We start from the raw sequence: 242145 nt of genomic DNA, 5'->3' as shown, positions 1-242145 counted from the left end.
ACAGAAGAGGTTGGCCATCCAACCTCTTTAACAATAAGGATGTTGCTTTATCGGAGACGATTCTTCTGCATCCACATCTTGCATGGCTAAAGTTGTACATCCTGGTTTGTCCCTACAGATTCCTTTAAATTCAATAAGTAGCCTTACTGAGTATTCTCATTGTCCTTCCTCTAAGTATGAAAATATGATGCCTAACTGTCCTAATATTTCAGTGTTAGCTAAATAGGTAGTAGGAGGTTCACTTTGGGAACTATCTAAGGTTGGGATTTTCCATGCCCACTGGTGTCAGGCATGTTTGGTGGCATAAGTGAACAATATGTCACGATCAGTTTCACAATGGCATGAAACCAGTTTGCGATCATCTGCTCAGCCTGATAGAAGATGAGTGATCTCATCTTCGCAGCCATGATATGGCAACCATCTCATCACTCTAAACTCACACACTCAAGCCCAGCACACATTCACTGACATCTCATTCACTACCAGCTCAAGGGACATCACCGCTCACTCTCTCACACACATTCCCTCACATCTCCACCTGGCCTCATCTCCTCTGGAGACTGCCTCCTCAGCCCTCACCATCTTGTGGCCATTTACACAGATCAACATGTGCCCCCAAACACCTCCTGGGGTACCCCCTCCCTCCCTCCACCACACCCCCCCCTCCACCCCCCCGCAACTTCCCCTGTACAGCTCTCATTCTGCAGCCTCTTCCCTAGCCTGAGGCCTCTTCTTCCCCTTCCCCAAGCAAGCCCTAACCCTGCAGCCACTGAAAAGCCACCCACATATGGCTGATCTGGTAGGTGGCGACCTACCCATGAGCCCCCTTAGAAGTGATGTGGTGCTGTCTGTGAAGCCTGATTCTGATGTCTGTGAGAGCTGACCAAAGCAAGGCAGGCAAACAAACCTCGAAGTCCTAAGCGAAGTGCAGCCCACCAGGCGCATGTCACTTGTGTGCTGTTGTGGAATGTGTCGGTGTGTTTTCAGGCCGATGTGGCCAGACGATCCAGCAGGGCGGGGGGGGGGGCGTGGTGGTGGTAGGATGAGTCCAGTGGGCTGGCCTTATAATGATATGCTGATGTCTTACAATGAGGCTCCTGATGTCTGATGGCAGGAAATACAACCTGCCATCAGCAGGCTGAGCAGATGATCGCAAACTGGTTTCATGCCATTGTGAAACTGATCGTGACATATTGTTCACTTATGCCACCAAACATGCCTGACACCAGTGGGCATGGAAAATCCCAACCTTAGATAGTTCCCAAAGTGAACCTCCTACTACCTATTTAGCTAACACTGAAATATTAGGACAGTTAGGCATCATATTTTCATACTTAGAGGAAGGACAATGAGAATACTCAGTAAGGCTACTTATTGAATTTAAAGGAATCTGTAGGGACAAACCAGGATGTACAACTTTAGCCATGCAAGATGTGGATGCAGAAGAATCGTCTCCGATAAAGCAACATCCTTATTGTTAAAGTCCTGAGAAAGAAGCTCAAGCGATAGCTGAAATTCAACACAAGTTAGAAAATCACCTAACTGAACCTAATCAAAGCAGTTGGTGTTCTTCAGTAGGGTTAGTGTTTAAACCTGATGGACCGCAGGTTCTATATAGACTATAGAAAGGTTAATGCAGTAACAAGAATGGATTCCCACCCAATCCCTCGTCTGGAAGATTGACAGGGTTGGCAGTGCCATGTTTCTTCCTAAGTTAGATTTGTTGAAAGAATACTGGTAAGCACCTTTAACATCATAAGCTAAGGAGACCTTGGCTTTTGTCACACCGAATGGGCTATATCAATGCCGAGAAATGCCATTCGGACTAAAAAATGCTCCAGCCACTTTCCAAAGGCTAATGAATCAGGTGGTAACTAATGTTCCTAACTGTGTAGTTTACTCGGATGATATATTGGTTTATAGCAACACACGGAATGATCATGTGAAACAGTTGGAAGCCCTATTTAAATAATTACGGGTGGCAGACCTAGTAATAAACTTTGTCAAGAATGAATATGCGAAAGTGCAAGTAACTTATCTAGGGCATATCATAGGACAGGGGCAAATGTTACCAAGGACAGCGAATGTACAGGCTTTGATGGAATTCCCTGTCCCTAAAACTAAACAGAAAATTATGAGATTTTTAGGGATGTATGGCTTCTATTGTAAGTTTGTGCCAAACTTCAGCACAATAGCTGCTTCACTAATGGATTTATTGCAAAAGAAAACAAAGGTGGTATGATCAAAAGAGTTCCAGGCAGCTTTTGAGAAGCTGAAGGTGAACCTAACTAATGAACCATGTTAGCTGCCCCTAATTTCGCTAAACCCTTCAAGGTGGTAATCGATGCTAGTAATTTGGGGTGGTTGTGATTTTATTGCAAGTAGATGAATTGGGCATAGAGAAGCTGGTGGGATAATTCTCTAATAAATTAAACTGGTATCAAAGGAAATATTCTACAGTAGGGTCTCAACATTTTGAGGTAAACATTCATCATGGCTGTAAAGAAACACTAGTGTATAGTGACCATAACTACTTGGCCTTTGTGGAAAAATTTAAGACTCGGAAAAACAGACTGTTCTGATGGAGCTTGCTAATACAGCCTTATAATTTAAAGATTCTTCATATTTCTGGAAAGGACAGTATAATTGCTGAGGCATAATCAAGAATGTAAATTTTTGTGGAGTTATCTGGAAATTAAGAAAGTCAGAGAAAACTGTATAGGCTCTTTATAACGAATGAATGGCTGAGTGAGTGCATGTTTGAGTTTTGTCTAAATATGGGGTAAATATTTCCTGTACACTTTGTACTGAAACAAATTTGGAAATAAAGTTTTTTTTTCTTAAGGGTGGAGGTATTGGGAAAACCATACTTCATGAACTGGATCTTTCTTTTAAAATATGGAAAGACATTGCATTATCTGGACATTTGGATGCTGACCTGGAGTTTTTTTTAAAGAGGTTGTAAGTTCATCTTGGAACTGTCAACAAGCATGCTTTTTCCAACCTACCCACTCACCCAACTACTCACCTACCACACATGCATCTACCCACTCACCCAACTACTCACCTACCCCCACACCCACCCATTCATTTACCTACCCACTTACCTACCTTTTATCAAGAAATCACCTGACCAGCATTGTGTTTAAGGAAGAGTTGTTTACTTGTTTTGAACTGCAATCACTTTAATGAATGTGGAGGAAAACTGGTAAAGTCACAGGCTAATGATTTATTGGAAATAACATGCCAGAGGCAAGCTGTAAGTGTTGAATCTGTTGTTTTGTGAATTCAGTCTTGTTGGGGAATAAGCTAAGCAGGAAGGCTACCCTAACTGGCTCACCGTCTCTGCCTTGGCTGAAATTCTGTGTGTGGTTATACAGTTGTAGTCAGAGACTCCTCATCTGAGTGTGACTAGTCTGCATTTTAGACCTGCAAAGCTGAGACAGGAAGAATTGGTCCAGCTCTATATTCTCCTCCACACTGAAGCTCCATTGGTGAGAGCCTCCACATATCTACCAGGACCAGAAGGGAGTCCCAGATCAATCAGTGTTGCGATCCTTCATTGTTTTATAATGCCTATCCTCTAAACCTGATTGCTGTAGAGAGACCCTATATTTTTGTCCTTTGACAGTATGTGTGTGTGTGTGTGTGTGTGTGTTTGCGTACTGGGGTATTTTTAAAAGGGATAGAGAGTTATACTCCCAGACTACAATTGTGTGTTAACCAGTTCTTGCAACTTTAAAAATAGAAGTTTTGTTTCTTAATAAATCAATCATTCTGAGTTTATTGAAAGAAGCCTGGTTAAAGATTCCTTTATTCTGGGTCTAACATTCACCAAGATAAACAATTAGCCATTTTGCTCAGTGAATTAAACCTTTAAATTAATTTTGCGACCTGTGGAGAAGTGAGGCTAGAAAAACTGCACGGTCCTCCCATCCTGGTTTTGGTACTACATGGCCTGCAACCCCCCAACCCCCACTTGATCTGACAAACAGGGCTGCCGAGTAGAAATGGAATAAGTTGCACAGTGGACTGTACACTGGATCAAACAACAGTTGTCAGCAAGTTGCACATGTACCTATTCTGACCCTCAGAAAGCCAGCCAGCAAGAGGTAGGTGGGTGCAAACCCCTTTGACTTAAGTGCAGTTCTCGTGCAGAAAGTCAAGGCAGGTCACCTGTCAATCGTCATCATGCCAAGAAGATCACCAATGCCCATAGGAGACCGCTATTTAAAACAGAGAGCGGAGCACTCTTAATCACACAGGGTATCTTGCACTTTCATTTCTACTTGTGTGGAAACAAATTTGAAGTAATAACAATTCACAACCACGAGTAAACTTGTTCAACAATGCACATAGCAAGCTGTCTACTCGAACAGAGTGGTGGATACTCAAATTACAAGAGTATGAGTTGTGCTGACAGTGAGGTCGGAGCTGCTCTACCAAGTGAGGATCCAGCAGTACAACATCCATCAGACAACCATGCCATGAGTGATGTGTCCTCTTTCACAGGCCACTGCCATGCACTAATTATCTCTCCTTGCTTTCGCAGGCACATCTGCCAAACAGCCAACAGAGCCCATGACCCAGGGCCTCCAATCAAGCCCTGAAGAAACCTCTAGAGAAGAATCTGGAGGCACCCTCCCTGAAGTCCCATCACAGCGCTCACCCACACACTCCACCACCGCAGAGGCATACACCTCGGTGGGACCTAGCTTTAGAATAGCCTCAGGATCACAATCTGGTGAGCACAATGCACTATCTGATCTACATCAGGCGGAGGCAGGGACGTCCCAGGTGTCCAGCATTCAGAGGACTGCTGCAGGCCAGAATGTTGCTGATTCCAAGTCAGGTAATGAGCCTTTGGACTCCGTCATGTCACAGTAGCTAGAGCTGCAAATGCAAGCTCGGAAACATCAGGGAGGAATATCAGCTGCACTCCTCAGATTGCAAGGCATGATGGAGGAATCCATCCACCTTCAAGCTGAGGTGAGAGAGTTGGCATTGCAATGCACAGAGTTCAACACTGGCAGGATGGCGGCCACCATGGAAACTTTGATCCAGGACTTCGCTCCTGCACTGCTGTGCGGTCTTACTCTGTCACTGATGCCACAGTTTGCCTCCAACAGTGTGTACACGAGAGGGGTGCTGGACAGCTCGATCTCATCCCAGCTACTCCTTGCCCACGTGGAGTCAGCCAGAGGCCCTCAGGCACCTATAGGGAGGAGGATCAGTAGGTGTACACTCTGGGGCCATCCACCCAGGTGATCTGGGAGTGACTGGCCCATCTGAGTCCCCTCTTCCTGTACCATCAGCAACTCCAGCTGCACAGGCCAAGGAGGGTGCCACTGCCACACAGCAGGAGCCCGAAAGCAGGCCGGGGCCCTCCAAGTCTCGGCCCTCCAGGGGATGCCTACCAAAGTTATCACAGACAGGGCGTCACAGTCAGCAGGCTGCCTCCACCTCTGGTGTTGATGTCCAGGGAGCACCAAGACGTAGCAGCAGGGTTAGGGCAGTTAGGTAAAGGTAACCTTTTTGAGTCAAAACAATTGTACTAAATTAACAAAATCAGGGACAAAATAAAAGCCAGCCCCTTAAAGGGAAACTGCAAAACCAAAATACAAAATGCAAAGGAAACTTACCAACATGAAATAAAAGGGTTAATAAAGCATCCCAGTCCCCATGGTGCCCACCCGGCATGGAAGGCCTCGACGGTGCTGGCGGACACCTTGTGCTCCCTCTCCAGGGACATAGCTGCAGAAAAGTAGTCATGAATAAGAAATTTTTTAAGCTCCTCCATGGCGTGGCACATTCGTGAATAGCCCTCGGTTGAGGGTATCAAGACTACAACAAGAGCATGCAGATCACTGTTCAAGTGTGCGTATTTAGTTTCTCTTCCTTCACGGAGCTCATCTTCCTTGGACTTATCTCTCATTGAGCCTTTCCCAAGGATGGACATTTTTGTGCTAGTTTCTTCCTAAAACCTCTTTAATGAACTTCCTATAGGTAAAAGCAGTTTCCTTACAAAGTCGGGTCGGTTGACCCTCTCAATTGCCTGCTGCCTGGTCACCTCGGCAGCCACAGCCCTCCTCTCCGCCAGCCACTGAAAAGAACAGAGGGGTGGATTCCTGAGCAGCGGCTCTCTGACGATAGCTGCTACTCCTGACAGGGGAGAGCTGCATCGCAAGGCAACCATGTTCCAGACTTTGATCAGGTCCTGGTAAAAGACAGGCAACGTCTACAAGGAGGCTCGAAGGCCCCTCAGATCTAGAAACAAGAGCTGCAGTTCATTATTCAGGCCGTGCACCTGACAGAAGAAATACGTCACCAGGGTACATCATCTTGGAGGAGGCTCGACGTAAAGGTATCGCTGCAGGGTCTGAAAGCGGAAAGTTGCTACCTGGGTGCATAGGCACACTAGCGCCTGACCGCCCTCCCTAAGCGGGAGACTCAGAACCTCAGCAGCGACCCAGTGCAACCTTTTGTCCCAGAAGAAGTCGACGAGCAGTCTCTGGATTTTCATGACAAAGTCCGGGGGACGGGTCAAAGTGACCAGCTTGGTATCACAACATGGCAACAATCAGCTGGTTTATAACCAGAACTCGACCCCAGTAAGACAGCACTCGGAGCAGTCCTGCCCAGCGCCGCAGGTGTGGGGTGACTTTGGTCTCCAGCTCCTGCCAGCTCACCGGCCAGGATTCCGCAGCAGGGCAGAGATGGACCCCCAGGTAGAGGAGGCTGACACTGCTTCAGGTGAAAGGCCTGAGCTCCTCGGGTGGGGGATCCATTTGCCACGGGCCGACCAACAGTCCAAAACATTTGCTCCAGTTGATCCTGACAGAGGACCCAGCAGAGTAGACCTCCTGGCACTTGCCTGGTACTCCAGGTCAGCCGGGATGGTGAACATGAGGAGCATGTCATCGGCGTAAGCCGATAGGACCACACTGATGCCCGGCCTGCGCAGAACCAATCCCGACAACCTCCTATGGAAGAGGCACAGGAAAGGCTCCACGCAAATAGAATACAACGGGCCAGATAGTGGGCAGCCCTGATGTAACCCTCTCCCAAAGTGAAGGGCCGCCGTCACGGACCCATTAACCTTAACTAGACACTCCGTGGCAGTGTACAGAAGTCGGATCCGGGTGACGAAATGCGTCCCGAGCCTGAATGCTCACAGAGTCCCGAATAAATAATCATGATTGACCTTCTCAAATGCCTTCTCCTGGTCAAGAGACAGGAAAGCACTCGACAGAGCAGTCCTCTGGGAAAATTGGATAATGTCCCGGACCAGATGGATGTTATCGAAGATGGTATAGCCTGGGATTTTGTTGGAATGGTCAGGGTGGATCATGTGGTCCAGCATGGTGCCAAGGCAAGAAGACATGGCCCTGGTAAAGACCTTGTAATCCATGCTGAGGAGGGAGACTGGGTGCCGGTTTTTAAGAAGGCGCAGATCCCCCTTCTTAGGCAGCAGGGGTTGCAATACTCTCCCCTACGACCCCCGTGTGGTCACTCCCCAGGACGTCCCAGAATGCCCTGAAGAACTCCACGGTCAGCCCGTCCAGCCCTGGGGACTTGCCCCAAGAGAGGCTCTTGAGGGCATCGGTCAGCCACCCCAGACTTATAGGGGAGTCAAGCTTTCCAACACCCTCTGGGCTGACCTGTGGCAGGTCCTCCCACAAAACTCTGCGAGCGTCCTTGCTGGACAGATCTGGAGAGAACAGGGCTTTTTTCCAGTGAGTAGGAGAAGGGGGAGCCGCAGTTGAGGTCCTGGAGCAACTGGATCTGCGACCTCATGTATGGGCCATGGGATCCAACAAGTTATAGGTCCTGCAGCATGCCCTTCTTTTCCTCGTACGCCAGCCTAAGGGCCGGGTCTGCATCGGGCTGTTGGAGATGTGCCTCCAGGTCAAGCACTTCCTTCTCCAACTCCTCGACCCTGGGTTTCCGCCTCTTTGTCGACCCCCTCGTGTACTCCTGGCAGAAGACCCAGACATGAGCCTTGCCACATCCCACCATAGCCTCAAGGAGGGGAAGCCTCCCCGCTTCCTTCTCCAGCTGGCCCAGAAAGGATAGGATGAGTCCAGGAAGCGCTCGTCCTCCAGCAACAGGCTGTTAGAGTGCCAATACGCGGACCCCGTCCGAGTGCAGAATGGAGTGAGCTCTGCCCACACCAGACGGTGGTCTGTGCACGACACCCAGCACACAGAAGCCGACAGAATGCAGGACATGTATGCCCTCGAAATGTAAAGGCAGTTGAGTCTGGACGCTTCGACTCCAGTTGGCACTAAGTGAAAATGCTGAAGTCAGGATGGAGATTTCGCCAGACGCCCACCAAGTCAATGGACCTGACCAGGTCCTGCAACTTCCTCACACCTAGCGTGTGGTGCTGGGCACCATGACAGTCCCTGGCTTCGAGGGTACAGTTGAAATCCCCCCCTCAAAGGCGGTGCATTTGCCTGCCTCAATGGAGCCCAGATGAGTGGACACTTCCTTAAAGAAGCTCGCTTGCTGCTGTGCACCCAGGGGAGCATACACATTCACAAAGTGAAGCGCCGTACCCCCCAAGCGCACAGTAAGGTGCAGCAACCAGCCTGGCACCGGTTCCTTGACCCCCAAGAACCCAAGCTAGAAATGTGGGGCCAACAAGATCGCCATCCTGCCAGAATTGGAGGCTGGGTGGATCATGTAGACCCCCCCCTCACCACTCCAGGAGCCACGTAGCTTTGTCTCCCAGAACGGTATGGGTTTCCTGCAGGAAGCACAGCGCATACTTCCCATCCCAGAGAACCGAGAAGTTCTGGGACCTGCGTTGTGCATCCCTGCTGCCGTGGACCTTGAGACTAGCTTTGGTGACTCTTGGGGCTTCCATTGCACCTGCTAAAGGAGCATTCTAACAGAGAATATAGGCTCTGCCATAAGCCAGACTGGAGTCAGAGGTTTTACAACTGCGATGTGAGGATCTACGGGGACACCTCACTGTATGACGTTATCGTCCTCCACAAATCTGGCAGCTACGAGGGCCTCCAGAGCATGCCTGCCTCATCTAGACAGTGTGAGAGCCTCAACCACATCATATTCACCACTGAGGACCACCTCACCCTCATCCCTGTCAGCGATCTTCTCATCAGAGGAGACATGCATCTCTTCCACCTCCTCCTCAGCCAGCTCCTCACCCCATTGCAGCGCCAGGTTGTAAATGGTGCAGCAGACGACGATGATGCATGACACCCTCTGCAGACTGTATTGCAGGGCTCCACCAGACTGGTCCAAGCAATGGAACCGCATCTACAGCATCCTGATGGTCTGCCCAACCAAGTTGTGAGCTGCTGCATGAGCCTCATTATAGCATTGCTCTGCTGCAGTCTGAGGCCGCCACACAGGTGTCATCAGCCACAGCCTTTGCGGGTAACCCTTGTCCCCGGGAAGGCAACCCTGCAGCCTCTGTGGACCCTGGAAGACTTCAGGGATCTGCGAGCGACTCAGGATGTAGGCATCATGCACAATCCCTGGAAATTGTGCACAGACCTGCAGGATGTGTTTCTGGTGGCTGCACACCAGCTGCACATTCAGTGAGTGGAAGTCCTTACAGTTGATATACTTCACCGTGTGTAGCGATGGAGAGCTGAGCACTGCATGAGTGCAGTCAATTGCATCCTGCACCTGTGGGAATCCCAAGGTCAGGGCGAATCCAATGGCCTTTGCATCCTGGCTGTCCTGGTCCCAGGCAAAATGCACAAAGTTGTGTATCATGGAGATGATGGCATCTGTGACCTCATGGATGCATTTGTGGGTGGAGGATTGTGAAATCCCACAGAGGTCGCCTGTGGAGCCCTGAAAGGAGTCACTAGCATAGAAATTGAGCACCATGGTCACGTTCACAGCCACTGACAGTGGATGCCCTCCATGTCCCCTTGGTGCCAAATCCTGCAATAACTGGCAGATGTGAACCACCAGATCTCTAGACATGTGCAGTCATCAGCGACACTGGTTCTCGGTCATCTGCAGGAATGGCAGGTGGTGTCTATCGACCTTGGGTGTCACCCAGCGCCAACCAGCCACGGCTCGCTGTCGCTCCTGGGCAGCATGTGCGGGAGCCCCAGCTGCCGCTTCTTCATGAGGATGCTGCTCCAGCCTTTGCACAGCCAGGAACCTCAGTCACTCTCTCCTCAGTCTTCTACGATCTCTGTAGGCCATCAGGCATACAACTAGGTCACCAAGATCCATTATCTTGATGTAGTCCTCCTGCAGCATGAAAGAGAGAGAGACCTGGTTATCATGGCTGTACTTAGCACCTTTCCTGACCCTGTGTGATTTCCCCTTAATGCTTCCTGGAGAGTGCTGGTCACCCCTTGGATGGCCGGAGATGAGTGCAGTGCATGGCTGCCCTGTCATCCTGCGAAATGGGGGACACTGGTCCAAACCAGAATGCTGAGATTTCAAAGGGCTGTGAGCACTTCCAGCAGTGACTGCTACATGACCAGCATTCGCGAGGAAATTGTATCTGTGCAGTCCAACTGCTCCACGGTCTAATAAAGTGGTGGTGGACTCAAAGTCTGTGTCGATGGGGGGGATGGTAAGGTATGGAGCGCTTGGTCGCCCTTTGGTGCCTCCGCATTGCTTGTGCGGGCGGGCAGGCTAGGACCCTGACCCCAATCATATCACTGTGGCTGTGCCTGATCTGTCTCAGTTGTAGAGGCATAGTCAGTTAATGTAGGTGCGCCTAATGCAAGGCCACTTCCCTCTCTTACCCTGGCTTCCACATCGCTTTCTTGTGCAAGGGATCCAACGCCAGGTCAGCAGTTGCCCCTGGACATCCCCACCCCGACAAAAGTCGCCTCTGAGGCTGGGCAGCAGTTGCCTCCGGACAACCCGCACCACAAGAACAGTCGCCTCCCGAGGCAGGGTTGCAGTTGTCCCCGGACATTCCTCCCACCCTCCGACAACAGTCACCTCCGTGGCAGGTATTTGTTTGCTGCCTCCTGGGAAATTGAACATTGTTGTGTCTTCTCTGCCAACTCATTCTTCAGTTTGTTCAGAGAGATGCTGAATTCTTTCTGTTTCTCTTCGTACTTTTCCAGAGGTATAAACTCTGACCTGAGGGAATCTTGTGATGTGTGAAGGTGTTTCAACAGGTTTTCTTTATCCCTTTGAAGGTTGCTCACCTTGTCTTGAACTCCGTCATCAAGCAGGGTCTCTTCAAGTATCTTCTGCTGTTCTTCCAGGTTTTGGCTTAAGTCAGCCTGCATTGCTTTAGATTGAGTCCTTACACACTCCTTTTTCAAAACAGAAATGCTTCTAGCAATGGCAGTTTTTTTAATGTCTAGCCAAATTATAGCAAAATGTTTTGAACAGTTCAGTTTAGATTTCAGCCAAACATCTTCAAGGCTGAAGCTTACCTTTTACAAAGCAAATTATTCGGTGCCTTCCCACATTAGCAAAGCAAGATTTTACATAAAAATAACATCCCCACCAGCATCTTTAATGTAAAATGTAATTCAGTTTTACATCTCAGTTCTAGCTGCACAATCTTCAATTGAAATTAACACACAAGAATCACATTTGGTTTCTTTGCTTTCACCTATTGTACTGCTGTCTCATGCCAATTGCACTGCACCTGGCCTGACCCCTGTGCAGTTCCATCTCGTACACCAGGCCATTGCCACTGATTCTGATGTGTCTCCATCTCTCCTCAAGAGCCAATTTCCCTCTAATATATTTGGTAATTAACTCATTCATAGATTTGTGTAATTATTGTGACCTGGGTTCCTTCATTGTCACCAGCAAATCTGTAAGGCTTTCCTCTGTCCTTAACAGGTTTTACAGTTCTTGACTGAGAATTACAGGAATAATGGGCCATAGCTTCTGACTAGCGTTGGAAAGTGCTGGCCTGCAGGAATTTGAAGAAATAAATGAACACTCACCTGGTCTTGAAAATTATTCTGACACTATAATAATAGGGTAGTAATAGTGGGGGATTTCAACTTCCCCAACATTAACTGGGTTAGTCATAGTGTGATAGGTTTAGAAGGAGCAGAATTCTTAAAATGCATCCAGGAGAGCTTTTTAAGCCAGTACGTAGAAGGTCCTACAAGATAGGGGGCGGTCCTGTACTTAATTTTAGGCAATGAAGCCGGGCAAGTGGTAGAGGCATCAGTGGGGGAGCATTTTGCAGATAGTGATCATTACTCCGTTAGATTCAAGGTTGTTATGGAAAATGACAGAGAAATCAGAGTTCTAAATTGGGGGAAGGCCAATTTTAATAAGATCAGATAGGATTTGGCCAGAGTGGACTGAGAGCAGCTACTTTTAGGTAAATCTGCATCACAGCAGTGGGACTCATTCAAGAAGGAAATAGGAAGAGTACATGCCAACATATTCCTGTAAAGACAAAGGGTGGGACCAACAAATCCAGGGAACCCTGGAGGTCGAGGTATACATAGGATTAGGTAAAGAGAAAAAGGGAGGCTTATGGCAGATACCGAGGGCTCAAAACAGCAGAAGTCCTGGTGGAATATAGAATGTGTAGGGGCAAAATTACAAAGGAAATTAGGAGAGCAAAAAGAGGGCATGGACAAACATTGGCAGATAAGATAAAGGAAAATCGAAAGTTATCTTACAAGTACATTAAGAATAAGAGATAACTAGGGAAAGAGTAGGGCCCATTTAGGACCATAGTGGTAATTTGTGTGTGGGGCTGGAAGACATAGGTAGGGTTCTAAATGAATACATTGTGCCAGTATTCACAAGTGAGAGGGATGACATGGTTATGGAAATCAGGCAGAAGGACTGTGATATAATTAAAGAAATTAGCATAGAAAGGGAGGAGGTTCTAAGTGGTCTGGCAGGCTTAAAAGTAGATAAATCCCTAGGCCTGGATGAAATGTATCTCAGGCTGTTGCGTGAAGCAAGGGATGAGATAGCAGGGGTGTTGGCAATAATTTTCAATATCTCCCTGGCCACAGGAGAGGTGCCAGAGGACTGGAGGACAGCCAATGTGGTATCATTATTCAAGAAGGGAGGAAGGGATAAACCAGGGAACTACAGGCCAGCCAGTCTAACCTTATGGTGGGGAAACTATTAGAAGCAATTCTGAGGAAAATAATTAATCTACACTTGGAGAGGCAGGGCTTAATCAAAGACAGTCAGCATGGTTTTGTTAAGGGGAGGCCATGTCTGACCAATTTGATTGAATTTTTCGAAGAGGTGACCAGGTGTGTAGATGAGGGCAATGCATTTGATGTAATCTACTTGGACTTCAGCAAGGCTTTTGATAAGGTCCTGAATGGGAGACTGATAATGAAAAGCCGTGGGATCCAGAATTGGCCGAGAGGCAGGAAGCAGGGGGTGATGGTGGAGGGGTGATTTTGTGACTGGACGCCTGTGTCCAGTGGGGTTCCCAAGGGATCAGTGTTGGGTCCCTTGCTGTTTGTGGTATATATAAACGATTTAAACCTGAAGGTAGGAAGATTGATCAGTAAGTTTGCGGATGACATGCAAATTGGTGGGGTGGTAATTAGTGTGGAGGATAGCCTTAGAGTACAAGAGGATATAGATGGGCTGGTCAGATGGGCTGCTCACTGGCTACTGGAATTTAATCCGGATAAGTGTGAGGTGATGCACTTGGGCAGGACAAATAAGGCGCGGGAATACATGACGAATGGTAGGACCTTGGGAAGTACCGAGGATCAGAAGGGACCTTGGTGTGCATGCCCACCGGTCCCTTTAGGTAGCGGAACAGGCAGATAAGGTGGTTAAGAAGGCATTTAGGATATTTGCCTTTATTAGCCGAGGCATAGAATATAAGAGCAGAGATGTTATGCTGGAACTGTATAAAACGCTGGTTAGGCCACAGCTAGAGTATTGCATGCAGTTCTGGAATCCACATTATAGGAAGGATGTGATTGCACTAGAGAGAGTGCAGAGGAGATTTACCAGGATGTTGCCTGGGCAGGAGAGTTTTAGCTGTGAGGAGAGATTGGATAGACTGGGGTTACTTTCCCTGGTGCAGAGGAGATTGAGGGGGGACATGATTGAGGTGTACAAAATTATGACAGGCATAGATAAGGAAGACAGGGAGGAACTTATCCCCTTGGTAGAGGGATCAATAACCAGGGGCCATAGATTTAAGGAAGAAGCAGGAGGTTTAGAGGGGATGTGAGGAAGAATCTTTTCACCCAGAGGGTGGTGGGGATCTGGAACTCACTGCCTGAAAGTGTGGTAGAGGCAGAAACCCTCATTACATTTAAGAAGTATTTGGATGTGCACTTGCGATGCCATAGCATACAAGACAATGGGCCTAGTGCTGGAAAATGGGATTAGAATAGTTAGGTACTTGTCTGACTGGCTCATACTTGATGGGCCAAAGGGCATTTTTCTTTGCTGTAGACCTCTGTGACTCTATGACCTCCATGACTTCTGTTTGGTGGAGCTGCTTGGGGCATGCATTGAAATACTCCTTTCAGGCCCCAGCGAAGTCTAGCTCCAGCGGATTCAAGAAGGCCACACTCCCTTCGAAACGGCACTTGTAAAGCAGGTAAGCCGAAAGGGCCAGGAAAATTGACAGGCCAGTGGGAAGGTGTCTAAGATAGATGGTTGGGATTTAGGGTGTGGGGGTGTCGGCATACGGTATGGGGGTTGGGTCAGAGGTCCAGGGGATGGGCAGGTTAGTTGGAAGTCTGGGAGAGTCGGTTGGAATTCCAGGGGGTGGGAGTCAGAAATTCGTGAAGGGAGGAGCTCGAGGCACGGTGGGCGGTGGGGGGGGTGGGTGGTGGGGGGGCAGTTGGTCTGAGGTCTGGGGAGCAGTTGTGGTTGACGGGAGTTGGGGGGGGGAGTCAGAAGTCTGTGACGACGGCGGGGTCAGAGGTCAAGGGGGTTGGGGGGATATCAGAGGTCAGGAGGACAGCAGTTGTCAGAGGAGTGGGGCATCGGTGTTCAGAGGAGTGGGCGATCAGAGGTCGGTGGGTTGGGAGATCAGAGGCCGGTGGCGGTGTTGGAGGTCTGGGGGTGAGGGTGTCAGAGGGCAGGGGGTTACGGGGGGGTGGGTGGGGGGAGTCCAGTGGGCTGGGGGAGGTGGTCGGAGGTGTGGGGGTAGTTCCATGAGGTTGGCCTGAGTCTTTACAATAGTTACTCGGAAGTTAGAAGAGGCTTTAACTTTCCTGGCTTCTTTTGAGTAACTATTGGCATAACCCTGGCGGAACCATCTGAAGGTTATGATTTAAACCCCATTTTCGGGTGGTTCCCAGTGCAGGGCAATTGTCCAGAGGAATTGTGCACTGCTGGGCAATTGCTATGCAAACCCTCACCTGGGAACATCCCATCTATCAAATCCATGCTGGGGAGCTCGGAAATTACAGGCCAATGAGATTACTCTCATTTGCTTCAGTTAACCATCAAAAGTCTTTATTACACTTTTGCAATGCCAAACATACAACGCGCTGTTAGTTAAGTGATAGAACACACAGAAATATGAGGCTGGATTTTACGGGCCTCCATCGAGCATGTTTTCGGCAGAGATGCAGGTAAAATTTGTTGGGTGGCTGACCCAACACCTTCCTGCACCTCATTTGGTGGGTCCCTTGTGTGCAATTGGGGCATTTCCCCCAAGATGTCACCACCCTTCTTCCTTCCTTGCTGCCTGCTCTCCAAAACCTGGCCCCTACCCCCCCACCCACCAGCCCCCCACCTCCCTGTGCACTTGGATCCCTCCCTGCCTTAAAAGCTGGGAAACTATTTGGTCTTGGCAGCTGTTGCTCTCCTTCATTCTGCTTCTTGCAGCCCTGGCAGCACCGACTACAGAGCTCTCAAAGGCCTCCACTGCAGAGCCCTCCCGCTGAGGGGCGGAAGTCCTACTCTTACTTTGTTTAGCCCACCCCAGGGTGTCAACACTGTAGGGCGGGCCTTTTCCCGGTGTGCTTGACTTTTCTTCCGGGTGGGACGAACATTCTGCCCCCTGTAAAATGCAGCCCATGGAGCTTGCACCTACAAGCCACCTGGTCAGGTTCGTGTTGATAGTGGGCTTCAGTGACTGAGTGGGTCAATTGTCTTTCTTAACTGCAGTACCGAAATTTAAGAGTCACTGACTTTTATACACTTAACCTTCCATTAGCATGTGCTGAGTTGGGGGTGGATCTCACTTTCTGGTGCTGTTCAGCAGAACTCAGTTCAGATCGACTGAGTGGACAATTGTCCAGATATAAAGCCTATGCATTTAATTGTTAGCTATTTGCACTTATCAAGTCTCAGGAACACCGACAGACATACAACTGCCTTTCTAGACTGCCAAAGCCTGTTTTAAAGCCTTTTTGATAATCCTGCTTTGGTTCCTTGCTTAAGAAAGAATATAATAGCATTAGATGCCATTCAGAGAAGGATCATTTGACTAATTCCTGGGATGAAGGGTTATCTCATGAGGAAAGGTTGAGCAGGTTGGGCCTATACTCCTTGGAGTTTAGAGGAATGAGAGGTGATCTTATTGAAACATATAAGATCCTGAAAGGATTTGTTAGGGTCCGTGCTGACAGGATGTCTCCCCTTGTGGAGGAGCCTAGAAGCAGGGATTGCAGTTTAAAGATTTAAGACTGAGTAAGGAGAATTTTTTTCCCAGAGTGTCGTTAGTCTGTGGAATTCTCCTCCCCAGAAAGCAGCGGAGGCTGGGTCATTAAATATATTCAAGGTTGAATTAGACAGATTTTTGATAGACAAGGGAGTCAAGAGTTAGGGGGGCAGACAGGAGACGAGAGATGAGGCCACAATCAGATCCACCATGATCTTATCAAATAGTGGAGCAGATCGAAGGGACAAATTACCTACTCCTGCCCCTAATTCTTGTATTCTTGTGGTCAAACACCAGAAACCTGAGTTCATCCAAATCCCTGTTGTCTGGATTCTAACTCACACCAAGTCCCATTTACCCTGAGGGAACAATAAACTGTATTTACTCAGAATTTTTCAGTTGCCAGACTAACTTAATGTGCTAAAGATTTTTAATCAGTCCTCAAAAGCAATTGGAATCTCATAATAGACTTTCCATAAAGTATAAAACATGAAGCAAATGTATTGCTTAAACACTGAATATTTAAATAATAGTGGTGAAAAATTGAGATATGTTGAAGAACAAATGGAAGAAGAAATTGCATTTATGTAGCACCTGTCACAAACTCAGGATATTCTCAAGCACTTTAGACTTAATGAGTGCTTTTGAGGTGTTGTACCTATTGTAAACCAAAAATATCAACTGAAAATGTGTGCACAGCAAGATCCAATAAACACAAATGGGAAAATAACTAAATCAGAAGCAACAAACTGCAGATACTGGAAATCTGAAATAAAACCAGAAAATGCCTGAAAAACTCAGCAGGTCAGGCAGCATTGTAGAGTGTGGATTTTTTTCCAAAACTCCTGAGATGTGAGAAGTATTTTTTTCTCATAATGGAATCAAAGAGTCTTACTAAGAAAAGGCTACAACATATTCAATGGCCCAGCCTCCCCTGCTCTCTGGAAGAAAATTCCACAGGCTAACACCCATCTGAGAGAAAAAAATCTCCTTATCTCAGTCTTAAATGCGAGACCCCTAATTTTTAAACTGTGACCCCTGGTTCTGGATCCCTCCACAAGGGGAGACATCCTTTCAGCATTCATTCTGTCAAGTCACCTGAGGATCTTATGGGCAAAATTTTACGGCAGCGGGATTTTATGTTCCTGCCGAAGCCAATGAAGTTTGGAATGTCTCATCGCATTTTACGGCCCTGTCCCCACCGAAACGGGGCCATAAAATTCTGTCCTACATGTTTTGATCAGATCACATTCATTCTTCTAATTTCCAATGGGTATAGGCTCAATCTGCTCAACGTTTCTTCATGAGAAAACCCCTTCATCCCAGGAATCAGTTGAGTAAACTTTCTCTGAGCTGCTTCTAATGCAGTTATACCCGTTCTTAAGTAGAGAAACCCAAGCTGTACAGAGTACCCCAGATGTAGCCTTACCATTGCCCTGTCCGACCATCATATAACTATTTTAATATTCCATTACCCTTACAATAAACACCCAACATTCCATTTGCTTTCCTAACAACTTGCTACACCTATGTACCAACATTTTGTGATTCATGCACCAGGGCACTCAGATCCATTTGCACCGTAGAGTTCTGCAGTTTCCCTTATTGAGTAATGGCTTAATGAATATGTTAATGAGACCACAACAATATTAATGATATAAGAGTGACATCAGTGGTCAGGTGACTGAGGGGCTCCAAGTGAGCTAGTAGCAGTGTCACCTTGGTCCTGAATACCACGTGCTTACCCTGAAACCTTTGCATATGGTTCTTAATAAATTGTTGAAGTTAAACCATAGTGATCATCTCCAGTCTGTCAAAGGGGAGCAAAGCTTCATCAAGGTTTGATAAGACTAGAAAGAATTGTCATAGTACAACCTAACGAAAGCCCAGTTATGACATTGAAACATGGTGGTAGCACTGGAGGCTACAGTCTAGCAAGCTGCAGCTGCAGATTGGCAACCCACAAGTGATGACTGGTGAAAGAAGAAAATCAACTTCGCAGCAAGGAGATCAGACCTGAAAAGCACCACAGTGAGGGGACAGTGAGAGACACATGATGTTACTAACCATTGAGCAATCATTAGCCCTTGCACAGCCTTTCCAACACATCGAAGAGCCACAGAAAGGACAGCTATGGGAGCTCTGGAATAGAGAGTTCGCAAGATACCAAATGGCTTTGAGGTTACAGGGGAAACCTCAGAAACACCAGGTCCATATGCTTTTATATGTCCTGGGAGCCATAGCTGATGATGCCTTTGCGTGGCAAGGAAATGAGGAAGCCCCAGGGTCATACAACAAGGTGACGAAGGCCTTTGTGAAATACTTCAGCCCCAAAAAGAATTTGGCTATAGAAAAAGCAAAATTCAATCAGAAAATCCAAAGTCCAGGGGAATCCATTGATTATTTCATTAATAATTATATTGGTTAGTTAGTACCTGCAGTTATGGAGCTTTAAAACACAAATTTAATGGACACCGCATTGTATTCAGTATCCTCAATGACACGCTGTCCAACTTGCTACAATCAAAAGAGGACCTGACCCTATAGAAAGCTGAACAGATCACCAGGCAGGCCAAGTTGAGATGCAAAATCAGAATGCAGTTTGAGACAATGTCAAGGCTCGGGAGGCATTGGTCCAGTATGTAGGCCCAAGATTGTGGGCCCCACCCACTGAATAGCCCAGCAAAACCAGAGAGGGGGTGGGGAGAACTATTCCATCTACAGTCATGTGCTGCAGATGTGGTACTATCAGACAACACTGCCATGAAGCCTGCCAAGAAGGGGCTGTTGAATTCTTTCTCTGTGCCAGGACTGGTCATTTTACACAGTTCTGTAAATTAAGAACAAGACATCACAAACATTTGAACATGTTTCCAACCAGTTTGATGTCCAAGAAATAGGAGATATACCTTTCTAACCTGATGACTTCCTAGGAGAGGCCAAAAATCTGATAAACAGGTTTGATCTGTGGAGCAGAAAGTTCAAGGCTTCAGAGCAGAACTTAAGCAGGAGTCTTTGCATTATCAGACTGATTGGGCTGGCTTCCAAATTGACTTGAAGAAGTCCAAATTCAACCAGCTGATTTAAAGCTACAAGGAACTGGAGGCACAAACCTCAAAGTGAAGGGTCAGTTCACCATCACCCTTTGCCATGAAGAAAAATAAATTAACAAAACCCTCTATGTTTTACAGAATCGGCCAATTTCTCTGCTCAACCAGGTCAGCGTGTTTAAGACATGGTCTTGTACCAAAGATCAATCGGGTCTCAGTATGGAAGAGTGAAGCACCATTCAGGGAGGAATTCCCAAAGTTGGTTGAGGAAGTGACAGGCTTCAATTCAGCAGTGGTAAGTGAAGTTTATTCATTACGCAGTGAGTCATTCTTTATTACAGGAGCTCCATACCTTACCGCCCAGTGCCCCCCACACCCCCACATATAGTTTGAGTCCGCCACCACTGTATTCGACCACGGAGCAGTTGGACTGCACACATTGTACAATCACCTCGCCAATGCTGACCATGTAGCAGTCATGGCTGGAGGCGCTCACAGCCCCTTATAATCTCAGTACCCTGGTTTGAAAATTGTCCCCATGTCACAGGTTGGCATGGCAGCCATGCAGCTCACTTATCTCTGGCCCTCCGAGGGGTGGCCAGCACTCTTCGGGAAGCATTATGGGGCTGTCACACAGGGCCAGGAAAGGTGCTAAGTACAACCATGATAAGCACATATCTCTCTCTTTCATGTTGAAGGAGGACCATGTCAGGATCATAGATTCTGGTGACCTAGCTGTCTGCCTGATGCCTACAGAGATCGTAGAAGACTGAGGAGAGAGTGACTGAGGCTCCTGGCTGCACAAATGCAGGAGCAGCAACCTCATGATGAAGGGGCAGCAGGGGCTCCTGCACACACTACCCAGGAGTGGCAGTGAGTCATGGCTGGTTGGCACCTAGCGACACCCAGGGCTAGAGACACCGCCTGAGTAATCCAGAGGCTCAGGGTAATGCCATGGCAAAGTCTAATGATAACCATGAAACCACTGTCCATTGTTGTAAAAACCCATCTGGTTCACTCACGTCCTTTAGGGAAGGAAATCTGCCAACTTTACCTGGCCTGGCCTACATGTGCCTCCAGATCCACAGCAATGTGGTTGACTCTTAAATGCCCTCTGAAATGGCCTAGCAAGCCACTCAGTTGTATCAAACTGATGGAAAGTCACAAAAAAGGTGTGAAACCCCAGATGGACCACCTAGCATCAGCCTAGGCACTGGGAGCAACAATGGCAAATTCAGCCCTGTCAACCCTGCAAAGTCCTCCTTATTAACATCTGGGGGAATAATGCCAAAATTGGGAGAGCTTTCTCACAGACTAGTCAAATAACAGCCTGACATAGTCATACTCACAGAATCATACCCTACAGATAATGACCTAGACACCACCATCACCATCCCTGGGTATGTCCTGTCCCGCCAGCAGGTCAGACCAAGCATAGGTGGAGGCACAGTGGAATACAGTCAGGAGGGAGTTGCCCTGGGAGTCCTCAGCATCGATTCCAGACCCAATGAAGCCACATGGCCTCAGGTCAAACATGGACAAGGAAACTTCCTGCTGATCACCACGTACCACCCTCCCTCAGCTGATGAATCATTGTTCCTCCATGTTGGACACCACTTGGAGGAAGCACTGATGGTGGCAATGGCACAGAATGTAATCTGGGTGGAGGACTTCAATGTCCATCACCAAGAGCGGCTCAGTAGCACCACTACTGACCAAGCTGGCCGAGTCCTAAAAGACATAGCTGCTAGACTGGGTCTGCAGCAGATGGTGAGGGAACCAAAAGGGCTGGGCATCCATGAGGTGCTGTCGTGTCCACCAATAGGTCAGACCCAGCAGAGATGGTAGTACAGTGGAATGCAGTCAGGAAGGAATTGTACTGTGGTGCAGCAGCAAAATTGTACTCCAACACAACCTGTAACTTCATGGACCGACATATCACCAACTCCACCATTACCATAAGCCAGGAGATCAACCCTGGTTCAAAGAAGACTGCAGAAGGGCATGCCAGGAGCAACACTAGGCATACCAAAAAGTGAGGTGTAAACCTGGTGAAGCTGTAAAGCAGGACTACCTGCATGCCAAGCAGCATAAGCAGCAAGTGATAAACAAGGCTAAGCAATCCCACAACCAACAGATCAGATCTAAGCTCAGCAGTTCTGCCAATTCCAGTTGTGAATGGTGGTGCACCATAAAACAAATCACTGGAGGAAAAGACTCCACAAATTTCCCCATCCTCAATGATTGGGCAGCCCAGCACATTAATGCAAAAGATAAGGCTGGAGCAGCCAGAAGTGCCGAGTGGATGATCCATCTCAGCCTCCTCCAGAGGTCTCCAACATCACAGATGCCAGTCGTCAGCCAATTCGATTCACTCCACATGATATCAAGAAACGGTTGAAGGCACTGGATACTGCAAAGGCTATGGGCCCTGACAATATTCCGGCAATTGTACTGAAGAGTTGTGCTCCAGAACTTGCCGCACCCCTAGCCAAGCTGTTCCAGTACAATTACAACACTGGTAGTTACCCGGCTATGTGTAAAATTGCCCAGGTGTGTTCTGCACACAAAAAGCAGGACAAATCCAACCCAGCCAATTACTGCACCACGAGCCTACTTTCCATCATCAGGAAAGTAATGGAAGAGGTCATCAACAGTGCTATCAAGCGGCACTTGCTCAGTGATAACCTGTTCAATGATGCCCAGTTTGGGTTCCGCCAGAGCTACTCAGCTCCTGACCTCATTACAGCCTTGGTTCAAACATGGGCAAAAGAGCTGAACTCCCGAGGTGAGGTGATAGTGACTGCACTTGACGTCAAGTCTGCATTTAACCGAGTGTGGCATCAAGGAGCCTTAGCAAAACTAGAGTCAATGGGAATCCAGGCGAATACTCTCCATTGGTTAGAGTCATACTTATAACACAAATAAAGATGGTTGTTGGAGGTCAGTCATCTTAGCTCCTGAACATCATTGCAGGATTACCTCAGTGTAGTGTCCTAGGCCCATCCATCTTCAGTTGCTTCATCAATGACCTTCCTTCCATCATAGGATCAAAAGTGGGGATGTTTGCTGATGATTGCACAATGTTCAGCACCATTCGCCTCAGATATTGAAGCAGTCCATGTCCAAATGCAGCAAGACCTGGACAATACCCAGGCTTGGACTGACAAGTCACACCACACAAATGCCAGGTAATGACCCTCCCCAACAAGAGAGAATCTAACCATTGCCCCTTGATGTTTAATTGCATTTCCATCATTGAATACCCCACTATCAACATCCTGAAGTTTACCATTGACTAGAAACTGAACATAAATACTGTGGCTACAAGAGGAGGTCAGAGGCTAGGAATCGTGCGACAATTAACTCACCTCCTGACTCCCCAAAGCCTGTCCACCATGTACAAGGCACAATTCAGGAGTGTGATGGAATACTCCCCTCTTGCCTGGATGAATGCACGTCCCACAGTAGTCAAGAAGCTTTGTCCAGGACAAAGCAGCCCATTTGATTGGCACCACATCCACAAACATACACCCCCTCTATCACCGGCTCACAGTAGCAGCACTGTGTACCATCTACAAGATGCAGTGCTGGAATTCATCAGAGCTCCTTTGACAGCACCTTCCAGAAACATGACCACTACCATCTAGAAGGACAAGGGTAGCAGACAATTGGGAACACCACCACCTGGAAGTTCCCCTCCAAGTCACTCACCATCCTGACTTGGAAATATATCTCCGTTTCTTCACTGTTGCTGGGTCAAAATCCTGGAACTCCCTCCTGAACAGCACTGTGGGTGTACCTACACCACATGGACTGCAGTGGTTCAAGAAGGCAGCTCACTACCACCTTCTCAAGGGCAGCTAGTGATGGGCAATAAATGCTGGCCCAGCCACATCCCATGAATGAATTTTTAAAAAACCTGTAAATGCTGATTAACTGCAATTTGTGACTGAGTGTTCTGAAACGAATTTCAATAAATGCTCAATGCTGCATATCCCCAGAACAGTGTGATCCAGGTGTCGGGTGAACATGTCACTGGAGCTGTAGAAACCTCCTCGGTCCCAGGTTCGGAGTCACAGTTGCAGACAGGACACAAAGATTCTTGTCACCCGATTATGTAGTAAAAGAAAGAAAATTATACCCTTGAAATTTAGACCTTATCAAAACCAGAAATCCAGAATGGCTATTGGTAGAAGGAAAGATACAGGTGTGGATGTGAGACTCTGTGTTATCCCCATCCTCCTACAGAAAAGAACCGAGCAGAAGATGAATAAAATGAAGAAAATATTCTGATTAATGATAAGCATTCTATTCCATCTAGAAGATTTAACATCAGCCCACAACCCCGCCTATAACGTATCAATTAGAGTTGTCTTGGAGACACTAGCCCAAGATTTGGGGAGATGATAGCATAGTGGCAATGTCACTAGATAGGTAATTCTGAGGCTCAGACTAATTCTCTAGGCACATGGGTTCAAATCCCACCACAGCAGCTGGTTTAAATTCAGCTAATGTAATCTGGAATTAAAAACTAATCTCAGTAATAGTGACCATGAAACTGCTGTTGGTTATTGTAAAAACTCATGTGGTTCACAAATGTTCTTTAGGGAAGAAAATCTACCATCCTTACCTGGTCTGGTCTCCATGTGACTCCAGATCCCCAGCAATGTGGTTGACTTTTAAATGCCCTCTGATGAGTGGTTGAACAAGCCACTCAGTTTAAGGGCAATTAGGGATGGGCAACAAATGCTGGCCTTAGTCCGAACATGGACAAAAGAGCTGATCTCAAGAGGTGAGGTGAAAGTGACTGAGTGTGACATGAAGGACCCCTGTCAGTAGGAATTGGGGAGAATCTCTCTGCTGGTTGGAATCATACCTAACAGAAAGGAAGATGGTTGTGTTTGCCTCAGGGTGGTGCCTCAGTCCAACCATCAACAGTTGTTTTTTTTTTTCCCTTCTGTTCATGGGATGGGTGTCATTGACTGCCAGCAGTTATTGCCCATCCATAATCACCCTTGAGAACTGAGTGGCTTGCTCAGCCATTTCAGAGTCAACCACATTGCTGTGGGCCTGGAGTCACATGGAGACTAGACCAGGGAGGAACAGCAGATTTCCTTCCCTAAAGAACCAGATGGGTTTTGACCACAATTGACAGCAGTTTCATGGTTGTCATTAGATTCAAGATTTTTTTATTAAACTGAATTTTCATCATCTGCTGTGCTGGGATTCAAACCCGGGTCCCTAGAAGATTACCCTGGGTTTCTGGAATACGAGCCTAGTGACAATGCTACTATGTCACCACCTCCTGCTTCATCACAAGGTCAGAAATGGGATGTTCACTGGTAATTGCACAGTATTCAGTGCCATTTGTAAGTCCTCAGATACTGAAGCGGCCCATGCCCGTACGTAACAAGACCTGAACAACATTCAGGCTTGGGCTAAGTGGCAAATGAAATTTTCACCATACAAGTGCCAGGCAAAGGAATCTTCAACAAGAGAGAATCTAACCATCTTTCCTTGACATTCAATGACATTATCGTCACTGAATCCTTTACCATCAACATCCTGCAGGTTACCATTGACCGGAAACTTAACTAGACCCCACAGTTAAATATTGTGGCTAGAAGAGCAGGTCTGAGGCTAGGAATCCTGCAGCGAGTAACTCACCTCCTGACTCCCTAAAGCCTGTTCACCATCTACAAGGCACAAGTCGGCAGTGTAGTGGAATACTCTCCACTTGCCTGGATGAGTGCAGCTCCCACAAAACTCAAGAAGCTCATCGCCAGAGCAAAGTTTGCTTGATTGGTACCTCATTCATTACCGCACAGTGCCAGCAGAATGGACCATACTCAAGAAGCACTGCAGCAACTCGTTAAGAGTCTATCGAGATCATCTTCCAAACTTACATGGACAAGGGAACACTACCACCTAAAAATTCCCCTCCAAGTCATTCACCTCCCTGATGTGGAATTATATCACAGTTCCCTCACTCTTTCTTGGTCAAAAACCTGGCACTCCCTCCCTTCTGTGGCAAGTGGAATATATGTGTCAGTCTGCCACTCAGCAGCAACCTTTACACGGGTTGGGAGTGCCAGGCTCTCGCCTCCTGACAGAGCTGGAGCCTTCTTTCCATTTGATAGGTTCTCCCTCCCCAGCAGCTGTATCACCCCATCTACCCACTGAGTGTGGCTTTAAAGAAGACTGATGATTGCCATTCACCCCGGCAGAGCAGAGAAGGTCTTTCACCTGCTTACAGCACTGGATCCAGGTTCTCCAGATAACCTGAGAGGAAGATGAGAGTCTCAGTGTAACTGAAACAGATATTCTCAGTTTAACTGGGAACAGACAGTTCCAGTATAACTGGAACAGATAGTCTCAGTCTAGCTGGAGCAGTTAATCTCAGTGTTACTGGAACAGATGGTCCTAGTTTAACTGGAACAGATAGTCTCAGTGTAACTGGAACAGACTCTCAGTCTAACGGAAGCAGGTATCCTCAGTTTAACTGGGAACAGACAATCTCAGTATAACTAGAACAGGTAATCCTGATGTAACTGGAACAGATAGTCTCAGTGTAAAACAAAAACAGAATTACCTGGAAAAACTCAGCAGGTCTGGCAGCATCGGCAGAGAAGAAAAGAGTTGACGTTTCGAAGGGTCATGAGGACTCGAAATGTCAACTCTTTTCTTCTCCGCTGATGCTGCCAGACCTGCTGAGTTTTTCCAGGTAATTCTGCTTTTGTTTTGGATTTCCAGCATCCGCAGTTTTTTGTTTTTGTTTTTATCTCTGTGTTTAATTGACTGTCACTGCTGTTCAAGAAATGCCTACCTCCTTGAAGAAGTTCTGTTCGTCTCTGCGACAAGATTTCCGTATCTCTCTTCTGTTCTGTCGAAGGGTCATGAGGACTCGAAACGTCAACTCTTTTCTTCTCCGCCGATGCTGCCAGACCTGCTGAGTTTTTCCAGGTAATTCTGCTTTTGTTTTGGATTTCCAGCATCCGCAGTTTTTTGTTTTTGTTTTTAGTCTCAGTGTAATTGGAACAGGGAGACTCAGTGTAACTGCAGCATATTGTCCCAGTGAAACTAGAGCAGATAGGCTCAATATAACTGGAACAGATACTCTGAGTGTAACTGAAGCAGATAGTTCAGTGCAACTGGAGCAGATGGTCTCAGTGTAACAGGAGCAGATAGTCTCAGTGTAACTGGATCACATAGCCTCAGTATAACTGGAGAAGATAGTCTCAGTATAACTGGAGCGGATAGTCTCAATGAAAATTGAGCAGATAGTCTCTGTGTAACTGCAGCAGATAATCTCAGTGCAACTGGAGCAGATAATCCCAGTGTAAATGGGACAGATAGTCTCTGTGTAACTGGAGCAGATAGTGTAAGTGTAACTGGAGCAGGTAGTCATAGTGTAGAAACAGGAACAGGTGGTCCGAGTGTAACTGGAACAGAAATTCTCAGTGTTATTGGAACAGATAGCCTCAATGTAACTGGCACAGATATTCTGGTTGTAACTGGAATAGATAGTCTCAGTGTAAATGGAACAGAAAGTCTCAGTGTAATTGCAGCAGATAGTAGAAATAGGAACCGATAGTCGTCTTGTAGCTGGAGCAGATTGTCCCAGTGTAATTGGAACAGATAGTTCCAGTGTAACTGGAGCAGATATTCTCAGTGTAACTGGAGCAGATTGTCCCAGTGTAACTGGAGAAGATAGTCCCAGTGTAACTGGAACAGATAGTCCCAGTGAAACTGGAGCAGATAGTCTCAGTGTAACTGGAGCAGGTAGTCCCAGTGTAACTGGAGGAGATAGTCTCAGTGTAAATTGAAAAGATTGTCTCAGTGTCACTAGAACTGATATTCTCAGTGTAACTGAAGCAGATATTCTCAGTTAAAATGGGAACAGACAGTCTCAGTATAACTGGAACAGGTAGTCCTGGTGTAACTAAAACAGATAGTCTCAGTGTAACTGGAGCAGATAGTCTCAGTGTAACTGAAACAGGTGGTCCCAGTGTAAATGGAGCAGAAAGTCTCAGTGTAAGTAGAATAGATTGCCTCAGTGCGCCTGGAACAGATAACCAGAGCAGATAGTCTCAGTGAAACAGAAACAGAGGGTCTCAGTGTTAATGGAGCAGATGGTCTCAGTGTACCTGGGACGGATAGTCGCAGTGTTGCTCAAACAGATAGTCTCAGTGTAACAGGAACAGAGAATCTCAGTGTAACTGGAAAAGACAGTCTCAGTGTAACTAGAGCAGATAGTCTCAGTGTAACTGGAGCAAATAGTCTCAGTGTAACTATAACATACAGTCTCAATGTAACTGGAGCAGATATTATTAATGTAATTGTAACAGATAGTTTCAATGTAACTGAAACAGATAGTCTTAGTGTAACTAGAATGGATATTCTCTGTGTGACTGAAACAGATAATCACATTGTAACTGGAGCACCAAGTATCAGTGTAACTGGAAGGGATAGATTCAGTGTAACTGAGACAGATAGTATAATTTTTACTGGGGCAGATAGTCTCAGTGTATCTGGAACAGATAGTATCCATGTAACTGGGAACAGATAGAATCAGTGCAATTACAACATACAGTCTCAGTGTAACTGGAGCAGATATTCTCAGTGTCACTGTAACAGATAGTCCCAATGTAACTGGAACATATAGTCTCAGTGTAATTAGAACAGATAGTGGTTGAAACAGATAATCACAGTGAAACTGGAGTAGAAAGTATCAATGTAACTGGAACAGATCTTATCATTTTAACTGGGGCAGATATCTCATTGTATCTGGAACAAATACTCTCAGTGCAAATGGAGCAGATAACATCAGTGTAACCGGAAAGGATAGATTCAGTATAACTGGAACAGGTAGTCTCAGTGTAAAAGGAACAGTTAGTCTCAATGTAACTGGAGCAGATAGTTTAAGTGTAACTGGAACATTGAGTCTCAGTGGAACTCGGATAGTCTCAGAGTGACTGAAACAGATAATCTCATTGTAACTGGAACAGAATTTCTTAGTATAACTGGAAAGGACACTCTTAGTGTAACTGGAGCAAATAGTCTCTTTGAAATGGGAGCAGATACTCTCAGTGCAATTGGAACAGATAGTCTCAGTGTAACTGGAGCAGATATCATCAGTGCAACTGGAGCAGATAGTCTCAGTGTACCTGGAACAGGGAGTCTCAGTGTAACTGGAAGAGATATTCCCAGTGTAACTGGAACAGGTAGTCTCAGTGTATCTGGAGCAGATAGTCTCATTTTAAATGGAGCGGATAGTCTCACTGAAATGGAACAGATACTCTTAGTGCAACTGGAGAAGATAATATCAGTATAACTGGAGCAGATAGTCTCATTGTACCTGCAGCAGACAGCCTCAGGTTAACTGGAGCAGATAGCCTCAGTGTAATTAGAGCAGGTAGCATCAGTGTCACTGTAACAGATAGTCTCAATGTAACTGGAATATATCATCTCAGTGTGACTGGAACAAATAGTCCCAATGTAACTGGAGCAGATTGCCCCATTTTCACTGGGGCCCAGCCGATTGTCTCAGTGTATCTGGAACAGATAGTCTCAGTGTAAATGAAGCAGATCATCTCAATGTAGCTGGAACAGATTGTTCCATTGTAAATTGAACAGATATTATCAGTGTACAAAACAAAAATAAAAATACCTGGAAAAACTCAGTAGGTCTGGCAGTATCTGCGCAGAGGAGCACAGTTAACGTTTCGAGTCTGAATGACCCTTCAACAGAGCTAAGTAAAAATAGAATTGAGGTGAAATATAAGCTGTTTTAAGGTGGAGGAGGGGGAGGGTGGGTGGGGACAAGTAGAGCTGGATAGAGGGCCAGTGATAGGTGGAGATAACCAAAAGATGTCACAGACAAAAGGACAAAGAGGTGTTGAAGGTGGTGATATTATCTAAGGAATGTGCTAATTAAGGGTAGAAAGCAGGACAAACAAGGTACAGATAGCCCTAGTGGGGGTGGGGTGGGGTGAAGGAATCAAAAAAGGCTACATTGGATGAAAATACAATTAAAAATAATGGAAGTAAGTGGGAAAAGAAAAATCTATATGAATTATTGGGAAAAAAAGGGGGAGATTGGAAAGGGGGTGGGGATGGAGGAGAGAGTTCATGATCTAAAATTGTTGAACTCAATATTCAATCCGGAAGGCTGTAAAGTGCCTAGGCGGAAGATGAGGTGCTTTTCCTCCAGTTTACATTGAGCTTCACTGGAACAATGCAGCAGGCCAAGGATGGACATGTGGGCATGAGAGCAGGGTGGAGTGTTGAAATGGCAAGCGACAGGGAGGTCTGGGTACTGCTTGCAGACACCTTCGGCAGATAACACCTTCGGTCTGTCCGCAAGTACTACCCAGACCTCCCTGTTGCTTGCCATTTCAACACTCCACCCTGCTCTCATGCCCACATGTCCATCCTTGGCCTGCTGCATTGTTCTAGTGAAGCTCAATGCAAACTGGAGGAACAGCACCTCATCTTCCGACTAGGCACTTTACAGCCTTCCGGATTGAATATTGAGTTCAACAATTTTAGGTCATGAACTCTCTCCTCTATCTCCACCCCCTTTCCAATTCCACCCCCTTTTTTTTTCCAATAATTTATATAGATTTTTCTTTTCCCACCTACTGTATTTTCATCCATTGTTTTATCTCTACCTTTTAGCCTTTTTTGATTCCTTCACTCACCCCACCCCCACTAGGACTATCTGTATCTTGCTTGTCCTGCTTTCTACCCTTAATTAGCACGTTCCTTATATAATATCACCATCCTCAATAACTCTTTGTCCTTTTGTCTGTGACATCTTTTGGTTATCTCCACCTATCACTGGCCCTCTATCCAGCTCTACTTGTCCCACCACCACCCCCACCCCCTTTAAAACAGCTTATATTTCACCTCTCTTCTATTTTTACTTAGTTCTGTTGAAGGGTCATTCAGACTCGAAACGTTAACTTTGCTCCTCTGCGCAGATGCTGCCAGACCTGCCGAGTTTTTCCAGGTATTTTTGTTTTTGTTTTGGATTTCCAACATCCGGAGTTTTTTGCTTTTAGATAGTATCAGTGTAACTGGAGCAGATGATCTCAGTGTAAAAAAAAACAGATAGATTCAGCGTAGGTGGAACTGATAATCTCAGTGTAACTGGAAGAGACAGTGCCAGTGTAACTGGAAGAGATAGTGCCAGTGTAACTGGAAGAGATAGTCTCAGTGTCTCTGTAACAGATAGTCTCAATGTAACTAGAACATATAGTCTCAGTGTGACTGAAACAGATAATCGCAGTGAAACTGGAGCAGAAAGTATCAATGTAACTGGAACAGATTGTATCATTTTAACTGGGGCAGATATCTCACTGTATCGGGAACAAATATTCTCAGTGCAAATGGAGCAGATAACATCAGTATAAATGGAAAGGACAGATTCAGTATAACTGGAACAGGTAGTCCCAGTGTAAAAGGAACAGATAGTCTCAATGTAACTGGAGCAGATAGTCTCAGTGTAATGGAGCAGATAGTTTAAGTGTACCTGGAACATTGAGTCTCAGTGGAGCTCGAACAATGAGTCTCAGAGTGACTGAAACAGATAATCTCATTGTAACTGGAACAGATACTCTTAGTGTAACTGGAGCATATAGTCTTGGAGTAACTGGAGCAATTAGTCTCTTTGAAATGGGAACAGATACTCTCAGTGCAATTGGAACAGATAGTCTCAGTGTAACTGGAACAGATAATCTTAGTGTAACTGGAGCATATAGTCTTGGAGTAACTGGAGCAATTAGTCTCTTTGAAATGGGAACAGATACTCTCAGTGCAATTGGAACAGATAGTCTCAATGTAACTGGAACAGATAGTCTCAGTGCAACTGGAGCAGATAGCATCATGTAACTGAAGCAGATAGCATCTTTGCAACTGGAAGAGATATTCCCAGTATAACGGGAACAGATAGTCTCAGAGCAACTGGAGCAGATAGTCTCATTTTAAATGGAGCGGATAGTCTCATTGAAATGGAACAGATACTCTCAGTGCAATTGGAGGAGATAATATCAGTGTAACTGGAGCAGATTGTCTCAGTGTACCTGCAGCAGACAGCCTCCGCTTAGTTGGAGCAGATAGCTTCAGTGTAACTGGAGCAGATATTCTTAGTGTCACTGTAACAGATAGTCTCAATGTAAATGGAGCATATAGTCTCAGTATAACTGGAACAAATAGTCTCAGTGTAAATGGAGCAGATAGACTCAATGCAACTGGAACAGATTGCCTCATTTTCACTGGGGCTGATAGTCTCAGTGTATCTGGAACAGATAGTTTCAGGATAAATGAAGCAGATAATCTCAATGTAACAAGAACAGATAGTTCCATTGTAAATGGAACAGATAGTCTCAGTGTACCTGCAGCAGACAGCCTCAGGTTAACTGGAGCAGATTGCATCAGTGTAAAAGAAACAGGTAGCTTCAGTGTAGGTGGAACAGATAGTCTCAGTGCAACTGGAAGAGATAGTTCTAGTGTAACTAGAAGAAATAGTCACAGTGTAACTGGAAGAGATAGTTCCAGTGTAACTGGAAGAGGTAGCCTCAATGTAACTGGAACAGATAGTCTCAGTGGAACTCGAACGGCTAGCCTCAGAGTGACTGGAACAGATAAACTCAGTGTAACTGGAGCAGGTAGTCTCAGTGTAACTGGAACAGGTTCTCTCAGTGTAGCTGGAGCAGATAGTGTCAATTCAACTGGAACAGGTTGCCTCATTTTCACTGGGGCTGATAGTCTCAGTGTAAGTGGGGCAAATGGTCTCAGTGTATCTGGAATAGATTGCCTCCATATAACTGGGAACAGATAGTCTCAATATAACATGACATACAGTCTCAGTGTAATAAGAGCAGATATTCTCAGTGTAACTGTAACAGGTGGTCCCAATGCAAATGGAACATATAGTCTGAATTTAACGAGAACAGATAGTCTCAGTGTGACTGAAACAGATAATCACAGTGTAACTGGAGCACAAAGTATCAGTATAACTGGAAGAGCTAGGCTCAGTGTAACTGGAATAGATAGTATCATTTTTACTCGGGCAGATAGTCTCAGTGTAAAAGAAGCAGAGAGCATCAGTGTGACTGGAATGGACAGATTCAATGTAACTGGAACAGATAGACTCTGTCACTGGAACATATATTCTCAATATAACTGGAACAGATAGTCTCAGTGTAACTGGAGCAGATAGTCTCAGTGTAAAAGAAACAGGTAGTCTCAGTGTAAATTGAATGGGTAGTCTCAGTGTAACTGGGGCAGATATTCGCAATGTAACTAAAACATATAGTCTCAGTGTAAAAGGAACAGATAGTCTCCATGTAAAAGAAACAGATTGTCTTAATGTAACTGGAACAGATGGTGTCAGTGTAAATGGAACAGGTAGTCTCGGTATAATTGGAGAAGTTAATCTTAGATGAATAGAGCAAATAGCCTCATTTAAATAGGGAGATAATCTCATAGTAACTGAAGCAGATGGTCTCAGTGTAAAATGAACGTACAGTCTCAGTGTAACTGGAACAGGTAGTCTCAGTGTAACTGGAATAGATAGTCTCAATGTGGCTGGAACAGATGGTCTCAGTGTAACTGGAACAGATAGTCTCAGTGTCACTGGAACAGATAGTCTCAATGTAACTGGAGCAGATAGTCTCAGTGTAACTGGAGCAGATAGTCTCAGTGTAAAAGAAACAGGTAGTCTCAGTGTAAATTGAATGGATAGTCTCAATGTGGCTGCAACAGATGGTCTCAGTGTAACTGGAACATAGAGTCTCAGTAGAACTTGAACAGAGTCTCACAGTGACTGAAACAGATAATCTCAGTGTAACTGGAACACTCGCTCTTATTGTAACTGGAGCAGATAGTCTCAGTGTAACTGAAGCAGATGTTCTCAGTGTTACTGGAACACTTGGTCACAATGTAACTAGAACAGATAGTCTCAGTGTAACTGGAGCAGATAGTCTCAGTGTAAAAAAACAGGTAGTCTCAGTGTAAATGTTATGGATAGTCTCAGTGTAACTGGAAAAGATATTCCAGTGTAACTGGAACAGATAGTCTCAGAGCATCTAGGGCAGATAGTCTCATTCTAAATGGAATGAATTGCCTCAGTGTAACTGTTACGGATAGTCTCCATGTAACTGGACCAGATAGTCTCAATGTAACTATCACATGTAGTCACAGTGTAACTGGAACAGATAGGTTCAGTTTAACTGAAACAGATAGTCTCAGTGGAACTGGAACAAATAGTCTCAGAGTGACTGAAACAGATAACCTCAGTGTAACTGGAGCAGATAGTACCAGTGTAAATGGAACAGATAGACTCAGTTTTACTGGGACCAATACTGTCAGTGTAACTGGAAAAGATAGTCTCAGTGTAAATGGAGCAGGTAGCCTCAATGTAACTGGAACAAATAATGTAATTGTAACTGGAAAAGAGAGTCTCAGTGTAACTGGATCAGATGCTCTCAGTGTACCTGTAGCAGATAGTTTCAGGCTAACTGGAGCAGATAGTCTCAGTGTAAAATGAACGGACAGTTTCAGCGTAACTGGAACAGATAGACTCAGTGTAAGTGGAACAGATAGATTTAGTTTAACTAGAGCAGATAGTATCAGTGTAACTGGAACAGATAAACTCATTGTAACTAGAGCAGACAGACTCAGTGTAACTGGGGACAGATAGTCTCAATGTAACTATAACATACAGTGTCAGTGTAACTTGAGCAGATAGGCTCAGTGTAACTGGAGCAGGTAGTCTCAGTGAAACTGGGTTAGATAATCTCAGTGTAAATGATGCAGATCGTCTCAATGTAACTGAAACAGATAGTCTCAGTGTAACTGGGATAGCTAGTCAGAGTGTAAATGACGCAGATCGTCTCAATGTAACTAGAACAGATACTCTCAGTGTAACAGGGGCAGATAACCTTAGTGTATCTGGAACAGATGGCCTCAGTGCAACTGGAGCAGATATTCTCAGTGTAACCTTAACAGATAATCTCATTGTAACTGGAACATGTAGTCACAATGTGACTGTGACAGATAATCTCAGTGTAACTGGAGCAGATAGTATTAGTGTAACTGGAACAGATAGTCTCAATATAACTGGAACAGATGGTTTCTGTACAACTGGAGCAGATTGACTCCCTGCCCTGGACTTAAAGTTGGCAAAATACATCTTGCCTGCCAGTTAGAGAATTGTTGGGCACCCCTGTTTGCCTCTGTTCAGAAACCTGGCCTAAATAAGTACCTGTTAGATATTTAATTTTCTTGTGTCTTCCATGTGATTTAGGACTAGGAGAGGTGGCTGCTGCGGATAGCGTTCCAGGTATTTTACCAGAGATCATTGCTGCAGTTCTTGATTATGGAACCTGGCAAGGGATATGAGGACACAAAAACTAGCCTCTGCCATTGCCTTTGATCATCTTGACCCCACACACTGCATGTGCCCCTTCTCTGTGACAATAATCCTGCCCTCCCCCACCTAAATTCAGCAATCGAGAGTCTGTCAATATGTAAATTCCATACAGTGCCACAAGCAGAAGTCACGGGAAACCCATGCAACTTCCATTTAATCCCTGAGCTGTGATTAAATCCTATTGCCATGTGGCTAATTGGTGTCAAGTGCCTGACCAGTGAGCCTAATTGACTCCCTCCCCTTCGTTCGGCGCAAATTTCACTTTGGATACTTCCCACATCAATTTAATCGGGGACAGTTTTCCTGATGCCAGGAATGCGATACAAATAATCCTGCCTAATTGTTCCAGTCGCCCAACCCCCCCCTCACCATCATGCCCACTGAGATTTTCCCATCAGAGGTGGGAAGTGAAAGTTGGGATTAATCCTAATTTTGAAATTCTGCCTTCATCCTTGCAATGCCAATTCATGTCTTTGAGGACAGAATGTCCTTGAGTCAATACTGCTACTCTCCAACAGCAAACATGAGGCGGAGTCGGAGAAGGGCCGATGTCAAAGTGGCCAGGTTAAAAGCTCCAATTTCATTTCAACAAACATTAAGCTCAAGTATCTGTCAAAATAAATAGCACCACTTGAATAGGCACTTTAAAAACAATAACCCTCTTTAGAAGCTCATAAATCTATTAAGATAAACAAACACCACTCAAATAGGTGCTAGGAAAACCATTAGCCTCTTCAGCAGCAATAAACTGACATCACTTGTTTCGACTCTTGAAAAACTATTCGACTCTTCAGGATCTCATAAATCTGTCAAATCCATCAAACCAACTTTCCCACTTCAGAACCCATTAGTGTGTTTTAAGGCAGCCAACCAATTTATCACACATGCCCCAGGACAACTGAGTAAGCGAACCCTGCATTTCAGAATCTATTAGTTTTTGTGAAGGCAGCCAAAAGCTCATGTGTCTATCAATACTTTTGAACAGCCAAACAGATGGCTGGGCTGATAGGCAAAGAATGAATGAAAGCTAGGAGAGAGTTTGAATAATTAGTTGTGAATCCCGCACTGGCCTAGCCTTACAATATTGCACAATGGCACTTTGTGTAATGGATATCTATTCCAATACATCTGAAGAATTTTTCTGCTGTTACAATTCTGTTCTTCCATTTATCAGTTTGCCAGTTGTCAGATGTAATGGCCTAGCAACCATATTATTTAGTGGTTACAGCAAAGTCCCGCCGTTCGTGGGGATTGCGTTCCTGTAATATCTCGCAAATGGCAAAATCACAAATGGGGAACGTGCTTTTGCATGGGACTGAATTAGTTGGGTTACAGCCACAAGAAGGCAGCATTTGTTTGGGCAGTGACTCACCAGCAAAATTGTGGTACAGTACCTGTATGTGACAGATGGAGGAGCCTCTCCACAATACATCAGTGAAGATTTCAAATTGAATAAAGCGTTATTGCAACTCTGGACCCAGCAATTTGGACACTTCTGGGCTATTCCTTTCATTCGAGCTCCACTTCATCTGAAACCATTCCAATCTCCTTCCCGGAGAAAGAAGACAAGGGAGGAGAAACAGCGGATAAGTGAGCGTTGCTCACATTTTGGGCATTGCTGTGTACAAAGTACAAAGCATAGGCAAGTGAAAACACGAACAAGGACGTTACAAATGGCCGGACTTTACTGTATTTATATTTTCCAATCACAGCCCTGTCATCAGTCACTCTAGAAAACATGGATATAACTCAGGCTATAACATACCCTGATGAACTTTAAAGGAGGCAGCAGCATTTTCACTCACCTTTTATACCGTTCCAATCCATGGCTCACGCCTTCACTCTGCAGATGTGGTTTAGGTTCAGATTGTGGCCACCTCCATGAGAATTCCAGAAGTTTTTAAAAGCCTGCTTCTATAATGGTGCCTGCAACTTCTAACCAGGAGGGTTTTGGGTTCATGACTCGCCCTTTCCCATGTCAGTAAAAATGGCTGGAGATGGAAATGGAGTGGGGGCTTCTAAATCTGCAGCTCAGTGGTCATATTTCCCCAAACTCAATTCCTTTTTGTCCCTTCTGGGGACCACAAAATCCTAGCCATGGTCTCTATCTAACTACATTATAAAATCTTGTGAAGGTAGGCCAGCATGGGATTCAGAAGGACAAGGGCAGAAGACACATGGGAACACCACCACTTGGAAGTTCTCCTCAAAGCCACTACCACCCTGACTCGGAAATATATCGCCTTTCCTTCACTGTCGCTGGGTCAAAATCCTGGAACTCCCTCCCTAACAGCACTGTGGGCATACATACATCACATGGACTGCAGCAGTTCAAGAAGGCAGCTCACCATCATCTTCTCAAGGGCAACTAGGGATGGGCAATAAATAATGGCCTAGCCAGAGACACCCACATTCTGTAAATGAGTTTTAAAAATTTCAGCAAAACTAAATACTCAAATTTCAAATTGTAAAATGAACGGGGGAACCAGTGGATTGCCTTTCATGTTTCTGGCATTCTGGCATGACAGGCTGCTTCATTTTAAGTAAATACGTTCAGATTTCTTCTTTGTCTAAACTACTTATTGGTTCAGGTTCACTTGGTGCTGCCCCATTGCAAACTACCATTGTGCCCAAACCTGTAGATGCAGAATAAGTGCACTTTGATCCTGAATATTCTGAAAATTATGCAATAGGAATGTGGGAATTGAATAATTAACAGCAGAAATACTGAAGAACCTTAAGTAATACCAGACCTTGAGTAAACAGAGTTACACCCCTTTAAAACAGGATAAAGGGATACCTTCCGACTGTGGAAGAGTCATTCCCTGGTGAGAAGCTGAATTATCCTTAACCAGAGTCCTGGAGCCACAGGAAAATCAAGGACTTTTGGACAAAAGTGTCTTCCTTAAGGTTTACATACAGCCCCTGAGCATCTGAAAACACCCTTCATTGTCCAAAAATGAACCAGAGAGAATTGGCTTTATCTGAGTTTTCACAGAATGACCATCAAACACACCTTCCAGGGGACACAGTGAGTATTTTATCAAAACCTGAAAGTAAACTCATGTAAAACTCTGAGTGGTGCTGAAGATTTGCAGGTTTTGATTGTTTTGAATTGCAGAGTCTCTCTGTACAGTCCAGGGTATTGTCAAATTACCAACCAATTGCTGCTAAATAGAGAACAACAGTGTTTCTATAATGGTTGAAAACTATACATTTTGTTTGAGTTCTAGTCTGAGAAAGTCTAATTTCTGAGTTGGCCATTTCCTCTCTTTACCCCAGGCTGTCACCAATGAACATGTGGGTGAAAGTGACGAGAATGTGGAGCGAGGCAACTGGTCCTTGAATACTGACTACTTGCTCTCAATGATCGGTTATACAGTGGGTTTTGGCAATGTCTGGAGATTCCCTTACCTGGCTTACAGAAATGGAGGAGGTACAGTAGACAATTCTGAATTTGAATAATTAATTCAATCGCACAACTTTAAACTATTTATACAATTTTTTCTTGGGAAATGGGTGATGTGTCAATATGACCGGTTTAGAATCATAAGTAAGAGTGACATACATCAAATAGATGGTAATTTAAAGCAAAAAATAATGGTTGATTTATTAATTTTGAATATATTCTAAAGTGTTATTGTTTAAAATTCATGAACTGTCTATATCAGGTATGTTTACTGCACAATATCTGAAATCCTCAGTTTTTGGTCAGGCGCTGGGATCAGCTTTGTATATTGGGCTGAAATCTGCTCTTCACAACCCCACAAAACTGGATCGATGGAAACCAAGAACAAACATGTAAAAATGTCACAACATGACTGCATAAAGAGACAGAAAATATTTTGTTTCACCTAGAGAGTGAATTTTACAAAATGGGAATTTCTCTGCTATTTCATTAACTTACTGAACATCAAAAACTGCATCTAACATCTCCAAAATATTAAAGTACAATCAAATCATAAAATCTTATAGGAATCATGACATGGCCAATGCAATAGGAAAGAATGAAGACAAATTAACTCTCTATATAGGGATAATTGGAAGGAAAGATATTGCTGCACACATACTAGGTCTTTAGAAAGGAAGGAAGGGAGGGAGGGAGAGAGGAAGGAAGGAAGGAAGGAAATGCTTTCATAGAGGCTTCAGGGGTATTTTAACCCAAACCCTTTGATAGAAACAAGGAAGTTCAGCTTGAACTAATGATTTTACCCTCCGTTGAACTCCTGTACTATGTTTTCCAGGTTCATTTCTTATTCCCTACACAGTCATGCTGGCACTCGTTGGAATTCCAATGTTTTTCTTGGAATGTTCCTTTGGACAGTTTGCCAGCCTTGGACCTGTTGCAGTGTGGAAAGCTGTGCCAGTGTTACAAGGTTAGTGTTTATTTAGCAACACAGTCTAGCTACAACTTAAATGAGTAAAAGTGTATTAAAATATTGCTGAAATTTTCCTTACCACATAGTGGACTTTCTGATCTGTTGTATAATTTATAAAACCAGATACAGAAAGTGAAGAGACTGGGTGAGATTATTTGGCCCCTCCTGCCAGCGGGATCCCGCCAATGTCACTGGAGATTTGAGTGGCTCACAGCGGCTTCCCTGCTGCAGCAGGGCCGGAAAATCCCGGCCACTGAGTGAAATGTTTCCTTTCCTCATTCTAAATTGAATTAGATATCAGACCCAATAACTGGAACAAGTCTTTTTTTCTTACTCAGCCATTAACACTAATGTTGGTTAGAATTTACAATTTTCCGCTCTCCCATTTCATGCTGGTAGCTGAGACCCACCAGGCTTTTTAAACTGCAGAGTACATTACACATCCCATTTGGGGAAATAAAAGTTCTACCATAGTAAAATTTTCTTTATAACACTTTCAAAGTATAACAAGTTCTTGACTTCATAAATATGTTAACATATAGCTTATTGCTAACAATACAGATTATATTTTTATCATATTCCACAATTATACATATTTTGTGTTAAAAAATTACAAGGTTTGAACCAATAACAAAGACAAACAAATGTGACAACTAGAATTCAGAGACCAATTGCTTTCATTCTCCGAGTTCCAATTCTACTGCTGGTTGATTCACTTTCTTTTTAGTTTCCTTACAAGATCCTCCTTTTCAATTGCAGACTCTTAATGGTTCTTTCTTGTTCTTTGAGATGATGTACTTCAGTTTTGTGCTCAGGCTGCGTCTATATTTTCTCCAGCTTTTTCCTGAACTCCTGGCCTTCCTGTTAACATTTTTGTGCTTGTTGCCTGCATTATTCCTCATATTGGTGGTCTTCATGTCTTACGTTTTCCTTTCCAGAAATCAGGTTGTATTTGATGTGTAAAGTTACTCAGCTTAAGCTGAAAATGGTCCCATTCTTGTTTGAGCTGATGTTCAGACAGTTCAAATTTCCTAAACCCCTTCTGTTTCAGTTTTGTGTTCCCTCGTGTTGCTTTTCAGATTATTTTAATGCATTCTCACACATCTTCAGCTGGATATCATCATTTAGCATTACTCATCCAATTTGTGGCTACTCTCAAAAATGTCTACATGGTGCGATCTGGACACACGCACAGCATTTGTGTGGGGTACACATGTCTTGCAATTTACTTGGCCTAGTTAACCTTGTCAACATTGGCAGTTCATATGGGCTCTGGGTTCTGGCTGCAATGAACTGGAACGATGGAGAAATTCCCACTCTGGATTCAGCAATCTCCATTGGTCTTCTTTAAAGCTGGACACCAGGCCATCATAAGGACTTTTTTTGGTGCTGGCCTCAGTGCGGTAACTTTCAAGAACAGACTCTGGACTTATGTTTTGCTCAAGCTCTAGCTCCCAATTCCTATTTCCTTCTACAGCTGCATGATTTTTTTAAATGTCCAAATCTTTATCCAGACTTGCACCTGGAACTGACCAATCTTACTCAAATTCAGAAGCAATGTTAACTGTAATTCCTTCTTCGTGAGCTGACCATTCATTTTGCTTCTCCTGCAGACGCAGTTTTAATTCTGCTTCCTTATCAAGAACACAGAACACGGGAGATATGAGGGGGAGTAGACCATATGGTCAGTCGAACTTGCTCTGCTATTCAATATGATAATGACTGACTTTGGACTTCAACTCCACTTTCTCTACTGCTCCTAACAGACCAAAAGAATATCAATCCCAACCTTAAATATATTGATAGAGCATCTGTAACCCTCTGGGGCAGAGAATTTCAAAGATTCACAAGCCTTTGAATAAAGAAATTTCTCTTCATCTCAGTCCTAAATGATCATCCCCTTTTCCTGAGATTCCACTGCACCCCCTCCCCCCACCCCACAAATTCTAGATTCTCCACCCAGGGAAAACAACCTCTCAGTTTGTAGCCATATTAAACCCCATATGTTTCATAGAGATCACCTCTCATTTTCTAAACTCTAGAGAATATTGTCCCAATTTACTCATCCCCTCATCACAGGACAATCCTTCATCCCAAGGACCAATCTAGTGAACCTTTGCAATACTGCTTCCATTGCAAATATTTCCATCCTAAAATAGAGACCAAAACTGCACATGGTATTGCAGCTGTGGTATCACCAAAGCCCTGTATAAATATAGCAAAGCTTCTTTATTCCAGTATTCCAATCCACTTGCAATAAAGGCCAACATGCCATTTGCCTTCCTAATTGCTTGGTGTACTTGTATGGTCCTGTGTTCCTTATATGAGTGCACCCAAGTTCCTCCAAGCATCAACATTTACAAGTTTCACACCTTTAAAAAAAATTCTGCTTTTCCATTGTTATGACCAAATTGAATGACTTCACACTTCCCCACATTATACTTCCTCTGCCATTTTGTTGCCCACTCGCTTAACCTGTTTATATCTCTTACCAACCTTTTTATATCCTTCCCACAGCCTACATTTCCACCTTTAAGCTATGGTTTGTATCATCAGAAAATTTAAATATATTACTCTCTGACTCTTATTATAAGTTAGTCACACAGATTGCAAATAGCATAGGATGCTTGCGGCAATCCATCAGTCAAGTGTGCCATCTTGAAAGTGCCCCATTTATCCCTACTCTCTGCTGTCAGTTAGTCTTCCTGTCAGTTAGCCAATCCTTAATCCATGCTAACTTATCACACCCAACTCCATGAGACCTTATCTTGTTTATTGACCTTTAATGCGGATCTGTATCAAATGCCTTTTGGAAATCCAAGTATACCATATCTACTAGTTCCCCTTTAGCCACCCTACTAATTATCTCCTCAAAATTTTGAGTAGGTTTGTGTAACAGGATACACCTCCGCTTTTAATTTAATACTATTCTTAACCTTGTTAGTAAGCCACAGATGGATTTTTCTTGCTGAGTTTTTGTTTTTTGAACATTTTGAATTATTTCCTTAAATGTTTCCCCTGTTTATTTAGCACCACACCTTTCAGTCTCTTCACTCAATAAACCTTAGCTAGCTTTCTCTTGTGATTAAGTATGGCATTTTCAAACTTAATATTTGAATTATGATCACTATTTCCCATTGGATCTTTTACAATGATATTATGAACTAACCCTGCCTCATGGCCCAACACTAGACCAAATAGCATTATCCCTCGAGGATTCCACATCACATTGCTCCAGGAAACTGTCACAAAAGCATTCTATAAACTCATCTTCCAGATCACCTTTGCCAATTTGATTGTCCCAGTCTATATGAAGATCAAAAACCCCCACAATTATTACATTGCCTTTGTTACAAGCTCCAACAATTTCTTGTTTAATACTCTGTCCAATAGTTCACCTACTGTTATGGAGGCTATAAATTATTTGCACCACTGTTGTCTGCCCCTTTGCTATTTCTAATTTCCAATCATACTACTGATACTTCGTGATTTTCAAGGCAAAATTCTTTCTCACTAATGTCCTTCTGTTATCTTTTATTCCCCACCTCCTTTTCCATTCTGCCTCTCTTTGAAATGTTGTGTACCCTCCCGGGTCACCTTGTAACCATGGGCAGAGGTTTCTGGATGGTGGGGGGGGGGGGGGTTGGAGCAGGAACAGGAGTGGGCGCGGGCCAGGTGGGCACAGACCCGATTACTACTCACAATCGAGTCTGCGCCAAAATTTTTCATGGGTGGGCCAATTAAGGCCCGCCCAGCGTGCTTCACAACTCCAGTGCATAATGAGAGTGGCGGGTGACAGGCTCAGCTCGCCAGGTGTAATGGCGACCCGGCGGCCTGTATAATGGAAGGCCTGGCAGCCAAGGCTGCTCGCAATGGCTGGGCAAAGGGCTCTGCAGAGGGGAAATGGAGGTTGTTCCAGTCCAGAGGCTAGACCATCGGGGCAGGCCAGGCTGGAAGGTAGGCCGTTGGGGCAGGCCAGGCCAGAGGGTAAGGCGAAGGTCCAGTGTGCCCCTCGCTTTTCTGATGACTGCCTTGCTGCCCTGCTCGAGGAGGTGGCATCACGGTGGGAGGTACTAGTTCCCCAGAACAGGAGAAGGAGGCCTCCCCACATGAAGAAACATGCCTGGGAGGAGGTGGCGGAGATGGTGAGCTCCTATGACGTGGTGCAGTGCATTTGGATCCAGTGTCATAAGCGCTTCAACAACTTGTTGCACTCTGGAAGGGTGAGGACAACATTGACATTGGTCATTTAACCCAGCAGGTTGGATTTCCCCCCTGCTGCTCCACTGCCCGCAAGTCTGAGTGTAGTGACTGCATTGAATCATTGACAGCATGTGTTCTTTGCTGGGTGGGCCAACAGATATTGCCCATGCCAAGGTCAGCCCAAGAGAGTGGTGAAGAGATGGGTTCTGAGCCTATAGCATGTAGCACACTGAGACCCACATGACTGTTTTGGGACCAACCTGGAGGAGCTGCACCTAGGTGCTGTACTTGAACTGCAAGACATGTCCAAGTCAAGGTGATGACGTGCTGGGAGGGGAGCTTCAAGGTGGTGTGGCAATGAACCATCTGCTGCCCTCTGCGTATCCTTGCTATGGAAGAATATACCGTGTGGCGCCTAATGTGATGTAGTCAGCATGTGGCCAAGGGCAGGGGGATGTGGGGGTGTGGAGCAGGCCTAGCATTTTTGTGTGAGTGTTCAGCAGCAACGGGGTGAGGAGGCTCTGGACCCTGATATGCCCCACTCTGGGATGGGCCGTGTGCGAAGAGAGTCCATGTACAATTTGCACAAATCAATGCTCTTCTCTCCTTTTCAGGAGAAGAATGCTCACAATGCTGCAGAGCATTGCAAGGACTGGCGGCGGCCAGGCACAGATCACCATTCTCAGCCGGTTTGAGCAGGCGGCCCTGGATTTGGAGAGGCGCCATGCACCCAGGTCCACTGGTGTCGGTGAGGCTGGGATGCCACAGCCAGATATGTTTGCCCTGCAGTGAGGTCAGCATTGTTCTCTCAACAGCCATGGCAGTGCTGAATGTTAATTGATTTAATTTTGCAACATGGCTTGACCATTGGTGATGGAAGGATGAGCACATAATGATCCAGGAAACAGGGATGATCTTTGTCATTGTCTCCACGTTAAATGATCCAATGTCCTTGTTCTTCCTTTCAGCATCGTCGGAGTAGGGCCAGGAGGAGGAGCAGAAGGGGCCTCCTCTCACACCTGAGGGCCCTGAAGTCTCACCAGCGTCACACCATCTCTGCCAGGCAGGCACCAGAGCCGATACAAGCACATTGTTGGTGGGAGTTAGAACATCGGCTAGTGTCCCGGGACACAACGGTGAGGGCACTTCACAGTTGCTGGAGGAGCTGGCAGAGACAGAGAATGCCCATAGTGCCAGCAGTTGGAGGACTGCAGGGGACCAGGCACATGCTCAGTCAGTGCCCGATGATGTGACCCTGGAATCATCCACAATACAGCATGGGCAGGAAATGAGACCGGGTGTGCAGGAGATCTGGGGGAGGTACATGATGCTATGCTTTGCTTGATCTCCATGGTGGAGGAGTCTATGTGGGCGATCGCCAAAGCAATGAGCCACATGTCTGCGCGCCATGAGTCCTCCATGGAGAGTGTAGCAACTATCGTGGAGAGCCTCCTCCAGAAGACCCATCAGGGCTTCCTGGGGATGCGCTCTGACCAGCAAGCCCTCACATCAGCATTGCCCTCAGCTGCTCAGTGCCAGTGTGGGAGATGATGTGGGCACCAAGTTTACCAGCCCCGTACCCATCCATCTATGGTGAGCAGGGAGGTCCGAATGACCTCATGTTGGAGCAGCAGCTGCCTGTCGTCTCTGCGGACTCCTCTCAGGGTGCTCCAGATGAGGGTGGCAGCTCCTCTGCCCCTCTCCCAGTGACCATAGCATCCGGTGAGGCTGTGATGACTGGAGAGATGCCAGCTGTGGAATTGGCAAATCTCTCCAAGGCAGGGCCAGCACAGGCTCCACATGCCAGAGGACGACCGCCAAGTTCATCGAGGCCAACATGACAGCAGAGTCAGCAGGCTGTCTCAGATGCCACTCCCAGCGATGGGGCAGCACCAAGATGTAACACCCGGAAACATAAACATAAGGTACCTTAGGCACACCACGGGTTTATCACTGGTGCTTTTGTGTTGGTCCGAGATGAGGCCTTTATGATTTGCTTTGAATTGAACCACTCTTGTCATTTTGTTTCATTAAGTTTCTTTGCCTGTGATATTAAATTCAGACATGTGACCATGGCCGAGGGTGCCTCTTTTCTTCTGCATGTGCATGGTTTCAAAAATTGTCATGAATGCTTTGTGGAACATTTAGCTTTGTTAAGAAGGCCCTTAGTTACTGTTCCTAACCTAGAAGACTTGGCACTTAGGTATCCAGTATGTAGCTTACAGCCCAGGCTGGTCCTGGAAATCCATCTGTGGCGTGCTAGCTGAAGGTTTGCTGGATTAAAGCCTCCCGGGTGTCCCTGTCTCCCTGGAGCATGCCCAGGTCAGCATCTTCACCCACAGCATGTCCCTGTTCATCCTCAGGCTCACTGCTGGACTCAACGTGTGCAGTCGCAGCCACTGCGTCAACATCTTCATCATCCACTGTGTCCCCCCTTTCCAGCGCAAGATTGTGGAGAGTGCAGCATGCAACCACTATCACCGACACAATCTGGGGAGTACTGGAGTGCACTTCCTGACCGGACCAGGCAACGGAAGCACATCTTGAGAAGACCGATGGCTCTCTCCACCACAGCCGTTGTGGTGCCCTGGCTCCTATTGTACCACTGGTCAGCTTCTGTTCTTGGATAGCGTAGTGGTGTCATGAGCCACCTTAGCAGGGGATAGCTCTTGTCACCCAGCCGAGCCGGAGCAATGAAGAGCCCCGGCACCTGGGGGTGTCTGAAAATGTAGGCATCCATGGGATCTGCCTGGGTACCTTGCACAAATTTGTAGAATCTGCATCCTGTGATCACACACTATCTACACGTTCATGAAATGGAAGCCCTTCCTGTTGATAAAAGCACCGGGCTCACCTGCTGATGCCTTGATGGCCACATGTGTGCAGTCTATTGCACCCTGGATGCGGGGGAACCCAGCAATGGCCGCAAAGCCTCTGGCTATCTGTGTCTGGCTTGCCTGGTCCCAAGGGAATTGGATAAAGGTCAATGCATGCCTAAACATAGCTTCTGTAACCTGCCTGACACAAATGTGGACAGCTGATTGGGAGACACCGCAAAGTTCACCAACTGACCCCTGGAAGGAGCCAGAAGCATAGAAGTTGAGGGCAGCTGTGACTATTAGAGACACTGGCATGGGATGTCCACGCACACAATTAGCAGAGATCTCAGGCTCAATCATCTGACAGATATAGTTGACTGTCTCCCTTGAGAGACGGATCCTTCTTCAGCACTGCACCTCAGACAACTTGAGGTAGATGCTTCCCCTGCGTGTATACCCTGGCAGCAGTATAGTGGTGTCTTCTGCAGCCCCTTCCGCCTTGGACTACCTCTTGGCCCTGCGCCCCTTGTGCCTGAATCTCTCCTCTCAAAGGTGGCTCCTCTGGAGGCTGAATGTGCACTCCTGGCCTCCTCCCCCTTCTAACCCTCTCTTCCTCCTCAGAGGAGGTGCCTCCAGTGGAGAGTTCAGCTCCCATTCCCAGGCTTTGGGAAGGCTTCCTGGAGTGCTGACCTGAGGGTTGAGTCCAGACAAAGCAGCTGGTATGAGTTTTGAAGTATTAGAGATCACACAGGCAAGTTTCAAAAACTGAAAAATGAATACTTGACAGAGCACACTCACGACCCCAGTGATTCCTCTTATCCTGCCTGTGGATGATGTTTATACAAATGTGCCCTACCTGCCTGCCCATTTCACCCGTGTGCAGACCCAAAGATTGCACGGGTGCTGAAAATACGGCATCGATTGGTGAGTCAAGAACCTTAAGTGGCCTGTTCATTAATGGCAGGCGTGCAGCAAATATCATCACGTGCCCACCCAACGAAAAATCGCGATGGCATGCTGTGATGTCAGGACGCTCGCCCGGCGTCACCCTGCGTACTTTTACGCGGGGCAGTGCAGGGCCTGCCCCAACACGCCAATAGGAAAATGCTGCCCCATGTTTCTGTAATGGCAACTGGATCTAAACCATTTAACTCTATTTGTGCTACTAGCACACTCTATCTTATTGTGAATGCTTCACACTTGCAAATAAATTAAATTCAATTTTTTAACTTAATGTTTCCTTCATGGACCTTACTCTCTGATGCACTATTACCATTAAACTTTCTGTGATTTCCTGTCCCACTTAGCTTGTCTTTACCCTCAACAATACACTTTTTCATTGCCTCAACTTCTATCTTTGGATTTTTAAGTCTCCCTTCACCTGAACCCTCTTCCCCCTCTGTTAATTTAAAGCTTTCTTTCTCCTACTCTGATCATATTTACTGGTGCATTCTTTTGTTTGTATAGTCTGTCCCTTCCTATCATACCATAAGACGTAGGATGGGGAAAAGGCCATTCAGCCCATCAAGTCTGTTCTGTCATTCAACAAGATCATGGGCTGATCTGATAATCCTCAACTTCACTTTCCTGCCTTTTCCCCATAACCCTTGATTCCCTTACTGATTAAAAATCTGTCTGTCTCATCCTTGAATTACTTAATGACCCAACCTCTACAGCCCTCTGTGGTAAAGAATTCCACAGATTCACTACCCTCTGAGAGAAGAAATTCCTCCCCATCTCTGTTTTAAATGGGTACCATCTTACTCTAAGATTATGCCCTCTGGTCCTAGACTCTCCCACAAGGGGAAACAACCTCTCAGCATCTACCCTGTCAAGCCCCCCAAGAATCTTATATGTTTCAATAAGGTCACCTCTCATTCTTCTAAACTCAATGAGTACAGGTCCAAGCTATTCAACCTCTCCTCATAAGAAATTCCTTCCATACCTGGGATCAACCTAGTGAACCTTTCATGGACTGCCCCCAAGGCCTGTACAGCTTTCTTTAGATAAGGGGACCAAAACTGTTCACAGTATTCTAGGTGAGATCTAACTTGAGCCTTGCATAGTTTTGGAAGACTTCCCTATTATTATATTCCATTCCCGTTGAAATAAAGGCCAATATTCCTTTTGACTTCTTTATTACCTGCTGAACTTGGATGCGAGCATTTTGAGATTCATGCACAAGGACTCTGAAATTCCTCTGTGCTGCAGGTTTCTGCAGTCTTTCTCCATTTAATTAATATTCAGCTCCTCTGTTCTTCCTGCCAAAGTGCATAACCTCACATTTTCCCACATTATATTCCATCTGCCAAGTTTTTGCTCATTCACTTAAGCTGTCTATATCCCTCTGTAGACTCTTTGTGCCATCTTCACCACTTGCCTTCTCATCTATTTTTGTGTCATCTGCAAATTTGGCAATAGTACATTCATTTCCCTCATCCAAGTCATTGATATATATTGCAAATAATTGAGGCCCCAGCACTAATCCCTATGGCAGTCCACTAGATATAGGTTGCCATTCTGAAAATGCCCCCCTTATCCCAGCTCTTTGTATTCTGTTAGTTAGCCAATCCTCTATCCATGCTAATATAGTACCCCCAACACCATGGGCTCTTATCTTATTAAGTAGACTTATGCGTGGTACCTTATTGAATACCTTTTGGAAATCCAAATATATTACATCTACTGGTTCCCCTTTATCTATCTTGCTTGCTACCTCCTCAAAGAATTCTAATGAATTTGTCAGGCATGATTTCCCCTTCATGAAGCCATGCTGATTCTGCTTGATTATATTATGCATTTATAAATGCTCTGCTATTACATCCTTTATAATAGACCCTAATGTTTTCCCAATGATGGATACTAAGCTAACTGGCCTATAGTAATCTGTTTTTTGTCTCCCGCCCTTTTCGGATAAAGATGTTACATTGGCAGTTTTCCAATCCTCTGGAACTTTTCCAGGATCTAAGGATTCTTGGAAGATTACAACCAGTGCATCCACAATCTCCGCAGCTACTTCCTTTAATATCATAGGATGCAACCCATCAGGTCCAGGAGACTTAGCGGCCTTTAGCCCCATTAGTTTCCCAAGTACTTTTTATCTAGTGATATTTATTGTATTTATTTCCTCACCCCCTTTTGCCCCTTGATTATTTAGTGTTTTTGGAATGCTATTAGTGTCTTCTCCCGTGAAGACTAAGGCAAAGTATTTATTCAACTCCTCTTCCATTTCCTGGTTCCCCAATATTATATCCCCAGCCTCATTCTCTAAGGGGCCTATATTGACTTTGGCCTTTCTCTGCCTTTTTATATATTTAAAGAAGTTCTTACTACCCATTTTTATATGACTTGCTAGTTTACCCTCAAAGTTTATTTTCTACCTCATTTTTTTTGGTCATCTTATGTTGGTTTTAAAAAAATTCCCAATCCTCTGCCTTACTACTAATCTTTGCCACATTGTATGTTTTTTCTTTCAATTTGATACTAACCTTAGCTTCCTTGGTTAACCATGGTTGGTTTATCCCCTTCCTAGAATCCTTCTTCCTCACTGGGATTTACCTTTGTTGTGAGTCATGAATTATTTTCTTAAACATCTGCCATTGTTCATCAACTGTCTTTTCTGCTAAACCCCTTTCCCAATCCACTCCAGCCAATTCTGCCCTCATTCCTTTGTAATTACCCTTATTTAAGTTTAGTACTATTGCTCTGACCCAAGTTTCTCAGTTTCACATTGAACGCTAAATTCTACCATGTTATGGTCACTGTTTCCTAAGGGATTTTTTTTTACTCTGAGATCATTTATTAAACCTGCCTCATTGCACATTACCAGACCCAAAATAGCCTGATCCCTGGTTTGACCCGCAACATATTGTTTTAGGAAACTGTCCGGAATACAAGAATTCTACCTCTGCTACCTTTGCCAATTTCATTTTCCCAATCTACATGAAGATTAAAGTTATCCATGATTAATATACTGTCTTTTTTTACATGCCCTCATTATCTCCTGATTTATTCTCTGTCTCACAGCATAGCTACTATTAGGGGGCCTATAGACTACTTCCATCAGTGTCTTCTTCCCCTTGTTATTTCTTACCTCCATCCATATAGATTCTCCATTTCTAATCCAAGATCATTTCTTGCTATTCCATCTCGTACTAACAAGGCTACCCCATCACCCTTTCCTTCCTGCCTGTCCTTTTGAAAAGTCACATACCCCTGAATATTTAGTTCCCAGCTTTGAACTCCTTGTAACCTCCATAATGGCTATAAGATCATGTCCATTAACCTCTATTTGTGCTGTTAATTCATTTATTTTGTTCTGAATGTGATGTGCATTTAAGTAAAGAGCCATTAATTTTGCCTTTTTACCATTTTTTTCCCCATTTCACTTTTTGCTGCTTTTTTAAATGTTTGTAAACTCCTTCCCTTCCTGAAATACTCTGGGTATCATTACCTAAATACCTGCCCTGCAATGCTGCCATATCCACTTGCTTTGTAACCTACATATCCTCTTTCCAGAACCCTCAGCCACCCCTCTCACTCCCCTACCTATTTAGTTTAAAGGCCTCTCTACAGCCCTAGTTATTCGATTCACCAGGACACTGGTCCCAGCACAGTTCATGTGAAACTTGTCCCACCGGAACAACTCCCTTCTGGCCCAGTACTGGTGCCAGTGCCCAATGAACTGAAACCCATTCCTCCCATACCTACCTCTGAGCCACACGTTTAACCCCTTGACTTTATTTTTACCTTATTCCAGTTTGTCCATGGCTTAGATAGTAATCCTGAGATTATTACCTTGGAGTTTCTGCTTTTTAATTTAGCTCCTAGTGTTCAAATTTAGAACCTCCTTTCTGGTCCAATCACTGTCGTTGGTCCCACCATGGATAACAACAACTGGATCCCTCCCCTCCCACTCCAAGTTTCTCTCCAGCCCTGAGAAGATGTCCTTAACCCTGGCAACAGGCAGGCAATATAGCCTTCAGGACTCACGGGACTCAACGTTTACGGCTGCAGAGAACAGTATCTATCCCCCTAATTGCACTGTCCTCTACCACTACTACATTCCTATTTCCACTCCCCACTTGAATGGCTCCCTGTACCATGGTGCCATGGTCAGTTCACTCATCCTCCCTGCAGTCCCCGCTTTCATCCACACTGCTTGCAAGAACCTCATAACTGTTGGACAATTGCAGGGGCCGAGGCTCCTCAAATGCTACCCTCTGGCTCTCCATACCTGCCTCACCTGCAGTCACACTCTCCTGTCCCTGATCACAGACCAAATTTGAATTATCTAATCTGTGGGATGTGTCCGCCTGGAGCAAAGTGTCCAGGTAACTCAACCCTTCCTGGTGTGGCGCAATGTCTGCAGCTCAGAGTTCAGCTCCTTACCATGGATCTGCAGTTCCTTGAACTGCAAACATTTGGTATAGATGTCCTCGCTCTGGTTCGCCTTGGTGTCCAGCATCCCACATGCTGCAGGAGCAACACATCACCCGTCCTGCCATCACTATCATTTTTTAATTTAATTTATTAATTAATTACTCTAAATGTTCTTTACACTTGAGGAGTCCCTGCTCAATACACTTTATTATAATTACTTTTTTACACCAGTCTCTAGACCTTAATTTTACTATAAAGACTAGAAAAACTCACATATCCAACTCACCAATCAGCTGCTTTCCCCATTCATTTTTAAATGAAGTCTCCACAGTCTCCCCGCCCATTTTTAAATGAAGTCTCCACGCTCTCCCCAGTCAATTTTAAATGAAGTATCCACACTCCCAACTTGTTTCTAAATGAAGTCTCCACACTCTCCCCATCATTTTTAAATGAAGTCTCCACACTCTCCCCATCATTTTTAAATGAAGTCTCCACACTCTCCCCATCATTTTTAAATTAAGTCTCCATGCTCTCCCCAGTCATTTTTAAATGAAGTCTCCACACTCTCCTTGGTCAATGTTAAATGAAGTATCCACACTCTCTCCGCTCATTTTTAAATGAAGTCTCCACACTCTCCCCCTCGTTTATAAATGGCCTCTACACACTTCTCCTAGTTTTTAAATGAAGTCTCCATACTCTCCCTGCTATTTCTGGTTACCATTACCCATTTTTCATATTGCCTTGTCCTTGTCTCTTACCTTCTTTACCCTTTGCCAATTTGCTTGTTGCTCAGGTAGTAATCCAGTGATTATTATTTTTGTGGTTCTGCTTTTTAATTTAGCCCCATAGGCGCTCAGATTTCCTCAGCAGAATCTCTTCCTTAGTCCACCCATTGGTATTCATGTGCATCCTTCACTTCCCACTCCAGGTTCGTCCAGCCCTGAGGAGATGTCCTTAACACTGGCACTGGGCAGGCAAATCAGTCTTCAGGACCCACACTTTCAGCTGTAGAGAACTGTATTTATCCCTGTAACTGTACTGTCCCCTCCTACAACTACATTACTTAGTACTCCCCGCTACTTGAATAGCTCCCTTCACCATGGTGCTGTGGTCAGTTTGTTCTTCCACTCTGCAGTCCGTGCTCTCATGCACAGATGCTGTAAGAACCTCAGACCTGTTGGACAATTGCAGTGGCTGAGGCTGCTCCATTGCTACCTTCTGGGTCCCCATACCTGCCTCACTCACACAGTCACACCAAACTGTCTCTGACCATGGACCAAATCGCAAGTATCTTTTCCAAGGGTTGTCACTGTCTCTTGGAACAAAGCGTACTTGTAACTTTGACACTCTGATGCATCGTAGTCCAAAGCTTGGACTACAGCTCATCAAGCCTGAGCCAAAGTTCCTAGAGCTGTAGACACTTCCTGCAGGTGTAGCTGATGTGGATCAACTGATGTCCACCAGCTCCCACATACAACAGTTACAACACATTGCCAGCACTGCCATTTTATTGTGCTTTATTTAACTAATTAGGTTCCAAGTTCAGAAATATCCTTCAGCTGTTATCTGTAGTTATATTAAATAGTTTAACCAGTTAAGTTATAAATTTAATACAATATTTATATCTTCACAGTGCTGGTTTAAACTACTGCTCCCAATTAGAGGGAAGAAATCTTAAAACTCCATCCAACAGCCAATCATCTACCTGCTCACCTAATTAATGCCTGTTAACACTCAACAGCTATTAGAGGCTGAACAAAATGGTATAAAAAGCAGCAAACTCCCAACCCGTCTGTACCAAATTCCCAAGTTAGTACTCATTCCTTGTCACACTCAGGCTTCATTTTCTCTACCCTGTGCTCACACTCTTTGTGGTCGCAAAACCTCTTCTTTCCAGGGCTGGGGTGATCCACCCTAAAGTTGCAACTGGTTAAAGTTCTAGGTGAGAGTCAGACTGTTAATCTAAATTATAGCTTGAGGAAAACTTACCAGAGATATTGGTGAAGAAGTTGGGGAGAAGTGATAATGTCACTGGGCTAGTGATCCAACGTCCCATCCCAAAGCTTTGAGGTTAAGAGTTCAAATTTTACCACAATAGCTTGGGGGGATTTAAATTCAATTAATCAATATGGAATTAAAAGCTAGTCTTAGTCATTGTGATCATGAAATCATTGTCGATCATCATCAAAATCCGTGTGGTTCATTAATATCCTTTAGGAAAAGCGATCTGCTGTCCTTACCTGGTCTGGCCCACATGTGACTCCAGACCCACAGCAATATGGTTGATTCTTAACTGCTCTCTGAAATGGCCTAGCAAGCCACTCAATTGTATCAAAACTAAAAGGAACTAAACTGGATGGATCACCCAGCATTGACCTAGGCACTGGAAAGGACAATGGCAAACACAGCTTGCAAAGTCCTCCTTACTAACATCTGGAGGGTTTGTGCTAAAATTGGGAGAGCCATCTCACGGTCTAGTCAAGCAACATTCTGACATAGACATACTCACTTGGTGGAATTTTCCATTCCCAGTGGCATTGGGCATCATGGCCGGCAAGAGTGAACAATATGGTGGGAAGGCCAAAATCGGTTTCACAACATCGTGAAACCAGTTTGCAATTGTCCACTCTGCCTGTCAATGGTGAGCCACACTTCCAGCCACCGCATATCGGGAACTTCATTGTAACACATCTGTACATCATTATAAGCCCAGCTTGCTAGAATCATACCGCCCACAATGGATCATCCAGACACATCAGCATGATTGCACGCAAACATGTTTCACAACTGTGCATAAGCAACGCGCTTCTGGCGAGCTGCACTTCGCTTGGGACTTCAAGGTTTGTTTGCCTTCCTTGCCTCAGGCAGCACTCACAGTCATCAGCGCCAGGCTTCGCAGGCAGCACCGCATCACTTCTAAGGAGGCTCAGGGGCAGGTCTATACCGACCAGATCAGCTATAAGGTGGGAGTAGTTTTTCAATGGCTGCAGGGCTAGGGCTTGTTTGGGGAAGGGGAACAAGTGGCCTCAGGCAGGGGAAGAGGCTGCAGGGTGAGTGCTGTACTGGGGAAGAGGGGGTATCCCAGGGTGTGTGTGGGGACACCTGTTGACTTGTGCAAGTGGCCTCAACAGGGTGAGGGCTGAGGAGGCAGTCTCCAGAGGACATGAGGCCACATGGAGATGTTGGGGTGTGTGTGAGAGAATAAGTGGTGATGCCCCTTGATCTGGCAGTGAATGAGATGCCAGTGAATATGTGATGGCCTTGTGAGGGTGTGAGTTTAGAGTGATGAGATGGTTGCCTAACCCTTGCAGCACTGATGAGATCATTCAAACTCTATCTGCACTGGATGGCGAACCTCTTCCATGCAGCGTTGGCACTGATCACCTCTGCCACCACCTCCCATACAGGAGTGGTGATGCTGATGGGCCTCCTGTGGCCAGAGCAAGGATAAAGGACGTCACCGCAGGCTCCAAAAGTGTCCTGATGTCGTCCCAGGGACGCATCACTGAATCGGGAGGCTGCACTCTTCTTGCCTTTTGGGGCCATGTCTTCTGTTCAGCTGTCCTGGGCTGGAGCACTGAGAGGTGTGCACTTCGATGCACTTTAAATGCCCAATGCAAGGAAGAGGCGAGGTGATGGCCTGGCAGGTGAATTGGAGGCCTCCGCCAATGAAACAGGCGTGTTTCCCGGCAATGCATGATTAATAAGGTGGGAATGTGATGATGTTGCACAAATGTTGCCAGAGTTGGAAAAGTGTAGCTACAAGGAGAGATTGGATATGTTGGGGTTATTTTCCTTTGAACAAAGAAGGCTGAGAGGTGACCTGATTGGAGCATACAAAATTATGAGGAGAATAGATAGAGTGGGCAGGATAAACTTGTTTCCCTTAGTGGAGAATTCTAGAACCAGGGGACATAGATTCAAGATAAGTGGCAGAAGGTGTAGGGGGGACATGAGAAAGAACTTTTTTACACAGAGGGTAGTGGGTGTCTGGAATTCACTGCCCAAGTTGGTGGTAGAGGCAGAAACTCTAAACTCTTTTAAAAAGTACCTGGATCTGCACCTTAAGTGCTGTAAGCTGCAGGGCTATGGGCCCGGTGCAGGAAGGTGGGATTAGAAAGGGCACCTGGGTGTCCTCGGGCTGGCTTGGACAAGATCGGCCGAATGGCTTTCTTATGTGCTGTAACTTTTCTATGGTTCTATGGTTCTATGGAATAGCTGCCATTACAACCAATGGGTAAAATGCCCTTTATCCCACCCACTACCGCACTTCATGAAAATAGGGACGATTCCACCCATTGTATGATATCACTTTACAATATCTCAGTTACCAATATCTCCGTCTTTGGGTACATCCATGCAGGACAGACCCAGCAGAGGTGGCAGCACAATTGTATAAAATCGGGATGGAGTTTGGGAGCTCTCAACATTTTCTCTGTCCCCATAAAGCCTCATGGCATTAAGTCAAACTTGGGCATAGAAACCTCCTGCTGATTACTACCTCCGGCATCCCTCCTCCCACCCAGTCCTCCTCCATGTTGAACACCAATTGGAAGAAGCACTGAGGGCAGCAAGGGTGCAGAATGTACTCTGGGTGAGGGACTTGAATGTTCATCATAAGTAGCACCACTGCTTGCCGCACTGGCTGAGTAATAAAGGATATAGCTGCTGGACTGGGCCTGCGACAGGTGGTGAGGGAACCAATAAGAGGGAAAAACCTACTTAACCTTGTCCCCAACAATCTAGCTGTCGTAGAAGCATCTGTCCAAGGCAGTATTGGTAGGAGGGACAACCAGAGTCCTTGTGGAGACAAAATCCCACCTTTGTGTTGTGTGACAATACAACTATGCTAAATTGGATAGATTTCAAACAGATCTAGCAACTCAAAGCTGGGCATCCATGAGGTTCTGTGGGCCACCAGCAGCAGCAGAATTGTACTCAACTACAATCTGTAACCTCATGGTCCAGCATATGCCTTACTCTACCATTACCACCAAGCTGGTGGATCAATCCTGGTTCAATGAACAGTGCAGGACGGCATTTTAGGAGCAGTACCAGGCATACATAAAAATAAGGTGTCAACTTGGTGAAGCTGCAACATGGGACTGCTTTAATGCCAAATAGAGAAAGCAGTGTGTGAGAGACAGAGCTAAGCGATCCCACAACCAATGGATCAGATCTAAGCTCTGCAGTCCTGTCAGTAATGAATAATGTAGGAAAATTAAACAACTAACAAGAGGTGGAGGACCCACAAATATCCCATCCTCAATGATGGAGGAGCCCAATACATCAATGCAAAAGACAAGGCTGAAGTATTTGCAATCATTTTCAGCCAGAAATGCCGAGAAGATGATCCATCTCGGCCTCCCCTGCGGTCCCAAGCATCACAGATGCCAGTTTTCAGTCAATTCAATTCACTGCACATGATATGAAGAAATGGCTGAAGTCATTCGTTATGGGCTATGGGCCCTGACAATATTTCAACAATTGTACTGAAGACTTGTGCTCCAGAAATAGCCACGCCCCTATCCAAGCTGTTCAAATACAGCTACAAACTGGCATCAACTCAGCTATGTGGAAAATTGTCCAGGTATATTCTGTCCACAAAAAGCAGGACAAATTCAACCCAGCTAATAACCTTCCCATCAATCCATCCTTGATCATCAGCAACACGATGGAAGGTGTCATTGACACTCTATCAAGCAGCACTTATTCTGTAATAACCTGCTCGCTGATGCTCAGTTTGGGTTCCGCCAAGCTCACTTAGCTCCTGACCTCATTACAACTTTAGTACAAACAAAAGAGCTGAACTGGAGAGGAGAGGTGGGAGTGACTGCATTTGACCGAGTGTGCCATCAAGCAGCCTTAGCAAAACTGGAGTCAATGGGAATCAGGAGGAAAATTCTCCATTAGTTGGAATCAGACTTGGCACAAAACGAGATAGTTGTGGTTGCTGGAGGTAAATCATCTCAGTTCCAGAATATCACTGCAGGAGTTCCTCAGGGTAGCGTCCGAGGCTCAACCATCTTCAGCTGCTTCATCAATGACCATCCTTCCATCATAATGTCAGAGGTAGGTTCTGATGATTGCACAATGGTCAGCACTATTCACAGCTCCTCAAATACTGAAACAGTCCCTGTCCATAGTCCATATGCAGCAAGTCCTCAGCTACATTCAGGCTTGGGCTGACAAATGGTAAGTAACATTTGTGCCACACAAGTGCCAAGCAATGACCATCACCAACAGGAGAGAATCTAACCATCCCTCCTTGACATTCAATGGCATTACTATTGCTAAATCTCCACTATCAACACCCTGGGAGTTACCATTGACCAGGAACTGAACTGCGCTAGCCATATAAATACTGTAGCTACAAGAGCAGGTCAGAGGCTGAGAATTCTGCACTGAATGCCTCATGTCCTGACTCCCCAAAGCCTGTCCACCATCTACAAGACACAAGTCAGGAATGTGATGAAATATTCCCCACTTGGCTGGATGAGTGCAGCTCCAAAACACTCAAATAACTTGACACCATCCAGGACAAAGCAACCCGCTTGATTGGCACCCCATCCACTGCCTCAACATTCACTCCCTCCACCACCGATGCACAATAGCAGCAGTATTTACCACGTACAAGTTGCACTGCAGCAACTCACCAAAGCTCTTTCAACTGCAGCTTCCAAACTTACAACCATTACCATCTAGCAGTAGATGTATGGGAGCACCACCACCTGGAAACTCCCCTCCAAGCCATTCACCACCCTGACTTGGAAATATATCACTGTTGCTTCACTGTTGCTGAGTCAGAATCCTGGAACCCTTTCCCTAACAGCACTGGTGTGTGTCTACACCACATGGACTGCAGTGATCCAAGAAGGCAGCTCACCACCACCTTCTCAAGAGCAATTAGGGATGGACAATAAATGCTAACTAGCAAGTGATGCCCACATCCTGTGATCAAATATAAAAAAAACACCTGCACCAAATTCCTAAGTTAGTACATGTTCCTCATTGAACTTAGGCCTGTTAATCTCCACTCTGTGCTCCTACTCTCTTTTGAAAGCAGCTTACTTTCTGTGAAATAAAGTCCTCCTTTGCTGCTTTAGGAATTTAGTTGAGTTTATTCTGATGCTCAGCTAAGAAGGCTTGATAATCCTTTTTATTTAGTTCATTAACCCTACTGATCTTTTGTTTTTCTTTAACCCACTCGACTTGAACTTTTGTAATTCAGCTTTAAGAGCTTTTTTCTGAAATTCCATTCAAGGACCAATATTTTTCCCTGTAGCTCTGCAGTTTTAATATTGGACCCAACTTTCTCAACTTCTTTTTATTCCATTGTTCCTCATTAACTGTAAGTTTCCTTGCTATCTGCTTTGCCACATCTTGTTCATGCTTTCTCTCCCATTTCTTCTCCTCAATCTGTAAATTGGCTCTGTATTCAGGCAAGCTAGTCAATTGTTCCAATCGATGACCATATGCTTCCTTTAATGCCATTTCAACGAATTTGGCCCCACTATCTTAATGTTTTTTTCTGCAATTCTAGCTCATTCTTTTAAGGCTCTCTAGCTACCATTATCTTTTCCTCCATATGCTCCGATATCATTTTTAAACAATCAAGCCCGATTATCAAGAATTCTTAGTTGAGCATCGAAATAAACTCAATTAAATTCCTCGAACAGCAGAAGAGAGTGGGAGCACAGAGTGGAGATGAAAAGGCTTAAGTTCAATAAGAAACAAGTGCTTGCTTAGGAATTTGGTGGCAGGTTTTTTTTTATATTCATTCATGGGATGTGGGCGTCATTTCCAATTCTTTGAGCGCCTCTTTTGGAAGAATATCAATCTTCATAGCTTCATAAAGCAGTCAGTCAGCTTTTCCTTCTGCAGCCTCAGTTAGCTTTCCATTGGAGGTGCTAATTCCTTACCTCTTCCAAGTCATTCCCTAGCAAAAAGTTCACAACTTCAATAGGAAAACCTGGAATGGCACCTACAGTGACAGGACTGCTGACTGAATCACATTTGAAATTACTCCTATACAAGGGAAAATACAAATAATTTTCATCAATACCCCAAACGAATATTTCTACATTCAGCAAACTACCTGGAGGGAAATTCACATCACCCGCCAATATCAGTGACGGTATCATTCCTGCATCGAGGGATAACAATTGACTTGTCTGCCTCCCCTGGGGGCATTTACCCTCAAACAAAAAAATTCTATGATAAAAACAAAAAAACTGTGGATGCTGGAAATCCAAAACAAAAACAGAATTACCTGGAAAAACTCAGCAGGTCTGGCAGCATCGGCGGAGAAGAAAAGAGTTGACGTTTCGAGTCCTCATGACCCTTCGACAGAACTTGAGTTCGAGTCCAGGAAAGAGCTGAAATATAAGCTGGTTTAAGGTGTGTGTGTGGGGGGCGGAGAGATAGAGAAATGGAAAGCAATGAAGGTGAACAAGGCAACAGAGAAATCCGGAAATCTTGTCGCAGAGAGGAACAGAACTTCTTCAAGGAGGTAGGCATTTCTTGAAGAGCAGTGGCAGTCAATTAAACACAGAGATAAAAACAAAAAAACTGCGGATGCTGGAAATCCAAAACAAAAACAGAATTACCTGGAAAAACTCAGCAGGTCTGGCAGCATCGGCGGAGAAGAAAAGAGTTGACGTTTCGAGTCCTCATGACCCTTCGACAGAACTTGAGTTCGAGTCCAGGAAAGAGCTGAAATATAAGCTGGTTTAAGGTGTGTGTGTGGGGGGCGGAGAGATAGAGAAATGGAAAGCAATGAAGGTGAACAAGGCAACAGAGAAATCCGGAAATCTTGTCGCAGAGAGGAACAGAACTTCTTCAAGGAGGTAGGCATTTCTTGAAGAGCAGTGGCAGTCAATTAAACACAGAGATAAAAACAAAAAAACTGCGGATGCTGGAAATCCAAAACAAAAACAGAATTACCTGGAAAAACTCCGATGCTGCCAGACCTGCTGAGTTTTTCCAGGTAATTCTGTTTTTGTTTTGGATTTCCAGCATCCGCAGTTTTTTTGTTTTTATCTCTGTGTTTAATTGACTGCCACTGCTCTTCAAGAAATGCCTACCTCCTTGAAGAAGTTCTGTTCCTCTCTGCGACAAGATTTCCGGATTTCTCTGTTGCCTTGTTCACCTTCATTGCTTTCCATTTCTCTATCTCTCCGCCCCCCACACACACACCTTAAACCAGCTTATATTTCAGCTCTTTCCTGGACTCGAACTCAAGTTCTGTCGAAGGGTCATGAGGACTCGAAACGTCAACTCTTTTCTTCTCCGCCGATGCTGCCAGACCTGCTGAGTTTTTCCAGGTAATTCTGTTTTTGTTTTGGATTTCCAGCATCCGCAGTTTTTTTGTTTTTATCTCTGTGTTTAATTGACTGCCACTGCTCTTCAAGAAATGCCTACCTCCTTGAAGAAGTTCTGTTCCTCTCTGCGACAAGATTTCCGGATTTCTCTGTTGCCTTGTTCACCTTCATTGCTTTCCATTTCTCTATCTCTCCGCCCCCCACACACACACCTTAAACCAGCTTATATTTCAGCTCTTTCCTGGACTCGAACTCAAGTTCTGTCGAAGGGTCATGAGGACTCGAAACGTCAACTCTTTTCTTCTCCGCCGATGCTGCCAGACCTGCTGAGTTTTTCCAGGTAATTCTGTTTTTGTTTTGAAAAAAATTCTATAGTTTGCTGAACCTTGATTCACTGAATCGGTAAACATGGGAGAAGCAACCTTCTTGTTGCGAGCTCTATCCATGACAATATTTTCTGGGAGACAATGTGACTGCACAAATGCTACAGGTGTGTTTTCCATTTCCAACACTAAACCTTTCACAGGTCTTATTTTTATGACAAAAATAGCATGTCGGTCCCCGCGAACCAAACTTGTCTCCCAGGCTGTCTTTTTTGCTAACTTGAAGAGTATCTGTGGTTTTACCCTTTCCATCTTTGTCAATAGAGGCAGATATCTTTTCATTCTTTTCATCAAACCCCCAACTCTCCAATATCTCTGGAAGTCTCCAAATTGTGGCTTGTTATGAATATGCTGGTGAGTCAGCTTATAATCATCCGCCAGACAATTTCTTTCTCTCTTGCAGATTCCACATAGGTCTGACCCTTTTTCCTTTCCTAAATTCCTGAATCTCCCTTTGTCAGCCTCTGGTACCAACTCATAGGGATTGAGAACAATTGCCATTATGCTGTCATAGTCACATGAATGTTCTTCTGAAAAAGATGAGTACACCGCCAACTTTTTCCTTAAGAGAACACTCGGTCAAAGCATAGTCTAAAGTTGTTAGGCCAGTTCAGACATGTAGCAATTTTCTCAAATGACACAGAGTACATGTCTACTCTCTCCTCACTAAATTTAGGTACCAAAACAAATATTCTTGGCTGAATGAAATCTATGAGAAGCTTGCTGTTTATAATCCTCACCTTTCCTCACCAATGCACGTACTTTTAACTTTTCTCTTTCCAATTCTAATTTTTCTCTTTCTCACCTTTCGCTTTCTCTTTCTAACTGTTCTCTTTCTTTTTCTAACTTTTCTCTTTCCCATTTGAATTCATGTTTTTCTTTTGTTTTTCTTTTAAATTCTAACTTTTCTTTTGCTTTTTTCTCTTTTAAGATCAGACTTTTCTTTTTCAATTTGGAGTCTGGCTAGTTCAACTCGAGTGCTAGCAGAAATATGCTTCTTTTCCTTGAATGTCAAATGCTGAGCCAATTCATCCAAGATCTCTTCCTCCTTGGTTCCGGGTTTTAAGCTGACGTCCATTTCTCTCTGCTGCAACCTTCAAATTATCTTTTCTCAACTGTTCCAAGGCACTAAGAGAAAAAATTCCTTTTTCTCCACAAAGGACTGAGTGTTAAAAATACTCATGTTGATTCCTCAATGAATGCAGCACAATTAATTGGGAATTCTTGTTTGTTTAAATTCTGGAAAGTTCCAATAGACCTGTTTCACAGCCTAATTCAGATTGATCCTGCATAAGCCCCCAATTTAATCATGATCCACATGGAAACCAACAAACCGAGCAAAAAACACATTTACTGAACCTCAATGAGAAAACCAATGAACACTATTTCATTTCTTTTTCACCTCTACTTTCCCACCACCCCATCGAATCAAAATCATCATAAATTAAACACAATTTACAAGCAAATTGCAAATACAACAACAATAGATTTTATGGATTTACGGGGAAGTCCACCTAACATATATGGCGCTAATTTCAGCCACGAAGTCCTTTTAACCTCTAAACTTTATCAGGTAGAATTCCAGCTCCTTTCCTTTGAGATTTAGTCACCAATCCTCATTCGACAGCAGCTTCCAACCTCTCCAGTTTCCACAGGCAATGTCTTCGCCAAAATGGTGCATTTGTGCAGAGCCTCATCAGCTTGGCACACAAAAATCTTGATGTCTGGATCCACCAGAGACACCTTCCTACGAACCCTCAGTAACAAGCCTGTGCACTCTATGGCTGATCCTGGTCAACCAGTTCCTTTAAAATGATTGAAGCAGTGACATGAATCTTATTTCCCCTTATCTTTGCCTCCAGTTCCAGCCTTTGTGTTCACCTTTTTTCAACTGAATCACAACCTTTTCTTTCTCCAGTGAACCTGATCACGTGGGTTGGTTTTCAGATCATTTGGGGTCATGTGGGCCTGTTTTGTATCCTACTCTCCTTCACCAGGCATTTGCATTGTCTGATTTTTCCTTTCCTCTGCTCCTAAGTCTGGCAGTGCCACTATGCCAAACTCTTGGTGCTGCAGCTACCACTCTCTCAGTTGACGTCAATCACCGAGCCTCTGCAAAGTGCAGAGTTCATCATAACCTCTCTTTCAAAAAAAAACAACACCTCCAGTTGCGGAACATTCCCTCGGCACTGCACTGAAGCGTCACCCTGGATTATGTCTCTAGAATGGGGCTTGAACAAACCATGTTGTGACTCAGAGAACTCAAAATTCTTACAGGGTTCGACAGGGTCAATACAGCAAGGATGTTTCCCCTGGCTGGGGTGTCTAGAACCAGGGGGCACAGTCTCAGAATAAGGGAAGGCCACTTAAGACTGAGTTGAGGAGGAATTTCTTCACTCAGAGGGTGGTGAATCTTTGGAATTCTCTGCTCCTAAGGGCTATGGAGGCTTAGTCATTGAATAAGTTCAACTCTGAGACTGACAGATTTCTACATATTAAAAGCATCAAGAGGTGTGGGGATAGTGCAGGAAAATTAAGTAGAAGATCAGCCATGATCTCATTGAATGGTAGAGCAGACTTGAAGTGCTCAATGGCTTTTTCTGCTTCTATTCCTTATGTTCTTGTGTTCTCAGGGACAAGAGATCTGTCATTGACTATTATTGCTGTTGTTTACATGCAGTAATTGGGGTGCAGTTAGGTTGGTGAATGGGATTTGGATAAATATTGTCCATTGATAAGTGGAGGAGGGAATTCAATCTATTGTACTGTGCCTCTGGAAAATGAAGTATGATGAAAAATAAACACAGATTAAGAGAGATTTGTGAGAAAGAATGGGAGCTGGCATGTTGTTTAGAATTAAATAAAAATTAAAGCAGCTGGACAGTTTAAACCTGCAGGTCATCTCAGGCAAAAGTGAGATCTCTAGAGCTGAACCCATGTCCCTTAGACTGAGGAGAAATACATCAGCCTGTCATTGATTGCCAACTCCTGTTAAAAAGTACACATGTAGCTGATGGACTTTGGGTGAGTGCAAGACTGGACCCAGCTGGGATGCCGCTCCTGTTAATGATTAATGATGCTCACTGTTTCACTGCTTGGGTTTTCGAGTGAAGAAGCCCAGGAAACCAGAATATATACAACAGCAGTTGGACCAAATCCCAAAATGCGTTAGATATTGAGAACAACCAGGGAGAAGCTAATAGCCATCACATATAACTGAGCTACTTCAATTCATAATTTAATTCCAGAATTGAAAATGATAACATTAATTTTACATTTTAAATACTTAATTATTCTCACTAGCCTATCCGCCATGGAATTGCTCACAGTGAGTCAGATGATCAGCAATTTATAAGGACAGTGATATTAGACCATTCAACTCACAATGTATTATTCTGCTGCTGAGGTAGCACTGTGTTAACTTGACCTTTAATAAAATAATGTCCATTTCCTGAGTCATTTGGAGAATAACTTTTTCTGTGTGAATTGGTAGATAGATGTAAATGCCTGGTTTCTCTGAGGTCAGGTTCTTCCTGGTTTTATATGTTATCTCTATTGAGGCTTTGCATACGCAACAGAAGTATGACACCTGGAGTCGTGTGCACTCAAGACTCTTACATTATATATTTAAAACTATTTGCAGTAAATTGCTTGTCATTAAATTTCAGCTTGTTTTAATGTAGGAAATAATTCAATTCAATTCAAATGTTATTGTCCATTCAGAAATTCATGGTGGGTGCACTGCCCATTCATTAAAAATCATACACAAGCAAATAGCTAACAATGAAAAAGAAAAAATACATCACAAATTATGAGAAATATAAAATCCCATGTCACCACAGTGTGGTGCTATCTTCTGTCTAGGCACACAGACAACACACAGACAAATTCCTCTTCTTGGTGAGAGGACTGGGAGATGGGGGTAGGAAGGTGAATGTTTCCAGGGAGACCGCCCCAGAGATGTGAGGGGACAACGGATGCACAGAACCGCTCAGTCTGTTGAAACACAGCAGCAAAGGCACCACCTGCTTGAGTTTCTTCCCTCCTTCCACAATCTTCACCTTGTTCAGTGGAGCTGCCTTTTCCACCGTCAGAGAGGATACAGGCGAGCTGTCGCTCATGCGGGCAAAGAAGGAATGCTGTATAGGGATTCTCCAGTTGCTTTCAGCTCTGGCTTTCCCATGATGATCATGGGCCTCTCCTGGCCCAGCCTGTTGATGATGTTGCTTCTGCCCCTGAGGTGGACGCTGCTGATGTTCCAAGAGACTGAGCCCAGGGACTCTGACGATGAGGACCGTTGGACCTTGGAAAAGAATTTCTGCCCAGCACTTTCTGCCCTGCTAGTGTCCCTCAAAGGTGATAGCAGGAGGAGGTCCAGAACGAAAAATCAGTAAAAACTGAGAAATAAGAATACCGGTCCAAACTGGTCCAAAATGGAACATCAGTAAAAACCGGGTAATAAGAGTGCTGGTCCGAAATGTTTTTTTCCTTGTGCGGGGCTGGGGAGGGGAGGTTCAGTCATCCCCCCAAGTGAGGAGGTAATCAGGGAGACATGTGGGAGACCTGGGCGTAGTCCTGTCCCTGGCCCAGCTCAATGGCTTCCACCATGGCTCCATGACTTGAGGGAACAGTGCACTGCTGGAGGGCCAACACTAGAGAACATGGACAGAGAAATCAGATAGAAACATCGGAAGAAAGGCATTTAATTTCCTGATAGTCCAGTTGGTGTGTGATATCCATTGTACATTATGGATCAGCAGTTTTCATGGCAACTGCTATGATGGCTTAAACCTGCAGTAATCCTCAAGCCAGCCTTTCTTTCCTTGAACATAGGAACAACAATAGATGGCTGATCTATACCTGAGCCCTGACTCTGTTCAATATTCATTGTTATCTAGTAACTAATCAAAATATCAATCCAAGTCTCCAAAATGTAATTTACTTGGTGTTTGCATCCTTTTTGGGGCGAGAATTCAAGATTATCAGTGCACTTTGTGAGAACAATTACTCCCTAATTTCACTCAGGATTGGCCAAGCTCTAATTTTAATGTTATGCTTTTTGTTATGAATTCCCACGAAGCAGAAGAAATAGGTTATAAAACAGAACATTCTGCAAATATGCAGCAGGCCAGGCAGTGTCAGTGGCGAGAGAAACAGTGTGAACCTTTCTGGTTCAGAACTGGGAAAAGTTAGAAATGTAACAGGTCTTGAGAAGGTGAACTCAAGAGAGTAAGAAGAACAAATGGAAGGTCTTTGATAAGGGGGAAGAAAGGAGAAACTAAACGACAGATGAGTTGGTGGCGCAAGGTCAGAGTGAGTGGTAATGAGACAAGTAAAGAAACAACTCATGTGTCTAGAGGAGGAGCAAACAGCAGAATTCCGAACAGCTGCACACAAAAACAAAAGCAAGAGTAAAACAAAACTTTTTTGTGGGATATGTGGAACATTCCATGTCCTAGTCCTAGCCACACCTCTTTTTTTGGTATATTGATGACAGTTTGCTCTCTGCTCTCACCCTGAATTAGAAAATCAACAATGCTTCTATTTTGCACTCTTCTCTTGCCTTCATGTGGTCATCTCTAATTCTTCCCATTTCTTCGTTGACTCCTCTGTCTCCATTTCTGGGGATAGGCTATCAACAAAATTTCACAATAAGTCTGCTGACTCCCACGGCTGGTTTAATTACATTTCCTCACACATTCACCGGGATTTTCCGGCCCCATCACCGCCAGAGATTCGGCGACCCAGCCAAAGATCCATTGACTTTCAGCAGGACCAGACAATCCTGGTGGTGGGCAGGACCAGAAAATCCCACCCTTTGTTTATTGCAGGTGCTCTGCTGCATTCTCCTAGTTTCTCTGTCTCTGCCACATCTGCATTCAAGATGCAAACTTTCACAAAAGAACTTCTGATAAGTCTTCCTTTTTCTCAAACAAGGATTCCTCCTATCATGGTTGACAGGGCCCTCAACTGTGTGCATTCCATTTCCTGCACTTCTGCCCTCACCCCTTCCCCTCCCTACTTGAATCACAATGAGTTCCCATAATCCTCACCTTCCACCCGACCAGCTGCTATATTTAACAGATCACCCTCTGCCATTTCTGTCACCTCTAGCTTGATATCATCAACAAACGTACATTCTCTTCCCCTCCCCTTTCAGTATTTCAAAGGGACTGTTCCCTCTGTGATATCCTAGTCCTCAGTCACTCCCAACAACATCTCCTTTTCCCAGGACTTCTTTCCAAGCATTCAGAAGATGCAACCCCTGCCCATTCACCTCCTCTCTCCTCACCATCCAAGAACACAAGCACTTCTCCCAGGTAAAATAGCAATTTATATATTACTTCCTTCAATTTAATTGATTATATTTGCTACTCAAAATGCAGTCTGCTCTACACTTGAGAGATCAAAAGCAGATTGGGGAGGACTATTTGATGGAACACCTCCATTCAGACCAGTACTGTGACCCCCCAAGCTTCAGAACAGGTCTCATTTTAATTCCCTACCTTTTGCTCACACTGGGTTCTCTGTCCTCGGCCTCCTGCAGTGTACTAATCAAGCCCAATGTAAGCTCGAGGAACAGTGCCTCATCTTTCAATTAGCCACTTTTCTGTCATCATGTATCAACACTGAGTTAACAATTTCAGACTGTAACCTCTGACCCCGTTATGCTTCCTTTTTCTTTGCAGGTATGATTTTACTCTCAATTTTCTCTTGCTCTGACGAAAGGTCATCAACCTGAAATATTTCTCTTTCCACATATGTTGCCAGACCTGTTGAGTATTTCCAGCATTTTCTGTTTTGATTTCAGATTTCCAGCATCTGTTGCATTTTACTTTGTATTCAAGGAAATAGGTTCCTTGCACTGACATTATTGAATTGCTTTATCATGTAAAAGACATCTATTAGATCACTCTTCAAGCTTCTAGCCTCAAGGGGATTCAAACCAACATTATATAATCAGGGCTCAGAATGTAACCCTTATTCCAACCAATATCAGCCATAAGGCCAACATATCCTTCCTTAGGATCTGCATCCAAGCTGAATGTACTGATGGGATCTGAACAAGGCTCTGTATAAATGAAACATAATTTCCTCTCATTGTATTGCAGCCCTTGTCTTTTCCTATTCTGAAAATCTCACAAATTTATTATTTTTGGATTCAAAATGGCTGACTTCAACCTTCCACACATGGAACTCTATTAGTCACAGTTTTGTCCCCTCACTCAATCTGTCTACATCACTTTGTAACTTCCTGCTCCCAACTAAACAACTTACTGTTACTTCTAACTTAGCTGTGAACTTGGATACCCCATTCCCTGTTCCTTCATCAGAGTCTTTGATATATTTATGAAAAGCTGAAGGAACAGTACAGATCCAGATCTTTAGCAAACACCACATGTTACAGCCAGCAATCAGAGGTTATTCTTTCTCCTGCTCTGTCTCCTGTCTCCCAACCAATTACATATCAAAATCACAAGGTCACCTCCAATTCTGTACACTTTTAGTTTTGTGAAAAATCTTTTATCAGGGACTTTAACGATTATGTCACATGAGGGGAGAATAGGATATGACTGCTAATTAGGGATTGGAGTCCTGATCTGAGGTTAACTCACACTTGATCGGAGTGATGCAGAGAACATACAAACTTCATGCCCTCTGCTAACTTAAATGATAGCAGCAAGCAGCCCAGCGTTAAGCATGCTGCTGAGCAGCTGCACATATCAGCAAGTTTGTGTGAAGCTAATTCTGTTGAAAGCCAGTCTGCCTCTATTAAAAAAATAAAAATAATGGAAAAACTCAGCAGGTCTGGCAGCATCTGCGGAGAGGAACACAGTTAACGTTTTGAGTTAAAAGTGAGGGACATTCTGGGTGCAGCAGATGTCAAAAGTGGCTGGAGAAAAGTCTCTGAGCAGAAAGAAAGTGGCACAACAGGCCAGAGAGTTGGCCCCAACATTCTCCAAAGTAGGAGGTGGACAGCTGGAGGTCCCCCAGTCAGACACTAAGAAGGCAGTGGGAGCAAGTAGCCACTTATCCTCACGTTCATATAATATTTCCTTTTAGCTTGATACTTTCTCTTCCCTTATTTGTTGACCAAGGTTGTTTCACTGCACAAGTGGAATTCTTGGGGGATTTTTCCGTTTTTGAAACCAAGTGCGGTGGTGGGGGATTCCGCAGCATGTATCCTGCTGCTTGGATGGGGGGAGATCATGCCCGAATCCGCGCTTTAAGCTCATTAATTATGCACAGGCGAGTATCTATCCGAATCACCTGGCAGTTTGGGAGCTGATTCGTCCACCCCACCGTTACCTGGTCCGGGCATCACATTAAAACACCACTGGAGCACACACATCTCACCCTCTGCAGCCCAGCTGTCTCCAGGACACCTACAGAGATGTCTGAAAGCCACAAGAAGAAAACAGCACATCGCTTCAGCCACTCCATGGCCACACACACGCACCCTGGTGGGCACCATCAAGACATAGGCGAAAGGGAGATAAGGCACCTTGACCTGCCTCGAGGTGGACTTTCTCCTCAAGGAATCATGGCTCAACCCTCAGGCACCTGCAGGGAGGATGAGTGTCAGCCGGACATCCCAGAGGCCTTGTCTCAGGACACTCCAAGGGTGTCCAGCCACTCAGTCCCCTATGCCCATGAGCCCATCCACTCCAACAGCTCAGGCCACGGAGGGTGTATCTCTCCCTGAGCAAGAGACCCTTATAAGGCCAGGGCCTTCCAGGCCTCGGTACACCAGAGGGCATCTGCCAAAACATCAGGATGTAGCAGTCAGTGGGCTGCCTCCACCTCTGCTGAGGATGCTGGGGCTGCATCCAGGCATAGTCGTAGGGTTAGGAAAATTGAGAAATGCTCAAATCACTTTTAGCTGCAGGTGCTACCATTGTAAAAATTGCACTTTTATAAATACATTTGATTTTTATGTGAATGGCTTTGTAAACTGAAGGCCTTGTGATTATGTACATGTGAATCCTCCTATTTCGAGGTTTATCCATAATCTCACTCAGTAACAGTCTCTCTTTGTGAGATTCACATTCATGTGATGCCACCCTCAGTGAAGATAGTCTCTGGACCTTGTATGATGTCAGGGAGATATGTTAAAATGTTTGTTAGAAGTATGTGATTTACGCACTTCTAACCCCTCCTTGTTTAAGAAGGGAGTGAGGCAAAAGACGGGAAATTACGGGTCGATTAGCCTGACCTTGGTTGTTGGTAAGGTTTTAGGGTCCACTATTAAAGATGAGATTTCAGAATACTTGGAAGTGCATGGTAAAATTGGGCAAAGTCAACATGGTTTCATCAAGGGGAGGTCATGCCTGAAAAATCTGTTAGAATTCTTTGAGGAGGTAATGAGTAGGTTAGACAAAGGAGAGCCAATGGATGTTATCTACTTGGACTTCCAGAAGGCCTTTGACAAGATACTGCACAGGAGGCTAATCAGTAAGATAAGAACACATGGTGCTAGAGGCAAGGTATTAGCATGGGTAGAAGATTAGCTGTCTGGCAGGATGCAGAGAGTGGGGATAAGGGGGTCCTTCTCAGGATGGCGGCTGGTGACTAGTGGAGTTCCGCAGGGGTCAGTGTTGGGACCACAACTTTTCACTTTATACGTAATGAAGGAACTGAGGGCATTCTGGCTAAGTTTGCAGATGATACAAAGATAGGTGGAGGGACAGGTAGTATTGAGGAGGTGGGAAGGCTGCAGAAGGATTTGGACAGGTAAGGAGAATGGGCAAAGAAGTGGCAGATGGAATACAACGTAGGGAAGCGTGAGGTCATGCACTTTGGTAAGAAGAATAGAGGCATAGACTATTTTCTAAATGGGGAGAGAATTCAGAAATCTGGAGTGCAAAGGGACTTGGGAGTCCTAGTCCAGGATTCTCTTAAGGTTAACTTGCAGGTTGAGTGGGTAGTTAAGAAGGCAAATGCAATGTTGGCATTTATTTCAAGAGGACTAGAATATAAAAGTAGGGAAGTGCTGCTGAGGCTTTATAAGGCTCTGGTTAGACACATTTAGAATATTTTGAGCAATTTTGGGCCCTGTATCTCAGGAAGGATGTGCTGGCCCTGGAGAGGGTCCAGAGGATGTTCACAAGAACGATCCCAGGAATGAAAGGCTTAACATATGAGGAACATTTGAGGCTCTGGGTCTATACTCGATGGAATTTAGAAGGATGAGGGGGGATCTGATTGAAACTTACTGAATACTGAAAGGCCTGGATAGAGTGGACGTGGGGAAGATGTTTCCATTAGTAGGAGAGACTAGGACCCGAGGGCACAGCCTCAGAGTAAAGGGAAGACCTATTAGAACAGAGATGAGGAGAAACTTCTTTAGCCAGAGAGTGGTGAATCTATGGAATTCATTGCCACAGAGGGCTGTGGAGGCGAGGTCATTGAGTTTAGTTAAGACCGAGATAGATAGTTTCTTGATTAGTAAGGGGATCAAAGGTAATGGGGAGAAGGCGGGAGAATGGGGTTGAGAAACTTATCGGCCATGATTGAATGGTGCAGCAGACTCGATGGGCCGAATGGCCTAATTTCCGCTCCGATGTCTTATGGTCTTATGGTCTCACGGAAGACCATTGTGTGAGAGCAGCACATCAGCCTTGATTGCTTGGCAGCACTTGTGTGTCCTAAGTGGTGGTGGAAAAGTTTCACCTCTCACTTACCAGAGCGAACTCTTATAGAGGCACCGCTGGCCTTCGTGGAAATCAAGAGCTGGTGAATCATGAGGCTAGGAGGTGCAAATGTGAATGCTGGTCTCATGCTCAAACCAATTGGTTGGAATTCCCTTGAGATGAAAGGGAATGGCGTTGAGGGTCAGGAGGACTGTGGCCCTCTCACACTTGCCTTCAATTTACTCCTTCTGGAATCTGGTAGCAATTAAAGTGTCACATGCATGTCTCCCATGTCTTGCTTCCTCTACAGCATCGTCACATTCAAAGTGACCCTCATTCCCCTCTTGATGTTCCTGGGCCTCCTGATCTTCACTCTATAAAGATCGCTCAGCCACCTCCATTTCACTCCCTGGCAAGGGATCACCTCTTTGCATTGACAGGTTGTGAAGGGCACAACACATAACGATGATACATGAAACCCTATCTGGAGTGTACTGTAGTGCACTACCTGAGTAGTCCATACATCCCAAATGCATCCTCAGAATGCCAATGGTCTTCTCATTTAGGGACTGCGTGGAGTTGTGAGCTGCATTGTATCTCTCCTTTGAAGCACTCTGAGGAAGACGCATGGGTGTCATGAGCCAGCGTTTCAGGAGGTACCCCTTAGCCCCAAGCAGCCATCCCTGTAGACACTTATGTCCTTTGAATATCTGAGGCACCTAGGAGTGACTCAAGATGTAGGAATCATGGCAACTCCCAAGGCACCTGGCACAGATGTGCAGTATATGCTCCTGGTGATCACATACCAGTTATACATTGATGGAATGAAAGCCCTTGTGGTTTATGAACTTTAGGGGTTGCTGCCACTGAGCACTTAAAGTCACGTGGATACAATCGATTGCACCCCCTCTTGGGAAGCCTGAGCTAGCAGCAAAATTGGTAAATCTCACAGCCTGGATATCTTCGTCCAGAGTAAACCTCACATAGTGACGTGCCTTGCTGAAAAAGGCATCTGTGATGACCCTTATGCATCTACGTGTTGCAGACTGCGAAATGCCACACAGGTCCCCTGTGGCTCCCTGGAATGACCCACAGGCAAAGAAATTGAGTGTGGCGGTCATCTTTAAAATCACTGGCAAGGGATAGTCTCCCACTCCACGGGGCATCAGGTCTTCACGAAGAATGTAGCACATGTGATCTACCATAGCTTTGGACAAGTCCAGATGTGTCCGGCATTGTCTCTCACCCATTTGTAAATGGGTGAGAGGCTGCTTCAGTCGACCCTTGGTCTGGTGATTCACCTCCATTGTCTGGGTCTGTCTTCTTGACCATCTTCTTACTGTTCTGGTTCCCTTGTGCCTGGACATCAGCTGGGCCCTCCTGGTGGAGCTGCACTCACCATCACCTTTCCCTCCTTCACCTCCTCCATTGCATTAGGACCCTCAATAAAAGCATTAACTCCTCTCTCTGAAATGAAATATTGAAGACATTAATAAGTAACACATTCAGATATTGAAGCTCACAATCTGTAAGAACTGGAATGGTCTATAGTAGTTTACACACAATCATATGAAATAAAAGCAGAAGAAGGCCATTTGGCCCCTTGAGCCTGCTCCGCCATTCAATAAGATCATGGCTGATCTGTTTGTGCTTCGAGTTCTTTATTCCTATCTACCACCTGAGAACTTTTGATACCCTTGCCGAACAAGAATCTAACTATCCTCCGGGACACCCTGTTCCACTCCTCCATCACCCCCTATAACTCAACCCCGTCCCACGGCACCTTCCCATGCAATTGCAGAAGGTGCAACACCTGCCCCTTTACTTTCCATCTCCTCACTGTCCAAGGGCCCAAATACTCCTTTTAAGTGAAGCAGCATTTCACTTGCACTTCCCTTAATTTAGTCTATTGCATTCGCAGCTCCCAATGCAGTTTCCTCGAGACCAAACGCATACTGGGTGACCGCTTTGCAGAACACCTTTGGTCTGTCCACAAGCATGACCCAGACCTCCCTGTCTCTTGCCATTTCAACGCTCCAACCTGCTCTCATGCCCACATGTCCGTCCTTGGCTTGCTGCATTGTTCCAGTGAAACTCAACGCAAACTGGAGGAACAACACCTCATCTTCCGACTAGGCACTTTACAGCCTTCCAGACTGAATATTGAGTTCAACAATTTTAGATCATGAACTCTCTCCACCATCCCCACCCCCTTTCTGTTCTCCATTTTTTCCAATAATTTATATAGATTTTTCTTTTCCCACCTATTTCCATTATTTTTAAATTGTTTTATCTCTGCCTTTTAGCCTATTTCGATCCCTTCCTCCCACCCACCCCCACTAGGGCTATCTGTACTTTGCTCATCCTGCTTTCTACCCTTAATGTCACCTATCATCACATTCCTTAGATAATATCACCACCTTCAACACCTCTTTGTCCTTTTGTCTATGACATCTTTTGGTTATCTCCACCTATCACTGGCCCTCTATCCAGCTCTACCTGTCCCACCCCCCCACCCCCCCTTAAACCAGCTTATATTTCACCGCTTTGCTATTTTTCCTTAGTTCTGTTGAAGAGTCATACGGACTTGAAACGTTAACTGTATTCCTCTCCGCAGATGCTGTCAGACCTGCTGAGTTTTTCCAGGTATTTTTTTTTTTGTTAAGAATCTATCTACCTCTGCCTTAAAAATATTCAATGACCTGCTTCCACCGCCTTCTGAAGCAGAAAGATCCAAAGTCGCACAACCCTCTGAGAGAAAAAAATCCTCCCCATCTCTTTCCTAAAAGGGTGACCTCTAATTTTAAAACAGTGCCCTCTAGTCCTGGACTCACCCACTAGAGGAAACATCCTTTCCACATCGACCTTGTCAAGACCATTCAGGCCCTTGTATTCTTCAATCAAGTCACCACTTACTCTTCTAAACTCCAGTGGAAACAAGCCCAATCTGTCCAACCTTTCCCCATATGACAACCCACTCATTCCAGGTTTAAATCTAGTAAACCTCCTCTGTGCCACTTCCAATGCCTTTACATTCTTCCTTCAATAAGGAGACCAAAACTGCACCTAGTATTTGAGACGCGGTCTCACCAATGCCATGTATAACTGAAGCATCCTTACTTTTATGTTCAATTCCTCTCATAATACAGTGTAACATTCCATTAGCCTTCTTTATTATGTGCTGTACCTGCACACTAACGTTTTGTTACTCATGTACAAGAATACCTAGACCTCGCTGCACCTCTGAATTCTGCAGTGTTCTCTTTTCAAGTAATACTCTGCTTTTTTATTCTTCCTGCCAAAGTGAACAACTTCACATTTTCCCACATCGTACTCCATCTGCCAGATTTTTGCTCATTCACTCAACCTATCTATATCCGTCTACAACCTCCTCATGTTCTCTTCACAACATACTTTCCTATTTATCTTTGTATTGTCTGTAAATTTAGCTGCCAAGCCTCTGCACCCCTCATCTAAGTTGTTGATGTAAATTGTAAAAAGTTGAGGGCTCAGCACAGACCCCTATGGGACCCCACTAGTCACATTCTGCTATTCAGACAAAGACCCATTTATGCATACTCTCTGTTTTCTGCCATCCAATCAATCCTCAGTCCAGGCTAATATGTTACCCCCTACATAATGAACTTTTATTTTCCACAATAACCTTTGATGTGGCACCTTATCAAATGCCTTCTGGAAATCTAAGTACAGTACGTCTACAGGCTCCCCTTTATCCACAGCGCATGTTACTCCTTCAAAGAACTGTAACAAATTGGTTAAACATGATCTCCCTTTCACAAAACCATGCTGACTCTTCCCAATTACCTTGAGTTTTTCTAAGTGACTCTTTAATGATTGACTCTAACACTTTCCCCACGACAGATGTCAAGCTAACTGGCCTATAGTTTCCTGTTTTGTGCTTCCCTCCCTTCTTGAATAGAGAAGTTATATTTGCTGCATTCCAGCCTGGTAGAAACTTTCCAGAAACTAGGGAATTTTGGAAAATTAACACCAATTAACAACTTCATTAGCCACCTCTTTTAAAACTTTTGGAAGAAGTCCATCATGACTCCAAAGGCTTGTCAGCCCATAGCTCCATCAATTTGCTCAATACTGCTTCCCCAGTGATTCTAATTTCACCAAGTGCCCCTCTCCTTCCCCTACTGATTTACAGCTATTACTGGAATGTTTTTTATATCCTCTATGGTGAAGACAGAAGCAAAATATTTGTTTATTTTATCCACCATTTCCTTATTATCTATTATTAACTCCCCATTCTCATTTTCTAGAGGACCAACACTCACTTTATTTATTCTTTTTATTTTTAAATGCCTGTAGAAATACTCACTATCCATCCGTTTTTACATTTCTAGCTAGCTTCCTGTTATACTCTAATTTCTTTCTACTGATTAACCTTTCAGTCACATTCTGCTGTTCATTATATTCTGATTTCTGCCCCACTTGCATTGTCACTGATGCTGCCTTGTCTTTGAGTCACTACCGCCCACGTTGAGGTGACAAAGATTCCATCCCAGAAACATTACATCTGAATCACTCATTGCTATGAGAAGGTTTGAATGACGAGTACTACCTAACCTGGCTCATGCTCCAATCTCTGATCTGGCATCCTAATGAACAATATGTACCTGATGATTAATGAATGGATGACTTTTTCCAGTCAGGACTGCAAATTCCGGAGAGCAATTGCATGGTTTCTATTAATGCGATGCCATACATGGCGCAGCTGTGACTCCTTACTGAATGCCTGCATTCCCAAATTTCACATTCTGATGTGTTAATGCTATTATGCTGGAAATGTGATGTTAAGCCATTGACTTCTGAGTATCTCTGTTACAGCACTGAGAAAGACTTTGGATTTTAATGGCTTTCTTCACAAGGAGGTCTTTCTCATTTTCTCTAACAGACTCCAGCTCACTCTTGCAGCGCCAACCAGTTTGAGGGTGTCCCCAGAAAAGACCCCTTCATCCAGCAGTGCACACCTCCCATACAGCCTCAGAAGCCTCCCATTCAGAATCACTTCCATTTTCAATTTTTAACTGCACCATAACTCCAGTAGAGCAAGATGGTAGCTCTGCACTAATATTTCAAAACAAGATTCAACACTCCCCCTCTCACTGTCCATGTACCAGAAATCTACCTGGAACCTCACCTTGAGGCTGTGTTCACTGTCACCTACTGAGGTGAATCCCCCAACCCCCCCGCCCCCCCCCCTCAACTGCCACCCTCCCTCCCCCCAGCCAACTTTGTTATGTTTTCCCCAAATTCAGACTGCAGAGGCCTCCCATTACCACTACCATACCATCTGCAGGCCAGAGAAAGCGACAGTCAAGCCTATGGACAACAACTGTGAAAACTCCCTGCACACCAAGCCATGCATCATTCCTATTGAGCACACAGCCCTTGCCCCTCCCTGGAGCGGTGGTACACTCTACTCCCAATGATTACTCCTGCAGTGATCCCACTGCACCCCATCACTGACTTCACTCTCTGACTGTTGACTGTGAGGTCCACAGAGCCCCATGATTGTCTCTGCTCTCTGATTCCTGACCACAAGTTCCAAACCAAGACTTTGCTTTTCACTGAGTTCTCCATTGCCCTTGGGACTGAAGACTACACAGTACCCTTTTGAAAACACATCCCCCCCCACCCCACCACCCCACTTATGAATCTGCATGGGACACATCCCTCTTTTAGCACACTAACAATTACCCTCTCCTTTCCTATTCAATAGTCTGTGTGTATCGTTTCCCATTCATGCATGTGGTACCTCTTTCACCCCCTTGTTTCTCATTGTTTCAGTTACACTTGTCATGCTCCAGCTTCCTACCCTCGGCCTACTCTTTGCCTCCCAGTGTTCCCCCTCCTCCTCCACCTCCTTGCAAAGCCTTCCTGCCCCTCTGCTTTTCATTGTACCTCCTTTCCCACCCAACCCCTTGCAAAGCCTTCCATCGCTATCGCTCCCCATGTGTTCACCCTTCCCCATCCCCCTTCCCCATCCCCCAACCCACACCCAGCAACCCCCCAAACTCTTCCCCAACTAAAATGCTGGTTTCTGAATACTCAGCTCTGTATGAGTACCGATGCACAATGCTGTCCTTCTGGATAATGGTGACACCCATTGGGAGAAGGCCACCCCTTCAATCCCTCCCCAGTCACAACATCGGTCAGCATCTGAAAGTTAAACCCTGCCTGAGCACCACTGCACAGCACTGTCCTTGTGATTACAGTAGCAATCAACCCCATGCCCCAGACAGCATGGTGTTCCACTGACATTGCAACATGACCAGAACAGCAGTGTTGAAGGTAGCCTGTTTATGTCACACTCACCTCGAAGTCCCAAGCAAAGTGAGGTCTGACCTGTGCACGCCACCCTTTTCGAAATGAGATTCCGACCGATGTGATTTCCCACTAGGGTGACGCAGGAGTGGAAGGTGGCCCACGATTCTGGTGAGAAGCTAATTTAATGAGCATTCATATGATGGTAATGAATGCAAATTACATTCACACTGTTACTCAGCAGGATGCCTGACCTGTCATTAACCCACCATCAAGGGAATTGCAAACTATTTTTAAGCTGGTGGTTTCTGATTTTTTGGCTCCTGCTAGACTCCCTGTTCCTACCCGCCATGAAACCCCCCCATGGATGTGGTAATCTGAGGTGTAACGCACCTTTAAGAGACTGTAAGCAGATTGACCACATGACTGTATGACCCAATAGCTGTGTAGCACGGGCTACAATGTTAATGTTTGTCTACAATAGGACCTGGTTGGAGAAGCACACATCATGTTAATGCTCTGTTGCCTGCATCTACAGTATAATGTTATCAAATCACCTCCCAACAAATAATTGTACAACCAATTTGCAAGCAAAGCAACCCCACTGTTGAATATAACATTGGGTGGGTTGGGAAAATTCCCCCCCTTGTCTTTTAGACAATGTTCTGCTTTTGTACTGTACCTAAAACTTCCTTCAAAATATCCCATTGTTTGGTTGTGAGTTTACAGCCAGCCCAGTTTATTGCTGTCAATTTGGTTTGCATTTAATCAAAGTTCTTACTTAAATTTAAAACTATGATTGTGATCTTGCTTCCCCCACTCAATCCTAATATTGAACGTAATTACGCCATAAATTTCACCCACCTCCTTATGTGTCAGAGTGTCTCCAACTCACGCTCCAACTCAGCGACTCTGATCCGGAGTGAGTCGAAGCAGTGACATTTCCTGCAGGTGTGGTCAGCCAGGACAGTCTCACTGGTCTCCATGGTAACCGATTGCAGCAAAACACAATTGGTTTGTCTGACCAGCAGAATCCATGTCAAAGAATTTATTTCAACCAATATTTCCTAATCTAATCTCCTGTTCCTTGATTATTTTCAGGAGTGGGGATAGCTATGGTCCTTGTGATGACATTTGCCAACATTTCCTACCCATGCACCATCGCCTACAGCCTGTACTATTTGTCCGCTTCGCTCCAATGGACCCTGCCGTGGGCAGACTGCTTCAGTTGGTGGGGTGCAGATGAAACATGCAGCAGGACTCCCAAAGGTACTGTCTTCACTTCTATTGGGTAAAATATAGAAAGCGACAGTTCATTTTACATTCTGTCACTGATGAGAGAGAAAAATGGACAATAGTTTCAGCGACCATCTCCGTTGTGATCATATGGCAGAAATACTGGGATAGAAATCAGCAGCAGGAACCATGCCATTGAGTCACTGGGATTGCAGGATAATCAGCTTGAACAGTGGTTATGTCTGAAGAAAATAGTTAATCTTCCAAAGTGTTGTTTATGAGAAAAATAATAGAAAATGAGTCTCTTTCTTCGTTGCCGCTCAGCTGTCCACCTGTTCTATCATTCTTTCTTGCGCTCTTTCTATCTGTTCATTGTCTCTCTCTCACTCTGTATTTGTGCCTCACATCAATTCTCTTGTCAGTGTTTCCCTGTATTTGTGTCTCACATCGATTCTCTTGTCTGTGTATCTCTGTATTTGTATCTCACATCGATTCTCTTGACTGTGTTTCTCCACAATTGCACGGGAATCTTTTTTTCCCTTTTTTGCACCATGTGAGTTTTTCCCTAATATTCCCCATCCTCTGTATAGTTCTCACTCTGTCAGCCTCTCACAAACTCTATCCCTTTGTGTTGAATTTATTACAGTCTTGTCTCTTTCCTTTTCTAGACAACTCCCACAGAGACTCAGCAATAAATATTTTTAATCCTAAGTTAGTGAAGTTGAATTCACAGAATCACACAGTGCAGAAGAGGCCCATTGGCCCATCGAGTCTGCACTGACACATGAGAAACACCTGACCTACCTACCTAATCCCATTTACCAGTACTTGGCCCATAGCCTTGAATGTTATAACATGCCAAGTGCTCATCCAGGTACTTTTTAAAGGATGTGAGGCAACCCGCCTCTACCAGCCTCCCAGGCAGCGCCACCCTCCGGGTAAAAATGTTTTTCCTCATATTCCCCCAAACCTTCTGCCCCTCACCTTGAACTTGTGTCCCCTCGTGGCTGACTCTTCAACTAAGAGGAACAGCTGCTCCCTATCCGCCCTCTCCATGTCCCTCATAATCTTGTACATCTCGATAAGGTCGACCCTTAGTCTTCTCTGCTCCAGTGAAAACAACCCAAGTCTATCCAACCTCTCTTCATAACTTAAATGTTTCATCCCAGGCAACATCCTGGTGAATCGCCTCTGCACCTCCTCCAGTGCAACCGCATCCTTCCTGAACAAAAACAGAATACCCTGGAAAAACTCCGCAGGTCTGGCAGCATCCTTCCTAAAATGTGGCGACCAGAACTGCATGCAGTACTCCGGCTGTGGCCACACCGAGGTTCTATACAACTCCAACATGACCTCACTACTTTTGTAATCTATGCCTTGATTGATAAAGGCAACTCCCATATGCCTTTTTCACCACCCTACTAACATGCCCCTCTGCCTTCAGAGATCTATGGACACACACGCCAAGGTCCCTTTGTTCCTCAGAAATTCCTAGTGTCATACCATTCATTGAGTACTTCCTTGTCAAATTATTCCTTCCAAAGTGTATCACTTCACACTTTTCAGGGTTAAATTCCATCTGCCACTTATCAGCCCATTTGACCATCCCATCTATATCTTCCTGTAGCCAAAGACACGCATCCTCACCATTAACCACCTGGCCAATCTTTGTGTCATCCACAAACTTACTATTCCTACCCCCTACATAGTCATCTACGTCGTTTATATAAATGACAAGTAATAGGGGATCCAGCATAGATCCTTGTGGTACGCCACTGGACACTGGCTTCCAGTCACTAAAGCAGCCTTCTGCCATCACCCTCTGTCTCCTACAACGAAGCCAATTTTGAATCCACCTTATCAAATTACCCTATGTGCATCCTATGTGCATTTGCCTTCTTTATAAATCTCCCATGTGGGACCTTGTCAAAGGCTTTGCTGAAATCCACATAAACTACATCAACTGCACTACCCTCATCTACACATCTGGTCACCTCCTCAAAAAATTCAATCAAATTTCTTAGGCATGACCTCCCTCTGACAAAGCCATGCTGACTATCCCTGATCAAAGCTTGTCTCTCCAAGTGGAGATAGATTCTCTCCTTCAGAATTTTCTCCAATAGTTTCCTTACCACTGACGTGAGACTCACTGGCCTGTAGTTCCCTGGCTTCTCTCTACAGCCCTTCTTAAATAGAGGAACCACATTAGCTGTTCTCCATTCCTCTGGCACCTCCCCCGTGGCCAGAGAGGAATTAAAAATTTGGGTCAGAGCCCCTGTGATCTCCTCCCTTGCCTCCCTCAGCAGTCTGGGACACAAATCATCCGGACCTGGAGATTTGTCTACTTTTAAGCATGTCAACACCTTGTCACTCCCGATATCAATTTGCTCAAGAACCTTGCAGTCTCTCTCCCCACATTCCATACCTTCATCCTCATGCTCTTGGGTGAAGATGGATGTGAAGTATTCATTCAACACTCTACCAAAGTCCTCTAGCTCCACCCATAGGTTGCCCTCTTGGTCCCTAATGAGCCCTACTCTTTCCCTGGTTATCCTCTTCCCTTTAATATACTTAGAGAATATCTTGGGATTTTCCCTGCTTTTACCAGCCAGAGCTTCCTCATATCCCCTCTTTGCCCTCTTAATTGCATTGTTAAGCTCCACCCTGCACTTTCTGTGCTCCACTAATGCCTCCGCTGATTTGCTTCCTTTGTACATGCTAAAAGCCTCCCTTTTCCTTCTCATCGTATCCTGAATATCCCTGGTCATCTATGGTTCTCTGGGCTTGTTACTCCTTCCTATCACCCTAGAGGGAACATGTTGAGCCTGTACCCTCCCCATTTCCTTTTTGAACACCCCCCACTGCTCCTCTGTAGATTTCCCCACAAGTAGCTGTTCCAAGTCTACCTTGGCCAGATCCTGCCTTATTTTACTAAAATCCACTCTCCCCCAATCCAAAACAATTTTTTGCAACTTGTCTATTTATTTGTCCATAACAAGCTTAAATTGTACCATGCTGTGGTCGTTATCACTAAAATGGTCCCCCACCACCACATCAGCCACCTGTCCGGCTTCATTCCCCAGAATTAGGTCTAGCACTGTGCCTTTGCTTGTTGAACTCTCTACATATTGACATAAAAAGTTCTCCTGTACACATTTCAAGAAATCCACTCCATCCAAGCCCTTAACACTATGTCTATCCCAATTAATGTTGGGAAAGTTGAAATCACCAAATACAATTACCCTACTGTTAGTGTTTTTACACACCTCTGCAAATTGTGCACATATTTACTCCTCAATTTCCCGCTGACTATCTGGGGTCTATAATAAACACCTAACAATGTGACTGCCCCTTTTTTATTCCTAAACTCTACCCACAAAGCTTCATTCGATGCTCCATCCAAGATATCATCTCTCCTTAATGAAGTCACTGACTCCTTAACTGCAATGCCTCCTCCTCTCTTACCCCCTCCTCTGTCTTGCCTGAAGATTCTATATCCCAGTATGCTGAGTTGTCAATCCTGCCCCTCCCTCAACCATGTCTCAGTGATGGCTACTATACCACAATTCCACATGTCAATCCTCACCTTTAACTCATCCTTTTTATCGGTAATACTCCTGGCAAACAATTCTGTTTGAATTGACAAAAGTAAGCTGAAAATCTTAATTGTGATTGGTAATTTTAAAACTCCTGAAAGAGAGGAAATAATGGGTGGAATTGTCTCATGCTTGCAGTCAGTGTGGTAGCGGGAGGGAAAAGGAAAGTTTACCCACTGGCTGCAATGGCAGTTTTTCTCACCACATCGCCCTAATCCTATCTCATTAATCATGCATTCCCTAGAAACATGCCATACCACTGGCAAGAGGCTTCTGATTCACCGCCATGCCATCTCCTCACAGCTTCCTCATGCTGGGTGCCATATTTAAAATGCCCCCGAATGCACACCTCTTAGTGCTTCCAGCCCAGGACTGCCGCACAGAAGACATGACCCCGAAAGACAAGAAGGCTGCAGGTCTCTAGTTCAGCAATGACGCATCACTGGAATGCCTTTTGGTTGCCATGGAGGCCTGCTCAGATGTCCTCTACCCCTGCTCTGGCCGCAGGATGGACAAAAACATCACCAATCTGACTTGGGAGGCGCTAGCAGTGGTGGTCAGCACCAACGCCCTGCAAAAGAGGACAGCCAACCAGTGCCACAAGAGGATGAATGATTTCCTCAGTTCCGCCAGGGCAAGTCAATCTTCTCGACACTCTCAATTCACACAATCACAAACCCATCACACATCCACAGGGATCTCACTCACTGCCAGTTCAAGAGACATCACTATTCACTCTCTCACACGCACCTTCATTGTCCTCATCCCACACATGTCACCATTCACCACCCACACATGCCAGGCATATTTATCATCTGGCCTGGCAGGCATCCTGCTTACACTCTGTCCACCTCTATCCATGCAGGACAAGCTGGCACAACTGAGGGCGAGGTCGCAGACTGGTGGCGGAATGCTTGAAATCAAGGTCCTCACAGAATTTGAAAACACTTGGCCAGAGATGACTGAGACTGGTCCTGTGCTGATGGTGTGGTCAGTGCTGTTCTACCAAGTGAGGATCCAATAATGTAACAGCCATCAGACAACCATGGCGTGAGTGATGTGTCCTCTTTCACAGGCCGCTGCCATGAACTAATTATCTCTCCTTGCTTTCATAGGTGCATCTGGGAACCAGCCGATGGAGCCCATGACCTAAGTCCTCAACTGAAGCCCCGAAGACACATCAGAAGAGAAATCTGCTGAAATCCTCCCTGAATACCCGTCACAGCGCTCCCCCACACCCTCCACCAGCACGGAGACACACAACCTCGTGGGACCTAGCTTTAGAGTAGCCTCAGCATCATAATCTGGTGAACACATGGCACTCGGAACCACAGCAGGCAGCGGCAGGGTCTTCCCAGGTGTACAATACTTGGAGGACTGCTAGAGGTCAGAAATCTCTGAATCTGAGTCAGTTGACGAGCCTCTGGACTTGGTCATACCTCAGTTGCTGGGGCTGCAAAGGCAAGGGAACATCAGGAAGGAATGGCCGCTTCTTTTCTCGGATTGCAAGGCGTGATGGAGGAGTCCTTCTGCCTTCATTCTGAGGTGATAGTGCCGGCATGCCAACGCACCGAGATCAACACTGATAGGATGGTGGGCACTAGTGAGACCTTGTCCAGGACATTGTTCCTGCAATACTGCATCGGCTCAAGTCCATTGCTGATGCCATAGTTGGCACCCAGCAGTGTGTACGCGAGAGGGGTGCTGGGCAGCTCAATATCACTCCAGCTTCCCCTTCTCCTCAAGGAGTCAGCCAAGGCCCTTGGGCACCCTTGGCAAGGAGGATCAGCAAGTTCACACACCCAGTCCATCCATCCAGGTGACTCCGAGAGTGTCTGGCCCATCTGACTCCCCTCTTCCTATGACCTCAGCAGCTCCAGCCCCACAGGCCGAGGGTGCCACTGCCACATAGCAGGACCCCAAAAGCAGGCTGGGGCCCACCAAGTCTCAGCCCCCTAGAGGACGTCCACCAAAGTCGTCACAGACAGAGCGTCACATCAGTAGGCTGCCTCCACTTCCGCTGTGGATGTCCAGGGAGCACCAAGATATTGCGGCAGGGTTAGGAACGTTAAGAAGATGTAACTCTTATAGAGTCAAAACAATTAAACTAAATTAACAAAATTTGGATAAATCAGGCACAGCCCCTAATTCAGGTCAGTTGTAAAACCAAGAACAAAGTTTAAAGGAAACTTACAACTTTAAACCAAAATGTGATTAAAGGGGTCAGTAAAGCACCCTAGTCCCCGCGGTGCCCACCGAGCACGGAAGGCCTCGAGTGTGCCGGCAGACACCGCGTGCTCCCTCTCCAGGGACATCTGGCCGCGAACGTAGCCGCGGAAGAGGGACAATCGGGCGGGACTCCCCCGTCGATTGCCCGCTGCCTGGACCTGTTAATGGCCAACTTGGCCTGACCCAGGATCAGGTTCACGAGGACATCCTCCTCCTTCCCGACCCCCTTCCGCACCGGGTGCCCATAGATCAGGAGCGTGGGACTGAAGTGCAAACAAAACATCAATAAAAGGTTTTTCAAATAACTAAAAGGGGAGTGCAGCCTACCACACCCTATATATGCATGGTCCACGGACTCCACAAGACCGCAAAAAGGGCATGTGTCCTGAGAGTCCATGAACCTATGCATTCTCCTATTATAGGGGACTGCTGCATGCAACACCCTCCAACCCAGGTCCCCGATAGAAAGGGGGAAAGATGTAACTCTTTCGAGTACAAACACGTTTCCATCTGTTTCAGATGAAGTTACATTGTTTCACATTGTGAGATTTGAACTCTTGATCTTGGGGTTACAAGCGCAGTACCATAACCACTTGGCTATTTAGGCCAAGCTTTTGCAATGACTACCATTGGCTTTCAACCACTCTTGTACTTTGTAACTCTTTCGAGTTACAATCCCAGTACCATAACCACTTGGCTATTTAGGCCAAGCAAGATGTAACTCTTTTGAGTACAAACTCATTTCCATCTGTTCCTATTCAGATGAAGTTACATTGTTTCATAGTCTGCCATTGTGAGATTTGAACTCTTGATCTTGGGGTTACAAGCCCAGTACCATAACCACTTGACTATTTAGGCCAAGCTATAAGATGTAACTTTTTCGAGTACAAACACGTTTCCATCTGTTTTAATGAAGTTACATTGTTTCATAGTTTGCCACTGTGAGATTTGAATTCTTGATAATCTTTTAAATGAAAACCAAATCAACAAAATTGGGATAAATCAGGCACAGCCCCTAATTCAGGTCAGCTGTAAAACCAAGAACAAAGTTTAAAGGAAACTTACAAACTTTAAATCAAAATGTGATTAAAGGGGTCAACAAAACACCCCAGTCCCCGCGGTGCCCACCGAGCACAGAAGGCCTCGAGAGTGCCAGCAGACACCGCGTGCTCCCTCTCCAGGGATATCCGGCCGCGAACGTAGCCGCGGAAGAGGGACAAACAATCGGGCGGGACTCCCCCGTCGATCACCCGCTGCCTGGACCTGTTAATGGCCAACTTGGCCAGGCCCAGGAGCAGGTTCATGAGGAGGTCCTCCTCCTTCCCGACCCCCTTCTGCACCGGGTGCCCATAGATCAGGAGCATGGGGCTGAAGTGCAAACAAAACATCAATAAAAGGTTTTTCAAATAACTAAAAAGGGAGTGCAGCCTACCACACCCTATATATGCATGGTCCACGGACTCCACAAGACCGCAAAAAGGGCATGTGTCCTGAGAGTCCGTGAACCTATGCATTCTCCTATTATAGGGGACTGCTGCATGCAACACCCTCCAACCCAGGTCCCCGATAGAAAGGGGGAGGACACCTCCGTAGAGGGCCTCCCATCGGGGAAGTTAAGAAGATGTAGTTGCACAACCTGGGCATGGGTGTTAATCACTTGTACATAACGGTCATTATTGTCAATAAATACCCAAAAAAGGCTCCTTACCTATGGCTCTTTGTTCTGATGAGCAGTGTTTATGTCACTCAGATGTGAAACCTTGGTCCCTGCACAAGGTAAAGGCAGGTGTCTCAGTCCAGGGCCTCTTCCCTGTGCTTTGTACAATCTTCCCAGCACACTGATGGTGCACCTTCACTGTCACCGGACACATCAATCATGTCGGCAGTTCGATAGGGCTTATTATTGCTTCCAGAATGTCCTGGGCTGGTGGCACAGAGTTCTGTCAATCTCTCCATGTGCTTTCAGCACTTTAGGGTGCAGGTAGCCTTCATTTCTTCAGCAGGGCGCAAGCAGGGTGCCATCAGCCAGACAGGAGTCAGACATTCACATAAGCCGTGTGAGGATCTATAGCGTGTTCCCACTGTTTGTTGTCATCACCCTCCTGAATATCAGCACTATGTGAATCCGCTGCATCTCCATGACAGGAGCCTTATCACACAGGGTATGTGCGCTGCCGTTAGCCAGACTGGAGCAAAGCATTCACGGATAAAATGTGAGGACCTATGGGTTCACCTCAGTGCATATCATCATCATCCTTCAAGAATCCAACAGCTATGAGGGCCTCCGAAGTGTGCCTGCCTTGTCTGGCCTCCTCGTCATCATCCTTGCCTTCGAGGGCATCCTCACCCTCATCCCTGTTGACATCCTCCTCATCAGAGGAGATTTCCAGCTCCTCCAATCCTCCTCAGCCAGCTCCTCTCCTCGTTGCAGTGTCAGATTTTAAAGGGTGTAGCGGGCAACAACAATGCCTGACACCCTCTGTGGACTGTATTGCAGGGCTCCATCAGATTGGTCCAGGCACCGGAACTGCATCTTCAATATTCAAATGGTTTGCTCCACCAAGTTGCGAGCTGCAGCACGAGCCTCATGATAGCATTGCTCTGCTGCAGTCTGAGGCCGCCGCATGGATGTCATCAGTCACGGTCTCTGCTGGTAGCCCTTGTCCCGAAGGAGCCATCTCTGCAGCCTCTATGGACCCTGGAAGATGTCAGGGATCTAAGACCAACTGAGAATGTAGGAGTTATGGACACTCCTTAGAAACCGTGCGCAGACCTGCAGGATGCATTTGTGGTGTTCGCACAGCAGCTGAACATTCAGTGAGTGGAAGCCCTTGCGGTTGAAATTGTTGGCCACTTGTTGCCATGAAGATCTGAGCGCCACGTGCAGCAGTTGATCGCACCCTGCACCTGTGGGAAACCCATGATCTGGGCAAATTCAATTGCTCTTGCATCCTGGCTTTCCTGATCCCGGGCGAAATGCACGAAGTCGTGTGTCTTCGCGAAGATGGCGTCTGTGACCTCATGGTTGCATTTGTGGGCGGAGGCTTGCGATATCCCACAGAGGTCGCCTGCGAAGCTCTGAAAGGAGCCAATGTCTTAAAAATTGAGCACCGTGGTCACTTTCACCTTTCACGGCCACTGGTGTTGGATGCCCTCCATGTCCCCTTGGTGCCAAATCCTGCAGCAGGGCCAGTCCCCCGGACATACTCAGTCTTCAGCAACACTGGTTCTCAGTCATCTGCAGGAATGACAAGTACCATCTATAGACACTGGGCCTAGCTGGGTGCTGACCAAGAACGGCTCGCTGTGGCTCTTCAGTGGCGTGCACGGAGCCCCAACTGCCCCCCTGAGGGTGCTGCTCCTCCTTCTGCATAGCCAGGCACCTCCGTTAATCGCTTCTCTTTCGTCTTTGTTCCCAGTAAGCATGAAGCATACAGTTAGTTCACCAGGCTCCATGTTCCTGATGTACTCCTCCTGCAGGATGAAAGAGAGAGTCATTTGGGCTAGCTTGGGTGTACTAAGAATTGCTCCTGATTAATTCTGAAGGCCCCTTCATGCATCGCGGAGAGTGTTGGCACCACTTGCATGGTCAGCGTTTAGTGCGCTGCATGGCTACCCAAAACCCCACCCACCTCCGCCCCACTCCACCTGACCAATTGGCAGCAGCTTCGTCCATTGGGCCGCATGCTGTGCTCTCAGCTCAGGCACAGGCATTCTCCTAACCCATGGTGCAAATCTGTGCTATTAGCTTAAACCATGGGGTAGACTGGTCCAAATGATGCTGACATTACAAGGGGCTGTGAGCGCCTCCACCAGTGACTGCTCCATGACCAGCTTCAGCAAGGAGATTGTACAACTTGCCCATTTGTCCAGCTGTTCTGCAGCCCACTGAAATGCTCATTGGTTTCCAGTCTGTGCCCAAGGGGTGAAAAGCTCTGGAGCACTTGGTGGCACTTTGATGCCTCTTCGGTGCTTGAGTGGGCAGAGAAACTAAAGGCCCAACTCTGAGCATGTCAATGTCGCTGTTCCGAACTGTCTCAGCTGCAGAGCACTGGTCACCTTATACAAGGTTTCCCTAATGAATGGCTGCTTCCCTCCCCTGACCCCACATGTGCTTGTGCACTACCTTCAACTGCAGTGCAGCCCATCCCCCCCAACTTGGCTGAACTGCAGTGCAGCCCTTGACCCAGCACCACAATGTCAGCCAGCCTGAAAAATGTGACTTGCCTGTGCCCTCACTTGATTGCGGGGCACCTCAATCTTGAGGTCCAACTGGTGGCCCTCGTAAGTGCTGTGCATCATTACTGTGCGCTCACCTCCGAGTTCCCCTCAAAGTGCAGCTCGCCAGGTGCACGTCGACATGCCCGGATGGTCCAGCATGGGGGGAGTGATTCTGGTAAGCTGGGTTACAATGATATGCAAATGTATTACAGTGAAGTTCCCGACATACAGCTGAGGCAAATGTGGCCAACCATTGATGGGCAGAGTGGACAATTGCAACTGCTTTCATGATGCCGTGAAACCACATTTTGGCCTTCCCACCATATTGTCCGCTCACACTGCCAAGCATGCCCGCTGCCAACGAGAGCAGCAATTCTGCCTTTTGATTTTAGAAAAACCTCTTATAATTCCGAATGGAACTGTGGCTGATGTCTGTCATTATTATACAGACCGAGGCTGTGATCATCAGTTCATAAGAAGTAGGAGCAGGAGTAGTCAATTCGGCCCACTGAGCCTGATCCACCATTTAATAAGATCATGGCCAACCTGATTTTGGCCTTAACTCTGCTTCCCTGCCTGCCCATTAGTCTTGACTCCCTTGTAGATCAAAACTCTGTCCAGCTCTGCCTTGAATATATTTAATGTCCCAGCCTCCACTGATCTCTGTGAAAGAGAAGTCCAAAGGCGAATGACCCTCTAAGAAAAAAATCCTCTTCATCTCAATCTTCAATGGGAGTCCCATTGGGTGGAACTTTATGTTGCCCACCAATGTGTTTGACAGTGGAGTGATCTTGTGAAATGCAATGCATGGCCTGCCAACCATCTACCTGCCTATTCTGAATTGTCTCCCATTCTATGGGTGAGGGGTGTTGGTGAAGGCGGTGGTAACCACTTAACTACCTCATTCCATCCCTGCACTGCTATTCTACCCACAGAAGTGAGATGCCCATGCCAAACAGGTAGCTCAGTGGCTTTAGCTGAGTGGACTGGTATCAGGCAAGGGGGAGGGTGGGTGGTGAGTTACATCCTTTTGGGGTCCTTTGTCATCATCGGAGGCATCCCCCTTTAACCCTCCCCTCCAGCCTCTCAAACTGGGTCCCCCAAACCCGCTCACTCCCTTCAATGAGGCCTGCCAGCCAGGCTCTGCCACTACCCAGGATTTAGCTCAGTCCGGCCTCCACTAGCTCCTCTTCTTTGAGGACTGCCGGTAGTCTCAGCAGTGGCCATTGCTCGAACCTGGTGCTGCTGGAACTGTATCTGATTGGCCAGCAGCTCTCGAAAGCAGGATTTCCTCCACAGATAAGTGTCCCCTTTAGGCAATTAACAACCTGCAGAACATTAAAAAAGCTGAAGAGAAGACAAGTGGGAATGAGGCTCCTCAGGTGGAGGGGTGGGAAATCCCACCATACATAAAATCCTCCCCATTGTTTTTAAACTCTTAGTGCCTCCTAATTTTAGATTCCCCCATGACAGGACATATCCTCTCAGCATTGACCCTGTCAAGTCCCCTCAGGATCTTAATTGTCTCAATAAGATCCAAATACACAACATCTATGCTTTATCCACCCTCCTTGTTACATCCTCAAAGGACTCTAATACATATGTCAAGCACCATTTTCCTTTCACAAAACCATCTTGATGCTGCCTTATTATATTATGATTTTCCAAATGTCCTGGTCTTACCTTCTTAATGGAATTTAGCATTTTCCCAGTGGCAGATGTTAGGCTAACTGGCCTATAGTTTCCTGCTTCATGTCTCCCTCCTTTCTCGAATAAAAGTGGTACTTTTGTGGTTTTCCATTCTATTGAGACCTTTCCAGAATTTAGGCAATTTTGGAAGTTTGCAGGCTACATCCTCTATCTCTGCAGCCATTTTCAGACCCTAATATGCAGGCCATCATATCCAAGGGACTTGTCAACCTTTAGCCCCATTAGTTTTCATCGTACTTTTTCTCTAATAATTGTGATTGTTTTACATTCGTCCCCCCAACCCAGCTCTAGCCTCCACAACCACCACCCCGCCCCCGACGTCCGAGAGTTGTGGAGGCTACATCACTGAAAGTGCTTTAAAGAAGAGGTAGATTTTTGAAATATGGAGGAGTTGAGGCCACATAAGGAGCTGGCATGAAAGAGGAGTTGAGGCCTGGGGCAGATAAGCCATGATCTTATTGAGGGGCCGAATGGCTCCTGCTCCTATATCTTATGTTCTTATGCCCCTGGCTTTCCTACTATTCTTGGGATGCTTTCTGTGTCTTCTGCTTGAAGATAAATACAAAACATGTGTTCAAAGTCTCGGCCATTTCCTTGTTTCCCATTATCAATTCCCCATCTCATCCATTAAGTGACCAGGCTACTTTTGCTACTCTCTTTCTTTATATATACATATAGAAGCTTTAACTGCTGTTTTTATATTTCTAGCTGGTTTTCTCTCAAGCTGCAAAATCTCCCTCTTTATTTTTGGAGCCATCCTTTGCTGGTTTCAAAAATTTTCCCAATTTTCTGACCTACCACAAATCTTTGCAGAATCATCCGTCTTTTCTTTCCATTTGATACCATCCTTAACTTCATTTGTTGCCCATGGATGGTGCATCCTTCTCGTAGAGTTTCTCTCATTGGAGTATATCTTTATTGAGAGTTAGGAAATATCTCTTTAAATGACTGACACTGCTTCTCTACCGTCTTACCTCTTAACCCATTTACCCGGTCCATTTTAGACAACTCAGCATTCATATCCTTGAAATTACCTTTATTTCAGTTCTTGAGGAGAATTTTTCCTTTGGCGGGCAGGCTGGGAGAGAGCGGGTGGGGGCGGTCGCTGAGCTGATCATCGCCCACGATTGGCTGCGCACTGCCATTTTATGCAGGAGGGCCAATTAAGGCTCGCCCAGCATAACTCATGCCCAGTAGCGCTCAGCACTACCTGTGCAGGCGGGGGAGGAAGGAGAGTCTGGGTCTGCACTCTTTCGCGCATGCGCGCAAAAAAGTGCACCAGTCTCCCTGAGGCAGCTCCATGGATGGAAAATTATTTAAACATATCCCTCATGTGACAGCGTGACATGAGCTGGAACATGTTTGTGCAGTTGGGAAAATTTATTCATTTATTTATTTCATAAAAACTTCGTAAAACCTCATCCCATCGAGAGATGAGGTTTCTTGAAAAACGTAAAATGCCGCTTGGGCTCTTCGCCTACCCACCAGCCTTAAGGCTGAATGGGCAGCATTCTTAACAAGCTTAAGTGCTTTTTTAATGGCCTTAATAGGCCGTTGACAGTTCAGCAGGCGTGCAGCCGCCTCCAGTGCACGCCCGCCAAATGAAAAATGACGCACGATGATGTCAGGACGCATGCCCGTGACTCTAGTTCAGACCTACATTTCTTACTCGCAAACTGAAAGTGAAATTTCAGCATGTTATGATCACTCTTACCAAAGAGGATCCTTTGCTATGGAATTATTAATTAATCCTTTCTCATTGCCTATTACCATATCTAAAATAGTTGATTCCCTGGTTGGTTTCAGAATCTATTGTTCTAAGAAACTGTCCCAAATACACTCTCTGGACTCATCCTCAAGGGTGCTTTTTTGCCATTTGATTTTTCCAATCCATGTGAAGATTAAAGTCACCCACAGTTATTTTCTTACCTTCCTTACAAGCCACCATTTTTTTCTTGAGTTAGTCTCTGTCCTGCAGTGCAACTATTGTCGAGGGGCCTATAAGCTCCCACCAGTGATTTTTTTTCCCTTTGTCATTTCTTATTCCCACCCAAACTGATTTTACATTTTGATCCTCTGAATCAAAATCATTTCCCACTACTATGCTGGTATCATTCTCTATTAACAAGCTACCTCACCTTCTTTCCCTTTCTACCTATCCTTCCAAAATGCCAAATACTCTTGAATATTCAGTCCCTTTGCATGTGCCCATAATGGCTATAATATCAGACTCATTTATTTCTATCTGTGCAAACAATTCAGTCATCTTAGGACAAATGTTGCAGGCATACGGATGAAGAGCCTTTAATTCTGTTTTTTCACCATTTTTCCCTACTCTGACCTTATTTGCTATTGCACTCTAATATTTCTACACTCTGTCCTTTCCTGTCACACCCTGGTTATCATTACCCATATTGTTAACCTGCTCTATTGCCTTGTCCTTCTTTAACTTCCCAAATTTCCCCTCATGTGAACCTTCCCGCCTCCACCCCCAACCCTGAACCCCCAATATTTTGTTTAGACCCCTAGTTATTGGATTCACCAGAATACTGGTCCCACCATGATTCAGGTGAAGGCACTCCCAATGGGTCAGCTCCTTCTTTGTCCAGTACAGGTGCCAGTGCCCATTTCTCCCACACCAATCTTTGAGACACACATTCAACTCTGATCTTATTTACCTTATGCCAATTTGTTTGTGGCTCAGGTAGTAATCCAGAGACTATTAACTGTTTGGCTCTGCTTTTTAATTTAGCCACTGACTGCTCATACTACCTACGTTTAGTCCTAGCTATGCCTTTAGAACCCATGTGGACCACAACAACTGGATCTTTCCCTTGCCACTCCAAGTTCCTCCCTAGCCCTGAGGAGGTCTCCTGAACCCTGACACTGTGAAGACAACACAACCTTCAGGACTCACACACTTTTTTTCATTATTCATTCATGAGATGTGGGCATCACTGGCTAGGCCAGCATTTATTGTCCAACACTAATTGCCCTTGTTCAGAGGGCATTTTAAGAGTCAATCACATTGCTGTGAGTCTGGAGTCACATGTAGGCAGGCCAGGTAAGGACAGAAGATTACCTTCCCTGAAGGATATTAGTGAACCAGATGGGTTTTTACAACAATCGACAATGGTTTCATGGTCAGTATCAGGCTTTTAATTCCAGATTTTTTTTCACGCTTTACCAAGATTTGTTTAATTGAAGCATCATTTCATTAACTTTTCATCAGTTGCTCAATAAATACATCAGGACATGAGCAGACAGACAGGATGTTTGCGGTTCACAGTTACAGTGTGTTGTATAAATACACACCTTTCCACTGAGGAAGGCAAAAGTTATAGAATGAATTCTAGTCAAACAAGTCCAGTCTCTTCCAGGCAACTCATCCTTTCCTTTGAGCATATTCCTTATCCAGGGTCTTTCCAGAATAATGGGGACCCAGGACAAGGAGGTAGCAGTTCTCCAAGCCCATGCACATGCCCAAAATGCCCCCGCCATGATTGGGGATCCCAGTGTGTCAAAGTGCAGATAGAGCTCTTCGACCTTCTGCAGAAGCTTCCCTCCTCATCGCACGTGGATGAGTTTGCACAGTACGTCGTAGAACTTGTCGACACACAGGGAGATCTCAAAGGAGCCAATTCAGGTCTTGGAGCCGAAGAAATTTTGGGGCTTATCCTCCATTTCCACTAGCGCCTCCTGCATCTCTAATGTGGGAACTCAATAGTTTTTTGTTTGCCTGTTGCAAAATAATCCAGGAGGAGAGGGTCTGCATCATCCGGTAGTCACAGCCCCAGCTGCAGTCATCTGTGCCATCACAGCCGTAATGGTAATAGAGATAATTGCCCCTGATTAGGGGCAGCTGGAGGATATCAGACTCCAGCTTAGAGACACGAAGGCCAGAGTGAATGTTCTTCACCAATTCCATGCCTAGTGCTTGGCCCTTGAGCAGCTGAAGTTTACTTGCAAATCTGGTGCTAGCGGGAGCAGCACTTGTTCCAGATCACTTCACTGGGAGCCATGGGACCCTTGTTTCCTGATACTCCGCTCCAGCGTAGATTTTTATTGAGTTCAAATTTCACCATCTACCGTGGTGAGATTCGAACCCAGGTCCCCAGAGCATTAACCCTTGGGTCTCTGGAATACCAGTCCAGACAATACCACTATGCCTGTACCTCCCTTCCACTGAGCTTCAGTGTCCCTCTAGCTATACTGTCCCCTCCTACAACTGCATTCCTTTTATTCCAGCCACTTAAACAGCCCCCTGCATCATGATGCCACGTCCACTTTGTTCATCCTCCCTGCAGTCCCTGCTCTCATCCATACAAGTTGCAAGAACCTTGAACGTGTTGGACAATTGCAAGGCCTGAGGCTCCTCCATTGCTACCTTGGAATCCTCGTACCTGCTTCGCTCATGTTTGCACCCTCCTGCCCCTGACCTTGGAACAAATTTGAAGTGCGTAGCTTAAGGGGTGCAACTGTCTTCTGGATTAAAGTGCCCAGGTAACATTCCCCCTCCTCAATAGATTGAAATATGAAAAGATCAAACTCCAGCTCATCAATTCTGAGCATGACCAGGGGCGGGTTAATACAAGATCCCTGTCTTGTTCAGGCTTATTGCCAGGCTCAAGTGTCCTGAGACTGGGGCAAAGCAACCAACAAGCAGCTGAATGTCCTCCAGAGTATGTGTTCATTAATCTTCATACAAGCCTTGAGCTTTTGTGAGTTGAAGAGATTTTGTCTGTCCTGAATTGAATATGTACTCCTGTGTCAAGGCCTTTGATTGTGTACCAGAGCATAGCTGAGAAGTATATAGCAAACAGAGCTGGAGCCAATACACAGCCTTTCTTGGTGACCTTGGTGACAAGAAAGTCATCCAATGACATACCATTTCACATTGCACTGGACATCATGCCATCATGAAATGAGCAGATGACACTGATCATCTTTCCAGGGCAGCCATATGTGTACAGAACCTTCCATAGGCCTTCCTATTTTACTGTGTCAAAACTCTTAGTCAGGTCAACACCACATCGAGGTCCTTACTCTGTTCACAGGACTTTTCCTGAATTTGATAAGCTGTAAATATCATATCCACTGTTCCCCATCCTGCACAGAAGCCACACTGTGTTTCTGGGCACACAGAGTGAGTGAGGTGAGTGACATTCCCATTAAGGATAACCCTTGCAAGGATTTTTCCTGCCAATGAAAGAGGCATCACAGATGGACTTGCTCCCTTTCTGTTTGCAGAGATGAGTTCTGGAGGCATTTTGTAGTCTTGGGGCACAGCATCATGGTTCCAGATTAGGCAGAAGAGACTAGTGAGTTTCCGAACCATGTGTGTCCCTCCAAGCTTGAATACTTCAGGTGGGACGCCATTAGATCCCAGTAACTTCCCCATTCAAACATACGAATTAGAAGCAGTTGTAGGCCATTCGGCCCCTCGAACCTGCTCCACCATTCAATAAGATCATGGCTGATCTGATCATAACCTCAACTCCAGGCACCCGCCTGCCCCCCAATAAACTTTCACTCCCTTGTTAATCAGGAATCTATCTAGCTGTACCTTAAAAATATTCAAAGACCCTGTTTCCACCACCTTTTGAGGAAGAGAGCTCCAAAGATTCACTACCCTCTGAGAGAAAAAGTTCCTCCTCATCTTTGTCTTAAATGGGTGACCCCTTATTTTTAAACAATGACCCCTAGTTATAGATTTTCCCATGAGAAGAAACATCCTCTCCACGTCTACTCTGTCAAGTCCCCTCAGGATCTCAAAGGTTTCAATCAAGTCACTTCTTACTCTTCTAAATCCAAGAGGATACAAGCCGAACCTGCCGAACTTTTCCTCATAAGACAACCCGCCCATCCCTGGTATTAGTCTAGTAAACCTTCTCTGAACTGCTTCTAACATATTTACATCTTTCCTTAATGAAGGAAACCAGCACTGTACACAGTACTCCAGATGTGGTCTTACCAGTGCCCTGTACAACTGAAGCGTAACCTCCCTACTTTTGTAATCAATTCCCCTCACAATAAACAATAACACTCTATTAGATTTCCTAATTACTTGCTGCACCTGCATACCAGACTTTTGTGATTCGTGCACAAGGACATCCAGATCCCTCTGAATCTCAGAGCTCTTAATCTTCCACAGTTTAGATAATAAGTTTTGTTATTCTTCCTGCCAAAATTAACAACTTCACATTTGGCTACATTATACTCCATTTGACAAATTTTTGCCCATTCACTTAACCTATCTATGTCCCTTTGTAACCTTTTTATGTCCTCTCCAAAATTTACTTTCCAACCTATCTTTGTGTCATCAGCAAATTTAGCAACCATTCCTTTGGTTCCTTCATCGAAGTCATTTATATAAATTGTAAAAAGTTGAGGCCCAGCACTGACCCCTGTAACACACCACTCATTACATCCTGCCAGCCAGAAAAAGACACATTTATGCCAACTCTCTGTTTCCTGTTAGCTAGCCAATCTTCTACCCATGCCAAAATGTTACCCCCTACACCATGAGCTTTTATTTTCTGCAATAGCTTTTGAAGTGGCGCTTTATCAAATGCCTTCTGGAAATCTAAGTACTGAACATCCACCATTTTCTCTTTATCCACAGCACATGTCACTCCTTCAAAGAACTCCAATAAATTGGTTAAACATGATTTCCCTTTCACAAAACCATGTTGATTCTGCCTGATTGCCTTGAATTTTTCTAAATGCCCTGCTATAGTATCTTTAATAATGGCTTCTAACATTCTCCCTATGACAGATGTTAAGCTAACTGGCCTATAGTTTCCTGCTTTCTCTCTCCCTCCCTTTTTCAATAAAGGAGTTACATTTGTTATTTTCCAAGCTAATAGAACCTTCCCCAAATCTAAGGAATTTTGGAAAATTAAAACCAATGGATCAGCTATCACACTAGCCACTTCTTTCAAGATCTTAGGGTGAAGTCCATCCGGACTTTAGGGTTTGTCAGTCTACAGCCCCAACAATTTGCTCTATACCACATCCCTGGGATTGTAATTTTCCCGAGTTCCTCCCTCCCTTCCATTTCCTGATTTACAGATATTTCTGGGATATTACTTGTATCCTCTACAGTGAAGACCAAAACAAAATACCTATTTAATTCATCCACCACTACCTTTACTTTCCATTATCAATTGCCCAGACTCACTTTCAATAGGACCAATGGTCACTTTGTTAACTTTTTTCTTATTTAAATATCTATAGAAATTCTTGCTATCTGTCTTCATTTTACCAACTTGCTTTCCCTTGTATTCTAATTTTTCCCTCCTTATTAATCATTTTATCATTATTTGCTGTTCTTTAAATTCTTTCCAATCTTCTGACCTGGTCCCGCCCCCGGTCTTTGTGTAAATGTTATATGTTTTTTCTTTAAGTTTGATATTTTCTTAAACTTTTTTAGCTAACCGTGGATGGTGGGCCCTCCCCTTGGAATTTTTCTTTCTCATTGGAATGTATCGATTCTGTGTATTCTGGAATTTCCCTTTAAACATCTGCCACTGAACTTCTATCGACGTATCCCTTAACCCCATTTGCCAGTTTACTAGCTAGCTCTGCTTTCATGTCCTCACATTGCCCTTATTTAGAAAGCTACTTTGTGGCCTTTGCAACTTCCGCTTGAGAAGGTTGAGAACAAGCCCTTCCAGAGTGTGGAGCTGTGGAAGTGACTCCATAGTATCATTGGATTGTTGGTTTCGGAGATTGCTGAAGTGCTCTGCCCAATGTGTGTGAATTTCATGCCTATTTGTGAGGGACAGATTGCCACCTGCTGAGAGGATAGGTGTCACACCATTGGTTCTTGGAGTAAATCAGTGTAAATCTAAATAAATCATTGTAAAACCCAGACTAAGTATAGGACAAACAATCCCAGTCTGTGTGGATATGGCCATCTCATTCCACTTCTTTAGGGAATCTCAGGGCTGTCCAGGTTATATAAAACTGGCAATTGGAAGTTTAAAATTCCCGTGCAAGTACTGCACAGGGGCGTTCATCTGGACTTCCCCAGGGTCCCAATGCCCATCAGCAGCTAGTGTTGAGATGTTCACTGTTCCTGACACTGGAGTATTCAGTCTGTCGGGAAATATGAGGAGGACTTCAAGAAGACACAGAGAGATGGGAATATATGGAAAACTGACAGATCAAATTTAATGCAGGGACGTATATAGTGGTACATTTTCATTGAAAAAATGAGAAGAGGCAATATAAAATAAAGGATACAAGTCTGGAGGGAGTGCATAAGCAGATGGATCTGGGGGTTTATATGGACAAATCAGTGAAGGCATTAGGGCAGGTTGATAAATAAGTTAAAAAGGCTTATAGGATCCTAGGCTTTATAAATAGAGGAATTGAGTAAAAAGGCAAAGAAGTTATGGTAAACATTTATTCAACACATTGCGGCCTTAACTTGAGTATTGCATCCAATCTTGGGCACAACACTTTAGGAAGAATGTGAAGGAACTGGAGATGGTGCCGAAAAGAATTATGAGAATAATTCCAGGAATGAGAGGCTTCAGTTACCTAGAGAGATTGGCAAAGTTGTGACTATTCTCCTTAAGTACAGAAAGTCTAGAGGATATTTGATAGATTTGTTCAAAGTCATGAGGTGCTTGGACTGAGCAGTTTGCGGGGGGGGGGTGCATGGTCGGGGGAGGGCGGGGAAACAATTCCCATTGTTGGAAGAGTTGAGAACCAGAGAACACCAATGTAAAGTGATTGGCAAAATAACCAGAGGTGACATGGGGAAAAATGAGTGGTTATGAAATGCCTGAGTATGAAGTGGATGTAGGTTCAATCGTGGCTTTCAAAAGGGAATTGGATAATTATCTGAAGAAAAATAATTTGCATTTCTATGAGGAAAAGACAGGGAAGTTAGGTGAGTTGCTCTTACAGAGAGATGGAATGGACATGATGGGAAATTCTGTGACATGCATTCTATGAGTTCTATGATTCTAGGTGGTGGTACATTGGTATACAGCTGGGATGCAATGGCTCTGGGAGTTCTGAACATTGACTCTGAACCCCATGAAGTCTGTGCAGCTTAACTCCCATGGAAAGTAAAAGTAAATATGGGGACTAGTTAACACTTTTTTTCCCTGTGATCCACAACAATGTTATAACAGGAAGATCCAGGATCATGTGATATCCATAAGTCATGTACTCCACAGATTCATCAGGTAAGTCTCGATAAAGGTTTATTTGGAATGAATGAATTAAATCTGACAGACTTCACTAGAAACATATCCTAATCCATAATGCCTTCTTTAATATCTTGAAAACTTCTGTAATAATTATTATTGAAGGAACTGTTTATACTTCAATACCTTAATTTGTTTTTATGATTATTAGCATTACAGCTGCTATTGAAGAAAATCTCCTAACACACACAGGGTGAACATCAGAGCTGGACTGTGCTGTGAATGGAGTGTGCAGAATGTGCCTTTGTGTTCTGACCCATCTGAAACCTCACCCATGTAATAAAAGGGATCGGACTGATTCAGTCAGAGGGAAACAATGACCTTGATTATATCACTAGAAAATGACAGCATCATTCCCAATGAAATGTCATTCTAAAACACATCCCACGTTTTCTAGATCCACTCTGCAATCTCACTCTGGATGATGGGTATTTTGAAATCGTTAATACAACATGGCTGCATGCAAACAATGAAACTTGTCCAAATGGATCAGAAATCAACATTTCTCACCAGGGTCCAAGTGAGCAATACTGGGAGTAAGTAAATTACTACAGATAGCGGCACCTATATCCTGCACAGCTGTACCAGTAGCTTCCTCTCAGGGAGGTTAGTTGGGTGAATGTCCTGTTTAATGAGTGAAAAGCTGTTTGATTTAGATAGAGATACTATTTACATCATACACTTGTTACAAAATAGCATCAAAACTGGGGCCCTTTCATTAGTTAACAGCTCCCTGGTTTCTAACACTGCAGGCTTACTTTAACAATATTTAAACAGTGATACTCTTATTGAACATGTTTTAATGTTTTATTGTTCAAAAGATTCACCACTAGAATTCCTAAACATTGAATGGTTCCAAAACAAAAACAGAATTACCTAGAAAAACTCAGCAGGTCTGGCAGCATCGGCGGAGAAGAAAAAAGTTGACGTTTCGTGTCCTCATGACCCTTCAACTTCTAGTTCTGTTGAAGGGTCATGAGGACTCGAAACGTCAACTCTTTTCGTCTCCGCCGATGCTGCCAGACCTGCTGAGTTTTTCCAGGTAATTCTGTTTTTGTTTTGGATTTCCAGCATCCGCAGTTTTTTGTTTTTATCTCTATTGAATGGTTCCAATTATCTGTGACTGATATCCCTTTGTGTTTGTATTGTGTTTAATCTATAGACCTGGGAACTGAATTGAAGGAAACTGTCTGGGAGCAGGTACCATGTTTAACAATATGAAGGAGCTAGATTCATTGGTAGACACAGTGACTAACCCAGGGATTTTTAACAGTGCAATGTGAGACAGTCAATGAAGCACTGTAAGGAACTCCTTCAAATCAAATCAGCTCTCCAAAGAATCTCATCAGCTCTCAATGTTTAAACAAAGCTTTCTATTTGAAAACATCAATAGAAATACAGAGAAAAACCTGAAGGATATCAAATTTCATCTCACTTCTAAAAACCAAAATATGTTCGGTCTTGTTCAAATCCCTGTACATTTCATAGAATACTTTGATGCTTTGTTTCTAATAGTGTTTATGTGTTCTGTTATCATTTTATTTAGTAAAGTGGTTTTACGCCGTACCAGTTCAATCTATGAGCCTGGGGAGATAGTCTGGTATTTAGCCCTCTGTCTGCTTCTGGCACGGCTGATGGCCGGGGCTGCGATATCGAAAGGAGTCAAATCTTCAGGAAAGGTAAAACGATAGGTGATGAGTTACAACTAGTGACAAAGTACAGATTTCTGCAACAATAAAACTAGAATTTATAAATGATTAGTGAAGTGGCTGGTTTATTTCAAAGGTGATGTTAACAGTGACTCTTTGGCAGTGGGAGATCCATAATTCATGAGCACTTCAGGCCTGAGTGAGATCTGAAGATATTTCTCCTGAGTGAGAGAACAGCAGCAATTCCCCCAAACGCCTGAAATATGTCCCTCATTCTAAGGGTTTCAGTCACCATCAGGGTGAATTTCCAATTGCTCTGGAAGGCTGGGCAGGATTGGCTAAGTGATTGAGCAGATTAGGGTCATGGTTTTATTTGAGTGAAATGAGATTTATTTGAACCATGAGATTGTCCATTAAGAGGTATGATTATGAAATACAAACACACAAAAAAAAATCTGGAAATCCCGAACAGGTTGGCCAGCACCTGTGAAGAGAAACCGAGTTAGCATTTTAAGTTGATGACCTTTCTTCAGAACTAAGAAAGATAGAAATACAAGGTTTTGTAAGCCAGTAGAAAGAGTGACAGTGGGGAAATGGGGCAGGAAGAACAAAAGAGAAGTTCTGTGAGGTCTGTAATAGGGTACAAGGCAAGAGAGATTAACTAACAAAGGCCTCAACTTCACCTGCTTACCTCAATGAGTTCTGAGCTTGGCATGATGCCCAGCTCTTCTCCTGTCACCCTCGCCTTCATGCCCACTTCTTTGACCAGGAGTCTTCCTCCCACTTAACTGATCCCTTTGCCCATCCCCAACATTCTCCTTCCACATGAGCCCCTCTCTCTGGACTCTTCCCCTCTCTAGATCTTTTAATTGAGAACTGCCAGCATGACATTGGTCCACTCAATTTCCCTGCTCTCCCTCTGAACTTGCAACACTCAGTTCTCTCAAGTCCAACCCTGACATCATCATTAAACCTGCTGACAAGGGTGGAGCTCTTGTTGTCTCATGCACTGACCTGTAACTAGAAGAGGCTGAAAGCCAACTCAATGATACTTTCTCCTACCACCCCCTGGACTATGACTCCCACCAGATAACATCATGCCATTGTGTCCAGGGCTGTCACTGGCCTTAACTCCTCTAGAGATCTTCCCTCTATAGCCTCCAACATCATAGACCCCAACCTTGTACAGCCTGCTTCTACCTCCTTCCCAAAACCCATAAACAAGACTGCCATGGTTGACTCATTGTTTCAGTCTGTTCTTGTCCAACTAAAATTATTTCTTCCTTTCTTGACTCCATTTTTGCTGATCTTGCACTGTGCCTTTCTATCTACATCCATGAGCCTTCCCATGCCCGACACTACCTCAACATTTCAGTTTCCTGGCCCTATCTGTTTTCACTTCATGAACGGCTAATCCACCTGCACCTCTATCCCCATTAGGATGGTCCCAGAGCTCTCCAATTCTTTGTTGAATGGAGTCCCAGCCAGTCCTGAGTTAGATGGATTTTGACAGCCAACAGAGTTAAGGGTTATGGACAGCAGATAAGAAGAAGGAGTTGAGACCACAATCAGATCAGTCATGATCTTTTTGAATGGCGGAGCAGGCTTGAAGGGTCGAACTTAAACAGTAAGTGAATCAAAGGTTATGGGGAAAAGGCAGGAAAGTGGAGTTGAGGATTATCAGATTAGCCATGATCTCATTGAATGGTGGAACAGACTCGATGGGCCAAATGGCCTACTTCTGCTCCTACATCTTATGGGCCAGAATTTTCTGTTTGGCTTGTGTCCCAACATCATCGCGCGTCAATCCGATCTTCGTTCAGCGGGCGCACAGCGGAGTCGGCTGCACGCTCGCCGAACTGTCAAAGGCCTGTTAAGACATTAATTAACTAAATAAAGTGATTGTCAGAGTTGTCCGTCCAACCTGAAAGTGAAGAGCCCAGGCAGCCTTCGCACTTTTCATGAAACTTCATCCACAGGTGGGATGAGGTTTCATGAAGTGTTTATTAATTGAAAAATCATAAGCATGTCCCAGCTCTTGTGACAATGTCACATGAGGGGCCTTGTCTGAGTAATTTAATTCTTTATTTTTTCAAATGTTTTATTATTAAACTAATCTCCCTGAGGCAGCTCCATGCAAAAGAGTGCAGGGCCTGACTCTCCATTCACACCACCACCCCCCTCCCGCACAGGTAGTGCTGAGTGCTTCCTGGTGCACATCATGCTGGGCGAGCCTTAATTGGCTCACCCATGTAAAATGGTGGCTCGCAATCAATTGCAAGTGGCACTCGGATCTGCGCCTGCTCCTGACTGGCCCGCCCGACGGGGAGAAAATTCTCCGCATGGTTACAGCAGTAGTATCTAGACTTATAACAGTTACACTTTGACAGAGAGGATAAACAGGAGATGCTGGTAGTGGTAAGTGCGAAGGAGGAAACAGAAATTAAAGATTCTGAAATTGACATTCTTCTGATTAAATTGGACAATAAGGAAGTAATTAAGAATCTAAATGTGATCTTAAGTTACCTTCCAGAAAACTGTTGAAGTGATTTGCAAGAGCTGTTTCAATCACACAAAGCAATTTGTGGAATAGACCAAGGAAGTAAAATTTGGCTTTGCAGGATGTTGGTGTAGGGGTTTCAGTTTCAATAAGGCAACACCCAGATGGATTAAATCCAGTAGAATTGGCTCAAGTGCAGAAAGAAATTGATTTATGCTTCAAAATGACATCATAGAGCCCAGTCACAGTAATTAGAGTTCGCCTATTGTAATGGTGCCAAAACCAGATGAATCACAAAGACTATGTATTGCTTACTGTAACTTAATTGCAGTAGAAAGGCAGATTCATATCCAATTCCAATTGGAGGATTGTATCGAGAGAATGGGAAAGCCAGCATTTTTCACAAAAATTGCCTTACTGTGGAGAAACTGGCAAGCACTCTTTTCAGGAAGACCAAAAGAGATATTAGTTTTTGTAACTCCAGATTGTTTATATCAATGCAAAGTAATGCCCTTTGGTATGAAAAATGCACCAACAACATTTCAAAGACTAACAAAGTGACTGAAGATCTAAGCAATTGTGCAGTTTATATTGATGACTAGTGGTATTCAGTCAAACCTGGGGGGAACATCTAAGCTGTTTGACCAACTACAGTAAGCCAATTCGGTTATAAATTTGGCTAAAAGGGAACTTGCGAAAGCAAAAGTTACATATTTAGGCCACACTGATTGGCATAGTCAAGTGGCCCCATGAGATGCAAAAGTAAAAGCTATTGTAGAGTTCCCAGTGTTTACAATGAAAGGGGAAGTTTTGAGAGTTCTGGGCATGAGTGGATTTTCTTAGAAATTTGTGCCAAATTTCATTAGTGTAATTGCTCCGCTGACGGGATTATTGAAAAAGAACAAGGGATTCCAATGGACACAGGAGTGTCAGACTGTATTTGACAACTTGAAAGCTGTACTAACCATTACATCTGTTCTAGCAGCACCTTATTATACAAAGCAGTTTAAATGGCTGTTGAAGCCAGTGGTGTGGGTGTTGGTGCTGTGTTGCTACGGGAAGATGAAGTGGAACTTGAGAAACCAGCTGGATATTTCTCATGGACATGCACCATAAGAAATATTCAACTATAGAGAAAGAGATTTTAAGTTTGATTTTAGCTTTACAGCATTTTGAAGTGTACATGGCAGACAACTCTTCAGAGACAGTTGTATATACTGACCACAAACATTTGAAGTTTCTTGAAATAAAAAAGACATAAAAACATCAGACTGTTCCGATAGTGTTTGTTATTATAACTGTTCAATTTTAAAAATTATACACATGGCTAGGATGAGAGAATTTAATTGCGGATGCATTGCCATGGGTTTAAATTCAAAAGGACTTGGATACTAGGAAACTGAGAGTGGACTGGAATTACCTTTACTTGTACAGAAGAAGTTGTATATATATTTTCATAGTTGATGCATGTACACCATAGTGCACTAGTTTTTTTTTTCTTGTGCATAATATGATAAATAATCCCAAGTGGGTTGAAAAAATGTAATGCCTTTTTGAAGTATGACGTTTCTCATTTTTTCCATTGAGGGAGGTGTGAAGATGGATGTGATTGCTTTTAATATTTTCGGAATATGGTGGTAAGAAGTGCGTGCGTGCGTGCGTGTGTGTGTGTGTGTGTGTGTGTGTGTGTGTATATATCCATGATTTATTAAACTGGGGGAAAGTTCATAGAGACAGATTGTCTGTGAGAGTTGAGAGATAAAATAGTAAAGGAGCTAGATGCATGCATTTGTAATGAGAGGCTCTGGTGAAGTGGATTTAGAAATAAATAGTTTGCTTTTTAAAATTTTCATTAGGTGATAGGTAAGGACTCGACTTTTCAGCTGTTAAATTTCAAAGGGGTTGTTTACAACTTACAACATTTTCTTCAGTAGACAAGGGAGAGTTACTGAATTTTATTTGACCCGAAAGTAGTGACAATTGGAAAACATTAAAAAAGTTAATATTTGGATAAGTTAAGTTAAAAGAGGTGTTTGAGAACAATGGAATCTAAGATAAAAGGGAAAATGATCTTAAGTACATACATAGGTTTACAAATTACTACTATGGTAACTTCTAAATCCCCTAATCAATCTAACTCCCAGTTACACTTTCATTAAGGCAACAGTAAGACACACAGATTTTAAAAGACCCAGGCAAAGAAACATGGTACTATAAACAATCCAATTCAAAGTGAGTTTTCTTAACTTCAGTTCTTTATAGACAGTAGCTTTAGGCTTAGATGCTGAAGGCATTTCACACTTGTTAGAACTCAGAATGCCTCCCCTTACACACAATCTTCACCTGCAGATACATATTTTCCCTTTGGATGCAAATTCCCATTGTTTCACTGTATCTTTGGACTTCATCTCTCTGATAATAAAAATCTCTCATAGCACTAATTTTACAAGTAATTTTTGGGAAAAAATAAATGCACTGTTTCTGAATATCACATGGCCAGGTAACATATTTCACCCCTCTTTTGAAAATAATCTAGTCTGGTTTATTTAAAAACACTAATATTCCCTTTACCCCTATGTCAATCTACTTAACATTTCAAACCTAGCTCATCTTCTAATACAGCAAAGCCTTCAGGCCAGCTTCATTTAATTCAATTAAGTCACACACAGACATACACCCATAGACACAGACTCCACTCTTACTCCACTTAACAATAAATTCCAATAACATTATGACAATTATTATATCTTCCTGACATACCCCTCCTTATTAAAAAATGAACCATCATAATTTAAAAAGATAGCTTCATTTTCTGAACTCATCTTACATATACTTATTATACATATACTCCTATACTTATTACACCAATGCATTACTAGATGCATTAACATAACAATGTCTGCCGATATGATTCACAACAGCTCAGAGGTGAAATGCACTTGGCGGCTTGCACTTTGGGTGAACTGGAGGTGAGTGCACAGCAACGATCTTGCTGGTGCCAGGGTTGCCTGTTTCTTTGCAGGCTTTAGGGGTGCTGGAGGGTGGGAGTCGGGGTTAAGTGCCGCCCGCATCAGAGGTGACTTTTGAGGCTGAGGGGGAGCGAGCCACAAGTGCAGCCTTGGAGGTGACTTTTGAGCGTGAGAGAGAGCAGGGAGTAAGTGCAGCCTTGTCATTGGGGTGGTTGGGGGGAGGGGGGTAGGTGTGCAAGGGTAGCTCTGCCATTGAATACAGAACAAACATTCAGGGTGTGAGTGGGTGTAGGGTGGGTGAGGGAAGTGGCCATGCATTCGGGAAACCTGCAGAAAGTGACCATTTCTCTGCAACTGAGACAGTTCAGGCATAGCCACATTGATATGATTGGGTTGGGCTCCTAGCTTATCTGCCCACTCAAGCAACGCAGAGGCATCAAAGTGTCACCAAGTTCTCCAGAGAACCAGTGCCGCCAAAGACTGCACATGTCTAGGGAACTGGCCACTCACATCTGCCAGCTACTGCAGGATTTTGCACCACGGAGACATGGAGGGCATCCACTGCCAGTGACTGAAAGTGACCACAACTATCAATTTCTATTCCAGTAGCTCCTTTCAGGGCCCCACAGGTGACCTCTATGGGATCTCTCAAGCCTTAACCCACAAATGCATACATGAGGTCATGGATGCCATTTTTGCGAGGGCACTCAACTTATCGCATTTTGCCTGGGGCCAGGACAGCCAGGATGCGAGAGCAATTGGATTTGCCCAGATCTCAGGTTACAGGTGCAAGGTATGATTGACTGCACTCATGTAGTGCTCAGATCTCCATTGCGACGCACGATCAACGACATCAACCATTAGGGCTTCCATTTGCTGAATGTACAGCTGGTGTGTGACCACCAGGAACGCATCCTTCAGGTCTGTGTACAGTTTTCAGGGAGTATGCACAACTCCGACATCCTCAGTCGGTTACAGATCCCTGAAGTCTTCCAGGGTCCACAGAGGCTGCAGGAATGGCTCTTTGGAGACAAGGGCTACCCACAGAGGCCATGGCTGATGACACCTATGCGGCGGCCTCAGGCTGCAGCAGAGCGACGCTATAATGCATCTCATGCATCAGCTCGAAACTTGGTGGAGCAGACTATCGGGGTGCTGAAAATGCAGTTCCGGTGCCTGGACCGGTCTGGTGGAGCCCGTCAATGCAGTCCACAGAGGGCGTCACGCATCGTCACGCTGCGCCCTTTACAACCTGGCACTGCAACGGGTTGAGGAGCTGGCTGAGGAGGAGATGGAGGAGCTGCATGTCTCCTCTGATGAGTAGGACACCGGCGGGGATGAGGGCGAGGGGATCCTTGGAGGTGACGATGATGAGGATGAGGCTTTCACACTGGCTAGACGAGGCAGGCATGCTATGGAGATCTGAGCGCCACGTGAGTGCAGTGAATTGCATCTTGCACCTGTGGGAAACCCGAGATCTGGGCACGCTCAGGAGGTCCTCATAGCTGCTAGATTTGTGGATGATGATGATGACATGCAGTGAGGTGACCTCATAGTTCCTCGCATCGCATCTGTGAATGTTTGACTCCATTCTGGCTTATGGCAGCATGCATACCCTCTGTGAGAATGCTCCTGTCATGGAAACACAGTGGAGGACCTAATGGGCGCTCGGTGCAGGGGGATGGTAATGACAGGCAGTGAAGACACTCCATAGATCTTCACATAACCTCTGAGAATATCTGACTCCTGTCTGGTCAAGGGCAGCTCGCTTGCGCTCCGTGATCAGGGCCATTTCATAGAGATGCAGTCATGAAACTTCAGAAGCCTCTGATGCTTTATCCACCTCCAGCATCTCAGCCCTTCAGGAGCTGGAAGACAGCATCGCTGGTCACAAATGCTGAAGAGATGGGGGCGATCTCCTCCATAAAGGTGCTGAGAGCACATTGAGAGAATGAGAGAACTCTGTGGCACCTGCCCACTACATTCTGCCAGCAATGACCAGCAGCGCCAAGGTGCAGGCATCAGTAATGTTTCCAGGGAGTGTGAGGCTGGACCATCACTGTGGCCTGAAGGCTGCACAGAGCACAGGGAAGAGGCCCTGGACTGAGACACTCACCTTTCAGAAAGGTTTCACATCTGAGTGACACAAACACTACTCATCAGAACAAGGAGACACAGGCAGGAGACATTGTTGGGAGTTTATTGACAATAGTGAAGAGTACATACACTTCATGGGGAGGTGATGGCATAGTGGTATTGTTGCTGGTCCAGAGGTCCAGAGTAATGCTCTGGGGACTTGGGTTTAAATCCAGCCACAGCAGGTAATGGAATTTGAATTCAATAATGACTGATTGTTTAAAAACCCATCTGATTCACTAATGTCCTTTACAGAAGGATATCAGCTGGCCTGCATGTGACTCCAGAACCACAGCAATGTGGTTGACTCTTTTTTAGTTTTTAGTTTATTTGGTTGACTCAAAAAAGTTAATTCTCCCCCACCATCCCTCCATCTTCCTCCCTGCAAGAGGAGGTGTCACCGGGGTGGGGCGGACAGTGCCACAAGAAGGCGTGGGGGAAACCCACCACCTGGGGATGGTCCCAGACCCCTGAAAACACCCAAAACCACCCTGAAAACCAGGCCTCTGAAGAGACCGTCTCAGGGGAGCAAAAATTATCTGGCCCCGGCATCGTGTCAGCGCATGCTCCTGGGCATGTGTGTGCCTCAGCACCATATACTGGGTTGGGCATCGTCCCCACGCAGGTTCCCGGGTCTGGCGACGGTGGGGTGAGCGACACCGAGCCGGTGGACTTATTGAAGGGGGCGGACTTGCCCAAATCCATTGGAAGGGGAGGACATTCCGGCTGATGAGGTTAGATGTGTCCCCTCCACCCCACAAGTCCTCGCTCTGCTCTCTGGGGGGGTGGACCAAACCCCGATACCTCGCTGCAGTCCCCTGAGGGGCCCTCTCAGGTGTCAGTGAGGGTACCACTCTAGCGATGGTGTCCCACCCCAACCCACCTTGTACCCTCAAAATGTCATCTGGCCCGCCAGGGGACTGCAGCAGTCCCTTCACGGCTCCAACGACTGGGTCATTGGTAGCGGTAGCGAGGAGGGCCTCCCCGCTCCGTCTCAGCGTTTGTCACCAGGCGCTACTGATCTGGGCCCGGTAATCTTTCCGGATTTGCCTGGCGGCCAAGTGGCTGAGGTGGAGCGGGTCTCTGAGAGGCTGCCACCCTCTGACCCAGAAACCCGAGAGGAGACCAGAGAGGACCTCTCTGGCCTTGATCCCGGGGATGGGATCGAGACAGAGGTAGAGGCAGCTGGCGGCTCCGAACCAGCCCTACACTCATTGAGGGGGAGGGGTCGGAAGCCAGAGGCAACAACCTGGAGGAGGATGGGATGTCGATAGCGAGCACCACCGATGATCTAGAGTCTTTGGAGCCAGGTGAGCTGATGGGGGCTTCGGTGCCCGCTGTCGACTCCCCCCTCATTCCCATCGGGGAACTCTGGGATTTTCTGGCGAGTAATCGCAGTTGCCGAGACAGGGTCCAGTTGGCCTTGGACCGGTGGCATTCGTTTCCGCAGGTATTCTGGTCCACCCACAAGGCCCTAAAGGCCCCCAAGTTGGACAGGAATGCCTGGTGGAGGGTCTGTACGTTTCTCGTTGGGCTCCTGAAGGAGTGAAAGACTTAGAAAAGTCCTCTCCTTCTTTTATTTCATGAGATGGTAGCACATTCTCCTGACAATGAAGACAACTATAGCCAGCCTCAACATCCACGGCAGCAGGGACGCACAACGCAGGTTCCAGAACTTCTTGGTCCTCCAGGATGGGAAGTATGCACTGTGCTTCCTGCAGGAAACCCATACCATTCTGGGAGACAAAGCTACCTGACTCCTGGAGTGGTGAGGGGTGGGTGTCTACATGAGTCACCCAGCCTCCAATTCTGGCAGGTTGGCGATCTTGTTGGCCCCACATTTTCAGCCGGAGATCTTGGGGGTCAAGGAGCTGGTGCCAGGCTGGTTGCTGCACCTTACTGTGCGCCTGGGTGCACGGCGCTTCACTTTGTGAATGTGTACGCTCCCCTGGGTGCGCAGCAGCAAGCGAGCTTCTTTGAGGAAGTGGCCACTCATCTGGGCTCCATCAACATGGGCGAGTGCATCGTCCTCAGGGGGGGATTTCAACTGTACCCTCAAGGCCAGGGACCATCACAGTGCTCAGTGCTGCATGCTAGGTGTGAGGAAGTTGCAGGACCTGATCAGCTCCATCGGCTTGGTGGGCGTCTGGCGAAATCTCCATCCTGACTTCAGCGATTTCACTTTCATGTCACCTAGAGTTGGGGCGTCCAGACTCGACTGTTTTTACATTTCAAGGGCATACGTGTCCTGCGTTCCGTCGGCTTCTGTGCGGTGGCTGCGATGGCAGACGGACCACCATCTGATGTGGGCGGAGCTTGTTCCATTCTGTACTCGGAAGATGTCCGAATATTAGCACATTAACAACCTGCTGCTGGAGGACAAGCGGTTCCTGGACTCGTTCTGTCATTTCTGGACTGGTTGGAGAAGGAAGAGGGGATGCTTCCCATTCTTGAGGCTCTGGTGGGACATGGGCAAGGCTCACGTCTGTGTCTTCTGTCAGGAGTACACGAGGAGATCGACAAAGAGGTAGAAATCCAGGGTCAAGGAGCTGGAAAAGGAGGCACTCAACTTGGAGGCACATCTCCGTCAGCTGGATGCAGACCCGATCTAGCAGTCGGTCTACTAAGAGAAGAAGGGCACGCTACGGGACCTGCAACTCGTCGGGTCCTGGGGCGCATTTGTGCTGTTGCAGATCTGATTCCTCAAGAACCTGGACCGTGGCTCCACCTTCTTCTACTCGCTGGAAAAAAAGGCACAGGGGCTGTCAGCAGCTTCTTACGCTGCTGGCTGATGACAGATCCCTTGTCTTAGATCCGGAGGGCATCAGGGCCATTGACCGAGACTATTACATGGCCCTGTTCTCTCCGAGTCTGTCCAGCGAAGATGCTTGCAGAGTTTTGTGGGAGGACCTGCCACAGGTCAGCCCGGAGGGTGCCGGAAAGCTTAACTCCCCTATAAGTCTTGGGGAGCTGACCGGCACCCTCAACAACCTCTCCAGGGGCAAATCCCCAGGGCTGGACGGGCTGACCGTGGAGTTCTTCAGGGTATTCTGGGACATCTTGGGGAGCAACTTCGTGGGGGTCCTGGGCAAGAGTATCGCAACCAAACAGATGGCCCTCTCGTGGCACAGGAAGGTCATTGGCCTGCTGCCGAAGAAGGGGGACTTTGCCTTCTTAAGAACTTGTGCCCGGTCTCCCTCCTCAGCATGGATTATAAAATCCTTGCCAGAGCCATGGCTTCTCGCCTTGGCACCCTCCTGGACCACAGGATCCACCCTGACCAGTCCTACACCGTCCTGGGCAGTACCATCTTTGACAATATCCATCTGGCCATCTGGTCCGGGACATGATCCATTTTGCCCAGAGGTGTTCAAGAGGGTGGATTACGAATATTTATTTGGGACTCAGCGAGTATTCAGGTTTGGGAAACATTTCGTCACCCGGATCCGACTTCTGTACACTGCCGCAGAATGTCTAGTTAAGGTTAACAGGTCCCTGACAGTGCCCAATCACTTTGGGAGAGAAGTGCATCAGGGCTGCCCCTTGTCTGGCCAATTGTACTCTATCTGCGTGGAGCCTTTCCTGCGCCTCTTGCAGAGGAGGTTGTCGGGATTGGTTCTGCGCGGGCCGGGCATCAGGGTGGTCCTTTTGGCTTATGCCGATAACTTGCTCCTCATGTTCGCCGACCCGGCTGACCTGCGGTGGATGCACAAGTGCCAGGAGGTCTACTCTGCTGCTTCCTCTGCCAGGATGAACTGGGGCAAATGTTCTAGACTCCTGGTTGGTCCATGGCAGGTGGATTCTCTGCCCGAGGAGCTCAGGCCTTTCACCTGGAGCAGGACCAGCCTCCTTTACCTTGGGGTCCACCTCTGCCCTGCTGAGGAATCCTGGCCAGTGAACTGACAGGAGCTGGAGACCAAAGTCACCACTCGCCTGCTGCGCTGGACAGGACTGCTCCGAGTGCTGTCTTACCGAGGTCGAGTTCTGGTTATAAACCAACTGGTACCGGCTGGTCACTTTGACCCCATCCCCGGACTTTGACACGAAAATCCAGAGAATGCTCGTCGACTTCTTCTGGGACAAATATTGCACTGGGTCGCTGCTGATGTTCTGAGTCTCCCGCTTAGGGAGGGCCGTCAGGCGCTAGTGTGCCTACGCACCCAGGTGGCAACCTTCTGCCTTTGGGGCCTGCAGTGATACCTTTACGTTTAGCGCCTCCCGAGATGGTGTGCCCTGATGACATATTTCTTCTGTCAGGTGCACGGCCTGGATTATGATGTGCAGCTCCTGTTTCTAGATCTGAGGGGCCTTTGTGGCTCCTTGCAGGCATTGTCTATCTTTTACCAGGACCTGATCAAAGTCTGGAACATGGTTGCCTCGCGACACAGCTCTCCCCCATTTGGAGTAGCAGCTATCGTCAGAGAGCCGCTGCTCAGGAATCTGCCCCTCCGTCCTTTTCAGTGGCTGGCGGAGAGGAGGGCTGTGGCTGCCGAGGTGACCAGGATCAGGGATGTGCTGGGTGGCGGAGGAGAGGGCTGGGTGCTTCCGCAGGAGTTTGTGCATCGCGTGTCCGTGGATGTCCGGCTTTTGGCCAATGCCATTCAAGACCTCAGGACGGTTGTGCTTTGCCCCAGTGTCCTACTGGGCCTCGAGGTGACTCAGGTGCGCAGTGGTCTTCCTGCTGAACGTTCCCATGTTTGGACGGAATTCCACATTGGCCCCAAGCCCCGACCCCTCCCTCAGGAGCCGGTGCCCTGCAATCTGAACCGCCTCGGGGAAATGCCCTCTGTGTCCGTTAGCACGGTGCAGAGGGGTTTCCTGTACGGGTTGCTGCGCACCCTTCACTGCCTCGCCCACGCCCACCCACCGGACACGCTCTGGCGTGCCTTGTTGCTGTCCATCGGTGGAGGTCCCCATTGGGGAGCCCTCTACGGGGGTGTACTCCCGCTTTCCATCGGGGACCTGGGGTGGAGGCCATTGCACGCAGTAGTCCCCTACAACCGCAGGATGTGTCGGTTCATGGACTCCAAAGATACCTACGTCTTTTGCAGCCTTGTGGAGTCCGTGGTCCTTGTTTACATCGGCTTTTAAAGGCTGCACCCCCTGTTCACTTATTTAAAAAACCTTTTATTGATGATTTGTTTGCACTTCAGTCCCACACTCCCGATCTATGGGCGCCCGGCGCGGAGGGGGGCTGGGAGGGAGAAGGAACCCCTCATAAACCTGTTCCTGGGCCTGGCCAAGTTGGTCTAGGAAGCGGGCAATCGAGGGGATTTTCCAACCCAACTGTCTGCCCCTCTTCTGTGGCTACTTTTGCAGCTGGGTGTCCCTGGAAAAGGAGCACACACGGTGTCTGCCGGCACCGTCGAGACCTTCCATGCCCGTTGGGCACCACGGGGACTGGGGTATTTTATTGATCCCATTAATCGCATTTTAGTTTAATGTTTGCAAGTTTCCTTTAAATTTTGCCTTTGTTTTTGCAGTTTCCCTAATTTAGGGACTGCTTTTTCTTTGTCCCTCATTTTGTTAATTTACTTTATTTGGTTGAGTCAAAAGAGTTAATTCTCCTTAACTGTCCCAACACTGCCGTTGCATCTTGGTGCTCCCCGGACATCCACAGCGGAGGTGCAGGCAGCCTGCTGACTGTGACGCCCTGTCTGTGATGACTTTGGCAGGTGTCCTTTGGTCGGTCGAGACCTGGAGGGCCCTGGCCTGCTTTCAGGGTCCTGCTGTGTGGCAGTGGCACCCTTTTCGGCCTGTGAAGCTGGAGCTGCTGACATCACAGGAAGAGGGGATTCGCTTTGGCCAGACACTTCCAGGGTGCACTGGCTGATCTTCCTCCCTATGGGTTCCCAGGGGCCCCAGGCTGACACCTTGAGGAGCCAGGGCAGCTGGAGTGAAATCAAGATGCCTGGTACCCACTTGCATGCACAATGTTGGAAGCCAACTTTGGCATCAGCAATGGAGTTGAGCCCACACAGCAGTGCAGGAGCAAAGCCCTGGACCAAGGTCTCCATGGCAGATGCCATCCTGCCAGTGTTGACCTCAGTGTGTTGGCATGTCGGTGCTATCACCTCAGACTGAAGGCGGATGGACACCTCCATCCTGCCTTGCAATCTAAGGAGTGCAGCGGACATCCCTTCCTAATGTTCCCGAGCTTACCCTTGCAGCTCCTGCAATTGTGGCATGACTGAGTCCAGAGGCTCATCATCTGACTCGGACTCAATACATTCCTGGCCCCCAGCAGTCCTTCGAGTGCCAGACACCAGGGAAGTCCCTACCTCCGCCTGCTGTTGATCAGACAGTGCGATGTGCTCACCAGATTGTGATCCCAAGGCTACTCTAAAGCTTGGTCCCACCGAAGTGTGTGTCTCTGTACTGGCAGAGGGTGTGGGTGAGTGCTGTGATGGGACTTCATGATGGTACCTCCAGATTCCTCTTCAGAGATTTCTTCGGGGCATCACCTGACCACTCAACTCAACAGCCCACTTGTTAATTTAATGAGCTATGATGAGTCTTGTGTCATGGACTCTTGTTGGCTGTTTCCTATGAATACAAGGGGAGATAATTAAAGCATGGCAACAGCCTGTGAAAGAGGACACATCACTCATGGCATAGTTGTCTGATGGATTTTACACTGCTGGACCCTCACTTGGTAGAGCAGCGCCAACCTCACCATCAGTGCAGGACCGGTCTTGGTCATCGCCAGCCAGCTGGATGGCTCTGTTTTCAAAGTTGGTGAGGGCCTTGACTACAGGCATTCTCCCACCGGTCTGCGACCTCTCACTCTTGTTGTGTGCCAGTTTGTCTATCATGGATAGAGATGGAGAAAGAGTAAGCAAGACACCTGCTGGGCCAGATGATAAGTATGGGTGGGTGGTGAGGGGTCCCATGGACAGGATAAGGGCAATGAAGGTGTTTGTGAGACAGCGAATGGTGATGACCCTTGAACTGGCAGTGAGTGAGGGTCCTGTGGATGTCTGATGGGTTTATGAGTGTGTGAATTGAGAGTGATGAAAAGAGTGACTTAACCTGGTGGAACGGAGGACATCATTATTCCTCTTGCGGCACTGGGTGGCTGTCCTCTTCTCAAGTGCATAGGTGCTGACCACCGCTGCCACACCTCTCAAGTCGATTGGTCACGTTGCTTCCCATCCTGTGGCCAGGGCGGGGTACAGGATATCCTGGCAGATCTCCACAGCATCCAGCAGTCGCTCAAGGGACCCATCATTAAACCGGGAAGCTGCAGTTTTCTTGCATTTGAGGGCCATGTCTCCTGAGCAGCAGTGGTGAGCTGGAAGCAATGAGTACTGTGCTTGTGGCTGGACTTTAAATATGGCGCCCGGCATGATGCAGCGGCGGGGTGACAATGGGCAGGTGAATTAGGAGCCCGCCTGCCATGGAAACGGCATGTTTCCTGGGAGTGCATAACTAATGAGATGGGCTCGGGATGATACGGCGTGAAAACTCGCCATCGCTGTCAGCGGGCAGCACACCATTTTACCTGCCCGTTACTGCACTTAGTGCAAATTTGGGAAAATTCCACCCACCACTGCTAAACGTCACCTGGCTAGTTGACAAATTTCACCCTTCCTTTGAAAACAATCTAGTCTGGTTTATTTCAAGATGCAAATGTTCCGTTGACACCTATGTTTCTAAACTTCCCCATGTTTACCTAATTAACATTTCAAACCTAACCCCTGTACTTAGATTAAAGGACCCATGCTAGCTGCCTATAATTCAATTAAATCTCAAACACAAACACACAGACACCTATTGACACATATACTCTTCCCACTATTACTCTATTTTACAATAAATTTCACTAACGTTATGAAAATTATTATATCTTCTTGACAATACATTCACAGGTCTACAAATTAATACTATGATGACTTCTAAATCCCCTAATAAAGCTAACTCCCAGTTGCACTTTCATTAAGACAATGGTAAGACACATAGATTTTAACAGATCTAGGCAAAGAAACATGATACTGTGGACAATCCAATTCAAAGTGAGTTTTTTTAACTTCAATGTTTTGTAGACAGCAGCTTGAGGCTTAGATGCTAAAGATGTTTCACAAAGTTAGATTTCAGAATGCCTTTGCACACAGCCTTCTCTCCTTTATCCATACATTCCCCTTTGAATGCAAATTCCCATTATTTCACTGTCTTTGGACTTTACCTCTCTGATAATAAACATCTCTCAAAGTACTAATTTTACCAGTAATCTTTGGGAAAAATAAACACACTGGCCAGGATTTTCTGGCCCCATCGTGGGCAGGACCCACTATGGGTGAGGTGGCACCCCAGCCAGGAGTCCATTGACTTGCAGCAGGACTGGAAGATTGTGGCAGCGGGTGGGTGCAGAAAATCCCGTTGACTGTTTCTGTACTTCACTTGGCTAAATTATACATTTCACCCCTCCTTTGAAAACAATCTAATCTGGTTTATTTAAATATGCAAATGCCCCCTTTACCCCTATGTCTACCTACTTAGCATTTCAAACCTAACTTATCTTCTCATACATCAAAGCCTTCAGGTCAGCTGACTTTAATTCAATTTAGTCACACACAGACATAGACCCATTGGGCAGAATTTTGCCCTTGGTGGGGGTGCTCGGTGAGAGCATGTGGGGGTGTTCGGGAAGCCGATCACTACCTGTGATCGGCACCAGACCGCGATTTCATGCTTGCGGGCCAATTGAGGCCCACCCAGCATGAAACGCGAGCTGTGCGGGGGATGGGGAGGGTGAGCGGGCTGAGCGCAGACAGCATGTGTGAGTGCTTCATCATCTGCCTGAGGCACAGAGCTGCCTCAGGGAGATGAAAAGATACGAAGAAAAAATTTTAAAAATAAAAATGTAATGAATCATGTTCCCTCATGTGACTGTTATTAAATATTATTAATGAAAAATTAATATTTTCACCTGCCTATGGATGAGTTTTCCAAAAAAATGCAAAGGCCGCTTGCGCTTTCCGCCTTCCCGCCAACCGTTAGGTTGGACGGGCAGTGAAAATTTTAATTTAATTGATTACTTAATGGCCTTAATAGGCCTTTTAATTGTCAACAGGAGTTGGGCCACCGGTGCTCGCCTGCCGACCGAACTATCGCGCGACTGTGCGTCCATGTTGGCACCCCAGCCGACTTCAACGCGTGTCATTTCATGCTCGAGCGGAATTCTCTACCCAAGATATCAGTGAAGACTGGGTCATTGAATATACTCAAGACTGACTTAGACAGATTTTTGACCTACAAGGGAGTCAAGGGTTATGGGGGCTGGGGTCAGACAGAGAAACAGACTTAAGGCCACCATCTAATAAGCCATAGTCTTACTGAACAGTGATGCAGGCTTGAGGGGCCAAATGGCCCACTCTCATCTCTTATGTTCTCCTATTGTACCAGCAATACAGGAAAATCTAACAAGTTACTTTCCATGTTCAGGTGGTTTATTTCACTGCGACATTCCCTTATGTGGTTCTGACCATACTCCTGATCCGAGGTGTTACCCTGGAGGGAGCCGATAAAGGAATTCAATTCTACATTGGAAGCCATTCAGACTTCTCCAAACTGGCTGACACTGAGGTGAATACTACAATATAATCAATTTAACTTCAAGTGTATTTTTAGTTGCGTTGTTTAATGCTTAAATTATTTGATTTTTTTGTCTGCTTGGGATAATCAATTTAAAATCAGAGTGCTGCTATTGAGTTCCGATTCAAATGTGAGAAAGCTAATTTCAGATATTGCCCTAAGTTTTAACTAAGACCTTGTGATGACTTCTAATGAGTTAGTTGACGATTTTCATCACCTTGGTGTTGGCAGGAGGGAAGGGATGGCGAGGGCTGTGCTGGGAAGAGAAGAGACAGGATGGAACTCGATGAGATAGAGTGACATGGAATGGGATGCAGTGGAATTTCTTCTTGATCCCTAATTCTCTCTGAGACATTGTAACAGATTCAGTAATAAGATTTTCAGGTGAACTATCTGGTTAATCTATAGGATAATATTGGTTCAAAATTTTCTGGAGCAGGGCAATGAAATGTGTCCGTTTTAAGTTAGACTTGCCCTGATGCATTTAATGACAATGATATTTGATGCTGCAAATCACTGGATGCGAGGGATGGAAGTGGAAAAACATCACCCACATTGGGAACTGAGTGAACATGGAAAAGTAACTGAGTATCTCCTTAACCAATCAGGTTGTAGTATTGTGAAAGTAACAGCACAATGACTGAGGCAGAGAAGGTAGAATAAGTTAGAGTGGGTGAATTCAATGTTAAATCAGGAAAAAGATGAAGTGAGGAAAAGAAAGGGTGGACTAAGTGAGAGAGGAAAAAAAGCGACAGAAAGAAGAAAATTAAAATAATTAACTTGAATTTTTATCTAAATCTCTGACACAATTATAACCTGACTCTACACTTCCCATAGATACGTTTCAATGCCAGAGAGAACGACTGGCAGTAAATAACACTTAGCACATTGTTAAAAGGCTACTTAGATTTAAAATGACTTGAAATTAATTTCTGTGGTGGATTTAGTTTGTATCGACAGTGTAAGTACAGGAACTTCACACTGCCCAATGTTTCTAAAGGGTAGGGCAAACACAACACATTTCCATGAAGCTAACAGTGGAGCAGTGCATACCGGAGAGAAACCTTTGGACTTTTGTGTTTAATCCAAAATTGCTTTGGCATTTGCACATAAATCATCATGAGCAATTTAGCATCACCATTATTCTGACAGAATTCAAATTTTGGTTTCCATTTATTCTGTTTTTAAACAACCCAAATCGATCCTATGTGTGTAGTTTACGCTGCTCTAGAGTGGACAATAAAAGCTATCACAGGGTATTTATTGAAATTGAGATTTATTACCCAAATGCATGGTTTTCATGGTTAATGTAGTTTTATCTGTTGAATATGTTTGTGTAAACTTTCCCATTGCTAACTAATTCTACTTTCTATTTACCAGGTCTGGAAAGATGCTGCAATACAAATTTTCTTTTCTATCTCAGTGGGTTGGGGCAGTTTAATAACTCTGTCATCCTACAACAAATTTCACAACAACTGTTACCGAGATAGCATCATTATCTGTGTTGTTAATTGTGCTACGAGTGTGTTTGCTGGATTTGCCATCTTCTCAACCCTTGGACACATGGCTCATGTACAAGACAGGCCTGTTTCAGAGGTTGCACAATCAGGTAAAGTGGAACTGGTAAAACTATCAAACAGGGTCACACAGCTTTTACCATCTCTCTAAAATGAACTAATCTGAGATTTCAGTTTTCCCAGTGTCTAGACACAATAATCAATACTTGGATCCACGGCAATAGTTCTGATGTAAATTAATATTCAGACTCTGGAAACCACACAATGGGAGGAATTTTCCGAGCCCACTGGCGACGGGCTTGATAGCTGGCATGCGCAGAAAATATGGCCAGACCCACTTCACGATGGCATGAAGGCAGGTCACAATCGTCCACTCAGCCCACCGACAGTGAGCTGCTTTGCCCGCCATCGTTTGGCAGGGAGCTAATTGTAATACATCAGCATATAATTAAAGGGCCATCCCACCAGGCTCTTAGAATCCCCCCCGTATATCTCCTGTCCACATCGGCGGGAAAGCATGTTCTCCACAGCTCACCTGTTGTTTACAGGCCTCAGGGGTGCCAGGGGTGGGGCGGAGAAACTGATGCCTGGCCCGGCAGGCAACTGCTGAGGAGCAGGAGTGTTTCGGGGCAAGTGCTGGCTAGCCTCGGAGGCGGCTGCTGGGGTGAGGGGGGAGGGGTGGGGGGGGGGTCAAGTGCTGCCCTGGCGTTGCCACCCGCGAACAGGCAATCAAGGTGAGGGGCAAGATAAGCGATGGAAATGGCCATGCATTCGGGACACCTATATAAACTGACCATGTCTCTGCAACTAAGACAGATCAGGCGCAGCCACAGCGATATGATTGGGGTTGGGCTCATAGCCTGCCTGCCCATGTAAGCATCGAAGTGACACCAAAGGGTCACCAAGCACTCCATACCTTACACCCCCCCACCCCCACACCCCCACCCCACCAGCACAGACTTTGAGTCCGCCACGGCTTTATTAGACCGCGGAGCAGTTGGACTGCACACATTGTACAATCTCCTCGCCAACACTGGCCATGCAGCAGTCACAGCTGGAGGTGCTCACAGCCCCTTGCAATGTCAGCATCCTGGTTTGGACCAATGTCCCCCATGTCGCAGGTTGACAGGGCAGCCATGCAGCGCACTCGTCTCTGGCCATCCGAGGGGTGACCAGGACTCTCTGGGAAGTATTAAGGGACCAGGAAAGCTGCTACGTACAGCCATGATAACCACGTCTCTCTCTCTCTCTCTTTCATGCTGCACAAGGACCACGTCAGGATTATGGATCCTGGTGACCTAGCTGCCTGATGGACTACAGAGACTGTAGAAGATGAAGGAGACAGTGACTGAGGCTCCTGGCCGTGCAAAGGCAGGAAGAGCAGCCTCATGAAGAAAGGACAGCAGGGTCTCCCGCACACGCTGCCCAGGAGCACCAGTGAGCTGTGGCTGATCAGCGCCTAGTGACACCCAAGGTCTACAGACACTGCCTATCATTCCTGCAGATGACTGAGAACCAATGTCGCCGATGACTGCGCATGTCTAGGGACCTGGTGGCTCACATCTGCCACTTACTGCAGGATCTGGCGTCAAGGGGACATGGAGGACACCCACTGCCAGTGGCTGTGAAAATGACCATGGCACTCAATTTCTATGTCAGTGGCTCCTTTCAGGGCTCCACAGGTGACCTCTGTGGGATTTCACAATCCACCACCTACTAATGCATCCATGAGGTCATGGATGCCATCTTCTCGAGGGCACACAACTTTGTGCATTTCGCCTGGGACCGGGACAGCCAGGATGCAAGGGCCATATTTTCGCCCTGATCTCAGGATTCCCGCAGGTGCAGGGTGCGATTGACTGCACTCATGTGACACTCAAGTCTCCATCGCGACACTCAGTGGGCTTCATCAACAGCAAGGACTTCCACTCACTGAACGTGCAGCCGGTATGCGACCACCAGAAACACATCCTGCAGGAATACGCACGGTTTCCAGGGAGTCTGCACGACACCTACATAGCTCGCAGATCCCTGCAGTCTTCCAGGGTTCACAGAGGCTGCAGGGATGGCTCCTCAGGGACAAAGGCTACCCACAGAGACTGTGGCTGCTGACACCCGTGCGGCGGCCTCAGACTGCAGCAGAGCGCGCTATAATAAGGCTCATGCAGCAGTTCGCAACTTGGTGGAGAAGACTGTTGGATGCTGAAGATGAGGTTCAGGTGTCTGGACTGGTCTGCTGGAGCCCTGTAATACAGTCCACAGAGGGTGTCATGCAATGTTGTCGTCTGCTATGCCCTTTACAACCTGGGGGCGGGGGGAGCTGGCTGAGGAGGAGATGGAGGAGCTGCACGTCTCCTCCAATGAGAGTCCACGTTGGCGGGAAAGCACGTTCTCCACAGCTCACCTGTTGTTTACAGGCCTCAGGGGTGCCAGGGGTGGGGGTGAGAAACTGATGCCTGGCCCGGCAGGAGATTCTGAGGGGTGGGGGTGTGTGTGGGCAAGTGCTGGCCAGCCTCAGAGGCGGCTGTTGAGTTTTGGGGGGGTGGGGAGGGGGTCATGTGGATGAGGGTGAGGTGGTCTTCGGTGGTGGGTATGATGGTGACGGGGATGAGGACCTGGCACTGGCTAGTCGAGGCAGGCACACGAGGAGGGAGGTTCTCATAGCTGCCTGGTTTGTGGAGGATGATGCCAGCATGCAGTGAGGTGTCCCTGTAGATCCTCACATCGTAGTTGTGAACATTTGACTCCAGTTTGGCTTATGGCAGAGCACATACCCTCTGTGAGAATGCTCCTGTCATGGAGATGCACTGGATGCCCTAATAGTCGCTTGATCACAGGAGGATGATGACATGCAGTGAGGACACTCCATAGATCTTCACATAGCCTCTGAGAATGTCTGACTCCTGTCTGACCGAGGGCAGCTCGCTTGCGCTCCATGAACAGAGCCATCTCAGAGACGCAGCCATGAAACTTTAAACATGTCTGATGCTGTGTCTGCCTTCAGCATCTCAGCCCTTCAGGAGCTGGTGCACAACATCACTGGTCACAGATGCTGGTGTGATGGGGGCCAGCCCCACCTTAAAGGTGCTGAGAGCACACAGGGAGTATGAGAGAACTCTGGCGCTTGCCCACTACATTCTGGCAGCAATGACCAGCACCGCCAAGGTGCAGGCATCAGTAACGATTCCAGGAAGTGTGAGGCTTGACTATCACTGTGATCTGAAGACTGCACAGAGCACAGGGAAGCGGCCTTGGACTGAGACACCTGTCTTTATCTTGTGCAGGAACCAAGGTTTCACATCTGAGTGACAAGAACACTGCTCATCAGAACAAGGAGCCATAGACAGGGAGACATTCTTAGGAGTTTATTGAAAATATTGAACAGTACAAATGATTAACACCTGTGCCCAGGTGTTGTATAACTAATTCTCCTTAACTGTCCTAACCCTGCTGCTATGCCTTGTTGCTCCCTGGACATCCACAGCAGAGGTGGATGCAGCCTGCATTTATTTATTGGCATTTATTGCTAAAGGAATAGAGTATAAAAATAGGGAAGTGTTGTTGCAACTGTACAAGGCATTGGTGAGACCTCACCTGGAGTACGGTGCACAGTTTTGGTCCCCTTACTTGAGGAAGGATGTAGTTGCATTGGAGGTGGTTCAGAGGAGGTTTAGTAGATTGATTCCAGAGATGCGGGGCTTGTCATATGAGGAGAGATTGAACAGTTTAGGCCTATACTCGCTAGAGTTTAGAAGGATGAGAGGAGATCTAATTCAGGTGTATAGATTGGTAAAGGGAATAGACAAAGTAGGCATGGAGTGGATGTTTCCCCTTATGGGGCATTCTAGAATGATATGGCATTGTTTTAGACTAAAGGGTGGCAGATTTAAATCAGAGATGAGGGGGAATTACTTTTCTCACAAGGTCGTGAATCTGTGGAATTCACTACCTCAGAGTGCAGTGGATGCTGGGACGCTGAATAAATTTAAGGAAAAGATGGACAGATTTTTATTTAGTAATGGGTTGAAAGGTTATGGGGAGAGGGCGAGAAATTGGAGTTGAGGCTGAAATGAGATCAGCCATGATGGTATTGAAGGGCAGGGCAGGCTCGAGGGGCTGAATTGCCTACCTGTGCTCCTAGTTCTTATGTTAAGTGTACATCCCCTCTGTGCTGCTGTGAAATACGTCAACTTGCTTTCCTGCTGACATGGAAGGATGGTCCACAGCGGGGATACAAGAGCCTGGCGATATGGCCTGATAATTTTATGCTGATGTATTACAATGATGTCCCTGATGGCTGATGGCGGGCAAAGCGGTCCGCCGTTGGCGGGCTAAACGGACAATCACGACCTACCATCCTGCCGTCATGAAACCGATCGTGCCATATTGACCCTCACACCACCTGTCATGCCCACCGCCAGCGGGCACGGAAAATCCCACCCAATCAGTGATTAGAATTAGAAGGTGACCAGGTAACTTCAGAATAAAACACAGTTTACACAACCAGCCTAATTATTGCAATATCCTGGGCACTGGGTCATTCTGCAGCATGGACTTGAGCAGTAAATTCGCTGCTCAGTTATTTCCTTCCCATCCCCATGCACACCCCCCCACCCCCAAATATTTTAAATGTCAATCTCTCCAAACAGAGCTGGAGATTTTTATCACGCATGTAAACATCACTCAGAACTCAAAACGAATCACTGCTTCTAATTATTATAAATACTTAATTTAGAGATTTATATTATAAGTATATAACAGTCAGTGATTTGTGTTGTGAACATGTATCATTGCATCATTGTAACTTTCATGTAACAATCAATTTAATAATTTTTTTTTAAATACTGACAATCTGAGTTCTAAATTAATTAATGGATTGTAAGGAAATAACATCAGTTCACGGTATGTCTCCCCTTAGCTCCATTAATTTTATATAATTTCAATTGTGCACACTGTTTAGGTTTTGGTTTGGTTTTCATCGCCTACCCAGAAGCTCTTACACAGTTGCCCTGGGCACCTTTCTGGTCTGTTTTATTTTTCCTCATGATGATCACTCTGGGGCTCGACACTCACTTTGGAGGTTTAGGTAAGAATGACATTGCTTCATGTAAACAAGCTCTTTCTACTAAAGGAAGCTATTCTAAATTATTATGTTTATCATATAGAGAAATTACTGTTGGTGATGTGAGTGGCTGAATGCATAATATTTCTTTATGGCAATTCTTTGATCACGGTTTTAACGGGGCATCAATCTGTTTGACTTAAATGGGTTAGCATCTGCGTTAAAGCAACAATCCAGGGAAATGTCATCCCAACACCTGGAAGAGTTCAGAGTACAATCTCTGTAAGATACTTATCGCAGTGGTTTTGAATCTTAATGTTCAGGTTATATTTCCTTTCCCTGTTATTTTTCCCAAACTCTATCCCCTCACATTTCCTTGTGACAGATATTGCTTCCACCATGGAGGGATTTGCTTTTTTTTATCTACCTGACTCATTTGGAGCAAGCTGGTCATAAAACCTGCCTGCTTTGTAACGTTAAAACACTCTGTAGGTGTCTGAAGATAATAGTTATACAGTTTCCCCTAAACCTTCCCACACACCAGAGTAACAGGAATGGGATTGGATGAAATGCATTTTTCAGGGAGCTTTGGCAGGAAGAATAGAAAAACAGCACATTATGTACATGGAGAGAGATTGCAGGACTTTGAGGTACAGAGGGATCTGGGTGACCTGGTATATGAATCAAGAAAAGTTAGTATCCAGGTACAGCAAGTGTTTAGGAAGCCAAATGGAATGTTGTCACTTATTATAAGGGGAATTGTTGGAGAAATACAAAGGAAGATGGTTGTGGTTGTTGGACGTCAAACATTTCAGTTCCAGGACATCGCTGCAGGAGTTCCTCAAGGTAGTGTCCTCAGCCCAACTATCTTCAGCTGATTCATCAATAACCTTCCTTCCATCATAAGGTCAGAAGTGGGGATGTTCACTGATGATTGCATAATGTTCAGCACCATTCACAACTCCTCAGATACTGAAACAGTCCATGTCCAAGTGCAGCAAGACCTGGACAATAACTAGGCTTGGGCTGACAAGTGGCAAGTTAGATTCGTACCGCACAAGTGCCAGGCAATGACCACCTCCAACAAGAGAGAATCTAACCATCATCCCTTGACATTCTATGGCATTACCATCATTGCATCCCCCATTATCAACATCCTGGGGATCACCATTGACCAGAAAGTGAACTGGACTAACCATATAAATACAATGGCTTCAAGGGCAGGTCAGAGGCTAGGAATCTGGTGGCGAGTAACTCACCTCCTGACTCCCCACAGTCTGTCCACCATCTATAAGGCACAAGTCAGGAGTGTGATGGAATACTTTCCGCTTGCCTGGATGAGTGCATCTCCAACAACACTCAAGAAGCATGACACCATTCAGGACAAAGCAGTCCACTCAACTGGCACCCCATCCACAAACATTCATTCCCTCCGCCACTGACACACAGTGGCAGCAGTGTGTACCATCTACAAGGTGCACTGCAGGAAATTACCAAGGCTCCTTAGACAGCACCTTCCCATCCCACAACCACTGCCATCTAGAAGGACAAGGGTGGCAGGCATATGGGAACACCATCACCTGAAAGTTCTCCTCCAAGCCTCTGAACATCCTGACTTGGAAATATATTGCCATTCCTTCACTATTGCTGGGTCAAAATTCTGGAACTCCCTCCTTAACAGCACTGTGCGTGTACCTATACTACATGGACTGCAGTGGTTCAAGAAGGCAGCTCACCACCATCTTCTCAAGGGCAATTTGGGATGGACAATAAATGCTGGTCTAGCCAGTGACGCCCACATCCCATGAATGAATTTTTTAAAATGTAAAACAAAATTCAGAATGTTTTGGTACAGTCATACAAGGTATTGGTGAGATCACATCTAGAGTACTGTGTACAGTTTTGGTGTCCTTATTTAAGAAAGGATATAAACAAATTGAGAAGCAGTTCAGAAAAGGTTCAATCAACTGACAACTGGGATGGGGATGGTTACCTTATGAGGAATTCCAGAAGACCAAACCAGTTCAAAATTTTCAAATCCCAGTAAAAAATCAGTAATACTGGCAGCAGTAATACTGAAGTTCCATTTTAAGGTATACAAGATCAGTTCGAACAAGTTTTACTGCTACCTTTCATTCGCAGGCTGGGCCTGTATCCAATGGAGTTTATAAAATTGAGAGGTGATCTTATTGAAACACATGAGATTCTGAGTGAAGTTGACAGGGTGGATACTGAAAGGATGTTTCCCCTTGCGGCAGAGGCAGATGTAGGGGACAGACTTTAAAAATACAGGGTCTTCCATTTAAGACGGAGATGAGAAGAATTTTTTCCCTCAGAGGGTTGTGAATCATTGGAACTCTCTTCCCCAGAGAACGGTGGAGGTTGGGTCAATAAATATCATTAAGGCGGAGGTGGATAGATTCTCAGCTAACAAGGGAGTCAAAGGTTGTTAGGGGTATGCAGAATGTGGATTTGAGGCCACAGTCAAATCAGCAACGGTCTTATTGAATGGCAGAGCAGGCTTGTGGGGCTGAATAGCCTATTCCTGCACCAAATTTGAATGTTTGTATGTTCTCATCTGCTCTTCTAGCCTGCAGGGCTTTGGCTTCTGCAGTGGTGGATTCTCTGGGACTGTGTAAATTATTCATTAATTATTGATTTAATTTAACATTTTCTTTCATCAGAAACAATTTTCACAGCTCTGCTGGACCAGTTCCCTAAGTTTCTACCATCAAGGCGTCTTTACCTGATAACTGGTGTTAGTTTGTTATTTTATTTCCTCAGCCTTCTATTTGTAACACAGGTATGTTGTGTTTCAGTAGTTTAAGCTGTTTCCACATTTAGTGCTGGTTATAGCTCTAAAAGTTAATCAATTTTGCAGGGTGAAGCAACAAAGAAGGACCCTGTCTTTTGGTTCTTTCTTCTCATCTGTTTAAATTGGGCAGTGACAGTGTGGGACGGACTCATCTTTTCCCAGAAGGAGGTTATAGTGGTAGTGATGAAAGAGGCCATACAAGGGAGTGAAAACAAGGATAAGCATATCAAAATCAGAGTGTCGCTAAACCAGAAGTCAATACTGGTCAGCAAGCATAGGGGTAATATGTGAATGTGACCATCTGTAAGGACGTAGAGAGCAAGGTTTTAGATGACCTCAAGTCTACAGAGCGTAGAATGTCAGAGACCAGTCAGAAGTGCATTAGGATAGTCAAGTCCAGTATTTAATTGGCTGTAAAGCAATTTGGAACATCATGAAAGGTGCTGGATGAGTGTAGATTTTGTCTTTCTTTCATTACACCTACATGCAGTGGGCCCAATGACTGTAGCAATGCTGAAATTGGAGGCTCAATGTAAGGATAATTAATTAAAGAGCAATCAACTGATGTTAGGAAAATGGCTACAAAGAATTCATTACATTTATGAAACAATTCAACTCTGTAGCTGAAACAACTTTCCTATTCTGACTTCTCTGGCACAAAGCCACAATACAGCACAAGTGTCATCTGCCCCTTTGACACTATACCCAGGATTTGTGAACCAAACAGGCATTTTGCCATCAGCTCAGGAGAAATATAGATTAAATTGTTGATCTGAATTTTTCAGCAAAGAGTGACACATGGTACAAAAATTCACTACATCCTTAACTCAAGAACTTCTCCCAGAACCCCTCACACGAATTGTGTTGTACGCTGTGTAACAATTACAGCCTATCCACAGGCTCCATATGGTGTTGCATTACATTCATACTAAATAAATGTGCAAACAGTATTTTTTTTAAAACTAATTGTTGTTTGAGGTGTGAGAGAAACAGGCAAATTAAGTGGAAAAAATCTAATTCATAAATAAGAAATTCCAACTGCAAAGGAGAGTGTGACAGCAATATCCCGAGAGAAATCATTTCTGGAAACAATTATATCAGAGGCTTGGGTTCTAAAGGCTCTTATAGTAAAATCCCTATACGCTGTTGCTCTGGGACATTTTTGCCAAAGTTACAATAGATGATAATGTGTCCTCCCCCTAGATTTTAGTCCCACAATATGACCACTGCCAGATTTTAAAAAGGATGGTGCAGGGTGAGGTGAACATGGGATGGAGTAGAGATTTGTAAAATGTTTCTTCAAGCAATCTCTTAGTGAAGGATGGAGATTTCATTCCCAGACTTTGCTAGAGCAATAAAACGGGCATAGTGACCCAACACCCTGTTTTACATCACTCCCAGTTTTCGGCTACTTACTTTCATTTTGCTGAGGCCCAGCGCACCGAGAGAGACTTAGGAAGAGAAGTGTAAAGTGCAGACAGTCATTGTGATGGAGGCAATGAATGCTGTGAGGTTGTTTAGTGCTAAGAGGCTTGTATGGTTGAACATTACCGTTTACTGGTAACCTAGAACTATATAATTCTGCAAGGTACAGCCCTGCATGGGTGCTGCCTCCATGCTGGACCTTTTCAAATTGTATTGCACACACAGTATCATGTGACTCTCTACATCACCATGAGTGGTACTGTCCTCCATTCCCACATTAACCCTTGATCTGCCTGAACACCCTTATACTACATCTCCCCCAAGCCTTTACCCAAATATATTTACAATACAATCTTTACTTTATTTGCTACTCCTTTCCTTCCCTCCACACCCAGTCTCATGACTTTATAAATTCATACAGTATAGAAGCTTGACAATTCATCCAGATCTTGTTCTGTCATGTTTGGAGGAATGGTGGCCTCAGCTGCTTTGAGTTGACGTGGTCTGTTTAGTATTGAAATTGTAGTACTTTGTGCTTCAAGTACTTGGTTTTCTCCATTTGACTCACCTTTTGTGCTCCTTGAAGTTGCATTTCTCTTTATTTACAACGCATCTGCTTTGTTCAGACAATGTGGGTTTGTCTCGTTCCTTCCATAAGGAATGTTCACTCCATTTATTCCTGGAATGGACTTAGATTTTCATTTTCCTTGGGGGCTGCCATATTCTTCCTGGATGCTGAGATTTCAAAAATGGAACCTTCATTTCCACTTGCTTCACAATTTCAGCCAAATATTTCCTTAGTATCTTATTATCCAATCCTTGTTCAAGCTTATGAATCTTTTCATTCAGATCAGCAGTTGCTCTGGTGAGTTCAGTTGTATTTGTTTCAGACTTATCTTCTTTTAAAGTCTGGATTTGCTCTTCCATGCTGCACATCTCATCTTTCATGCTCTTCTTCAAATGTTCTATTCCCTGTAAGCGCCACTCCTGGGTTCTCGGTTCTCATTTTTCATTAGCAAATTCATCTTTCCGATGTGAAAGGTGGTTCTCTATACCGAACAAGTTTTCCTGAGCAGAGCCTAATTCTTGTGGGCAACCCTTCAAGCTTACATTCTTTCATTTTTTTTCTGCTAATCGGTTCTGAGACGTTTCATGTTCCTTTGTGAGAACTCTTACTTTCTCTTGCAACTGTTCAACTGTTTCTTGACATTCTTGGTTCTTGATTTTCATTTCAGCCATGTCATTTTTCAACAACTCAATGGCTTTCAGTAAGAGCTGAATGAGGCTTTGCGACATCCAGTACTTTTCCTTCTAGTTCCTTGTGCTTCAGTATTGGATTTACATTTTCCAATCTTACTTCTGTCTTTTCTTTCTCTGGCTGCAATAGAGCTTTGTCCTTATCTTTCATCTTGGTTTCACTGTTGGCCAGGCCTATCTCTGGCAAAGTCTTAACTTACTTCAGTATGTAATGGTGTTACTCATGACTTCATTATCCGCTCGCAGCTTGAAAAGTTCTACAGCTTTTCCTTTCAAAGCCTCCTCTTTTTCATTCAATTGGTTCTTCAGCTCTTTGGTCTCTTTCCTTTATTTCTTTGTTTCCTCCTGAAATATGGAACATTGCTGAGTCTTCTCTGCCAGCTGGTTCTTCAGTTCATTCAGTATGACGGTAAATTCATTTTGCTCCCCTTCATGATTTTCCAGAGGAACAAACATTGACCTGAGTGATCCTTGGAGCATGTGAAGGTCCTTCAACAGGTTTTCTTTTTGTTTATGAAGCTCAATTGCTTCATTTTCAGTTTTCTTGCAATTCAATAGTCTCTTCAACTTTGTTCTGCTGTTCTTCCAGTCTGCTGTTCAAGACAGTCTAATTTCTTCATGCTGTTGAAAGGTTATGTACTCTTTTTGTATTTGATCTTGAAAGACAATCAGCTTTTCTTGCAACTATTTATTGCCACCTCACGCCGCTCTTCAATGCATTGCTTTATCACCACTGCGATGTCCACCTCAGTTTTTTCTGAAGTAGTATTCAACATCTTTTCTAGCTGCTCATGTTTCTTTCAGAGCTATGTATTGATTCTTCAAAGCATCTTTCAGAGCAGTGACTCCTTTGAGTACGTTTTCTACCTTCTGCAGTGCCTGGCTGCACTTCTGGTTGAGTTCTTCTGGTTTGGCCTTGCCTTAGCTTAAATTGGCCTGCGCTAGTTTTAAATTACAACCCATGGCTTTCTTTTTTATAACAGCTGAGCACCTCTTTAATTTATTTTTATTCTTCATGATGGTTCCCCATCTGCCATTCTTTTCTTTGTTCTTCCCACAATTCGTTGGGTTTCAGTGGGCTCCCATTGTGTTGACGGGGCCAGTTTTTCAACTTATTAACTCTACTGGAAACCTTTAAAACAAAAGGTTTAGGCCAGCTTTTTGCTTTGATTAGCTTGGGAATCAAATGGAAGACAATATTTCAGCCCTGCCTGCCATTTTTAGAAACTATATTTTTCTCTTCAGTCATGCTTGGCCACCACATGTTATCAAGCTGGCTGTGGACCGTTGCTGCTGTTTTCTTGCAGCTGCCCTCAAGATTTGCTGATGCTGATTGCTGCCTATTTTTTAAAAAAGTAAACTTAGGCTTCTTGCTGTACTTTGCTCACCCTTTTTGTGATTTGGTTAGATTTCTTGACTCTGCATTCATTCAGGATTTTTTTCACTCGAACAGTGAATTATTCTTCTGACTTACAGCCTTTTTTCCATTTTTGTTTGAATTTTTATCAGCCTTTTGTGATCTGCTCAGGCCCTCTGACTCTGACTCTGTGCCCAATGAGGTTTGACTTTCCAAGTGCACAGTCTATTCTTCTGTTGCCTTTTAGCCTTTTTTCCCTTTTTTTCTTTCAAATTTGTTCAGCCTTTATGCGATTCAGCTAGATCCCTTGATTCTGTGTTTGATCAGTTCTGACAGTGGACCTGCACATGCCCTGGTGGACTCCTTCAGCCTCCATGTCTGAAATGGAGCTTCTTTTTAGGCGATCTCCAATGATGTCTTCAACTTAGGCACATTTCTCACAGGTCAGAATTCAATTTCATTAGCTTTTCTTGCTTTTAGATTCTGGGTTCCTTCTTCAGCTCCTCTGGGATTTTAGGGTCCATCCTTCGCTGCCACCATGTTGTAAGGTTGTTTGGCATCTTACTTGTATGGTTGAACATTAACCATTTTATTCATAACCAGTAACTATATAAATCTCTAAAGTACAGCCCTGCATTGGTGCTGTCTCTATGCTGGCTCCTTCCAGTCTCTGCTATACAACAGTCTACTGTCATGTGACTCTCTACATCATGCAATGAGCGATACTGTTCTCCAGCCCCACATTAATCCTTGCTCTGCCTGAACACCCCTATGCTAAAAATGTCCAACCAATGCAGATCAGCAGCAACAAAGTCGAAAAGGATGTTCAGCTATAGTACCTCAACATAAAGTTATAAGTTAGAGGAAGAGATCATCAAACTTTACAGTGCTCTGGTCAGATCCCACCTTGACAACTGCATCCAGCTCATCCAAACAGAGACAAACATTCAAACACTGGAGGCTGTGATGAGAAGAGCCACATGGCTGATCCCCAGTATCAGGGTTTTGAGTTATGAGGAAAGACTGGAGAAATTGGATACCTCAGCCTGGAGATTGGGCACCTGAGAGGTGACCTTATAGAGGGACATAATTTTGCTGAAGAAATTAGATGTAGTTAAACTATGGAACAAGGGAGCATGGTCTCAAACTAGGAAAGGTAATTTTAGGCCTGACATCAGGGGAAGAATTTTTAGCTCAGCAGGCGGGCATGTGCCCAACCCGACCGAGCATAAAATGACTCACATTGATGTTAGGCGAGCATCCCGACGCCATCCCACGATATTTTGGGCAGCGGGCACATGCTGGAGTTGGCGGCATACCCACCGACAATTATAAGACTTATTAAGGTCATTAACAAGGCTTTTAAAACAAATTATTCGCTGTCGGTCCAACATTATGGCTGGTGGGCAGGTGAAAGGGCCAAGCAGCCTTTGCATTATTTAGGAAACCTCATCCATGGGCAGGATAAAGTTTCCAACAGCAAATATTGTTTTTTTAAATATTTTAAAATTTCATTTATAACATGTCCCTGCTCATGTGACAGAGCCACGTGAGGGGATATGCTTTATAACATTTTTTAAATCTTTATTTCTAATTTTTAAAACAATTCATCTCCCTGAGGCAGCTCTGTGTCTCAGGAAGATTTTCAAGTACGCACCTGCCCCCCCATGTGTGAAGTTCACACTCGGCTCTGCACCCCCCCCTCCCCCACACAGGCAGCGCTGAACGCTGCTGCCCGTGGTTCAAGCTGGACGGGCCTTAATTGGCCTGTCAGTGTGAAATCGTGGTCTGGCCCTGATCACAGGCAGCTGTCAGCTTCCCAACCACCCCCCGACGAGGGAAAAATCCTTCCCTGATATTCTTCAGTACACAAAGAGTGATGTACACTTGGAACTAATTTCCTGATTGAGCAGGGGAGGTAAAGCTTTGGAATCATTGAAGAAACAATCAGATTCTACAATGGCGGGATGTCCGCCAGTCCTTAATGGTTGAATAAAGATGGATTGAATGACTTTCATCATCCATAATTATGGTGTGGTCTCTAAATGGGCTGCCGCATTTACCCACATAACCATAGTAACAGACAATGTAATTTGTTTGGATCAGGAATGGCAGGTGCACTTTATTGAAGGGAAATGCAATATTGGGAGATTCAGCTGAGGGAAAGTTGGTGTGGAAAATGTATTTGATGGCAATATAGTTAAGATATTGGGAAGCAAGAGAGGTGTTGGGTATTCCAATGGACTTGGCACTAACACAGTTAGCACAATGTTCACAGGCAGTTAAAACAGGAAATAGGGTGTTGAGATGTTGTTATGAAGTCTGGACTTACTTTGGTCTTTAGAGTGGAGGTCAGTAATGATGGACATTGGAGATTTGCGCAGGTGCAGAGCAGGAGCAGGCTGCACATGTGCAGATCATCATTTTTACATTCTTTCAGCCAAGCCTGTAAATAAAAAAATGACATTTAAAACCGAATCAGGAGATCGGGAGCAAAGAACCAACAAGAAGGAGAGTCCCAGGTAAGGGGCAGGAAGAGGGGAAATGGAGAGGCCCCAAAGAGAGCGGGGACAGGGAGAGGTCCCAAAAGAATGGCTCCAGAGTTTGATAAGCGCAATGCTGTTGATATAGATTTTCAAAAGGCATTTGACACAGTGCCACACAACAGGCTGGTGAGCAAAATTCTAGCTCACGGAATAAAAGGAAGAGTAGGCACTTGGATAAGAAATTGGCTGAGTGACAGGAAACAGAGAGTAGTGATAAATGTTTTTTTTTAGATCAGAGGAATGTTTGTAGTGGAGTTCCCCAGGGATCAGTGTTGTGACCCTTGTTCTTCCTAATATATATTAATGACCTAGACTGTGGTGTGCAGGGCATTATTTCAAAATTTACAGATGATACGAAGATTGCAAACATTGTCAAATGTTATGGAGATAGTTTTGAACTTCAAAAGGACATAGACATGTTAGTAGATTGGGCAGACAAGTGGTGGATGAAGTTCAATGCAATGTAGTATGAGGTGACTCATTTTGGCAAGAAGTATATGGGAAGACATTATCAAATAAAGGGAGAAACTCTAAAGAAGGTGCAGGAACAGAGGGACATCGGTGTATATGTACATAGATCATTGAAGATGGCAGGACACATTGAGAGAGCATTTAATGAAGCATATAGTATCTTGGGCTTTATTAATAGGAGTGTTGAGTGCAAGAGTAAGGAGGTCATGTTGAACTTGTATAAGGCACTAGTTAGGTCTCATCTGGAGTACGGTGTCTAGTCTGGAAGCCACACTTGAGAAAGGATATGAAACCTTTGGAGAGAATACAGAGGAGATTCACAAGAATGACTCCAGAGGTAAAAAACTGTAGCCATGAGGATAGATTGGAGAGGTTGGGGCTCTTTTCCATGGAGAAAAGAAGACTGAGAGGGGACTTGATAGAGGTATTCAAGATCCTCAGTGGTATGGACAGGGTAAATAGTGAGAAACTGTTCCCACTCAAGAGAACATCAAGAACTAGAGGGCACAGATTCAAAATAATTGGCAAAAGGAGTGAAAGTGATGCGAGGAAAAGATTTTTCACCCAGAGGGTGGTTGCAGTCTGGAACAAACTTCCGGAAAGGGTGGTGGAGGCAAGTTCAATCAAAGTATTCAAAAGGGAATTGGATTGCTACCTGAAAAGAATGTGCAAGTTTACAGGGATAAGGCAGGGGAGTGGGGCTAGGTAGAATGCTGTTTCAGAGAGCCAGTGCAGACTTGATGGGCTGAATGGCCATCTCCTGTCCTGTAAAGATTCTGTGATTCAGAGAGGGGACAGGGACAGATGATAAGGAGAGGAGCAGGGAAACCGACTCCAAACAGGAAAAGTGCTGTGGTGGAAAGCTTCAACTGAAGAGGGATCAGGAGAACCCCTCAAGATCCAAGAAGACAGCTGAAGATTGATGATTCGATGCTGCAGGCCTTTGGGGCAAAGTATTCCTTTGGAGCAGTACTGCCCCGCTCGGCCCAGCCAAAGAGCTGAAGTTGTGTTTCTGAGTTGGTGTTTGAGTGAATACGTGTGAATCCAGAGGAATGGAAACTCTGGAGATGAGATTGAAACCCTGTGAGGTTGGCCATTGTTGATACCGTCCGAGTTGGAGCAGCTTTTGCAGTGTGTTCCCAAATTAGATCTTCGAAACTGAAGACTGAATCTCCCCTGAGAGGCACAGAATCCGGGATTTTCTGTTCCCGTTTGTGGTGGGTGGCATAGCTCGTGGGAGCAGAAAATATCGGGAGGTTGCAAAAACCGGTTACACGTCGTCATAAAACCAGTTTGTGATCATCCACTCCACCCGTTAATAGCCGGCTGTGTTCCCACCGCCACACATCAAGAAATTAATTTCAATACATTAGAATCTCATTATAAACTCTGCTTGCCAGAATCATCCCCCCACATTGGGTCACATTGGCCTGAATGCACGCCGATGTGTTTCACAAATGTGCATAAGGGATATGCACCTAATGACCGGTACTTTATTTGAGACTTCAAGGTTTGTTTGCCTACCTTACTTTGGGCAGCACTCGCAGTCATCAGTGCCCAGCTCCGCAGGCAACACCACATCATTTATAGTGGTTGGGGGGGGGGGGGGGTGGGGGGGTGCTCACTGGCAAGTCTCTACCTATCACACCAGCCGTAAGTTTGGGGGGCTTTTCATCGGTTTCAGGACTAGGGCTTGCTTGGGGAAGGGGGAGAAGTTGCCTCAGGCAAGGGAAGGGGCTGCAGGATGGGGGCTGTACTGAGGAAGGAGGGTATCCCAGGGTGTGTGTGTGGGGGCACATGTTGACCTTTGTAAGTGGAATCAAGATGTTAAGGGCTGAGGAAGCACTATCCAGAGGAGATGAGGCCAGATGGAAATGTGAGGGCGTGTGAGAGAGTGAGTGGTGATGTCCCTTGAGCTGGCAGTGAATGAGATGCCAGTAAATATTTGACGGGCTTGTGAGTATGTGAGTTTAGAGTGATGAGGTAGTTGCCTCGCCCTCACAGCACAGATGAGATCATTCATCCTCTTTATGCACTGGTTGGCCAAGCTCTTCTGTGCAGCAGTGGCACTGACCTCCACTGCCACCGTCTCCCAAGCCGGAGTGCTGAGAGTGAGGGTGGAGGACATCATGGTGGGCCTCCGAAGAGCATTCCAGGGATGGCTCACTGAACACTTCTTGGCTTTCAGGGCTACGTCTTCACTGGAGCAGTTCTGGGTAGAAAGCATTGAGAACTGTGTGCGTGGCTGCAGTTTAGAAATGGCACCCAGAGTGAAGAAATGTTGAGGTAACGGCGTGGCGGGCGATCCAGAGTCCGCCCACCAGTGGCACGGCATGTTTCCTATGGCTGCATAATTAATGAGGCGGGAAGGGGACGATTCAATGCAAAAACCGGCCCTTGTGGCTAGCAGGAAAATGTCTTCTCCCTTGCCCGCCACCGTAATTAGTGCAATTCTGGCAAAATTCTGGCCAGAGTTTCAAGAAGATTGGTTGACTCAGTGTTACTGTCGTCTGGGTGGGCTGTTGAGAAATCCATGCCTTGGTTGCATCTGCCATTTCTTGTGTAGTGTGGTGTGTTTGACCACAATCTGCTTGTTAATTCACAGGTACCTCATATTAACACTGACTATTAGAGTGTAAGATATATATTATAAATTGTTTTATCTTTCTAACCTTGAATAATAACATTTATTTTTGTTTCTTCAAAACCCATGGATTCTTGTGACTTTATTCACTGCATAATTGTCTTAGATCTGAACCTTTGTCTGCTTTAAACAAAAAGCTATTGGTCTTAAGCGAATCTTACCAAAAACCTCGGGGCCTGATCAAGGATCATAACATAAATTGGGGGCTCTTGTGGGATTTCAAATCCACAGACAAATACAAGTGCTGGTACTTGCTGAGGTTAAGGTTAATAAGATTTGCACAGTGAATTTTACTATATTGATTGAAAAGAAAAATTACTTTGCCAATTGCTACGACTTTTCTGGCCCTGAGTGAATTGCAGCAATTGACCAAGGCTAGGTTAATTGCATTAGCAGAATAGTTAGAGTTAAAAGCAGGAGCTAAGGAAACAGGCATCATTGAGGTAATATCACAGCGTTTAGGATTAGAAGAAGAGAAGATTGATACAGGTAGAATACAGCTTGCATGAGCTAGAATTCAGTTGTAGATGAAGCAGCTTGAGTTAGAGATAGAGAAAAGCAGAAACACGAGCTTGAACTCCTGAGAGAGAAGTTAGCAAAAGTGGAAGAAGAAAAATAGGGTGAAAGAAATGAATGTGAAAGCTTGAGTTTCAAAGAAAGAAAGAAATCAAACAACATGAACTGGCTGGAGAAAAACTTAGATTATGGGGTGGTAGGAAGTCTAGTAGTTCACGTGAGGAATCAATTCCCTCTCTGAGCTTTGATAAAGCAAAGAGTCTTTGCCTATTGCCTAAATTCACTAAAGACGGAGTTGAGAGACATTTTATCTTATTGAAAAGGTGGCTGCAAATGTAAAGTGGCCAAAGGACAGATTGGGCAGGATTTTTAGGTTGGCAGGCTGGTACGAACTGCGGGTCCGGGATCAGCTGGGGAACAGCCGACTGTGATTGGCCCCCAACTGCAATTTCAAGCTGGCTGGCCAATTAACAGCCAGCCAGCATGAAGTGAGCACCGAGAGGCTCAGTGCTGCCTGGGTTAACAAGGCCGTGGGTGGGCGCTGACTGAAAGCTCCCTGAAGGCACAGAGGTGCTCAGGGAGCTGAAGACCTGAAAAGCATTAAATAAAGTTTTTTTTAAATCAGGAAAAAAAAGTCCAGCATCACAACCTGAACAAATATATGATAAAAATGCTGTCCATAGGTTTATATTTTACCTTCATTTAATCATGAAAACCTCATCCAGCCTTTTGGATGAGGTTTCATAAAAAATGCAAAGTCTGCCTGGCTAATTCGCTCACCTGCTAACCGTAAAGTTGCACAGAGCACGAGAAATTGGAGACAATTACACCTTTAATAACTTTAATTGGCCTTTTAATTGTCGGCGGGCGCACTTCCGACTTTTGCGCTCGACCGCCATCCGAAATATCGCACGCACGAGAATGGGATGATGTCTGGACCCTCACCCAACGTCATATCACACGATTTCACGTCTGATCAGGTTGGGTGCGTGCCTGCCCGATCAGCGTAAGATTCTGCCCATTGACTCTTTTTGCAAAGTGATTTGTTTGGAAAGGCCATAGATATGCATTCTAGCCTTTTGGAAGGACAACCGATTTTTTTTTATTCATTTGCGGAATGTAGGCTTCGCTGGCTGGGCCAGCATTTATTGCCCATCCCTAGTTGCCCTTGAGAAGGTGGTGGTGAGTTACCTTCTTGAACCGCTGCAGTCCATGTGGTGTAGGTACACCCACAGTGCTGTTAGGGAAGGGTGTTCCAGGATTTTGACCCAACAACAGTGAAGGAACAGCGATATATTTCCAAGTCAGGATGGTGAGTGATTGGAGGGAAACTTCCAGGTGGTGGTGGTGCTCCCATGTGCCTGTTGCCCTTGTCTTTCTAGATGGCAGTGGTAGTGGATTTGGTAGGTGCTATCTAAGGAGGCTTGGTGAATTCCTGCAGGGAATCTTGTAGATAGTACACACTGCCACTGCTCGTCAGTAGTGGAGGGAGTGAATGTTTGTGCCAATAAAGCAGGTTGCTTTGTCCTGGATAGTGTCAAGCTTCTTGAGTGGTAATTATGAAGTAGCTAAAATTGAGTTCTTAATACTTTGAGCTTGTCCCTGAAGCATATCAGTTGAAATTTTAGACATTAATGAAAAGAGCAAATGAAATGTTTGTAGAATTTGCTAGTGAGAAAGAAATGTCATGGGATCAATGATTTTGATACCTGAAGCTGGAACAAAATTTTGAGAATGTGAAGGAGTTAATGATACTTCAAGAACTTTAAAGTAGCATTCCAACAGCTATTTGGTCACACCTGCAAGACCATTAGGTTTCTATGGTATGGGAAGCAGTGGTTCCAGCAGATAGGTACGATATATCACATAGGCAGTTGGGGAGTGTAGATCTCCATTTATAAACTCACAGGGAAACTGAAGGAATAGAAAAGAGTCATGTTTTGGGCAGAAACTGTCAAGGGAAATGATAATGTAGAGGATAAAAGTGACATAAATGAACCAGTATGCTTTTATTGCCATAAGACAGGGCATCTCAAAGCCCACTATTGGAAGCTGAACAGTAAACCGGTGACAGTAACAGGGACACTTTAGGAGTCTTCAGAAAAGACAGGAGTGTTAAAACAGTGGCACTGGTGCAAGTGACAGGATTTCCACAGAGAAAGCTGCACCAGAATGTGAAAGTTGTGAGAACCCCTTTGCTACTCATGTTTTTACAGTGGGCAAAGATAGAACTAGAAAATATTATAAGGTGTTTATATTGGAAGGGTAAGTCACTCCATTTTTGCCCAGGAAAGAGCCTAGAAAAATTGTTAGCCTGAGAGATACGGGTTCAGCTCAGAGCTTATTGTTTGCAAAGGATTTGGATCTTTCTTCAGAAAGTTCACTAAATTGGAATATATAAATACAGGATATTCAAGAGAAAGCTGTTCCTTAGCCATTACATAAAGTAAATTTAAATCATGCTCTGATGAAGGGGCCTTGTGTGGTTGGAGTTGTTCCACAATTCCCGATTAGAAATGTCGACTTTACATTGGACAATGATCTAGCAGGCAGTATAGTTTTTGCACAACCTGGGATGGGGTGTCGTAGTTCCGAAGTTGTTTCTGTGAATAAAAACTCCTTGTTCAGTTGTGATCAGGTTGAGCAAAGAACTGATCCAAGTAACAGTACTGATGTATCCAACTCAATCGTGGTGAGTACAGGAGCAACAGAAGTGCCTGCAGAATTGAAAATTAAGAATTTTCAACAGAAAGGACTGAAACTATGGCATGATCTGGAAGGGTCAATGACCATGGACACCGAATTGTAAGTGCTTGCCAATGCTGAGACAGAGCAAAATCGTCCCAGATTTGCACTAAGTACGGTATCAGGCAGGTGAAATTACATTTTACTCGCTGGCTGCAATGGCAGCTTTTCGCATCATGTCATCCCAAACCCGCCACATTAATAATGCATTCCTGGAAACACAGTGTTTCGATTGCGGGCAGGCTCTGATTCACCCGCCATGCTGTCACCTCGCCACTACATCACGCCGGGCACCACATTCAAAGTACAGTCATGTGCACACTTCTCAGTGCTTCTAGCTGAGGAATGGTACAAATAAGATATAGCCCCAAAATTCAAGAAGACTGAAATCCTCAGGTTTAGTGATGCATCCCTCGAGCACCTTTTAGATGCTGTGGAGGCCCGCTGTGATGTCACCTACAGCTGCTATGGACGCAGGAGGGGCAGCAACATTACCTCTCCGGCTTGGTAGGCGATGGCAGTGTTGATCAGTGCCAATGCTGCACATAAGACTTTGGCCATCCAATGCAGATAGGGGATAATTGATCTAATCTGTGCTGCCAGGGTAAGGCAACCATCTCATCACTCTAAACTCACACACTCAAGCCCATCACACATTCGCTGACATCTCACTCACTGCCAGCTCAAGGGACACTCACTCTCTCACACACACACCCTCACATCACCATCTGGCCTTACCTCATCTGCTGACTGCCTCCCCAGCCCTCACCATCCTGAGGCAATTTGCACAGATTAACATGTGTCCTCACACACACTCTGGGATAACCTCCCTCCCCAGAGCAGCTCTCTCCCTGCAGCCTCTTTCATTACCTAAAGCCACTCCTTCCCCTCCCCCAAGCAAGCCCCAGCCTGCAGCCATACAAAGCTGCCCCCACCTTATGGCTGGTCTGATAGCTAGAGACTTGCCCATGAACCGCCCTAAAAGTGCTGTGGTGCTGTCTGTGCTGCCTGGCGCTGATGATGCGAGTGCTGCCTGAAGCAAGGTAGGCAAACAAACCTTAAAGTCCTGAGCAAAATACAGTTTTCCAGGTGCATGTCACTTGTGTGCAGTGGTGAAACACTTCAGGCAATCATGCTGACATGGGCAGGCAATCCAGCGTTAGGGGGATGAGTCCATCAGGGTAGCCTTATAATGATATGCTGAAGTATTATAATGAGGTTCCTAATGTACGATGGCGGGAAATGTAGCCCCACTTTTAGCCTTCTCGCCATATTGTCCACTCACGCCGCCAAGCACGCCCGACGCCAGTGGGCACAGAAAATTCTGCCCATAGAGTATAGCAGCAAGAATCCAGTCAAGTGGACAGCTCACTAAAGATCACTTCAAACTCAGAGGATTGGAATAATATGGCTGTTGAAATGCATGGAAGTCTTGGAGTATTAATAAGAAAAAGAAAAATCTAGAGTTTTCCTTTATTCATTCATGGGATGTGGGCATTGTTGGAGAGCCCAGCATTTATTGCTCATCTCTGTGGGTGCCGGTGAGCTGCCTTCTTGAACTGCTGCAGTCCATGTGGTTGAAGTACGCCCACAGTGTTGTTACGGAGGAAGCTCCAGGACTTCGACTCAGCGACAGTGAAAGAACAGTGATATATTTCCAAGTCAGGGTGGAGTGTAACTTGGAGGGGAACTTCAGGTGGTGGTGTTCCCATGTGTCTGCTGCCCTTGTCTTTCTAGATGGTAGTGGTTTTTGTAGGTGCTGCCTAAGGAGCCTTGGTGAGTTCCTGCTGTGCATCCTGTAGATGGTACAGACTGCTTCCACTGTGCATCAGTGGTGGAGGGAGTGAATGTTTAGGGTGGTGGATTGGGGTGCAAATCAAGTAGGTTGCTTTGTCCTGGATGGTGTCAAGCTTCTTGAGTATTTTTGCAGCTGCACTCATCCAGCCAAGAGGAGAGTATCCCATCAAACTTCTGACTTGTGCCTTGTAGATGGATGACAGGCTTTGGGGAGTCAGGAGATGAGGTATTCAACAGAGAATTGTCATTCCCTGATCTGCTCTTGTAACCACAGTATCTATATGGCTGGTCCAGTTCATTTTGGCATGCTGTTAAGGAGGGAGTTCCAGGATTTTGACCCAGCGACATCAGGATGGTATGTGACTTGGAGGGGAACTTCCAGGTGGTGGTGTTCCCATGTGTCTGTTGCCCTTGTCTTTCTAGATGGTAATGGTCATGGGTTTGGAAGGTCTATGGAACCTTGGTGAATTCTTATCGATGCTACACACTGCTATCACTATGCGTCAGTGGTGAAGGGAGTGAATGTTTGTGAATGAGGTGCCAATCAAGTGGGCTGCTTTGTCCTGGATGGTGTCAAATTTCTTGAGTATTGTGGGAGCTGCACTCATCCAGGCAAGTGGAGAGTATTCCATCACACTCCTGACTTGTGCCTTTTGGATGGTGGACAGGCTTTGGGAAGTCAGGAGGTGAGTTGCTTGCTGCAGGATCCTGTGGCCTGCTTGTGTTCCCACAGTATTTATATGGCTAGTCTAGTTCAGTTTCTGATCAATGGTAACCTCCAGGATGTTGTTGGTGAGGTATTCAGTGATGGTAGTGCCATTGAATGTCATGGAGCAGTGGTTAGATTCTTTCTTGTTGGAGATGGTCATTGCCTGGCACTTGTATGGTGTGAAAGTTATTTGCCGCTTGTCAGCCCAAGCCTGGATATAATCCAGGTCTTGCTACATTTGGACTTAGACTGCTTCAGTATCTGAGGAGTTGCATCAGTAAACATCCCCACTTTTGAACTTATGATGGAAGAAAGGTCATTGATGAAGCATCTGAAGATGGTTGGGCCCAGCACACTACCCTAAGGATCTACTGCAGTGATGTCCTGGAGCTGAGATGACTGACCTCCAACAGCCACAACCACCTTCCTTGGTGCTCGGTATGACTCAAACCAGTGAAGAATTTTCCCCTTAATTCCCATTGACTCTAGGGCTCTTGGCTCTTGGGCTCCTTGATGCAACACTCGGCCAAATACTGACTTGATGTCAAGTGCAATCATTCCCACTTCACCTCTGGAGTTCAACTTTTTTGTCCAAATGCAGAAAGACCTGGACAATATTCAGGCTTGAGCTGACAAGCGTCAAGTAACATTCACGCCATACAAGTGCCAGGCAGTAACCATCTTCAACAAGAGAGGAACTAACCATCGCCCCTTGACATTCAAAGGCATTACATTCACTGAATCCTCTCTATCAACATCCTGGGGTTACCATTGACCAGAAAGTGAACTGGACTAGCCGTATAAATACTGGGGCTACAAGAGTAGGTCAGAGGCTAGGAATCCTGCGGCGAGTAACTCACCTCCTGACTCCTCAAAGCCTGTCCACCATTTACAAGGCACAAGTCAGGCATGTGATGGAATACTCCGCACTGGCCTGGATGAGAGCAACTCCAACAACACTCAAGAAGCTTCACATCATCCAGGGAAAAGCAGCCCACTTGATTGGCACCACACCCACAAACATTCACCCACTCCACCACCAATGCACAGTGGCAGCAGTGTGTACCATCTACAAGGTGCACTGCAGGAATTCACCAAGGCTCCTTAGGCAGCACTTTCCAAACCCACGACCACTACCATCTAGAAGAGCAAGGATGGCAAATATATGGCAACACCACCAGCTGCAAGTTCCCCCTCGAGTCACTCACCATCCTGACTTGGAAATATATTGCCATTCCTTCACTGTCGCTGGGTCAAAATTCTGGAACTCCCTAGCCCATCAGCACTGTGGGTGTACCTACACCACATGGACTGCAGCTGTCCAAGAAGACAGCTCAGCTCTACCTTCCCAAGGGCTACTAGGGATGGGTAATAAATGCTGACCCAGCCAGTGAAGCCCATATTCCATGAATGAATTAAAAAAATCTCTTTTGTCCAAGTTTGTACCAGGGCTGTGATGAGGTCAGAAGCTGAGTGGCCCTGGCAGAACTCAAACTAAGTGTCAGTGAATGGGTTATTGCTAAGCAAGTGCAGCTTGATAGCACTGTTAATGACCCCTTCCATTACTTTACTGATGATGGAGAGTAGACTGATGGGGTGGTAATTGGCCGGGTTGGATTTGTCCTTCCTTTTGTATACAGGATGTCTGGGCAATTTTCTAGCCTCCAATGTGTTAAGCTGTTTTGTGATGTCACGTGGAGTGAATCGAATTGGCTGAATACTAGTATCTGTGATGCTGGGGACCTCCGGAGGAGTGCAAGATGGATCATCCACTTGGCACTCCTGACTGAAGATTGTTGCAAATGCTTCAGCCTTATCTTTTGCTGTGATCTGGAGCACCTCCTCCAGTGGGTTGTTTAATTGTCCACCGCCATTCACAAATGGATGTGACAGGACTGCAGAGCTTAGATCTGATCCATTGGTTGTGGAATCGCTTAGCTCTGTCTAGGGCATGCTGCTTTTGCTGTTTGGCACGCATGTAATCCTGAGATGTAGCTTCACTAGGTTGACACCTCATTTCTAGGTATGCCTGGTGCTGTTCTTAGCATGCTCTCCTGCACTCTTCCTTGAACCAGGGTTGATCTCCTGTCTTGGTGGCAATGGTAGAGTGGGGGATTTACAGGGCCATGAGGTTACAGATTGTGGTTTTATACAATTCTGCTGATGGCCCACCGCACCTCATGGATGAACAGTTTTGAGTTGCTAGATCTGTTCCAAATCTATCCCATTTAGCATTGTGGTAGTGCTACACAACATGGTGAAGGGTATCCTCCAAGTGAAGATGGGACTTTGACTCCACAAGGATTGTGGAGTGGTCACTCCAACCGATACTGTCATGGAAGTAGATTGGTGAGAATGAGATCAAGTATGTTTTCCCCACTTGTTAGTTCCCTCAGCACCTGCTGCAGCCCCAGTCTAACAGTTATGTCCTTTAGGCTTTAGCCAGCTCCGTCAATAGTGGTGCTACTGGGGCCACTCTTGTGATGGACATTGAAGTCACTCACCCAGAGTACATTCTGTGCCCTTGCCACTTTCAGTGCTTCCTCCAAGTGGTGTTCAACATGGAGGAGTACTATTCATCAGCTGAAGCAGGACAGTATGTGGTAATCAACTGGAGGTTTCCTTGCCCGTGTTTGACCTGATGCCACGAGATTTCATTGGGTCCAGAGACAATGTTGCGGACTCCCAGGGCAACTTCTTCCCTACTCTATACCACTGTGCCACCACCTCTGCTGGGCCTGTCTTGCCGGTGAGACAGGACATACCCAGGGATGGTGATGGTGGTGCCTGGGACATTATCTGTAAGGTATGATCCTGTGATGATGGCTGTTGCTTGACTGTCAGTAAGGGGGAATTTGCAGGTAAGTTTGCTGTTGGGTTTTCCAGTGCCTAAGTTGATGCCGAGAGGCTCGTCTGGTTTCATTCCCTAGAGACTTCATAGCAGTTTGATACAACTGAATGGGTTGCTCAGCCATTTCAGAGTGAGGAAGCGGTTGACATTGCTCAAAAAGAATGAAATAAAACCCATTTGGAATGGGATCAGGAGAAACTGTTATATCTTAAAATGTTCACAGACCAAATCAAGCAAGGATACCAAAACCATTTGTGTGAACATAAAAGTATCTCAATAACATCTTTGAACCAATTAAAAGAGGTTTCAGTCAGAGGAGAAATGAATTGTTGGTGCACATTTTGGCCTATTGTCTCAGTATGAGGTTTCACAATGTTTGAGTACAAATGGGGTTACACCTGCTGCTGACAAAAAGGATGGCAATTGGGCTGTGGAATTCAATGAAACATTCTTTGCTGAGTTAAAGGACGTGCATAAGATAAAAAGCACAAGCTTTGAGTTGTGATTATTCTTTAATGTTTAAATCCTGCTAATCCTACCTGTCACATATACTGACTTTTGTTTTGGTTCAGCCTTTGTACCTTTATAATACAAGATGTGCAATTGTGAAACCAAATGAAAAAGTTTTCTGTTAAGTATGTAATGAGCTGTTTATTAGAAGTTTGTGATGTTAAGTACTTGTAAAGAAATTATAAAGCCATTGTAAGGAAACATTCACTGTAATGAAACTTTTTTTCCTCCAAGGAAACAGTTATTAAAACTGAACTTTAGAGTGGAGGTCAAGCACTTCAACTCCTGATGGGCTTACTAGCATTTGCACATGCATAGACTGGGAGCAGGCTGCACATACACAAATTGGTATTTTTTCGTTCTTTGGGCCCATCAAAACCTGGACCAGGTGACCGAGAGCGCAGAGAGAAGAAGAGTCCCAGGCAGGGGATAGGGCATCTGGAAAGGGAAATGTCTCAAAAGGAGAGAGAATAAGGAGAGGTTCCAAAAGAAGACACCCAGAGAGGGGGTAGGAGCACAGAGAGTTCCTAGTTCAGTTAAAAAGAAAGGAGCAGAACAACAAGTTCCAAACAGGAAAAGGGCTGTGGGGTGCAGACTTTGAGTGAAGAGGGCTCAGGACAAGCCCTGAAGATCCAAGAAGGCAGCCGAAGATTGATGAGTCCATGCTGCAGGCCACTGGGGCAAAGGTACTGCTTTGGAGCAGTAGTATTCTGCTCAGCACAAGCCAAAGAGCTGAAATTGTGCATGTGAGTTGTTGGAGTTTGACTACTCAGGATTCCAGGGGGACAGAATCTTGGGAGATGAGATTGAAATCCTGCGAGGTGGGCCATTGTTGGTGCCATCCAAGTTGGAGTGACTTTCAGAGAGAATTCCCAAGTTAGACCTTCGAAGGTTTAGACTGGAATTGCTCGTAAGAGAAACAGCTTCAGTGAGAATGGTTCACTCACAATGTTAATGGCATCTGTGTGTGTGTTGCTGAGTCATCCCTGGACATCTGGTCACATCTGTCATTTGCTGTGTGGTATAGTATGTTCGACCACAGTTTGCTTGTTAATTCACATGTACCTCATGCTTACCCTGAATGTTAGCCTATAAAGTAGATATTATAAATTATTTTATCTTTCTGACTTTGTATATTAAAGTTTATTTTTGTTATTTTCAAAACCCAGGGAATCTTGTGGTTTTATTCACAGAGCAAGTGTCTTAAATCTCAAACTTTGTCTACTTTAAAAAAAACATTATTGGTGTCCAAACAAATCTTACCAAAAACTTTTTCAAGGGTCAAGGATCATTATAATGTACAGGACTGGTCATAACTTCTAAATCCATAGCTGTATTTGGCCCTAGTGAGATGACACCTCAAGTACTGAAGGCAATTTTGGTAGCTTTTTTTCAAAAAGGTCATTCCGCATTTGAATGGGTCTGGAGAAGAGCTACACAGTTGATTTCAGAACTTAAAAGAATAAGGAAAAATTGAGCAGACAAGTTAGAATTGGGCGTTCTGTAAATGAGTGCCAGTGTTATTTTCTCGAATCCCTTTAATCTCTTATTTTGAATGTTAGAGTGTTATGATTTTCCCATGTAATATTTTCTAACTTTCCATTTAATTTAAGGCTGGGATTTACTGGTTAAATTTAGTGGATCATTTCTGTGCTGGATGGGTTCTCATTATAATAGCTCTGTTGGAGCTCATTGGTCTAAGCTGGATCTATGGTAAGTAAAACAGGAAAAAAACTGAATCAAAATAAAGGAATTATATTTAAAGATACTTTAGTGGACCTTCAGGTTTCGTTCAAAAATCAAGTTAACTGAATTAGGTGATGTGGTGTAGATTGTTCTTTGTATCTGTGAATGATGAGAATTCAAATGCTATCCTTAATTGTCAAAGACATTTCCCATTTGGTTCCAAAAGCCAACATGAGACAGACAGTGCCTTCAGCATTCTTTGGTCATGATCCCCTTGTTCTTGCCGGGTTACAGCTGGTTGTTGTTGGGATAAATTTTGCTGCAGCCATTTTCCTGCTAATTTCTGATGGGGGTGTTGTTCAAACATCTTCACCCTGAGTTGCGTAACTGTTAACCATCTCGACTCAGTCAGTTTCCAGTTTGTCCCAACCATCAAGGCAGATGGAACAACAGGACAGGTCCAGCCTGAGTGTGTCCATGATGTTTCTTATTATCTCCTGGGATCCATTTAATATTCTTCAACTCCTGACAAAAGACTCACTTGGATTGCCCATCCTCCCCATCCTGATAACAGGGGCCTGTCCATCTCAACACAGATCTGAAACATGAGCCTTCCCTAGAGTGAACTCTTTGGGATTTGTACAAAAATTTTACTTTCATAGGTTATCAGGTCAGTGACAGGGAACAATTCACTCATCCTGTGTGAAATCCTGAGTGATCCCTTCCCTGATTTAACCCGTTCATTAATGACACCCAGTACGAGATGAACCTCTACAGCGAAGAAGCTGCCTTCAAGACAGGTCAAACCAAGTGATTGTGTCTCTGCTTTCTTGCTGTTCACAGGGGTAAACAGATTCATCAAGGATATTGAGATGATGATTGGGGAAAGGAATTGGCTCTTCTGGCTGTGGTGGAGAGCGTGTTGGATTTTTATCTCTCCGTGTTTGCTGGCAGTAAGGAGATGTTACATCTTTTAGTGACTTTAACTGAAAATAATCAAACGGCAGACAATCTCTTGTTCAGCATTTGACCTGGTTTTATGCATTTATTTCATTCAGACACTCTTAATCTGGTCATTAGCAACATTCACCCCACCAACATATGGGTCTGTTGAGTACCCTGTCTGGGCAACAGCACTTGGCTGGTGTATGATAATCTTCTGCATTATGTGGATCCCCATTATTGCCATTGTGAGAGTTGTTCAAGCTGAGGGCTCTACCTTGTGCCAGGTAAGGAAATACCTTGATATCTTTTAAAGAGTAAGAAATAGAGGATACAAAATTGGGCTCTGGAGCAGTTTAAGCACAAGGAATGTCACTTTAAAGCCAGAAGGTCCTTATTGTGCTACTTCTGCTCACTTTCAGTTTGACCCACAATGAATGCCATCTTGGTAAGGGCAGTAAAGCAGGCGTGATGCTTATGTCCTGGAAGTCATGCGTGGGAAGATTCCAGTGAGGGTTAATTTAGAATGTTAAATAGAATAAACCATGAGCGCAGTTTGGTGATATGGACAAAGCTCACAAAAATAATTTAGGGTCAGAGTAGGGAAAATGATAACTGGAAGAAATTAAAGGCTCTTTATCTGAATGCTCATAGCATTCGTAACAAGATCGATGAGTTGATGGTGTAAATAGAAATAAATGGATAGATAAATAGCTGATTGGTTTATTGAAATATCTTCATGGCGGCAGGTGCTGAATTGTGATGATGATACAAATAAAACAAGTGACCATAATTCATAACATAGTTACAATCATTAAAACAAAGATAAATTAAAAAAAAATAAAGTATAAAATAATAATATGATTGCACAATTATGAACATTTCAGTATACAAGTAATTACAAAACATTACAAAATGCAGATCTCCTTAATTTACAGAATAAAAGTGAAAAACCTACTGCACTCTACATTTGTAATGAAGTCCAGGGATCGTATATTGTCAGGTTGAGTTTGTTAAATTCTCAATCATCTATATACTATTTATGAATTTACTAAGTAGGGGATTGGGCTATATCATAATCAATCCATTCTATATCTTATTTGTGGTGTCTTTTCTCCTTAATTCCATTGCACATTCACTTTGTGTGGTTGTGACAAGAGTTAGTGGCAATGGGCTGTGGGATTCAAGAGTTTTCAAGCAAAGTCCAGACAAAGCTTTTACTGCCTTTCAGCAAGGGAACACATATTCAGTTGCTTGATTGTGCCAGAGTAGCTTTGCTTTGCGTTATGTAGGATCAGTTTCAGTGCTCATATCCAAACACTTTCGAGCTTGCTCATATCCTCTTTGCTAAATCTGGCATTCAAAACCAGTACTGTGTATTCATCAAAGGGTCTTATGTAACTATTAAACACAGTGAATACGTCAATTTGAGATACATTGTGATGCTTGAGAAGATGTAGATATGAAGTCTTCCATTCACTCTGTTAAGCATTTCATGCACTTATTAATCCCATTTGGGATCACATCGAATGTAAATTCATAATAGTTTAATAGGTGCTTGTTGCACAACCACAGCATCATCTAAGTTGATGAGATAGAGGTCAGAGTGCATGAGACACTGATCTGGTAGTCATTACAGATATGACAATGCAAGGTGATGAAGGCTAGAACCCATTTGAAATTTCAGAGAAACAAGTAGAAAGTAATAAGAGATGGGGTAGCTCTGTTAATAAAGGATGAGCTCAGTACAATAGTGAGAAATGACCTTAACTCACAAGATCCAGATGCATAATTAATTTGTCTGGAGGTAAGAAATAGCAAGGGAAATCAGCCACTAATGGGAATAGGCTATACCCCCCTAATAGTAGACATACTGATGGGCAAATTATAAATCAAGAAACATTGGAGGCTTGTGGAAAAGGTATTTCAATAATTGCGGGCAACTTTAATCTTCATATAGATTAAACAAAACAAATTGACAAAGGTAACTTTGAGGATAAGTTTATAGAGTGCACCTTGGGATAGTTTCTCAGAGCTTGTTGTGGAACAAACTAGTATATTTTAGATCTGGAAATGGCTTGCATCCTGGGGCCTTAAAATAAGTGGCTGCAGAGATAGTGAATGCATTAGTTGTAGCCTTTCAAAATTCCCCTGCAAGGTTTGAGCAGATTGGACAACCACAAATTTTCATGGCCCTATTCAAGAAAGGAGGAAACAGAAATCAGGAAACTGTGGGCCAGTTAGCCTAACATCTGTCATTGGAAAAATGTTGGATTCCAATAGTATAGAAGTTGCAGCAGGACCTTTTAAAAACTATAATGTAACCAAAGAGAGTCAATATGTTTTTATGAAAGGGAAAAATCATACTACAAATTTGCAACAAGCAAGGTGCTGAGGTCATGTGACTTTTGCAATTTCTGCCTCAAACTTTCTGGAAATTTCTGTCTTGATTAATCAAGGGTGGGGGCCTCACCTTTGAATGGACACACCCAGGTTAATACTACCCAAGGAATTTACGCTTGCTATTGTTTGGAAATATACCCAAAATACAAGTCCAGCCTCCATGGCCTACATTTTTGTGTATACGGAGCGTCTCTCCAACATAGTGAAATGGCAGAAGATCATGAGTCTGGAGGTTCTTACCCCAAACCGGCCCACACCATTTTTGCAATGGGAGTGGAAAGGGGTGGCATATTCTAAATTGCAAATCCGTGATTCATGGAGGCAACTGTACATATTAAAGTATAGCTGCCTCAGTTAGATCTAAATTTGGCTACTGGGATGTCCAAAACATGGCTTGTGCACTTTAGACTTGGTACGAGAAGGCCTAACACTGCCAGAGTTCCTTGGAGAGGTAGGTGTCCTGGGACATCTTTGGGAGAGCTCAGGTGCCTTTTGGGAGAGATAGGTACCCTTTTGGATTGTGAAAAGTGGATATGAATATGCATAAAATGAGCTTAGATTCACTCAAGCTACCAAGATCATCAGAACTATCAAGAAAGCTGTCAAGAGAGCTGTAGAGAGGACTGTCTAGCTGTCAAGGAATTTAAATATCCTGCACTTTAAATATTTGAGAAAAAAAAACTATCTGCAGCATTACAAAAATCTGTGCTTGTTATTTCACAAAGTATGTTGACATAAAACTGAGGGCTACCATTATAGGATTAGTGCTACATGACTTATTTCACAATATATCATTCTCACAGTGGTGTACCTGTCAATCCACAGTTTGTTTGATAGTTCCAAGTGGCTTTAAACTCTTTGAAGTGTGACTATAAATGCAAATAATTGTTTTTATAGGGTAATAAAGCAAGTTAAATATAGCCAATGAGTTTTTAATCAATGACAGTGTTTTATTTAAAATTGTGAATTGCTCAATAGACACTTAAGAATTGCATTTAATCTCAGCACTGTTCCTTTGGTCTGCCCATGGTGGATACTGGGTGAGTTGGCATGATATGTGCAAGGGCAAAGCATGGTGGATGGGATCATGAGTTATCATGAGTTAGCACTAAGTTGTCATAGTGGCAATAAAGAGCTATGGGAGGGTGTGTGGGGGGCATAAGTTGCCATGGAAGGTATGAGGGACAATGGTGGAGAGTCATGGGGGAAATAGGGTGGCAGAGTGGGTATGAGACACTATTGATTGTGGGAGCTGTAATAGTTTGACAATAACTTTATGAGGGGCCATGTGGGAGTGGGCAGGGGAGATCAGGTGGCATGGCTGGGCATGGATGGGGTATAGGGAGTGTGTGAGAGTGTGAGAAAGTGTGAGAGATGAGGGTTGTTTTTGTTGTGCCAGAGCACCAGACCACCTCCATCTCCAGCAGCCTGTGAATTCTTTCCAGGGTCAACCTCCATGATTCCCATTTTCACTTTTCACCCACTCTAGCACCCCCAGATCAAAAATCCAAATGTTTAGAGCACTTATCTCCAGGTCAGGTTTGAAGAGCCTGGAATTGTTCTGACTCTGCGCTCCCGACCCAGGATTGAAAATTCAGGCCCATGCCTCTGAGTTGGAACCCAAACAATGAGAGCTGGGCAAAAAATAATTCATCCTGAGCAAGTGTGAAGAACGCATCCGTTATCTCCATTGTAAAACAATAGCTTTCAATGAAGCAATCCATGGTGGACAATACCAGTTTTGGTCATGTGCCTGAAAACAGCTGGAAATAGTGGGCAGGATTTAATGCGTCACTGAGCAGGGACGGGGCCCGCTCACCAATGTGTAAAATGACACACGGTGACGTCGGGGCGATCTCCCGATGTCACCACGCCCCATTTAAATTTTCAGGAAGGTGGGACCATTGACAGAGACTATTAAGTAATTAAAGGACCTGCCCATCCAACCCATCGTGAATTGGAAAAAGCATGAAACCCCATCCACGGGCAGGAGGGGGCTTCATGCAGCTTTAAAAAAAAATTTAATAAAGTTTTTGTCAAAATTATGGACATGCCCCAACTCATGTGACATTGTCACAAGAGGGGACATGTTAGGGAAATTTCATTTTTCTATTTTTCTATTTTTGACATTTACAGCCAATCTCTGAGGCTGCACTTAGCCTCAGGGAGATGAATGTGCTCTTTCGTGCGCATGCGTGAAAGAGCGCACTCTCAGTTTTGTGATTCCCCCCGCTCACACAGAAAGCACTCAGTGCTTCTGTGTAAACATCATGCTGGGCGGGCCTTAATTGGCCCACCCACATAAATTGGCGCCGCGCCCCCAATCATGGCGCAAATCGGAAGCGCACCTGTGTGCACCTGCCCTTCAACATCCCAAAATTTCAGCCCAATGAGTTTTTATCAGAAGACCCAGAAAGGCCTGGCCAGTCTAAAGCAAACACTAAGAGAGACAGGAGCTGCAGGCTGTGTTTTTTTTGCCTGTGAAAACCTGGAGGCTGTACATCTTAAAAGAGCCACCCAGCCTGATTCCAAAACTCCAAGTGCACCTGTAAAGAAATTGGATCTCCTGGTATGCAAACCACAAGTGCCTAACGTGGTGACTTGTTGAACATTCATCTCTTCAAGGGATTCCTGCAATAATCCTGACCTCTGACTTTTTGAAATCACCTGTACTACAATTCAACAGTAGAAAAAGACTCCATCCTTTATTGGGCCTGCAGCAACAGTTCTTTTACCATGAGCCCAACACATGAACTACTCTTTTGGTTTTCATCTTGTAAAAGTGTCATATTTTCTTTTACTTGTTATGACTGGTCCCCAGGCGACATCCCCAAATTTGATATGGTCCCGGATGAGATACCCCAAATTGTCAATTTCCCAAATGGGACCCCAATTTTGTTATGCCCCTGGGTGAAAAGGAATGAGCTGGCTTCCCTCCTTTTTTCAACCCCCTCGGCTGGTCGCAACAAGGGTTATTTGAAAGTGATCTCTTCCCCCATGGGTACCTTTTCTCAGTCCAATTGTATTTAGGTTTTAGAAGGAGCCAATTTAACCAGGCTTTCTTGAACCAAAGAAAGAGTAAGTTTAACAGTTACTAAAAACCTGAGAACAAATAATAAAAACACAACACACAAACACACAGATCAGAAATAAGAAGTGAGTCCAGAAATAAAGGTTAAAAAAATATACAAATCAGTCCTATTGTTGATTAGATCACATTTATTTCACATTCTGAGATAAACAGCAGATGGTTTTGGATGTTTTACTGAGATATGGCAATCAGTCTCCATTGTCTCCACAACTACAGGAGATTAAAGTTCAGTCCTTTGAATTTTATCTCTTCCTTTCACCTTTTCAGGTGCAACATTCCAAGTTTTCTCTGGACCTGTCAGTCAAGTATAATCCACAAAGGAATTTTCCAGAAAATGCTTACTTTACATTCTCAGCCAGATTTTGCTTGTATGTCTTTTTTAAAAAAAAGACATATGTTAGCACATATGTTAAAGTTCTGTATAAATACAAATGGTTATTATTCTCAAAGGCACGGAGGGAGGTTGGGAGAATTCCACAAAAGCTCACCTCGGGGTCAAACACAGAACTAAGGCAGCAAATTACCTAGCTCAGCTTTACAAAGTTGACAGGAGAGAAATGGAAATGGTTGGTCAGCAACAGAGATTGTGGTTGGAATCTCAGACAATGGGTAGATTTTTACATTAGCCCACCGCAGGTTTATAGGCGGAGAGGCCTGTAAAATTCCCCAGGTGGCCTTCCTGCTGTCTGCCCACCTGTCTCCGACCTGTCTGCCATTTTACAAGGGGCAGGAGAGGGCTAGGCCAATTATCAGTCACGGAAGGGCTGCTTCACGACCAGCCCTCATTTTTTGGCCATTGGGAGGAGGGCAGGGCCAGCGAAGAAGCCCAGCAGGTAAATCTACCCAGGCCCCGGGCAGGAAAGAGGCAGAGGGTGCCTCCTTCACTGGCCCTTTTCCAGATTCTGCCCCGCCTCTACCCCTCTGCACCAGAACTTGCCATTAAGCTCCCCTCACCACTTCTCCCCTCCCCCTTGGTTCTCCGATGCTGTCCTCGCCAGAAGACCCTGCACCAACCTGGTCCTGAGGTTCCAGCACTTTGACTTTGGGGACTGGTTGTAATCCCAGCAGGGCTCACTGCTCCTGGTGGTGCTGCTGGGATTAGAGAGCAACTGACCAATCAGATTAGCTGGCAGCTCTGTTAGTTGGGACCTCCACCCAAGTGAGGGACAGAAATCCCATCTCCAGCTAATTAGCACTCTATGAAACATTAAATGGCATGAAATGTGGGGATGCATTCTCCACTGATCCTTTGGGTGATGAGTTGCAAAACTCTGTGATCTGAAAAATTCAGCCCAATATCTTTGTAAACTCTATTCAGTGCATTACTGGGGCTGGCCCCTAACTTTCACCTGACTTGTTCTTGTGCTTATCCAAAACTCTGCTGCCCATGGCTTAAATCACACCAAGTCTTGTTCACCCATCATCTGTGTTCTCACTGACAAACATGGGTTCCCAATCGAACATCTCCTCTTTTAAATCGTCATTCCTGTGTCAAATCCTTCAATGGATCCACCCCTCCCGATATCTGTAACCTTCTCCAACTGTGTAAACTGTCAAGGTATCTGCACTCTTTCAATTCTGACATTTTATGCAACCCTAATTGTAATCGCTCCTTCATTGGTGGATGTGCTTTCAGCTGGCCTGGGCCTAAACTCTGGGATTCTCCCTTAAACCCCTTTACCTCGCTATCTCTCTCACATTTAAGATATAATGAGCAGAAGTAAAGTATTTCCACTAATGATTATTTAGATGTAAAACACTTTTTTCAGTGTATCTCATTGCCAGTATACTGCCTGAGAAATTAGGGGTGAGGCATGGGGAGTATAATCTCTGTGATAAACATACAGGTGAAATATATGAATTGTTATGTGTTGGAACAATCTGCAGTATAATCTGATTAGGATTAGGGTTTTTTTCCAGTTGGAAGTTAATGGTGAGTAAAAATCCACAGAAATGTTTAAACATTTCACCTTTATTTTCACAGAAAATTTCTGCCACTTGCACATCAGCTCCTGATTGGGGTCCGTACTTGGAACAACACAGAGGGGAAAGATACAGACACAGGTCTGATCCCACAGAAGACCCTAACGGTGTGCAATTTCGGGCCACTCCTGAGATGTGAAGATTTAAGACAACATTTTTTTTCAATTTCTAAACAGTGGCCCTGAAAATCCACTGCTATTCTGGTCTACTCTCACTGTAACATCCATGAGAGTTCTTCAGAACAGTCAACAACTCCACCAAGACACAGACACAGCTTTGTCCGAAGTTTGCTCTGCCCACTGCAAACATCGGCATCAATTTGGGGTGGGTGGGGCCAAGTAGAATTACTGATCGACAAAGTTCCTGCATCATGAACCTTCAGTCACACTCCTATCTGAGTCCTGGTGTTAATACAGGCGATTCCAGTCACTGAACATCATGGACAAGAGCTCCTGCTCTCGCAACAACTCCGACCTACAGTATCCCGTGACTGGGTTCCCTCTCATTAGCACAGGATGTGGGTAAGATTGACACAGAGGGATCTGATCCAAACTAATTTTTGTCACTCAATGCTGACATGCTGACTCAAAACACTGACTGTCTGTGTGTAATGCTGATGGTCGGTATGTCTGCTGACACAATTCAATCATGACTTGATGATTAGTCCTAACTCTCCCCAAGCAACTGAGCTTTAAAATAAAAGAAATCATTAAATCTCATCTGATCAGTTCATGTTGAGTATTTACTTTCTGCTCTACTTTTCAGGTGGTATTTTTACAATTGTAACTAGAATTTTTCATTCTAATTTAGTAGAATTTTTTAATAATCTGTCAAAATCTTGGCTATAATCTGTAACACTGCACTGTGCATGATAGGTTCAGTGTGCTTCAATTAAATTAGAACAAGCTCAAGCAGGGCTCGAGCATCAGTGTTGAACTATGAAACTTAGATGGAAAATATTAATAGGACAATTTAACAGAGTGTGCTATATAATGGTAACTACCAGTATAAACATGTCACCTGCATGTTGGTGAAGAGCTACCCAAATTCAGTTCTCAGGTCTATGGGTTAAACACAAAACTATATTCAATTAAAAACACAGTGATATCAGACACAGATAATTGGAACTATTTAATGTTTAAGAATTCCAAAGAATTTCTTCCTTGATAAATAATAAAATAAGGAAAACATGTTCAAAAGCTTTCACTGTTAAAGTAAAGCTGCAGTGTTAAAAAACGTGGAGCTGTTAACTAATGGAATAGCCCCTGTTGTGATCTTATCTTGTAACAGGCATATGATGCAAATCATTAACAGGACATTCCTCCAACTAACCTTCCCGAGAGGAAGCTACTGGTACAGCTGCGCAGGTTATAGGTGCCGCTATCTGTAGTAATTTACTTACTCCCAGTATTGATCATTTGGACCTTGGTGAGGAACATCGATTTCTGATCCATTTGGACAAGTTTCATTGTTCACATGCAGCCATGTTGTATTAACGATTTCAAAATATCCAACATCCAGAGTGAGATTGCAGAGTGGATCTAGAAAATGTGGAATTTGTTTTAGAATTACATTTCATTGAGAATGATGCTGTCATTTCTAGTGATATAATCAGGGCCACTGCTTCACTGACTGAATCAGTCCAATCCACGGGTGAGGCTACAGATGAGTCAGAACACAGAGTTACAGACTGTACACTTCACTCACAAAACAGTCCAGCTCTGGTTCTCACTCTCTGTGTAATGGTAAATTGCTATAAACCCTGGATTTACACAGAGCTACTAAAGCAGCAGATTACATCTTTGGAATAAGGTCTCTGATATTATAAAACCGGTTCACCATGCATTCTCTTCCATTGTTACAACCAAGATGGCAGGAGCGCACAGTCTGTCTCTAGTTCCACTTCTCCAGGGATAACAACATATATTTAAATAATTTTTCCAGCTAGATATATGGCCAATTATGTAATTTACCTATTAATCTCAGAGTGACCACTCAATGCCCAGGTTTCTTTAATAAGCAACAAAAATTATTAGTTAATTATAAAACCGAATTTGCCAAGTAGAAAGGCAAAGTTTATTGTGACAGACTGGAGGGGGATTAATTTAAACAACCCTTATTCCTCCTCTCACTACCCATCCATAAACAGAAAGATGTTTTTGATTTTTGACTTCCCCCTTTATAATTGGTGGTGTGTTTTTCCCAAACCCTCAGTTTTGAAGTTGTCCAACCCTCTATTAATAGCCCCACAGCAAACTCGAGATAAGGTGAAATAAGAGGATTGGTTTATTTTACACGCACACAAAATGCAAGAAGGGGTTTTGCAACGTCTGCCCCTTTTGCATTTATGAAATGAAAAAGAGATAAGGGAAAGAAAGGGGTTGAGGGCAGAGACCAGGATAAAAATTAAAATTATGGTTTCTTGTAAATCCAGAGTCCAGGATCAATGTCCAAGGAAGGTTCTTTTACTTAGCTTTGTCAGGCAGAATTCCTGGTCTTAGTCCTAGGAACCTGGTCGCGGGTTGAGTCGTTGAAGATGCAGCAAAATGATCTTGTGTCCCGGATATTAGCTCAGTCTGTAGGGCCCTTTCTAGAAATCAAACTTGGAAAGAGATGGAGGTCAAAGTCAGGCTGCTAGCCTGGAGTCTGGTTCTATTCTGAGGTTAAACTGCAACTGAAGGTAAAATTCAAAATCTATGTAATTAAAGGAATTCAAACAGTTCAAGTCTCAGGTATGTAACAGGATGGTTTTGGGTTGAGTGACTCAGATAACAAAGACCAGTGTTGCGATGCTTTGTGTTCAGAGCAGGTAACTATAGAACCATTATCACAATGTGAGAGAGGAGGATCCCAATAGCTCTGCCTTTGTCCTGCACTGATTGGTAGAGACTCCTCATCTACTAACCCTTTGTGTTATCTTGGCTGGAATGTTTATACAATGCAAAAACTGTTACATTCCAGGAGTTTGTCCATGTTTAAATTGCTCATCAGCTTGCAGAATGACCATCATGTGGTCAGCTGTGCCATTTTATCAATCCAGCCATTTGTCCATTTCTTTAAAAATAATAAGTTTATAAAGTAGCCAGGATGATATGGATATAAGTGAGGGAAGCCCATAGGACTGAGTGGAGTTTGTAAGAGTGAGTCTGAAAAGGGAACTCAAAAAGAAAATGCCACGGATCAAATTGTAGCTTTAACTACAAATAAGGGTCTGGAGGTAACCACTGCTGTTAATGCAGATGAGGTGAATAAGGTAGGTGAGAGATATAAAGGGTTTTTGTCGAAAGGGAGGATAACCCCTTTTTCATCAAATGATGTAGCTAAACCTATTACAATGTTAAGAGACACTGGAGCTCCAGAATTCCATGTTGAATCACTCTGAACCCTGTAAAAAGGAAGAGGTACAGGAAGCACTGGCCTGGACTTTCACCTGTAATTTACCATAATACAATAGAATTTCACACTAATTTTGAATATGATATCGTTCATTCTGAAACTAAGATCTTGAATTTGAAGAAAGGAAATTATGGGGAGAATTTTCTTTCCATCGGGGGGGCTGAGTGGGAACGGGTGCGGGCGGGCGCATAGCTGCGATCGGCTGTGCGCCGCCATTTTACATGGACGGATAATTAAGGTCCGCCCCGCATGACGCACACCCGGAAGCATTCAAGGCTCCCTGTGTGGGCAGGGGGAGGAGGCTGAATCGGGACCTGCACACAGAGCTGCCTCAGGGAGATTTGCATGATTCTCAAAAATTTTAATAAAGAGAAAAAAAATGTGAGGCATGTCCCCTCATGTGACAATCTCACATGAGCTGGGACATATCAATGAATTTGATTAAACATTTTTGTTAAAGTTTAAAAACCTTCATGAAACCTCATCCCGCCCATGGATGCGGTTTCATGATAAATGCGAAGGCCGCCTGGGCCCTTTGCCTGCCTGCCAACCTTAAGGTTGGACAGGCAGCTCAGTTGGTTATCTTAATTAATAAAAACAAAAAAACTGCGGATGCTGGAAATCCAAAACAAAAACAAAATCAGAATTACCTGGAAAAACTCAGCAGGTCTGGCAGCATCGGCGGAGAAGAAAAGAATCCTCATGACCCTTCGACAGAACTTGAGTTCGAGTCCAAGAAAGAGTTGAAATATAAGCTGGTTTAAGGTGTGTGTGTGGGGGGCGGAGAGAGAGAGAGAGAGAGAGAGGTGGGAGGGGTGGTGTGGTTGTAGGGACAAACAAGCAGTGATAGAAGCAGATCATCAAAAGATGTCAACAACAATAGTACAAAAGAACACATAGGTGTTAAAGTTAAAGTTGGTGATATTATCTAAACGAATGTGCTAATTAAGAATGGATGGTAGGGCACTCAAGGTATAGCTCTAGTGGGGGTGTTTTTTTTTTAAATAATGGAAATAGGTGGGAAAAGGAAAATCTTTATAATTTATTGGAAAAAAAAGGAAGGGGGAAACAGAAAGGGGGTGGGGATGGGGGAGGGAGCTCATGACCTAAAGTTGTTGAATTCAATATTCAGTCCGGAAGGCTGTAAAGTGCCTAGTCGGAAGATGAGGTGTTGTTCCTCCAGTTTGCGTTGGGCTTCACTGGAACAATGCAGCAAGCCAAGGACAGACATGTGGGCAAGAGAGCAGGGTGGAGTGTTAAAATGGCAAGCAACAGGGAGGTTTGGGTCATTCTTGCAGACAGACCGCAGGTGTTCTGCAAAGCAGTCGCCCAGTTTACATTTGGTCTCTCTACGTTGGAGGAACTGGAGGAACAACACCTCATCTTCCCACTAGGCACTTTACAGCCTTCTGGACTGAATATTGAATTCAACAACTTTAGGTCGTGAGCTCCCTCCCCCATCCCCACCCCCTTTCTGTTTCCCCCTTCCTTTTTTTTCCAATAAATTATAAAGATTTTCCTTTTCCCACCTATTTCCATTATTTAAAAAAAAACACCCCCACTAGAGCTATACCTTGAGTGCCCTACCATCCATTCTTAATTAGCACATTCGTTTAGATAATATCACCAACTTTAACTTTAACACCTATGTGTTCTTTTGTACTATTGTTGTTGACATCTTTTGATGATCTGCTTCTATCACTGCTTGTTTGTCCCTACAACCACAAACCCCCCCCCCACCTCTCTCTCTCTCTCTCTCTCCGCCCCCCACACACACACCTTAAACCAGCTTATATTTCAACTCTTTCTTGGACTCGAACTCAAGTTCTGTCGAAGGGTCATGAGGACTCGAAACGTCAACTCTTTTCTTCTCCGCCGATGCTGCCAGACCTGCTGAGTTTTTCCAGGTAATTCTGTTTTTGTTTTTGTTTTAGTTATCTTAATTGTTGTTTAAATGGCCTTAATAGGTCTTTGACAGCTCAGTGGGCGCGCAGCCGACTCCAGTGCGCGCCCACCAAACTCAAGTTCTGAATAACGAGCAGTGACGATGGCACACATGCCTGACATCACCACGCATCATTTTATGTGTCATCAATCAGGCCTCACCTCCACTCGCTGACCCGAAGATTCTGGCCTCTGAAGGTATGGGGGACAAGTTGGCTGTGGTGGATTTGAAAAATATACTAAAAGATTTAATGATAGACAGGCAATGGCTAATATTTAAAGAAACACCACACAGTCTACAACAGATATACTTCCCTCTAAGGCAGAAACACCTAAAGCGTAAGGTAAATCAGATGTAGTTAATGAAGTTAAAGGTTGCATTAGATCATAAGAAGTGGCTCATAACGATGCCGGTAATGGCGTTAAGCCTGAGGATTGTGAGCAATTTATGACCCAGCAAAGGAGGACCAAGAAGCTGATTAAAAAGGGAAAATAGAATATGAATAGAAACTAGCAGGGAATGTAAAGGTAAACTGTAAAATCTTCTTTAGGTATGTGAAAAGGAAAAGATTAGCTGAGGCAGATGTGGGCCCATTACAGGTGGGGACAGGAAAATTTATAGTGGAAAACAGGGAAATGGTGGATAAACTAAACAGTTTTTTGTCTGTCTTCACAGAAAGAGATACAGAAAATCTCCAGAAATACGAGGCGACCAAGGGAGTTGCGAAACTGCAGAACTAAAAGAAATTAGTATTGGTAAAGATGTAGTACTTGAAAAGTTAACTGGATTGAAGGTTCATAAACCCCTTGTGCCAGATGAACGTCATCCCAGAGTGTTGAAAGAGTGTGGTTAGAGAGATAGTGAATATGTTGGTGGTTATCTTTCAAAATTCTATAGATTCTGGAAAGGCTCCTGCAGACGGGAAAGTAGCAAATGTAACCCCACTATTTAAGAAGGGAGGAAGAAGGAGAATGGAGAATTACAGAACTGCTAGTTTGATGTCATTAGTCAGGACAATGTTAGAAAAAATTATAAAGGATGTGGCAACTGTATATTTAGAAAAGAATAGTAAAATAACGCAGTCACATAGATTTAAGAAAGGGAAATCATGTTTGACAAACTTGTTGGAATTTTTTGAGAATGTTACTTGTAGCATAGATAAAGAAGAACAAGTGGATGTGGTGTATTCGGATTTTCAGAAGGCTTTTGATAAGATCCCACACAGGAGGTTAGTAAACAAAATTAGAGCACATGGGATTGTGGGAAATATACTAGTATGAATTGAGAATTGATTAACAGACAGAAAGAAGAGAGTTGGAATAAACAGATCATTTTCAGGATGGCAGGCTGTGACTAGTGGGGTATCCCAAGGATCCATGCTAGGTTCACAGCTGTTCACAATCTACATAAATGATTTGTTGATGACACAAAACTGGGTGGGAATGTAATTTGCGAGGAGGGTGCAAGGAGGCTTCAAGTGGACTTGGACAAGCTATGTGGATAGGCTAGAACATGGCAGGTGGAATATAATGTGAATAAATGTGAAGTTATTCAATTTGGCATAAGAAACAGAAAAACAGAATATTTCTCAAAAGGTCAAAGGTTGGAAAGTGCGGGTGTCCAAAGAGACCTGGGTGTCCTTGTTCATGAGTCACTAAAAGCTAGCATGCAGGTGCAGCAAGGAATTAGGAAGGCAAATGGTATGTTGGCCTTCATCGCAAGGTGATTTGCGTACAGGAGTAAAGATGTCTTATTGCAGTTGAATAAAGCCTTGGTGAGGTCTCACCTGGAGTATTGTGCACAGTTTTGATACCCTTATCTAAGGAGGGATATATTTGCCAGAGAGAGGGAGTGCAACAGAGTTTCACCAGATTAATCCCTGGGATGGCGGGATTGCCTTATGTGGGGAGACTGGGTCTGTATCAACTAAAGTTTCGTAGAATGAGGGGTGACCTCATTGAAACTTACAAAATACAGGGCATGACAGGATGGTTGTAGGTAAGATGTTTCCCCTGGCTAGTGAACCTAAAACAAAGGGACATAATCTCAAGATAAGGGCAAGGCCACTTACGACTGAGATGAGGAGACATTTCTTCAATCAAAGGTGGTGAATCTTTCAAATTCTCTACCCCAGAGGGCTGTGGATCTCAATCATTGAGCATGTTCAAGACAGAAATTGATAGATTTCTGACGACTAATGACATAAGGGGACATGGAGATAGTGCGGGAAGATGGCATTGAGATAGATGATCAGCCAAAATCTAAGTGAATGGTGCAACATGCTTGACGGGATGAATGGCCTATTCCTGTTCCTATCTTCCCATGTTCATTGGGGGCAAAACGAGTAAAAAATTGATGAGAATGGTTCCCACCCTGAAATCAACTCCAGGAAAAAGTCCAACATGGACATTATGGTTTGATCTAGAAATAACAAAGGTATTCAGGGCTTGACCCATCCAACACTTCCTCTCTGCCACACACTGAAACAGCTCTTATGAATGTCACAAATGACATGCTATGTGACTGTGCCAAAGGTAAACCTTTCCTCCTTGCCCTTCTCGGCCTGTCTGCAGTCTTTGACACAGTTGTCCACACCATTCTTCTCCAATATCTCTCAATTTTTGCAGGTGCAAATGGCTAGGACAGTATTGGTAGGAGTCACCACCACATAGTCCTTGTAGAGACAGAGTCCACTTCATACTGAAGATACCCTCCACCAAGTTGTGGGAAACTGCCACCATGCTAATTGGGAGAGATTCAGAACAGATCTAGCAGCTCAACATTGGTAATCCATGAGGCATTGTGGGCCATCATTAACAGCAGAATTGTATTCCACCACAATCCATAATCGCATGGCCTGGCATACCCCTAATTCTACAATTACTATCAGACCAGTGAAACCAAAGCTGGTTTAATGGCAGCTGCAGGAGAGCATGCCAAGAGCAGCACCAGGCATAACAAAAAAATGAGGTGAAGGTATAAAACAGGACTACACACACGTTAAACAATGAAAGAAGCAGCATGCGATAGACTGAGCAAAGCAATCTCACGACTAATGGATCTGATCAAAGCATTGCAATCCTGCCAAAACCAGTCATGGATGCTGGTAGACAATTAAACCTGAGCAGGAAGTTCCAAAAATATCACTGTTATGTATTCTGGTTCCCATAAGTTAGAAATAATTACATATTATTCTCCAAATATGGGGCTTCATTGAGTGCATTTCTCTAGGTGGCTGTTGGACTGATAGACTGATACATTACTGCTCAGTACATGACTGCAGCGCAGCAGTGATTTTTTTTTTAAATTGATTGAATGCTTCAGCCTTATCTTTTGCACTGATGTGTTGGGTTCTCCCAGAATTGAGGATGGGGATATTTGTGGAACCTCCTCCTCCAGTAATTGGCTTAATTGTCCATCACCATTCATGGTTGGATGTGGCAGGACTGCAGAGCTTAGATCTGTTTCGTTGGTTGCGGGATTTTTTAGCTCTGTCTATCACTTGCTGCTTATGTTTTTTGGCACACAAATTGTGCTGTGTTATAGCTTCACCAGGTTGACACCACATTTTTAGGTACTGGTGCTGCTCCTGACATGCCCTCCTGCATTGAATCAAGTTGATCCCCCTGACTTGATGGTCATGGTAGAGTGGGGTATATGCTGGGCCATAAGGTTACAAATTGTGTTCGAGTACAATTCTGCTGCTGAATGTCCACACCACCACAGGTTTGCTCAATCTTGAGTTGCCAGATCTGTTTGAAATCTATCCCATTTAGCACAGTGGCAGTGCCACACAACACGATAAAGGGTGTCCTCAATGTGAAGATGGGACTTCATCTCCACAAGGATGCATGGTGGTTACTCCCACCAACAATGTCATGGACAGATGCATCTGCAGCAGGCAGGTTGGTGAGGATGAGGTCAAGTATGGTTTTCCCTCTTTTTGATTCCATCACCATCTGCCACAGACCCAGTCGAGCAGCAATGTCCTTTAAGACTCGGTCAGCAGTGGTGCTACTAAGCCACTCTTGGAAATGGGCGTTGAAGTCCTCCACCCAGAGTACATTCTATGCCCTTGTCACCCTCAGTGCTTCCTCCAAGTGGTGTTCAACATGGAGGAGCGCTAATTCATCAGCTGAGGGAAGGTGATACGTGGTAATCGGCAGGAAGTTTCATTGCCCATTTTTGGCCTGTTGCCATGAGACCCAATGTTGAGGACCCCCAGGGCACCTCCCTCCCGACTGTATACCCCTGTGCCACCTCTGCTAGCTATTTCTTGCCAGTGGGATAGGACATACCTATGTATGGTTATGGTGGTGTCTGGGACATCATCTGTAAGGTATGCTCGACTAGTCTGTGAGACACCTCTCCCACTTTCAGCACAAGGCCCCAGATGTTAGTAAGGGTCAACAGGACTGGGTTTGCTGTTGTCATTTCCGGTGCCTAGATCGATGCCAGGTGGTTCGTCCGGTTTCATTCCTTTTTATTAGCTTTGTGGCAGTTTGATACAACTTAGCAGCTTGTTAACCACATTACTGCGGATCTGGAGTCACATGTAGACCAGACTAGCTGAGGCCGGCAGCTTTTCTTCTCAAAGAACCTTAGTGATTTTTGGGTTTTTATGACAATGGTTTCATGGTCATCATTAGACTTCTTAAAATTCCACCATCTACTGTGGTAGGTTTCAAACCCGGGTCCCCAGAGGATTGCCCTGGGTCTTTGGATTATCGGTCCAGTGGCAATACCACTACACCACCTCCCCACACAAATAATTAGCCATTTTGGTGAGTTAAACTAATGTTGCGACCTGTGGAGTAGTGGGGTTAAATAAACTGTGCAATCTTCCCATCCCAGTCATAACACTATGGACGGCCACAGTTCAAGAAGTCACCTCACCACCACCTTCTCAAGGGTAATTAGGGATGGCAACCGAATGCTAGCCTAGCCAGCGACACCCATATCACGTGAAAGAATTAACAAGAAGCGACTGAATTTGTCACTATGTTAAATAGATATTATGAACCAAACCTGTAACCCTGACCCCAGAGACCGTTCGGAGAGATTGATGGCTGAGGATTTGAGATATTTGCACATAACAAGACTGAAGTACGTAGCTCAATTATTTTAAACAATAACATTTCAAAAGATATTCAAAAGTAATTAAACAACATTTCTGAGCACTTGTCAAAGCTCATTCATTTGGGATTTAAATGTGTTGGCTCATAGTTATGCTTTGCAAGGTACTGCAGTGATTTGCTGTTGCCTTCTGCAGGTCTTGGCTGACCAAAAGGCTCTTACTGCCTGCTAAAAGTGAATCAGAAAGATTCACAAGCTGACAATCAGCCTGTTTGGCCAAGCCATAAACACACCTTCTGTGGCCATCAAGTCCCAGAGTGGGATTCAAATTCGGAGCTTCTGGCTGAGAGGTAGGGAAGCTAGCAGTTCGCCACAAGCAACTCGACATTTCAGCTAACCCTTAAAATATAAAGTAAGGTCAGCACAAGGGAAAGAGATGATTGATAAGTAGTTGATGAGTCTTTATTTATTTAAGTCTTAAGTTTATTTTTTAGCAATTCAGCAAATAGTCTAATGAACGGGCATGGCAGAGCTTCTCGGATCTGTGGGGTGCATATCCTGTTCCATGTGAGAACTCCAGGATGCTTCTCAGTGGGGGTATAAATTTCAGGCAATGTGATTATCTCTTATTGCCCTCAGAGTAAGGTAATGAACACCAACTTTTCACAGCACCCACATCCCAAGAAAATAATAAATAAATATACAACAGTTTAAAGTGTGATATGCAATTCATCTTTCCTTAATTCAGCAGACTTCAACCTTGTATTATTTGCTAGTAAATTGAATTTAATATTCTTCATAAATCAATGAATTTATTTCTGCCTTTCTGTCTCTTGTTTTTTTTTATGTTACTACTGGACCTCCTCCATTTCTGTAAGCCAGATAAGGGAATCTCCAGACGTTGCCCAAACCCATAGCAGAGCTGATCACCGAGAGCAAGTAGTCAGTTTTCAAGGACCAGTTGCCTCGCTCCACCTTCTCATCACCCTCACCCGCATGTTCATTGGTGACAACCTGGGGAAAGAGAGAAAATGGCTGACTCAGAAATTAGACTTTCTCAGACTAGAACTCAAACAAAAATACAGTTTCCACCAAGAACAGTGTGTTGTTCGCCATTTAGTCTTGATCCAAACATGGACAAAAAAGCTGAACTCCAGAGATGAGGGCAGAGTGACCGCCTTTGAAATCAAGGCTGTATTTAACCAAGTGAGGCTTTAAGGAGCTCTAGCAAAACTGATATCAATGGGAATCAGGGGGAAAACTCTCCATTGGTTGGAGTCATATCTAGCACAAAGGAAAATGGTTGTGATTATTAGACATCAATCTTAGTCAGGGTGGATTCCTTCACACCAGTACTGGATCAGCAGAAATTTCCTCCAATTAGAATTGAGAAGACTGAAGCCAGTGTTTTCAGTTCTTGCACCAAACTCCATTCCCTAGCTATCGACTCCATCCATCTCCCTGGCAACATATGAGATTAATTTGAGGTTAAGCCAGTCTATTTGCAACCTTGGTGTCATGTCTGATCCCAACATGAGCTTCCAAACACATCTTCCTGCTGTCACTAAGGCCACTTCCATACGATCGCCCAAATTTGTCCTCGTCTCAGCTGATTTGTTGCTGAAACTCTCATTCAGGCCTTCATTAAATTTGACTATTCCAACACACTACTGGTTGGTCTTTCACATTCTACCCTTTAAAACCTGAGGTCATCCAAAACTCAGCTGCCCATGTTGTAACTCACAGAAAGTCCTGTTCTCCTATCATTCCAGCTCTTGCTGAATTATATTGGTTCCTGATCAAGCAGCATCTTAACTTTATAATTTTCACCCTTGTTTTTAACTCCCTCCATGACATCGTCCCTTCTAAGAAAGCTGTGCTCCTCTAATTCTGGCCTCTTGTGTATTCCCGATTTTAATCACTCCACCATTCACGGCCGTGCCTTTAGCTGCCTAGGCCCCAGATTCTGAAATACCCTCCCTACACTTCTCTGCCTCTTTACCTCACATTCTTCCTTTAAGACACTGTTTAAAACTACCTCTTTGACCAAGCTTTTGGTCATCTAACATAATACCTCCTTTTGTGGGTCAGTGTGATACCTTGTTTTAAATGCTCTTATGAAGAACCTTGGACATTTCACTATGTTGAAGGCACTACATATAAAGAAACATTGTTTTTGTTGTTGTTTTATCCAGGTTCACAGGATCAGATTCCGGACATTGACCCCCATGGTTACCGGCTCCTATTCCCTACACAGTGTCTCTCTGGAGGGCTTTCTGACCCTTTGTGTATACAGGACCTTTCACCTCTTTTCCATCTCCTTCTCTAATGTCTTCAGCACTTCATCTGAGAACCAAGGAGCCATCTCTCTGACCTGTTTCTCCATACTCAGAGAACTTTCCCAGCAACTTCCAGCGCCCTGTTCAATCAGGATACATCTCCTCTTTAAGGGGTATATGTAGTAGTAGTACATAAAGCGTTAATGTGGAACTGAGTACAGTACCACCCATATAATGATGTAAAAAGGGATATGACCCAGAGCCAGGGTCAGTCTAGAGATGGACAGAGAAGGGTAAAGACCTAGACTGGAGTCAGCTGTACCCTCTTCTGTAAAAATGTACATCATTGTGAATTGTTAACGAAACTTGCTGTTAGTACACTCAAGACTCCAAAGCTTACATTATAGTGTCTGAAGCAGTGTTCTTCGTGGTGGCAACCCTCACCCTCATAGGAATGCTGAGAAACCAAGGAAAAGGACACCTTCAACAGATTCTGCACTAAACCTAATTCCCAAATGAAGCTACAGATGCTGAGAAAACAAGCTAGAAAAAAAATGAAGAGAAAACACCGGAGAGCTCTGACTTGAGATGGTGACGTAGTGGTAATATTGCTGGACTAGTGATTGAGTGGCCCAGGCTAATGCTCCAAACACATGGGTTCAAAGTCCACCACAACAGTTAGTGGAATTTAAGCCAATGATATAAAGGGATATGGGGATATTGTGGGAGAAAGTCATTGAAGTGGATGATCAGCCATGTTTGAATGCAGAACAGGCTCAACAGGCTGACTGGCCTACTCCTGTCCCTATATTCCTCTTCCTCTGTTCCTTAGTCCTATGTTTTAAAATACTGGAGAGAGCTAAATTTAACAAGAGAGTCCAGCTCCGTGGGAAGCCTGATTATTCCTTCATTCACAATCTCTGTAAGGTGGCAGAAGGATGCAGATATTGTGATTTAAAGTCTGAGTTAATCCAAGACAGAATTGAGGTGGGTGTTGCAGATGATTCACTCTCTGACCTTCTACAAGCTAAAGATTATCTTACCCTCGACAAGGCTCTCCAGCTAGCTGGGCTCTCTGAGCTAGGTGAACGACACAGGACCTTCCTAAGGGGACAAAACACTTCATGGGGCACAAACCAACCATGGTGGACTGAGGGTTGGTACCTGCCTCATGAAGTGTTCTGTCCCCTTAGGAAGGTCCTGTGTCGTTCACCTAGCTCAGAGAGCCCAGCTAGCTGGAAAGCCTTGTCGAGGGTAAGATAATCTTTAGCTTGTAGAAGATCAGAGAGTGAATCATCTGCAACAGCCACCTCAATTCTGTCTCAGATTAGCTCAGACTTTAAATCACAATATTTGCATCCTTCTGCCACAAAAATCACAAAAATGCAGACCACCCAAGTCAGGGAAAGCAATCCCTGAACCACCCAACAGAGAGAGCTTGCCAGCGCTGAGCTGTGAAGTGCCCAAAAGGAAAGATGTGTCCTGTGAGTTCAGCCCAATTCTTCCGCTGCAACAGGCAGGCAGACTCTGGTGAACAGTGCAAGTCAAAACCCCAACACCGTACAGACATCCCAAAGGTCATCCACGAGGTCGAGACCAAAGACCCAGAAGGTGCACAACCATGCTTCTTGGGGGACATCAGAGAATGCGGTTCCACATTTCAGAATACAGGTATCCTGATAAACAGCGTTCTAATAAATTTTTAATTAGATTCAGGTGTCAGCAGGACATTCCTGTCAGGCAAAGAATCATAGCTCCAAGGCCTTTGGATTTGAATGAAAGACATTCCGCTGAATGGAGCGGGGAAGTCTGACTCCCAGTCATTGGTGACTGCACCATGTCCAGGTTTCAGAAGGGGATTCTACGACTTCCCCAGTCATCCAATTGCTCTGTTACCTCCTAAAATGCACATTAATTTGCAGTCTGCATCCGAGGCGTGAAAGGTTCTGGAGCATTTGATGGCACATTCATGCTTTTGTGTTTCTTGAGTGGGCAGTAAAACTTCAAATGTCCGACTCCAACCATGGCAATGGAGATGCAACTTTTTAAAAATTCATTTACGGGATATGGATTTCGCTGGCTAGGCCAGCATTTATTGGCCATCCCTAATTGCCCTTGAGAAGGTGGTGGTGAGCAGACTTGGTGAGCTGTCTTCTTGAACCTTTGCAGTCCACATGGTGTAGGTGCATCCACAGTGCTTTTAGGGAAGGAGTCTCAGAATTTTGACCCAGCTAAACTGTTTCAGCTACAGAAAAATTCTCTTTTGACAAGCTTTTCCAAGTGCGTGCCCGCCTCGCTCACCCCTCCCACCAAGCAGCCCAGAATGTGCTTGTGTACTTCCTTCAGTCTGTGCTACCTTGTCCACCACGCCGGCCTTCCCGCACTGAATCCTGAATCCATGCCAATATAATACCCCCAATCCCACATTCTTTAATCTTACACATTAACCTCATATGTGGGACTTTATCAAAAACTTTCTGGAAATCTAAATACATCCATTGGTTCTCCCTTACCTATTCTGCTAATTATGTCCTCAAAATCTCCATTAGGTTTGTCAAACACGATTTCCCTTTCATAAACCCATGTTGACTTTGTCTAATCCTGTTGTTACTTTCTAAGTGTCCTGTTGTCACATCCTTTATAATAGATCGCACTGTACAGTGGTTCATCAGTGCTGTCACATGATCACTGCATTTGTCTTCTCTTAAAGGAACAGGGTACCTCACTTTACCATATCCCTCCCCCTTTACTTGAAAGTACAGCTAACAAGCTTCAAACATATTTACTATTTATACAATAACTATTTACAGGTCAAGTCTCTCAGAAGCCTTCTTTAACAGGTTGAGCATCATAGCCCAACAACCTCGGCTAGTGTTTCTGAGACCTCCTTTTCAGAGGCAGTTGCCCATTATGTCCATAAGTGGATGATTTCACCATCTTCCAGGTGCATTCACGTTCAGTCCTGCTCCCCCTCCAAGCTGAAACAGATAAAGGGCAACAGGCACAAAGCAATACAGTGATGAGCCACATGATGTGTGAGGAGAAAAAGGAAAAGGATAAAAGAAAACTATTTTATTTTCTTTCTGAGGGCTGTCAATAATTTCTCATTTTCTTCCTGCGTGTCCTTTTCTTGGTAGCACTGACCAGTTTCTCTGTCTTCTCTTTAATTTTGCAATTGGCTGGACTAGACTCAGGCACCAGCTGAACGTGAATGAGCTCAGTAGTTGGGTTTTCCGACAGCTTTTCTGAGAATTCAGGGCCTTTTAGCTTTAAAACTTCAGGGCTTTTACACAGTTGCTACTTCAGCTCTTCTAATTATTTCCTACTCTCATTAATAGTTTCCTGGAGATTCGCATATCTTTGCCCTTTCTCAGCCAATTCATTTCTTAACTCAGACAGAGGCAGGGTTAACTTTTCCTGCATGCCCACGCAAAAGATGCAACACCTGCCCCTTCACTTCCTCTCTCCTCACCGTCCAAGGACCCAAACACTCCTTTCAAGTGAAGCAGCATTTCACTTGCATTTCCCCCAACTTAGTCTACTGCATTCGTTGCTCCCAATGTGGTCTCCTCTACATTGGAGAGACCAAACGTAAACTGGGCGACCGCTTTGCAGAAAACCTGCGGTCTGTCTGCAAGAATGACCCAAACCTCCCTGTCGCTTGCCATTTTAACACTCCACCCTGCTCTCTTGCCCACATGTCTGTCCTTGGCTTGTTGCATTGTTCCAGTGAAGCCCAACGCAAACTGGAGGAACAACACCTCATCTTCCGACTAGGCACTTTACAGCCTTCCGGACTGAATATTGAATTCAACAACTTTAGGTCATGAGCTCCCTCCCCCATCCCCACCCCCTTTCTGTTTCCCCCTTCCTTTTTTTTTCCAATAAATTATAAAGATTTTCCTTTTCCCACCTATTTCCATTATTTAAAAAAAAAAACACCCCCACTAGAGCTATACCTTGAGTGCCCTACCATCCATTCTTAATTAGCACATTCGTTTAGATAATATCACCAACTTTAACTTTAACACCTATGTGTTCTTTTGTACTATTGTTGTTGACATCTTTTGATGATCTGCTTCTATCACTGCTTGTTTATCCCTACAACCACACCCCCTCCCTCCACCTCTCTCTCTCTCTCTCTCTCCACCCCCCACACACACACCTTAAACCAGCTTATATTTCAACTCTTTCTTGGACTCGAACTCAAGTTCTGTCGAAGGGTCATGAGGACTCGAAACGTCAACTCTTTTCTTCTCCGCCGATGCTGCCAGACCTGCTGAGTTTTTCCAGGTAATTCTGTTTTTGTTTTTGTTTCCTTTTCTTCTTCATATCTTTCTCGTGACAAATATTGGGAACTGACTGAATTTTGTAGTGCACAAAAGTCCTTTAATAGATTTTCCATTTCCTTTCGAAGGATACTGACTTCAAATTGAACTCTGACCCAGTGTAACACTTTTACAGGCTTCTTCCATTGGGTCTTTGAGTACTCATTTTTTTCTTGCAGCAATGCTTCTGGTTTTGAATTGGGAACTTAGCGGGCCCTCAAGATTTATCTCTCCCGGCCAGTTCCTTCCGAGGAGACTCAGTCCCCTGCCTGACATTACAAATAGGAGTAATTTTTCAGACTGCTTCTCATACTACACCTTGACTTGACAAACCCCTTTCACATTTATCTCTTCACCCGTGTATGCCCTCAGCTTTGTGTCCAAAACTTCTAACTTCAAAGGATGGGTTCCTTTACTCAGATATCTAAATGTAAGCTCTCCAATGATGGACATTGACACCCCCACATCAACTTCCATCTTAAACAACATAGATGACTATGTGGGGGATAGGATTAGTAAGTTGGCGGATGACACAAAGATTGGCTGGATGGTTAACACTGAGGTTACATGTCTTGGGCTACTGGAAGACATAGTTGGGATGGTCAAATGGGCTGATAAGTGGCAGTTGGAATTTAACCCTGAAAAATGTGAAGTGATACATTTTGGAAGGTGTAATTTGACAAAGAAGTATTCAATGAACAACATTACATGAGGAAGTTCTGTGGAACAAAGGGATCTTGGTGTGTGTGTCCATAGATCTCTGAAGGCGGAGGGACATGTTAGTTGTATGGTAAAAAAGGCATATGGGACACTTGCCTTTATCAATCGAGGCCTAGATTACAAAAGTAGGAGGTCATGTTGGTGTCGTATAGAACCTTTGTGAGGCCACAGCTGGAGTACTGTGTGCAGCTCTGGACACCACATTACAGGAAGGATGTGATTGCACTGGAGAGGGTGCAGAGGAGATTCACCAGGATGTTGCCTGGGATGAAACATTTAAGTTATGAAGAGAAGTTGGATAGACTTGGGTTGTTTTCTTTGGAGCAGAGAGGACTGAGGGGCGAACTGATCGTGGTGTACAAGATTATGAGGGCATGGACATGGTGGATGGGGAGCAGCTGTTCCCCTTAGTTGAAGGGTCAGTCACAAGGGGGCATAAGTTCAAAGTGAGGGGCAGGAGGTTTAGGGGGGATGTGAGGAAAAACTTTTTACCCAGAGGGTGGTGATGGTCTGGAATGCACTGCCTGGGAGGGTGGTGGAGGCGGGTTGCCTCACATCCTTTAAAAAGTACCTGGGTGAGCACTTGGCATGTCATAACATTCAAGGCTATGGGCCAAGTGCTGGTAAATGGGATTAGGTAGATAGATCAGGTGTTTCTCACATGTCAGTGAAGACCCGATGGGCCGAAGGGCCTTTTCTGTACTGTGATTCTGTAATTCTGTGTGATCTGGGGCTCATGAAGCTCCATCTGATGGATGAAATGTGTAGTTTCAATGTGTAATTAAATGTGACAAATTCACATAGGCTGGTTCCACAGTTAATGTGAACAGAGGAATTTATAATGGAAGAAGTCTTCAGACAATTTGATTCACTCCACATGATATTAAAAAATGGCTGAAGGCACTTGATGCAGGAAATGCTACCGGCCCTTACAACATGCTGGCAATAGTACTGAGGATATGTGTCCCAGAACTAGCCATGCTCCTAGCCAAGCTGCTCCAGTACAGCTGGAACACTCCCATTGTACCCACCCTACCACCCTACCACCCTACACAACCTACCCACTCACTTCACTCACTCTCATTCACTAACACACTGAAAAACTATTTAAATGTGCCAAACCTTTTCACTGTGTTAGTGAGTGAAGACTTAACAAAATACAGCAGCTGATGCCTTAAAAGGAGGCTTGACTCACCCCACACCCCCCCCACCCCACCCCCGATGATCCTGCACGACATGGAGGACTCCCAGAACAGTTACACTCCACGTTCCTGAGAGGCCTGCTTGGGAAATCCGGGCCAGGAATGCGGAGATCCATCTCATTGCAAAACAGTCGGGGTGGAGTGGCAATCCGACAGTCATTGCCACGAATTGGAAGCTTCACTCCAGTGGTTCAGTGTGACTGGAGCGAGTATTCTTAACTACAGCCAAAGGAAATCATTTTAAAGTGTAAAATGGGTTCAGACACAAGCTGACGGTGTGTAGATTCCTGCTGTTAAAACAGGTTGTCCCATTTTCGAGCAAAAAAATGCAAAGTGCTGCTTTGCGTGAGCTCCTGTTTGGTTCAGGTTCACTTGATACTGCCCCTTTAAAAAGTAGCACTGTGCCCAAATCTGTAGATGCAGTATGACTGTAATTTGATAATTAATATTGTAAAGCTAATGCAAATAACCTGCAATAGGAATGTTTAGTCTGATGATTGGCTAGTTAACACCAGAAATATTCAGGGCAATTGGTGATCACCAATGCTTAAGGAAGGAGATAGTAAGGCACTGGTATCTGACTGTACTCCTGGTGAGAAGCTGAATTGTTCTTAACCAGAACCCTGGAGTAGGACAAAGCTTGAAAACCTTTGGACAAAAGTCTCCTCAAAATTTACATTCAGCTCCTGAGCAAGCGTAAAAATCTTCATCATTGTCCAAATGTGGACCAGAGGGACTTGGCTCTATCTGAATTCTCACAGAATGACCCTCCGGAGGATACACGGAGTATTTTATCGAAACCTGACAGTAAACACATGTAAAATTCTGAGAGTTGCTGAGAATTTGGGGATTTTGGTTGCTGTGAATAGCAGAGTCTCTCTGTGGGGTTCAGGGTGTTTCCAAACTACCAACCGACCGCTGCTAAATGGAGAACACTATAGGCTTGGAATTTGCCACTACGACCTAATTCCCAATGTCAGGTTGAAATGCGGGTGCACCATGGGAGGGCAGTGTGATGGCAACCACAGTCTTCGCTGTGGTGCCAATTACGAGGTCTCTTGCAGGACCGCAGTTAGCTGCTCCTCCTCCCTCATGAGGCATACTCATAACTCCCTTCTAAACGATGGCCTGTTGGAAACTCCAAGTGCCCCATCCCCCCTTACCTTGTCATTCCTCCCTTTCTCTCAGGGAGAAGGCAATGGTATGCAGCTCCACATGCATCTCTAGGCTCCAGTCAGTAGTCTCTGGATATGAAAGCAACCAATCTCTTGATGGAAGAGACCACACGTATAGATGAGAGGGAAGTGCTGGCACTCATGGCCTGGATGAACACTTCCACTGTCTGACCCAGGCTGTAGATACCCTCTTGAATCTCTACCAGACATTCATGCACTTCATGCTCCACTTCCATTACCTGCTGCCTTAAAGTAAAGATTCGTCACCAGCCTGGGGATCAGCCTGAGCCTGGCCTCCCACAGTCCTCCAGGTGTCAAAGGCCTTGGCTGTCACAGTCTGCAACAACTGGTCAGGCTCACGTTTGGTGCACAAAGTGGATTGTGGCCCTGAAACTAATCCCGAGAGCTTATCCATTGACAAGGTTGAAACATTCACAAACATCTTCAGCCAAAGGGGCCATGTGGATGATTCAAGCCGACCTCCTCCTCAGCTACAGGGGTGTATCAATGACAAGCAGGAGCACAGATGCAGCTCTGGGGCATGACAGTGGCTTTCTGTTTGCGAGTGGAAGATTTACTATATTTCCCCAGTAATTATTAATCTGTCACATCTATCAGTTCACAGTGAGAAGGAGGATTGAATAATGGAACCTGCACTCAATGCCGCCTTCTTGATGGCAGTCTGCTGATTAAGGAGGAAAGGAGGGCTCAGTGCCACCTAGCACAGCTTTGAGAGACACCCTGCCTGAGGTCCAGGGTCCAAGGGAGCCCCAGCAAGAACCATGGGATGAGGAGGTTAGACCCATCCCACTGAGGCAACCTGCATGGCCAATGGTTAACTGAAGAAGACCTTCCTATCAGGATTTGAGTGAAAGAAATTGCTGTGCACGTCTGCATTTGTCAAGAGATGTGGTGGATCATATCTGCCACATTCTGTGGGAGGGTCTAATGCCCCATGGGCGAGGAGAACGTCCCCCACCGGTACCGCTGAAGTTCACCACCGTGCTCAATTTATTTGCCTGAGGATCATTCCAGGGATTCACAGGGAACCTATGAGAAATACAACAGTCCACATTAATGCATCAGGGAGGTGACAGATAACCTCGACAGTAAGGCTCATCGTTATGTGAAGTTCCCAGTGGATGAAGCTAGCCAGGCTGCTAGATTCCTGGGGTTTGCAGCTATCTCAGGCTTTCCTACAGTTCAGGGTGCATGTGGCTTTGAGAGTTATTCCACGGCAGCAGCCCCTGATGTTCATCAACATGAAAGGGTTTGACTTCCTGAACATTCAACTGGTGTGTGACCATTAGAAGCACATCATGCACGTTTGTGCCAGGTACCCTGGGAGCTGCCATGACTCATATATCCTGAGTCACTCCCAGGTGCCTCACATATTCGAAGGACCTCAGCAATTATGGGGCGGCTGCTTGGGGATAAGGGGTACCTACTCAGACGATAGCTCATGACACCCATGCATTATCCTCCCAGTGCCTCAATGAAGAGGTACAACGTGGGGCATAGCTCGAAATGATCCATCATTGAGCAGACTATTGGCATCCCGAGGATGCATGACTGATGTTTGGACAACTGAGGTGGGGCTGTGCAATACTCTCCACAGAGGGTGTCCAACATCATGTTCTGTGCACTCTTCACAACCTGGCACTTCTAAAAGGGGATCCCTTGCCAAAGGGAGACATGGAGGAGACTGAGAGCTCCTCAGGCGATGAAGAACAGGAAGGGGAAGAGGGAGATAAGGGTCAGCTTCCATGTGAGGATGCTATAGAAGAAACACAATGTGGAAGACGTGCCTGTGTCACACTGATAGCTACAAGATTCCAGGAGGGTTAAGGTGCAGGCAACGGGACACAGCCACATTCCTTCTGTCCCTCAGGGTCATTCCAGTGCACTGAAAGGCCTTTACAACCAGTGACATCGAGAGCAAGTTCAACATTCAGACTTGCACCTTCAACCCTCGTGATTCATCAGGCCCTGATCTTTGGAAAGGTCAGCGTTGAACCCTGGACCTGTGCGCTCTGGGAAGTGAAATTGGGCACAACAGCGCAAATGCTGAATTAAAGGATTTGATGCAGTTATCGCTATCTTAATGACAAACTTTTAGCGGACACTGATATGCGCGCATGGTTGGAGAGAGCAGCATGGCTACAGGTCTTGTGCTTTGGCACTGACAATGTAGACAGCCATCTCATTTTGCGGAACAATTACAGCTAACCCTCCAAGGTGATTGAGCACACACAACTCCATGTTGTTGAGCAAGGAGTAGAGGTTATTAAAACATTTTTCAAACATTCAAGTAAAGAGTTTGACACACCTCACTGACATAATACTAGGATTGATTAACCATCATGAGTCAGGTAGACATAACATGAATGTGAGACTCATAAAGGGAGGCGATCACTGAGTGGGAACATGGCTCATCCTCGCAATAAGAGGGCACATAGATGCATGTGCACAATGCTTTCAAATGACATGACCGTTCTCATGAAAAGTGATTGTAATTATAAATATGCATGATATATATAGTGATTGATTACTGTGACCCAGAAGTGATGTCAACATTTCTTAATTTTTCTAACCCTCCCATTACTCTTACATGCAGCCGCAACATCCGCAGCAGAGGTGGAGACAGCCTGCTGACTGCTACTCCCTGATGTCTGTGATGACCTTGGCAGACATCCTCTGGTAGCCTGAGGCCTGGATTGTCCCTGCCTGACAAGGGGCAGCGGCTCAGGAGCAGATGAACCCTCCTCGGCCTGAGCAGCTGGAGTGGGTGGGGTCGCAGGCAAATAGGATTTGGAGCTGGACACCATTGGAGTGTCCTGAATAGAGGGCATCATTGTAATGCTCATCCTCCCTGTGTGTGCCTGAGGACCCCTCCCCTTGAGGAGAAGGGGCACCTGGAGGGAGGTCAAGGTGCCCCATTTCCCGCTCACCTAGCTACTGATGGATCCTACCAATTCCCATAGCCATGGACTGCAGATTCAAGTGCATACCTGGCAGGATCTGCTAGACCAAGGTCTCCAAGGTGGCTGCCACTCTTCCTGTGTTGACCTTGAGGTGCTCACATGTCAAAGCCATGACAGACAGAATGTGGACATGCTACTCCAGCCTTTCCTCTAGTCTGTTGAATACTTCTTGCAACTTTACATGATTGTCTGAGGGAGGGTTTTAGATTCCTGGATCACTGGGACCATTTCTAGGGAAGGTGGGATCTGAACAAGCGGGACGGTCTATATCTGAACAAAAGCGGGACTAACATCCTTGCGGGTGGGTTTTCTCATGCTGTTGGGAGAAGTTTAAACTAATTCGGCAGGAGGAGGGGACACAAAATGTTAGCAGAATAGGAACACATCATAATACAGTAAAACAATCAAGTCAGAGGGAGTACAGCTACATTAAGTTTCAAGGGAGTAATGCAAGGCTGGAAGGCCTCTATTTTAATGCCAGGAGCATTACAGGTAAAACAGATGAGTTAAGTGTGAGGATTGACACGTGGAATTGTGATATAGAAGCAATCACTGAGACATGGTTGAGGGAAGGGCAGGATTGGCAGCTCAACATTCCGGGATATAGAATCTTCAAGCGAGACAGGGGAGGCGGTAAAAGAGGAGGAGGCATTGCATTATTAGTTAAGGAGTCAGTTCCTGCATTAAGGAGAGATGATATCTTGAAAGGGGCATCAAATGAACTTAGGAATAGAGTTTAGGAATAAAAAAGGGGCAACCACATTATTAGATGTTTATTATAGACCCCCGGATAGTCAGTGAGAAATTGAGGAGCAAATATGTGCACAATTTGTGGTGTGTAAAAACACTAACAATAGGGTAATTATATTAGGTGATTTCAACTTCCCCAAAATTAATTGGGATAGACATAGTGTTAAGGGCTTGGATGGAGTGGATTTCTTGAAATGTGTATAGGAGAACTTTTTAGATCAATATGTAGAGGGTCAAACAAGGGACAGTACATTGCTGGACCTAATTCTGGAGAATGAAGCCGAACAGGTGGTTGAGGTGATGGTGGGCAAGCATTTTAGTGATAGTGACCACAACATGGCACAGTATAAGTTTGTTATGGACAAAGAAATCGACAAGTTGCAAAAAATTGTTTTGGAATGGGGGAGAGTGGATCTTAGTAAAATAAAGCAGGATCTGGCTAAGGTAGACTGGGAACAGTTACTTGTGGGGAAATCTACAGAGGAACAGTGGGGGGGGGGGGTGCTCAAAAAGGAAATGGGCAGGGTACAGGATCAACACTTGCATAATAGGAAACAGAGAGTAATGGTTAATGGATATTTTTTGGGCTTGAGGAAGGTTCCTAGTGTAGTTCCCCAGGGGTTGGTATCGGGGCACTTGCTTTTTCTGATATATGTTAATGATCTAGGAATTGGTGTGCAGGGGACAATTTCAAAGTTTGCAGATGAACAAAAATTAGAAGCATTTTAAACTGTGAGTTGGACAATGTAGAACTTCAAAAGGACATAGACAAGTTGGTGGGGTGGGCAGATAGGGCAGAGTGGGCAGATGAAGTTTAATGCGGGCAAGTGTGAGGTGAATAGGGCAAAGCCAGCATGGTTTCATCAAGGGGAGGTCATGCCTGAGAAATCTGTTAGAATTCTTTGAGGAGGTGACAAGTAGGTTAGACAAAAGAGAGCCAATGGATGTTATCTACTTGGACTTCCAGAAGGCCTTTGACAAGGTGCCGCACAGGAGGCTGCTCAGTAATATAAGAGCCCATGGTGTTAGAGGCAAGGTACTAGCATGGATAGAAGATTGGCTGTCTGCCAGGAGGCAGAGAGTGGGGATAAGGGGTCCTTCTCAGGATGGCGGCCAGTGACTAGTGGAGTTCCACAGGGATCAGTGTTGGGACCACAACTTTTCACTTTATACATTAATGATCTAGATGAAGGAACTGAGGGCATCCTGGCTAAGTTTGCAGATGATACAAAGATAGGTGGAGGAGCAGGTAGTATTGAGGAGATGAGGAGGCTGCAGAAGGATTTGGACAGGTTAGGAAAATGGGCAAAGAAGTGGCAGATGGAATACAACATGGGGAAGTGTGAGGTCATGCACTTTGGTAGGAAGAATAGAGGCATAGACTATTTTCTAAATAGGGAGAGAATTCAGAAATCTGGAGTGCAAAGGGACTTGGGAGCCCTAGTCCAGGATTCTGGTTGAGTCGGTAGTTAGGAAGGCAAATGCAATGTTGGCATTTATTTCAAGAGGACTAGAATATAAAAGCAGGGATGTGCTGCTGAGGCTTTATAAGGCTCTGGTCAGACCACGTTTAGAATATTGTGAGCAATTTTGGGCCCCGTATCTCAGGAAGAGGTTCCTGGAGAGGGTCTAGAGGAGGCTCATGAGAATGATCCCAGGAATGAAAGGCTTAACATATGAGGAACGTTTGAGGACTCTGGGTCTATACTCAATGGAGTTTAGAAGCATGAGGAGGGGTCTGACTGAAACTTACAGAATACTGAAAGGCCTGGATAGAGTGGACGTGAGGAAGATGTTTCCATTAGTAGGAGAGACTAGGACCCGAGGGCACAGCCTCAGAGTAAAGGGAAGACATTTTAGAACAGAGATGAGGAGAAACTTCTTTAGACAGAGAGTGGTGAATCTATGGAATTCATTGCCACAGAAGGCAGTGGAGGCCAGGTCATTGAGTGTATTTAAGACTAAGATAGATAGGTTCATGATTGTTAAGGGGAACAAAGGTTACGGGGAGAAGGCAGGAGAATGGGATTGAGAAACTTATCAGCCATGATTGAATGGCGGAGAAGACTTGATGGGCCGAATGGCCTAATTTCTGCTCCTATGTCTTACGGTCTTACGTTCCCTCTAGGGTGGTATGAAGAAGTAACAAATCCAGAGAGCCATGGATGATCAGAGATATTCAGTTTAGGAGGAAAAGGAAAAGAGAGGCTTTTGGCAGGTACAAGGGAAGCAAATCAGCAGAGGCATTAGTGGAGTACAGAAAGTGCAGGGCGGAGCTTAAGAAAGAAATTAGGAGGGCAAAGAGGGGATATGAGAAAGCTGTGGCTGGTAAAAGTAGGAAAAAAAACACATTGCTGTGGATCTGGAGTCAGATGTAGTCCAGACCAGGCAGGTACAGCAGATTTCCTTCCATAAAAGGGCATTAGTGAACCAGATAGGTTCTTACAACAATCAGTTTCATGGTCATCATTGAACCTTCAATATCAGATTCTTTTTTATTCAATTCAAATTCCACCATCTGCCGTTGTGGGATTTGAACCCGAGTCCCCAAAGCATTACCCTGGGTGTCTGGATTACTAGCCCAGTGACAACACGGTCACCTAGCCCCTGATGGATTGCTCATGGAATCATACCTTACAGATAATGCCTCAGACACCACCATCACCATCACAGGTGTGTCCTATCCCATCGGCATGATAGACCTAACAGAGGTGGTGGCACAGATATTCGGGAGGAATTTGCCCTGGGAGTCCTCAATATTGACTCTGGACCACATGAAGTCTCATGGTATCAGGTCAAACATGGGCAAGAAAAGCACGTACTGCTCCCCATCAGCTGATGAATCCATACTCCATGTTGAACACCACTTGGAGGAAGTATTGAGCATACCAAGGACAAAGAAAGTACACTGGGTGGGGGGATTTCAATGTCCATCTTGAAGCGTAGCTCATTACTCACCAGTAAAGACTGAGCTGGCCATCTCCTAAAGGACATAGCTGCTAGACTGGGTCTGTAGCAAGTCGTGAGAGAACCAACAAAAGAGAAAAACATACTTGACCTCAACCTCACAAACATGCTTGCCGCAGATTCATCTGTCCATGTCAGTATTGGTAGAAGTGACCACTGCACAGTCCTTGTGGAGACAAAATCCCGTCTTCATGTTGAGGGCACTCTCCACCATGTTCTATGCCACTACCACCATGCTAAGCGGCAAGATTTCAAACATATCCAGCAATTCAAAATTGGGCAACCATGAGGCACTGAGGGCCATTAGCAGCAGCAGAATCGTACTCAAACACAATCTGTAACCTCATGGCCTGGCGTATCCCCCCACTCTACCATTAACACCAAGCCGGGGGATCAACCCTGGTTCAATGAAGAGTGCAGGAGTGCGTGCCAGGAGCAGAACTAGGCACATCTGAAAATGAGATGTTAACCTGGTGATGCTACAACACAGAACTACTTGTGTGCCAAACAGCATAAGCAGCAAGTGATGGACAAAGCTGAGTGATTCCACAACCAAAGGATCAGATCTAAGCTCTGCAGTCCTTTTGTGAATGGTGGTGGATAATTAAACACACTGGAGGAGGATGCTCCATGAAGTATTCCAGACCACAGTAAGGAAGGAGCACAGCACACATGTGCAAATGATAAAGCTGAAGCATTTGCTACAATCTTCAGCCAGAAGTGCCGAGTGGGTGATCCAGCTTGGCCTCCTTTGGAGGTCCCCAGCATCATAGAAGCCAAATCAATTCACTCCATTAGATATCAAGAAACAGCTGAAGGCACACGATACTGCAAAGGCTATGGGGTCTGACAATATTCTGGCAATATTACTGAAGATTTGTGCTCCAGAACTTTCCACCCCCTAGCCAAGTTGTTACAGTACATCTACAATACTGACAGCTACCCAGCAATGTGTAAAATTGCCAAGGAATGTCCCGTACACAAAAAGCAGCATAACCACAACCTGGCCTATTACTGCCCCATCGTCCACTGTCAATTATCAGTAAAGTGATGGAAGGGATCATTAACAGTGCTATCAAGCAGCGCTTCCTTAGCAATAACCTGCTCACTGGCACCCAGTTTGGGTTCCGCCTGGGCCACTTAGCTCCTGACCTCATTATAGCCTTGGTTCAAACATGGACAATAGAGCTGAACTCCCGAGGTGAGGTGAGAGCAATTGCCCTTGACATCAAGGCCACATTTGACAGAGTGTGGTATCAAGAAGCCTGAGCACAACTGGTGTCAATGGCAGTCAGGGGAAAAACTCTCCACAGGTTGGAGTCATACCTAGCACAAAGGAATCTGGCTGTTGTAGTTGGAGGCCAATCATCTCAGATCCAGGACACCACTGAGAGAGTTCCTCAGGGTAGTGTCCTAGGCCCAATCATCATCAGCTGCTTCATCAATGACCTTCCTTCCATCATTAGGTCAGAAGTGGGGATGTTTGCTGAAGTTTGCAATATGCTCAACAACATTCGTGACCTGTCAGATACTGTCAGCAGTCCATGTCCAAATGCAGCAAGACCTGGACAATATCCAGGCTTGGGCTGACAAGTGGCAAGTCATATTCACGCCACACAAGTGCTAGGCAATGACCATCTCCAACAAGAGAGAATTTAACCAACAGCCCTTGACATTCAATGATAATATCATTGCTGAATCCCTCATTATCAACATCCTGGGGGTTACCATTGATCAGAAATTGAACAGGACTAGCTATATAAACACTGTGGCTACAAGAGCAGGACAGAGGCTAGGAATCCTGAGGCAAGTAACTCATCTCCTGACTCCCCAACCCTGTCCACTGTATACAAGGCACAAGTCAGAAGTATGATGGAATACTCTCTGCTTAACACTGGATCATCTTGCTGAGAATCAATCAGAGATGTCTAACTGAACATTTCGTTCAGATTGTCCAAATCCACGAACAAAGTTTCAAATAGCCAAACATCTGTTTGTGGTACCAATTTTACCTCTGTCGGTGGATCTTGTTTAAATATTGCTCAGGTCACTACACAAGAAGGAAAAATTCCTCGAACCTTTTACTGCAATTTCATTGCTTCCTTGACTTCATTTGTGGAATGAAGAGTTACTTTTCCTTTTGACAAGAATTCCCTGTAGTTTTCAGGAATCTTGTTCACCTCACCCTTAACTCACATCAATGCTCACACTCAGACTCACAGAAAAATAGAAAGGCTTAATAAGTTTCCAATTCTGTAAAAAAAAAATGTTTTCCTCTGCCACTTTCCCCATCTCCCCTTGTGGGGAGTATGTGTGAAACACATCACCAGCCATCACAAAGCCATACCACATCAACTACTGTCCTCTTTCTCAGAAGGGTACTCTGGCTACTAAATCACTAGACTGACACCCACTGTGGTATTCCACTTGTCAATCTTGCAATTCGTCTTTTCCTGATACAAATTCAAAGTCACACCTTGTGGAGCTGATAGCACCAAGTGGAATTAGTGCCTGTTTTATACAGTCCTAACACGGTGGTCCTAGACATGAATGATTGGATGGGTGTCCTTATCCAAAAAAGAAAAAAAAGTGTTCTGAGTAAACCTTCCCGCCTGCTGAGAGCGTAACAGTGCAGCAGTAGTTACTATCATGTAGTTCAGGAGACTGAATTTCAAACTGTGACATTACAACTTGATCAGTTGTATTTTCAGTTGGGGCTCTTTATCCTGAATCATTCTTACGTACCCCAATAAGTCCCATTGATTTCCTATTCAACTTCTAGCAATTTTCTTGAATGTGTCCCACTTTGTTACAATGGAAACACTTAGGCCTTCGGACGTCACTTCCACCTTCATAACTTTCCTTTCTGGTCTGAGGAGGAGATTTCAGCACATTCCCAGTTTTCCCTTCTGTTCCGTGGCTACTTGCCTTCCTTTTACCCTCCCACTTTCTATCCTTCTTGGGTTTGTGGGAATGATGGAAAAAGGGTTTGGATTTCTGGACAAGCTCGTAGTCATCAGCAATCTCCACTACCTGTCCAGCTGATGAAACCTTCTTGTTCTCTACTTGAGTTCTTTCTGCTGGAGAGAGTGAATTTTTAAATTCCTCCAGGGGAATTATTTCCCCAAGGGACTCATATGTGGCCCCTACCTTTAGTGCCCATATCCAATGATCAACATTAGTTTGCTTTACCTTCTCATATTCAATATAAGTCTGCCCAGACTGTTTCATTTTGCTTCAAAACTTTTGCCTGTGTGCCTCAGGGACCAACTCAACTAAAAATAGCCTTCTTTACTGCACTATAATCCATAGACAGCTCTTCTGAAAGTGATGCATAAACCTCATGAGCTGTGCCCATTAACCTACTTTGCAGGAGCAATGTCCAGTTTACTTTTTAGCCACTTCATTTGCTGAGCAACCTTCACAAACAACATGAGGAAGGCCTCTCCTTTCCTCAAACTTTGCAAGGGTGTGCAGAAATTTAAATACCTTCCCACTGGGCTCTGGCTTGGGATAAGTTCTTCCATCTGCAAAACGTTTTCCAACATCTGGTACCTCTGTTTTAAAGTTCAGCCTTTTAAGCTAGTATTCCTTTCTCGTTCCTTCTCTCTTGCCTGAAATTGCAGCTCTGGCTGCTAAAATGCTCTTTCTCTTTCTGCTTTTTCCTGCTTCCTGCTCCATTTTTTTTTTTTTATTTTCAATTTGTTTCATTTGCAACTGAATTCCAGCTAACTCAGTTGACTCATCCCCTGGAGAATGCAATCTCTCTTCTATCCCTTCTAATTTCAAATGCTGCACTGTTACTTCAGCTATGTCTGCTTTCCTCACCTCTTTAATTAATTCTAACTTCAACTTATCTGCCAATTCCCTTAGCTTCGCTTTGGTTACTGTTGATAAACCAGTTGGATAAATCTTCCACTTTTAAAAAAAATAGCAACTTCCAAAGCCATGTTGATTACTAATGAATCAGAAACCTGGTATCTGTATTTATATCCCTCAACAATTATTATTAATCTGTATCCAATCACTCATTGTCCATGCTTCAAATTCTGTGAGAGACGTCAATCTTATGTTACAGACCAAGATGGGAGGAGTGCACAGCTAATTCTGGCACCACTTCTCCACAGGTCGCAACAATTGTTGAAATGTTTAATTCACCCACAAAACTGGCCAATTGTTACCCTTTGATTCTGCGATTCCCAGCATAAAAGAAAGTTCTAACCAGGTTTCTTTCATTAAACACAAAGAAATAATTGATTTATTATAAAACAATTAATTGTTATAAAAACAAGTTAATAAACCGGTTAACATACAAGTTGTAGTTTGGAAGTGTGATGATTTTTCCCTTATAAAAAAACACAGATAATCGAATCCACATACACTCTCACATAAACACAAAACAGAATAAAACAAACCCAGTCTCCAGCAGAGGCTGGAGGATGAGAATGCTTTTTTTAAAAGGATAAAATTCGAAGATATTTTGATGTTGTTGTTCAAAGAGAATTCTGGGCGCATTAGGATCAAAAGTTATTTCAGCCGGATTTGTTGATGAAACTGTCCTTGATGACTCTTTTCACAATTTTGCAAACTCTCAAAAAACAGTTGAGTTATCCTGATGAGACATTTTTAAAGGAAGTATAACGTACTTGAGACTGCATAAACACAAAAGGGAAGGTAGAGAGGGGGAACGAGAGTCTTTTCTTTGCAGCTTGCTTCTAAGGCACACCCAAACTCACTCTGACTCTGACTGAGAGTCTTAAAGATTAAGATGTTGAAAGAATACTTTTCTTAGGCCCGATGTTTTTAACCAATCAGCAAGAGCTTTTTGTCTGGCAACAGCAGCGTTTTGTTAACTTAGATATATAAAGTATATCTTCCATCTCCAAGTCTTCCCTACCCAACATCTATCTTTATCTGTGGTTTCGTGCAGAATGGCACAGTCACAGGTGCAAACTAATATTGCAAACTTTTTAAAGTAACGCAGGTGAGAGAATGTCCAAAATTTAATGTCCTTCAAATTTTCCAAAAATGGGTTCCTCACAGTACACACTGCTGCCACTTTGTGTCGGTTGTGGAAGGTGTGAATGTTTGTGGATGGGGTGCCAATCAAGTGGGCTGCTTTGTCCTGGATGGTGTCAAGCTCCTTGAGTGTTGTTGGAGCTGCACTCATCCAGGCAGGTGGAGGGTATTCCATCACACTCCTGACTTGTGCCTTGTATATGTTGGACGTGCTTTGGGGAGTCAAGAGGTAAGTTACTCGTTGCAGGATTTCTAGCCTCTGACTTGCTCTTGTAGCCACTGTATTTATATGGCTAGTCCAGTTCAACTTCTGGTCAATGGTAACCCCCAGGATGTTCATAGGGGGGGATTTCAGCACTGGTCATGCCATTGAACATTAAGGGGCGATTTTTAGATTTTCTCTTGTTGGATGGTCATTGCCTGACACTTGTGTGACGTGTAGGTTACTTGCCACTAGTCAGCACAAGGCTGGATATTGTCCAGGTTTTGTTGCATTTGGATATGGACTGCTTCAGTATCTGAGGAGTCATGAATGGTGCTGAACATTGTGCAAACATCAGCGGACATCCCCCTCTGACCTTATGATGGGAAGAAGGTCGTTGATGAAGCAGTTGTGGGCGGTTGGGCCTAGGAACCTATCCCCCTGGTTTACCGAAGCTAAATAATTATTTTAATATTTCTGCCATCTCTCCATTGATACCTGTGGTATTATCCTGTCCATCATTTCATGGTCCTATTTCCATCATAGTGTTGCTTTTTTTTTAATTGATTGGTCCATTAAGTAATTTACTTCTTTGTTTTACGTTCCTTGAATATTTCTATCAAGTGTCCTCTTAATCTTCTCTGTTTTAAAGAAAATGATGCCAGTTTCTCTAATTCCTTCACATAACTGAAGACTTTCATCCCTTGTACTTTTCCAGTAAATATCACCTACACCCTCTCTAAGTCCTTGATATACTTTCTAAAGTATGTTGCCTGAACTTAGACACAATATTTATAAAAGTGCAGTATAATCTCTTTGCTTTTCCAGTCTATACTTTGATTCTGTATGCCTTATTAAACAAACAGCGCTAGCCAGGCAAGAAATTAAGTTACAGGGAGCACTAAATCCTATGCGTATGAACTTCCCGATAAGACTGAGTTGAGCAAGAAACAAGTTGGACAGCACCCAAGCAAATTAAAAGAGAAAACAAGAAACAGAACAGAAAAATTGCAGGTTACTAAAGAGTAAGTGTGAGACAATGTATCTGGGCTGCAACTGAGTTTCTGGCTGTTCTAGAGAACTTGCACTGAAGTTACAGTGGGAGCATGCCAGAACAGAAGTGGATTGTCAGGGCCATTGTATACAAGTTCAGCCAAATTTTCTTTCAAGCTTTCACATCTCAGGGCATAGCCAGAAGTTGGACACAATTAGGGTCTTCTGTGGAATCAGGCCTGTTTCTGTATCTTTCCCCTCTGTGTTGTTTCAAGTACGGACCCCAATCAGGAGCTGATGTGCAAGCGGCAGAAATTTTCTGTGAAAATGATAGTGAAATGTTTAATCATTACTTCCTAGTTTTTACCTACCATAAATTTCCAACTAGAAAAAACCCTGGTCCTAATCAGGTTATCTTGCAGTTTGATCTGACAAAAAAACCACGTTGTGAAAGGAGGTTCAGGTGGTCCCAATATTTATGAAGCAGAAGAAATCTCACTCAGGCAATTATAGACCATTAGCTTGATGAAAGCTATGAGGAAGATTCTGGAAGGCAATAGGAGGGATATGAGTTTAGAAGTTAAAGGCGAATCCAGAATTGCATTGGGAAAAGATTGATGTCAATATTTATTTTCTTAAACGGCCAGTGTCTTCCAGAACACTGTGGAGAGTATGGGTTCCCTCCAATCCTTCAAAGTTTCCTGAAAGAAGACGCTATTTCCAATTCAAGACGGTTAGATCTGGGCTGGTTGACAATTGTATTCTACATAAGTCACTGTAGTTTCCAGAAACTTTTTTCATTACCTCATGAGGTCGGTGAGAAATTTTCTGAATTTTGAAGAGGTGTCTCAATTTGTTTTTGTGGGTAAATTTGTATATCTGTATACATATGTGTCCCTCCATCTGTGTGCATATGTTTGTATATATATATATATATATATGTACACACACACACACAAGTGTCTGTATGTGGGTGTGTGGAGTGTATGTGTGAGAGAGCAGGAGAGAAGCTCTTCCAAGATTGTAACTAATGCCATTGTTAGGAATAAGATGTACAATATGGGAGTGCTTAGCACTGACACTAGAGCTGATGTTTTCTGACTACCTATTTAAATCATGGCATGTATCAATTTACTTAAAAAGCAAAGGTGTTAAAAGATTGGCACAATCTCTGGAGGAACAGTCTAAAAGCCTGATAATCATTGTTTTGCCATCTGTCTAGTTTTCCAAGTGTTCACCCAGTGAAGGTCCCGTCAGAATTGGGAGAACTATTCTGTTCACTTTCAAAGGTTACAAGGTGTTTCCTTACCTGACACAACGTGGAGCCCTCAGCTTGGACAACTCTCATAACGGCGAAAATGGGGATCCACATAATACAGAAGCTTGTCATACACCAACCAAGTACTGTTGCCCAGACAGGGTACTCAACAGATCCATATGTTGGTGGAGCAAAAGTCACTACTGACCAGAACAAGATTGCCTGTTTCAAAGAATTGCACAAAACAAGATCAGATAAATAATGAGGGATTGTCTGCAGCTTGATTATGTTCAGTATAAAGCACTAAACAATGCCATATCTCCTTACTGTCAGCAAACACGGAGAGATAAAAACCCAACATGCTCTCCACCACAGCCAGAAGAGCCAATTCCTTTCTCCAATCATCATCTCAATGTCCTTAATGAATCTGTTTACCCCTGTGAACATAGGAAAAGCAATCATTTGGTTTGTCTTACATAATAGGATAATAAGCACAAACAATGCCATTCAATGGCTTTATTATCGCTGAATCCCCCACTATCAACATCTTGGGAGCTACCATTGGCCAGAAACTGAACTGGGCTAGCCATATAAATACTGTGGCTATAAGAACAGATCAGAGGCTAGGAATCCTGTGGCGATCCATCACCCCCTGACTCCCCAAAGCCTGTCCACCATCTCCAAGGCACAGGTCAGGAGTGTGATGGAACACTCTCCACTCGCCTGGGTGACAGCAGCTCCAATAACACTCAAGAAGCTTGACAACATCCAGGACAAAGCAGGCTGCTTAATTGGCACCCCATTCACAAACATTCATTCCCTCCACCACTGATGAACAGTGGCAGCAGTGTGCACCATCTACAAGATATAAGATACAGGACAGCACCTTCCAAACCCATGACCACTGCCACCTACAAGGTGAAGGGCAGGGCAGCAGAAAGACAGGAACACCACCAACTAGAACCGTAGAACCATACAAAAGTTATGTTGCAGAAAGAGGCCATTCAGCACATTTTGTCTGTGCTAGCCAAAAAGAGAAAAAATAAACTTGAATGTTACAGCACTTCAGATGCAGATCCTGGAGCCTTTTAAATGAGTTGAGCGTTTCAGCCTCAACCACTAATTTAGGCAGTGAATTCCAGACTCCCACCACCCACTGGGTGAAAAGGGTTTTCCTCATGTCCCCACTAACTCTTCTACCTGTCACCTTAAATCTATGCCCCCTGGTAACTGACGCCTCATCTAGGGGAAACAAGTCTTTCCTGTCTACCCTATCTAGGCCCCTCATAATTTTGTATACCACAGTTAGGTCACCCTTTAGTCCTTTTTGATCTAAGGAATACAACCCTAGCCCATCCAATCTATTCTAATAGCCACAATTTTCAAGCCCTGTCAACATTCTTGTAAATGTTCTCTGCACTCTCTCCAGAGCAATTATGTCCTTCCTGTAATGTGGTGACCAGAACTGTGCACAAATTCCAGCTGTGGCCTAACCAACATTTTATGCAGCTCCAACATTACATTCCTGCTTTTGTATTCAATACCTCGCCCAATAAAGGAAAGAATTTCATTTGCTTTCTTGACCACATTGCCCACCTGTCCTGCCATCATCAAGGGCATGTGGACATGCACTCCAAGGTCTGTCACTTCCTCAACCCCTCTCAATATCTTCCTGTTTATTGAGTATTCCCTAACTTTGTTTACCCTCCCAAAATGTATTATCTCACACTTTTCCAGATTGAATTCCATTTTCCACATCTCCATCCACTCAACCAATTTATTGGTATCATTCTGGACTCAACAGCTATCCTCTACACTAACAACTACACGGCCAATTTTTGTTTCATCTGCAAATTTCCCAATCATGCCTCCCACATTTCAGTATAAATCATTGAGATATTTAGCTAACAGCAAGAGCCCCACTACTGACCCCCGTAGAACACCACTGGAAACCATTTTCCATGTTCAGAAACATCCATGGACCATTACTCTTTGTTTTCTGCCACTGAGACAATTTTGGATCCAACTTGCCACCTTCCCCTGTATCCCATGAGATCTCACATTCCTGACAGTCTGCTATGTAGGACTTTAACAAATATCTTACTAAGGTCCACAGAGATAACATTCATGACACTACCCTCTTCAATCCTCCTTGTTACTTTCTCAAAAAATTAAAAATTAAAAAAGTTAGTAAGACACAATCTTCCCATAACAAAACCATGCTGACTGTTCCTGGTCAACACATGCCTTTCTAAGTGACAGTTCACCCAGCCTCTCAGAATTGATTCCAATAAATTGCCCACCACTGAAGTCAGACTATTGGTCTATGACTTTCTGGCCTATCCCTCATACACCTTCAATTAATGATACAACGTTCGCAGACCTCCGATCCTCGGGGACTTCGTCTGTATCTAGTGAGAGTTGGAAAATGATCCTCAGAGCATCCGATATTTCCTCCCTGGCTTCCTTCAACAGCCAGGGATACAATCCATCTGGCTCTGGTGATTTATCCACCTTCAAGGGTGCCAGTCCCTCCAATACTTCCTCTCTCACTATGCTTATAATTCACATTCCTCCTCTTTAACTGGAATGTCTGCATCATCCCTCTCCTTAGTGAAGACAGAGACAGAGTGCCCACATCTTCTCTACTAACTCACAAGTTACCATGCACATCTCTGATAGGCACTACCTACCTTTCCCTTAGTTATTCTCTTGCTCTTGATGTAGTGGTATAACATCTTTGGATTTTCTTTGATTTTATCTGTCAATATGTTTTCCTATCTTTTTGCTTTCCTAATTTCCATTTTACTTCACACCTGTATTTGTTATATTCAGTATTTGTTATAAACAGTATGAAGTTTTTTGTGACTGTCAAGCTTTTTTAATTCTTTATCTTGGCCTGTATGCTTCTGGGTAAACAGGGGACTGTAGATTGGGCAGTACCACCCTTTTTCTTTGTGGGGCATCTCAACACTCTGACCGTAGAAACTTGCATTTCAATGCCTCCCATTGATTTGACGCAGTTTTTCCTTCTAATAGCTGTGTCCAGTCCACTCTCACCAGCTCACTTCTCAGCTTTGTAAAATTTGTCTTCCTCCAATTTAGAAAATTTACTTCTGTTTTGTGTTGTCCTTTTCCAAGCAACCCACCATCCTGACTCAGAAATATTTCAATTTTCCCTCACTGTCGCTGGGACAAAATCCTGGAACTCCCTCCCTAATAGCACTGTGGGTGTACCTACATGTGGACTGCAGCAGCTTAAGAAGGCAGCTTACCAGCATCTTCTCAAAAACAGTTAGGGATGGGCAATTAATGCTAGCCAAGCCAGCGTGCCTACATCCCATGAACGAATGAAAGAAAAACAACGAGGCTTGGCTGAGAGGCAGAAATCTATTATAGTTTTGAAACACCTGAGCCCCAGAGAAAAAAAAATGCTTGATTGACAGCTCTGGCTCTCTGATGTGTACAGTCAATTCAATAATGTTTATTTTCACAACATTAAGAAGTTTCAAGTGCCTATTGAAACTTTGAAAGGTCTGGATGATTGACACTTGTATTGCCCTGTAATAAAAGGGAGTTTAAGAAAGTGGAAAGATATCAATGAATGACTGTTTCAAAGCTTTTTTTTTTACACATCCTACTGTCACTATAGGTTTCATTGCTTCTATCCAGTATATTTGGGTGAATGGGCATGCAAGTGTCATAGCTTGAGGGGCCAGAGGGGTAATTTGGGGAGGCATCTTGGCATATGGTACATGAGGAAGACCTTTTGAACCTATCCTTTAAAAAAATGTTCGTACATGCAAGCTATGGTACATGATTCCTTTGAGGGACCATGAAACAAGAGTCTTTTAAAACATGGCCCGACCTCTTGAAACTTAAAGGGGACAAAGACATGCTTCTGCCTACAAAGGAGCCGGCCAAGTCTGGAGTGAAAAGTGTGGGCTTTCAACCAAACTAGCCTGAACCCTTAAAAAGGTACTCCTGAAAATCGGACAGCCAAGAAATGGGGCCAGGAATCCTAGAATCGAGACCCGCTTGCCATTTTCCATGTTCTATATGTCTTTGTAGTTGGGAGCAACTGGTAACTGATTGAATATAGAGGTAAACAGCTGTTCAACTTAGGGTCAAGATGTTTAAATAACATCCCCATCTGCAATTAACAGGAAAATGGCTGCATCAAAATTGATCCCAACAACAGCCCTCGCTGTAACCCAGCAAGAACAAGAGGGTTTTACAGGTAAAGGGTGCAGATGGCACTGCCTGTTTCATATGGGTGTTTTGGAACAAATGAGGAACAATTCTACTAACCATAGATCCAGCTTAAGCTGATGAGTTCCAGGATAGCAGCTGCAAGAATACTCCATCCAGCACAGAAATGATCAATTAAATTGATCCAGTAAATTCCAGCCTGAAAATAAGTGCAATATTTGAAAACGTGCTGCATGAGAAAACTATCTAACTCTCTATTCAAAATAAGCAATGTCTGGAACACTTAAATCACCACTTTTACTCAACCTGAAAGCAGCAAGTCCTACACTGTCACATTGCTTCTCAATAGTTTACCATGACAACAGCAGGAATAAAAACACTCACTGATCAGATACTCCCATGTAATTGTTAATGTTTGAGGTTTTTTCACACGCAGCATTTCTGACCGGTCTGAATTGTCTCATTACCTATGTGATGGATATAAATTCAGCAGCCAGTTTAATGAGAACAACATAATTACAGATGAGGAAAGCCATTCAGTCTTTTTCTATTCAGCCATTAATGATCTGCTGACATCTCAGCAATGCAGCATCCAACTGTCTCTTCAATTTCTTCATATTTGATGAGGAATTTAATTCCACGTGTAGATCACACATTAACGAATTGCCTCACATTCTTTAACCAAGTTCGGGATTTACAAACCACAATTTTCTGATCAGAAGTAAGTGTCACCAACTGAGTTAAACTGGCACTGAGAAAAGTTGAGCCAATTACCACCCCATCAGTCAGATGATGGCAGATGTCATCAACAGAGCTGTCACAGACACAGCAATAATTTGCTTACCCATACTCAGTTTGGGCTGCTCCAGGGCCACTTAGCTCCAGACTTCATTACACTCCTGGTCCAATTAAATGCAAAAAAGCTGAATTCCTACATGAGGTACAAGTCAAGAATGTGATGGAATACTCTTCACTTACCTAAATGAGTGCTACTCCAACAATGCCCAAAAGGCTCAAAACCAGTTCGGAGAAAATTCACTTGGTTAATTCCTGGGATGAGGAAAAGTTGAGCGGGTTGGGCCTATGCTCATTGGAGTTTAGAAAAATGAGAGGTGATCTGATTGAAATATAAGATACTTAGGGGGCCTGAGAGAAGATGTTGTGAGAACATTTTCCCTCCTGAGAATACTAGAACTAGGGGGCACGGTTTCAGAATAAGGGGGCTCCCATTTATGATGGAGATGAGGAGAAATTTCTTCTCTCAGAGGACGATGATCTTTGACATTGTCTACCCTAAGCCCAGTGGCGTCTATAGTTCATTTAATCTATTCCAGGCTGAGTTACGCAGATTTTTGATGGACAAGGGAGTCATCGGTTATGGGGGACAGGCAGGAAAGTAGATTTGAGGCCATAATCAGATCAGCCATGAACTTATTGTGTGGCAGAACAGACTGGAAGGGATTACCCATGCTCCTAATTCTTACACTCTTATGTTCGTAAGATATTACCTATCCTTCCTCATCACTGGATCGAAATCCTTTAATTTAACTATCAGCACTTTGGGTGTACTTATACTACACTGACTGCAGTTTTTCACAAAGGTAGCTCATGACCACCTTCTCAAGGGCAATTAGGGATGATCTTGCTAATGAAGCCCAGATCCTGCGAACGCATAAAACAAAAATTGTCATCCCTACACTGCAAGAAAAGATTTCAAACAATACCCTGCTGATCCAAAATGAACAGAATATAAATCTGATTCATAGGGTGTTAACATAGCTGAGTCTCAGCTCTTTAACCAGGGTCTTTATTTAGTAATGTTAGTCAGTCCTAAACATCACAGTACAACATTAAATGGATGGGGAAAAAAAGGACCAGCACACAGATCCTTTTTCATTGCTTCATTCTGTGAAATTCATAACTTTATAACACAAACAATGTGGAAACATAGCAAAGTATTAAAGGACAACATACCTGTGTCACACATACAAGGCTGAGGAAATAAAATAACAAACAAACACCAGTTGTCAGATAAAGACGTTTTGATCGCAGAAACTGAGGGAACTGGTCCAGCAGGGTTGTTATAATTGCTTCTGATGAAATTAAAAGTTAAATGAGATCAGTAATTAAGTGAACTTTTACACAGTCCCAGAGAAACCCACCACTAGAGAGACCACAGTCCTGCAGACAGAACAGCTTCTCCAATCTCTGAAAAATAACAGAGGCATGATCAGGCTATCAGTTCTTAACAAGTTTATAAAGCAGGATATCCCACTTATGCTTAAGCACCAGGGACAGGAATCAGGAGCAGATTGGTAACTTCAGTGCTTCCTTTCTCATGCTGTGTTTTGCCGGCATTTGCAGAAAGCTCCTCAGAGGCTAGTGCTACTGTACTATAATGGCGAGAAGGCCAAAAGTGAGAGTATCCTAAGTGCGTGGCATTACAGCTTTCCCTCCAGGACACCAGTGTCATTGAGATGAGTTGATGTTTTCAGTATCCTAATAGTCTTTACTGGGGGCTATAATAAGGAGGACAAGGAGGGGAATGGGAGAGACTTATTTACTTCCATCGCCAGCAAGAGGTTTCAGGGAAAGGCAATGTTCCAAGCAGCGATGCCATAAAGATGCACTATCCCACTGCAGTAACTGGGAGACTCAGAATGTCTCCTCTTTTGGAGGGTTAAAGTCATTGTAGGTCCATCCGTGACCTCTGTATCTAGAAAGCTGATGGTGTGCCATCTGTCTTGGAATGGGGTACTGAATAAAGTTTCAATCAAATCAGCATCTATTCCTAAAACTGGAATTAGCATAATGCTTCCAGCCTTTGCACTACACAGAGAATATTGAGGAGACCTAATAGAGGTTTCAAACTTATAGCAAGCAAATTGAGAAAGATTGTTTCCAATGGCCATTGAATTATTAACATGGGGATATTGATGGAGAATTAGCATCAAAAGATCAGAAAAAGTGGCTATTGAGAAAGAGACTGAGGATCAGTTCAAAGAAAACTGGATCGGTTTTTGAAAAGGATGAATGCGAAAGGATTAATGGAATAGGTATGGAAATGGGATGAGGTTAGTTAACATTAGTTTAAAGAGTCACATTGACACAGCTGTGATGAGGTAACAGCCACCATCTCTCATTCAGTTAGCATTATTCTAAGAAATGCAAATTGTCTCATCATTGTCAAGTGTCAAGGTGCTTAAAGAATCATCAGCAACACTGAACGAGCTGGATGTAAAATTTGGTCCTGACGTGTTTCCAGGGAAGGAACAGCAAAAATGTCAAGGGGAAAAGTCAGTGATACAAAGGGTGTGCGGATGAGGTCAATTTTGATTTGGTCAAAGTGGCCTTAAAGAGACAGCAATGTCATCAAAATGGGGTTGGAAGATTTAACACTAGGTTAAAGATCCCATTATTTTTAAAGGATTAGAAGGAGCAGAACAGCAGTCTCTCAGCTGCTCAATATTGCATGGGTGCAAGTGCAGTGAGCTATCAAGGTGTGTGTTTAGGGTGGTCAGCTCCACATTTCTATTTAATAAGGCTTCATCCTCAAAATGGCTCCTTCTTCTGTGCTCCCATCCTGGGCGAGCAAATGGCACTCTCCTCTGGTCAACTAGTTGAAAGGATTAATCTGCTCTGATATGAGAGAATCTGTCAAAGGATGTCATGGTGCTGGTAAATAAGAATCAATAGATTTCCAAATCTTCCCTATCCAACATCTGTTGTACATGAGAATTGGCCACAAACTCAATTAAATAGAAGACTTAAAATACAGGTGGGCAGAATTCAACTGTGGTGGGCTCTAAAATGGGCGATAGTAGATCACCATCTTCCATCCATCTCATTGAAGTCGATGAAAATCAGGCAGGATGTATAACTAGTGGAGGATCTGCTCCTGCCCACTTCAGGCTCACTTCAAAGATGAAGCTCATTCCAGGAACTTCATTGATGAGATCTGGTTATGAGCAATGGTTGAAAGAATTGTAATCACAGAATCTCATGATAAATATTGGCCAGGACACTGAGGAGAACTTCCTGCTCTCCTTCTATATTCCATCATGGGATTGCTTGCATTTGACTCAATTTAATCTTGTATCCATGAGGCGCACTTCTGGCAGTGAGGCATTCCCTTGGTTCTGCAGTGAAGTGTCAACTTAGATTTTACGTTTAAATCTCCAGAATGGAACTTGAACTGATAATCCTCAACCTCAATGGCAAGAGTACCCCCACTGAGTTACAGCTGGCCCTGACATTTCCAGATGGTGCAGTGACATAATCCAGCTGTTTTAATGCAGTTGTTCACTGATTAAAGCAAACTGGTTAATGCTGCGTTAAGACAGCAAGCAGAGATTTACCACAGTGAAACATTTCTCTTTCATCCACTAACATCAAGGGCCTGAGCATACAAATCACTTCAGTGCAGTACTGAGGGAGTGTTGCACGGTCAGAGGTTCCATCCTTTGGGTGAGATGTCTTCTCAAGTGGATATAAAAGATCTAAAGGGAGTATTTCGAAGATGAGCTGAAGAGTTATCCCCAGTGCCTTGGCCAATATTTATCCAGCAAACAACATGCAAGAAAGAAACAGATTAGCTGGTCATTGTCATGTTGCTCTTTGTTGGAGTTTGCAGTGTGCAAATTCGCTGCCACTTTCTTACTCTGCAACAATGATTACAGTTCAAAAGTACTTCATTGGCTGTTAAATGCTTTGAGACATCGATAGCTGTGAAAAGTGCTGTATAAATGCACGTCTTTCTTTCTTCACCTTAGACACTGGCCTAGAAATTTGTTGACTTTGTACCCAATTTATAGGTGTAAAGCCTGTCCACCATTTACAAGGCACAAGTGAGGAGTGTGATGGAATACTCTGCATTTGCCTGGATGATTGCAGCTCCAACAGCACTCGAGAAGCTTGGCACCACCCAGGACAAAGCAGCCCGCTTAACAGCGAAGCACACACACTATGAACCAGTAATAAAAAAATGAATAACAAAACGAGTGCCAAATCATCCAATATGGTAAGTACTGTGTATTCCAGGACAGAAGTGCACCGCCCTCCATGTTGGTAAAGGCTTCAATATGGGGCTTCAGGGCCCTTGTCTGAAACAGGCAAATCCCCTTTGCATAAACACAGAGAGTTGTTAAGCCTATTTCAGATCCCCATTACAAAAGATTGACAGAGATTGCCTGGAAATGTGCCATTTTGTAAAAATCAGTATTCTCTGCTGGACCAATTCTCCAGGGTCCTGGGCTTTTAGATATGTGCAGCCCTGGGCTCAGTGTGCAGTCTCAGGCCCAATCAAATTTCTGGGCTACAATAACCCACTTTTTTTATAAAAGTACAAAGCTATTGGTTACAGTAATATTCTTACCTACAGCTACAAATTGACTGTCGAGTCCCAAAGTGATCAGCATGATGAAAAATAAAAAAGACCATAAAGGTGACCATGGCAACTGTGCAATAGCCTCTGGGTAGGCAATGAAGGCCAAACCAAAACCTAAACAGTGGATACAATTGAAAAAGTGCCATTAATGGTACTTAAAAGAGGAACACTATCAACTTTTTATTAATTTAAAACTCAACTAATTTAGGATTCTGATTGTTGGAATGCATGAGATGTTGTTTAGTATTTATGTAATTGACCTGAGAAATTGTGGCTTTCTTCTATCACGACTGTGTGTTGAGCAGAAACATTCAGCCCATTCATCAACCCCCATGCTGAGACACAAAGTCAGCCTGCTTCAGCTCAGAGAGTTTCCCAACTTTTGCTCTTGCATTTCCATGTAGTTTCACTGTTGTCTTTTTATCCACCTCCTTTTCTTCATTCTTCTTATTCCTCCCTTGTCCCTGCCCTCTCCTCCTCTCCACTTCCCATGTTTTTCAACACTTCTTGTAGTAATTATAGTTTTGTTAAATGTTGGACTGTACCTTTAAGAATAGTCCTGTTATGTAAGATCACATGATATGTATAAACCAATGTGTTAGCGGTGCAGGGGTCCTTCATAGTCAGTGTAGAGATAGAGATGGAATTGAAAGCACACGTGTAGTTGCTGCTGGCTGCATTGTAAATAAACCTAATTTTTACACTTAGAAAGTTGTCTGCAGATCACTATGTTACATAATAGGCAACCTAGCCATGCATGACAAACTGGCAATGAGGATAAATCAGGATAAATCAAAATAGATTGGAATTGGTACCATACCTGGCCCAGTGATTGGGAGTATCAATGTCCCTATAAAATAACAGAAGATGTACTCACCAAAAATACCCTAATTTGGTAGAATCAATTCCCTTGAGCCAGCCACAGATGATTTGTCTCAATTTAGGGAACAATTCGAGATCTTCTTTCAAGCGAATGAAATCATCGGGGAAGAGAAGACACAAGTGATCCTCTTGGGTACTTGTGAAAGCAAAACCTGCAGTTTGATTTGAAGATTGATAGCACCCAGTGCCTCACATTCAAAGAATTTTGGAGAATTGGTGGGCCTCGTGACAGGACTTTTTCAAGCCAAGTCCTCAGTCACAATGCAGAGGTTCCGGTTCACTTTGTGAAATAGAGCCCTGGGTGAGACAATTGCTAGCTTCATGGCAAATTTGAAGCAACTAATGGAATATTGCAAGTTTGGTGAGACTCTGAACGAGATGCTCAGAGATCATTTAGTGTGTGGTGTGAAAGAAGACACTATTCAGAGAAGGTTGCTGGATGAAGTGAATCTGAATTTTAAGAAGGCGTTAGAAATAGCACTGGCCATGGAAAGTGGTGTAAGAGATTCACAAGCATTACAAGGGGTGCAAAATGGCATCATACTACAAATCGGGTGGGAACAGTCAGCCGAAAGTGGCGCAAAAAAGCGATACTCCGCCACAAAGTGGGAAACAACCCTGCGAACTAGAATATAAGAAGAAATAATTTAGCAGCTAAATCGGAGAACAACTTTAATCGATGTGGAAATAATCAGTCTTTTAGTAATTGGCAGGTTAAAAAAGTAGAGTGTTACTTTTGTCACAGATGTGGACATATAATGGGACAGTGCAGAGAGATTTAAAACAGGCTTGCAAACAACAGAAGAAGCCCAATGAGATCTGCAGTGTCGAAGAGCCTGAAACAACAAATTCTGACATTTATTCATTGTTTAACATGAAAGTTGGGAAGACATAGCCAATATTTTTTTCAGTGCTAATGAATGGTAAGCCATTAAAAATGGAAGTAGACACAGGAGCTTCCACTATAGTAATTGGAGAACACACTTTCAGATATTTAAATAATGATGAACATCAATTAAATTTGGAACAGACATTTGCCAAGCTGAAAACATACCTTTTACTTGGACTTCTTCGCCTGTGTATCAGCAGAGTAATTGTTCATTATAGAAACCAGTCAGCACAGCTACCCTTGATGGTATTAAGAGGCAGAGGACCAAGCCCTCCAGGGCGAAACTGATTAAGGGAGATCAAACTCAATTGATCAGTGAGATTTCAAGAAAAAGCTGGAAGAGTTCATGTCCTGTAAAAGGAACAAGGCAAAGTATGGCAGAAAGAGCCTCAAGGACCACTAGCAGAAAGAGTTCAAGGACCACAACAGGATGAAGAAGGCATGTGTAAGGGTTCAACAACCTGAAGAAATGTGGTCTATCTCAAACAAAAACATGGAAGGACAGCAAAAGAAACTCAAAAAGGCCCTGCTGAATGACAGTTTTCAAGACAAAGTGAGTAACCTTCACAAGGAAAAGGAAAACCTGTTGAAAGACATTCACACACTACAAGATTCCCTCAGGTCAAAGTCTGTGCCTCTGGAAAAGTATGAAGAGAGACAAAGAGAATCCAACACCTCTCTGAACAAACTAAAGAATGAGTTGGCAGAGAAGACACAATGTTCAATTTTTCAGGAGGCTGCCAACAAATACAAAAAAAAAGAGACAGAAGAACTGAAGAATCAGCTGAATGAATTCAAAGAGGCTTTGCAAACAAAAATCAGAGAGCTTTCCAAGAGGCAAGCAGATAACGAAGTTTTGGGAGACTCAGCTACCGAACTAAGACAAGTTGACATTTTACCTGAGAGAATTCTGGTAAATAATGAAGTAAAATTGATCACATGATCTGTGTAAACCATTGTGTTGGTGGAGCAGGCTACCTTCACAGTCAGTGTAGAGATAGAGATGGAGTTGAAAGCACACGTGTAGTTGCTGCTGGCTGTATTGTAAAAAACCTAATGTTTCCACTTAGAAAGTTGTCTGCAGATCAACTCTATTACAAATTGGTGACTTGGCCATGCTACAAAACTTCCATTCCATGTTCTCCTGATCTCATACCCCATCCTCATCCTTTTCCTCCCATCTCCTCAATCCATTATGTAATTGCTCATTTTGGACCCACACCTTCCTCTTCTCTTCATTCTTTCCACACTTTCCCTGTCCCTACCCTCACCTCACCTCCACTCCTGAATTCCTCACTCTCCTATCTCCTTTCCACCCACCCTCTCTCTCTCTCCCCCACTGCTCTTCTCTCCAGTGCAATACAATTGGATCCAGATTTTGCCAATACAATGAATAGTCTGAGATTGCAGAACCCAAATAGTTTTATCACAAGTTTGAAAGTACTTTAACAGAAAACAGTAAGTGTAACTCCGCACTCACCTGACTGTGCAACCTCTGAAACAGGCTTCTCTTGTACATGAGCCATGTGTCCAAGGATGGAGAAGATGGCAAATCCAGCAAACACACTCGTAGCACAATTAACAACACAGACAACAATGCTATCTCTGTAACAGTTATTGTGGAATTTGTTGTAGGATGACAGTGTTATTAAACTGCCCCAACCCACTGCAAGAGAATAGAAAATTTGTGTTGCGGCATCTTTCCAGACCTGGAAAATAGAAAATAGAATTAATCAGCACCAGGAAGTTTTACACGAACTCCTTCAACAGATAAAACGACATCACCCATGAGGAACATGTGGAGGGTTAGTCATACAGCTCAAGGGTGACCTGACTGAATGAAGTTCCCTCTGGTCAACAGTAACTCCATTAAACAGCAGGGCCATCATTCTATCTCCCTGTCTACTAATTTCTGTCAAATTCCCCCAAGGAGCTACGATGCTTTCCACTGGCTTTCCACTATATTTTCCAGTGAGTGATTTGATTCATTACTTGCTGCATGTGCACTGACACCCAGTGACCTTCATTTTTGTATTGAAAAGAGCAACAAAGGAAAGGCTTTGAATATAAGATGAGGACCCACAAATCCCAATCAGGGTATTTTTCAACCACCCTGAATTAAACTATTCAGGGATAGAAACTAACAGTGATGGAGGTTTGAAGCTACATGCTAAACTCCTTTGTGACCAATATTTAACCAGACTGAGGGAGTAAACCCTGACAAAAAAATCTGGAATGGAGTCCAAAGGCGGACTGATATCGAAATATGTCATCTTTCTGCAACACCTGCAACCATGTCAGTGACAAATATAGCACTCTGCATTCTTCTGAACTCAACCAAGGGGGCTGAGAGGGGACCCCTGACATTTGAGTAGCCCAGCATCTCCATAAATTTCACCCCTGAAGAAGACAATCTAGTTTCACTGTAGAGCATTAACAGAACATGGGAGATGGTGGGAGGGACCATCAGGGCCCACTGATTGGCCACCACCCACCTCAAGTCAGGCAGCCCCTGACTAGTCAGATGCTGACCCACCACAATCCATCGGCTTCAGTGGGTGCTTGGAGCTTAGAGTCTCTGCTCCAGAAGTGGATGGAATCCATTGTATCAGGCAAACAAACAAAGCAAATGAAATAGAAGTTGACTTGGCAAGCAGAAACAAAAAGCTGCACTGACCCGAGAAGGGGGACCCGAGGAAACAGAGGACAGCAAATCCTGAACCTTCTCAGCCCACTGTTTTCCTCTGCAGAAAATGTGGCAGAGATTGCCATGCCAGAATGGGGCCCCTGAGCCACACCAGGTGATGTTTAACACAGAGTTGGCCATCATGGCACAAACCATCATCTTACAAGATGGAAGGCAGCCACCACCAATAACAAATGTAGCAAAAGAAGAAGCACTAATAGATCTGGTCATAATAAATGATTTGGTAAAGATAATGAAATAAATGTGTAAAACCATGTAAGTAGTAATGATCATATTATAATAACGGTTAATGTAATGAGTAACAGATGTAGATCATGCAATATGGGTATTAAAAATGTCAGCTATGGGGGGGGTGCGTTAAGGATGGTGGTAAACTGGACAAAAATACTGACAAAGAGATAAAAAAAACAATGGACCATATTTAAGAAAGAAATGAACAGAGTTCATATAAAGGAGAGGATGATAAAAGAGAATAAATATGACCACCTTAGGAAAGAAAATGCTTCGCCTTAGTTTTTTACTGATGAGGATAATAAAGAGCAAATGACAAGAGCTGAAGAAGTGAAGAGACATATTTGAATTGTTAAGATAGAAGGGAAGAAAATACAAGACAATCTAACCGAGCTTAATGTGGTTAAAACCCCAGGTTTAGATGGATGTTAGCTGCAAATACTTAAAGAAACGAGGGAGGAGAGAGCAGAGATACTTCTATCCATACATGAATTTCAAAGAAAAAAGTGCTGAGAATGGGCCAGGACTTTAAGGCCCCTCCCGCCTGGCAGCATATTACGGTCCCGCTGAACTAAATGAAGATTTAAGTGGCTCACTGCATCCACCGGGTGGAGACACACTGCAAGGGGGCCATAAAATGCTGGCAATGGTGACTAGCAAATATAGTTTCAATCTTCCAGAAGTGGGAGCAAAGCAATCCATGGGAATGTTACCCAGTTAATTAACAGCAGAGTGAGGTAACAATACTGGAATATTTGCTGAAAATTCAGATAATTGAACATCTAGAGACTGAAAATATAACAAATAATAAACAAGTATTTCGAAAAGGATGGTCATGTTCAAAGAGTAAACAAAAATAATGCCATGCACGTGACTTTTAGATCTCTCTGATCAGGTGCTACATGTCAAAGGTTAGGATATACAGAGCCAGAGATAGACAACAGAGGGATTGAAAGATGGCTACAGACATAAAACAGAGGGTGGGCATTAGCGGAAGTTTCCCAAACCGGCAGGCAATGACCATCTCCAACTGATTCCCAAGCAATGACTGAAATCTTGGCTATAAGTGAACAACAATCCAAAATCAGCCCTCAGGCCTTTAACTAATTAGTTTAAACACAAGAGTTTAAACAGGAGCATGAAACAGCCTGGCTGAAAATTACAGCTGAAATTCCATGGATTATTCTGGTGTATTTACCTTAGCATCAGCCAGTTTGGAGAAGTCTGACTGGCTTCCAATGTAGAATTCAATTCCTTTATCAGCTCCTTCCAGGGTAACACCTCGGATCAGGAGTATGATCAGAACCACATAAGGGAATGTTGCAGTGAAATAAACCACCTGAACATGGAGAATAACTTGTTAGGTTTTCCTGTATTGCTGGTACAACATTTACAGTATTGAATCCAATTGAATGGTAAACACCTCTGATGGTGATCAAAGCAGAGAATGAAGCGGAAGACGATTGGGGAACTAATAACCACAAGGATTGTAAATTTAACACAGTAACTGCATTTAAATAGCACAATATTATTCTAACTTAATTGTCAGCAGAATTTAGCCCTTGGCTGGTGGGCAGCCGAACCCCACCACCGAAACGGGGCCCGCCGCCATTTTGAATGGGCGGGCCAATTAAGGCCCACCCAGCGGCCTACCCAACAGGAAGCGCTATGCATTTCCTGTGCGAGAGGTGGAGGGAATCCCCATTGGTGCGCTCTTTCAAGCATGCACACGAAAGAACACACTGCTCCCTGAGGCAAAGTCCTGTCTCAGGGAGATTCGTGAGAGCTAAGTAAATTCTAAAAATGGATAAATATTAAAACTTTTAACATGTCCCCCTCATGTGACAATGTTACACGAGATGGGACATGTTAATAATAAACACAAAAAATTTATTCAATTTTTAAAGAAAGGACATGAAACTTCATCCCGCCAGTGAATGAAGTTTCATTGATAATCTGCAGCCCGCTGGGGCTCCTGGCCTGCCTACCAGCCTTAAGAATGGCCGGGCAGGGTGTTTAATAAGGTTAATTAGCCTGTCAATGGCCTTAGTTGGCCATTGACAGGTTGGTGGTCGGACCGCTGATTTCACTGTCCACCCGCCTTCGTGAATATTTAAACGTCATTCCGCATCATTTTCCCCTCGGTGAGTGGGCCCCACCCCCAAATTGCCGAGGGGAAAATCCTGGCCTATGTCTTGTATTTGGTGAGGGGTGGGTGCATATTTAAACAGGATATGAGAACAGAGTCTGATGAATATATGTCACTCCTCATATTTACGCCTGTTTCTTTGCCATTCTTGACATCCGAGCAAATGTCATTTCATCCATAAAACCATAATCCTAATCTGTTCAATCACTGAGCCAGTCATTCCCTGCCTTCCAGAGCAGGAAGTCCCTGTATCAGGGACTGAAACCCTTAGAATGAGGGACACATTTCAGAAGTATGGTGAATTGCTGCTGTTCTTTTACTCAAGAGAAAGATCTTCAGATCACACTCAGGCCTGAAGTGGTCAAGAATTATGAATCTCCCACTGCCCAAAGAGTCACTGTTAACATCATCTGTGAGTTAAACCAGCCCACTTCACTAATGATTTATAAATTTGAGTTTTATTGTTGCAGAAATCTGTCACTAGTTTTAACTCGATTCATCATCAATTGTTTTACCTTTCCTGAAGATTTGACTCCTTTCGATAACGCTCCCCCAACAATCAGCCAGGCCAGAAGCAGACAAAGGGCTAAATACCAGACCATCTCCCCAGTTTCATCCATTGAACTGGTACGGCGTAAAACCACTTTACTGAATAAAATGACAAAAGAAAATGTACAATAAGGACAATTTTCATTCCTGTTCATTTATGTCCATATGTTTTAGTGAAGGAAATCTGTCTTTTACTGGTCTGGCGTACATGTGACTCTGGACACAATGCAATGTGGTTGACTCCTTACTGCTCTCTGAAGTGGGCTCACAAGTTTCTCAGTTGTACAAACTGTTATAAAAAAGGCTAAGAAGAATGAAACTGGATGGCTCTCCCAGCATCAACCTGGGCATTGAATAGAAAAAGCCACAGCCAGCCGAGTCAACCCTCAAATTTCTCCTCATTAATATCTGGGGACCTGTGCCAAAGTTGGGAGAGCGCTAAAACTATTATTCATTACACACACTTACCATTATAGAATCATAGAATCATCTCAGCGTTCTTGCATTTGCTGCAGTCATTGGTTCCCACAGGTACAGGGGATCATGGACTGCAAACTTGTGGCAATCAAAGCACCTTCAGATCATCCAGGAGGCTTTATCAATTGAAAAGGATTCCACTCCCTAAATGCTCAGCTGGTATGAGGTCACCAGAAGGTTTTCATGGATATCAGAATAGAAATACCAGGATATATCAGATGAAAACATGGCTGAAGTGATGATGTGAAGGGGAGGGTTTCAGATTCCTGGGGCATTGGGACCCGTTCTGGGGTTGGTGGGACCAGTACAAACTGGACGGGTTACACCTGGGCAGGACTGGGACTGATGTCCTAGGGGGAACATTTGCTAGAGTGGTTGAGGAGGGTTTAAACTAAAATGGCAGGGGGGTGGGAACCAACGCAAGGAGTCAGAGAAAGGGGAATCAAAGACAGAAAGCGGAATAAGAAAAGTGATAGAGAAATCAAGGACAAGAATCAAACAGGGCCTCAGTGAAAAATAGTGGGAACGGGATAAGTAATGTTAAAAAGGCAAGCCTGAAGGCTTTGTGCCTTAACGTGAGAAGCATTCGCAATAAAGTGGATGAATTAACCGCGCAAATAGATGTAAACAGGTATGATATAATCGGGATTATGGAGACATGGCTGCAGGGTGACCAGGGATGGGAACTGAACATCCAGGGGCATTCAGTATTTAGGAAGGACAGACAAAAAGGAAAAGGCGGTGGAGTTACATTGCTGGTTAAAGAGGAAATTAACGCCATAATGAGGAAAGATATTAGCTCCAACATGTGGAATATGTATGGGTAGAGCTGAGAAACACTAAGGGGCAAAAAACGTTAGTGGGAGTTGTATATAGACCCCGAAACTGTAGTGGTGATGTTGGGAATGGCATTAAACAGGAAATTAGAGACACCTGTAATAAAGGAACATCTATAATTATGGGTGACTTTAATATGCATATAGATTGGGCAAATCGAATTAGTAACAATACCGTAGAGGAGGAATTCCTGGAGTGTATATGTGATGTTTTTCTGGACCAATACATTGAGGAACCAACGAGAGAACAGGCCATCCTCGACGGGGTATTGTGTAATGAGAAAGGAAAAATTGCAGTCTAGTTGTGTGAGGCCCCTTGGGGATGAGCAACCATAATATGATAGAATTCTTCATTAAGATGGAGACATAGTTGATTCAGAGACTTGGGTCCTGAATCGTAATGAAGGAAACTATGATGGTATGAGTCGTGAGTTGGCTATGATAGATTGGGAAACGTTACTTAAAGGGATGACGGTGGCTAGGCAATGGCAAACATTCAAAGAGCGCATGGGTGAACTGCAACAATTGTTTATTCCTGTCTGGCGCAAAGGTAAAATAGGAAAGGTGGACAAACCATGGCTTACAAAGGAAATTAGAGATAGTATTAGATGCAAGGAATAGGCATACAAATTGGCCAGAAAAAACAACAGACCTGAGGATTGGGAGCAGTTTAGAATTCAGCAAAGGAGGACCAAGGGATTGATTAAGAAGGGGAAAATAGAGTATGAGAGTAAGCTTGCAGGGAACATAAAAACTGACTGTAAAGATTTCTATAGGTATATGAAGAGAAAAAGATTGGCTTTAGACAAATGTAGATCCCTTACAGTCAGAAACAGGGAAATTTATAATGGGGAACAAAGAAATGGCTGACCAACTAAATACCAGAACCAATTGGCCCTGTCTTCACAAAGGAAGACACAAATAACATACTAGAAATGTTGGGGAACACAGAGTTTAGTGAGAGGGAAGAACTGAAAGAAATCAGTATTAGCAGGGAAATGGTGTTGGGGAAATTGATAGGATTGAAGGCCGATAAATCCCTGGGGCCTGATAATCTACATCCCAGAGTACTTAAGGAAGTGGCCCTTGAAATAGTGGTTGCATTGGTGGTCATCTTCTGAGATTCTATAGACTCTGGAACCGTTCCTGCAGATTGGAGGGTAGCTAATGTAACCCCACTATTTAAAAAGGGAGGCAGAGAGAAAACAGGGAATTATAGACCAGTCGGCCTGACATCGGTAGTCGGGAAAATTCTAGAGTCCATTATAAAAGATTTAATAGCTGACCACGTGGAAAGCAGTGGCAGAGTCGGACAGAGTCAGCATGGATTTATGAAAGGGAAATCATGCTTGACAAATCTACTGGAAATTTTCGAGGATGTAACTAGGAGAGTTGATGAGGGGGAGCCAATGGATGTGGTTTATTTGGACTTTCAGAAGGCTTTCGACAAAGTCCCACATAAGAGATTGGCGTGTAAAATTAAAATGCATGGGATTGGGGGTAGTGTATTGAGATAGATAGAAAACAGGTTGGCAGACAGGAAACAAAGAGTACGAATAAACGGGTCTTTTTCCGAATGGCAGGCTGGGACTAGTGGGTTACTGCAGGAATCGGTGCTGGGACCCCAGCTATTCACAATATATATTCATGATTTAGATGAGGGAATTAAATGTAATATCTCCAAATTTGCAGATGACACAAAGCTGGATGGGAGGGTGAGCTATGAGAGGGATGCAGGGATGCTTCAGTGTGATTTGAACAAGCTGAGCGAGCGGGTAAATGCATGGCAGATGTAGTGTAATGTGGATGAATGTAAGGTTATCCATTTTGGTAGCAAAACAGGAAGGCAGATTATTATCTGAATGGCTATAAATTGAGAGAGAGGAATGTGCGACGAGATCTGGGTGTCCTTGTACACCACTCACTGAAGGTAACCATGTAGGTGCAGCAGGCGGTAAAGAAGGCAACTGGTATGTTGGCCTTCACAGCCAGAGGATTCGAGTACAGGAACAGGGACGTCTTGCTGCATTTGTACAGAGCTTTGGTGAAACCACACCTGGAATATTGTATGCAATTTTGGTCTCATTATCTATAGAGGGAGTGCAGCGAAGGTTTACCTGACTGATTCCTGGGATGGCGGGACTGATATATGAGGAAAGATTGAGTCGATTAGGATTATATTCACTGGAGTTCAGAATAATGAGGGGGGATCTCATAGAAACCTATAAAATTCTAACAGGACTAGACAGGGTAGATGCAGGAAGGATGTTCTCGATGGTGGGGGAGTCCAGTGCCAGGGATCACAGTCTGAGGATAGGGGGTAGACCATTTAGGACTGAGATGAGGAGAAATTTCTTCATCCAGAGACTGGAATTCGTTACCACAGAAAATAGTTGAGACCAAAACATTGTATGTTTTCAAGAAGGAGTTAGATATAGTTCTTGGGCTGAAAGGGATCAAAGGATATGGGGAGAAAGCGGGAGTAGGCTACTGATGTGGTCAGAGTGCCTGCAACCACTTGGCTAGCTGCCAGGAAATGCTCACAACAGACTCGACCAGGCAAGATTCAGATAACCTAAGGGTGTGAAACTAAGGGCATAACAATGTTGAACCCATCACCACCACAAACACCAGCCTGTCCCAAAGCACAAACCATTCCCACAGTCAGAAATCTCTCCATCTCATTCACAGCCTTTGCTTCCATTCTGATCATAACATTCTCCTCAAGGCTAATGTCCATTTGGAAGATGGGAGGCAACAATGGAGGTAAATAGAAACAAGAACTTGAAATAAAGTGCTTGATTCATTCATATTTTGTAATAAATTAACCCACTGAGGTTTCGATAGTCATCCAAATGTGTTCTCTCATGCAACTAAAAAGAGCTTCCCTTCCTTTAATAATTACCCCGATAAGGTGTTACCTCTGTGGCTTCAGCAGGGCAAGGGGCAGGCTGCTCATTCCCCTGCTCTGAAGGGTGAGGTGCCTATGTCATCTGATGTCTTGGTTTTTGGGCTTCAGAGTATCTCAACAAAGACAGCCCTACCCGCAGCTGTGCAGGGAGCAATTTGATAAGCAGGACAGGTGGCATATTGTCCTCTGTCTGAGGGGTAGTAGGGAAAGAGGATGAGAGAGCATAAGCAGAGAACTCACTTTCAAGTTCCATTTCTCCATCTTCATTCTCCAATGTCCTACTTGATGGACATGTGGCAGGTGAAAGATGTGAACTGGAACTGACACAGGGTAATGGTTCAGCCACCATTGTTGAGATCCTCACATTCCAATTAGTGGTGACAGCAAAATGACATTATAGATCGTTAGGTGCACTGTGGCATCTAATTACATCACCAGGTTTCTGAGAGATACCCATCTGTCCATGCACTCCACCACCTTTCCAAACTCCCCTCATCCCCTGCAGTGGACAGAGTGGATCTCACTCGAGAATGGCTCTCATAGGAGGGTCACTCCCAATTCTCTGCCTCTCCCTGGATTTATGCATTCTCTTCTCCTGCAATGAGACAAAACAGGAAGCTATGAGGATCAGAAATGGAAAGGAGGACCGACAACATTGTGGATGGTGGCTGTGAGTTATAGTGTGAGATGGCACAGACATGAGGTGACTGTGAGTGTTGGTTGTTCAGATGCTGATTTGAGGATGTGCCTTGAGAGAGAGGAATGCATGAAATGTTGTGGAGGAAAGTGCTGGCGAAATCAGAGTGTCGGGGTTGGCACCTGAAAGTGGGATGCCACTCACATTTCCTGCCCACATGTGGTTATTGAACCTCTTGTGACACTGAATTCAGGTTCAAGGGGCCACACTCCTCAGCTCCCTTCCTCGAGCATTTCTGCCAATACCTGCTTTGTCTAAGACGCTGGTCTCTTCCTCCGACAAGCAGGAAGCAACACCTCTCGGTAGTCCCTTAGATCTTGTAGCAGAACATCCAGGGGAGAGTCAAGGACCTGGGGCAGGGGTTAGGGCATGACATAGGGAGCAGCCTTTCCATGGCTTCCTTCCATTGCAATGGTGGTGAAAGCCTCAAGAAGTCCTGCTGGGGTTCCTTTTAAATTGAAAATTATTCATTGGCAGGTCATCATTGCACCCACACTCTGCTACTGGTCAGGAAACCTAGATGTGAGATGTTAAACAGCCATGCAGAATCCCTCTGGGGCACCGGTCAGCTTCCCAGCCCATCTCAACCAATGCCTTTCACCTCACTCCCACAAAAAGCAGTTCAGTTCCATTAATATTCCACCGTGTTTCGCCCAATATGAACATACAGGCAAACATATAAACCTGGAGCAGGAGTAGGCTATTCACACCCTCAAATCTGCTCTGCCATTCAATAAGATCATGGCTGATCTGACTGTGACCTCAATACCATTTTCCTGCCAATCCCCTATGTCCTTTGACCCCTTTGCCAATCAAGAAACTATCTAATCCAGCCTTAAAAATATTCAATGACTTGTACCTTCACTGCTCTCTGGGAAAGAGAATTCCACAGACCAATGATGCTCAGAGAAAAAAATGTTCTTCTCATCTCCATCTTAAATGGGAGACCCTTTATCTTTAAATTGTAAACCCAATTCTAATCGGGAAACATCCTCTCATCATCAACCCTGCCGATTCCCCTCAGGGTCTTAGGTGTTTTAATAAGAACACCTCTCATTCTTCTAAACTCCAATGGCTGCAGACCCAACCTGTCCAACCTTACCTCATAAGATAACCACTTCATCCCAAGAATCAGTCAAGTGAACCTTTCCTGAACTGCTTCAAATGTTAGTATATTCTTTCTCAAATAAGGAGACTAAAACTGTCTACTTCAGATGTGGTCACAACAATGCCTGTATAACCATAGCAAAACATCCCTGCGGACATATTCCATTCCCCTTGCAACAAACAATAACATTAAACTTGCCTTCCTACATACTACCTTTCCGTGATTCACGTACCCTCTGAACCACGAGTTTTACAATCTTTCTCCATTTACGTAATATACTGCTTTTCTATTCTTCCTGCCATGGACCAGTTCATATTTTCCCACATTTATATAAATAGTAAATACTTGAGGTCCCAGCACTGATACCCTTGGCACACCACTGGTTACAGCTTGCTAACCCAAAAATGACACCTTTAACCCTACTCTCTGATTCTTGTTCACCAACCAACACTCTATCCATGATAATCTGTTGCCCCCTACACCATGAGCTCTCATTTTGTGCTGTAACCTTTGATGTGGAACCTTATGAAACGGCTTTTGGAAATCGAAGTGCACCACATCTACAGGTTCCCCTTTATCTATGTTGTTTGTTATTTCCTTAAGGAACACTAAAAAATTTGTCAAACATGATTTCCTTTTCACTAAACATTTCAACTCTGCTTAATTGCATTATTATTTTCTAAGTTACCTTCTATAACCTCTCTAACAATAGATCCTAGTGTTTTCCCTATGACAGATATAAGGCTAACTGACAGGTAGTTCCATGCTTTCTGTTTGCCAACTTTCTTGAATAGAGGAGTTACATCTGCTATTTTCCAATCTGATGCAAACTTTCCAGGATCAAGAGTATTTTCGAAAGTTACAACCGATGCATCTACTATCTCAGCAGTCACTTATCTTAGGACTCTAGGATGAAATCCATCAGGTTCTGGTGACTTGCTTGCTTTTAGTTCTAATAGTTCTCTCAGTAACATTTCCCTGGAGATTGCAATTGGTTTAAGTTCCACCCTCCCTTTCAACTCTTGACTTACAAGTATTTCTGGAATTTGTGTCCTCTACAGTGAAGACAGACAAAGTTTCTGTTCAACGCTTCTGCCATTTCCTTAATTTCCATTATTAATCCCCAAGACCCATTCCCTGGAGGATGAATGTTCATTTTAGCTACTCTTTCCCTTTTTAAATATTTGTAGAAACTCTTACTATCTGTTTTTATATTTCTAGTGAGCTCTCTCTCATACTCTAATTTCTCCCTCCTTCTTACTTCTTAAGTCAATCTTTGCTGGTTTTTAAATTCTGTCTAATTTCCTGACTTACCACTAATCTTTAGAGGTTTGTATGCTTTATCTTTCAATTTGGTAGTCTCTTTAATGTCCTGAGCCATGAATGGTTCATTCACCTCCTACAGTCTTTCTTTCTCACTGGAATGTAACTTTGTTGAGTGTTATCTTTTATCTCCTTAAATGTCTGCCACTGCATTTCGACTGACCTATTCCTTAAAGTATTTTCCCAGTTCACTTGAGCCAACTCTATCTTCATATCTATGTAACTGCCTTTATTTAAAGTTGAAAACACTAGACTCAGACTCACTCTTCTCTTCCTCAAATTAAATGTGAAATTCAATTATGTTATCATCAGTGCAACCTGGAGATTCTTTTATTTGGAGGTCATGAATAAATCCATCCCCATTGCACACCACCAGGTCTCAAATAACCTGCTGTCTGGTTGGCTCTGGAACATGCTGCTGTAAGATATTACCTGAAAACACTCGATTAACTAATTTTATAGGCTACCTTTGCCAAAGTGATTTGTCCAGTCTATACGTAGATTAAAATCACCCATGGCTATTGCAGTACCTTTCTCACAAGCACCCATTGTTTCTTTCTGTATATTCCATCCTACATCATTGATGATGTTAGGGGGTCTATAAACTACTCCCACAATTAACTTTTTCCCTTTGCTATTTCTTACCTCTACCCGAACTGATTCTTGTTATTTAGAACTAAGGTCACATCTCACTATTGTACTAATGTCATCCTTAATTAACAGAGCAACCCCACTACCATTTCTACCTCCTGTCCTTCTGAAATATCAAGTACATTCAGCTCCATCATATTGTTAAGCATGATACCTGCTCCCAGACAGTTTCCCCCAATTCAGTTCCCAGGTCTATAGGTTAAACACAATACTAAATTCAATTAAAACGCAGAGAAAAGGGATATCAGTACTACTAATTGGAATCATTTAATATTTAGAATTCTGGTTGTGAATCTCTTCCTTGAAGAAGTCAATTCAAATGGTTAATAAATGTTTCAATGTATAAATATTCTTAAAGGAAACCTGCAGTGTCAGAAACCAGGGAGCTGTTAACTAACAAAACCGCCCCTGTTGAGATATTATTTTGTAACAGGTGTATGATGTAAATAGTAGCTCTATCTAAATCAAACAGCTTTTCACTCATTAAACAGGACATTCACCCAACTGACGTTCCCAAGAGGAAGCTACTGGTACAGCTGTGCAGGTTATAGGTGCCACTATCTGTAGTAATTTACTTACTCCCAGTATTGCTCACTCGGACCCTGGTGAGGAACATTGACTTCTCTTCCATTTGGACAAGTTTCATTGTTTACATGCAGCCATGTTGTATTAACGATTTCAAAATATCCATCATCCAGAGTGAGATTGCAGAATGGATCTAGAAAATGTGGAATGTGTTTTAGAATTATATTTCTTTGGGAATTATGCTGTCATTTCTCGTGATATAATAAGGATCACTGTTTCACTCTGACTGAATCAGTCCAATCCCTTTTATCACACGGGTGAGTTTACAGATGGGTCAGAACACAAAGGTACAGTCTGTACACTCCACTCACAGAACAGTCTAGCTCTGCTGCTCACTCTACCCGTAAAAGCAAATGTTATTTGGCATATTCTGCAATCATAAGACAAGGTTAAGACATCAAACTATAATAAGTTCCTTCAATGTGTCATGATGATCACAGAGGGCTATCAATATATTATTTAAAAATTATCATTGTAGAATTTCTTGTGGTGGGAAGATCTCCTGGTTCTTTGTTATTTTTAGAATTAAGGGTTGCAGGAAAAATCAGGAGATGTGGCATATTGCCATTGTAATACATATCCACATTGCAATATATATCTTCATTGTAACAAATGTCCCCACCATAATAATTGCCCCCAGTGTAACACATATTGTTACGAGAGGTTTTAAAAGGTGATTATATCTTAAACTGTCTCTTTTAATTCAAGGACATGTGACCTCCTACTCATTGTGCCCACTGATTAGCTGATGTGACATGGTTGCCTTGGGGAACAGGATGACCAGGTCAAGTCGCATTGAAACCCAAGTGCCAGTTTTAACACACGAACAGAAAGGGAGAAGCAGCTGTTCTTGCTGTTGTGAATGTACTGACTCAGAGGGCAGAATTTCCCCCCTGTTTTGGGGGGAGGGATGTTGATGGGCAGGAGCGTGCAGGTGCGCTTCCGATCAGTGCCCCTGATCAGAGACATGGCGCCATTTTAAGCCTTAATTGGCTCACCCAGCGTGACGTCAGCACAGAAGCACTATGCGCTCCCTGGGCGGGTGGGGAATCCCCAAAATCTAGAGTGCGCTCTTTAGCGCTAAGTGCTGCCTCAGGGAGATCGGCTCTCCTGTCAACAACATTAAAAATAGAAAAAAAAATGCCCTTACATGTCCCCTCATGTGACAATGTCACATGAGTTGGGACATGTTCAGAATTTCCATAGCAGCTTTATTAAAATTTTTAAAACCCTACATGAAACCTCATCGCACTGGTGCATGTAGTTTCATGTTTTTTCTCATTGCCGCCGGGGCTCCTGGCCTGCCCGCCAACCTTAAGGTTGGACAGGGAGGTCCACTAAGTACTTTAATTGATCTGTCAATTGCCTCAATTGGCCATTGACAGGTTGGCGGGCATGCAGCTGATTTTTCTGCACCCCCGCCTTCCTGAAAATTTAAATGGGGCTGGATGACGTTGGGAGTTCCGCCCGACGTCATCTCGCATCATTTTACCCGTCGGCGAGTGGGCCCCGCCCCTGCTCACCGACGGTAAAATCCTGCCCAGAAACTCTGGTCAGGGAGAGAAAGAGGGAAACAGCAGCTGTGGACTGCAGGGGAAAACGTTGTCCTTTGTTAGCCTTCTGGTAGAATACAGGTGGGAGCATGTTCCCTGGTCAAAGAGACAGGACTGTTAAAAATTTAAAGACACTGAAAGATTTGCCCTGCCAAAACCAAAAGAAGGAATCAATGGAATGGATTTGCTACTGGAAGTTGGTTTTGGAATTCTCAGAAAACTGAGGAAAATGAATTCCGATAAACGCTGGACTTTATGACTCACCAAAATAGGGAGAAAGGCAACCTTTGGAAGTTGGGAATCATTTTGGACTGGTTCCCATAACGGCCACATTTCTGCAGAGAATGCAATGTAATGTAGAAATATAGCTTGAGTTTTTTGGTACTGTTAGGGACCAGGGGAATATCTTTTTTCTTAAGTTAGGGTATTAGTTGCCTGCTGAGAAATGTTTAGTCAAATTTAGTTTTATTGGGTTTGTTACAGTAAAAGAATCTCATAGCCCCATGGTGACCCATGGCCCTGTGGTAACACAGGACACTACACCCTCCTCTATTTCACATCCATGGGTAGCAATGTTACTTGTTTTACAGATCAAACCTTATACTTTTTCTGCTGGCATTTCCACCCCATTTGTATCCAGTGATGCGTAACCTGAGTCTGAATACATTAATTGTCTTAAAAGATCACAGAATTATGCAAGTGAGTTATGTGAAAAAAAAACACTCTGCCCAAATCTCAACTCCTCACATCCAGCCTTCAAACCCTGTATTGGAATACATCTCCACCCACAAGCCTGGTCATGCCTCCGGCTCTCAGATGAAAATACCCTCCAGCTGCACCTGTTTGGGATTGTTCTCTTAACATTGCAACAAGATTCTCATGGGCACAGGAGCCCTGTGTTCACCTTGAGGAAGAGCCGATCAACTAACCGGAAAGAAAACTGATGTAGGCACCAGTCTCTTCTTGACAAAATGAATAAAGTCACTCACTCTCAGGCTGCATTGACTGTATTGGAGGAAGAAGTGGAACGGATCCAGAAAGCCGAGTCTCAAAGAGTGAAGCCCCACAGGAGACAGCTGCATCTCATTCACAGATACTCTGTCCAGAGAGTCTGTATACCCCCAGATTGACATGGCGGGGAAACTGACTTTGTACCGATAGTTTTCACTAAGGAGACAATCGGCCGACTGTGTGATCTGCTCCATGATGACTTGAAGCTTTGATCCATGTGCTAGAGTCACCACAATGGGAGTGAAGGTGATTGCAACCCTCAGCTCTGAACCATTCCAGGCATCCAAACTGAGACCTGTGTTAGATCTGTCAGGGGGCAGTGAAGGACAGCATTTGACAGGTCACTACTCTCTGCTCTGTTGAGCTGGGAGTTAATTAAATTATGAACACAATGACCTGAATTTTCGGAGCAGCAGCAATGATTAGCGGATTGCCATTGTGCTCATAAATTCCCCCAAATCAACGCTACTGCGCATTTCTTCCGGGGTCTTCTGATCCCAGTTTTCACAGAATTACACAGACCAGTGTGCTCCGAGAAATTCGGCGGCGCGGAATCGGGTCGGGGGAGTCAGGTCACACCTGCTATTTATGGTACTAGCTGCCATCTGGTAAGTTTAAAGATCCAGACTTTAAACGTTAGTGAATGAATGAGTGAGTGGATGACCGAATGAATGGGTAGATGGATAGGTAGATAGGCAGATGAGGTAGGTAAAGGGGTAAGTGGTTGAGTTTAGTAAGTGGGTGAGTTGGGTAAGTGGGTCAGGTGGGTGAGGTGGGTTGGGGGTGTAGCTGGGCTGGGGTTAGTTGTGTTGGGTTAGGGTGGTAGTGGGATCAGTGGGGGTAGTCAGGTCTGGTCTGGAGATTAGTCGGTTTGGGTTGGGAAGATAGCTGGCTGGTCGGGAAAGGTAGTCAGTTTGGGGAGGTAGTCAGATCAGATCAGGGTGTGCAGTTAGGTCGGGTTGGGGTGCATTGAGTGGAGTCAAGGTTTAGTATTGCAGAGCTGTAGAAGGTCTCTGACTCTAACTCAAAATTGGAGATTTTTGTGGAGGATCCAGGGAGCAGGGGAATTGCCCATTGGGACTTTAAACTTCCTCGGCAATTCCCACCAAGGTTCCGCATGTCAGGACATTTGCAGGATCCCATGTACCTCTTCAATAATATATCCAGTCTCCGAAGATCTGGAGACTGGAACATTTGGCCCAGGATGAAGCAAATGATGAGCACACTGAACTATAGGGAAGAATTATCAGGTCGGTGAGTAGGGCGGGGTCATGTGTCGCTTAGATTTTCAGTTCCGTGGGTGTGCCAAACTGTCAAAGACCTATTAAGGCCTGTTAAAAACTAATTAAAAAAGTTAAATGGGCTGCCCGTCCAAGGCGAAGAGCCCAGGCGGCCTTTGAATTTTTCATGAAGCCTCATCCACAAGCGAGATAAGGTTTCAGGAAATGTTTAAAAATTCAATAAAAATTATTTTAAAAATTATTTAACACTGTCACATGAGGGGCCATGTTTTAAAAATATTTAATTACTTTATTCAGGTGTTAAAGTTAAACACATCTCCCTGAAGCAGCTCCCTGAGGCCCGGACTCAGAGACCACCCCCCACAACCACCCGCACAGGGAGCGCTCAGCGCTTCCAGGCGAGCATCACGCTGGGCGGGCCTTAATTGGCCACCCAGGTGAAATGGCGGCATGGACCTGATCGGATTCACGCTCGCTCCCGCCTGCTCTCGCACAACCCATCCGATGGGGGGTGAAATGCAGCCCATAGGATTGCAAATGGTGAGCACGCTGAACTATAGAATTGCTGGCTTACCCAATCTGCTCAAAGCAATAGACAGAACACAAATGGCACTGAATCTCCCTTTCAGAAGTGACAAAGCTACATCAACAGAAAGGCTTCAATTCCCTAAATGTGTAGATCATTTGCAATTCCTGCCTCAGTATCCTGTCACATTGTTTTCTTTGAGCACAATTCAATAATAGCAAATATGCTCACCGCTGGGGGGGTCCAGTGGAATGATGCAGACTTAGCAAAAGGCTTCCTCCCTGTTCTAGTGACTGATGACATTCCTTCATGTCTCAAAGGCTGAGGTGGGGGGAAGGTACAACCAGGTACATGTGCCTAGCAGACAGATCATTGAGAGCCCAATACTTTACCCAATAGAAGTGAAGACAGTACCTTTGGGAGTCCTGCTGCATGTTTCATCTGCACCCCACCAGCTGAAGCAGTCTGCCCACGGCAGTGGGGATTGGAAGGAAGCAAACAAGTAGTAAAGGCTGTAGGCGAGGATGCAGTTGTAGGAGATGTCAATAAGTGTACTGGACAGGACCATAGTGATCCCCACACCTTAAAATAGAATGAGGAGCAGGAACTTCAATTAGCATTTATTTAATATTGAATTTTTTTTCAAATGGATTCAGCTGGTCAGGCAGGCCAATTTTGTTATAATTAATCACTCTGACTATTTCTGCTGTTATCTCTATGTTTATAAGGCTTTCAGCATTATTTCATTGATTAGAAAAGCTGCCAAGCAGTTTAATACAATGAATAAAATATATATTTTTTAAAATATAAAAATATCAAAGTTATGCTCTTATCCTATTCAGAAGTCAGACTTCCTGGCAAAATATTCTAGAGAAATATAACATATGAAGATAAAAAGAGAGAGACAGGCATTCCCTTCTCATTTTCCTGACCTGGGAAATTCAGGAATTTAGAACTAGCTGTAATCTACAGAGAAACAATGACCTTCCATTTAACCTCAGGACTAACCCGCATAATAGCATTTCATTTGTCTGATTTTAAAGGGCAAGTTCATCATAGTTCTCTGCAACAGCAATAAAGTCTCTGTCCTCCTAAAACAGCTGATCAACTGACATTGTGAGCAATACCAGGATGGATGAGTTGATGAAATAATTAAGGATAAAATGATTTCCTTATCACTTCCTCATTTTCAAAGAAAATAAGCAGGAACTTGTTAAATGAAGGAAGTTGATTGTTAACTCTTACCACATTTTCTAACCCATTCTGGGGTTTGTTCCCACAGGTGCTGGCCACTCTCTGGTCTCCTATCCAAGTGAACATTCTTCACCCAAGAAGCTAAACAATGAACATCATTAACTATTAACTCGGAGGAACATCCTAACTTGGCCCAGTCCAGTCCTCACCAATGTTCATGGCCCACATGTGTGCTTTTCGGGAACATTTGGCAATCAGTGACAGAATCCTTCTTGGTCTAAAGTCACAGAAACACCTCTAGAGCTGTTGCCCAAGACCAGCTGCATTGTTGAGGTACATGTGTCAATTTGTTTATTTTAATTTTAAATAGCACACCATCTCTCATTCTTTCTCTCAAAACTTTCTCAATGTGGTTAATTTTCTCATCATGCTTCTCATGAGACAGGCACATTACTCCACACAGGGAGATTGAATTCCATCCTCCGCTTGATATCAATGGTAAATATTTGCCCACATGTTTAAATCCCTTTCAGTGACTTATTGCTGCATAGGGTTGCCAACCTTCCAGGATTGGCCTGGAGTCTAGAGGATCTGCAGATCAATCTCCAGAGCACTGCTGTGTGCAACCCTGTAGAAAAATCACTGGCCAGGATTTTATATCCCCGCCGCATTATGTCTCCCGCCGCTGGATGTGGCGAGCTATTGAAATCTCCATTCAGTTCGGCGGGATCGGAATATCCCACTGGGTGGAAGGGGCTGCAAAATCCTGGCCATAAGGACATTAAAAAAGATTGACAAAAAAAGATTTTCTTTGAACATTTCTCTTCCCCAAACATAAAGATACTGAAAATGGGGGAAAAAAAACTGTTTGGCTTCCAATCAACTATCATCCAATTGGGCAATGAGTCTTTTTGCTTTCCAATTGGCCGATGAAGACAGCAGTTGGCTGGCAAATGGCTGGAGCATTGGAAAAGTCATGTGATGGCAAGCCTATTGCTGCATTTAAATCAAACAAGTAACATTTCAATGAACTGTCACTTCTTTTGGAAAAATGAAACATGAAAATAGCATCAATGCTAATGACTCAGTAACTGGTAGAGTGCTCTCCAAATATTGGGTCTAATATCTGACTCAATTGAGAATTAAAGATAAAAACGTTATATTTGCTGCATCTTGTCTGTTCTCTGTATTTGTCTTTGCAAAAGCAAATGGTAGATCAGATTGCAAACAGGATCAGCAAGGCTGGCTTCAGACTCCATACACCAATGTGAATCAAACAGTCTTATTCATTTGCTAAATGAACATTAACCTTGCATCATTGGCACGGCTTTCCACACTGCAACAGGTCCGAGGCTGGCAAACTGCCCAAAGGAAGATTCCAAGAAAAACATCGGCATAGCAATGAGTGCCAGCATGAGTGTGTAGGGAATAAGAAACACACCTGGAAAATATAGTAAAAGAAAGCTGAAATATATTTCATGGACATTAGATTTATTTTCACAATATTGGTGTAGAAGTTAAACAACTCATTTGTTTATTTCATATTAACACGAACTAAAATTGCCATTGACAGAACAGTCAATGCTGCAGATTGCAATTGTACTCAACATCTGAATAGTAAACATCCAAAAACAACATTCAGACTCTTTATCCTATTACAATATTCCTAGCTCTTCAGTTCATTTCACTTGAGATTCTCAGATTAACTGACACAAAGTGAATGCTCTATTTCAGCACATCCAATGAGTTTACAGAGATACTATTATGTGTTCTTTTCTAGAGATGAAAACACAATCTGTGCTTCCCACAGAAACCTTTTCCTTTGATTTTTTTCGCAGGAATGGAGGATCAATCATTATCGTTGAAATTATAGAACATCATTGTGAATAACTATATCATTATAACCTTAAAGATCCCACCAGCCCTGAACCTCAACACTACTTTTCAACCAAACGTTGTATGTATTGGAACTTTCCCTTCAGCTGTTATTCCAGACTCATCATTATATCCTTGAGTTTGGCCTTTTCAAAGGGGCATGGTTGTAACCAGTCAGGAGGGGCTGGCCCTGGGAGTCCTCAACATTGACTCTAAATCCCATGAATCTCATAGCTTTGACAAGGAAACTCCTGATTGCCATCTACCTGTGTGAAAATCATCACTCCTCCTCGATGAGCAACACTTAGACCAGGGGCTGAAGGTAGCAGTGGTGTAGGCTTCTGAACTGATTGTTACTGGTAAAAGTTTTCATTGCATTCCCACTGTTCACCCTCACAGGCTCAGTATCCGCGTTGGATCTCTGGTTACTGTGGATGGGACAAAAATATCTTCAGGCTTTTATGGTGCAAATACACGCTGATGCAGATCCAATGTAATCAAATGGAAAAGCAAAACATCTCAGTCCATGTATTCTTTCTCAGCTCCTATCCATGGTGAAGGTTTAAGTAGAATCCATGCTTAATAGTTCCACCAGTTTCTACTTAACAGAATCACAAGGATGTGTTATAAAGCAAGTTGCCCCAGGTCATTGCAAATGTAACCTCTGGATGTTCCACACACCAATATCCTTAATTGTATGTATTTATATGGCTCTTTTGAAACTTAGCACATGGTTCATGGAAAGGCCAGAACTGCGATTGCCCGCTTAAATGCATCAACTTTAGAGCAGAAAACAAGTTAATAACATTTTTTGTCTTATGGTATAGCAGGTGGTAATTGCTGTGCTGACCAAATTCCAACGGGAAACTTGGCCAAGCTAGCACAATGATTTGCAATTTGTATTTTTATTACGAGAAGGTATGTACACTGAAGTCTGAAATAAAAGTTCCACTTTAAATATTAAATTAAAAAATTTATTAACAAGAGAAAGGAAACTTAAACACTCATAATTACAGTACACACTTAAATTTAATCTTACAACTTTTCTCAAAAGATTCCTACTTAGCTAGACTCCCGAATAAACACAGTTCATAAACACTTCTCCTCAGAGAGTTACCACTGCTTGATAGGTGATTGCCATCTTCTTTGAAGTCACTCACCTGTCTAGAACTTCACTTACCTTCAGCTGCAATTTCCTGCTGCCAGCTTTCACCACAGCATGGGAGCAGCTTATGCAGCTCTATCTTGTACCTCTGACAAAGAGCAAGAGAAGCCTGAACAGCACCACCGATATCAGGAACAAGACCGGCATCAATACCAACTGGCTTTTCCTCAACCGCATTCCCCTCTACAGGGGAGAGAGGTGGAGAAAGGGATCCAGTTCCAAGGAGGTAATACCCCCCGCCCCCAACACAGGGTGCACTGAGAGGGGATCAGTGCCCTCAACATGTCTGAGCACTAGTGCTTCTGGAGGCTCAGGTTTTCCTGACATTTGCAGTCTTGTAGGATAAAATCTCCTTCCCAGTGGAGGAGGTGGGTACACATTGTCAGTGGTTGTTAAGGTGCCTGGCACTGGAAGGCAAACTCCACGCATCTCAGCTTCTTGTGTGACTATATGTATTGGAGAGGAAGGAAAGACATGGTGACTGAGGCATTGGTGTGAGAGTGCAAATGGATGAGGGTGAGTGTGATTCCAAAGGGGATGCTCGGAGGCTATAATCAGGTGGTCAGGAAGTGAGATTAGGGGGTTGTCAGGGCGTTAGGGGGTCTGTCAGGCATTGAGGAGGGAGTTGGGGTGTCAGTGTGAGTGATTGGAGGGGGCTGTCAATTGTGGAGTTAACAGGCGGGAGGCTAGGTGTTTTTTGTCCAAGGTTTCCTGAATAATTACCCAGATAAGTACATTGGAACTGTCTAAGTTCTGAGTTAGAGTCGAAGACATCCGTGCAGGGTCCCAGGGAGCAGGGGAATTGCCCATCAAAAGTTGAAGCTTTCCGGGCAATTCCCATGGAGTTCAGTGAGTCAGGGCTTCTATGGGGTCCCAGCATGCATCTTGGATGATACAGCCAGTCGACAACAACTCCCTGCAGCAGGAGGATCCACAAATATCCCCATTCTCAATGATGGGAGAATCCAGCACGTCAGCGCATAAGAGAAAGCTGAGGCTACAATCTTCAGATAGAAATATCAAGTGGATGATCCATCTTGGCCTCTTCTAAAGGTCCCCGGGATCACAGATGCCAGTCTTCAGCCAATTCGATTCATTCCACACAATATCAAGAAATGGCTGAAGGCACTGGATACTTCAAAGGCTATGGTCCCTGACAATATTCCAGCAATAGTACTGAAGACTTGTGCTCTAGAACTTGTTACACCCCTAGCCAAGCTGTTCCAGTAGAGCTACAATACTGGCATCTACCCAGGAATGTGGATAAGTGCCCAGGTATGTCCTGAACACAAAAAGCAGGACAAATCCAACCTGGCCAATTAACGCCTCATCAGCCTACTCTTGATCATCAGTAAATTGATGGCAGAAGTCATCAACAGTGCTATCAAACAGCACTTGCTTGGCAATAACCTGCTCACTGATGTGTAGCTTGGGTTTCGCCAGGATCACTCAGCTCCTGATCTCATTACAGCCTGGATTCAAACATGGACAAAAGAGCTGAACTCTCAAGATGAGGTTAGAGTGACTGCCCTTGATTTCAAGGCTGCATTTGACTGAGTGTGGCATCAAGGATCCCTAGCAAAACTGGAGTCAATGGAAATCAGGGGGAAAACTCTCCACTGCTTGGAGTCATACCTAGCACAAAGGAAGATGGTTGTGGTTGTTGGAGGTCAGTCATCTCAGCTCCAGGACATCACTGCAAGGGTTCCTTCAGGGTAGGTAAGGCTACTTAATAAGATAAGAGCCCATGGTGTTGGGGGTAGCATATTATCATGGATAGAGGATTGGCTAACTAATAGAAGAAAGAGAGTTGGGGTAAGGGGGTCATTTTCAGGGTGGCAATCTGTAACAAGTGGAGTGCCACAGGAATTAGTGCTGAGGCCACAATTATTTACAACATATATTTATGACTTGGATGAAGGAAGCCAATGTACTATTGCCAAGTTTACGGATGACACAAAAGTAGATGGGAAAGCAAATGGTGAGGATGACACAAAGAGTCCACAGAGGAATATAGACAGGCTAAGCTAGTGGGCAAAAAACTTGGCAAATGTAATATATAGGATTTTGCCTTTGGCAGGGGTGCTCGGCGGGAACGGGAAGTCGATTGATTTCACAAAGGCCCACCTTGCGTGGATTGTGAGCGGCAGCGCTGAGCACTGCTTGTGTGAGCGGTGGTTGGAGGGCGAGCTGGGCCTTGCGTGCAGTTTGCGCATGTGTGAAAAAGAGCGCTTCAATCTCCCTGAGGCACAGAGCTACTTCAGGGAGATTGAAGCGCTGTTTAAAAAATTATTAAAGTAAAAATTTAATAAAACATGTCCCCTCATGTGACTCTATCATATGAGATGGGACATATTTTTAATTCCAAAATGAAGCTTTTATTTAGTGTTTATTTGTTTTAGGAAACCTCATCCCACTTGTGGATGAGGTTCGCTAAAAAATGTAAAGGCCGCTTGGCCTTTTCGCTTGCCCGTCAACCGTAAGGTTGGACGGGCAGCGTAGATTTGAAATTAATTAGATTGTTAATAGCGTTAATAGGCCTTTTAATTATTGGTGGGTGCGCAGCTGACTCTGGTGTGTGCCCGCTGAGCAAAATATCACGTCAGTGCGTGATGACATCGGGGCGCACACCCGATGTCGTCGCGCATCATTTTACACTCAGGCATGTTGGGTGCACACCCGCACGCCGAGCATAATATTCCTGCCCATTATGTGGGAAAATATGAGGCTCTGCATTTTGGAAGGAAGAATAGAGGAGCCGTATATTATTTACTGGAGAAAGACTGCAGAAAGCTGCAGCACAGAGGGATTTGGGGGTCCTCGTGCATGAATCACAAAAAGCATACAAGTTCAGCAGGTAATAGGGAAGGAAAATAGAATGTTAGCCTGTATTTCAAAGGGAATGGAGCATAAAAATAGGAAATCTTGCTAAAGCTATATAAGGCACTAGCTAGACCACACCTAGGATACTGTAAACCATTTTAGTCCCCTTATCTAAGGAAAGATATATTGGCATTGGAAGCAGTCCAGAGGAAGTTCACTAGGTTGATCCCGGGTATGGAGGGATCTTCTCATGAGGATAGATTGAATAAGTTGGGCCTTTACTCATTGGAGTTTAGAAGAATGAGAGGCAACCTAATTGAAACATAGATGATTCTTCAGGGCCTTGACAGGGTAGATGCTGAGAGGTTGTTTCCCCTTGTAGGAGAGTCTAGAACCAGAGGGCATAATCTCAGAGTAAGGGGTCACCCATTTAAGACAGAGATGAGGAGGAATTTCTTCTGTCAGAGGGTGGTGAATCTGTGGAATTCTCTACCTCAGAGGGATGTGGAGGCTGGGTCAGTAAGCATATTCAAGTTTGAGGTAAATAGGTTTTTAATCATTAAGGGAATCAAGGGCTTTATGGAAAAGGCAGGAAAGTGGAGTTGAGGGTTATCAGGTCAGCCATTGTCTCACTGACTGGCGGAGCAGACTCGATGGGCCGAATGGCCTACTTCTGCTCCTACGTCTTATGATCTTAAGGTAGTGTCCAAGGCCAAAACATCTTCAGCTGCTCCATCAATGGCCTTCCTTCCAGCATAAGATCATCTGATGATTGTACAATGTTTAGCACCATTTCCAACTCCTCCAATACTGAAGCAGTCCATGTCCAATTCCAGCACTACTTGGACAACATCCAGGCTTGGGCTGACAAGCGGCAAGCAACATTCACGCTACACAATGCCAGGCAATGACCATCTCCAATAAGAGAGAATCGAACCATCACTCCTTGACATTCAATGACATTACCATAGCTGAATCCCCCACTATCAATGTCTTGGGGGGTTATCGCTGACGAGAAACTGAATTGGACAAGCCATATAAATACTGTGGCTGCCAAGAGCAAGTCAAAGGTTAGGAATCCTGCAGTGTGTCCCGTGATTTGCACATCCTACGCTATGTGGGAAATCCTAGACGCTCTTGGCAGTGTGGATGACCATGTGTGCAGGAGGTACCTCCAACTGGAGCAACTCGAGCTGTAGGTTTTGGAGCTTGAATGTCACCTGCGGGCACTATGGTGCATTCACGAGGCTGAGAGGTTCATGGATAGCACATTTCAGGACGTGGTCAACCCGCAGCTTAAGGAAGTACAATCAGAGAGGGAATGGGTCACCGCCAGAGATCAAGCAGGTAGTGAGGGGCTCCCCCAAGTGCATCTCGCTCATAAAATGGCTTTTTCAGCCTTGAAAAATGGAGAGAGCGACGGTTCCTCTGTGGAGCCAAGCAGAGGCAAGGCCATGGCACTGTTGGTGGTCCAGCTGCTCTGGGGGGGTGAGGAAGAAGTGTGTAAGGGCAATAGTGGTAGGGAATTCATTAGTGAGGGGAGTAGACAGCACTCCTGTGGCCATATACATGACTTCAGGATGGTATGTTGCTTCCCAGGAGCCAGGGTCAAGGATGTCACAGAATGGCTGCAAGGCATTCTGAAGGGGGAGGGTGAACAGCCAGAGGTTGTGGTAAATGTTGAGACCAATGATATAGGAAGAAAGAGAAATGAAGTCCTGCAAATGGACTTTAGGGAGTTAGGTAGGAAATTGCAAAGCAGGACTTCAAAGGGAGTAATCTCTGACATTGTGGCTGGAGAGATGGTGCAGGAGGGAGGGCTTTAGATTCCTGGGACATTGGGACCGTTTCTGGGGGACGAGAGACCTGTACAATTTGGACAGGTTACATATGAACAGGAATGGGACCAACATCCTCGTGGAGAGGTTTGCTGATACTGTTGGGGCAGATTTAAACTAAATTGGCAGGGGGGATGGGATCCTGAAAAGTAGTTCAGAGGAGAGAGAGGCTGAGGTGGCATTACAAATTAAAACACTAGCCAGTAAGTGAGTCTGGAAAGCAGGGGGAACATAAGCTAGGTAAGAAAGCAAGGAGCTTAAGGAATAAGACAGATGAGCTGAGGGCACAGATAGGTACGTATGATATGATATGAGTCTGATATCATAGCTATGGCCAAGACTTAGCTAAAAGAAAGGATTGGCAGCTCAACATTCCTGGTTATAGGGTATTGGGAGGAGATAGAGATGGGGATAGAAGACGAGTGCGGGGGGGGGGTCGCAATATTGATCAGGAATCAATTATAGCAGTGAGGAGGGATGATAACCTGGAAGGATCATCAAATGAAGCCATATGGGTAGAAGTTGTTGGGTATATACTATAGGCCCCCAAACAGTCAGGGAGAGATAGACGATCAAATATGTAATCAAATTTCAGAGAAATGTAAGAATAATAAGGCAGTAATATTAGGGGATTTTAACTACCCAAATATTAACTGGGGTAGTTTTAATGTGCAAGGTAGAGAGGGTGCAAAATTCTTCAGTTGCATCCAGGAGAACTTTTTTAGCCAATACGTAAAAAGCCCAACAATATTCAGAAATGAGCCCCGGCAGGTGGAAGGCATATCAGTAGGGGAACGTTTTGAAGATAGTGGCCATAACACAGTAAGATTCAGGATAGTTATGGAAATGGGTAAGATTGGGCCGGGAATAACATTTCTAAAAGGAAATTAGGAAAGCTAACCGAGTGCATGAGAAAGCATTGGTGGGTAGAACAGAGGAAAGTCCAGGGAGGTTATGCTGGAACTGAATAAAACACTAGTTAGGCCACAACTGGAGTACTGCGTGCAGTTCTGGTCACCACATTAGAGGAAGGATGTGATTGCAATGGACAGGGTGGAGGGGGGATTTACCAGGATGCTGCCTGGGCTGGAGGGTCTGAGCTATGAAGAAGGATTGGATAGGCTGGGGTTGTTTTCCTTGAAGCAGCGAAGGTTGAGAGGGGACATGACAGAGGTGTATAAGATTATGAGGGACATAGATAGTGTGAATAGGAAGGCAGAGGGGTCAATAAACAGGGGGCATGGATTGAAGGTAAGAGGTAGAAAGCTAAGAGGGGAGTGGAGAAGAATTATTTTTACCCAGAGGGTGGTGAGAGTCTGGAACTCACTGCCTAAAAGGATGATTGAGTCAGAAACTCTCATAACATTTAAGACATATTTAGACACTCACTTGCATTACCATAGCCTCCAGGGCTATGGGCCAAGCATTGGAAAATGGGATTAGTGTGGTGAGATACGATGGGATGAATGGCCTCCTTCTGTGCTGCCAATCTCTATGAGGCTATGTGTAACTCACCTCCTGACTGCCCAAAACTGTTCACCATCCAAGGAGCACAAGTCAGGTGTGTGATGCAATACTCTCCACTCAGCTGGTTGAGTGCAGATCCAACAACACTCAAGGAGCTTGACACCATGCAGGACAAAGCAGCCCACTTGATTGGCACTCCATCCACACAAGTTCGCTCCCTCTACCACCAACGCACAGTAGCAGCAGCGTGTACCCTACACAAGATGCACTGCAGAAACTCACCAAGGCTCCTTAGACAGCAATTTCCAAATCCACGACCACCACCATCTAGAAGGACAAGAGTGGTAGATGCCTGGGTACATCACCACTTGGAAGTTCCCCTCCAAGCCACTCCCTATCCTGGCTTGGAAATGGGCCAATTTTTTAATTCACTCACGGAATATGGACTTCGCTGGCTGGGCCAGTATTTATTGCCCATCCCTAGTTACCCATGAGAAGGTGGTGCTGAGCTGCCTTCTTGAACAACTGCAGTCCATGTGGTGAAGGTACACCCACAGTGCTGTTAGGAGGGCAATTCCAGGAGTTTGACCCAGTGACAGTGAAGGAATGGCGATATATATTCCAAGTCAGGATGGTGAGTGGCTTGGAGGGGAACTTCCAGGTGCTGGTGTTTCTATATATCTGTTGCCCTTGTCCTTCTAGATGGTAGTGGTCTTGGGTTTGGAAGGTGCTGTATAAGGAGCCTTGGTGAATTCCTGTAGTCCATCTTGTAGTTGGTGCACACTGCTGCTACTGTGAATTGTTGCTGGGATTAGTGAATATTTGTGGATGTGGTGCCAATCAAGCGGGTTGCTTTGTCCTGGACAATGTCAAGTTTCTTGAGCAGCACTCATCCAGGCAAGTAGGGAGTATTCCATCACACTCCTGACTTGTGGTTTGGAGATGCTGCTTAGGCTTTGGGGAGTCAGGAAGTGAGCTACTCATTGCAGAATTCCTTGCCTCTGACTTGCTCTTGTAGCCACAGTATTTATATGGCTAGTCCAGTTCAGTTTCTGGTCAACGGTAACCCCTAGGATATTGATAGTGGGGGATTCAGTGATGGTAATGCCATTGAACGTCAAGGGGTGATGGTTAGGTCCTCCCTTGTTGGAGATGGCATTGCCTGGCACTTTTGTGATGCATCAGTGTTACTTGCCACTTGTCAGCCCAAGCCTGGATATTGTCCAAGTCTTGCTACAGTTGGACATGGATGCTTCAGTATCTGAGGGGTCGCAAATCGTGCTGAACATTGTGCAAACATCAGTGAACATCCTCATTTCTGAACTTATGATGGAGGGAAGGTCATTAATGAAGTTGCTGAAGGTGGTTGGGCCGAGGACCTGGAACTCTGTCCCTTACAGCACTGTGGGTATAGCTATACTGCATGGACTGCAGCGGTTCAAGAAGGCAGCTCACCACCACCTTGTCAACGACAATAAGGGATGGGCAATAAATGTTGGTCTGGCCAGCAAAGCCCACATTCCTTGAATGAATAAAGGAAAACAATTTGGAACCAAAGGATAAAAACAAAAAAACTGCGGATGCTGGAAATCCAGAACAAAAACAGAATTACCTGGAAAAACTCAGCAGGTCTGGCAGCATCGGCGGAGAAGAAAAGAGTTGACGTTTCGAGTCCTCATGACCCTTCGACAGAACTCAGTTCTGTCGAAGGGTCATGAGGACTCGAAACGTCAACTCTTTTCTTCTCCGCCGATGCTGCCAGACCTGCTGCGTTTTTCCAGGTAATTCTGTTTTTGTTTTGGAACCAAAGGAGTTGGGCCAATGTTTACAGACTTACATGTGGCAATTTGACTCTAAAGGCTGGGACTTTGACTTGGTTCTGATATTGGAAGAGATGTTGAGTTACACATTATATGGAAACATGAACATTGGAAACCAGTTCCTGGAGTTATAGGGTCAGACTAGATGTCCCATCATGGGGAACTGAAGAGGGTGTCTCTTTCTCTCGGCAGGGTTCAGCTGTCTGGCTGGCTGTTGGAAGATCCTACCCAGTTAAGAGTGAGGATGTACAGGGCCCGACCAGTAAGAGTGCAAAAGCAGCACCACCTATGATTGCTGACCTCCACAAGCTGCCTAGTGTAGCTTGCAGGAAGCATTCATATGCCCCTACTATGGATCACTGGGCTGCACAATTACAGACATTGTGCTCGTCTCCATGAGGGAACTGCTAGGGTTCATCTTTGTGCTTGTAAGAGAAGATTAAATGGATCAAGACAGGTGACGGGTATCATTTCTGTCCATCTTGACCCCCATGGTGGAGGCCTTAGAACTTGCAGGGCAGCATGGCACCCACTCCTGTGCTGATGATAAGACAGCTGCAACAATTCTGAAGAAATATCCAGGACAAAACAGTCTGCTTGATTAGCACCCCAGCCATTTGCATTAATATTCCAACAACCACTGACACACCATGGCTGCAATGTATATTATCTACAGGATACACCACAGACAGCAATTTACCAAAAGTTATGTAACACATCTCAAACCTCCCTGACCAAGAAGGGCAAGTCTGACAAGTGCATGTGACTCATGACATGAGTACCATTTGCATCATTACCATCTCATGAATGCTCATTAACTATGCTGTTTGCCTGAATTACTTGGTGCCTTCCAGTCTTGTATCACACTAGCAGGAAATGATGCCAGCCTGAATCACATTTGAAAGGCAGAGTGATGTGTAGTGGTCAGACCCCACTTTGCTCGCTTCTTCAAGGTGAGTGCAACATTCCTAGCCTACCTGCCACAATTCTGCACCAGTCTTGTTGCATTGCCAGTGGAACGTCATATTGCTGGGAGTGTAGGTTTGTATTGATCCTGATGGGTGTCTTCATAGTCCTGAAGGACATCACTGTGCAGCGGTAATCTGGCAGAGCTGAACACTTATAAAGAGACCAGCATTTTGACTGGGGCGGAGGGCTGGGAATAGGATACCAGACATACAGGGTCCAAAGGGGCAGCAAGGCATTGCAAGGGATTTGGTGGGGGTGGGGGCAGTGGGGGGGGGTGGTGGTGGGGGTGGCGGCGTTGGTGGAAGGGGAACGAAGGCAGGCAGAGGGGAGACTGAGGCTTGGGAATTTGGAGCCCAACAAGGGAAACTGAAACACTACTAATTAAGAGGGTGGATGAGATACCACATATATGAATGGGAGGGGTGCACACAGACACTGGAATAGGAAAGGAGTGGGGTATTGTCTGTTAGTGTGGCACATGAGGGATAGGTTACATTGAGACTTATGAAAGGGGGGTGGGTGGGAAGGGAGACAGTGTGGTGTTCAGTCACGAGGACAGTGGGGAATTCATTGAAAGTCAGTCCTTGGTCTGGAGCCAGCAGGTTGGAGTCAGAGCGTAGAGACACTCCTTGGGCTGACAGTCAGGGGTGAGAGTATAGGCTGTCCCTGGTGTCAGGCAAATATAATAATTTTCATAATGTTATTGGGATTTATTATAGAGTGATAATGGGGGTCTGTGCCTATGGGTCTGTGTGTGTGCGTGGGACTTAATTGAATTATCGGCAGCTGGTCTGAAGGCTTTGAAGTAATAGAAGGTAAGCTAGGTTTGAAATGTCAAGTAGGTAAACATGGGGGATGTTTTATGATGTAAGGTGTAAAGGGAACAATTGCATTTTTAAATAAATCAGACTGGTTTTAATTCAAAAGATGGAGTGAAATATTACACTTAGCCAGGAGAAGTTAAGAAACAGTGTGTTTATTTTTTCCTAAAAATGACTAGTTAAATTAGTACTTTGAAAGATTTTTATTTTTAGAGAGGTGAAGTACAAAGACATAGGGAAACAATGGGAATTTGCATTCAAAGGGGAATATGTGGATAAAGGAGAGAAGGCTATGTGCAAGGGAAGGAATTCTAAGATCTAACAAGTGTGAAAAGCCTTCAGCATCTAAGCCTCAAGCTGCTGTCTACAAAGAACTGAAGATAAGAAAACTCACTTTGAATTCTCTGTTTCAAGTTATTGGGTGTTCCTTTGCCTGGGTCTTTTAAAATCTACGTGTTGTACGGTTGCCTTAATGAAATTGTAACTGGGAGTTAAATTAACTAGGGGATTTTGAAGTTATTATAGTGGTCATATGTAGATATATATTTATGTACTTAAAATCATTTCTTCTATTAATAAAGGTTTAATTTCATTTTGTAAGAAACCTATAAGACTTGGTGGCCTTATTACTACATGCATCTTGAAATGTATACAAATTGCAAAACAGTTGTGGCAGTTGTTTCTAGTTTTCCACTCGGATTTGAGTAGCTCAGCATTTACCATCAGCTGTGCCATAACAGCAAAAGTGTGTGTGTGTGTGTTGTGAGCAATAGACCGTGTATGTGAGCACATGTGATGGGCACGAAAGTGGGGGTGCTGGTCTTGTTGACCACAACAACAGTGGGATCCAGTATTACTCAGAGAGGCTGGAGAATAACAGGAGGGAGCTCTAACTTCTAGGATGCAGACAGTGAGAGAGGGATCGTCAAAGCTAGTCTTGAAATAATAACACAGAACCACCATCTTGCACCAAAATCAAAATTATAAATCAAAATTAGAAGCAAATTTGCACAGGAGGGGTCTGCGGCAGTGTGGGAGGGGAGCACTGCTGGAATAAGGAACCCTTTCTGAGCCACCCTATAACTTGTAGGTGCCATTAAACTGGAGTCAGAGTTGAGATAAAGGAGGAAGAGCTCTTTTAGGAGGTAGTCTTTTGCTGCGCTGTAACAGGGGAAAGTCAGAGTCACTGGCTTAACATCACAGTCGCTGCATTTCAACATTAACACTTAGGAATGTGAATTTTGGGAATGCAGGCAACTGTTAAAGAGGCACAGATGCTGCATATATGGGATCCCATCAATGGGAAACTGTCATGTGCTTTCCAGAATTGGCATTCTTAACGGTCCAAAGGGCATCCAGTCATTAAACATGAGCAACATATTGTTAATGAGTTTTAATCAGAGATTTGAGCACTGAGCAAGGTCAGATCACAAATGTCATTCAAATCTTCTCCAGCATCTGTGAGATTCAGATGTAAAGCTTCAGGGATGGCTTCTTGGTCACCTGATGTGTCTGTTAGTGCCTCAGATACAAGGCTGCATCAGTGACAAGGCTAGTGGGGCAGAAGCCATTATACACCATTATAGTTGCTTTTGGTTACAGATTGTGAGCGTCACTCTGTTCACCCATTATTCATTAATCTATTCAATCAATCACTTCAGAGAGAATGACAAATGAGTTATTGATCCAGGATGCAAAGCTGGCATTTTTTAGGACTCTAATCGAATGAAGGAGGAGAAGAAGGGACAGACGGCGCTGGGCTCAGGCTCAGGAGGAAGCCCGCCTGAGGGTCAAGGGGAGCCACAGCAAGAATATGAGGATCATGAGTATAGACCCAGATCATGGAGGCAACTCATTAGGCCAAGGGTCTACTGAAGGAGACTCACCTATTTACAGATGAGTAAGAGACAATGCCATGCATGTCTACACTTGTCCCAAGCTCTGGTAAATCACATCTGCCACATTCTACGAGAGGAACTAACGCCCCATGGAGTGGGAGGCCATCCCCTGCCAGTGGCATTGAAGGTCACCATGGCCTCAATTTCTTTGCCTACAGGTCATTTCAAGGACCACAAGAAACCAGTGTGGCATTCACAGTCCGCAACACATAGACACATCAAGGAGGTCACAGATGCCTGCAACAGCAAGGCACACCATTATGTGAGGTTTGCTCTCAACGAAGGTAGTGATGCTGTGAGATTCATTGAGTTTGCAGCTATCTCAGGCTTCCTTAGAGTGCAGAGTCCAATTGACTGTACCCATGTGGCTTTAAGTGCTCCATGGCAACAGCCCCTAATGCTTATCATCCATAAAGGTTTTCATTACATCAATGTTCAGTTGATGTATGATCATCGGGAGCACATACTGTGCGTTTGTGCCAGGTACCCTGGGAGTTGCCATGACTCCTACATCCTGAGTCAATCCCAGGTGCCTCAGATATTCAAAGGGCCTGTGTGTCTACAGGGGTGGCTGCTTGGGGATAAGGGGCACCCACTGAAATTCTGGCTCATGATACCGGTGTGATGTCCTCAGAGTGCTTCGGAGGAGAGATACAACGTAGCTCACAGCTCCACACAGTCCCTAATCGAGCAGACTATTGACTTTCTGAAGATGCATTTCCGATGTCTGGACTGCCCAGGTATGGCACTGTAATACAGTCCAGATAGGATGCCCTGCATCATTGTGCTGTGTTGTGCCCTTCACAAACTGGCACAGCAAAGGGGAGATCCCTTGCCAGGGGGAGAAATGGAGGTGGATGAGAGGTCTTGGAGGATGAAGAGCAGGGGGAACAGAGACCTGAAGACGGTGATGATCATCAGTTACCACAGGATGATGCCATCGAGAAATCACAGTGTGAAAGCACAATGTGGAATATGTGCCCATGCCACTTTAATAGCTGCCAGATTCCAGGAGGAATAAAGTGGAGATGGTGGGAGATGTCCACATTTCTCCTGGGCCTGATTGCCATTCCATCGCATTGAAAGGGATTTCCAACCAGTCACATCGAAGCTGTGTCAAAATCCTGGAACTCCCTCCCTAACAGCACTGTAGGTGTACCTACACCACATGCACTGCAGCAGTTCAAGGAGGCAGCTCACCATCACCTTATCAATGGCAGATAGGGATGGGCAATAAATGCTGGCCTAGCCAGTGATGCCCATATCCCATGAATGAATAAAAAAAAGTGTTCAGCATTCAGACTTGCACCTTCCAGCCTCATGATTGACCAGGCCAATGTCTCTAAGAATGTCAGCGGTGCACCCTATGTGTATTCGGTCTGGGAAGTGAGAGTCGACACAACAGCAAGAACACTGCAAAAATTTACTTGATGCACTTGTCGTCATGGTAATGAGAAACTACAGTGGCCAGTGAGATGAGGACAAGGCTGGGGACTTCATCCTCCTGCCCAGGTCTTGACAACTCACCCGCACCCCCGTAAATCAGACAGATTGGGGGTAGGTGGGAGGGAGACCACCAGCTGGATTTTCCAAGCCTTCAAACCCGCCAGCCCATGTTTCCCAGAACTGAGCTCAGCACTCCAGATGGGTCCTAAATGAAGCTCTTTAAAACTAAAAATCATTTTCTCCCCTTTGTATTCTAGTCCTTTTGAGATAAAGGCCAACATTCCATTCACCTTCACCGAACAGCTCAAAAGTTCAAATCCCATCAAAATGAATTGTAAAATTGAATTCAATAAAATCTGGCAGCCTGAAAACTGGAATAAAAAAATGAATATAACAGTTTTGTAAAACCTCAGCTGCTTCACAGATCTTATCAACTAAACAGGTCAAACCTAATTGGTCTGATCTACACGTCTTCAGTTTCACACCATGTAATCATCTCTTTTTGTCCTCAGAACAACCTGGGATGGACAACATGAACATACGAACATACAAAATAGGAGCAGAATGCGGCCATTCGGCCCCTCGAACCTGCTCCGCCATTCAATAAGAGCATGGCTGATCTGTTTGTGGTTTGAATTCCACATTCCCATCTATTCCCGATAACCTTTGATTCTGTTGCCGAACAGGAATCTATCAACCTCTGCCTTAAAATCATTCAATGACAACGCCTCCACCACCTTCTGAGGCAGAGAGTTCCAAAGTCGCACAGCCCTCTGAGAGAATTTTTTTTCCTCATCTCTGTCATAAAAGGGCGACCCCTAATTTTAAATCAGTGTTCCCGAGATCTGGACTCAGGCATAAGAGGCAACATCTTTCCCATGTCCACTTTGTCAATACTGTTCAGGATCTTATATACTTCAATCAAGTCATCCATCACTCTTCTAAATTCCAGTGGAAAGAAACCTAGTCTGTCTAACCATTCCTCATAAGACAGCCTACTCATTCCAGGCATCAATCTAGTTAACCTCCACTAAACTGCCTCCAACACATTTATATCCTTCCTTAAATAAGAGGACCAAAACTGCACACAATATTTGAGATGTGGTCTCACCAACGCCCTGTATAACTGAAGCACAACATCATTACTTTTATATTCAATCCCTCTCATAATAAAGGATAGCATTCCATTAGCCTTCTTAATTCCTGGCTTTACTAAACTTTTGTGACTCATGCACCAGAACACCTAGATCCCTCTGCATCATGGAATTCTGCAATGGTTCTCTGTCTAAGTAATACGCTGCTTTATTTTATTCTTCCTGGCAAAGTGAATGACTTCACATTTTCGTACATTATACTCCATTTGCCAGATTTTTGCCCACTCGCTCAAACTAGCTATATCCGTCTGCAAACTTCTTATGCCCTCTTCACAACATACTTTCCTACCTATCTTTGTGTCACCTGCACATTTAGCTACCATGCCTCCATGCCCTTCATCTAAGTCATTGATATAAATTGCAAAAAGTTGAGGCCACAGAACAGACTCCTCGGGATCCCACTAGTCATCCTGCCAATCAGAGAAAAGACCCATTTATGCATACTCTCTGTTTTCTGCCAACCAGCCAATCTTCTATCTATACTAATGTTACGCACAACACCATGAGCTCCTATTTTCCTCAAAATAAATACTATCTTGTCACATCACTTCAATTTCATAAGAAGTATTTTATAAATAGACAACAGTTTAAAGCTTTGACATTCAATCCATCATTTCTTATAGTAGAAATTTTGATCCTATATTATTTGCCTTGGACTGTACATTCAATCTGATGTTCTTAATAAATCAATGAATGTAATTCTGTCTTTCACTCCCCTGTATTTTGGATTCACTACAGTACCTCCTCCATTTCTGTAAGCCAGATAAGGGAATCTCCAGACATTGCTCAGACCCACGGCACAGCCAATAACTGAGAGAAAGTAGTCAGTTTTCGAGGACCAGTTGCCTCGCTCCACATTCTCATCATTTCCATCCACATGTTGATTGGTGACAGCCTGGGGGAGAAAGAGAGGAAATGGGCGACTCAGAAATTAGACTTTCTCAGGCAGAATACGCATTACGTTCGGCCGCTAAAGAAACACTGGGAAGAATTTTAACCTATCAGTGTGGGTGGGTTTCTATGCAGGCAGCAAATTAAAACAGCTGAAACTGCCGGCATGTCGGCAATTTGGCAGGAAGCTGTTGACATCCACCTGTAACAAAAACACGTTCTTCAGCACATGGGGGAATCCCATGGGATAGGCAGGTATGCTGCTTCGATATGTTAATTTCTTGTTCACTGCCGCTTAATCACAGAATTGTTACGGTGTAGAAGGAGACCATTCAGCCCATCATGTCTGTGGATTCTGACTTGAACTCTGCACGTGGACTTCCCAGATTTTTCACCAAGTAAAGCAAAGCAAGAGGACAACAGGAATTCATGGATAAAAGCAAAAAACTGCGGATGCTGGAAATCCAAAACAAAAATAAAAATACCTGGAAAAACTCAGCAGGTCTGGCAGCATCTGCGGAGAGGAACACAGTTAATGTTTCGAGTCTGTATGACTCTTCAACAGAACTAAGTAAAAATAGAAAAGAGGTGAAATATAAGCTGCTTTAAGGGGGGTGAGGGGGAGTGGTGGGTGGGACAGGTAGAGCTGGATAGAGGGCCTGTGATAGGCGGAGATAGCCCAAAGATGTCTTAGACAAAAGGACA

The 242145-nt window shown here is 44.5% G+C and overlaps 2 protein-coding genes across 2 annotated transcripts; one reads left to right on the top strand and one right to left on the bottom strand.

The window, feature by feature from the left end:
* Positions 1-18611: 18611 nt before the first annotated feature.
* Positions 18612-163942, top strand: LOC121282472 (sodium- and chloride-dependent neutral and basic amino acid transporter B(0+)-like). Its single transcript, XM_041196175.1, has 17 exons — positions 18612-18978; positions 34922-34957; positions 36222-36238; positions 38330-38483; positions 39292-39423; positions 79569-79736; positions 101084-101222; positions 102233-102365; positions 119385-119525; positions 120915-121143; positions 126012-126137; positions 128798-128916; positions 149370-149469; positions 150286-150395; positions 150501-150671; positions 157863-157968; positions 163878-163942. The coding sequence occupies exons 1-17, from the start codon at positions 18612-18614 to the stop codon at positions 163940-163942; spliced, it is 2313 nt and encodes a 770-aa protein (XP_041052109.1).
* Positions 163943-191084: 27142 nt separating this feature from the next.
* LOC121282471 (sodium- and chloride-dependent neutral and basic amino acid transporter B(0+)-like) lies at positions 191085-241417 on the bottom strand. Its single transcript, XM_041196174.1, has 13 exons — positions 241291-241417; positions 224583-224714; positions 222494-222661; positions 217743-217881; positions 209127-209259; positions 207661-207801; positions 205005-205233; positions 201742-201867; positions 198342-198460; positions 196467-196566; positions 192483-192592; positions 192207-192377; positions 191085-191216 (listed from the first exon to the last, which is right to left on the bottom strand). Exons 2-13 carry the CDS (start codon positions 224686-224688, stop codon positions 191085-191087), a joined length of 1674 nt encoding a protein of 557 aa, XP_041052108.1. The 5' UTR covers positions 224689-224714; positions 241291-241417.
* Between the last annotated feature and the right edge of the window lie 728 nt (positions 241418-242145).

Source organism: Carcharodon carcharias, chromosome 9, assembly GCF_017639515.1.
Source record: "Carcharodon carcharias isolate sCarCar2 chromosome 9, sCarCar2.pri, whole genome shotgun sequence".
NCBI lineage: Eukaryota > Metazoa > Chordata > Chondrichthyes > Lamniformes > Lamnidae > Carcharodon > Carcharodon carcharias.
This window is presented reverse-complemented; position numbering and strand designations above follow the sequence as displayed.

Bases quoted from the DNA above. Each gene is read 5' to 3' on its own strand.
- LOC121282471 (XM_041196174.1), bottom strand. From the start codon at position 224,688: ATGCTGGCACTCATTGCTATGCCGATGTTTTTCTTGGAATCTTCCTTT. The intron at 198,461-201,741 runs GTAAGAATATTA...TAATTTCATCAG, and splicing joins CAGTCAATTTGTAGCTGTAG to AAGCAATTATAACAACCCTG. The intron at 192,378-192,482 runs GTAAGGAGATAT...TCTTTGAAACAG, and splicing joins TCTCTCCGTGTTTGCTGACA to GCAATCTTGTTCTGGTCAGT.
- LOC121282472 (XM_041196175.1), top strand. From the start codon at position 18,612: ATGTTACTAACCATTGAGCAATCATTAGCCCTTGCACAGCCTTTCCAA. The intron at 150,396-150,500 runs GTAAGGAGATGT...TATTTCATTCAG, and splicing joins TCTCTCCGTGTTTGCTGGCA to ACACTCTTAATCTGGTCATT. The intron at 150,672-157,862 runs GTAAGGAAATAC...TTATTTTCACAG, and splicing joins AGGGCTCTACCTTGTGCCAG to AAAATTTCTGCCACTTGCAC.